We start from the raw sequence: 288358 nt of genomic DNA, 5'->3' as shown, positions 1-288358 counted from the left end.
TTTGCAGGACGACCTGTAGTTTCTATTTTTGAATGCTTTTCATAAATTTTTTCTTGGTGGCGGGGTGATCAAAAAAGTGCAATTCTGACACTGTGGGTTTTTTTTCCTGACGATGTTCACCGTGTGGGGTAAATAATGTCTTACCTTGATAGATCGGACATTTACGGAAAAGGCAATACGCCAAAATATGCTTCTATTTTTTTTATTATAAATATGGGAAGGGGGGGTTAAACTTTTGTTACATTTTATTTTTTCTAATAATTTAGAAACTTTTCTTTACTTAAATTTACATTTTTTTAGTTCCTATAGGGGATTTGAACATGCAATCATTTGATTGTTCATACAGTATAATGTAGTATTACATTATGCCACATCTTGACAGGCAGCTGATTATGGCTGTTGCCAGCAGGTGTCAGCTGTCAGAAACAGCTAACACCTACCTTGTATGTAGTAGGATTGGCTCCCAAACCCGTTCCATACACTGAGGGCGTACATGTACGTCCAAAAACGTCAAGGGATTAATGGGTCCATGTGTTGTACATGTTCAATCAGTTAAAAAACTCCCATTTGAATGGGACCTTAGTGGCCTTTTCTGAGACAAAAAATAATGTATGGCCATAGAATGGGTTAAAATAAAAAAAATATAAGCACTACTCACCCATTACATGCCCACCAACCCCCTCTCATATGGTCCAGGACGCTCCTGCAGCAGTCATGTTCCAATAATTGTCCATGTGATTGGTGTTATCAATCACTGGCTTTAGCACTTATACTGGCCTGACTGCTGAAGGCGGTGATTGGATGAAGTGGTCATGTGAACCATAAACAGCATATAACCACTGTAGGAGCTTCCGGGAGCGGCACATCCGTGACCGGCGCAGCTGTGTTGCAACAGGTAGCTGTTTAATGGGCATTTCTTTATTCAAGCTCATTCTCTGCCCATAGCATTATTTAAATTTGTAAAATCCCTTTAACTATGCATCATTTATAACACTGGTCTCCTCATATGAGGCAGATAACTTTTGAGCTGTTATAGGCTCCATGACCAGAATCTCTGCACCCTCCATAGGTACATCTCTACTAATAAGCACAAGGAGTAAGCTTATTTACCAGAACTGATGTATGAATATAATTTATTATTACAGTTGAGCGAACATACTCTGCCAAGCTTGATGCTCGTTCGAGTATTAGCGTACTCGATGGTGCTCGTCACTTGAACGAGCATCACGCCGTGTTCGGCAAATTTTTGGGCTGGCAAGCAGGCAGGAGGAGAGAGAGAGAGAGAACGAACAAACAAAAAAAAAAAACTCGAGACCCGGCATCCCACATACAAAAATGCTCGAGTCTCCCATTGTAGTCAATAGGGTTCGTTACTCGAGTAGAGCTCTCTTTACGAAAAGCTCCATTGGAATAACGCGGACCCGAGCATTTGGGTGCTCGCTCATCTCTATTTATTATCAAAAGACACCTATAAAATAGTTTTACTTTTGGGGGCCTCGTTCTTCTTCTTGATCAGCATTTTGTGTTAGAAAAGAGACGCAGTCCTCCTTACCTAAGAGCTACACTGGTCATAGATGTCTCTCTTGTCTTTAGCTAATAGGGCATATAGGCATTCTATAAAACTGACAACCACTTTAGTTGAATATTATTGAATACCATGAGATCCCAGGCTCTGATCCTCCTGAACACTATCGGCTTTCAGGGGCATAGCTAAAGGCTCATGGGCCTGGTGCAAAAGTTTATCTTGGGGCCTCACAACTTCTCTTAACCCCTTAACGCAGAGGCGTAACTTGAAGTTCCTGGGCCCCCTAAGGTCCTGGGCCCAGGTGCAACTGCATTCCCTGCCTCCCCTATAGTTACGCCAGTGGCCTTTATCACAAATGCCTTTTTGGGACATGGAAGTTTATTGGTTACTCTATGAGTACTGTTTGCTCAACATTATCAGAGATAGAAGTACACTATCCTACTAAAAATATTTTGACACCCTTATCAGTAGAATGGATTGTATCTTATTGGCATGTCATGTGTCCTAGACTATGCTACATAAGAGGTAGACCCTTGGAGATGTCAGCCATAGTTTGCGTCAGGAACGGCATGCTACTGGATATACGGCTTATGCTGCTGCACACAAACCATCCATCTACAATGGTGTAAGGAGGGTCGTCATTGGATAGCTGAAGAATGAAAGAACGTTCTATGGAGTAATAAATCATGCTACTCCATCTTCAAATCAGAAGTGTGAAGGATGCCGGGGAACTCCTATTGACTGAGTGTGTTGTGCCAACAGTTAAGCATGGCAGAGGTTCCATTATGGCCTGGCGATGTTTTATGTGGCATGGTCTCAGCCTGTTGGTTGTAGTGACAAGAACCATGAACATAGAGGTGTACCATGTCATTCTAGACAATAATGTGCTGCTGACAATGTGGCAATACTCTGGGGATGGTCAGCAATACTTCCAACAGGACAATGCGCCTTGTCACACTTTTACTTTGATTTAAAGATATGGATGTTCCATGATTAGACTAGCCTGCACAGAGTCCCAACCTGAACCCTACTGAACATCTTAAGGATGAACTGGAACATTGGGTCAGGAAATATGAACTACGTCTTTCACCTTTGAGAAAACTCGTCACATGCTTACAGGATGAATCAATGGAAATACCAGCTGAAGTGTATCAGACGTTAGTATAAAGTATGCCATGGAGAGCATCTGATGTCATTAGGGCCAAAGTAGGCCTCACTAAGTATTAACCCTTTACAATCCACTGTCTGACGTCTGAAGACATTATGATTTAAGGCTGTACAGCTCCGATGTTGGAAGACATCCGTCGGGGTTCTCTTACTGTATATTGCCAGCCTCTCTGCTGTCGGAGCCTATCCAATGTGTCACCGCATGCAGTACTGGCTTTACCTAGCATATAGTGCCGTTGTATAACGGCAGAAAAAGAGTAAGCCCCCTAGGAAAACCAGGATACAAATTGGATTGGAAAGGGTTAACATATAGTAATAAATACTACTTTTGATTCTTGCTCAGGTGTCCAATTACTTTTGGTAGGTTAGTGTATTTCTAAATATTTGATGTATGATTAGTTTGTTAATGACCTCCCTAATGAGCTGTGACTCTTTGTATGGCCATAGGGATACACCTTGGAGGTGAGGAGCCCCTAGTCTCGTGATTTAGGCTTTGCATGTAGTGTGTCTATGCCAATGACAGACCATTTACAGTAACTCTGCTTATCCTGCAGTTTATTATATTCTAAGTTCTAAGACAATCCACTGACCCAGTTAAATATTTTCCCAACTGCTTATTATATCTAGTAAGTGATATTATAGGTTTATCTCATTGTCTTTTCTTGGGATATGGATGCGTTACGCTATACGTTAGCAACATGATCCCCTATTTATACCAATCACCTGAGCATTTTTGCTAGTAGGTTTTTACAAGGTTTTATCAAGAGGTTCATATCACAGAATTGCCCTTTTTTCATGTGACTTGAGGGTTAGTTGACTTTCTTCCCTGTGGTCCTTGCCTATTGCTGTACCATATCCTAACCATAATTTTTGTTTTGGCATTAGACTGAAGGCATTATTTTTGTGTTTGTCATTGTATTTGTGTTGAGCCTTCTGGAGAATTTCAGGTGTAATTAATGAGGGTTACATTTTAATAATAGACTCCCAGTGATCTTTCTAACTGCTTTAGCTAAGACTTCATTCACACAAACGTATGTCGGCTGTGTTTTCATGACCAGCCGATATACACTACCCATCTGATTCATTGGTTCACAATGTATTAGTTCAGTGGGCGTATTCCCAATACGTAAAAATGGCTAGCAAAAATAGCACATTTGCTGTGCCCAGTACTGCAGCGTAAAAGCACCAGAACCCTTCAATCTGCTGATCAGATATGGGGGTCCGTAAGATCAGGGATCCTCTAATATTGCACAGGTGATTTTATTAACTTTAGTAAATCAATAATTAGCACATATGTGTTTTCTCTAAGAAATCCTCAAGATGTTGCATGAGCACAAGTTCAGGAAGCACTGTCCTAGGGCATGAACAGAACGTATTCTGTGAACATTAAGTCAACAAGCTATCTTTTATTATTCTTTTTGGCAATATTTTAAGAGAACGTGAAGGGGGACACTTGAATACTAAGACAAAAGGCAAACACAAAAGTGAGAAGAACTATCAGGGTTTCCTTTATATCTTTCTTTTTTTGGTTTTGACTCCTGGCTTTGGGTCAAACAACTGCATGTGTGATTCGAGAATCAAATGTTCCTTTGCATTTAAAATTAACTAAAAATCCCCAAGAAAATAGGAAATACATGATTTGTCAAGCAGAAGACAAGATGTGTCGAGCATTTGCCACTTTAGATTAAGTTAGCGGCACTTATACTTTATAATATACTCTTTATTGGGTATTTAATCCAATTAAATTGAATGTGAATGGGTCTATGGGGTTTGTCTAGCTCTACAGAGTAGGCCTTTTAGACCTGCTTAAGAATAGGCAAACACATTAACTGTTAGTCAGTATATAATATTAGATGTTAAAAAACGTGGGCTTAACAGAGTAACCCTTAATAAATAGCAATACAGTACCATTTAGAGGAAAAAACTAAGCCCTCCAGCTTAAATCTTGCTGGATGGCATTGAAAAAGATGCTGTGACAACCTCCTAAAACGTTCGACCCCTAATGACGTAAAAGTCATCTGAATAGCTATGGAGAATTCCAGCAACTTTTTACCCTCTTCCTTTTACTATGAAATTGCATTTGCATGTAATAAGCAAAACAAATAGGGATGTTCCACAGTGCATTTAATAGTTGGATGGTTGATTAAAAAGATAGCATACTAAGGGCTCTTTCACATGAACATGGGCATCTTTACATTTTCACGCCCACACCGTTTATAGCCATGAATGGATGTTTTTCCGTGATCACAAGCAGCGTTTTTTCGCCCATTCACATGACCGTATCGTTTTTAGCAAAAAAATACATTGCACCCCGGAAAACCCTTGCTCTGCAAAAAAACTGCCTTCCAATGCCTATATAGAGGCACCTGTAAGCTTTTTGCAGTGTTAGACGCTGCTAAAATGTCTCCCCCTCCCTTTCTTTGTCCAGCTCCCATAGGAGTCTATAGGAGCTGCTGGTGTATATCGGGCGTATATCAGCGCTCAGCCATTCATTGAATTCAATGAATGACTGAATTCAGTGAATGGCTGAGCGCTGCCTCTGATTGACTAAGCGCAGGGACCAATCACAGGCAGTGCTCAGCTGTCATTCAATGAATAGCTGAGCGCTGCCTGTGATTGGCTGAGCACTCAGCCAATCAGACACAGCCTTTTCAGCTTTTAAAATCCTCGCCTGCTGAAAGAACTTCAGAGCAGTTCAGGAGGACCAAGTGCCTAGACGTGCCTGAGCCCCGGCAGCAGTGGAGAGGGGAGTATATATTTTTTTACACATTCTAGGGATGATTTTCAGGGAAGGGCTTATATTTAAAGCCTTTCCCTGAAAATCACTGCAGGGGTTGCCGGCAGCCCATTGCTTTCAATGGGGCTGCAGAAGTGCTGACCCCATTGAAAGCAATGGGAGAAAATTGCGCTCCTGTGCCACAGCTGTGACAGCTGTGGCAGAAGAACTCTTCATCCCCGCGGGCAGTCCCCTTGTCACTGAACACTGTGACAGTGCTGTCACAGTGTTCAGTGAGGAGGGGACTCCCCGTGGAGATGAAGAAATCCTTGGCCACAGCTGGCACAGGAGCGCGATCTTCTCTGTAAGTTCTTCATGGGGTTGCTGCTGCCCTAAAGCAGGAGTCCTGGAAATAATGATATGGCCCACAGAGCCCTGATCTCAACACTATCCAGTCTGTCTGGGATTGCAAGAAGAGACAGAAGGACGTGAACAAGCTACATCCACAGAAGAACTGTGGTTAGTTCTCCAAGATGTTTAGAACAACCTCCCTACCGAATTTCATCAAAAACTGTGTGCAAGTGTACTTAGAAGAATTGGTGCTGTTTTGAAGGCAAAGCATGGTCACACCAAATACTGATTTGATCTAGATTTCTCTTTTCCTTATTCACTTTGCATTTTGTTATTTGATCAAAATACTATTAACACTTTTAAATGTGAAAGCATTCCTACTTTGCAGAATTATTCTACACCTGCCTAAAACTTTTACACAGTACTGTGTATAAAATGCATGACTGACTTATAACTAAAAAAAATATAAAAAATAAATATAAATGTTATCACTCTGTCAATACTAATAATAAGGTAATTTATCCCACACGGTGGATGCTGTAAAACCTACTGACAGATTTGAGTTTTTTGGGGGCACTTGACAGCCCCTTCCCCCAAAATAGAATAAGGCTGCCTGTCCACAGGCGTTATTGCATTGTGTTCCCCGAAGTGATAATTCGGAGGTGGGGAACACAGTGCAAGCTTTCCATAGCGTTGATATGGAAAGCGCAGCCCCCCTGCCCACGAGCAGAAAATCATAGTGATTCTCCGCTCGCGGGCGGCAAATCGCAGCATGCTGCGAATTGCCGCGATTCTCTGCGGTGAGCCTATCTGTCAGATAGGCTCACCGCAGAGATCTGTCTGCCGGCTCCTGCTCCACAACGCCCATGGACAGGCAGCCTAAGGAATTATAAAAAGTTGTCTGTATCCCAAAAGAGTACCAACAAAATCTACAGATCACTGCACAATAAGAAAAATCCCATACACAGAAAAAATAAAAAAGATGGGTGTCAGAATGTGGTGAGACAAGACAATTTTAAATTTTTTTTTTTTTAATGTAAAATGTAATGAAAACAACTTAAAAAGTTGGTATTGCTGTAATCCCACTGAACTGCAGAGTAAAGTTAAAATGTAATTTGTACCAAAGCGTGAGCGCCATAAAAGCAAAACCCCAAAAAATTATTACGGTGTTGCAATTTTTTACATAAATAAAAAAAAAAAAATTGACATGTCACTCCACAAAAAAATGTATTTAAATGCATTATATGATACATTAAATAATGCCATTAAAAAATACAACTTATCTCATGAAAAACAAGCCCTCCTATGGTTGTGTCAATGGAGAGACTAAAAAGGGATTGCTTTTGGAAGACAAGGATGGAGAAGGAAAACATGAAAATTGGCTGTTTCCTCAAGGGGTTAAATTAGTGACAGTTGGCAACAATGTAGTGGTCCACCCAGGTATAATAATATGTTTCAGTAGATAACCTTTGTCATAAGTGTCAATTGTCCTCAATATATGGCTCTGATTCCTTTAACTATTGTGTAACCGCAGACATAATTACAGCAGGAAGCGTCAAGAAGAAGATAACTATAGATGGAAAGATCACAGAAAAGGGCGCTCATTAATAACCTTTTTTGTGACATCCATAACCCAGGCTAGTAATTTTGTGCACCTGCAGTACTTTCCTAAGCAAGCAAATATATTCTCAAACAGTACTGTCATGTGGGCCAAATTTTACGCCTCCCTGACCAAACATTGCTCAGCCACATAGTTGAGGTTGGAAATATTTTGGTTGAAGTCCTTTTTTTTTTAATAAATAGTAAAACCTATGAATCGCGAACATTTGGCCATTGAATGTTGTCCCAACTAATAGCTTTCAATACTTTTATTTATTCTTTTCCGGACTGCAACAAACATTAAGGATTTTTTTTTTATGAAGAACGTAATATAAGTTCCTTTGAAACATCCATGACATTCCTGTGTTTGCATTTCCTCTCAGCAGTCTGCATTTTTGCAAAGAAATGGGCAAAAGGACAGAGCCTGGGATTTCAGAAGCTCAGCTCATAGTCAACTCTTTTGCAGAGTGCTTAAAGTAACATTTAAGTATTCATTGAGTTTGTAGCCAACACAAAAAGAAAATTTGTTTGCCGCGCTGTTCCAATTCCCTTTCTAAAGGTTTTTCTTCCATTGAAACTAGAATAAAAATTAATTTACTTACCATTAAAACATGTTAAAGGGAAATTGTCATGGCTCACAAGCTGTGTTGGGAATAGGGACCAGGGTGATGTCATAGCATCAGCCCCAACCCACGCGATCCTCACGCCGATGCATGCTCAATGTCATTTCAATATTGGATGCCAACAGAGGCTCATCTCTGCTGGTATGTGGACTGATTGGTTGGCTGGGGGTGGGTATACCCACCAGCTATTTTTTATATATATTTATTCCGCCTTCTCCTCACATAGGATGCCAGTTATGCACTTAGCCTAAAGGAGTATCTGCTCTTGTTGGTGACTTCTTGTCTGGACCTATGTTTCTGTTTCTGCTGGTTATTCACTAATTAATATGGGGTGTTGGACAACTTATTTACTTTACTTTTGTGGTGTTGTATTCATTGAGTGTCATCTAACCTTCCACTAGTCCCTGTCACCATGTAGGGAAAGTTAAGGTTGCCACAGGTTCCTGACATTGGGCCGCCCTCATCAGGGCGAGCACGCTGATGGTAGTTAGGGTCTTCCTGTATCAGAGGGTTAGGGTTATTTTCCCTGGATTCCCCATTTTTGGTTTCCTGTTACAGTTTTGTGTATTTATACTTAGTGTGTGTACATTTGTCTGTTTAGAATGCAACTATTATGTCTGGCCCGTACATAACACAAATAAATCAAGTTCATTGTATAATGAAAAGACGTTAGAAACTTTTCTATTAGAATTTATGTATCGGTTACTAATTTTATTCAATTTCTCTGGGTGTAGATGTTGACTGGAAATTTCTTTGGGTTTAAAAGGGTTTTCCCACGAAATTAAGTTATCCACAGGATAGGGGATAACTATCTGACTGGTGGGGTAGTTGGGGGGGGAACTACCACCAATTCTGAGAATGGGGGTCATGAAATCTATGAATGAATGGAGTGGTAAAGAACCACCATTCCATTCATTTCAATAGGACTGCCAGAGATAGCCGAGTTCAAGTGCCTTGCTCTCTTAAGCAGTCCAACTGAAATTAACAAAGCAGCAGTGCACATTTGTGACCACTGCAAAACTTTAGGACCCTAATCCTCCTGTTCAGTGGGAGTTCCAGCAGTCAAACTCCAATAATTTCCTATCCTGTTGCTAGGGTATAACTTCATTTTGGGAGTCAACCCCTTTAAGAGCATAAATCCCATGAAAGGAGGCCCAGTGGCTGTCACAGGACACCTGATAAGATGGGGCTGAGCGCTAGTTGATCCAATCTTTTTGCCGCTGAGTGGCAAGAACCTATACAGGACTCCTTCTTGAGAGAAACAGAAGAAGCGTGGGGAATTGACCCAAGGGTCTTGAAAATGTGGTAGAGGGCGAAATAAACGGCAGGCCCTTTTACGCTGGGAAGAAAACAAGCATTAAGATTGGAGAAATTTTGATCTTTGCTATGGGGTCCTTTTCATTTCCAAAGAATGGGTTTTGGCTCATTACACTTAAAGGGGTATTCCGGTACCTATACAACTCATTGCCATTATTTTTTAATGGAATAGTGAAGCATATTTGCCATATACAGTTATTACCCTGTCCTGGCACATTGGTGAATTTTCAGCCTGGTTACATGGTACAGTCCGCATTTTTCCAATTTCTGCTCCTCTTGTGTCTATTTGTCTCAAGTGATCTTTTGGTTTGGCTGTCCATGCTATGATGTCAACTGTAATTTGCAGAGGTGGTGAGGTGGGCACTTCTGTGCTGGCAGAGAACCTGTTTAAGGTAAGGCCACATGGGGCAGAATTGTGGAAACTTGCAATGAATTTTGCTGTGATTCTAGACATCAAAATCTGCAACAAATCTGCCACAAATCTACAAGCACTGAGGATAGGGGATATCTTTATATTTTGGTACAGCCTCTTTAATACAGAAAGTACAAAAGTTTAAAAATGCCGAAAGCGGTCTCCAAGTATCAAGTTATATTTTGTGTAATAAAAAGTTATACAATTTTTCAACATTCTTTCTCAGATTTCAAGATCTCTGCTTGCAGTCAATAAATCGGAAATCTAACCATTTAATTACAGTGAATAAAAATCTGTCCTGGTCCACACAGCTCTTGTACCAGTATTGTAAATGGAATCAGTCCTTTGCATCTACTGCAAGTAAACTATGAAAGTTCCTATTGAATAACAGCAAGCAGAGATCTTGGAAGCCATGAAGAAAGTGATATAAAAGGTATATTGAAAAGTCATATAAGCTTTCATTAGACAAAATAATATTTCTTCACTGAAACTGAAATTCCCCTTTAAAAACATTTGAATATATTGAATTATTGTATAACATTCTTATGGTTAATAAAGAAAGTATTTACAAAAAAACCCCAAAACATATGAATATAAATAAATATATACTTACTGTACATATATACACATAGGTACTGTTGTATCTTGTCTCCACCAGAAGAATGGGTGAAGACAAGCTGCACGCCTACAATCAACGCCCACAACTTCATTGACTGGGCTGGAAAAGCTGCTGGTTTGTGCTCCTAGCTCCGCTGTCATAATTCCCCAGGCGACCTTCTTCCCTTCCAGCTTCAGCAGTGTAAGTTTTGCCCCCCCCCCCCCCCCACCTTCCTCCTCCTCCTCATCCATTGCATTCCCCCGCTGTCAATATCCTCGGGCGGCAAGCCGGCACTGCTGTGGGCTCGTAGGTCCGTAGTGATACCTTCCCCGCCGGCATCAGCGCTGTAATTCCCCCCCCCCCCCCCATCGCTGCATTTGCCTGCTGTCACTGCCCCTGGTGCTCTGCCTTCTCCGGTCCCTGCTCCGGCGAAGTCGGTCACGCTCTGTAAGTCTTCTCGCCGGCGTCGCATAATGCTTGCAGTATTTGACGGCACCAAGGAGACTGACAGCGCAGGAGCTGGGAAGGGGACAAGGGAGAGCGTCGGAGTGTCACTGCCCCCGGCGCTCTGTCTTCTTCTCCTGTCCCTGCTGCGGCGCAGTCTAGTGCAAAAGCTGGTAAGGGCACAAGGGAGAGCAGCCGTGGGGCCAGTGGCATGACGAGGCAGCAGGGGACATAAGAGAAATCCATTCTTTGGCCCAGCCAATCAAGTTGTGGGCGTTGCTTGTGGGCATACAGCTTGTCTCCACCCATTCTTCTGGTGGAGACAAGATGCAACAGAACCATACATATATGCTGTGCTGTGTAAAAGGTTTTAGGCAGGTGTGGAAAAAATTTTGCAAAGTAAGAATGCTTTAGGCTGCCTGCACACGGCAGAGGTGGATTCTGGATGTGGACGCCAACAGCTGAATCTGACCCTGACAGGCGGCGATGTGAAATCAGCGACTTGTCCACAATGTTAATTGTGGATGGGCAATGGGCTGGACGGCTTCCATTGACTTTAATGAAAGCCATCCACGCGGAATCTACGCAAAAATAAAGCTAACGGAAACCCCAATTGGTTTCCGCAAGTGTGCAAGAAGAATCAATTTCCCATATCATACTATGGATGGTATTTGCTGCGGATCCGCGGTGCGGACACCTGCCGTAGGCTCCGCCGCAAAAATCTGTTTGTGTGCAAGCGGCCTTAAAAAATCGAAGTGTTAGTTACTTTTTGATCGAATAACAAAATGGAAAGTGAATGAAGAAAATAGAAATGTAAATCAAATCAGTATTTGGTGTGACCGCCCTTTGTCTTCAAAACTGCATCAATTCTTCTAGATACACTTGCACACAGTTTTTGAAGAGACTTGGCAGGAAGGTTGTTCCAACATCTTGGAGAACTAACCACAGATCTTCTGTAGATGTAGGCTTGCTCAAATATTTCTGTCTCTTCATGTAATCCCAGACAAATTCAAAGATGGTGAGATCAAGGCTCTGTGGTGGCCGTATCATCACTTCCAGGACTCCTTGTTTATGTTAAAGATTAGAGATGAGCGAGTATACTCGCTAAGGCACATTACTCGAGCGAGTAGTGCCTTAGCCGAGTATCTCCCCGCTCGTGTCTAAAGATTCGGGGACCGGCGTGGGTGACAGGTGAGTTGCGGGGGGGAGCGGGGGGGGGGGAGAGAGGGAGAGAGAGATCTCCCCTCCGTTCCTCCCCGCTCTCCCCCGCCGCTCCCCGGCCGCCGTCGGCTCCCGACTCTTTAGAATCTTTAGCAAGTATACTCGCTCATCTCTATTAAAGATAGTTCTTAATTACATTGGCTCTCATTTTTGTTCTGCAGCAAATGACCCCAAACACTCAGCCAATCAGATACCTTCTATTTTTGAAAGCATGCTTACCTTACAGCCTTTTCTCATACCTGCCTAAAACTTTTGCACAGTACTGTATATTACAAAGATTTTACTTTTGCTGACTGTATAGTTGTGTCAATCTAAGAATCACCTTTGGGGCTCGTTCACACGAGCCCTGTAGGCACGCAGTATAGCTGCGTGCAAGGATCGCGGCTACGCTGCTCTAAAGATCGTGTGAACGGGTTAATTCCAGCTACTTGAATTAGCCCCTTCACACGATCCGAGGTGCGTGTTTTCCAGCTCCCATAGGAGTCTATGGAAAGCACGCACCAAAGATAGGTCAGGTCCCACTTAGAAGCGACCTTGCAGTGGCATGTCCTATCTTTGCTAGGTGCGCATATTTAGCGCTTCTAACATTCTTTCATGTGAACGCTTCTATAGGAAACCATTGGTTCCTATAGAAGCACTTTCCGTGCACGGCTATACTGTGCACCCACAGCGCCCGTGTGAACTAGCCCTTCCTTTAACTAGACTTCCCTTATCACTACTAGTTGCAGAAAAATACTGTCCAGTTAATTCTTCATAGTTTACATTTTCATATCTTAAAACCACTTCATGACAATAAGTTTTAGCCTCTTCTTTATCAAGCATGGGCCGCTGGGACATTTATAGTCTATGGGCAGTCAGGAACTGGTTAAATATTGGATATGTATATGTGAATACATAAACCCATTGTGCATTTTAAGTCTATTCCATGAAACTATTTGTAGTATGCAACTATATCTTTAAAATCAAAAACACCCAAACAACACGAAACGTGTAAAAACATATAAAAAGTTACATAGGGTGATGGAAAAAAAAAAAACATTTGCAGAGTTGGAAAACTTACTAGGCATTTTAAAATCGCCACATTTGTTGAGCTTTTCTTTCCCCATTACAAAGCCAAGGATTACGTATTAGTAATTCACTGAACAAGTGTTCATAGAGCTTTCCAAGATTATATCTTAAGCAGCCAGTGGACATGAAGTCAAGTGAAAGAAATGATTAAAGGATAATCTATCTCCAATATCTGTAACATACCTTTGAATGGGACATGTTCCTGGAGTGAGAATATGGGCTACTGTTACTTGCTGAATGGAAGCCACTCCAAGCTGTTTTTCCCTGTGAATAGGCTGGGGTCACAGAGTTGCATCGGGGACAATGGTAGCCACAGAGTGGCTGAATTTCTTACACTCACACACCATACCCCCTGATCAAATAGCTCTTTTGTTAACGTGATATAAAACATGTCATACAATGATGATTTGGAAGAATAACATGGATATGCTTCCCAAAGAGATCAGAGGAGGCCTGTCATAGACAAAAACATCAGAGGGTTGCTCGAAACAAACAAGTGCTTGGGGATGAAAAGGCCGCTCAACAGGCCAAGTATTTTGAGATGAGTGGGGATCGTATGCGGGAACTCCTTACTCGGAAACTCTTTTTCTTATGGTATGCAGGTAATATCAACCATATGTTCTTCAAGGCTCCCATATCACGCTCTTAATCTATTTAGAGTATAAATTAGTCAGCGGCTCAAACTAAATAACTCGGGCTTCAAAACGGTTTATGGCCCAATCTGGAGTGGGTAGAAGTGGATTTAGATGGAAAATGCCCCACCGCTATGTTTTATCTATATCATAATTGGATCTAAGATCTCCAGCCACTGTACGGATAACCGAGCAGGGATGGCAGTATTAGCTTCCCATGCGTTGTTCGGCGCAATAAACTCAACCTCGAACCAACTGCTTTCCAAAAATTTCAGTACATCTGCAAAAATAAGTAGATTTTCAAGTATGCATTTCCAGGACTTGAGCTGAGCCTTACACACAAGCTTTGCTGGCTATAAATGTCAAGGAGAATAAAAGCAGGATTACGTTATAGACCGTTTCATTCAGATCTAGTTAGGAATCTAATATCGCAATCTCAGGCTTCCATGAAATTGTTTTATTCTATTGCCGTATGTGGGACGGATTTATGTCTTTTTGCATTCAACATTTAGTGCCAGTGAAATACATAGCTAATATAGAGATGTTGCTGAGCAGTGGCAACCCTAATTAAGGTCCCAAGGCTCATCTATGTTTTAATTTACAGTTTTTATTTATTTTTAATGTTTAAGCGAATTAATTTATAGAAACGATGTATAACATGTAGAGATGAGCGAGCGTACTTGGTAAGGACAGATACTCGAGTGAGTATCGTCCTTACTGAGTACCTGCCTGCTTGTCTGCAAAGATTCAGGTGCCGCTGTGGGTAAGCGCTGTGTTGCGGGAGTTCGCAGGAGGGAGCGGGGGGAAGAGAGAGAGAGATCTCCCTCCCGTTCTCCCCCGCTCTCCCCTGCCGCTCCCCGCCCCCTGCCGGCACCCAAATCTTTGCGGGCAAGCAGGCACGTACTCGGTAAGGACTCGCTCGAGTATCTGTCCTTACCGAGTACGCTTGCTCATCTCTAATAACATGCTATTCTTAGAAGTTAAATGATATTTACGAGTACAGCATCATTGCTCTGCTCTTACATTTCTCTCTTGGAGCTGAATCATCTATAGATGTTAGTAGAAAATAGTGATAAACTAGAAAATTGCCTAGCGCACACTGCAATACCTGCAATACTTTTGATTTAAACTTAAAGGGCCACTCTGGTGATTTTTTCATTTATTTTCTTAATTAGCTATCCCCCAATATGTATAAGTGAGCTAGTTTTACCTGGGTTAGTTATTTCTATCTGTAACTTCCAGATTCTTTTTCTTCAGCTAGTCATGTGATCTCAGTTCTGACCAGCTCAGATCTGCTTGGGGGTTATGGATTTATTTTCTAGTCAATTTCTCAGCCTGTATGATGTTGTTAAATGGATCTACCACTGAAACTTTCTTGAGGGGTAGATAGACACTCCTGTCACAGTTACTGATGATGATCACACAGCTTCTGTCACACAGGTATAATAGAGGAGATCACAGCTCATCCTCCTGACTGTATACTTGTGGCCTATAGCTTATCTAGGAGAATATAGAATGTAATGTATAGAATTAAACTGTTCCCCTGCAGGCAAAAATAGTATAGCCTTAACTAATGCTGGGCTGATACATCATGGTATTGATTGAAAGTAAAAAAAATATACAATCTGACCATCAAGATGGTCCCTAACAGGGGTCTGCAGTGACTAGGATACACAGAGCAGACCTCTAGTGTGGGGAAGGGGGGGAGGCAGGCATGAAAAAATGTGTTTTTGCTGGAGTAGCCCTTTAAAACAGTTTCAGGCAGTGTTATACAGACTTTATTAGAAATATGTTTGCTTTCACAATTTGAGCTTCCTTGTATGGAAATTAGACACATGAACCCAGAGTGAGCCCAGAGTGCAGAATAAAATCAATCGATCAAGTTTTCTGTGGATTAGTTTCAGTATGGATCCACATTAGAATGTGAAAATCTAGCAAAAACTTGTAAAGAGGCCTGGTCAGCGGTGTTAAACTAGTTAGGGCCAGGATTTCAAAAGCTGCCAACCAAGTGGGGTTTTATCATTCAATGATATACTGAGAATGGTGTGACTCAGGAAAATCATCCACTGAAAGAGAATCCTGTGGATGTAAACAATTCGTCAATGAAAGGGGTCAGAGGAGGATGTTAAGAATCATTGTGATGATCTGCTGGTATCAAGCAAACTGCAGGTGAATACAACATTGGTGTTCCAACTATTATGTCTGACTGCAGAACTCGTTATTCCTTAGCGTGGATGGGCTATAACAGTAACTGAACAGTTTGATTACTATTGTTGATCAAAAGAAAGAAAAAAGAGAGACTGCAGGGGACAAAAGAGCAGAAAAATTGAATCACAGAGCAGTGGAAAAACATCTCCTGGTCAGATGACACCAGATTTCTCTTTCACCATACTGATGGGAAGATCAGATTTTGGCGCTAACAGCACAAATCGATGAACCCTTCCTCTTAGCTGCTCAGAGCATGTCTGCACCTCCATCTAATTTGTGGTAACTGCAAGAAGCTTCCTGTCCGCATGGGCCAATATTCCTGTAGAAAGATTTCAACATATTGTGGAATCTATGTCATGATGAATTGCTGTGGTTCTGAAGGCCAACAGAAGTCCAACATGCTATTAGTTCGAGGTCTCTAATAAAGTGGCCATTCACTGTAGAAGAGACGGTTTCACCACCTGAAGGTTGCGAGTTCAATCCCCGAGTAGTTCAGGTATCCGGCAGAGGTTGAATCAGCCTTCCATCCTTCCGAGGTCGGCAAAATGAGTACCCAGCTTGCTGGGGGGTAATAAATAAATTACCTGAAAGCGCTGCAGGTTAAGTTGGAACAAATCCCCCCTCTTTCCCCCCTTCTCTTATTTCCTAACAAGATAGGTCCTCTGAAGGTGTCTTGCAGAGATATTTACCACCCACTAGTAAAAAAGGCATACCTTTCTCCTAGAGCCTTTCTAATATACTAGAAAGTACATATTCATTACCCGTCAGCAAGGCCATAGATCCCATTGAGGTGACCTGCCTCTATGATATCTATGGCCTTGCTGATGGGTAATGAATATATACTTTCTAATAAATCCAAATAAGTATCATTAATTCAACTGTCATTTTGGATGACTTTTCAGAATAAGCTGCCGGATGTACATGAGGAATAACACTACGTCTGGCCATTACATGAATTGTATCCTGCATTTATCCTCAGGTTTCCACTCTGCAGGCTCCATCTCTAATCCTCTGTTTTTCCTGAGCTGGTGGGTGTAGACTAGCTATTATGATGGCAACATACACAAGACAGACTGAAGAGGAGATCTTGTTCCCCTATGTCTCTGTGCGCCACTTTCAGAAGCAGCAGCATGGAGGGCATTATACAGCAGTACTGAGCAGTGTAGTTGTGAATCCAGAATCCAGCACTGAATTGAGATAGAAAATTTCTGGGGTGAGATAGAAAATTTACCTTTATACAAGACAACTGTCAGGCACATGAGCACCCGACAGTTGTCCCAACGACTATCATTCCTGTGCTTTCACACTGAAGCGATAGTAGTTCAGGAAATGGAGACAGAGAGGGTTGGAGATCTCTTCTAATTACCAATCTCTATTAACAGTAAACAAGCAGTCGCTCAAACATTGAACAACTCATGTTTACACTGAGGGAGAAGTAAGTTGTTCGCTTTGCTTTAGTAAGCTGAGGCAAAGCAACTAGCAAGTACTTAGTGAGTTCTCACTCAGTGCCTTGTCAGTGGCCGTGTGTACATGGGGCACCTATTGATGTTTCAAGCAATAATTTGGGCAATAATCCCCCTGTGTAAAGTTACCTTTACTGGTGCCTTCATCTGCATCTCTCTGTGCTTCTCTTACCCTCTATGCAGCTTCACTTTCCTCCTCCTCCTCCCTGCTCTATAGACTTCAATGATCAGTAAAGATGGAAGAGGGTGGGGGAAGGAGAGTAAAGATGGAGGCATTTTTTTTAAGATACGACATTGTCTATTAAAAGAAAATGTACATAGGAATTTTGATGAAATTCTACAATTACGCATAACTAGGAAGAAAAACAACCTGACATGGCATATGAACATCGTCTAACTATCTGGATGAAAACTAGCTATCATGGAATTATGCTGCTATTAAAAAAATCACAAATGATCAAAGGTCAGATACTTAGGATTTCACAATTTCTCTAGAAATAAGGACACTTTTAAAATAAAATGATGAATGAGTGAATGAATGGAATGCAAGCTTTGCTGTTACAGTATGTGTTGGCTTAATGATCACTGGATGCCTAAGTGCTTCAGTTATATGGACTTTAGATAAGCATTTCCAAACCACGGCACGCAATCAGAAGAATTAGGAAACACACAGAATTTAGTGCCTTCATACGTTTGCATCTATGTATACAGATAAGGCATGTATCATACACATGTTTATGATACATGTTGTTCACTTGTATCTATTCAGTGGTACAATCATTATACAATGGGCTATGAAACTTTGTTGCACATTACCAAGACCAGACAGGGGTTGTAAATAAGCCTTGCCATATCAAGACCACCTGTCTATATTGATATCTTTATATTGGCACTACTGCCAACCATGGTCAAATCAAAAGCAGATGTCTCATAGCTGATTTATTAAAAGCAGAGCTTGCAGGCTGACTTGAGGCTAAGCAGACCAGATCTAGACAAATGAATTCACTGCAGATCACTAATACTCAAGGATCCCAGGCCTGTTGCAAAATGCCAGATTTGTCATATTTCCTACTTGGGTCTGTCCATTATTACCCTGTTCTACTGTTCAAATTAACCTTGTTAATATCCAAAGGTCATTCATTATTTCCCTAGGTCACGCTATATGTTTTCTGGTCTGCATGTGTCATTGTATAGGGACATTATACAGTACTGTGTAAAAAGTTTTAGGCAGTTGTGGAAAAAATGCCGCAAAGTCAGAACGCTTTAAACAATAAAACTGTTAAGAGTTTTTTTTTGTCAAATAACAAAATGCAAAGTGAATGAACAAAGGGAAATCTAAATATAATCCATATTTGCTGTGGCCATCCTTTGCCTTCAAAACAGCACAATTCTTGTCCCTATCTTTAAAAAAAAGTCTTCTAGGTACGCTTGCACACAGTTTTTGAATGTATTCAGCAGGGAAGTTGGTCAAAAAATCTTGGAGAACTAAGCACAGATCTTCTGTGGATGTAGGCAGCTCAAATCCTTCATGTATTCCTAGACAGACTGGATGATGTTCTTGAGATCCGGGCTCTATGGGCCATATCATCACTTCCAGGACTCCTTGTTCTTCTTTATACTGAATGTTAGGGGTGGTTGTCGTGCTGCAGAATAAATCTAGAGCCAATCAGATGCCTTCTATTTTTGAAAACATTGTTACTTTGCAGCATTTTTCCACACCTGCCTAAAACTTTTGCACAGTTCTGTCTTATGAAGATTCTAGCTTTTTCTTCTGCTGACCACATCTGTGTCAATCTAGGGGCGGCTTCAGACAGACGTATGCGCAATTGCACACACTTCAGCGCAACGCATTTGCGCTGTGAACAAAGTAGGTTTGTGGGCATATCGACTGATAGTACTGTACTTTTTGCGAACGCAGGACTTGTTCACATGCGTGTACGACACCATGATTTACAAGTCTAGTTAGCCTAATGAGGTCCAGATGTGTTCTTATTTACACGAAATTGCATAGCATATTGCGCATTTGCGCACATTTTGAGTGCGTATCTGCACACCTCCCATATACTCTAAGGGGCCCTTGGTGTGCAAATCAGCAAAATAGAGCAGGTCCTATTTTTTTTCGCACGCTCGAAATGCGCACACAAAATACCGAACTGAGAGAGAACCCATTAAAATCAATGCATTCTATTCTCTGTGTACTGCGCAAACAAATTTTTTATGTGTAAATACGTTCGTTTGATAGAGCCCTTGGCTGCGCTCACGCAGACTTCTTTTCACAGCGTTTAGTGCGGCGTTTCAGATGCAGCGCAAATGCTTTAAAACGCTTCCATTGGGGCGTCTCAGCTCAGCGTTTGAATGCAGCGTTTCTAACGCAGCATTTTCGAGCCCTGTCGGGTCTATTTTCGTGCATTTTAGCACTTTTTAAAGCGACCCATTACAATGATGGGGTGCATTAAAAAAAAGCGGTTGAACGTTGTACAATGCATTTGAAAAAGCCGCTTGAAATTACGGTAAAACACCACAATTTCGAACGCGGCATTTTGCCAACGCCTGTGTGAAAGCAGCCTAACACGTACCCGACTTCCCTCATCACCGCTTGTTCTTTACACTGAAGATAGTTGTAATGACGTTGGCTGTATGTTTGGGGCGGTTGTTCTGCTGCAGAATAGATTTGGAGCCAATTAGACGCCTTCTAATTTAAAAAAAAGTTACTTTGCAGCATTTTTTTCTCCCCCTGCCTAAAACATTTACATGGTATACATTCAGTAATTATTTTACAAAAGTCTATATATAGTCAAGGACAACAAGCTGAGCTTAATGTTATAATTCCTGTTTGCCACTATCATTACATGTTTTAAAAGGGCTATAAAATCCACACTCTGTCCACTCCTGCCAGCTCATAAATGCTGGCATCAGTTCTACAAGTTGTAGTATTCAAGTCCAAGTAGTTTTGTAGAGCGAATGACAGCATTCTCTGACTGAGCTCTCAACTAAGATCATCGGCTTCTATGATAAGATCTGTTCAAGCGGCAATGGCAACAGGAGAGGCGAAAAAGTGAAACCGCTAATAGGAAGATACTGGATAAAACATTCTACATACGAGATGAAGAGGTCCTGTTATGTCCTCTGAGAGGTGGCCTGAACTGGCTGAAGCTTTCCCCCCAAAAAATAATTTTGTTGCTGCCGGTGCTGGGAACAGGACCCTGAGCTATTGGCTGTATGCTCAGTGTCAATGGCTGATGTGACATTTTTGCAGTGGGCAGTTGAGACCACCCACTTGACAATTGGCTCTAACAGTAATTGCAGGGAGGGGCGAAAAAATACAAACAACACTGGAATTAGCGGGGACATAGCTGTAAAGGTGTGCAGCCCATTCTGCTTCTCGAAGGGTATGACACGTTCTCATTGAAAGTTTATATTCGTCTCCGACATTAACCCCTTCCAATCCACTGTCTGACCTCTGAAGACATTATGATTTAAGGCTGTAGAGCTCCGATGTTGGAAGACGTCCGTCGGGGTTCTCTTACTGTATATTGCCAGCCTGTCTGCTGTTGGAGCGTATCCAACGTGTCACCTCATGCAGTACTGGCTTTAGCCAGCAGATAGCGCTGTTTTATAATGGCAGAAAAAGAGTAAGCGCCCTAGGAAAACCAGGATACAAATAGGATTGGAAAGGGTTAAAAGGGTTGCGCTATCAACCCCAACCACTTTAAGAATGCATTTCCTGGGGGAAAACAGCTGAGCGCCCCGGGCCCTGTTCCTCGTACCTGCAGCTGTCGCTGGTGGTGGTATTGCAAAACAGATTCAGGATGCGATGCAGACAAAGGAGCTACAAAATATACACAATATTAATTCACAAACAAAGAATGAAAATGAGAACTGCTGTAATAGCAAATAAGCAATAAAACGGTTTATGCAGAATCACCTCCCACTAGTTATGTCTAACTAAATCCTAGAATCAATAATCCTCTTTGCACAATATGAAGTAATGCAGACACAGCATTATCAATAATAGTTTAAAGGGGTCGTACCAGAATATGAAGTTATCCCCTACCCATAACTTGCTGATCGGTGGGGGTCTCATCGCTGAGACCTCCAACAATCTGGAGAATAGGACTTCCGTGTCCTGTTCTCCTGTCACTGCAAGGGGTGCTTTTCACCCTGCAGTGATGTCATTCTGAAGGGAGTGATGGCCGAGCATGCACAGCCAGAGCTCCATTCGTGGTGGAAATACCTGAGCGGGTTCGAGGTTCGTATACTCGGCAGTCCCATTGAAAGTGGTGTACTTGTGCAACCAGCATTGCAGTCAGTCTTCTCCCTATTGCAGGGGTTGCAGTTACCTCACAGGGATCGGTGGGGGTCTCAGTTGTGAGACCCCCACCAACCAGCAAATAATCACCTTACCCATTGATAGGGAATAATTTGCTATTCTGGTATAAGCCCTTTAAGAAGAAATTCTTTAGAACAGAAATACAACTTATGTAGCATAATGCACAGTTTGTATTTAGGAAAATTACACTGTACTTTTCCGCAGTTTGCTAATTCTTGATAACAGCTTAAATAAATGCTAATAAAAATGTCTCTGAGAATTTTGGGCTCAACTCTGTTTAATATCACTTTTTCAGTCCACTCCCCAAAACTGAGTTTGATAACAAACATTCAAGTAACTAGGCTCCAATAGCTACTACAGTTGTCATGTCATTGATTGCAGCAGGCCTACTGTTTAGTTCCTCTCAGTGTGACACCTAACAACTTTACTGAGGCCGGCCTCACTTACGGGTTGTTACCAACAAACATTCCAATGTTCTTCTTGATCTTGGTCCATGTTTGACAGCACAATCCCTCTCTTCAGTCTTAAAGGGGTTGTCCCGCGCCGAAACGTTTTTTTTTTTTTTTTCAACACCCCCCCCCGTTCGGCGCGAGACAACCCCGATGCAGGGGTTAAAAAAGAACACCGGAGAGTGCTTACCTGAATCCCCGCGCTCCGGTGACTTCTTACTTACCTACTGAAGATGGCCGCCGGGATCCTCTCCCTCGGTGGACCGTAGGGCTTCTGTGCGGTCCATTGCCGATTCCAGCCTCCTGATTGGCTGGAATCGGCACGTGACGGGGCAGAGCTACACGGAGCTACACGGAGCCCCATTCAGAAAAGAAGAAGACCCGGACTGCGCAAGCGCGGCTAATTTGGCCATTAGACGGCGAAAATTAGTCGGCTCCATGGAAACGAGGACGCTAGCAACGGAGCAGGTAAGTGAAAAACTTCTTATAACTTCTGTATGGCTCATAATTAATGCACAATGTACATTACAAAGTGCATTAATATGGCCATACAGAAGTGTATAGACCCACTTGCTGCCACGGGACAACCCCTTTAATGCTACTCTTATCTCTGGATCCAGCTGTGATTTCAGTCAGTGCAGCAGTCCTTCTGTAGCCTATTACACTCTACTAATGCTCCTGTTTACAGTCCCTGAAATTGGGTTCTCCAATAAAAACTCTGCTCTCTCTGCAGGCTATCACACCTTTCCAGCAGTTCCTCAGCAGTCTGTTTCACCTACTGCAGATTTACTGCTTACTTACACAGTTCCTGCAGAGTTTCTCCTGCGGTGCAGCAGGAAATTGTCATTTTATGAGTGACCTCATCTCACTAGAAAGTTCCCATGGAGCATGCTCAGAGTCTGGGGAAGCCATCTTGTTGTTCTATTGTGAAGCCCAGGTCCACCTTTTAGTGGAACCCCTTACTCAGCAAACAACTGATTTTTCTGGGGAAAGCCACACACAGCCAGCATTCCCCCTGCAGAGGCTGCTGAAAGAAAAATGTAACATTATAAGATGGCCATTCATATGAATGGCCATCATGCAATACAATAGCTCAAGGTTCTCCAGAATTAGAGCCAGTGTTGCTGAGCAGCATAATAGGGAATATCAACAGTGATTATTGTCTTGGCACTACCCCTTTCATGCGTCTGTCGAATATGGGGATCCCCTGTGATTTAGCCACTGCATTTAGGCTGAGAATGTATGGAGAGGTGGTTGCACACACGTGACTTCTATTGGTGTTATGGAGACAGCCAAGCTTGTCTACACATAGTACTGTACATTTTTCTGCATGCAGGGATTGTTTGCTGCATTTCATGAAAGGGGTTGCCCATTGGGGTTACAAGTTCATAGTAATTCATTAGACTACATTCTCATAAATTTGCTCCGTGTGCCAGACTGGTATTCATCAAGTCTTACACGAACATTCAGACTTACATTTTGATACTTCATGGTGTATTATTTATGTGAAGAGCATGTACACAGAAAATCATCTTTCACATGTCTTGCTTGGGCAATGCCTTCGGACTCCTAGTCAAGAGCGAACGGACTTCCTGCATTCTTCCATCCTCACCTGCCGTCTCGCTGTACAGTACTTAAAAAGCAATTTGTGTCTGTAACTGTCCACCTCTGCTTCTCCTCAGATATTGATTTGTGATCGCCGTGGTTTGTACTTTATGTAGTTATAGGATCATACAGGCCACAAATTTAAAACAGGTGCAATGTTAGTTCGCCTTACTAAATAATCCTAAAATAGAGACATTTTCAGAGAGTTCACAGAAGTCTTTAATTAACTCTTCATCAAATACATAATGCGTTTTCCCACAGGATATTTCCAGTTGGAATGCAGTGTTCCTTTTAATTAAAGTAGCAAAGACATGATATTAACATTTGAAAGAGGTTCTCCAATTCTCCACCTAAATGTGCTATTTACAAAACTATGCTTAATACGGGAGGAAGAGATTGAAAAAGGTGTAAGCGTAGGTCTTGCCATGACTCTCTAACCATACTGTACCCTCAGTACTCTGGCAATTCTGCTTTAAAGGAGTTTTCACACTACTTAGAACTAGTTCAGAAGCACTCTGTACTTCCCGGTTGCTGCTGACCCGGACATGTGACTGCTGTAGCCAATCACTGGCTACAGCAATGACCTACTAGAGCCAGTGATTGGCTGCAGCAGACATGTCCTGGTCAAGAGCAACCAGGAAGTACAGAGTGGATGGGAAGCTATTTTAAGTAATGGGAAAATCCCTTTAAATTGCATAGAGGAGTAATATGAGGCAGGATGGTTGCCTAACAACCCTATTGCGAAAGCTGGTTGTTAGGCAACATAACCCTAGCAACCAAAATATCAGTTATGGCTAAGCTGCTCAGATAAAAGTTGACGTCACTCAACTTTGACTTTGAAGCAGCAGTGAAAATAGAAAATCAGCTTCACAGCAGTTAATTTCACCACATTTCTCAGGTCAGGCTGTGGTAATAATCAGACTTTCTGAACATGTTAAAGGGGTTTTTCAGGAGTTTTTAAAGTTTTTCTATTGATGAACAATAGGTCATCAATAGATGATCGACGGGGACCTGCCTCTTGGATTGCCACTGTTCAACTGATTCTCAGGGGCGCTGTCACTGCAGTCAGCACAGGAAGCAGAAACAGCTGACTATAGAGCAGCGGCCCGGGTTGTTACCGCAGCACAGCTACTATTTAATCTTGTTGGTCATCAAGAGAAAACATTAGAAAAGTTCCAGAATAACCCTTTAACCCCTTCCTACTGCAGCTCTTTGTTTTATTTGTTTTCATGTTTTCCTCTTTACTATATTTTTCAATGGAAGAACAAAATTGTACCATTTTGGTTCTTTTTTAGTGTGGTGTTCAAGGTGCAAAAAAATGCCATATGTGATTTTTATTCTGTGGGACAGTAGGATTACAGTGATACCAAATTTATATCGTTTTTTTTAAAGTTGTACCGCTTAAAAATGGGCTTGTGCGAGGGCTTGATTCTTGTGAGATGAGCTTGCAGTTTTTATTGCTACTATTTTGGGCTACATACAACTTTTTAATAGATTTTTTTCAATTTTTTTCTTGGAGATAGGGGAACTAAAAAAGTGCAATTCTAGCATTGCGTTTTGTTTTTTTATGCCAAGGTTCACCAGGAATTATTAATAATGTGATATTGTAATAAATTTGACCTTTATGGATGCAGCAATACCAAAATTTTTCGTTATTATAATTTTTTTTATACAACTGGAAAAGTTTTTTTTAAAACTTTGGATATTTTTCCTAATAATTAAATTTTTTGTTTTACTTCTTTTTACACTTTTTTTTTTCAATCTCCATAGGGGACTTTAACTTGCACTTGTGTGACCATAGTATTGCAATATACTGTATTTTTACCAATGTCAAATGGCTATCAACCACAATGAATTGAGTGGGCTTGACTCCCAAACCCACTGACACCCAACATGTGCTGTACCTTTTTTTGATGGCAGGCTAATCGCTAGGTATGTACTGACTAGCAACACCACAAAAAAGTCTAGTCATTAGGCAAGAGATCCCTACCAACCCCACTGACAGACATGGCTCAGCTGTTGGAATCAAAACTACATTGGCAACAGTGAAAGTAAAAATCAGCTTGCCACCATGCAACCCATGCCATTTTACCCTAAAGCCCTTTAACACCACCTGACGACCGGGCACAAACATTTGTCCGAAGTTCAGTTGCCTAATTATTGGCCCATCTGAGTACACCGGTGATGTCATCTTTTTTTTCTACTGTGCACACAATGACACGAATGGATGACCGATGTCCAAATCGGACCAGAAGAAGACATTCTGGGATTGACCATGGGTCCATATAACAAAAAACCTTTTTCATAGCCCCACTGACTGTATTAGGTCAGTGTGCGTTCCGTATTACAGTCCGTTGCAAATACAGACAGCACAAAGACATGAAAATTGCCCGTGTGAAAAGTCCTAAACCTTTCAGGAAACATTCATAGACAGACAGATAAATAGAAGACTTCGAACATATGGTAAGAAAGATAAATGAGGTGGAATCAAGGTGGAAGTACTAGAGAAGACAATAGAAATGAAAACACTGAAAGTGTCCGACTTTTAGATAAAGTCCCACTAATCCAGTAGCTAATACGCAGAAATAGATTTATAACATTTCTCTCCTTTGTGCTCACGTATTTATCTGTAAGGTTCTTCAAAGTTCTTTTTCATGCCGAGTTAAGTATGAGGATGCCGGGTAAGATAGCTTATGTTACTTGTAATTAATACATGGTCAGTAGGATGGCTTGATTTACATGCATACAAATAAGAAGATCACAGGATTTCCCTCTGAAGACAAGATTTAGCAAAAGGCTAAAAACGTTACATTAAGTAAAAGAGACGAGTTGAATTGCTTTTAGCCCGTTCAGGTCTAGCTGTAAAATACAATACAGTGAAACAGCCCTTTGGATAGCAAAGTCTTTTTCTAACGTTTTCCCAGGGCCTAAAGTGGGAGGGCTTCAAAGAAAAAAAGTAATGCAAGTGGAAGGCTTTACTTAGAAACAGACAGTTTCTTTTTGTCGTGAGCAGCAACTTTGATGTTGTCCTAAGGCACTGAAACATTTCGCCTCTCGCACATTATGCAATATTAGGATTACGTATGTAGTTATTTACCGATCGTTCTAAATTATTTGTCTAGAATTTAAGAATTTTTTTTAATAAAAATGTTTTTGGCCTGAAAGGTTCTAAAAATGAAATTTTAGATCTAAAAAAAAAAAATTCCCATATTTTCTATTTTCTTGGTCAAATCCATGTATTTGCACATGTCAGCTGGATTTTATGACATAGGATTCATATTCAGTTGCTAACAATGAAATAGCTGTGACCGTGGAACAGACCAGCAATAATGTTTTCCAACTTCTTAAAATAGTTTCAACCTTGTTTTTACATTAGGGAATGTGTTCTCAGACAGGTACTCACACATGGCACAGGGTCTTACGCTGTATCTCATCCAAAAGTGGACATTGGATAAACACTCTCGGCTTATTAAATGATTCACTAAAGGCCAAAGATCAAGACAGACACTATTCAGCCCAAAATCCCCAAGCCATTTACGCACATAAAAGACAGCTTGCAAGAAATGGCATTTACTTGGGAAGATTTATGAATAATGTGGGGCTAGAGTAGCAGCTGACAGAATATAAGCCTAGGGAGGAGGTCTTCATCAAACTTTATGGGCTTTAATTAATACTTAGTAAATAATTGAGTACATGCAGTGATCTGCTTTATGTACATGGGCGCCTCCGTGAGGACAAAGCTTTTGGTTGCTTTTCTTTTATATGCACTTCTTGCATGTATCTTCATATTGACTAACGCGTGAGGAAATTATATGAACATTGCTCTCTGTGGATACATGGCTGACCTTAGCTACATGAGACTTGTGCTGTCACACAGGGCACTGGCCACCAGCTCGTAAGGAGGGGTGCCAAGTAGATGTAGATTAGGAGCAATTGCCCCTCTTAGGTCAACCCATCCAGGTGACCTTCTTCCTCTATGTAGCAGTATCTTGTAGAGTTCCATGAACATCATCCTACTGGCCCTGTCCTTTCCCTATTATATTCCAAAGCACTGCTGTCAGCCCATTGGCACCCCCATGACACAATCACTTAATTTTGCCACTGTATGTCTGTTAGAACCTATGTACTGAGGTTGATTTGTGCTGTATTTCTGTTATGAGCTTGGTTCTGGTACCATATTTATTCACTGAGCAGTTGTGATGTGGGTATGCTGCTGTATGCACAAGTAGAATACAAGCAGACTGCCTATCAGTTTATATATATATATAGTTTTTTCCGTAAGCGGGGGAAGGGGAGGTTGGCTCCTCCCATAGTGCCATTCAACCTAAGGCTGGCACTGTGTAGATACTGTATATCCAACTGTGGAATTTGTAGAGAATTGCCTATGTCAGTTGGAAAACAATGTATATAAGTTAATTTATTTTCTCACCCTATGGGTGGTATGTGTCTTCCTCAGCCTCGGGTCCTCTAACAAAGGAGTTTAAGGGTTCTGTGCAGAATCTTTGGTTTTCCTAGTATTGTGCTGCTATGGATAATGTGCTCAGATGTTATTCCTGGGATTTGTTGGAGCTGTTTCTCCAGCTTAGGAGTTACAGCCCCAAGTGCTCCTACCACCACTGGGATTACTTTAGCCTTCACTTTCCACATCTTCTCTCATTCTTCTTTCAGGCCCTGGTACTTCTCCAGTTTCTCATACTTCTTCCTCATGTCGCCGTTACTTGGTATCAGTACATCTATCAGCACGCTGTGTTCTGGTCCTTGTCAATTACCACAATGTCTGGTTGGTTTGCCAGTCCCTATTTGTCCATTTGTATCTGGACATCCAACAGCTTTCTAGAAAGTCCCCTATCTGGATGTGGGAGGCTTTAGCCCATACGCTGTGCAGATGATACTGTACAGATTTCCCACTACTTGGTTGTGCTGTTCATTATATGCTGTCCCTGCTTGCATCCTGCCGCTATGTGTTGAACTATCTCTAGGCCTCTCTGCGCTCTGAATCCTGTCTAGTGTGGTAGATCCCTTCTCTATGGATCTGGTACCTAGTGCCTCTTCTTGGCTTGCTATGTTCAGTGAATCAGTGCTGTCTTTGAGTTCAGCCTTTTCCAGACGCTGGTAGGATTTCCCAATGTCAGCCACATCAACTATTTGTCAATGGTACATCCCATGCAGGGGCTTATCTTGCTATGGTCCTTCAACGGGACATCTTTGGGTGCCATCTTATTGATGTACTCCTGGATGCTCTCAGTCTCATTTAGGATGGTGGCGTTGACCTCCATTAAAGCCCTTCCACCCACTTTCCGGTTGACGTACAATCTATGTGAGTGTTGGTCTTGAGGTGGAAATCTCTGTACATTGTGAGGAGCTGTGGCTCAATAGAGAAAGAACCGGGAGACCAGGGAGCTGTGTTTCATACTCACTGAGTGCCCTGTTCCAGCGCTGTGTCCCCACAAAGTTGTAGCATGCACACTCCTTGATCTTTACAGAAGGCTATGTCTGCAAGCTCTTCCCTTAAGAAGAATGAGAGGGCATTCACACAGAGCTATCTTAGAAGTATCATCCCTTTAAGCTCTCCAGAATTAGAAACACTTGGCTGCTTTCTTCCACAAACAGCCCTACACCTATCCTTGTCTTGTGTCTGGTATTACAGCTCAGCTCTATTGAAGTGAACAGGGCTGAACTGCAATACCACCCATAACCTGTGGACACATGTGGTGCTGTTTTTGAAAGAAAGCAGCCAAATTTGTTATTTTTTTAAATTTTGGAAAACTCCTTTTGAGATTTGATGTTGTGCCATATTAATCCTTGGGACTGGTAGAGCATCCAGGACAGGACCCGAAATATCAAGGAAATATGCCCATTCTATCAAGGAAATTTCTGTCCAATCTATCAAGGAAAATTAGAATCACGTGAGAAAAAAATAAGGCTTTTCGAGAGATGACAAGCAAGGCGAGGTAGTAGAGGTGGTATATTTTATTGTTTATTATGGTAATATTTCATGATTTGTAATTTAGCTGCTTGTGTGTAACTGAGCTGCGAGCTTGTCACATACTCTATATAACAGGCCAACTGTGTTAGTTATCCATATATTATTAGCCAGCTGGTAAAGTCATCACTGGTCTCTCCTAGTTACAGAGTACAACATCCACTGTTTGGCTTCTCTTAAGGACAAGTGAACTTGTTGCTAACTGGCATCGTCTATGCACCTTTCCATTTAAGATGGCATCCAATTCAGTAGCTTAGCCGACCCGCATTGAGTTCAACTGTTATTCCTGTTAAAATATGTTCCTTTTGACTCTCTGCAAATGCTGTTAAAGTAATGACTCCAGGGCCAGCTTAGAAGGAATGTTCCTCGCACAGCTCTGTATGTGATTTCTTGACATGCCCTCACAATACGTGGTTTAAGCCACCTTGATCATAATGATGAATTAATGCTACATAATATGGATTGCCCTGTAATAAAACTATGGTAGAGAAAAATAAATCACGCTTATGTTTAACAGGAGTTGTAACTGGTGGCTTGGCAGTGCTGGTCAGATGCAGTAATAAAAATGTTCTATGCACTCTGCCGTGCTCTCTATTACAGTAATACTTTTCGTTCTAATTCAGGACTGAAATAAAATAACCCAATAGTCATGTACAACAATGTGTCTAAAAACGGTAACAAAAAAATTAACAAGACCACAGCGAGCCATAACCTTCAAGGAAAACGGCAGCGTAATGTGACATCCCAACAATGGGACATGTGACTACTAAAGAAAATCACCGGCTAACTTTGGCCGGAGATTAGCTGCGGCAGTCACCAATCTCATTGTTAGGACAACATCACTGCTGCAGCCGGAAGAGGAGAGCAGCGGAGGACTGGAAACTGTCGGAACAGGAGGAGCAAGGTAGGAGGTGATGTGAGTATCGCTGCCAACACCGACTAGCTTCCAGCGCATGCGTAGGTCCAGAGGGCACCAGTAATACTTGTGTATCCTCGTTCTGTTTAGGTGTTTGGTGGTTTGAGTTTTGGTGCTTGACTTTCAGGGCATGACTTTTTTGATTGTGGACTTCTGACTGCAACTTTATGCTCCTCCCTCTGGTACTGATTATATTCTCTATTGGACTCTGAAGTTGGATGTCTTTTTCAGTCATTCCTTTTGTCTTTCGATTTGCTACTGGGTTGCCCTCCTGGGGTTTTCTCCTTGATTTACAGGTTGTTCAGCTTGTCTCTGCTCTCTGTCCCTTTGGCCAAATTTTACTGTCAGACTGAAGGTACGTAACAGTGAGTATGCCTTTTTTGATGTTTTTGCACCACACTGAAAAGCTTTCAAAAATATTTTTGGGTTGTACAACCCTTTAAGGGCGAAGTCAGCTGAGCGTTTTTTTGCGCTTGCCCATGAGCGCTGCCTCTGATTGGCTAAGCGCTGTGACCAATTACAAGCAGCGCGCAGCTGTCATTCAATGAATGACTGAGCACTGCCTGTGATTTGCTAAGCGCTCAGCCAATAAGACACAGCCCTTTTGAAAGAACTTCAGAAGCCTGCCAGGGACGAAGCAACAAGACACGCCGGAGTCCCAACAGCGGTGGAGAGGTGAGTATATATTTTTTTATTTTTTACACCAGCTGGGGATGATTTTCAGGGAAGGGCTTATATGCAGCAGTGGCCCCATTAAAAGCAATGGGTGAAGATCGCGATCCTCTGCCACAGCTGTGACAGGGGATTCCTTCATCCATGTGGGGAGTTCCCTTGTCACTGATCACTGTGACAGTACTGTCAGGGGATATTTTACACGCAGCATGGACCTTGCCGCTGCACGGATGTCCTATCTTTTGCAGGTGCGAGTATTTTGCACCTGTAAAAGACGGACATGTGAACACTACATAAGGAATCAATGGCTCTCTCAGATGTGCTTTTTTTGCGCTCATAGGTTCATAAAAGTATTACTAGCACCTTCTGGACCTGCGCATGCGCTGGAAGCTAGTCGGTGCTGGCAGCGACACTCACATCGCCTCATACTCTGCTGCTCCTGTTCCGACAGTTTCCAGTCCTCCGCTGCTCTCCACTTCTGGCTGCAGCAGTGATGTTGTCCTGACAATGAAATTTGTGACCGCCGCAGCTAATCTCCGGCCAAAGTTAAGGCCCATTTAGATGGGATGAATGTCGGGCAAACAGGAGCTAGTATCGCTGGCTTGCTCACAGAGCGGCCAGCCGGGAGCAGGGAGGCTGTAGGAGATTTCACTCCTCACGCTCCCCTGCCCCTCTCCATTCACTTAGCATAGCAGCCGATTAATACTGAATTCATACTGAAATCACAGCGGGGGTTGCCTGCATCCCATTGCTTTCAATGGGGCTAGCTGTAGACCAAGCTGTCCGCATATGAAATTATGTTTGGTAAGACCCCTGTAACAGGCCTATATTTTCCCCAACAACTCTAGGCCTAACATGGGGGCATTTTCCTTGATTTCGAATCGAGACTCAAAAGAGGGATTGCATAACTTCCAGAAGGTTGGGTTGTCATCAACAGACATGTGAGAAAAAGCTTGGAACCCAGATTTGATGGTCTATACCAGATCCAGCCGACAACTGCCACTTCAGTCAAATTGGAAGGAAAGGACACCTGGGTACACACCAGCCACTGCAAAAAGGCTTTGGCTCCTGAGCCTGAAAAGTGCTTGGAAGGCTGTTTCTATTGTTATAGACAATCCGTGGTATAGAGGGACTCAATGATGTACTAAAGGAAGAATGGAACATTAAGTTTGTTAAACATCATGAGACTAGATGTACGCATAGTCCCAAAGCTGAAAATATTATGCAATATATAGCTATTCCTCTTAATGCATCACAAGAGGACTATCCAATACCTCTTTATATACAAGGATAAATAGTAATTTAAGAAGGAAGGAGTCTTCACTCCCAGTGGCTGCCTTGTATCAAGATCCCTGGTCGATTCTTAACTGACCACTGTTGTCTGATGAAAATAGTCATACACCTTTTAGTCTACAAAGACATGACCTCAGTGACATGTTATCCTTTCAGGATAAATTGCTCATGTGTCTAGATTAGGGATGATAATACAATTAGTCCATTTTTTACACACAGTGGGAAACACTTGTTTGGGAAAAGATAAGTCCAAAACTCAGTGCATAGGGGTATCAGCGATCAAGGAAAATATGGCATTACGTTGTGTTCATGACACCCTCCAATGAGCCCTCATAGTAGCTAAAAACTTTACCAAAGAAGCTTACTATAAAGCAATAGATGTTATCCTAGCTCGGTGGTTAGCTGATGTCCTCAATCATACTGTCCTAGCACTCCCTCCAAGTATCTAGATTGGTCTGGGATGATTTAGTGAATCCTGCACTGAGCAGGGGGTTGGACCCGATGACCCTGAAGGTCCCTTCCAACTCTACCATTCTATGATACTATATGGACATGAGGCCTATAAATGGCTTCTGTTAAACAACAAAGGATTATGTACGCTTGCTCAGCTTACACCTGCCACGTCTGTACTCCCACATTGTGGTCTCTCATGTATGAGTATTCCCAAACACTACCTTTATAGAAGAGCAGCAGATAATAAGCCAAGACCAAAAGGTAAACTTCATGCAGTGTCTAGGAGTCCAATTAACAAGGTTATTAGTACATTGTTTGTCTATCCAATGATCCAATGTGGGACAAGTTAGCAGAGGCTACTAACTATTTAGATGACCAAATATTTGCAGTATTGGGATTAGTCAACCAAACTGATGTGATACAAGTCCAGCTGATTGTGGAAACCAATCAACATACAATACTGACCAGGGAAGAGTGTGCCAAATAATAGGACCAACTTGTTGCCATTATGTGGATCCTGAGGGCTTCTTCACACGAACAATGCGATTTTTAGCCACATGCGTCGCAGCCCGAAGATTGTATGAGTGAGAGGCACCTGCAACCAAGTCGCGGCTGCATCTCTCAATTTGTCACCCAGTCAGAGGGTTGGGGCTGCGGCACGTATACGCAGCCTGGGGTACCATTAGGTGGGGGGAGAGAGTTTAGCTCTGCTAAAGTCCATCCTCCTCTCCACACCTTGCCAGCAGCCGGCAAAGGGAGGGGACAGGAGCTAGCGTGTTAAACTCACACCCCCTTTCTGCCCCTTGCTAGCTGCCAGCAAGGGGAGGGGGCAGAATGGCAAGGGAGCTAGTGTGCCCTTTGCCGGCAAGTGGCAGGGAAGGGGAGGGAACGGGAGAGAAGGGGGAGGGAGTTTAGCAGAGTCTATGGGACCGGCCACTGTATTCTGGCCAAAGATAGGTCCAGACCTATATTTTCCGGCGGGGCGTAAAAATGGCCATCCAGAATGCGCACCGCATGCGCTACCTTTCCCGGCCGGCTGGTTTTACGCATCAGAAAGTCACCCATCTGAAGAAATGCATTGGAATCCAATACATCAGATTGTTGTGATTTTGGCCGTTTTATTGCGGGAAAAATGGCCGTGATAAAACACTTATGTGAATAAAGCTTGATGGTAATATGTAGGTTAAAGCTAGTGCACACATAGTGGCTGAGATGAGAGATAAATGGCTAAAAGAACATGAGCAAAAGCAGGCTACATGGGAGAGTGACACATTTGCAGTATCAAGGTAGCGTCATATTACGTATCTAACTTTCTATAATGATTTGTAATTTTAATACTGCAAAAAGGTGTAATGTAGGGTCTTGTCCATATTGGTTGGTCTGTTATAGATTTCTTTGTTCTATCTTTTGCAATAAAAACCCTTGTGAGTGGATTACTTCCTTCAGAAGGGCTTTGGAACAAGATCTAATTGCTCCATGTTGTGTTCTTCTCGGTGCACCATACAGATAATTGGGCATACCCCTATCACCTAAACTAAGGGATTACTCCAACATGCCCATCTAGTAGATGGGTGAAAACTGGAAAAAAAAGTCTCATCGCCGGGTTACCCCTTTCACAGTAAAGACGGTTTCTCTATAACACTTGCATGTATACACTCACACACTATAGAAATCCCGCGGCTCTATATATAGCATAGTATGTTGCAGAACATGACACTCTCTACAGTCTCTTAGACTTACATTAAGCACGACATTCCAACAAGATTTCCACCACCACGGAATAATAACATTTCTGATACATCTGGAATTCAGAAATGACTATTTTCACACCTACATTCCTCTAAAAGATAAATACAGAAGAGGTCAAGTTTATGTCTATATTCCAGTAATGTGGCTTTTTATAGAGATTTACAAAATGTTCTATATTCAATGTAGTATACTGTAAATACAACATGTCTACACCCTATAAGAATGGATAAAACCAATTAATTGGTCTCAGTGGATCACCATGACATAATGGTCAGGATTTTCCTACATGTCTGAGAAGTAGGAGCAGAACCATGCCATTCAAATTTCCAGCGAGGTGTACTGAATATACATAGAAGTCAACTAACCTACAAGTGTAGGGTCTCCCCCTTTAGTTATACTCTTACATACATTTTTGGCACTGACACAGTTCATTATTTCCATATTTGTAGTAATTATTGTAGGGTTTCAATGTTATTTGGAAACAGTTGAAATCCAATGGTACTCCCATAATATACCTTTGTGCAGGTATAGGGGGTGTATAGGTAGCAGTAGCTTCCAGCACAGGGTAAGTGGAGGAATGCTGTTACAGATTTTGCATTAGGGTACAGGAGTTTTAAACAGGTTCTCCGCAACTTTTACTATTGATGACTCATCCTCAAGATAAATCATGGTTTTAAAGGCATTCTCTGGGACTTTTACTATTAATGACCTATCCTCAGGATAAGTCATCAATAGTTGCTGCTCAGATCCCCACCGATCAGCTGATCCCTAGGCCTGCTGACAGTGTGGATACAACATTCACAATATGGGATGGCCACAACTCACCTCCTCCCCCTCCCTGCAGTGAATTCTGTACAGAACATACGCCATGCTTACAACACTCTCCCAAAAAAATCAATGGGCCGCCTCTTGTCCATTTGGTGTATGAACCATGAGCTGCTGTAAAGCACAGCTCTAAATGCTGTTAACTGTAGCTAAGGCAAGATAGTCATCCCCATAGTCATGTACAGAAAACAAAACTAAAAAAAATTACAATCATAAAATAAAAGCAGATTAGAAAAATGGGAAATGTTTCACTATCTGGTTTTAATTAGTATAAAAAAATATATAGGTAATACATTCCCTTTGTTTCATCAACACACAACAAAGCTGACCGTGGTCCTGAAACAATTCTTCACCTTCCCTGTTCCACACTGGCCAATGATTGTACACTCATGGAAATAAGTGCAAAGTTATAATATATTCCAAATGATAAATTAACATAATGCACTACTGGTTACCACGTCCAATTCAATATATACACAAATACATATGAATGCCAACAGAAACAATCCGTACTCAGAGAGGTTAAATAGTGACGTCTTCATTCCAATGTATCAGGACTTGAGCAGGATTACAGATGGAAACCGGCTCCATTGCATCATGTGTCACTTCAATTATTGATCTGTTTATCCAATGCTGAGCCATCGATGCACAGATGTCTGTCTGAATTTACTCAGTGTAACGAGAGGCCTAAGGGCCCAATGTAAATGTTAAGCCCCACTGGCCTTACTACAACGCTTATATTGTCTATGTTCACCATTTTTAAGATTTAATAGGGGTCTTTCCTACATCCAATGCTAACTGATCAGTCATAAATGGATATACCAATTAAACGGGACAGAACGGGTCTCCTTCTGGGTGTTGCTTCTGCTTAATCAGATTATATTCCCACATCTTATTTCCCATAAAATGACTCGGATCACCAGTATGAATAGTAATGCAAACATCTTTAGTTATATTTATGGGGTAAATAAGATGAAAAAAATGTACCGTATATACTCGAGTATTAGCTGACCCAAGTATAAGCCGAGTCAATACGTTTTACCACAAAAAACTGGGAAAACTTATTAACTCAAGTATAGGTCTAGCTATACTCGAGTATATACTAGCTTAAAAAAATGCAATACTCACCTCCCAGCTGATGTCAGTGTCCCCGGCGTGATGGTGTCCCCAGCGGTGCAGCAAGCTGCTAGAGAATTCTCCACGCAGTCAGCAAGTGCTGTAATTGGATCAAGCGCCAGCCAATCAAAGTTGGCGCTTGATAAACTGATCACATGTCATTCGCTGAATGGCTGTGAATGATCGAGCGCCAGCTGTAATTGGCTGGCGCTTGATCCAATCACAGCGCTTACTTACACAGCGCTGACGGTAGGGGAATTCAAAGCTAAGTAGGGAGATGACAGCGGGGAGAATTCTCAAGCAGCTTGCCGCACCGTCGGGGAGACCATCGCGCCAGGGACACAGACACTGGCTGAGAGGGGAGTATTGTGAGTTTTTTTCGTGTTTTTACTTCACTCGAGTATAAGCCGAGGGGATTTTTTCATCATTAAAAAATGTGCTCAAAAACTTGGCTTATAGTCGAGTATATACGGTACCCAGTAATGAAAGGCTATTGTAAATACTCCCAGCCACAGGCGTCTGAAAGGGGTTTTCCAGCCATTTTCTATTCTTCCTCACTGAGTGACGTGGATAGGACTTTTCCGTGATGCTACAGACTGAAGATGCTGTCCTCCCGGAAGTCAGTTTTTAAGTGGCACAATGCATAGAGATGCTAGTTAAGTCTGTTCGCACTAGAGCAAAATGATTTGCACATGTGCCAGTTGATGGTGCATATGCAAGATTTAAAAATAGGGGAGATGGAACAATACCTCTGCAGTACCACCTATTAGAAGGCAGCATTCTTGCAAGTCAATATTAGACTCTTAATACAAGCCTTGTAACAATGATGAAAGCCAAGCCAGAATCCATACACAGACAGCTGTTTCCGTGTGCTTGACCTTTATCAGTGTGCAGTAGGTTTCTGGCTTGCTTAGCGAGAGGCACTGCAAAGGTATTATTCCCCTGCCTTATTTGCATATTACCCAGAGGAGCATGAATGGCCTTATAAGTCTCCTCCCTCACTCACCTTCTAGGTGCTCTTCCTAAGGAGAAAAGATAGCGTTCCTAACCCACATCACAGGCCTCTCGCTAGCCAAGCCACAAACTTACTGCACACTGATGAGGGGCAAACACCCCAAAACAGCTGTCTGTGTATGGATTCTGGCTTAGTTTTCAATTCCCAGTCATTGTTACAAAGCTTGTATAAAGAGTCTAACATGGAATTGCAGGAATGCTGATTTTCAATAGGTGGCGCTGCAGAGGTATTGTTCCATCTCTCTTATTTGCATATTACCCAGAGGAGCATACATGGCCTAATAAGTCTCCTCTTTCACTCACCTTCTAGGTGCTCTCCCTAAGGTCATAAGATAGTGTTCCTGAGTCTGACCCAAGATTTGAAAGAAACTGTGTATGACGTAAGAGACGCAAGATGCAATTGCTCTAGGCAAAATTAAGTTTAGTTAAATTTTAAAAAAAATCTTAAAAAAAGTTCAAAAGAAAACCCTTTTCTCATTTTACCCCCAAAAATCTAAACAATAAAAAAATAAAGATAATTTGTATTGCTGTGTATGTTAAAGTCCAAACTATTGAAATATCACAATATTTAACCTGCACTGTGAATTCCACTAAAAAAGAACTGCAATTTTTTTGGCCATTCCATCATCTAAAAAAAAATTGCATAAATAGTGATTAAAACGTTGTATGTACCCCACAATCATACCAAAAAATTATAGCTTGCCTTGCCCACAAAGGAGCCCTCGCAAAGCTCCAAAGACAGAAAAATAAAAAAGTTAATAGTTCTCAGAATAAGGCAACAAAAAGCAGTTTATTTTTTACAAAATGTTAGTTTTATTTTAATAGATATAATAAAACATACACTAAAATATATATGAGGGCAGGGGCGTAACTATAGTGGGTGCAGGGGATGCGGTTGCACCCAGGCCCAGGAGCCTTAGGGGGCCCATAAGGCCTCTCTTCTCTATTCTGGGAGCCCAGTATTATGAATAAAGCATTATAGTTGGGGGCCCTGTTACAGATTTTGCACCGGGGCCCAGAAGCTTCAAGCTACGCCTCTGTATGAGGGGGTGCGCAAAAGAAACTGAAACCATCTTGTGCTGGGTGGGTACTAGTACAGACTTCTGTTGCTAGGTGAATGTCTAAGTAACACTTCTGAGGGGGTATGCCAGATCACGTTTTTGGGAAAGGTTGCATTCGGCTCCAGTGATTTTTTTTCGTCAACAAGATGTTACGTTTTTTGCCCATTTTGTGATGGCTGATTCATGACAACAATGCAGTTGTGCAGTTGTGAAATTTTGTTTCCCTTTCCACTGATCAAAGCACTCGTAAAAAACGGCATACGAGTGAGTTCAAGTGAATACGGAGGTTGAGGCAAGGGTGTCATGCTGTTTTTCGTCAAAAATTGCTTAACTCTCAGCATTGTGTGGGCAGGTGTGTTGTCATAATGGAAGAACCAGATACCTGTTCGCACACTTACGTTTCCAGCCTTTTATTAACCCTGTTCCAACTTTTTTGAGATGCGTTCCTGCCAGCAATTTGTAAATGAGTTTATTTTCTTAATTGAAATGAAAAAAAATTCTCACTCTTGATATGTGTTCTATGTTCTGTTGTGAGTAAAATATGGTTACATGAGATTTCCAAATCATTGCATTCTTTTGTTCTTAGCATTTACATTATAGACTGCATCCCAACTTTTTTGGAATTGGGATTCTTTAAGAAAAGAATTAAACAATAAAAAAACACATTTGGCATCTCCGCGTCCCGTAAAAGTCTCATCCATGAAAGTAATGCATTATTGATCCCACATGGTGAACGTCAAAAAAAAAAAAATACACGATGCCAGAATTGCGCTTTTTTAGTTATCCTGTCTCCAAGAAAAAATGGTAGAGCGATCAAAAATGCACTCCAAAACATTACCAGTAGAAACCACAAGTCTTCCCTCAAAAAAAGAGCCCTCACACATCCCCATCAACAAAAAGATAAAAACATTATGGCAGTTAGAAGATGGCGACAAAAAAACAATAGTTTTTAAATTATTTTTAAAAATAACACAGCAAAAATAAAATGAATACACCAAGTGTTGACCTATCCTTACTAACCCACAGAATAAAGATATCACGTCATTTTTGTCACAATGTGCACACCGTAAAAACAAGACCACCTCTTCCCCTAAAGGTGGCAGAATAGCTGTTTTTCCATTTCACTCCACTTTTTAAAGGTTTTTCACTACATTATACGGTAGATGAAATAGTACCATTGAAACATACAACTCTTGCAACAAACAAGACCTCAGACAGCTACATCGACAGAAAAATAAGAGTTTTGATTTTTTTTGAAAGTGTGAAGGAGAACCCAAAAATGGGGAGAAAAAGTAGTGTCCTTTAGGGGTTAATTTAAGGGCACTGTACATATGAAAACAGGAGTTTAAATAAATTACATAGGAAAAAAACAAGTACAATCAACATGGACTAAATGAGATACAAACTGATATAGAGGGAGAGAAGAACCTGCCCATGAGGGCTTACAATCTACAAGGGAAGGAGACAGTAGGTGGGGTGAAAGGTGCTCATATAGTGGCGGCAGGAGGACTACTGTAGGTTGTAGGCTTTCAGAAGAGGTGGGTATTCAGGATGCTTTTGAAGCTTTCCATGGTGGTGGAGAGTCTTATGTATTGGCATAGAGAGTTCCAGAGTATGGGGGAGGAAGGGCAAAGAGAAGAAATATTGGAGAAGCAGACAAAAGATTAAGGCCAAATATATTTTATGCCCTTCTGCATCATCATAGAAGCGTAGAATTTACCAGGATGTTAAAAGAAAACCAGGGCGGCATAGACCACATGTCAGATATAAGGCACTTGATATAGCAGGAACATAGAAGCAGAGAGGAGTATCTAGCTTACTGTCATGGTATGGAATTTTAAACAAGGGTATATTATACAAAAGACAGTATTGCCTTATATTACTGTAAGAAACAAGCCCTTTAACTTATACACTGCTCTAGAACAACAGGGATGTTTCCATTAAACCCTTAAATACCCTGAACCATCAGGGATGTTATAATTAAAGGGAAATTACCACCAGGTTCATGTTGACCGAACCATGGGCAGCATGAACCCAGGATAGGTTTACCCAATGCCTCCATGGAAATGTTATCCTGAAATGCTGTGGCAATTCACAATAAACACACTTTAAAGTTTGACTCAGAAATCAGCTCTCGAGTCAAAGAGGTGGGCCTTGTTGTCCTCTGCTCACCCTCATCATGTTGATTGACAGCTCTCTCCCTATACACAAACAGGGAGAGAGCTGGCAGGAAAGACCAGTGTGGCCCACCTCCTTGACTCAAGAGCTCTGTTCAGAGTCAAACCTGATAAAGTGTGTTTATTCTAAAGTTCCGCAGCATTTTAGAATAACACTTACATGGGGGAACTAGACATGCCTGTTCGGGGTTCATGCTGCCTGTGGTTTGGGCAGCATGAACCTGGTAACAGGTTCCCAATAAAAGGGAGTTAAATAGATAAATATTGTTATTTGTATAGCGCTAACTTATTCCGCAGTACTTTCAGATAATTTTATTTATTACACCCACTGATTTTACCGACCTCAGAAAGATGATAGGCTGAATCGACCTTGAGCCGGCTACCTGAACCAAGTGGGAATTTAAAACACAACCTTCAGGTTGTGAGCGAAAACTTAGGACTGCATTTCTGCTGCCTTACCACTCTGCGCCACACAAGGCTCTATAGGGAGTTATATTTTTTCTGAAAAATTACGTTCCCCCATGCAATAAAATAACAAATTAGCATATACTCACCCCGCCTGCTCCCGCTATGTCCAACGCCGCTGCTTGGTCCTCTACAGCTCTGTTTTATTTACAGGCTGAAGCCCCATCCGATGTACGAGATGTCACAGGCACTGCAGCCAATAACAGAGCTGAGTGATCAAACGCTGAGCTTTATTGGTGGCTGCAGCGCCTGTGACATCAGAGGGGAGACCTGGAGCCGCAGCATAAAGCACAGCGGGAGCAGGGACAGGTGAGTATATGCTGATTATTTTATTGCCAGAGGAACATACTTTTACCGAAAAATATAACTCAGACCACCCCTTTCTCTGGATGTGAAAAAAAATCATCTCAGTTTACCTTGGAATAATTATAAAAGGGAAATATCCCAAATAAAGTTATACCTGATGTCAGGCAGCTGCTGTTAGCCTGGCTTCACATGGACATACTTGAACACGCATTACATAGGGTAAAACCCATTGATTTCAATACATTCATGCACATCTCGGACATGCAAAAAAAAAACTAGAAAATGTTCTATTTTTCTGCATATGTTCACACCTGAGGTCCCCATAGAAGTCAGTGGGGGGTGGCGCAAATGTGCGCACAATATGCAAGAAGATGTGTGAAACACTGCGCAATTCTGCTGGAAAAAACAAAACATAATTACCTATTTCATTCGGTACATTTAAAATAAAAATGTCTTGCGGGGGGGGGGGGCAAAGAGTACAGCAAAATACGCCGATGCACGTACAAAAAAGCATTGTCCATTATGCAAAAACACAGTGCTCATACGCACGCTCATGTGCTGACGCTCATGTGAAGCCGACCTTACTGTTATAAATATGTCAACATGAAACAGATTTTACTTGAAGTTTCGTGAAGAAAATTAGTAACTAGAAATTATAAAAAATGAACCGAATGTATTGCATCTATATATAGAGTTTTCCCCCAAAAGTAAAACCTACCCTGAAAGTAAGCCCTACCCTGTTTTTTCGGGGGAGGCTTGAAATATAAGTCCTCCCCCAAAAATAATCCCTAGCTAAAGTACATGAAAAATAAAAAACATCAATACTCACCTGGCCCGCAGCGTCTGAGTCCCTCGCGATGGTCCGACACTGCAGCAATCTGCCATGTCCTCCGCTCTGAGATATCCTCTTCTTTCTGGTGACGGAGCATTGAATACACCACCTCCAGAGCCGGCGCTCGATAATGAATGACACCACTGAATGGCTGTGATTGGTTCATCGGGAGCTGGCACTGATTGGCTGGCGCTCGACCCAATCATAGCGCTTGCTTTGATGGTGGTGGGATATTCAAAGCCCAGTAACACGAGGCAGTGGGACTCCGCGGATCAGGTGAATATAAGCCCCCCCCCCTGAAAATAAGACACAGTGCCTCTTTTGGGGCAAAAAAGCCAGGGAAACACCATATATATACACACACACATATATATATATATATATATATATATATATATATATACACACACACATATATATATATACATACATGTATATACACACACACGCACATATATATATATACTGTATATATATATATATATATATATATATATACACACACACAGTAGTGATGTATAGAATTGCTATGTGCACTATATGACAACAGTATAAAAACTTACATAACACCTATAAACTTCCCCAACGTCAATGTTACAAGCAGAATCCTCAGATCATAGCAGAAGGAAAACAAGTGGCCGGCCGGCATATATTTCATTTTCAAGTGGAATTGTATAACAAAATACTCCAAGGGTGTAGCTGCATTTTTAGGCCTTGCAGTTTTAAAACATTTTGAAAGGAAATAGTTCTTAGTTTCACAGCCAGCCTATAGCAACAGCTGGGAGACTACTTATTTCTTCAAAATGATCTTTCAAGCAGACACCTGAAAAATAAATGTAGCAGGATAGACACATTACTTCATTTAAAAGTCCCCCAGATGTAAAAGTATATGAAATGGAATGCTAGGCATGCAAATCGCAATCTATCTCATGGTGGTATGAAAATTCTTTAAGATAAACTTGTGGGGGCAGCAGACCTGCTATACTGTTCTAGTAGTTAAATTCTTGGCATTATCTTTAATTATGTGCTATGAAGTCTTGCAATAAAAATATGGTGAGTATTACGGGTTTTTGAAGACTAATTTAAACTGAAGAAAAGTAAAATAGCTGATCCAAGAAAAGCAGATGAGGGCAGACAGCCTATTGCCCCTGTTTATTTGGAGCTTTCAAAGGATCTAGCTAGAATACAGGTTAAGGATGCAAGAGTATAGCGACAAGGGATGCAGAAGAGCATCACACCCAACCGTGGGAGAACTGAAAGGTATCTCAGCCACTTAAGAAGACGTCAGTATTAAAAGTGCACATGGTAGGCGGCCCTTTTACAGATTCTGCATCTGGCCTCAATAGAATCAGGTTACGCCTCGGCATGCACACACAATTCAGCATTTAGTATTAAAACGTAAGGGGTTAAAGGGAACCTGTTACGTCCCCAGAGCACCATAAACTAAGTTATAGTGCTGTTAGGGGACATGACAGGGAGCCAGGTGATGTATTTTTTATACTCACCCTCTCCCGCGATCCAGCGGTGTCCCCCTTTAATGTCGGTGCGCAGCATGAGGACGAGGTGATGGCAAACTCAATAAAGGAGTTTAAGAGGGGACTAGACGTCTTTCTGGACCACTATATTACAGGATATAGACATTAAATAACCAGCAGGGTTGTTGATCCGGGTTTTGGAGTCAGGTAGGAACTTTCAAATGTTGATCCAGGGATTATCTGACTGCCAGGAAGGATTTTTTCCCCATCGTGGGCTAAATTGACTTCTGCCTCATTGTTTGTTTATTTTTTGCCTTCCTCTAGATCAACAAAGTGGGGTGGAAACAGGCTGAACTGGATGGATGGTATTATTGTATCTTGTCACCACCAAGAAGCTAGGGATTTGACAGGGCTTGGATGGAGGAACGCCCCTATCACACCCCTAGCTCCTGATTGGTGACTTCTCAAAGGTCCTAGCAGCACAGTGTCTAGTGATTTTTGCCTTGGCTGGATGGTTATGGATGAGTTTACCTGTTAGATGTACATTATTAGCTGAAAAGCCTTCCATGTAACAGAACTAATAATGTAAGCCCAACACCAAAACATCCCTAACCCTAACCCTTGTGGCAAGGCAAAAATCACGGCACTGTTTGGCCGGAGAACAGGCTGCTTCTTTATGTGGGGGGACTTAGAGTGCTGCCTGCAAACAGATCTGAGTCGGCCCCACCAGCACTTTACAGTGCTTAAATGTGCAGACCAATGCCTCTGCACTTCCTCCTTGCTGTCCGCTGCAAGGGAGTGGAGCCAATCATCTTCACACTGCAGCTGCCGGGGACAGTGACAGCGGCCCCAGTAAAGGGAGGCCACAGTGAGTACAGCTCTGCTGCCGGGAGGCCGCCGCAGCCAGGGAGAGTGACCGCAGCCCCGGTAAGGGGAGCCCACAGGCACTGCAGAGTTGCTGAGGGGAGGACGCTGCCAGGGAGAGTGACAGCAGCCCCGGTTAGAGGAGGCCACAGTCAGCACAGCGCTGCAGCCTGGAGGCCGCAGTCGAGGATAGTGCTGCCCGGAAGAGTGACAGTGGTCCTGGTAAGGGGAGCCCACAGGCACTGCAGCGCTGCTGGGGGAAGGCCGCCGCCAAGGACAGTGTCGCCGGGGAGAGTGACAGCAGCCCCAGTAAGGCGACACCACAGCCAGTGCAGCGCACAGCGGGGCCAGCAGCACACACGATATACTCACATGAGGAGACTACAGTGCAGTGCTGAGTGCCAAGACCTACTGTGAGGCCGAGAAATAACAGCCTCTCAGGAACAGGGGGCGTCACCGCCCTGTCAAGCACCAAGTATCTTGTCATCACCCACACTTCCGATGGTGACATAATACAATAATACCTAGATGGACATTGTCGTCTTTCAGTCTAACATACTATGTTGTTATGTATGAAAATCTGACTATTTTCAAAGTGTTTTCTTTCCCATAGAATTGTATAGGTGAGCATGCACACAGGAGTGTTTCTGGATTGTGTTGATATGTGGCTTCTTCTTTGCATGATACAGCTTTAACTTACATTTGTGGATTGCACGGTAAACTGTGTTATCAGGCATTGCTTTCTGGAAGTATTCCTGAGCCAATACAGGCATTTGCAATACAGAATCATGTGTATTTTTAATGCAGTGCCGCCTGAGGACCCGTAGATCTCAAGCATCCAATACTGACCGCCAGCCTTATGCCTTGCACACATGAATTTCCCCAGAATCTTTTGATGATATTATGTACTGTAGATGGTGGGATACTCAAACTCCTTGCAATTTTACACTGAGGAACATTTTTCTGAAATTGTTCCACAATTTTTAGATGCAGTTTTTAGACCGATTGGTGAACCTCTGACCATCTTTGTTTCTGAGAAACTCTGCCTCTCTAACATGTTCTTTTTGTACACAGTCTTGTGATTTAGCAGAAAATTGACCCTCCAACTGTTTTTCATTAGGACCACTTACTTTTCTAGCCTTTTGTTAACCCTGCCCCAACTTTTTGGAGATGTGTTGCTGTCTTCAATTTCTAAATGCGTTATTTTAAAAAAATAAACTGGAAAAATTTCTCACTTTCAACTTTTGATATGTTTTCTATTCTGAATAAAAACTGATTATATGAGATTTCCAAAATCATTGCATTCTTTTTTTTCTTAACATTTATTGACATTTTACAGTGTCACCACTTTTTTGGAATTGGGGTTGTACATAAATCAAATACAGATGTACAGATGTGTCCTTCCTTGAAGCAACCCGCCAGTTTTGGTACAAAATTATGTCCTGAAATCATCGAAGGAGTATATTAACAGCACTTGTTCTTTTCTGCAATTTGTCCAATCTGCCAGTTTTGGGTCTAGTTTTCAGCCATCCAAGATGGCTGATGTAATGTTCAGGCTACCAAATCCCCATAGTGCATTAGCAGTGTACATTAGCTGGATAGAAAATTGTGGCGGCCAACTTGGACAGCCAAAACTAGGGACCGGAACAGCAGAGGGATGGCAGAAAAAAAACAAGTGTAGGCAATATACCTCCTGCCCCTTTCAGAATTTTGTCCCAAAACAAGAGGGTAGCTTTAACTTTTCCTCTAAACCTAACACATAACGAGATGTACGCCTGTGACAGATGCCATCTGATCGCCATTCATTATCCATAGGCTCCCATATTCAAAAAAATCATATGTTTTTCAATGCATAGCACAAGATTGTATTGAATTGGTATCATTATTAATTGTATGACTTATCTTCGGGAAAGTGAGTGTGAAGGAGTCTTAAATAGGCCATGTAATGCTGGGAAAAAAAGCCATGCAAATAAGTGATGGAATAATTTTCCACAGTACCACCTATTGGAATGGTAGCTACCCTATGAGTCAATATCCGACCTTTAAATGGGGCTTGAAATATGGCTAGAGATCTAAACCAAACCAGATTATCCATGTATATACAGCTGTTTCGGGCTTACTGCTCCTCATTAGTGCAGAGCACGATTCTGGTTAGGCTCACATCCTATAATATTTCAAGGGCTGTTAAAAGGTTGAATATTGACTTATAGGGCAGCTAAAATTTCCAATAAGTGACACTGTAGTGGATAATTCCAACACTTATTTGCATATATAACTTAACAAAATTTAAGAAAAGTTAAAGGGATTTTAATAATGTACAGGGGGCAGATAAGTGTGTAAGAATAGGAAAAAAAAACATTACTCACTCCATCTCACTGCTCCAGTGCTACCACTTCAGTCTGTCCCCTTCTTGTCCAAGAAGCTTTTGAAGTGGTCACGTTTTGATCATCATTCACATGACTGCTGCAACCAATCACTGGCCTCAGCAGTCATAAAATGGCACATGACCACCACGGCAAGTGATTGGTTTCAGCAGTCACGTGAAGGGCATGTGACTGCTGCAGAGGCTTCCACAACTGCACCAGAGCAGTGCTGCTGTAGCGGCAGGACATTTAAAGGGTAAGTAATGTTTTTTCTTTATTTTTATACACTTATCTGCTCACTGCACAATTTTTAAAGATGTCAGAAAACCCCTTTAAGGGTGGACACATCCGTAACTTTGATCTTAAAATGTACATGCCACACTATCATGACAAAATATAGTTTTACATTTTTATCTGTGCCCCTTAAAGAGGCACTAACTTTTCAGACACCTTTTGCTCATACACTAGCTTGTATTAGTCTCATCATTTCTGTAATATACTTGAATTAAAAATTGTGTTGTTTTACCATTGTAAATTACTGCAATCCATCTCTGTCCTTAGCTACAAAGCTTTAGTAGTAACAAGGACACAGAGATGTTTGCATAGCAGCAGCTACTGCCTCCATGCTGATTAGATCAGAGACAGTGCAATGCAGAATGGGAAGTAAGAGCAAGGAAGTCAGAACAGTGAACTACTGGCAAAATATTAGGCTTGCTAAAAGCTCTATGCCTGAAAGTAAATTGCAAACAACAGAACAACAGAAAAAGGGAGACGACCACCGGAAAATCAGAGCTTAACAACATGAAATGGTGCAAATAGCAGCAAAAAAAAGGAAAACCTTGTGTATTTTAGAAAACTTTAAAAAAAACTCAGGTACGCTTTAAGAAGTTCAAGTTGTCAGCCAAGTTCTGTATTTCTTAACTAAGTTCTGCTTTCTGTGACATGTCTGCTTCTTGACTTGCAAGTTCAGAGCGCAGTGAGCACTCACTCTGAAGCATATTCTGTTCCTTTCTCACCGCTTTCTCAATGCTCTAACCTGTTTGTCTGCAACCCGCAGCACTCCAGCATAATTTTCTATATGCCCTAAAAAAACTTTTCTTAAAGGAATTTCCCAGGGAAATGCTACTTTTGATCTATATCCTGTGTAGTGGTCAGCACTTGTAACTGTAGGTGCAGCTCCGACTTTTTTTCATGGAAAACCACTTTAATATCTAGAGGCCCCATGCATGCTCTTCTTCTTACAATGACAGGCACTGTCCAAACAGCACCAAGAACAGCAATAAAAGATGGCACAGTGGAAGTGGCATGACCCACTTCTGGTTTATATCATGACAGTTGGACTTATGAGTAGTTTAGTTTTATTAGTTGTGATCCAGGAAAAGATGTAGATTGCCAATCGTTGCTGCAATACCTTGTAATTATTACTATGCATTATTTTTATAGCATCAACATATTCTACAGAACTACGGATACACTGAATGGCCACTTTATTCAAGACACCGGACCTTTCACAATTGGAGCTTCCCTGTATGGAAATAAGACAAATGACCCTGAATGGAGTATAAAATCAAATGAGCAAGTCCTCCTTCGACCAGTTTCAGTGTGAATTCACATTATAATGAGAAAATCGATCAATCTGAGCAACTTCCAAGTTCGCCTGATCAATTTGTTTTTTCTTGTGCAACACTGTTGAGAGTATACCAAGAATGGTGCGATCAAGGAAGAAGATCCAGCGAATGAGGATCTGTGGACATTCTTAACTTGGCAACAAAAGGGGACAGAGGGGAACATCAAGAATCGTTATGATGAACAGGAGGTGCACAGTCAAGCAAACTGCAGCCGAACACAATGCAAGCAATCCACTTAATATGTCGGAACAGACAACTCATCGTCCCGTAGAATGGATGGGCTATAACAGCAGATGATCAGTTTCAGCGCCATTCCTATATAAGGAACAGAAAAGTGAATCTTCAGTGGGCAAAACAGTGCAAAAATTGAATGACTGAGCATTGGAAAAGCAATGCCTAGACCAATGAATCCAAATTTTTGTTGTACCATGCTTATGAGTGTCAGAAGTTGGCATAAGCAGCATTAATTGATGAACCCTTTTTATCAACTGTTCACAGCACATCAGTACCTCCATCTAATTTGTGCCAACTGCAATAATCTATTCTAGATTGTGGAATCTATGCCATGACGAATTGCCACAGCTCTGAAGGCCAAAGGAGGTCCAATATGCTAATAGATAAATTGGCCATTAAGTGTAGATTCTGTAAAAAAGAAAAAGATGTACCATATATACTCGAGTATTAGCCGAGTCAATAGGTTTTACCACTAGTAAAATGTATTGACTCGAGTATATACTAGGTTAAAAAAAAACCCGCAATACTCACCTCTCAGCCGGCGTCTGAGTCCCCGATAAACCAATCACAGCCATTCAACGTTGGCTCTGATTGACTGGCGTTCGATCCAATCACAGCGCTTAGTTACACAGCGCTAACGGTGGGGGAATTTAAAACCGAGCCCGGGAGATGACAGTGGGGAGAAGTCTGAAGCAGCTTGCCGCACTGCCGGGGAGAGCATCATACCGGGCACACAGACGCTGGTTAAGAGGTGATTATTGCAATTTTTTTTTAACCTAACTCAAGTATAAGCCGAGGGGGGCTTTTTTAGTACATTTTTTTGTGCTGAAAAACTCGGCTTATACTCGAGTATATGCATGACACTAATGCAACCAGAGAAAGGTAACATTCTGATACCAACATGCATAGCTCCACTGCCTGAGTTTAAGCAAGCTTCTGGTCCATGCCTGCTCAGCGTGCCGATAATCCTTCTGGTTCCTTGCTTTCATTCAGTGTAGATGGTCTCTACTAGAGATGAGCGAGTATACTCGCTAAGGCACATTACTCGAGCGAGTAGTGCCTTATCCGAGTACCTCCCTGCTCGTCTCTAAAGATTCGGGGGCCGGCGGGGAGGAACGGAGGGGAGATCTCTCTCTCCCTCTCTCCCCCCCCCCCCCCCGCAACTCACCTGTCACCTACGCCGGCCCCCGAATCTTTAGAGACGAGCGGGGAGATACTCGGCTAAGGCACTACTCGCTCGAGAAATGTGCCTTAGCGAGTATACTCGCTCATCTCTAGTCTCTACTCATATTAAGCTGCTTCCATCCAGAGGTTCCATCACAGATCCATCACAAAATACCAGAAGAAAAAGTTCTGCATTCTGGACAGCCGAGCGGAAACCAAACGGACTCCATTGTCAATGGGGATCGTTCAGTGCTGTTCGGTTCCGTCATAGAAGAGCAGAAAAATGGAACCCCCACCGCAGAGGTGAAAGCGGTCTTAAATAATTTCCATGAATCATTTTCCAATAATGAGTTTTGTCCATTGTGAATTTCTATATTTTTTCCTAAGTTTTAAAATTACATTTGCAACATCCAGCCATTTAATAAACTGCTCCCTTAACATAAATAGACAAAATAGAATAGTACAGTACGCAGTCCCTCAGGAAATATAACAGCCATTGGAATTTCACTTTTATTGTCTACATTCCTTTGTCATGATATACATGTCCTTGTGTGATACTCCTGTCATCCAACAAAGTCCTAAATTACACAATGAATACCCTCCAAAGGTTCCATAAAACACAACAGGGTAGCTTTTCCTTGTCCAAGTCAATATCAGACAATGATTATTATTTTACTTTATTGTTATTTTGTAATGCCTTTTCTTTAGCAACGGTAATATTTACAGCATGATGACCACAAAAGGCATATGCTTCAAGCTTGACATACAGTATTCTGTTTTACTGAACCGTGAAATGTATCCTCAAGTGCTGGCGAGGACAACCACCGTTAGTGGAGAACGAAAAAAACTAAAATAATTAAAATGAGCTAAATATTATAATTTGGGTCTAAGAATTAAAGCAAAGTACAAAAAAAAAAACACAAAAAGTTTAGATTTGCACACAAAAAGGGTGTATTTGCATCATAAAACTACGAATCGAAGAGCTATTCAGGAGGCCCCCAGGGGCTATAGACCTAGCCAAAGACACAGTATTGATTACTGGCAATAATCACTTTTTTCATTTATTTTAACTTAGATCCAGAAACTGGAGTCTTGGTCCATTTCCTTCAGAAATAGCTATTCCTATGAGAACTCCCTTCATTAAAGTCAACAGTTTCTCAGTTGTTTCCATCTCCAAATTGTCCTTAAAGGATGGTGACTGTATATTCGCCAGAGGAACAGGCTCTATCATTATTGGGATAAGGGGGGGCGCTGCAGCGGCATACATAGAAAAGATGGGCCTCCATACTAAAAACATCAGTGGGCTCCCCATTAGGGTGCCCAGGACAGTAGGGCCCAGTATTTGTTTCCCATTCCATTCCCTTCAACCTGTTCAGGATGTGTCCATTTTTTTCATATTCGGTTTTTCCTCCCCACCTTCAAAAAATCATAACTCTTTTTTATCCACCGATGTTTCTGAGGACTTGAGTGAAATGGGAAAAAATGAAATTCTGCGATCTTTGGGGAAAGTGGAGGAGGGTCTTTCTGTTGGCATACATAATGCAGGTAAAGTGACCTGATAACTTTATTCTGTAGCTCAGTACGATTACTGCGATACCAAAATTATAGAGTTTGGTTTTTGCTGCATTCCTTCTAAAAACTAAAATGTCTTTGGAAAAACAAAATTATTTTTGCCGCTATCGTCTGACAGCCATGACTTTTTTATTTTTCTGTTAGCGTATTTGTGTGAAGACTCATTTTTGGTGGGACCTCCTGTAGTCTCTATTGGCACCAGATTGGAGTACATATAACTTTTTGATTGCTTTTTAATAAATTTTTTCTTAGAGACAAGGTGACCGAAAAAAGCACAATTCCGACATATTTTTTTTTCCGGATGACATTCACCGTGTGGGATTAAGGCCTTAGTCAGACGGGCGTCTTTAGCCGCGATTTGCGCATGCGCCCGGCGATTTTATAAAACCATTGCTTTGCAATGGTATCGGACACATGAGCGCTTTTTATGCGCTCGTCCGATAAATTATAGAACAGAAATCGCAGATCGCACCTATCTGCGAATCCTGTTCTCTTCTCTATATGCGCTCAATGGGGCCGGCGGCAGCAGCGCCGACCCCATTGAGAACATATAGAAGACAAATCCTTCTTCTCTGCCACAGCTGTAACAGCTGTGGAAGAGAAGAACGATGTTTGCCCATTGAATTCAATGGAGCCGGCAATACAGCCGACTCCATTGAAAGCAATGGGCTGCCGGCGTGCGCGGGATGAATTGTCGGGAAGGGCTTAAATATATAAGCCCTTCCCTGCAATTCATCCTAAAATGTGTTAAAATAAAAAAAAATTGTATACTCACCTTTCCGCTGCAGCCGGAGTTCTGCCGCGGCCGCTGTCAGTTCTCCTGAACTGCTCCTCGGCACTATTCAGCCGGCGGGGCTTTAAAATCCCCGCCTGCTGAATGATCTGCCTCTGATTGGTCACAGCCTGACCAATCAGAGGCAGGTTTCACTCACACACCCATTCATGAATTCATGAATAGGTGAGTGACTGCTGCCTCTCATTGGCTCAGTGGGAGCTGCCCCTGATTGGTCCCGCTGAGCCAATGAGAGGCAGCAGTCACTCACCCATTCATGAATTCATGAATGGGTGTGTGAGTGAAACCTGCCTCTGATTGGTCAGGCTGTGACCAATCAGAGGCAACTCATTCAGCAGGCGGGGATTTTAAAGGCCCGCCGGCTGAATAGTGCCGAGAAGCAGTTCAGGAGAACTGACAGCGGCCGTGTCAGAACTCCGGCTGCAGCGGAAAGGTGAATATATATTTTTTTTTATTTTAACACATTTTAGGATGAATTGCAGGGAAGAGCTTATATATTTAAGCCCTTCCCGACAATTCATCCCGGGCTCGCCCGCAGCGCATTGCTTTCAATGGAGCCGGCTGTATTGCCGGCTCCATTGAATGCAATGCGCTGGACAGCTCCGGCCCGTTTCTAATGAAACGCGGCTAGGAGCAGATTTTCGGGCGTTTTTTCGGCTGATTTTTCGGCGCCGGTCACGCGATTTGCGCATGCGCATCCGTCATGCGATGCGCAAATCGCGCGAAAAAACACCCATGTGACTAAGGCCTAATAGTGCAATACTTTGCACCTAATATATGAAGAGTTGTGCACCATGTAGTAGGCGCATAGTACGCCTTGGGAAACCATATTAAGACCAAATTGTGAAATAGCGGCCTTAATATAGTCCCCCTAGGTGCTTCATAGATGGAACATTAGAGAATGCGGTATGGAATCTTAGGATGGCATATTCCGCACGCTGTTTCAGTATTATTCAGCCGTGTGAAGGCGCCCTAAAGCGGACTGACCCAGGACTTACGTCATTAAAGCACCGGTACTCACTCGGGAGACATGTTGCTTAACCCAGTAAAAAAGAGCCATAATTTGACCATGGGTGTAATTCCTTAAAGTGACCTTCCTGTTGAGGGACAAAATTCTGTCCTGGACAGGAGGGGCACAGGGGTATATAACCAGAAGTTGTTCTTCACTGCTGTCAACCCAATCCACTGGTTTCAGGCCCTATATTCTGCCATCCAAGATGGCTGCACCATTTTTCAAACTACCGAATGCATATTGTCATTGCTCTGATTGGCTAATGCTGATCACATGAACAGCACCCGCCAATCAGACAGCAGATATAGTGCATTAGTAATTTAACACTACCAATACACTGTGAGGATTAGGTAGTCGGAGGTTTTGTTGGCCATTTTGGATGGCTAAAAACAGGACCCAGAACCAGTGGATCAAAGAACAGCAGAGAAGAACAATGGCAGGATATATACCCCATTCTTTTCCAGTTCCGGGACAGAATTTTGTCTTGAAACCAGAGGGTAACTTTAATCAAATGGGTTGTACTAGAATTTTAAGTTACCCCCTCTACACAGGAAAGGGGATAACTTGCTGTTTGTTGGGTGTCTCATTGCTGAGAGCCATGGCGATCTCAAGAATGGGACACCCATGTCCTACTCTCCTGCCACTATGGGGGTCACTTTTCCCCCACAGTGACGTCACTCTGAAAGGAGCACGGGCTGCACATTTCAATGGGACTGATGGAAATACCCATGCAGATGGGTGGTGGTGCAGTTACCCCACAGGGAGACCTGCACCGATCAGCAAGTCATCCTCTTTTCTGCGGATAGCGGATAACTTGAAATTCTGATACAACTCCTTTAACCCCTTAATGCTGCAAGACGTACAGTTGCATCCTGCATGTTCGGGGTACGTATGACAAGAGATTGCGGAACGATCTCGCTCCATACAACGCGGCTGCTGGCACCAGTCTGCAACAGATCCAATAAGCCGCATGACTCATTGGAGCTGTTAACCCTTTAAATGCCGTCGTCAATTCTGACAGTGGCATTAAAATACCCAGACCGATGCTCTGGGTTCCCGTACTGCCCCCTGCAATGAGATCGCAGGTTGCTGTACGTGTGTCATGGCACCCAGGGGCCTTTTGAAAGGCCTCAAGGCTGTCATAACAGAATGTCTATCAAGCCGTGCCTATGGAATGGCTTGATAGAATGCGATCAGATCGCAGTATAATATAATGCTATGGAATTAAATCATACTGCAGGAGCGATCAAAGCATCGCATGTTCTTGTCCCCTCTGGGGACTAAAGAAAAAAGGAAAAAATAAAACGTAATAAAAGTTTAACAAACACCCCTTTTGCAATATTTATATTAAATGAATCAACTGCGATTTCCCACTCGCAGGGGAGAATCGCTGCAAGTTCTAATTTGTGCGGAAAAATGCACAGATGGCTTCCATTGCAGTCAAGCTGTAAGCTGTCTGTCCCGCAATACTCCGCGCTGTGGGCACAGCAGAAGAATAGCGGGAATCCGTGTCATAACCCGGCACGTCGTGCGCTGCACTGCACATGAGCGCTGGCCGACACGCTTGCGACAGATCCGCACAGGTGAGTATAGGGTTTCTGGGGGACGTCGAGTTTGATTCCGTTGCGAGATTTCACAGGTGGAATCCGACCGAGAAAAAAAAAAAGAGCGCCATAACTGCGCTTTATGGGTCACTGCATCCCCCCCTCAAAATGTAATAAAGAGTGATCAAAAAGTCGTATGTACTCCAGAATGCTAACGACGGAAACTACAGGACATCCCGCTAAAATATGATCCCTCAACAACTATGTCGACGAAAAATGGAAAAAGTTATGACTGTCAGAAGATGGCGGCAGAAAACAAATACAAAAAATTAATAATTTTGAAAAAAAAATAGAAATACTACAGCAAAAAAAATAAACTGTATACGTTTGGTATGGTAGTAATTGTACTGACCCACAGAATAACGTTATCATGCCATTTTTGTTGCAGTGTGTACACCGTAGACACAAGACACACCCAAAGATGGCAGAATTTCATTTTTTTCTATTTCACTCCACTTTCAATAAGTTTTTCAGTACATTTTATGGTACATTAAAGGGGTTGTCTCGCGAAAGCAAGTGGGGTTCAGCACTTCTGTATGGCCATATTAATGCACTTTGTAATGTACATTGTGCATTAAATATGAGCCATACAGAAGTTATTCACTTACCTTCCCTGCGCTGGCGTCCCCGTCTCGGAATCGGCACACGTGACGGGGCGGAGCTACACGATGACGCGTGGAAGGGGGCGGAGCCAGAACGCCACTGCTGCCGAACAGACCCAAAGGCAGAAGACCCTTCTGCGCAAGCGCGTCTAATCGGGCGATTAGACGCTGAAGTTAGACGGAGCCATGGAGACGGTGACGCCAGCGCAGGGAAGGTAAGTGAATAACTTCTGTATGGCTCATATTTAATGCACGATGTATATTACAAAGTGCATTAATATGGCCATACAGAAGTGCTTAACCCCACTTGCTTTCGCGAGACAACCCCTTTAAATAGCACCATTAAAAATACAACTCGTCAAGCAAAAAACAAGCCCTCATACAGCGACGTCGATGGTTAAATAAAAGAGTTTTGATTTTTTTAAAAGGGGGGAGAAAAAAACGAAAATGGGAAAAAAAAGGGCTGCGTCCTTAAGGGGTTAACCAGCACGTTTCAGCTATTCTTCACTCATTTCATCCTTAATTTGATTTGCTGGCATATCCCAGAAGGAAGCTAGCAACCTAAATACATTTAAAATCCATCTTCTCTATTGTACCATAACGGCTAAAACCACCTTAAAAACCACAGAGTGTAAGTTCGGCAACTTGCCCTTTACAACTAAGGATAGTTTGCCAGCCGTGCATCAGAAGGGGCTTTGATGTATTCGTAATGCTGGGCTCCTTCTGGAATCTGTTACAAAGTTTTAGTAGCCAGACCCGCCCCTACCTCAAGTCCTAAGGTTAGTGAATAGAGAGGCCATGGAGCATGTGCCCTGCCTTTCCAATGGAACTCAGTGGTATCATCAGAAACAGCCCGCATTCATGAGCCCATGATCTAACCAGTGGACAGGTGATAAATGCTTCTGCCTGGATACCCCTTTAAAGAAAAATCACTAGCTTTGCCATAAATGTTCCATGGGGATGAGTGAGTACTAGAGATGAGCAAGTATACTCGCTAAAGGCAATTGCTCGAGCGAGCATTGCCTTTAGCGAGTACCTGCCCGCTCGAGACAGAAGGTTCGGGTGCTGGCGGCAGGCAGGGAGCTGCGGGGGAGTGCGGGGCAGAACAGAGGGGAGATCTCTCTCTCCCCCCCCCCCCCCCCCCCCCCGCTCTCTCCTGGTGACTGCAGCTACTCACCGCTCCCCCGCTCCGTCACCCGAACCTTCCGTCTCGAGCGGGGGAGATACTCGCTAAAGGCAATGCTCGCTCGAGCAATTGCCTTTAGCGAGTATACTCGCTCATCTCTAGTGAGTACACCGATACCCTCTGTGAACCCCTTACATGCCACAATCACTGCTGATCACGGCAAATAAAGGGTTCACAGTGGGTATCGGTGTACTCACTGATCCCCGTGGATATAGAAGGAGCCTAGCTGTCAGTCAAAGCCAGCTCCTATTGCTTGTCAGAATGATGTCATCAGCCCGCCGGGATGTCACCGTGGAGGACCGACAGGTTTGCATATAATTGCTTGCAATAGCAATAATGCACTGCAGTACTGATGTACTGCAATGTATTGTCATATCAATCATTGGATCGTGGGTTCAAGTGTCCAACAGGGACATAAAAAATGTGTAAAAAAAATAAATAAAAATAATGAAAAAAAAAAGAATAAAAAATTTTGTATTAAAAATAAAAAAATCTTTTTGGCCCACTTTCCTCTCTTTAAAATAGAAAAAACATTAAATATCACCGCCTCTGTAACGACCTGAAAAATAAACTGAACACACTGTTTATCCTACAAGGAAAAAAAGTAATTGAAAAAAAAAAATGGAAGACAGAGACGAAATTCTTATTTTATTGTGCAACAGTGGAAAACCCTAAAAAAAAAAAATATAATTTTGGTATTGTTATAATCGTATCAACACGTAGAAAAAATGTATTATGTTATTTATGCTGCATGATTAATGGGTTAATTCAGATGAGCGTGATTATGTGCGTACATAGGAAAGCACTGTCACAGTATTCAGTAATGTTGGCACTCTCCACGGGGTGTAAAGAATTTGCTGCCAGCTGTGGCAGAGGATCGCAATGTTCTCCCATTGCTTCCAATGGGGCCGCCGCTGCTGCTGGCAGCCCCACTGAAAGCAATGGGCTGCCGGGAACCCCTGCAGTGATTTTTGGGTAAGGGCTTAAAATATAAGCCCGTCCCTGAAAAATCATCCCTAGCTTGTGTAAAAAAATTAAAAAATATATATACTCACCTCTCCGCTGCCGTCGGGGCTCAGGCGCGTCTCGCTGCTTGGTCCCCCTGCACTGTCTGAAGCTCCTTCAGCAGGCGGGGATTTAAAATCCCTGGCTGCTGAAAGGGCTGCCTGTGATTGGCTGAGCGATCAGCCATTCATTGAATAACAGCTAAGCGCTGCCTGTGATTGGTCACAGTGTTCAGCCAATCACAGGCAGCGCTAGGCCATTCATTGAACTCATTCACGTGTGTTTTGGCTGGGTAAGAAGTGGGGAACCCATTTATAGGGCAGGCATCAATTTTTTAAAGCTTTTATTATCCTTTTTTTTTTACAACCTTAAAAAACCTTTTTTCACTTATTATTACTTCTGTTTTAGCCCCCCAAGCAGACATGAGCTCGCAATCATTTGATCGCTGATACCATATACTGCAATACTTCAGTATTGCAGTATATGGTATTTCTGCAGGCATTCTATTAAAGTCCTGTTCACGCCAGCATATGTTTATCCGTGAAACACATACATACGTAGGCTATAATGGGTAAGGCCGGTGGCACACAGATTTGCATTGTGGAATTTCGCGGTCGGGGTCCCCACTGCGGATTCGCAGAAAATACTGTTTGGAACATGCAATGCAAAAATCGCTTTTTTCTATACAGTCGCGAAAACTAATTGTGATTTTTTTGCAAACGGAGAAAAAAAAAAAATCGCAGCATGTTCTATCTTCGTGCGGTTTCCACACAGATGGCTTCTATTGAAGAAAAATGGAAGCAGTCTGTCCCACAGCCCATCCGCAATTGACATAATAGATAGGTCGTGGGTACCCGCGTCGTTCCTTAGCGGCGGCACGGGAAAAACAGAGATTTAAAACAAGAAAATCTGCACTGCGTGAGCGGTCGTGTCCATCCGCAATACAGATATTTAAAGGTATGTGCGGACAGCCAGCCGGTCACGTATTAACCCCCGCACACCTAGGACGTCCTGCGCCAAGAAGGGGTTAAAACGTGATGCTGCTAAGGCTATGTTCACATTTGCGTTACGAGCCTCCGTTAGGTCCCGTCGCTGATCTGCCACAAAATGTCTGAAGTAAACGTACAACGAAGGACTTTTACGTCCGCTAAAAAGGCTGCGCCGCTGAAAGGAGACCAAATGAACACCATTGAAGTCAGTGGGGTGCGTTTGGCGCCGTTTGGTTCTGTCATAAGACGGATCCGTTCGTCCAAGAGATTCCATTTTCTTCCTCCAGTAACGGAACAGGAAAACGGAAGCCCCGAACGCCGGTGTGAACTTCGCCTAAAATCAGACTTTACAATATTAATGCTAAGCCACGACTGCAGAAGCAAAACCAAACATGGCCGCTGCCCTAAAATGTCAGACGGACACCCAAAAAAGGTCAACTGTCCAAGGGAGTAAGCTTTTATTTCGGGGGCAATTGTTGGTTTGTGGCTACTGACCCACCGCACCCCCCCTAGCAACAGAAAAATCGTGTATAGGAGAAAAGAGTGACCCATAGCAACCAATCAGAATGCAGGTTGTTAAGGCAACACTTTTGTTTCTGTGGACGTCATTGGTCCATAGAAAAACGGACAACGACCAATCAGATCACTTCTATGATCATCCAGCCTGCACTGATATAATGAAAGCTGGAATGTGATTGGTCGTAGCAGCTCACCGCGTCTGTGTACTACGGTAGCAAGACGGCCTGTCACGTGACTCGGCCAGACACTGACATGGCTCCCAGTAGTCCCATCTACTTGTGACCCGAGCACCAACCATGGGAGAGAGTCCTGAGCAGAGACCACAGCACCTCCACATCCCGAGCGCCAGGCCCCCTCCGACATGGGACCCCACTTCCTGCAGCTGCCTGAGGAGATCCTCTTGCTCGTCCTCTCCTACCTGGACGGCAGGGCGCTGGGGCGACTCGGGCAGGTGTGCAGGAAGCTCCGGTACTTCAGCTGCAGGGACGCGGTGTGGAGGAGGATAGCCCGGCGCTGCCTGAACTCCGGCTTCGTACGGCAGGGCACAGACGTGTGAGTTACCAGCGCCACTCTGCGCTCAGGCTGCGGCCTAGTCTCCGGGGAAGCTTTACGTAAACTGCGTTGTTGCTAGGGCGTACCATCACTGCTCTTGCGTGGTTTACGTAAGAAAAAAAGCGTACTTACTCGTATTCTCGTAAGTGTTTACGTAAACTCGTAGATTGTGAAACTACAAGGCCCAGCAATGCCTGACTTGTAGAGGCTGAAGTGTAGTATAAAGTATAGTTGTGTGAAACAAAAAGAGAGTAAAACTAGTTGTTTTATGCTATTGGCCTCTTTTACACAGTTTTTAGCAGCTTTTTTTAGGCTTGTAACATAAAAAAAAACTTGTGACGTTTTTGTTGTGGTTTAATTTTTCTTTTTCTGACTTCTTTTTTTTTTTTTTTAGCGGGGGAAAAATTAAAACAAAAAACGCAACACTTACCATACGGTGACCGGGCGTACGGTATGGAGCTGTATTGCGAATGACTGCCGGTGGTCATCCACAGCAAATAGCGCCCAAAGCATGCCATGGGAAATCGATTCGTCCTGCACACTTGCGGAAACCAACTGCGGTTTCCACAAGCGGAGGAAAAATCGCAGCATGCTCTATTTTCTCACAGATTCCATGCAGACGGCTTGCGGCCCTTCTGCAAGAACATTGCGGAAAAGTCGTGGATTCCGCGTCATCACCTAGCAGTAGTTTAAAAAAAAAAAAAATCTGTACTGCACATGTCCAATGGCGACCCGTGCGGCCCATCCGCAGTACAGAGGACAATGAAACTAACCGAGTACGTGCGGACGGCGCTGCTGGCGGTGCGCAGGGGGCTTTACCTGCCCAATAGACAGAGAATACAACAAATCTATCTCAATGGTTCTTCAGATTTTTCTTGTGCATTTCAGTCACGCAAAAAGAACTACTTTTCTGCACATTTGCGCACCAAAAATCCCCATAGAAGTCGGTGGGGGCGCAAATGCGCGCACAATACGCTAGTAGATGTGTAATACGCTGCTTAACCCTTTCCAATCCACTGTCTGACCTCTGAAGACATTATGATTTAAGGCTGTGCAGCTCCGATGTTGGAAGACGTCCGTCGGGGTTCTCTTACTGTATATTGCCAGCCTCTCTGCTGTCGGAGCCTATCCAACGTGTCCCCTCATGCAGTACTGGCTTTAGCCAGCAGATAGCGCTGGTGTATAACTGCAGAAAAAGAGTAAGCCCCCTAGGAAAACCACCATACAAATTGGATTGGAAAGGGTTAATTCCACTGGGAAAAGAACTCCTCTAGAATCAATTAGCCATCTCAGTCGGTGCGTATTTGTTTGCCACACGCAAAAAGGAAAGAGAAATGCGCCAATATGTGCTCAAAAGATGATTGGAGGCGGAGCTCGCCGGCGGTCTCCCCTGTTCGCCCGCCTCCATTCACTATGAACAGGCAGTCCGTCAAAGATGAACTCGCTCACTAGTTACCTAATTCTAGTGAGCTGAAGCAAAGCGACTACTGAGCGATTTCTAGTTCCGTATCCCGTCAGGTCGCTAGCACTAAAGTGTGGAGTGATTTTTCGGCTGGTAGTTGTCCTGTGTGAAGAAAAATAAAAGCCATGGACTAAAGACCAATGAGGAAAATGCATAGTTTGTAGTATATTTCGTAACTTCCTGTTGAACTACGGCCACCGTCTTGTCGCAGGGTTTTTGGAACCAAAAAAAAATCTGAAAAATGCCACAAAATACAGTTTTTCCTTAAAATGCTACATGTGAAACCACGGATGAACGTATTTTTACTCCATATTCGGTCCGTGGTTATTAGAGATGAGCGAGCACACTCGTCCGAGCTTGATGCTCGTTCGAGTATTAGGGTGTTCGAGATGCTCGTTACTCGAGACGAGCACCACGCGGTACTCGTCTCGGTTAAACGAGCACTGACCATTGAATTCAATGGAGCCGCCAATACAGCCGGCTCCATAGAAAGCAATGGGCTGCCGGCGATCGCGGGATGAATTGTCGGGAAGGGCTTAAATATATAAGCCCTTCCCTGCAATTCATCCAGAAATGTGTAAAAAAAATATATATACTCACCTTGTCCCTGCAGACGGAGTTCAGCGCGGAAGCAGTCCTCCTGAACTGCTCTGAACAGCTGTGAGTAGTATTCAGTAGCCGGGGATTTAAAATCCCCGTCTGCTGAATGAGCTGCCTCTGATTGGTCATTCATGAATGGGTGATTGAGTGCTGCCTCTGATTGGCTCAGGGGCGAATGACATTCAGCTGAGAGCTGCCCCTGAGCCAATCAGAGGCAGCACTGACTCACCCATTCATGAATTCATGAATGGGTGTGAGTTTGATCTGCCTCTGATTGGTCACAGCCTGACCAATCAATCAGAGGCAGCTCATTCAGCAGGCGGGGATTTTAAATCCCCGGCTGCTGAATACTACTCCCAGCTGTTCAGAGCAGTTCAGGAGGACTGCGGCCGCGCTGAACTCCGTCTGCCGGGACCAGGTGAGTATATATATTTTTTTTATTTTTACACATTTCTGGATGAATTGCAGGGAAGGGCTTATATATTTAAGCCCTTCCCGACAATTCATCCCGCGATCGCCGGCAGCCCATTGCTTTCTATGGAGCTGGCTGTATTGCCGGCTCCATTGAATTCAATGGGCTAACATCGTTCTTCTCTTCCACAGCTGTTACAGCTGTGGCAGAGGAGAACAATCTTTACGCTGACAGTGTGGGGGAGGGGGGGCCACTCTTGCCACTATTGTGGCTTAATAGTGGCACCTGGGAACTTGAGATGCAGCCCAACATGTAGCCCCTCGCCTGCCCTATCCGTTGCTGTGTCGTTCCCATCACTTTCTTGAATTGCCCAGATTTTCACAAATGAAAACCTTAGCGAGCATCGGCGATATACAAAAATGCTCGAGTCGCCCATTGACTTCAATGGGGTTCGTTACTCGAAACGAACTCTCGAGTATCACTGAAAGTTCGACTCGAGTAACGAGCACTCGAGCATTTTGGTGCTCGCTCATCTCTAGTGGTTATACGAACCTTAATACGGAGCTAATGTAAACCTATGTATCTATCCACATGGCCGTTTTTCTCACGGCCGTGTCGTGCTACTTTTGTTTCTTTTTTGCCTCTGTATTTGCATTCACTAGTCAAACTACTAAAGATGACCTGCCTGTCCGTGCGTGAGTGAGTGGGTTTGTGAGTGACTTACATGCTCTGCCCCTGATCACATGATGGTGACATCATCAAAGGTCCTTCATCCCCAGTGAGCAAGTTACATGCTACGCCCCTGATGACATAATGGTTACATCATCACAGGACCTTTAAGCACACGCCTGCTGTCTGATTAGGTGTTTGTTAGTATTCCAAAGCAAATGAGGCCGCGGGGGGTTTGTAGTCTGCCCGTAATCTGCACAAGGATGCAGGAGCTTTGGGTACTGGTGCATTATGTCTCCATCGGATGTATGGGTGGAGACATGGGTTGGCCCCTGTTAGTGACAGGGAACTCCCAGGGCACACGGGTTGGCCGGTGTCACTGACCGGGAACTCAAGGGCACGCCCCCCTCAGCTCCCGCATCCCTCGTGACATGTCCCTGGCTGACTCCCATCTGAGCTTGTATCACCCTGGCGCCGCGCTCATACCTCTCCTCCACTCCTGTACCCCCTGCGGCCGCTGCAGCTAGGCAGGCTGTCACTCTCCTCCCCGCTCTGGTGCTCATACCTGCCCTCCGCTTCCGTTCTCCCTGCGGCCGCTGTCCTTCTCCTCCCCGCTGTCACCGTCCATGCCGTGTCGGTAGAAGGGGGGTTGATGCAGGAGCTGGCCAGCCATCAGTGGTTCTAGAAATAGCCCATCGTTGGTGGTCATCTAGTATCAGACATTTGTACTTCATCATAAAATTCTGTCTGTTATTTGCTGTTTTCCATGACCATTTTGATAAATGGGGTTAACAACTGAGCTTTTCACAGTTCTGTCCTCACCCCTCTATGACTAAGGGAATAGGTACTTGGTCTACTTATAATGAGTTAATGGAATTTAGTTTCTTGAATGTTATACTATACATTAATATAATGCACTGCATTATATTAATCATTGGATCCCATGTTGCTTCCGGTCTTAGAGTGGTTGATTAGCTTTATGGCACCCTGTAATTGAGAAGGGTAAGCATGTCCCTGCTTTATATGCTTCATCTGCCTCTGTGAGTACTATCATGCAGGCCATTTTCAGCACAAACTAGTGGTACGGATATGCAAAATGAGCCTACTCTATGCAATATTTTTCTATGATCATTCTAGGGATGCCGCTTCCTGGATTGCTAAACATGATCAACATCTCTATAACAGTAATAAGTAGTGATGATTATTGGTAGAGTATTTGGCTGCTTGAGATGAAATCCTTTGTTAGATAGGTGGGAGGTTCCTGGGTACTGCGCCTCACTTTTAGGGATGTTGTGATTTTATTTATTTTTTGACCATGATCACTTAGCCTAGGTGATTAGAGCCCTATGGAATGTGGGTATATGTGTGTGAGGTGGGGTGTGCCTTTTATTTCCCTCTCTCTAGCCCTCTACCATGCAATGCAACTGGCATCTTAAATTACACATGTAAACATGAATATCATTTACCATGGTTCAAGAGGTTAAAATAATTTTGTGGAATATGTGATAAGATATGCTGTTTTTTCATCTAGTTAACAATTTCAAACAACTATTGTTGGTTTATTATAAACACATTTAACAAGTGATACTTTACACTTGCTTTACCATTCTGTACGGGTACGTTCTTTTCATTCTGTGTACTTCAATTATTCACGTGGAGTCAGTGTACTGATTCATAAAAATATCTTTTACACGTGAGTCATCTTCTATAGATTCCATGGGGAGATTAGTTTGTCTCAAATGTATTATGGCGCAAAATAAATATTTTTTGTTGGCAATATGTTTCCCTCCTCCGTATTCCAGCGAACTCATTAAGAAGGTGATGGAATTTGTGACTATGTCCTCTGCTGTTCCTATATTAATTGTGAGCGATTTTTTTTTTAAATAGTTGTCTGTATCCCTGCTTGGATACATTTAATAAAGGCCATATAGTGGCTTCTCCTTCCCCAACTGCTTTTGCACTCATATTAATGGAATTAGGGTTACGTGTTCTGTGGAGAAATCCAGAAGTTTGCCAATACTTTTGTTGTTGCAGTTCACATAATACACTTTCTACAATAGATCTCCCCATAGGTGCTCCCATCAATGCTTCCTTATGTTAATAGAGTGGAATATCTACCACAGACGGTGTCTGATCACTATCCACATTATTTGTCGTTGATTATGAATGGTGCAGGATTTGGTTTGGATAGTTTGGAGATTAAATCCTCTTTGGTTGAACGTGAATGGTGGGGGATCCCAGGGTGCCTGTGCAGGGCAGCCCGCTTGTTTCAAATATGGCGTTACTAATAGGTTGCAAGCCTACATGGTGCACTACAAGGTACCATGTGGTCTGACACCCTCTATCCACTTCTCTGTGCAGGAAGAAACACTAAGTAGTCACCCACCTCATTATTTAGGAGGGTTTGTGAGTGACTGACTCATCAGTGTCCTCACAGGTGATTCTGGTTCATCCCTTTTAGCATTCTGGCTATTTGCGTGTTGAGGGTAACATGGTGTAGGTATTAGTGTTTCTTGACGCCACCAGGAAGAACTGGTGAAGTCAAGATTGACGGGGGGGGGGGGGGGGGGTGACTCCCCCTGTACCTGATTGGTTGCAGATCTGGATGAGCTGCAGATCCTGGCAGCCCACTAAGCTCATGCTGCAGCTGCACTGTAGGGAGCCGTGCACCTGGGTTACTTGCCGGCCCCCGCTGGAGGGCCGCATTTGGGCTGCTGAAATACCCTCCCTGCCGCCCGGCCAGAAGAAGGCACCCCCTAGCAATGCACAGACACTTGCATCTGCGTTCGTTCTGCGCCCCCGCTGGACCTGCGCTTTTGCTCAGGTCAAAGCGCCTCTACGCCGGCCGTGCAGAACAAGGCACCCTGCTCTGTGTTACATCGCACCCCGGGGTCGCCATGAGGTAGGCCACAGGAGCATCAAGCGTGTATGCCAGCGGCCCGCTGAGTGTCCCCACCTCCCACCCCACCTTCCTTTCCCCCAGTATGCATGTAAGAGAACACAGCGGCAGCCCTCTATTAAGTAAGCCATGCCGTCCACCCACAGCATGAGAACAGGAGGGAGGCAGCAGCGGAGACAATACTTCCCCCCCCCCCCATATAACGGTATGTGGGAGAGGGATGAAAGGAGGAAAAAAGGGACTATATCCGAGTATTATTTTAACAGCTAGGTGATCTACCCGTGCGTTGCATGATGTCATAAGCCCAGGGATTGGTTATTGAAAATTGGGCTTTCAAAGTTATTACCTACCTCTACATAATAACTGATGTTCCTGCGCCATTTTGCAGCGGTTCCACATCAGCCATTCATCAAAAATTTGATTGAGGCGATTGGCACATCAACCTTAAGCGCAATCCTCTTCACTGATAATTCTTTTAGCTGAAATGTTCATTAGGCCTCGATCACACGAGCAACACAGCATGACCGCGAGAAAATCGCAGCAAGGTTGCATTGCTGCTCTGTACGATATCGCTGCGTCTTTTCGCGGCAATACCGCGATTTTGTAGCACCATATGCAAGGCTTTTCGGGGGGGGGGGGGGGGGGGGACTGGCAGTGACGGGAATCGGGGAGAAGCTGCTGCGAAGAGAAGGTGATGTATGTGTATTTTTTAATTTTTTCCCTGCAGCTAGGGTTTAGATTATAGCTGTGACCGTGGGATTTCCTACTGTCAAAGTTGCATTGAATGAAAACCGCGTTTTCATGCGATGCAACGGAGAGGAAGGCTCCATAGGGAAACATGGGCTACAAAACCTCATGAGTTGCAGGCATATCGCCGGACCCGTGAGGTTTTTGTGTTAGGATGTCGCATGCTACAAAACATCGCATGTGTTAAGTAACCGATAGGAAAGTATGGGCTTCACATGGACTTTTTCGCCCCTGTGACCGAGGCCTTAATGTCATTAGTTGCTACATAAGCGCCGCCAGCGGACACTGTTGGTAAAGTCGCTGACATGCGAAAAGTTTGTTTTGGTGGTACATCGTAGACAGCAGCCGTCTCGGCCCGAGCTAATATATATGATTTGTGAGCATTTTCATGATGGTGTTAGAAGTGTGCAGTATAAGAAATGAAAGCTGAGCTCTGATTGGCTGCTATTGGCAACAAAATTACAGGGGAAGTCGGTGAGTTTTTGATTATGCCAGTATTTGTCACCTGGTGCTGAAGAACGCTCATGCAAAATGTCACTCGGATCGGACCAGAACTGTGGGCCTGTATACGACACAAACAGATTTTTGTTTTATATAAGATTAAGTTATGGAATAAGTTTCAGACGATTTTGCAGAAATCTGGAGCCACTATAAACACCCCCCTCTTGGGGAACCCTAAGGCTGGGTTCACACGGGGCAGAAATCTCACGGAATGACCGCACGGAAATACTGCGAGGTTTCCTTGGCAGAAATGCAGCTTCAAAATTCACGCTGTACAGCGCGGGTTTTGAGGCGGCTTTGACGCCTACTTTCCGATGTGCCCATCTCTCCCCAGAGAGAGGAGAGATGGCCGTAGCGGAGACGGCGATAAAATTGACATGCTGCGGCTTTGAGTTCCGCGCGGTATGTCGGTTTCAGTGCAGCTTGGCCGGAATGGATTCTCCACAGATTTTTTGCAAATCTCGGCCACTTTGCTGCTTTATCCTGCGATCAAAATTGCTGGCGGAATTTCCGTGCAGAAAGTCTGCAGCAATTCTGCCCCGTGGGAACCCAGCCTTAATTACCAGAGGTTTTTAGGTTGGCTGGATTTTCACCATGAAAGAACAGCAGGGGGGGGGGGGGGGGTAATCTTTTTGGAACAGGTCCATTTTGTTGTGTATTTTTTTTTCTTCATTGTTTGAACAATTTTGAGAGCGTTATGATGTTCCCGTAGTTATTTTTTCAGCCCCTTTGGTTACGGAGTGCGTTTGTTGCCGCGGCCGGTCAGTATCTGTCCTTGCGGTTTAACTCCTGTTAATGTTCTGGAGCTCCGACGGCCGTAATATCATATTTGTATAGACAGATGCTTTCTTACTATTTACAGCAGTTCCCAATAAAGGTAAAAGAAAAGTGGGGAAAAGCTTGAGGCCGTGTTGGTGAAGATAAATGGGCCGCAGTGTTGTATGTGGGTCCACTGATATCTCTAACTGAAGGTCAGCAAGTATCGCTGTCGGATTTAGTGCATGGAGTTTATCGTACCGCGTTTAAGTTGTTTAACAGGGGTATGAGACTAAACTCAGACTGTCCGACATGTTATATGAATGGTGAAGATTAATGCATGTTGTCTGCGATTGTGTAAAATTGTGAGAATTTTGGAATGGGGTACTAGAGATATTTTAAAAAAACTATCCGAGGGGGTGCTGATAAGTATTGAGCCTGACCCAGAAAAAATTGAGCTAGGAAGCCGAAATTGCCACACTGTTCTACATATTCCCCCAGGATGTCAATGCACTTGCAATCCCCCCCCCCCCTCTATGTTTTTTCCTAATATTTTGCTTCAGCTTTGTCAATTATTAACAGCAATATGTTACATTGATGGTTGAACCCTTATCCCAAAAATGGTTGCCATTTGCTTCTACGCTGACCTTTGTACATGGAACGTCTTTGGCCTGGGGAACCACTGTGCCTCCTTATCTTAGACTGTTCCTTCAGGATCCACTTGGCTGTAAGTGTTCTCATTCCCAAGTCGTTGTGGATACTGCCACCAATTCACTCAGTGATATCCCCAGATATGTAGCAATACTTCTGGCTGATATTTGGCAGTCCTCTGTGATCATGGCATGGATGGCTTTCACATTTGTAGGCAAGGAGACAGGCCTTCACTGGGTTTTCTCACTTTCAACACTGAAATGGCCAGTTTTAAAACTTACAACCCGACATTTAACTGTTGTATATGAAGGGCCACCGTCACCTAAAGTTTGTGACATTCCATCATGGATCTGCTTTGTACCTTTTCCTTGGAGAAACAGGAACTTGATGGTTCTATGTTATTCCACACTGATTGCCTTTGGAGATGCTGCCATGCTCACTTTGAACCAGAAAAAAAAGAGTTAATATCATAGGTAGTTGATTTTTGCATCATTGAATATAGACAAATAGACAAGTACACCCTGCAATTTACAGCTTCCTAGCTCAATTTCTTCTGGGTTAGACTCAACACTTATCAGCACCCCTTCGCATCTTGACTATATTGGTCTTATTTAGAGATGAGCGAGCATGCTCGGATAAGTCAGTAACTGCATACTCGTCCGAGCATATGCTTGGGGGCGGTGTTGGGAAGCTGGGAGGAACAGGGGGGAGAGTGAGAGAGATCCCACCCGCTCACCCCCGCTCCCGAGCATATGCTTGGACAAGTATGCAGTTACTTGAGAGGAGCGATGCTCTTATCCGAGCATGCTCGCTCATCTCTAGTCTCAATCCCAGATATTGTGTATTGGGTATTGTTGATGGACAGATGGGCATACTCTATTGGAAATTCAGAGAGCATTAGTGCCTATTGGGTGCAGTCTGCCCCCCCCTCTCCTCGACATTGGGAGATTTTGGCACAAAGATGACAAATGTTATTTTTTTGGAAAGGAGAATATATATCAAAAAAGAGCCCGCTTGACTAAGTTTGAAGAAATTTGGGAAAGCTGGTCTGATTTATATATAATGGGTAGTTCACATGTGCTCAACAGCCGTTGTCCAATTTCTTCCAACTTCTCCATTGGCATGAACACTCGCTCGGGCCAAGCATGGATGTGTTTTCAATGGGAAGAGTGTTGCAATAGAATTTAAAGACCTGATCATTTTTCCATGCGCCCGATCCTTCTTCTTTCTCCCCAATATCATCTGCCAGGAGAAAGCCTAGAGGTCCCTACATGCATGCAACAGTCATCCGCTCCTGCCGAAATCACAACTTTTTACTAATGCGTTGGGCCTTAAAGGGAACCTGTCATCCACTATAAGCACCATAAACTAAGTTATAGCGCTTACTGTTTAGGTGATGTGGAGTCTGGGAGTCTCTTTCCATACTCACCCAGTCCCCATTCTTGCAGTGTCATTCCCCCCCCGCGCCTTAAAGCAGTTGTGCTTTAGAAGGCTAGTGCGTACCTCCCATTCATCTCTATGGGTAGGAGTGCATACTGCCTTCTGAGGAGGGTCCTGCTGACTGTGTGCATGCTAACTTTCTGGGGGGACACCGCATGAATAGAGTCTCCACGTTACCAAATCCATAAAGCCAGAATATTGTATTGAGAATGTGTATTCCATTGTAGTCGCAATTTGGAGAATCTAGAGGACAGAGACTGAAAAAAACCCTTAAAACCTCATTTTTAGGGTGCTTATGCTTATTCTTTATTTATCAAAACCAGCCCATACCATAGAGGAATTAGAATGCGATTTACTTCTAGAAGTCATGAAGGTTTTCGTCTTTCTTTGATATAAAGACATCTCGGCCCGTGCAATGCCTTCCCTCCTCAGAGCAGAATTGCTTAGAAGGTGTCTAATTGATCCATTTAAAATAGAAAAGCCCTAGGGGACTTACAAATTGTTTTAGAGGTAATCTGCTTGAGTAGTTAAGCTGTTAAGGCAAGGGCAGCGCTCATATGGCCATTTATATTCACTTTCTGCGTTCAGGTAACAAACTTCCAATGTTCCTGGAAGTGTTGTGGACCGCAGGGACAAAAATCCTAATTGCCCATCAGTACACGTAGCTCCTCTTTGTACGGGCGCAGAAATGGTCATCGGAGAACACTCTTCTGGCACCAGTGTTCTTTAAAACAAAACATCTAAAAGGTACATTGGGGACCGCTGAGTGTAAATGTAAAAGATTGAAGGAAACGGAGTCATAGAAAGGGAATTTAACGGGTTGCCCAGACATTGTAAATATACTCCGATGAGTTTTGGGGGCAAATATGGCTTAAATAACAGCACACAAATTACTAAAACCCTCCAAAAAATGCTGCTATTATTTTCTTTTTATTTCACCCCACTTGATTTTTTTTTCTTCAGTACATTAAAGGGTACCATTAAAAAAAATACAACTCTTCCCACAAAAAAAAACACAAACAAGCCTTCATACAGCTAAGTTGATGGAAAACTAAAACATTCAGGCTCTTAAAGATGGGGGCAAAAAAACTAACAAAATCTCCAGTCTTGAAAGAGTTAAAGCGACCCTCCGGTCCTGGACAACCATAGATGGCCACACCAGTTCTCTGACTACTAGATGCACACTGTGCTTTAGTATGTACTATTGGTCTAAATCACTACAAGTCACTTTGATTGGCCCAGTGTTACCCACATGAATAGTACTGGCCAATCAGAGCAGCATGTAGTGTCTTAGACTTCCGATGCTTACTAATACACAGCATACATCCGGTAGTCGGAGAAGCGGTGTGGCTATATTTGTTTGCCCAGGGTCGGAGGGTCATTTTCAGAGTATGGGGATCTCGAGTCTATCTGGATGAATGAAGCATCAGTCACACATGTGAACGGCCACTCTATTCAGTTCTATGTGGCTGCTGGAGACCGCCGAGCACAGGGTCGCATCACCAGACTCAGGAATGGGCATTTAAATGTTAATGGTTCAAGCTCTTTAAACTTAGATCATAGATCATATGCAGCATGTTTTTGGAAGATTAAACCCAAAGAGTCCTACATTATCCTCAGCCGTTATTTGATGCCCTGTAGTCACATGACCACCATACTTGCATCATGCCTTTTTTCCAAAGAAAGAAACGGTGAACACAGATTTATCTTCCCTACAAAGGTCACTTGAGGAGTCCTTGTAGTGCATTATTTGGAAAAAATCGGACATTTGTATAGTTTAACCAATGTATAAACCTAGGAAGTGTCCCGCTAACTGGCTGGATGCTGAAACCGCTTTCCAGGAAGACTTGGCCTCCGTAAACAAGAGACCTCTTCATCATACATCACATCTTCCAAGAGGAAATATGAAAAAACCCCATCCCTGTGCATTATGAAGACGATCGCATCATTAATAATAATAGTTGGCCGGTCATCCAGCTTGTGGAGCGCAGCTGGGGAAGATAGCTGATAAAAATAGAGAAACTCAGGTACATTGTAACAGCGAATAACAAATGATGTCTGTGAAGTCTGAAGACAAATGTAAATAACTTGGAGAGACTCTGGAGGAAGATAAATGGATTGACTTATAAAACTGGAAGCATCATGTCATCGTCTTAATGTCTCTACCAAAACAGCCTACATCCAGCAGGATGTCCAACTGTGGCCGGACAACTACCTCCACTATGGGAAGCCTGGTCAGTTGGGAGCGTCAACACCCCCTACACTTTAGATAGCATCTGATCTTGCCGAAATTGGCCGGTTCGGTTGACCTTTTTCTAATGTGCATGGGCACCTTTACGGTAGTTTCACATTCTGGTTTTTGTAGCAGTTTTTCCATCCGTTACTTAAAGTGATCCACCAGCCCTGGGCAAAAAAAGATGGCCAGAAGACTACCTGTTGCACACTGCATTACTACACATCATTAGTCTAAGACACTACACCTACTGTTTAACCCATGTGGACCACATGAGCCGCACTGGCCAGTCAGATCGGCATGTAGTGTCATAGAGAAGCAGCTTGGCCATCTTTGTTTCTCCACAACCGGAGGGTTGCTTTACAGCATTCGCCCCAACTAGAGGATAACTGAGCAATAGGTTCAGTAAGGTTCTGCAGAGGTGCTGTGGTTTTGTGATAGACACTTGATTTTGATCTGTGCCCGTTCACCCAGCTTTCCAGTCTTCTCCCATCTTGACCTTGGCTAATAACTTAATCACAATTTATCTGTCACCTGCTATGATTCTCTACCTGCCTGTCCATTTACGCAAGACCTTCGCCTGTCCTGACCTAAGCCTGCGTAATCAACTACATCTCTGGCAATACTTCTGGTACTGCACTACCTTGCCTCTAACCTGTCCATGTCAGCTTCTTCTCCCGGAGTAACAGCCTGGGGGCCCCTACAACTAAAACCAGATCCCACTTGGAGTGGTTAAAGGCTGAAAATCAAGGGACCTCAAGGTGCTGCCCTCGACAGTAGCCCAAAATCAAATTGGTCAGTGGCAGGTCAATGCCCTTTGTGCGACTAATTCTGGCTGCGGATCAAAAAAAAGTGTATAAAAGATTGTGTGAAGCCACCCTACATCATGCCTGGTTGATGAGGTCTGGACATCTAGGAGGCAAGATATGAATAGAGTAGTTTTTAAGGTGACCTAAGGCTAGAATACATTGTGAAACCATCACCTCCTTCACTCCGGATCTTAAGTTATCCCACGTCTTGACGTCTTTTGGCTTGTTTTGTTGCGTTGAACTTGCGCTATCAAACAAGGATGGAGACCCAACTTTTATTTTAAGTCCATATAACTACTAAGCCAAGTGCAGACACATTTCCTGAAGTCCCACACGCGAGGAGTTATCAACGTATCTGGTCTAAATCTACTGGAGGTAACCTTCTGGTATTTAAAGAACTACTTTTGGGGTCTGGTTAATTTTTGATATAAAAACCAGGAGATTTCCTGCTTTACAAGTTTCAAGGAGAGAAAAGGAGGATTTGCACTTAGATGCTGGGGGATGCAGACAGGTTTCCCCCCAATAAATGATTTAAGTGCTTGCTAAGATGGGTCATTTCCTGCTGTGCAAAACTATTTTAAATATAAAATAAACCTTTTTTTATTAACTCATGTGGAAAGCGTTATAACAGTTATCTCAACCGGGCCGCAAACAATGCAAATTAATAAAACAGTTTTTTTTATCCTGCGTAATCATAAAAAAACAGGACTGAAATCCGACCCGAGAAACTATTTATGCCTAATGACTGCAGGAGTAGGAGCTGGACGATCTGCAAGAGCTGAAGCACAAAACGGATGGCAGTCACTGAAGATAAGTGGATGGTGACAACATGGAAAGCGTTCTTAGGACCTCGAATGACCTGCGGAGCAATTTATCAATTAGTCTCCAGCTAGCACTAGTTTTGTAGCAAGCATTAACACATCATGCTTCGTGTGTTCGCACGGTCCGTTTTTTTGCAGTTTATACCAGGGTGATTTCCAGATGTATACTTTTGATGGAAGCCACTGTGTAGGTATACAGTGCTGTCAGTCACCCGTAGGGCTTGTTTTAACATCCAAGTTTGAAACTGATAGACCTCCTGCAGACGGGCGGAAATTCCCGCAATCCTATGCACACAGCCGCGATTTGTCGGCGTGAAGACAAATCGCGACACGTTCTATTTCTGTGCCCCGCACAGAAACATCACTAGTGACGTCCCGGCTCAGCTCTGCGCATGCGTTGGCTGGGTGGCAGCCGGCACATTGAAGAGCTGGGAGATGCGGGAGCAGGTGAGCTGCAGTGGTCACTGCAGGGGCACAGGTCAGATCCCGCTGCAAGAATTCTCGCAGCGGGATCCGATCCGGCCATCTGCAGGCGGCCATAGTTGGACCCATTAAGTCAATAAGGGACATTTATAAAACATTTTACTTTAGTTTCTGGCGTTAAAGGGGTCCAGCTGCTCGGCCCAGGCTAAAGTAAAATAAGAGGGCTTTCTCGCCTGTCTTGGAGCCCCGGGAAGCAGCTGAGATCCGCCACCGGTATCGGTGGGGACCTCTGGGTAGACTGCCCGGCGGAGGTTGGGGTGTCATATGTGGCCCATCAGAGGCCGCAGCGTCACCGTTCATGTTTATCAGGTCTCTGATTGGCCACAGCCGTCAACCCAGAAGTCGGGTTCTCAGCGGCACCCAGGGGCTCCAGGACAGGCGAGTATGCCCTCGTTTTTTTTTTTACTTTAGGCCCGGGCTGAGCAGGTGGACGAGGTTTTGTTGTAATGACAAAACCACTTAAGTCACAAAAGTATTGCTTGCACAAAAATGTTGCGACCTTTAGCGGTTTGCGGCGCTGTCTGTCACTTTCCGATAAAAGGTTCTAAATTACATCAATTCTGCTACCTTCCGTTTTTTTCACGCATGTTAAAAACCGATTACGCTCAGATAACTCTTGCATGTTAAAAATGGGAAAACTGCACAAAAACTGATGTAAAATGCACATACAGTGACCAAGATCGCACTTGTGCCTGTGAGTAAGGCCATAGGCTCTATGGTAAAGAATACACTACATGTATACTTTTTTTACTGGATGCTTCTGTATGGCATAATGCAGCAGAAATAAAATAAAGGTAAGCAATATCGGTGTATACCTGTCTGATGGAGAACAAAAAGACAATCTGGGCTTACTTAATGCAATTTAACTTGTTGGGAACATCCTTGGGTTTTCGATGACTTTTAGAGGCTGCGAACCAGCAGCTGGCCGTAGTCTTGTAGTTACGCCTTGTAAGTCATTGGTGATGAAATGAGCTATTGGAAAAGTGCGAGTCTGTGGTTAAAACCATTTTGAAATGTGGACTTTCTAGTAATATATCTCTTCCTACTGAGGATGAAACGGTGGGCAGCCGCAGGAACACAAAATCGGGCAAAAGAGAAGATTTGATACATGGGATATACTTTTGCTGCTCATTGAGCGTTTTTTTTTTTTTTTTATACATATCCAGAAATAAGCCTGTAAAATACTGACTCTTCCGGCATGATTCTGCCTCATATAGTTTGCTCAATTTTTAAAAAATGCTACCTTTAAAAAAAAAAAAAAAAGGGTGTATTGGATATCTACAACATCAGTTACACTTACTAGTTTAGCCCATCCGCTATGTGTCTTCACACAAGTGATTTCCCAGTGCAGGCTCTGTCCGGTTTTCAGGATGGACGCAACTCGCATGGGAAAATAAGCATCGGGTCTGAACTGCTGGGGTAGAAGCAGCAGTCGGAGCAGGAGAAGAAAGGGGATTTCTGGGGAAAGTGGGGTAACACGGCATAACTATCAAACATTCACAAAACTTTTGTTCAAGCTAGCCTTGTGACTTTTCTACCCTAAAAAAGGTTTTATTAACTCCCCCCATTGACTTTAATTGGTCGCAGTCCAGTCAGCTTCAAACCTGGACAGAACTCAGATGCTAAAATCATCCATGTGAATGAGCCCTTAAAGAGTCTGTCATCATTTTTGGCGCCCCTCTCTGAGGGCAGCACAAGGTAGTGACAGTCACACTGATTACAGTGATATGTCTGCTGTGTGGATCTGTGCAGCAGTTTTTGAGAAAATGACATTTTGGAAGTAGTCTTGGATATTCATGAGCTTCAGGCTAGCTACACCTATTGCCCTCCAGCCATTGATTGACAGCTGTCTGCCTATTAATGTGCATAGAGAGAGACCTGCCAATCATTGGCTGGAGGGCGGGGTGGGTGTGGCTAGCCTGCAGCTCATGAATATTCAGGACTAGTTCTGTGAGTTGCAGGAGCAAATTCTGCCAACCTCAACCTGTCCGTCTAGCGCGGCATTTCTCAGTAAAGCGATGAGAATGGTCAAAGCGTTCGGGCAGCCTCACGGTGCCAAGTATTCGAAGTAGTGTTGGCAGATACCAGCGCCTAAGCACCATGATGAAGCACACGTTCACCGCCGACTTCTTTTCTCCTCATGGAGGACTACTTCTTGTAGTTACTACTGATAAATATAAGTTTCTGACAAAGTACTTCGCCGATACAAAAGACATATCTCTGCAAAAAGCACGACTGTTACTACCTTATGCTGAGGACCATATAATAAAAGTATTAAACTGTGTTGAATCTCAGCAAGGCAACTCCCTAAAATATAAAGTCGCCTGGCAATCTGCTCATATCACTGGGGAAAGGTTTCAGAGAAAGTATATTTCATGGAGCCCATTCAAATGTACAAAGTTGTGGCCAATAGAGGGCGAGGTTCTGGCTGGGCACTCCACCATGGCGTCTGTAGGCTTATTCACGCTTCTTTTGTAAATGGTTATGGAGGCCGATCAATGATCAGAAGAACAAACCTTCCTTTACAATCATTGGGAAAAAAGGGCTTTTGCTCAGCCATATTGGATTGCAATTACCCCAAATAAACCGGAATATTTGGCAGCTGCTTTAAGAGGTCGGCCCCTCATAGAGACGTTCTAGAGGGAGGGCTCCTGCTCATATGATTTCTTTCCAGCCATTTGTAACAGTGCAGATAACAGGCGATCGCTGGGGTTAGAGGATCCGGACTCATGGCAGTAGACTGATTGACTATAATGAACCAGCAATCATTCACTTTCCAGTAAATAATGATTCTAGAAATCTTGCCACATGTGTACAAGAAACACGGTGAATCATGTATAAAACATTGATACCTGGAAGCCAAAGTGTTTTTGTATTTCCGACCTGTCACCTCAAATGAGAGATGTTGTGTTTTTTTTTTTTTAATAGCAGAATTCTATGTCTGGGACTCGAGTCTCAAAATAAGACTCAATGACCTCTTCTTGGACCCAACTCCCAGACTTCACACGACTGTAGCAGGCAAGCGCTTCTGGAATACTCAGCCGTGACCTCAGCCACTGGCAGAGAACTAGTTCAACAACTGGAATACGTTCCAAGGCATAGATGTTGTGCCTTTTTTTTCTTTGTAGATTAAAGAAAAAGTAAAAATTAAAAAATATTGAACATCTAAAACATTTTAACATGGTTAAAGTCTTGAAGCGTGTGTTATGTGGAAAACTCATATCGGAGGAGGTATAAAACAGGGCAGTTTGGAAAACGTTTGAAGTTTTACGTCATCCAGTTTGAATGTATTTGCCTGTCACTATTAACTGTAATAGGTTTTTCTTTCTGTAGATCAAACACCGGTGGTTCCGTAACCGAAATATAAGATGTGCACATGAGCGTACTGCCTCGTGTGGCGCAGAGTGTTAAGGCAGCAGAAATGCAGTCCTAAGCTCTCGCTCACGACCTGAAGGTTGCCAGTTCAATCTCTGCATAGTTCAGGTAGCCGGTTCAAGGTTGACTCAGCCTCCATCCTTCCGTGGTCGGTCAAAAGAGTACCCGGCTTGTTGGGGGGTAATAAATAAAAATGACTGAAAGCACTGCGGAATAAGTTGGCGCTATATAAATAACATTTTATTAATTATTTACAGCTCTGTCCAATCTCAGAATTGACTTCTGTGGGGCCCTCCTGCACCTGTGAATCCTGCCCCAATATTGTGCTCGCCGTCCACGTGAAATCCATGAAGATGTAAGGCATTTTCATGTGAAAGCAGACTCGCATCACTTCGGGGGATTGCGGAATTTCTCCCATTGTTTTCAATGAGTGATTTTGAATCTCATTGCATGCACTTTGCACATGGTACAATGCTGCCGCCAGCCCCTTTGGAAACAATGGGCACTGCGATGCGAGAGCATGCAGTATGATAGAACATGCTGGGATTTCTTTTCTCCCAAAGGATGGCAGTGCGGTGCCATGCAGGAAAACATCACTCATGTGTATGACCCCATTTAAAAGAATGGGGTTCATATTTGTGCGATTCTCAACACACAAATCTTTGCGATTTTTCTCGGGCGTGTGAAGCCAGCCGAACTCGAGCTTTCCCTGAGTATTTACCCCTAATCTGTCCCTGATGCTGACCCTAACACCTTACACCACTGTATCGGAGTATCTCTAAAGATATTTATCATGAAACCCTGTCTGAAATACTGACCCTGATATACAATGAGAGGGCACTAAGACCCAGAGACAGAAGAACTAAATTGCAGCAAAGTGGAAGCAAGTAGCAAGATGAGACGGATACAAACAAGGAAAGAGCAGACAAAAAAACCACAAGGTCCGCTAGCTAAGACTGGATTGGGCAGACTCATAGGAACAAGACTACAAGAACCACAAGAAGCTAGACTAGAATAAAATGTTGAAAGCAAACAAGGAATACTGGATTTCACTCCACATAATTTACAGTAGAACCAGCAATACATTGTGTAAGACTGGAATATTTAAAGGTTACCCAGTTGTAAACTATTGATGGTCTAGCCTTGTGATAGGCCACCAATAGAAAATAGGTGGGGTCTGCCACACAGGACCCCTGCTGATCAATTGTTTGCTGGGCTGGGGCACTCGTGCACTGAGCTGATCTTTGCTGGAAAGACAGCTCTATTTTTCACTGCAGTGGCCTGCATTGGTATTACAAGTAAAGCTCCCATTTATTTCAGTAGGAACTTTGCCTGTAATACCAAGCCTGGCCACTGCAGTGAGAACAGAGCTGTGTGCTTCCGGTAGAAATCACTCAGCAGACAAGAACACCAGATTGGCAAACGGCTGAATGGTGTCATAGTCACGCTGATCTACTCGTTATGGCCTAGTTTACAAATGGACAACCCCATTAAAGAGAGGGTAAAGAATGGTTTATGGGGGGGGGGGGCTCATCCAGGGCTACAATAGGTGTGGTCAGCTGACCCACCCTAATTGATCAGCTGTTACTCAGTTGCATAGCACCTGCCCCAACAACAAAACTAGCAGACAAGAAATAACAATATAGCAAGAGCATTCCTGCTGATCATAAAGTATAGTTAAAAAGAAAACGCACTATTCCAAAACTGACGTAACGATTTATTAAGAAATTAACGCATAATGTTGAATCTAAAAACAACATAGAGTTAAAAGATGGACCTATACGTCAAATGACAGAACATAGTGCCTGGCATATACGAGGTTAATGTAAGTCGGAGGTACGGTATAGTGTCTGTGGTTCTGCCTACGTGCTACATTGGTGACTAGTGAAAGTTTCCAGCTCAGGTGCAACAGTTCAATATTAATGGCAGCATATGGTGTTCATCAAAGCAGAGCAAATCACTTTATAATCGATACAGGTAGAATTTTCTCCTTTTTATTTTATTTTTTTATATTCCACAAAGTTATTTCACTTTCTGTGATGCAGATGCCGTAGTAATTTCAGCAAGTCGAGCAGATTATTAAAGAATTACTTAATTGTGTTTCTGTCAAAGAGGTCTACAGCAGATCGTAGCAGAGTAACTTTATTAGGCAGCGCATGTTAGATGAATGGATGTGCTGGTCTGTTCTTTTGCAAAGTACAGAACTTTATTTTCCTCGAGAGAGTACGCTGCCTGTGACGGACTTGGCTGATAATCCCACTAGAGACTCATTCTGTGAACCACACTAGCGGTTTAGTGCACATTATTACCATTCAATTGATAATACAGAGCTGGGAACATTTCTTAAAGGCATACTAACCCTTATTTTTCATTTCGGTTTGTGAGGGTCTAATAATGTTTGTACAGATTTTTATGTTTTTTTGTTCTCTAACCACATATTAGAATATATTGGGCTCTGTGCACGTTGTGTTTGAGCCTTCTGTCAAAGTTTATAAGTTAAAAAGATTTGTATACTTCAGACCAAGGCTGAGACGTGTTCCATTGAATAGGCATACAGTGTAGCGCTGAGTGAGCCGAAACAGTCGAACCCTGTTTTGAGTCCAACTTTGCTAAAAGTTTGGTTGAGAGTGAAGTCGAACCTCCGGCAGTTAGTCTTGGCTAAAGCAACCACCACCTTCTTTTAGGGCTGTTGATGAAGGTTTGGTTCGAACTAATACGAACCAATCCGAGTGTTTTTGCTGAAATTTGATGAACCGTTTGAACCAAACTTTTTTGAAAAGTTCACTTATTACTAATCCAGGAATTGTATGTCACCTATTGACCCCCCCCCCCCCCCAATAAAAAGTAAAGTATAGTATTGTTATGACCCACTGAGCAGGGTAGTAATATTTGCATGTATACCGACCAGGACGGAATCCAAAGAGCACTCTTTTGTACTTTGTCGGGAGAGTGGAGCCCTATAGATATGTTTCTTGGTGTATATGCCAAACATAGAGCTTAGATGCAGTGTGCACAGAACCTAATCAAATCGGGCACACATAGAATCATAGAATGGTAGAGTTGGAAGGGACCTCCAGGGTCATCGGGTCCAACCTCCTGCTCAGTGCAGGATTCACTTAATCATCCCAGACAAATATTTGTCCAGCCTTTGTTTGAACACTTCCATTGAAGGAGAACTCACCACCTCCCGTGGCAACATGTTCCACTCATTGATCACCCTCACTGTCAGAACATTTTTTCCAATATGTAATTTGCCTCTCCTCCCTGTCAGTTTCATCCCATTAGTTGTAGTCTTTTCTTGTACAAATGAGAATAGGGCTGATCCCTCTGCACTGTGACAGCCCTTCCGATATTTGTAGACCGCTATTAAGTTTTTCTCAGCCCTCTTATTTTGCAAGCTAAACATTCTCAGATCCTTTAACCGTTCCTCATAGGACATGATTTGCAGACCGTTCACCATCTTGGTAACTCTTCTCTGAACTTGCTCCAGTTTGTCTGTCTTTTTTTGAAGTGGGATGCCCAGAACTGGACACAGTATTCCAGATAAGGTCTGACTAAGAAAGAGTAGAAGGGGATAATTACATCATGTGATCTAGACTCTATGCTTCTCTTAATACATCCCAGAATTGTGTTTGCCTTTTTGGCTGCTGCATCACATTGTTGACTCATGTTCAGTATATGATTTATTAGTATAGCCAAGTCTTTTTCACATGTGCTGCTGCTTAGCCCAATTCCTTCCATTCTGTATGTGTTTTTTTTTCATCTTTCTTGCCCAGACTTTGCATTTTTCCTTGTTAAACACTATTCTGTTAGTCGCTGTCCACTGTTAAAGCTTTTCTTTTTGAATACTCTCTCTTCCCTAGTGTTAGCTATCCCTCCTATCTTTGTGTCATCAGCAAATTTGATCAGTTTCCCATCAATTCCCTCCTCCAGATCATTTATAAAAATGTTGAACAACACTGGCCCTAGGACAGAGCCTTGTGGTACCCCACTTGATACATTCTTCCACTTGAATGTGCAGCCATTTATGACCACTCTTTGAGTACGATCACTCAGCCAGTTGTGAATTCACCTAACTACTGCCTTGTCAATCCCATATTTGGTCATTTTTTTCAATAAGTATGGTATGAGATACTTTGTCAAATGCTTTACTAAAGTCAAGATATACTATATCCACCGCATTTCCCTGTTCAATCCAGTCAGTGATTCTGTCATAGAAGGAAATTAGATTAGTCTGGCATGACTTGTTTGTTACAAACTCACGCTGGCTTTGGTTAATTACTCCATTTTCATCCAAGTACTTGCATATATGCTGTTTAATAACTTGTTCAAAGATCTTTCCCAGTATAGAAGTCGGGCTCACAAGCCTGTAGTTCCCTGGATCCATCTTTTCCCCTTTCTTTTCCAATCTTCTGGGACTTCTCCTGTTCTTCAGGAATTTTCAATGATTATGGCGAGTGGTTCAGCAATTACCTCCGCTGCTTCCTTTAGTATCCTAGGATGTAATTCATCTGGACCTTGAGACTTGAACTCCTTTAAGTTGGCTAAGTGTTCCCTCACCCTCTCTCTGCTTACAGATAGCCTGCATTCTCTTATTCCACCAATAGCACAGAGAAGATCAGTTGATGATCAATCTATTTTCTGAGAGAAAACAGATACAAAATAGGAATTTAAAAGTTCTGCCTTCTCAACATCATTCTTAACCAATTCACCATTTTCATCTTATAAGCATCCAATAGCATCTTTGACTTTTTTCTTTTGCTTTTGACATACCCCCAAAAACTTTTTTATTGCTTTAGGCCTCTGTTGCAAGCCTCAATTTATTATTTGCTTTAGCTTTTTGACACTTGGCCTAGATGTTCCTACGAACATTCCTTTGCCCAATCATCAGCTCGCCTATACCATAGAGCAGCTGGCAAATGCTCGTTTGTTGGCTAGTTGGAACTTTTAAAGGGCTTGTCCAGTAACTGGACAACGTGGCCCCCTTTAATGAATAGAAGCAGTACTTGCCTGTTCCCTGCTGCCGCTATCCAGCGTTTTTTGTGACAGATGATGTGCACAAGTACGTCCGTGTGAAGGAGCCCTAAGGAAATAAGAGATGATTAGTTAAGATCGCAGCTGTAAATGGACACTGGTACATGGTAAAATGAGGCCATTGTGTGTGGCACGTGTGGACTTACCTTTGGGGTAGAGATGAGTTTTTGGGCTTCGTTTACAACGGCGTTCTTCAATACATTACTAGTGGATCCTTTATTCTTATCTTCAAAAAAAAAAAATTTCTGAAGCAAACTGATTTGTCCAAAAACTGATATTTTCTGTATCATCAGACATTCCCCCATAATCCATTTTTAATGGATGGATACATTTTTTCATTTGTTTGAAATGTAGTTCTACTTTACAGCGGCACATGTGCAGTAGTATTAAACGGATCCGTTAAATGTAATACAAAGGGAATAGTGTTCATAGACTACAATATTTAAAAAGAAATTTAGAAAATGAAAGGTCTATCCTGTCCCGTTTCCATTTCTCTGGAGGGAAAAAAAGCAAATCGAAACAAATTATTGGAAATTCTTTTCATTTTTTCTGCTCTTAGGGCGAAACCGAAAACAAAATGTTGATGTGAACCTAGCCTTAGCACCGAATCTTAAAGGGAACCTGTCTCACCCCTACAGCACCATGAAAGCCCTTCCGATCGAGCCAATTTATCGTTTAAACAAGCGACTGATGTCATCGTTCTCTCTTGTGCAGCCTGTTTAGACAGGCAGATACGTCGTTGGCTCGTTAAAGCGAAAATTGTTCAGTCTTTCACATTCGCTGTGTAAGTGGCTGCGAGGGACTAAACGAGGGCTAGTTAAACCCAATGACCAGTAACGAGGCAACAATGATTTTTATGTCTGCAGAAAGCAAAAAGCGAATGATTGCATTGTCTCACGTTATTTTTTAAGCAACAATTATTGTTAAAAAAACTACCATATATACTCGAGTATAAGCCCAGTTTTTCAGCACATTTTTTCTTTCAAAATGTATTTATTGATTTTCTATGCCAACAATACAACATTTCAATAAAATGGATGCTTATTGAACACACAGGGTGTTGTTCTCTTATCTTGTGGCGCGGTCCGGGTCGCGGGTCAATGCGGGTTCGTGCCCCTCCACTTTTTCCTTTTTGTATATCGAGAGCTTTATCTTAAAAATATTTATTGGTTAAGGGAGTATCCACCTAGGCCATGGTGTCGCTGTGTGGGCCTCGGGGTCTGAGCATCACAATTTCTATGGAGGACTCTTCCTCTCAATGCCCTTTACTTTTGGTTATGGCTATCAACTGATGAGCTTCTGAGGGAGTTGCCCGCACTGCCCGCCACCCAGAGGCCGTCGCTTCTAAATTTTCTTTTAATCCTGCGGAATTGAGCAATGTGTGTTGCAAACATATTTTATGAATAACATTATATACAAAACAAAACCATACAAACAGAAATATTAATATACCCCAAACAGTGCGGGGGGACGAAAAGAGAAAAGGAGAGAGGAAAAGGGGGGAAGGAGAAGGAAAGACTAGGTACAGAGGGGAGGAGGGGACGGAGGTTGTGGGTTTGGCTGTCTCATAAATTCGCCGAGCGTATGAAGATGCTGGGAAGAGAGAAATTATGGAAGCAGGCAGGCGAGTTGGAAGGGGGCCCCGGTGTCACGTGGATAAATTTCCATCTCTATCTATAGAGATCCGTCGGCCAACCATTTGAGAAATGATGGGGAGCCTTTGAAATCCATCCAGGCCACCCAGACATCTCGAGACCTGGCTGCTGGTTGGTTTTGCACAGTTTCGCTGTTCTGGAGGTCCTCCATGTATTTAATATGTTCGACCTCCTCCACCCATGTGGACCTCGGGATCTCCCCTCCACGTCTCCAGTGCCGGGAGATGATGTGGCGCATGGCCATGATGAAGTGGCCTAGAAGGCTTTTTTTGATCTTAGATACCGAACCGGGAAGCATGGAGAGGAGAGCAGTCTCGGGGTTCAGAGCCGTAGGGGATCTGCTGACCCTCTCGTAGACCCTGGCAACATCTTCCCAGAGGGGCGCAATCAATGGGCAGGACCACCAGATGTGTAGCATGTCTCTTACTTCGGAGCAGCATCTCCAGCATGTGTTTGACACTTCTGGGAAAATTCTGTGGAGCCTGTCCGGGGTTCTGTACCATTGTGTGACAATTTTGTAATTGAGCTCCTGTGCCTTGGTAGAGATGGACATCTTGTGGGTCATCTGATATGTCTTGCTCCAGAGCTCTCCGGAGAATTGTCTGTTCAATGTCTCCTCCCATCTCGCCTCCCATTGCGGTCATGTCTCTCCCATTTTCGCTTCGGCCAGCAACCCGTACAGCAGAGATATTGCGTGAGGGGGTGCGTCAGAACCCACACATAGCTTCTCAAATGGAGTGAGTTCCGAGCTCAGTGACCCAGGATTCCCTAGCGATCCTATGTAGTCCCTCACCTGAAGGTATTGCATCCAGGCACCTGGTTTTTGTCTGTGGGTCCCGACTAAATCACCCAGTGGGCGCATACCGCCTGGTCCCCAGACCTCTCTGACTCGTGGCTTCGGTGCGCCTGGTAAGATTGACAGTTCGGTTACTGTTAGGGTGGCAGGAATTTGGGGGTTGCCGGACAGGGGGGTTAGTGGGCCCGGTATGTTCATTATCTTTCTGCTCCTAGCTATTCGGTTCCAAGCCCCCAGGAGAGTTACGGCAAGGGGGGAGGCCCCTTGTCCTCTCCAGTCTACTCTTCCCGAGATCCAGAATGCGCTCCCTAGGTTTAGGTTGTTCTCTTCAGTCTCTAAAGTCGACCACGTTTTTGTGTCTGGGTAATGGAGTATGTCTAGGATACATTTCCCTATTGCTGCCTTATGGTAAAGTTCTAAGTCTGGCAAGCCTGCCCCCCCTGCTGCCCGTGGTCGGGTGAGGACCTTGTGGCTAATTCGCGGTGGAAGGTTTCCCCATACATATCTTGTTGTTGCCTTCTGTAATAGTGTGAAGAAGCTCCTGGGTATGTCATGTGGCATAGTCTGGAAGACGTAAAGGATTCTGGGCAAGATATTCATTTTAAGTGAGTTAATCCTGCCGAACCAGGAAAGGTGTAATTTGGACCAACCCGTCATTTCTGATTCAAATATGGAGAGTAGGGGTTTGTAGTTAAGCTCAAAGGTGTCCGACGGATTTGCTGGGATGTTTATGCCTAAGTATTTTAAGGCGTTCTTTCTCCATATAAATGGAAATGTCTAGTTTAACAGGTTGGCCTCCGTTGATGGTATAGATATGTTGAGTATTTCGGATTTTTGAAGGTTTATCTTAGTTACTAATTTTCCCATAACTTGTTAATTCTTGTAGTATTGCGGGCAGGGACGTATTGGGGCTCGTAACGTACATCAGCAGGTCGTCTGCAAAAATGGAGATTTTTTGTTCTCCGCCTCCACCTGGCATCCCCCGAATGTCAGGGTTGCTCCTTAGGGCTGCTGCCAGCGGTTCCATCGCTAGAATGTATAGGAGTGGGGAAAGGGGGCAGCCCTGTCTGGTCCCATTCCGGATTTGAAAGGGCTCAGACAGAAGACCATTCACTCTGATACGCGCAGAGGGGTTGCTGTATAGGGCCATGATCCAGGAAAGGGTCCTCGGGCCCAGACCCACCTCCCTCAACACCTGTTCCAGGAAGGACCATCTCACCCTGTCAAAGGCCTTCTCTGCGTCTACTGCGAGAAGGCACAGTGGGGTATGGGATCTCCGAGCTTTATTAATCAGTGATAATGTTTTTATCGTGTTCTCTCTGGCCTCCCTTCCCGTGACAAATCCAACTTGATCAATATGGATAAGGGATGGGATAAGAGGATTTAACCTATTGGCCAGCATTTTGGAAAATATTTTAAGGTCACTATTAATGAGGGAGATGGGTCTATAGCTTTTACATGAGAGAGGGTCCCTTCCAGGCTTCAGGATCACAGCTATGTTGGCTTGCAGGGCCTGAGGAGGGAACGGGCAACCCTTAGTGACGGCGTTAAAGGCGGACAGCATAAGTTCTGATATCTGTCCTCCCAGTAGTTTGTAAAACCTTGGTGTGAATCCGTCCGGGCCCGGACTCTTCCCCAGTTTCAGGTCTCTCAGAACCTGAGAGAGTTCTGAGGGCGACAAATCACTCTCAAGTGCTTCAGAGTCAGCCCCTGAGATAGTGGTGCGTGTATGAAGATGCAGGTACTGCGCTGTAGACTCATGCGTTTGTCCATCCGTCTCCCCCTGGTGGGGTATGTTGTAAAGCTTGGAGTAGTAACCCCTAAAGGTTTCTAGGATCTCACTAGGAGCGCACACCTCGATTCCTGAGGGGGTACGGATGGACAAGATGTTTGTTTGGGGAGTCTGGGGACGCAATGCCCTAGCCAACCACCTACCACTCTTATTGCCGTACTCGTATTGCCCCGCCCGAAATCTGTCCCTTGCGTTCAGGGTGTTCTGATCGAGTATGGCCAGGATCTCGTGCCTGATATTTATGATGTCTGTTAGTAGGGCTTCTGACCTCTGTGCTTTGTTGGCTGTTTCGCGGGACTCTAAATCACGGAATAGCTGTTTGAGTCTATGTGACCGTTCTTTTTTAAGCCTCGAGCCGTGCGAGATAAAGACTCCTCTCAGGGTGCATTTTAGTGCCTCCCATTTGAGTGGCGCAGGGGTTGTATCTGCTGTGTGGGTCTCTAAGAAGGTGGTGATTGTTTTGGTGATGTCGTCCATGCAGATGAAATCTTTAAGTAAATTGTCATTTAATTTCCAATTAAATCCTCTGTAGTCCTGCTTTATTGGATTAAGTTTGGCTAGTACTGGGGCATGGTCGGACCAGAGGAAATTCCCTATGGAGCATTTAGGGGCCCCATTTAACAATTTGTGTGTGATAAAGATGTAATCGATTCTGCTGTACGAGTTGTAGACCCGCGTATGGCAGCTATAGTCCCTATCGGCCGGGTGGAGAGATCTCCACAGGTCGACTAGGTGTAGACTCACCAGGTGTTTCTTGAGTCTGCGGATGGCCGAGAGCGAGACTGAGGAGCGCCCTGAGGAGGTGTCCAGGTGTGGATCTAGGACCATGTTGAAGTCGCCTCCGGCTATGATGGTCGTGTTTTCTGCGAACTCTGACAATCTCCGGAGAGCTCTGGTGCCGAAGAGAACCTGGCCCTGGTTAGGGAAATAAAAGTTAGCGAGGGTAAAAGTGTCGTTTAATATCTTAATTTTCAGGAATAGGTACCTCCCCTCGCCCTCCTTCTCTAACGCTAGGATCTGTGGCTTAAAGGATTTGTGAAAGGCTATGGAGACACCTCCAACTTTACGGTCGGGGTGGGGGGCATGAAACCAGTTTGGGTAGAAGCGGTTGTGACATGCGGGTGTGCTTGCGGTGGTGTAGTGGGTTTCTTGGAACAAGGCAATCATGATCTTCTTTTTGTGGAGATTATATAAAATCTGGTTTCTTTTCCCGGGGCTGTTTAGGCCTCTCGTGTTGTAAGAGCTTATTGTCACAGGAGCCATTGCTTACCCTTGGGGAGACATCGCCAACACTGTTGAGGAGACAGCCTCGTGGTTGTAGGATGGGGGAACCTAGGGAAGGAAAGTTTAGAGAAGGGGAGAATCCAGAAAAGGGAAAGGTGAGAGCAAAGATTGGTAACAATTAGAACTATTCTCATGTTGAGTCGGGATCTTAGGCCAGGGAAAATCCCGTCTCCGAATACAAACATCACACAGCTGATAGAGCTGCGGAAAAAAGGAGAAAAAGCAAAACAGAAAGGGCAAAAAGTGAAAAACTAGATTGCAGCAACTCGTGCTGCTGGCCTAGTATGGGGGAAGCTGGACCCGAACACCAGACCTCGGCTCCCCCCATACCCCGGCTTCTAATGCTGAACCCACAGAGGGGTATGATTCAAGGCATCCACGGATTTTAACGACAAGTTCTCCATCGGGAGGCTGCTGTCGCAGGCAGTAGGCGCATAGGGCCTAAGGAGGAGGAATTCCGCTCTCTCTGGCTAGCGGTTCCTATTTGGGCTGACCAGGTGCCATTGTTCTCTTGGGGGCTGCGGATCTGGTGCGTCGACTTTGGGCCATTCAGGTATGGCTAACATTGGAAGTTCCAGTTTGGCCAGAAACTTTTGGGAGGTCGCCCAGACCCCTAAATGTAGCTGAACGCCCGTCTCTTCCAGCGTGGAGCTGAAAGGGAAATCCCCAACGGTAGGGGATGTTTCTTTCTTTTAGCGCCGTCAGTATAGGCTTCAGCGCTTTGCGGAGCTGCAGGGTTCTTCTAGATAAGTCGGGCAGTAATAAGAGGTTAGTGTCCTTGCAGATTAAGGGGCCCCATTCCCGGATTCTTCTGAGGAGCTCCTCTTTGTCTCTGTAGAAATGGATTCACGGGGTCTTGCTGGGTCGGTACTCCTGGGCCCCAAGGATCTGTGGATCCTGTCGATCTCCACTGGGTTGTTTTCGGGTCTATTGAGGATGTCGCCAAAACTTTTTGTAGCCCATTTCTCTAGTTGGGCTGGTTCTATTTCCTCGCTCAGGCCTCTTATTCGGATATTGTTCCTTCTGTTGCGGTTTTCAATATCGTCGAGCTGGGTTAGAATATTGGAGATTTGCGAGGAATGGTCTTGTAGGATTCTGTGGTGTTCAGTGAGCTGTGACTGCATCTGGATTTGTGTTTCTTCCGATTCAGCGACTCTGTATCCTATGTGTTTTATGTCTGCTTGCAGGGCTTCAATGGCTTGCATTTGTGAGCTAGTTGCCCTTTTCAGTAGTGCGTCGACTACGTTTCTTGTAGGGATGCTCTTTAGATGAGCTTTCCAGTCCCATTCTCCGTCATCGGCGGCTTCGTCTTCTTCTGAATCTGTCAGCAAGGTCGCTTTGGCATGGACCTGGGATCCTGCCCCCTTTAATGGTGGTGTCGAGATGGAAGGCGAGGTGCTTTCGGGAGACTCGGAGAGCTGCTCGTCTGGGCCATCATAGCCGGAGCGTGCGCTTGGGGGCCTGTTATCGCAGCTTGTCATCTCTGGCGTTTGGCTGGGGGGGATTGTCCCTTGGTCTGCCGTGTCCAGGGGTGTGCAGCTTCTCTGCTCTTTTGCTTGGGGGCCTGTGCCCTTTCTCTTCTGGCTCAGGGTGTCTCTAGGCAGCGGCTGCGGTCCCCGAGTCCGAGAGGCACTTCTCTTGTCTCCCTTGCTGGTTCTGTCTGTGCTGGGGTGTCTAGGGAGCCCCCTCTGAGAGCCCTGGTTGCTGGCCCCTTCTTGGGTATGGCGCCGGATGAGGTGGGCGGGGCCTGCCGCGGGAGGCTACTGGCCAGCTTGCTCTGTTTCTGGGGCTGCGGGGATAAGTTCCGCTGGTGTCGGGGGTCTATAGGGCTTATGTTGCTGCCCTGCGCTGGGGGAGAGTACCGTGCGGCCGTCTGGAGCGGCTCGGCTGGGAGCGGACGTGAGGCTCCTCCCACTTCCCTGAGCGGCGGCGCCATCTTGGGGACCTCCGTGCCGGCCGGCCGCCTCGGCAGATGAGCCAGGTACACGTCCAGCGGGCCTGTTTCTTCAATCTCCGGCGTCCCCTGGTCTCCCTGCTTCTTTATGCGTCCCATGGGAGCAGTGCTGTGTCCGTGCATGCGATGTAGGCACAGTTGTAGCCGGGGTTTAGCGGGAGCTCTGGACAGGTGCTACCTACAGCTCCATGTCCTAGGCCATGCCCCCCCCCCATTTTTCAGCACATTCTTTAATGCTGAAAAAGCCCTGTCGGCATATGCGAGTGAGGTAAAAAAAACCAACAAAAAAACAGCAATAATCACCTCCTAGCCTGCGTCTGCGTCTCTGGTGCGATGGTCTTCCTAGCAGTGCGGCAAGCTGCTTGAGAATTCTCCCTGCTGTCCTCTCCCTGCTCAGCTTTGAATTTTCCCACCATCAGCGCTGTGTAAGTAAGCGCTCTGATTGGATAGAGCGCCAGCCAATCACAGTCGGCGCTCGATTACTCAGTGGATGACATCACTGAATGGCTGTGATTGGTTTATCGAGCGCCAGCTGTGATTGGCTGGCGAACGATCCAGTCACAGCACTTACTTACACAGCGCTGACAGCGGTGGAATTCAAAGCCGAGCAGGGAGATGATAGTGGGGAGAATTCCCAAGCAACTTGCCGCACCGCCGGTAAGAGCATCGTGCTGGGGACAAAGACACTGCCTGGGAGGCGAGTATTGCATTTTTCTTTACCTAGTATATACTGGAGTATAGCTCGGCTTATAGTCGAGTCAATAAGTTTTATCAGTTTTTTTGTGGTAAAACTTATTGACTAGGCTAATACTCGAGTGTATATATGGTAATTATTATAATCGTCCCGTCTGAAAGCACCCTAGACTAAGTTGTTCTGCTATTAGGGGACGTGACAGGGAGCCAGGCGCTTTATTTTTTTATACGTTCCCGCTATCCAGTGGCGTCCTCCTTTGAGGTCGGCTGATGGCCTGTAAATCTGACTGTTTTTAGAGTCCCATGAGTGCGCTCTCCCTTAAACTTTTGTGCATTGCACTCTGAACAGAGTCAGATTTTCGGCATTTGCTGTTCTCCGGCGGTGGGGACCAGAAAGTTGATGTAGGTTGGTTTCCCACTGGGCGGAATTTCTGTGTGGGCTTTCTGCACGGAAATTCTGACGGCAACTTTTATCCTGGAATAAAGCAGCAAAGTCGACGAGATTTGCAAAAATCTCGTCCAAACACTGCGGAGAAGCCGTTGCAGCACAGCCGCACTGAAACTAACATGCCGCGCTGAGATCAAAGGTGTGGCCTGACAATTTTAGCGACGTCTCCGCTGCGGCCATCTCTCCTCTCTATGGTGAGAGATGGTCGCAGCGGATTACAGGCAGCGAAGCCGCTTCAAAACCCCCATGGGTTTTGAAGCTGCATTTCCGGCGCGGAAATCTTGCAGTATTTCCGTGCGGTTCCGCTGCGGTCATTCTGCAGGATTTACGCTCAGTGGGAACCCAGCCTTATGGTGCTTTTGGCAGGTTCCCTGTAAGATTGGATTGTGGCAGCTCACCTGCTTGCCTGTTTTTAAGTCAACACTTTTTTTTTGTACAGTTGAAAACACGGCTAAAATTGAAAAAAAGAAAGGTAATGAATTATAAAATTCTTAAAATGCTACAATTTATTATATAATTATGTACAATTAGGTTCAGCTATGCTGTATGTAATGTGTGAGTCCCATTCCGAGGGGTTACTTCTCCAGAAGGGTCAGCTATGCTGTATGTAATGTGCGAGCCCCATTCTGGGGGGTTACTTTTTCAAGAGAGTCAGCTATTCTGTATGTAATGTGTGAGCCCCTTTCCAAGGAGTTACTTCTCCAGAAGGGTCAGCTATGCTGTATGTAATGTGCGAGCCCCATTCCGAGGGGTTACTTCTTCAGGAGGTTCAGCTATGCTGTATGTAATGTGTGAGTCCCATTCCAAGGGGTTCCCCCTCCAGGAGATGCAGCTATGCTGTATGTAATGTGTGAGTCCCATTCCGAGGGGTTACTTATCCAGGAGGTGCAGGTATGCTGTATGTAATGTGTGGGTCCCATTCCCAGGGGTTACTTCTCTAGGAGGTAAAGCTATACTGTATGTAATGTGTGAGTCCCATTCCAAGAGGTTACTCCTCCAGGAGGTTCAGCTATGCTGTATGTAATGTGTGAGTCCCATACCAAGGGGTTACTCCTCCAGGAGGTTCAGCTATGCTGTATGTAATGTGTGAGTCCCATACCAAGGGGTTACTCCTCCAGGAGGTTTAGCTATACTGTATGTAATGTGTGGGTCCCATTCCAAGAGGTTACTCCTCCAGGAGGTTCAGCTATGCTGTATGTAATGTGTGAGTCCCATTCCAAGGGTTACTCCTCCAGGAGGTTCAGTTATGCTGTATGTAATGTGTGAGTCCCATACCAAGGGGTTACTCCTCCAGGAGGTTTAGCTATACTGTATGTAATGTGTGAGTCCCATTTCAAGAGGTTACTCCTCCAGGAGGTTCAGCTATGCTGTATGTAATGTGTGAGTCCCATTCCAAGGGTTACTCCTCCAGGAGGTTCAGCTATGCTGTATGTAATGTGTGAGTCCCATTCCGAGGGGTTACTCCTCCAGGAGGTTCAGCTATGCTGTATGTAATGTGTGAGTCCCATTCCAAGGGTTACTCCTCCAGGAGGTTCAGCTATGCTGTATGTAATGTGTGAGTCCCATTCCGAGGGGTTACTCCTCCAGGAGGTTCAGTTATGCTGTATGTAATGTGTGAGTCCCATTCCAAGGGGTTACTCCTCCAGGAGGTTCAGTTATGCTGTATGTAATGTGTGAGTCCCATTCCGAGGAGTTACTTCTCCAGGAGGTGCAGCTATGCTGTATGTAATGTGTGTGTCACATCGTGGGGGGTTATTTCCCCAGGCTGGCCATACCGCTGTCTGAACATCACAATTGCTTTGGGAGGGTCTATGCCGGAGTCAGCCTTAATCCCTCATGCATTCATGCAGTCTTCAAAAAGTCAGACGTTTTGTGTGGGATAGATAAACTGACTGTAAAAGTTAGGTTGGTTGCGGACTTGTGAGCCTTCATTACAGCTCCTTCCTGCAGCTGGAACCTGGAGCTCGCAAGGGATATTGCATTTCTTCTGCTGTACGGGCCAAGTTAGAGAGGAAATCCTTAATTTGAAGACTCCCCTCAACTCCTCATTGTTTTGTTACATATTTTTCATACAATGAAGTTACCTACTTCAGGAAAATGTCCTGTATCCCACATTGCATCTATGCAGGTTATTGATTAATCCCCAAATGTCTTTGTACTAGGCAAGGCTGGATTCTGGAGCTTAGGACAAAAAACTGACGGAAAAAATACAAGCAAGCAAATCCAGATCTTGCAGGGAACCATAAGGGAAATTTACTAAGCCTAACATCTCCGACACTGGGATTAGTACGATGCGCTGAATAGGTGCAGGCCTCTTAATGTATTCGTCACATTCCCGGTGGGTTCGTGCCCCTTCTGAGAAATGTTTGCCAACTAGACATACATTTTTGACATAATTTAAGTAAAATAAATTTTTGGCATAAATTATAGTTAAATCTGTTGGTCACGCCTCTTCTGACAAGCCCTGCCCACTTTTTTGGGAAAAGGGGCAGGACCAACGTAGACTGAAGAAAAAGTCAAAAATGTTTGCGCAAATCCATGCTTTAGCAAAATTTGGTCGTAAAACAATCAGTCAATGTGCCCCATATGCAATGAAGAGATAAGTGCTTGGTCAGTCAGTGCCGGATTAAACCCAGCGGAGGCCCCAAGGGGTTGAAATCTCAAGCTTCCCCCCCCCCCCTCATACTTCACAAATGATCTCCTGAAGGTTTTTTAATTTTACCAACCAACAATTTGAATAAACCAATTTTATTATTGCTATGTTACGGTAGAAATTAGACGGTGAAGCTAATCGAACGTCGTTCTAACGGATGGAGACGTCGGCTATATATCATCATCTCGAAGCTTCTACTCACAAATATTCTATTAGGATCTGAACTCAAACTGTAATGTGAACCTGATGTCTGTGGGTTATGTGCTTTAAAGGGAACCTGTCATCACGCTGGAGCCCCATAAATTACGGGGCTCTAAGTTGATGGAAGGGGAGTCCGGGAACTGTGTTTCATATGAAATGGAGCGCCGGTTTCCAGCGCTGTGCCCCCGTGAAGTCTGCATGTTCCATTGGGTTGACGTTTTCGGCACACCTCTTCCATTCGTCTCTATGTATGAAATAAGCTCCCTGTACTACACCCTGTTCCATCACCTTTGAGCCCCTTTACGTAGTTTATAAGGGGTTCAAACATGATGACAGGTTCCGTTTAGGTGGTTAACTTATTTAATGTAAATGTACACATTATTTATCTCTAGAAAGTCTTTAAGGTAAAGTTGTTGTTTTTTTTTGAGTTGATTCATTTTTTCCCCAATCTTTTGGAAACAATTTCAGAAAGCTTTTGAAATTAAATCTATATTAGTCTGCAGGGCCCATAGGCCGGTGCCTACTCTGCCTATTTGGTGATCTGGCACTGGGTTCAGTTGTTAAAATAGTGGTTGAGGCTGATCCCTTAGGCTAGATTCTAAGAGGTGAGTTCTTGGTGTCTATTTAACCCCTTAGTGACTGCCCTATAGTGTTTTTACGTCCTGCAGCTGCAGGACATGTATGGATGGAGATCGTGCTGCGACCTCCCTCCATGCCTGCGGATGTCAGCTGTAAGAAACAGCTGACACCCCTGATGTAACAGCCGTGTGGCCTTTAAATGCTGTTGTCAATTCTGTGAAATGCCAGAAATGCGCTTTTTTTGGTCACCCTTTCTCCAGGAAAAAATGTCAGAAAAAGCGATCAAAAAGTCGTATGTATTCAAAAATGGTACCAACGGAAACTACAGAATGTACCGCACCAAGTGAGCCCTCAAACAACTATGTCGACGGAAAAATAAAAAAGCTATTGTGCGCAGAAGATGGTGACAGAAAATAATTTTAAAAAATTAAATATCTTTAAAAAAAAAAATACAAGCAGTACAGCAAAAAAAAAAAACTATACAAGTTTGGTATCGTAATAATGACCCATACAATAAAGTTATCATGTTATTTTTGTTGCAGTTTGTGCGCCATAGAAACAAGACGCACTGAAAGATGGCCGAGTGTCATTTTTTTTTCCATTTCTCGCCACCTAGAACTTTTAAAAAGTTTTTCAGTACGTTATATGGTATACTTAATAGTACCATTGAAAAATACAACTCATCCCACAAAAAAACAAGCCCTCATGCAGTTAGATTGATGGATAAATAAAGGAGTTACACTTTTTTAAAAGTGGGGGAGGAAAAAACGAAAATAGAAAAAAAATAAAAAGCTTGGTCACTGAGGGGTTGAAGGGTTAGAGATTAGCCCCCTCAATCCTTCATTGAGGGGACAAATTGAAGCACAGAGCACTTAACAATGTAACTGCACAAGTGGGTTGGCTAAAGGGTTGTAATACAGACATGAAATAATCATTTTTGGCACACGGATCTTAAATCCACGCTGGTTGGCATTTGAAGGGATTTTTAGGGTCCTTTTACACGGAGCACTTATTTGTTGGAACAGTTAAACAAATTGAACGACTCCCATTTACATGGGCGGATTATCGTTCATACTACTTCCTAATTTTTGTGGGTTCGGCTTGTTCAGTCCATCGTTGGTCTGTCGGGAGTTTGGAGATTCCTGAGCTTGGTTGGCAAACCATTGAACAATATCCTTTTACACGCAACGACTGAGAGGCGATGGACAACGAGTTTTATGCCTGCATAAAATGAAGGAAGAGCGATAAGCAAACGGATTATTGCGCGGTTGTCGGCCATGTTTAACGCTGAACCATTTTTTGTTTGTGCTCCGAAGATTGAATGAGTAATCATGCTCGTTCCATGTAAACGGCTCTCAGGCCGGTCTCACCTGTCCGCATGTGAATTGCGGATTCTGTGCGAACCATACGTGCTAGTACGCTGGCATTGCAAGGCATGGACTTTCGCCAGTTCCCAATTTATTTCCACGATCACTCGCAGGTCGTCCGAAGCAGAATCCGACCCGTTGGTGTGAGTAGGCGTATTTGACACTTTATGACTTTAAACACCCCTATGTAAACACCCCGGTTTTACTTTTAACAGGGCTGTCTGTATCCAGTTAGTAGCAAATACGGAACAGCGCACAGACGGGAAAAACACCTGTGCGATTGGGTCCTAATGAGCATGTCCAAAAAAAAATAAAAAAAAGTTTCAAATGTTTTTTGTTTATTTTTCTTTCAGCAAGTATATATTTGTATCCTTCCTGTAACTTTCCCCCGTCTGCATCCACCCTGCCTTCGCCCCATCCGTCCGTCCTTACAAGCATGAACGTTCCAGGCCCGGTCGCGTTGAGACTAGCACGCTGTGTGGTCTGTTTCTGTGCTATGGCATGCTCTGTTTGGGTAACCAATTTACTTGAATGCTGAAAACAGTTTTTTTTTCTTCTTCTTCTCCCCAATTACTTCTTCAGCCTGCGATTGTTACTTTCTGATCCATTTTGGCATCTATATTCCATTGGGGACGTTCCGCTCCATTGCCTTTGTTTTTGCGCTGAGTTTTCCGAGCCCCAGCCATAAAGTTCAGCACAAGTGCAGTTATTGATATATAGGTGGGGGGACGTATTGTGTGTACGTTGGATTTAATGGCACACAGGGACTGAGCTATTCTTTGGGATACGTCTGCAGGGTTGTTTCTGCTGGGAACCAACACAATTATTACTTCTTTTTAATTTCTGGAATCCTTCCTCAGCAGAGCGGTTGTAAGACCTCTAAATTATTCTCCGGTCTAGCTTTGCTGATCATAGGCCAAGCGCCGGCGAAGATTTAAATGATCGAAAAGCTTTGCTTTTTGTTTTGTTTAAAACAGGTCAGATGCCCAGGAATGCAGTCAAATTATAATGGTCTCTAAGTGCCGGAAGATGCAGAAGAGAGAGAGGAGAGAAAAATGAGCCCTGGGCTTTGAGAAAGGGCTGGGAAAATGGAGATTTAGGCAGGCCCCGAGGCCAGGTTAGAGATTCCTACATGTATTAACAGCTAGGTGTGATGTTTATATACACGGGGCTAATCGGTCTTCATCGGGCCTCTCCTCCCAAAGCCCTCGCTAATGGGCTGCCAGCTTTAGGCCCCGCTATTCTTCTGGCTTTTTCCTTTTTTTTTTTTTTTTTTTTTTACTACCTCCTAGAATAATTGACTTTGGTCTTCCTTTTACTACTTGGTGGTTCTTGGATTTGCTTGCACTTTTTTTTTTCTTTGAACCCCATGTCATTTTGATCAGGCCGGCCATAAACGCTGCGTGGAGAACGCAGCGTATTACGGCTGTGGAGCCGTCGGTGAACCGGCGTACGCATGGTGGCAAAATTGTACCGCTGTCAAGGTAATTACGTATGGGTAAGCGTATAGAACGCGACCATAGAGAACAATAAGGGGCACTATCGTGTGTGTATACACGCAGCAGAATGGAACCGAGTAAGGCTAGTTTCACACGGGCGATGGCGATATCGCTGCAAGAAAATTGAGGGAAACGTCACCATTTTTTCTCCACGGTTTTTGAGCGTCAGCGCTGCTTTTTATCACCAAAACATTGCTGCCACTTGCGTTTTTTTCTCGCGAAAGTGCTGTGATTTTTTTATTTTTTTTAGTGCGAAAGTCAATTGGACTTTCTAATATTAAAAACGCATTGCATTGCAAAAAAATCGCAAGTTCGTTCTTTGCCACGCGATTAAAAAGAAGGCTACATAGGGAAACCGGAGAGGTAAAAAAACCACAAAATGTAGAAAGATAGGACAGGCCGCGATTCCCCCCCCCCCCTCCCCGCAACGTTGCATGAGTGAAAACATCGTAAATGTGAAGGAAACCATTGGTTCCTTAATTCTGCGTTTTTTACTCTTGCATCACGCAATTTTATCACCCATGTGAAACCACTCTAAGGCAATGCAGTTGATTGCCTGCAGGGTACTACGTGTCACATGAACGTACAGCGCCCGCGTAATACGTGGTGATCATACGCCCGTGTGACCCCGGACGAACAGAAGTCTCCTGAAGCATTGAATGTAAAGAAATAATACTTAGTCCGGGCTCACACGAGCATGAGATTATTGCGTATTCTGTACGTCATGTCCACGCTTCATAGTTGGTAACTCGCAGGCAATCAAATACATTGCCTCACGCTGTTTCGCTCTCATTTGCGTGTAAGCATTGCGTAATACGCAAGTGCAAAAAAGAACGCAGAATGTGCTATTTTGACTTGAGAAAGCCATTGTGGTGTATGGGCGCTTAATCAACACCGCCCAGATGCAATTACATGGCAATATCGTTCATTACGTTCTATGGGAGCAAGAAAAAACCACTGCATCGTGCGATTACCATGCGTGTGCGCAATGTGATTTTTATTTTTTGTCCTTATTGAAAGAACATGTGATTTTCATGCAAGTAAAAATCGCACATGCAGAGATGCAATGAATTTTTCTCGCAAAACGCATTGCACTCGCAGGAAAAGCTCAGACCGATATCACACTCGTAAACCTGGATCTCTTATGCCCATGTTTGTCCGTAGTTGCCTCGTATCCATTATTGCTCTTTTCATACCTACATACACATGTACCAAAGCTGAATTGGTCTTTTGACTCTCCCGACTACATAGTTTGTGTGCTCTGAGTCTTGGCCTGCGTGACATTGTCCTCCATATGCATCTGATTCCCAACAAAGTAGTTCCCGACCCTATGTGGATCGGGAAGGGTATCGCTTCTCCTTAGGGAGAGCACATACAAGACTTATAAGGCCATCCATGCTCCTCCGGGAAATATGCAAATAGGGAAGATGGAACAATAACTCTGCAGCGCCACCTATTGGAAGGCAGCAGAGATATTGTTCCATCTTCCCATTTACACATGCCTATGTGGGTCGGGAAGGGTATTGCTTCTCCTTAGGGAGAGCACATAGAAGACTTATAAGGCCATCCATGCTCCTCTGGGAAATATGCAAATAGGGAAGATGGAACAATAACACTGCAGCGCCACCCATTGGAAGGCAGCAGAGATATTGTTCCATCTTCCCATTTACACATGCCTATGTGGGTCGGGAAGGGTATTGCTTCTCCTTAGGGAGAGTACATAGAAGACTTATATGGCCATCCATGCTCCTCTAGGAAATATGCAAATAGGGAAGATGGAACAATAACACTGCAGCGCCACCTATTGGAAGGCAGCAGAGATATTGTTCTATCTTCCCATTTGCTCAGAGTTTAAACACAATGAGAAGGCAATGCGTTGATTATTTTTATTCAGACTAAAACTTAACCACGAGCGAGAAGCGCCCGATCCTCGTTCATCGTTGGCTGCGTTTAAACTGAATGATTATCGTTCATTTTCCTTCGTTTGAACGATTTTTGGAACAAAACGTTCCGCCTAAACTCACCTTAACTGATTTTTGACCCTCTATTGTGTGATCGGAGGGCGATGTGTCTGCGGCACTAATGTAAATATACGCTCGTTTCCATATGTCGTCCGTGGCGGCCGTTGGTGATGTATTAATTGTATATGGTTCTACTATATAACATCTTTATTGTGTTGCAGCTTTTTTTCTGCTTATTGCTTTGTTTTTTATAGGTAGTTTCTTCTTCTTCTTGGCTCTTACTACATACTGACGTTTTTAACAGCTTGAACTGTCTTGCTATAGGAAAATGTACCATAGCTTTACTTTTCCTTGAAGTTGGACAGGCAAAATGGTCTAATTCCTTATGTAAACCAAAGCCCTTTTCAGAGGAGGATTTGAGGAATAACACCGGTCTTTGTCTGCAGGGCTTCTGGAATTCCTGTGAAGGAAAGAGTACGGGTTTCTCAAAACTGGAAAAATGGACGTTGTCGGCGGGATATCCTACTCAAGTGGAAACGCAAGCAAGTGACTCCTCTTTATAGTCTATATTTGTAATGTGAATTGCTGGCATCTTAGACTTTTTATTGTACTTTTGAGTTTCACCCAAGTTATTTTATTAGATTTTCGTCTTGGTCATTAATACAAAATTGCGTAGATGGTAATTGCATTGTGTCCTCGTTAACTGAAAAATATCAACTTTAGTGACAATGGAGCCAACTCGTGCCAGAGGACAGGACCTCGTTTGTAGCTCTCGCAGGTGAAGATTGTAATACAGAATTGTATAATTTAGCAATCCCTTAAAGGAATTTTCCCAAGACTTAAGGTGCTTTTACACAGGCTGATCAGTCGGGCACAGAGGCCCTACAGGATGTCGAAGCGATAATGGTTCCTGTGCTTTTATGAATGGAGGCTGAGGGGGCCGGAGGTCGTTCCCACCCGCCTCTATTCATAGTAAGCAGGCAGTCATTCATAAGCAAACGGCTACCTGTTTACACTGGCCAATCCATCGCTCAGTGTTATGCATGCAGAAACTAATTCGGCATTCAGTTGGGGCATGCATTTACACTGAGCGATAATCGTTGGCATCTGCCTGCCGCAGCCATTATCAGTGTGAATGCTGATCATGGCTTTTAACCCTTTAATTGCCCCAATTGGTATTTGGAAGTCCTGAACGGCCCTCCCGCAGTGAGATTGCGTTGTGCCATTCTGTTGCCATAGTAGCCTGCGGACTTCTGAAGACCCGCGGGGCTGCCATTACTTATTGCCTATCGAGCCATGGCTGCCTATCGGAACGTTATTTATCCCACACGGTGGACGGTAATTTTAATAAGGAAAAAAAAGACACAACACTAGGATTGCGCTTTTTCTTTTCTAAGTTACCCTGTCTGCAAGAAAAAAGTGATCAAAAAGTTGTATGTACTGCAAATGTGTAGCAATTGAAGCTACAGAATGGCCTGCAGAAAATTAGCCCTCGCACAACTATGTTGATGGTAAAATAAAAAAGTCATGGCTGTCAGAAGATGGCGGCATTTGTTATTTTTTAAAAGATATTTAATTTTTAAAAGTAATATAGCAAAAAAGGAAAAGTATAAATTTGGTGTTGTCGTACTTGTACTGACCCACAGAATAAAGTTTTGTCATTTTTGCTGCAGTATGTATCCCGAAAAAAACAAGACTCACCGAAAAAGGGAGGAATTGTGTTTTTTTTTCCCCCCATTTCCCTCCACTCAGAAATGTTTGTTTTTAGTACATTATATGGTACATTAAATAATACTATTGAAAAATACACCTGATCCCACATGTGGAGGAAAAAACAGAAATGAAGAAAAGAGGGAAACAAGAGCATCATCATCAAGGGGTTAATGGGACTGTCCCATCACAGACTATGTGGACCCTCATGCGATCAGCTGATTGTTTCAGGTACGGCTCATGACTCCCCCGGCAATCAGCTGATTGTTCCATGTATGGCTCATGACTCCCCCGGCAATCAGCTTGATTGTGCTAGATACAGCTCATGATTCCCCCCGGCAAGCAGCTGATTGTTCCAGGTACGGCTCATGACTCCCCCGGCAAGCAGCTGATTGTTCCAGGTACGGCTCATGACTCCCCCGGCAAGCAGCTGATTGTTCCAGGTACGGCTCATGACTTCCCCAGCAATCAGCTGATTGTGCCAGGTACGGCTCATGACTCCCCCGGCAAGCAGCTGATTGTTCCAGGTACGCCTCATGACTTCCCCAGCAATCAGCTGATTGTTCCAGGTATGGCTCATGACTCCCCCGGCAATCAGCTTGATTGTGCCAGATACAGCTCATGATTCCCCCCGGCAAGCAGCTGATTGTGCCAGATACAGCTCATGACTCCCCCGGCAATCAGCTTGATTGTGCCAGATACAGCTCATGATTCCCCCCGGCAAGCAGCTGATTGTTCCAGGTACGGCTCATGACTTCCCCAGCAATCAGCTGATTGTTCCAGGTACGGCTCATGACTTCCCCAGCAATCAGCTGATTGTTCCAGGTACGGCTCATGACTTCCCCAGCAATCAGCTGATTGTGCCAGGTACGGCTCATGACTTCCCCAGCAATCAGCTGATTGTTCCATGTATGGCTCATGACTCCCCCGGCAATCAGCTTGATTGTGCCAGATACAGCTCATGATTCCCCCCGGCAAACAGCTGATTTTGCCAGGGCATGCCGCGGCCAAATAGGCATTTTTCCTTCAGCAGTTGCTGCAGCGTAAATATAGTATGATGGCCATTCAGATATAATAGAAGCAGCAGGAATAAGGACGATGCAGGAGGATTCAGACAAGCAGCGTAGTAAAAGGACAGCTCAAAGCCTGCCAGAGCAGGAGGCACGCTTACAGAGCGTCGCTCCATACTGTTAGATCACAGCTACACGTAAAAACAGTTTTTTTTTTTAATTAAAATCATTAAAAAACACCCTTGCGTCTAGATATTACTGTTGGGGCATGTTCACATGGCTGAATCCCACATGGATTCTTCCACACAGATTCCACTTTTAAAACCAGGGCAGAAATCCGTGGCTATGCTATGTAATTCTTCCACATATTTTGCTGCGGCTCCGCATGCAAATTTACTTCTATCAATGGGTATAATTTCCGATTTTGGATTTGGACTTGACGTGGATCTGCGCTGAATCGCCTCGGAATCTCCGCACACAGATTTTGCACATTTACAGGACTGAATCCGCAGTAGAAATATGCAGCTTATCTGTGATTTCTGGTTTTAGAGGCAGAATCCAAATGTAATCAGAGCATACCTATTGTTAAAGGGGTTGTCTCATCACGAGCCCCGCTGGGGCAATCGGCTGACGTTACCGTCAGATGCTCATTGCTCATTTTCACTGCAGTGGCCACTACAGGGCAAATGTGGTATTACATATAGCCATCCAATGAATGCTTGTCTGTGTGTTGGATGGACTGGGTCCGACAGTTTCACTGCTTATTAACTTTGCCTTCATAGAGCGGAGAGGCTTCGGTGGCGGACCCCCACTATGACATCAATATGCTCTGATAGGGTATATGAAAAGAGCTGATTATTAAAGCTTTGTAATTACACTACACTGCGGCGTATATTTTAATAGCACGCCTCATCTATCTGCCGGTATCACCCAGATAATCTTTTAAATGGCGACCTATTTTAAAGCTGATGTTCTGTGAAGTAATGTCCTTAATAAATCAGTTTTAAAGTTCAGCTTATCTCCACGGGGAGCCATATTTACACACAGCTTTGATATATAGGTGCAATCTATTCACATGATCTGAGAACTCTATTGACAGCGGAGGCTTTTGTAGTCCGGCTGCTGAGGAGGCGGGTGTCTTCACCAGAATAAGGAATGCAAAATGGGAAATAAATAAGACATTTTGCAGTTAAGTATAAGGCGGCACGTAACACAATGTAGACTTTCACAGATCTACCTTAGTGATATATGGTGCAATTAAGGAAAGGGTAAAAAAAAAAAATCAACAACATCCCAAGGCTTGTGGAGCTGGTGGCTTTGTACCTGTTGTTCTGCGAGCAAAGATAAATGTGTGCGAGCAGGAACTGCTGTCCCATAAAACATCCCCTGCCTCTGCCGCTTCATAATCATCTGCGTGTGATGACAGAGTTCGCCGGGAAATGACTCTCCTGTCATTGAGAATCTAGACGCCTGGCGTTAACTGTAGGAATGCCTAAAGGGTGACCAGTGCCGGAGTCCGAACACACAGGGGAACATTACAGGATCTCGTTTCCTGCCCTGAAATACAGACTTTTTATTAATCATGCCGATCATTAAAGAGATGAAATATAAGCTGGACGGAGAAGATGCTTACATATGGAAAGAGTTCTTTAATCGCTTGCTTCTTTTACAGTCTTACTACATCGGATTGTAGTACAATTTTTGGGGCTCGTTAGTTAGAATCATTATTCTCCGCACCGGCCAGCATAATCGACAAGCCAAAAACTTATTGATGAGTCACCGATGAATATAAAGTCCAGCGACTTGTTTGCCATCTGCAGAATTGAATTACAAAATACCGATCAGTTCAAGAAACATCGCCAGTAAATAGACATCCTTGAGTTGTCCTTCTGTTAAAGGGGCTTCACCAATCAGGACAACTCCTTTCCTATAGGACGTGTAGGCAGGGGCTGACCTGAGTGGACAGCCCCTTTAAATTGCTCACTTATTTCTAAGTTCCATCTCTGGTTAGGAAAGCTTGGTGACAGCCAATAGGGTACCAGTAATCCGTTAAGGACCAAGGGGCATAAATTTACACGCAGACGATGGTTGAAATATGGTAGCCCAGCTGTTGGAGACCATCGAGGACCCAGATGAGAAGACCGCTTCTACCTCCTCCTTTGTAGGCTACATGAGTATTATTTAGTGAATAAAGGGAGTGGCAGGGCCATTTACTCTATTCGATCCTCGCAATCACGTGATCGCCGGCGACCCCCGGCATGGCTGAGCGGCTGAGTCTTAGCAGACCGCAGACCAAATCTCCTAGTGACTGATCTCACTATAGGAGGATGTTTTCCCTGTGACTGGCGCTCCTATGGATGTTCCTATGTTGGCCCAAGCTAGGCTGGAATCACACGGGGCGGAATTGACGCGGAATCTCCGTGCAGACTTTCTGCTCAGAAATTCCAACGGCAATTTTAAGCCAGAGATTAACCAGCAAATTGGACAAGATTTGTTAAAATCTCGTCCTCACGCTGCAAATAGTCCGTTGCGGCCAAGCCGCGCTGAAAGTGGCATGCCGCTCAGAATTTAAATCCGCAACATGTCAATTATATCTCTTTTTCCCCTGGTGGCTCTCTCCTCCCTATGGGGAGAGATGGCCGCAGCGGAACAACCTGCACCAAAACCTGCGGGACTTCAGCTGCGGAAATCTCGCTGAATTTCAGCACGGTCCCATTGCGGACATTCCGCTAGATTTCCGCTCTGTGTGACCCAACCATATCCACTAGAGGCATTATATGATGTCACGACCAAGACGTTAAAAAATAAGTAAAAAACACAATGACTCACCGGTCACGCTAACCTGAACTGCTGACCTGTGACCCTGTAATCCGAGATTATACAAATTGTATAAAATGTCTGAATCCAAATGGGAAACCCCTTCCTGGACTTTATTATAATGTAAATATACTAACTTTAAAAATAAAGAAGTATGAAAAACAAAATTGAAAAAAATTTTAATGAAAAAAGGATAAAAACGCAACACTACATGTGACAAAAAAAATAGCGAGATTTTGGCAGCCCAAGAACAAAAATAAAACCATAAACCAGCAACATCTGTACAATCCCTAAAAGGAGCGAAGCACTCTGGTCCTTAGGGGGTTAAAGGTAAGTTCACACGTGGCAGATCTGCGGTGCGGATTCTACAGTATAAATCGCCATCCGCATCAAGTGGAAATTTTCCGTGTGGAACAACAAGCACGCCGCTGACTTCCCATCCACAACAGTCACTCTGTGGCAGAAGTGCCAGGAATATTTGCAGTTGATTTCATTTTGCCAATGTATAAGGGTGAGCTACGCCGAGATATCGCCCTAAAATAGAGGTGAGCTATGCCGAGATATCGCCCTGAAACAGGGGTGAGATATGCCAAGATATCAGCCTGATATAGGGGTAAGATACGCCAAGATATCAGCCTGATATAGGGGTGAGATACGCCGAGATATAGGGGTGAGATACGCCGAGATATCAGCCTGATATAGGGGTGAGATACGCCGAGATATCAGCCTGATATAGGGGTGAGATACGCCGAGATATCAGCCTGATATAGGGGTGAGATACGCCGAGATATCAGCCTGATATAGGGGTGAGATACGCCGAGATATCAAGCCTGATATAGGGGTGAGATACGCCGAGATATCAGCCTGATATAGGGGTGAGATACGCCGAGATATCAAGCCTGATATAGGGGTGAGATACGCCGAGATATCAGCCTGATATAGGGGTGAGATACGCCGAGATATCAAGCCTGATATAGGGGTGAGATACGCCGAGATATCAAGCCTTATATAGGGGTGAGATACGCCGAGATATCAAGCCTTATATAGGGGTGAGATACGCCGAGATATCAAGCCTGATATAGGGGTGAGATACGCCGAGATATCAAGCCTGATATAGGGGTGAGATACGCCGAGATATCAAGCCTGATATAGGGGTGAGATACGCCGAGATATCAACCTGATATAGGGGTGAGATACGCCGAGATATCAAGCCTGATATAGGGGTGAGATACGCCGAGATATCAAGCCTGATATAGGGGTGAGATACGCCGAGATATCAAGCCTGATATAGGGGTGAGATACGTCGAGATATAAGCCTGATATAGGGGTGAGATACGCCGAGACATCAGCCTGGTATAGGGGTGAGATACGCCGAGACATCAGCCTGGTATAGGGGTAAGATACGCCAAGATATCGGCAGATTGTGCTGTGGAATTGCAGAAAGGTGCTTGGCAAAAATATTCTGTTGCGTCTGGACTGAATGGACATATCTGCCTATATATATTTCCATTTTGCAAGATAGGCCGGACTACCGTTCAGGATTTTCAAAAAGCATGGTAAACCCAGCTGGTGGACATGTTGATTGTCACTCAGCTTTCCCAGAAATGGGTTGGAGTAAGACCTGATGCAAGCGTTCTCTCCAACTGAAATCTAGACAAGAAAGCGCAAGAAGATACAAAGTTGCCGTTATTAGTAACCTACCGTTTGTGAAGACCTCAGCTGACGTATCTCTGTCCATGCAGCTCAGAGGAGAAGTACATAGGACCCCGAGCGCCCGCTCGCTCCTCGTCTGATGCCGTGCTGCGGTACATAGTTCAGAAATCCTAGAGCGCCAAGGATGCTATAAACCAAATCCAGAGGAGGAGGATTAAAAACATCTCTGTGGTTTGTGGTATTTATTCACCTGCGCTCTTTTACCCAAATCATTGTCCTGCGCAGTAGAAGCAGGATTTGTGGTTTCACACCTCTTGGGATTAAAATCAAGCATTCAGCCAAAGCGTAACCTGCTAAAATGTTGTGGTCCTGTGTCCTCGCTGCCGGCTCTATAATACAGATTGTGTTCCCTGCTATAAATTACTGAGGATATTAGAAGTTTCATTACAATTCAGTGAAACTGCAAACCGGTACAGATCAGGGAACTCGGAGGGGAGACCTTATATTAGGGAGGTCGTTAGTCCTTCTTTCACACCACAGCTGCTGCAGAACCTATTTTCTGAAGACAAAGCAACGGCTTTATGTCACTTGCTGACTTAAAGGGTAATCCCAAAATCTAAAGTTTGCCCTTTCCATGGGATAGGCGATAACTTTATGATCTGTGGGGGTCTCATCCTGAGAACGGGATGTCCCCTTTTCTCTCATCATTGTGGGGTTACTTCTCCCTAGCAGGGCATGCATTTCAATGACGGAAATTGCCGAGCGCTTGTACTTGGTTATCTCCGGCAGTCCTATTGAAAGCGAATGGAGCAGCACTGCGAAAACACGCAACAGCCACTTCGTTCAGTCTCGTTCTCACTGCGGGGAGTGCAATAAGCCCACAGTGAGGAGGAAAGGATCCATCTTCTCGGGATAGGTGGAAGTCTTATCGGTGAAATCCCACCAGTCATAAAGTTATTCCCTGTAGATTTTGGGATAACCCCTTTTTTATGAATTTCTGTGTTCATGTTCAAAAGGATAATAAAGAAGTTTGAGACACCTATAGCACAGATAACACTCTGGACTGGTGACCCCCTAACACTAATTCAGGGACCATAAAACCACATCTTTTATCAGTGGACTATTTAAGTATGTTTTTATTTTTCTACTCATTAAAAAGGTATCATAGCAACAAGATTGCTTGGTTTCTCTTGCTGGGACAAATCACATTTTGTTCAAAGGAAGGATGTATAGCAGCTGAGGTGTATTACGTTGTCTTCATGTATTGCCATACACTATGTCCTCTCCATACAGTGCCAGAAACGAGCCCTCCTATAGTGCCATGTGCAGTGCCTGTACTGGACCCCCCCCCCCCCCCCACCAGTCCTTAGGAAGAATGGGCCCGTTATGCACTGCCGAACCTGCAGTATTTTCCTACACAGCGGCACCGTGGCCACCTACTGTGTAGGGAATTGCAATACACCCCCTTCACTTACATTTCACTACTAAAGGGACCTTTGCCCCTCTATTTTTATGATCAGTTTGGGTAGTACAGGTCAAACATCACCAACTAGAAAGTTAAATATCCTAAGGATGTTCCGGAACATATAAGTATGGTAATATTTTATTTTCCTTGTCTTTCTGATCACTCTCAGTCTATAATTACACTTCTCTTCTTATGTCCTTTAGTTTGATGCCCTGGTTACAAGTCGATGGGGACGTGTTATATTTTACTCAGGCTGAAGAAATCCGAGCACACCAGCTGCATGGCCATAGACACGGACTTCACAAAAGACCCTTTGCAGTGTTCTTGGGTCATCAGGAAGATGTCTGTCGCTTTGTCATCACCGACTCTCACATAATCAGTGGAGGAGGGTACGTTCCGTTTTAATATAAATGTGTCATCTGTGCAACAAGTGCAGATGTAGCAAGAGTTAAACTTGTCTTTTATAACTTTCTGCAACAAGTTATCTTAAGTCATTTAAAAGGCTATTGTTCTCTTACATTAACACCACAAAGGCCATTGTAATGTAAATAAAAGGGTAAACTAACTAGCACAAAGAGCTATCCTAAAGGCCCATTTAGACTGGACGAATGTTGGGCAAATGATCACCAACACTCATTCCCAACATACTCACTCTGGTGCTGCTGCACGGGAGCTAGTATCGCTGGCTCACAGCAGGGTGGCAGTAAGCGATTTCTCTCCTTGCGCTCCCCTGCTCCTCACCATTGACTTAAAGGGGTTGTCCCGCGCCAAAACGGGTTTTTTTTTTATTCAATAGGCCCCCTGTTCGGTGCGAGACAAACCCAATGCATGTGTTAAAAAAAAAAACGTTTAGTACTTACCCGAATCCCCGCGCTGCGGCGACTTCTTCCTTACCTTACTAAGATGGCCGCCGGGATCTTCACCCACGATGCACCACGGGTCTTCTCCCATGGTGCACCGTGGGCTCTGTGCGGTCCATTGCCGATTCCAGCCTCCTGATTGGCTGGAATCGGCACACGTGACGGGGCGGAGCTACGAGGACCAGCTCTCAGGCACGAGCGGCCCCATTCACCAGGGAGAAGAACGGACTGCGCAAGCGCGTCTAATCGGGCGATTAGACGCTGAAATTAGACGGCACCATGGAGACGAGGACGCTAGCAACGGAACAGGTAAGTGAATAACTTCTGTATGGCTCATATTTAATGCACGATGTACATTACAAAGTGCATTAATATGGCCATACAGAAGTGTATAACCCCACTTGCTTTCGCAGGACAACCCCTTTAACATAGCGGATGTTGAGTGCTGAACGGCTGCTATTTACACTGAACGATCAGTGATCAGCTCATCATCCATCGTTTTTGCTGCATAAACGATGGATGATGAGCTGAACACTGATCGCTCAGTGTAAATAGCAGCCGTTCAGTAGTGAACAGCCGCTATGTTAAGTCAATAGAGAAGGGTGGGGGAGCGCGAGGAGAGAAATCTCCTGCAGCCTTCTCCCCCCCCCCCCCCCCCCCTGCTGGCTGCTTTGTGAGTGAGACAACAATACTAGCTCTCGTGCAATAGCCCTTTAAATCACGGTGTGGGGAGGGGGTGTCCCGCGATCATGTGAACTGGCCCTGCAAGCCCAAAAAGTACAGTGACGTGCCAATGTGCACGCAAAAGCATTTCGTTCACAGCATAAATGTGTTGCGCTTAGGCGAGCATTTTTGCGCATATGCTTGCGTGAAGGGGCCCTCAGACCCGCTGTCATCGAGATCTACAGCAGAAAACTGATATGAATACATTGACGAATCTGCCCAACTGAGACTTCCAGAGTGAAAGACGCTTTTTTGCAGCAATTCCCCACGCTACCTAATAGAAGGGCAGGCTCCTCACCATTGTTATATGCAGTAATTGGGTGCATGGACAGGATTCGGGGATTACTTTATATAATCTGATATACAACGTTTGAGTCTCTTGGAAATATATTACTTCATAGTAAATGAAACTCTAGACTAATGCAGCAAACTGGAAGGCAGCTTGTCTCATGTCAAGCCGGAAGACTGCTGATGTGCTGCTGTTTGTCATTCCTACTCTGTGGCATTTTTAGTACTTTTGATCTCCTTTTTGTGGCGCTTATTTGTCATGGAAGGTTGCAACTTTTGCCCCAACACGTAGAAATAGAAACAATGTAGTTCTTCAAAGGTACAATGTATCTGAAGCCTAAACCGGGGCTGAGGTCATGGCTTTTTGAAGAGTCCCACTAAAACGTCAGTATGAGCAGAAGAGTGCTGGAAGATAATCCTCTCCATAAAAGAGATAAATGGTCTGACTCATTCAGCGGCAAGCTCTGCTGCTTAAAGGTGAGTTCAATGGATAAGCCTGCCGGGGCAGGTAGGGAGTGCGGCACTGGGGCATCACTGCATAGGAAAGTATTAAGACATCCGCATCCTCAACATGAGGTTGGGGTGGAATACTTAATCGGATCCTTATAGGGAGGTAAGCCTGGACACGGCATGTAAAAGAACTCTATCAATTAGATTTGCTTTGAGCTGAAAACATTATAACTAAGATTTACTTTGATCCCTAATATATCATTTAATCATGGTTTTCCTGTGCCATCACTCTTCTTGCCGTCTGACTCATCAGTGTGATTGCAGGGCTCGGTGCCGCTGCAGAAGCACAAATCTTATGGCCCTGGCTTTGTAGTTGGCCATATATCATCATTTTTTCCCCTTTACTACAGGAGTTATGTTACGTAATTGAATATGTGAGCATTTAATGACGCGGCCATACATTATCAGAAAAGGGACTCATAGATTGTAGATCGCTAACGAGCACGTCCAGATCAGCCGCTGATTCAAGACACTTCATGACAAGTGTCTTTTTAGTACTTCGTAGAGTAGTTTATGCTCTTCTGTCCTGCTACAAATGGGATGATTAGTCAGATATCATCGCTAGGAATATTCAGTGCCTTTTGCCTTCTTGTATCCTTTTCCTCGTTTGTGCAAGACTGTGATCTCTTCTCGCAACCTTTTGGACCACTCTTGAGTTAGACTACATGTACACGGCGAGCGTGAAATCAGGCAGAGAAACGTGTCTCGATATCATGCTTGCTACTGCGCGTTTTTCACTCCAATGCAAGGCGTTTCTTTTGTTTTTATTCGAGAACCCTCACATCACTTCTATGAAATTGTGATCCTCAGGCGTGTTGTTCGTGTGCGTCGAAGGATCACAAGCGGTTTCCATTGATTTCAATAGGAAACGTCGCACTCGCATGCACATCGCACGGCATGCAAGTGCCATGCGAGGCCATCCCATTAAAAACAATTGGTGAGTCGTTTCGTGTGAACGACCAAGGAACATGCTGTAAATTTCTTTTCCTCACAGCAACGCTCATGTGACTAATTTCATTCAAAAGAATGGATTTCATATTTGCGCGAGTTTTATGCTCATCACATTGCACAAAACTCACGCAAGAGTATAGCTCATGTGAATAAGCCCTTAAGGCCCTTTTACACGGAACGATTATCATTGAAAAAAAAAACTTCCAATGAGCGAAAATGAACGGATCATTCAGTGTAGACGCAGCCAACGATCAAACGATGTATGGTAAATCACTCACTATTGTTCATTTTATGCAGGCATAAAAAGCATTGTTGGCTCATTCACTTATCATTCAGATTAAATACAGTTAATGTGAATGACTGAACGATTTCTCTTTTCAATGAACCAACAATGTATCTGTCTGTTTAAACAGGCTGCCCAAACGAATTCGGACCTTGTTTGCTCGTTCAAACGATAAATCGTTTGATGTAAACGAACCCTTAGCTGTATTTCTACCATGCAGTCAAACATCACTGTCAGCAAAGTCCTAGCCAGTCAAGGTATTTGATGCGTTTTATCTGAAGGGCACCTGATGCAACTAATGAAGCATTTGATTAATTGCCTTAGGTGTGCTTGAGACAACACCTGATTTGCTGTGTGATCTGAGCGATTCTGTTCAGGGGGTTGAAGACTGCAGTCGTCATTAAAAATGTTGAATTTGGAGAGATCCATTTGTTATATTAGTTGTGTTGAGCTATTTAAAGTAGTTCTTGTGTTTATTATTTTTATTTTTTGCAAACAACTGAAAGTTTGTACATTTTGGCAAATGAGGCTAATTTTGTAATTGGGGTTGAATCATTTTGATTGCAACTGTATTAACCCTTTCCAATCCACTGTCTGACGTCTGAAGACATTCTGATTGAAGGCTGTACAGATCCGATGTCAGAAGATGTCCGGCAGGGTATTCTTACTGTATATTACTGGCCGCTCTATTGTCAGGGGCCTCTCCAGCATGTCACATACCGCAGTACTGGCTCCAGCCAGCAGGTGACGCCATTGTATAATGGCAGAAAGAGAAAACTCCCTAGGAAACCCTGAATCCAAAATTGTATTGCAAAGGGTTAACCCTTTCAGGATTCAATCGATTTTGAAACTGTTTAAAACCTATGGAACAAATGTCTCGTCGCCCTCAAAGGGTTAACCCTTTCCAACCCACTGTCTGACATCTAAAGACATTATGATTTAAGGCTGTACAGCTCCGATGTTGGAAGACATCCGTCGGGGTTCTCTTACTGTATATTGCCAGCCTCTCTGCTGTCGGAGTCTATCTAACGTGTCCCCTCATGCAGTACTGGCTTTAGCCAGCATATAGCGCCGTTGTATAACAGCTGAAAAAGAGTAAGCTCCCTAGGAAATCCAAAATACAAATTGGATTGGAAAGGGTTAAACTGTCAACCGAACCTACCTGCTGACTCTTCTTCGACAGCTGATTTCGGGAGAAGAAAGGATCAGGCAGGTTGAATTTGAACATATGATCCTTTTGCCCCCGCTGGAGATAAGCCACTACCAGAGCTTACTCCACTATCCCCACGTAAAACAAGTGACCTCCCGGCCACACTGAGCATTCATGTGTTTTTGCAAGTCAGGGAAAATAGCTGCCAGCCGAACGAGTCTTGCTGCCGACAGCTGTTGGAGGGGTATGGGCACCTTCAGAAGCTACAGTACATACAAGTCTGAGATCACCCTTCTCCATGCCAAGCACTGCATGGAGCAGTGGAAGCGCGTTCTTCGCAGTGATGAATGACGCTTCACCATCTGGCAGCCTGACTGATGAATCTGGATTTGACGGATGCCAGAAGAATGCTTCCTGCCACAAGCATTCTTGACAACACACTTAGCTTTTACATGTACTACATGGCCAGAAGTGGAGAACTGAGCATCGCATTTGTACAAGTACATGCAAATGAACATTTCATCCAAAGCAGAGGGCATTAATATGGAGATGGTCTTCTTTTAGCTGCCAGATATGTTAAAATATACTTTGTCAAAAAAAATCCAGCCCCTAGAAGAAGTTGTCGATTTGCTGCAAAACTTGGCATGCAGTTCCATCTCAGGCAGATATGCAATGATCAGAGTTGTGGTGTGATTAGATGAACAGTCTTGCCACCTGAGACCCTAAAAGTAGTTCCACCCTCGGCCTATAAAAAGGCTTTCAGAGGCTACATATGTGCAGTGACCTCTTCTTCCGCTTGTGTAGAGGTTGTTGACCACTAGACGCCTCTTCGGTACAGTCCAAGAGATTGTGCCCAGTTAACAAAGTTTGAGAGGGGCACATTATTGGAATGCAAGAAGCTGTATGGTCGTATTTCTAGGCTGCAGAAGACTGTGAAGACATCGCAGTGCTAAATCAGAGCAATGACCCCTCATTCTTGGGCTTGGTGGAGGTCCTAGAGGCCGGATTCCCACCGCTAATAAAATGATGCCATATCCTAGCGCTGCAGCATCCCTTTAAGATCGCAATGCCACTTTAAGTTCTTATTCTCAATGTTCTTTGAGGTCACTTGCAAGCACAACTAAGAATATACCTGCAGCCTTTTTCTGGTAGCACATGCTATGCTAGACAATTCTCTCCTTTGATTCAGTTAATGAATCTCTTACTTCGATCTTATTGCAGGGATGGAAAGATCGCCCTTCATAATCTTCACAGCACTGCCAGCATCCAGTTCACTGCACACGAGCAAGATGTGAACTGCGTGGATTGTCATGGAGGAATTATAGTCAGCGGCTCCAGGGACAGGACTGCCAGGGTAAGTCCTCTTGAAGCTGTCACTCAATCATTCCATTTGACCGCTGACTCCCAGACGGACGGTGAATAAGAGAGATTGAGTACTGCAGTAAGGCACATTACTCACACCCGTGCCGAAAGCTGATTAGCTAAAAAGGTACGTGTAGTGGAGAACAGCAGCTGGACGCGTGCCACACTATAACTCTCATTGCCATTTCTCTCTTATATTTCATGGAGGCTGAACATCATCCTTCTGGCAATTATTTTAAAGGGGCGGCTTAATACTGTGGCATGCTTAACCACTTGCTGTCAGCAGAAAGAATTTCAAGTATGCCACCCTTCTAAAAAAAAAAAAAAAAAATTCTAATACTAAAGAAGCATGATTCGGGTTTGTATAAATAGAATTTGACTCACTTAATTTACCCTTTACTTGCTACTTCTGGCACAGAATATACATTACTGCGAGCATGTAACTCGTAGTAGGAGGTAGTTCCGTAGTGGTTGCATTTGTTATGTCATTGTGAACACGCAGTGAGAGTGCTGAGGTTAATAGTACTATTATACAATATACTCTGTTGGGGTACACTCTGCAAATGCCCATTTATAATAGTATACATAGAAGGGTTCTTTAAAGGGGTTAAAGGGGTTGTCCCGCGCCAAAACGGGTTTTTTTTTTTTTAACCTCCCCCCCCCGTTCGGCGCGAGACAACCCCGATGCAGGGGTTAAAAAAACAACCCGCACAGCGCTTACCTGAATCCCGGCGGTCCGGCGTCTTCATACTTACCTGCTGAAGATGGCCGCCGGGATCCTCTGTCTCCGTGGACCGCAGGGCTTCTGTGCGGTCCATTGCCGATTCCAGCCTCCTGATTGGCTGGAATCGGCACGTGACGGGGCGGAGCTACACGGAGCCGGCATTCTACATGAGCGGCCCCATAGAAGACTGCAGAAGACCCGGACTGCGCAAGCGCGGCTAATTTGGCCATCGGAGGGCGAAAATTAGTCGGCTCCATGGGAACGAGGACGCCAGCAACGGAGCAGGTAAGTATAAAACTTTTTATAACTTCTGTATGGCTCATAATTAATGCACAATGTACATTACAAAGTGCATTATTATGGCCATACAGAAGTGTATAGACCCACTTGCTGCCGCGGGACAACCCCTTTAAGGTGCTTTCACTCTTGCGCTGGGGATTCCTGGAGCAGGAAGGGGGAATGCTCATGGCCGAACTGTTCAGTCTCTGGACGGAACCAAACAGCGCTGCGTGGACTATAAAGGGGTCCGCCCAGCTGCCTGGCTTTTGGACAGAAGAAAAAGAGCTGCATGCAGAAGCGCTTTTTCTTTTGGTGTTTTAAGCCATTCTGTAACGGAACATCCGGCCAGAGGTTCCAACGCAGGTGTGAAACCGGCCTTATGCAGAGCAGGTAGATACTCGACTAAGGCACTACTCGCTCGAGTAGTTAGCCTTAGCGAGTATACCCGCTCATCTTTAATAGCAACCTAATAAGTCAATGTCAACAGAACTAGCAACATGACTGAGACTATAAACCAAATCAGAATTTTCTCTATAAGGAAAAGCGACCCATCCGCAGACAGCTGTTTTATGGTTTTTGACTATAATCGGTGCAGAGTAAGTTACTGGTTGACTGGCTGAGAAGCCTTTGATGTGGATCTAGGGGAATAATGTTCCTCCTTGTGGAGAACACAAAGTAGTTCTTTTAGGCTGACGAAAGCTTCCTGAGACAAAGGGTGTTCAAATAAGTTCTCATCCAAGAAGAAGAAAGCTGGTTCTTGAGTGCCACCTTTAAGATTCCCTACGCCAACTTGGTGGTCTTCACAATCAATATCACCTTAGATCCATGTCTAGGCCTCTCACCCAGCCAACCAGTACCTTGCTCTGGGGGGCAAAAACTCTGAAACAGCTGTCTGCAGATGAGTCCCTTTTCCTTATGAAAACGATTCTGGTTTGGTTTATTTTCCTACTCCTGTTGCAAGGCTTGTTAAAGGGTCAGATGTTGGGTTGCTATGCAGTTTTTGGCACTAGTGAGCCAGCCTTCTTCATGCTAGATGAGAGTTTTAAATACCCTTTTTCTCCGGGAGCATTGCCTCCTACAAGACTCCCTACACTAATTTTGCCTCTCATTTCACCCAAAATGGAGGACATTAATATGGAGGTGGTCTTCTTTTGGCTGCAAGATGTGACAAAATATACTTGGTTAAAAAAGAAAAAACTCCAGCCTCTAGAAGAAGTTGTCGTTTTGCTGCAAAACTCAGCATGCAGTTACATCTCAGGCAGATGTGCAAATGATGTTGTGGTGTCATTAAATGAACGGTCTTGTCTCCTGAGGCCCTAAAAGTGGTTCCACCCTTGGCCTATAAAAAGGCTCTCAGAGGCTCCTTGTGTGTAGTGACCTCTTCTTCCGCTTGTGTAGAGCTTGTTGGCCACTAGACGCCTCTACGATGCAATCAAAGAGATTTTGCCCAAGTAACAGAGTTTGAGAATACGAGAATTGCCTGCTACTTTGGCTGTTCTGACCAGACTGTTAGGAGGTGTTGGGACCAGTGTATGCGTGAGGGCCCGCACACAAGGCGACTGGACTCGGGACACCTTTGACAGACCATCAGTGGAGAGGATCGTTTGATTGTCCAAAAAGCACTAGCAGCTCCAACTGTTTTGTTGTCCACCATCCAGAGAAAAGTGGCACCATTATTCCAGGCCTGTGTCTGTCAGAACCATTTCCAGGCACTTGCATTTGGTCTTAAAGCACGCATTGCATGTACTGCCTTTGACACCCACCGTTGTCTCCGTTTGCAATGGTGTCCTGAACAACGAAATTGGACTGCTGCAGAGTGGAACTGGGTGGTCTTTAACAACGAATCCAGATTAAGTTTGGGCACGGACGAACAACATGTTTGTGTCTGGAGACCTAGTGGTGAGCACTTCAATCTTGCCTTTGCTATGAAGTGGCACACTGCCCACTGCTGGTGTAATGGTGTCTGGGGCCATCACATATGACAGTCGGTCACTCCTAGTAGTAGTGAGAGGGACAATGACAACTCAGCGATATGTTCAGGACATTCTGCAGCCACCTGTGTTCCTCTCATGGTGGCTTCCAAGAGGCATTTTCCAGCAGTATAATGCTCGGCCGCACACACAAGGAGGTTACAGGAATGTCCCCACAACATTGTCACACTTCTGTGGCTGCCTGGTTGCCAGATTTATCACCAATAGAACATGTATGGGACCATTTGGGATGCCAACTTATACAACCTTTTAGTTTGCATGATCTAGAGGCTCAGTTACAACAAATGGGGAGCGATATGACGAATGAAGCCATACTAAACCTGTATGCCTCCATGCCCACCCGTATCACATCTTGTATCCAAGCTAGAGGCGGTACAACAGGGTACTAGAGCCTCCATGCCCGCCTGTATCACATCTTGTATACAAGCTAGAGGCAGTACAACAGAGTACTAGAGCCTCCATGCCTGCCTGTATCACATCTTGTATACAAGCTAGAGGCAGTACAACAGAGTACTAGAGCCTCCATGCCCGCCTGTATCACATCTTGTATACAAGCTAGAGGCGGTACAACAGGGTACTAGAGCCTCCATGCCCGCCTGTATCACATCTTGTATCCAAACTAGAGGCGGTACAACAGGGTACTAGAGCCTCCATGCCCGCCTGTATCACATCTTGTATACAAGCTAGAGGCTTGTGGGGGGGCTTGTTGTTGTTGATCTTATATTTTTCTACACATTGTAAAAAAAAAATTTGGCTCTCCAGGAAATTAGGAAGTGGGGTGATGACCTCTATGGTCACTGTAATGGTAGTTCTGAGAGAGGAAAGAGAGGTAAAGCTAAGAGTTAGAATTCTTATCATCTATAAACCACAAGATGCCAGATTAAAGCAAACTAAAGGAAATGTTATAGTACTGACAAATAAAGCGTTGTAGAACAGGGACTGAGGTAGTCTGAAGATGAGACCTCCACACATTGTTACAGCAGACACAAGTCTCCGACAGATATAATATTTTCCGTCCTCCCTTCACGAGCTGTAGAACTCTATAAAACACTTCCAGGCGCTGTCCGCCGGGAATAATCTGACATTGCAGTTAAAACACTCAAACTGGTTTCTCCAGAGCAATGTCGTACAGAAATCTTGTTTCCAGCTGGTTGTACTACTGTTACTCTGGTGGGAATTCGTACTGTTTGATCTAAACAGGCACATTGAAAGGGTTAACGAGCAAGTCCGTTTCTGAAGGCTGATCCTATTCAGAGCTTGAAAATTTCTATGTCACAAGTTTGTACAGTGTTGTTTTAGTTTAGTTTTAGTCTAAAATTACGATTTTTATGGCTGTTTTAGGTTAAAAACACATTGGAGATTGATCAAAAATTAGTGCAAGAGTACTTTTCCATTTATATAGGAAGGGTAGGAAGCGGCATCAGGCGGGTCAGTGGGCATCTATACATTATGGAGAGTGAATGCCACACTAGACCCCCGAGAGGAGCAGAGCATCTCAGAAGGGGCGAGAGAGCGGCTCCAACATGTGGAGAGTGATTGTAGGAAAAGTGTGAGTTGGGAGGTGTGCCGAAGGTCCAAACCAGAGCGGTTGGAGAGCTCTGCTTCAGGGGCCCTCTGAGTGCTCTGTAAGGGCCCTTATCATACAGTGCCAGCTACTGAATGACTAACGATAATTTGTTTATCGTTCATCGTTCGGTTTCTGCAGGTATAATAATTGTCCTATAATTGTCGGGATGACGGTGAGGTCCTGAAGCGCCCAACAATCATCCCGTCTTAGAGGACCCTAAGAAGTGTTCCGCCTTAACCCATATCTTCCATGAGACATGCTTCAACAATCACCACTTTGGACAGGTGAGCTGTGACCTGGCCTGAATTCTTGGGCATGGCCAATATAGATTGGCAATCTGCGGAGAACCAGGGTGCCAAACCGAGTTTTTAATGAAGACTTTTTACAAAGTTGCTTACTTTTTGAGTTTTCGTACTAGAGCTATTGTTCTTTATTTTCATTTATCTGTTTTCACCGCTCATCAGTGAACCGGTTGCATTGTTTTGCTCTGTATTGATTTGAACTGCCCTTAGTTGTACGGTGTGCTTTGCTCACCTACTGCCGTAGAGGTAGGTGATGACCATGTCATACTCATACATAATGCAGTCCTTTTGTCTGCAGGAATGAAGTCCCAAGTTAATGGCAGCTCTGAATGCAGAATATGTGGCTGGGACAGAGGACTCAGTGGAGTGTTGATTACCGTTAAGCCCAGAGAAGCTGCTAATGTACATTCCTCACTGATAGTCGAGAGATAGGCTGCTCCCAGCAATATTTTTAACCTGTCGAAGATAGGGAAGCTTAGGCTAGTTAAGCTCGCCACCTTCATTCGGTTACTCTTGGTACGATAGTAAATTCCTGTTGACATGTCTAAAACACAATCCCCTTTGTGGTCAACAAACACGTGCGCGAAAAGAATTTGGAGATTTGGGGATGTTCTGCGCATAAAGAAGGAGCTTAAGCATAAAAACACAAACATTCATCAAAGGAGAATTTCTGACCACAGGGAAGCATCCCCGGCGATGGACTGAGCCGCATTTAGTACTTTTCAGGTTTTTTTGTAACTCATTGACTTGCATTTATAAATGTATACCTATTTGTTTTGAGCTCGGCAACATTGCACTGGATGATAACTTGCAAATATGTGACGCGACTGCAGTGGGGAACGAGTCCGCTGCATGAGAATGCCTCTCGGAGCGGTCTACAGATGGGCAGAGGGACCATATTTGAAATTGCGTGCCGCTGCAATGTTTACAGAGGGAAGGGGCAATTGTTAATGTACGCTGAATGGACATTTTATTAGAGAGACCCATCTAGTAGGGCATTAGACCTCCTTTGGCCATCAGAACTGCAGCAATGCATCCTGGCAAAGATTCCACTAGGTGTCGAAAGTCTTCTCCAGGAATATTGGCCCATGCGGACAGAATTGCTTTTTGCGGTTGCTGCAAATTAGTTGGAGGTGCTGACGTGCTGGGAACAGCTGACAGGAAGGGTTCATCAATTCATGCTGCGTGTGCCAAATTCTGGCCCTTCCATCAGCATGGGGCAACAGAAATCTGGATTCTTCTGACCACGGGATGTTTAGCCGCTTTTCAGTGATCCAATTTTTTGCACTCTTTGGGGTTTTGTCTTTCTGTTGCTCTTAGATGGCAATAGCACTTAAACTGGTTGTCTGCTGTTCTCACCCATCGGAGCTAAGGAACGCCGAACTCTGCATTTAGACATCAGTTGGCATTGCATTTGCCTGCAATTTTCTTGACCTTGCACCGCCTGTTGGTCAGAACAGTTCTTGACCACATCCCCTGACCCCTTACACCTGCAGGATCCCCTTTTTGCTGGATGTTTTTCCTTAATGCCATAGGGCATACATTTTTGTCCTGTGTTTGTGGGGTTTATATAGAGCAGGATTACGAGCTGATCCCACTCCATACAAGGCGGGTGCCAGACGCCTGTCATAGCAGACACCTGTCCTGCGACAGCCACAATCGGCGCTAACACCGATCATGGCTGTTAATCCTCTAAACAGTACCGCCCGTTCTAGCAGCAGCATTTAACTACCCTGACTGGTGTTTAGGGGGGCCGAATGCTGCCATGAATAAGGTGTGTCTGTCAAAATCCAGTTTAATGTAATACTGTGGTACTACAGTGTACACTGTATGAGTGATCAAATGACCACAAGTTCAAGTCCCTGTATGGGGACTAAAAACAAGTAAAAATATTAAAAAATAAATAAATAAAAAATTTAATTATTGGAAAAAAATAAAGGATGTAAAAGTTTAAAAAAATAGAAACCGGCTGAACTAGATGGACATTGTCTTCATTTAACCTAACCTACTATGTTACTATGTATGTTAGTTTTAAAAGTGGGGAAGAAAAATCAAAAATGGGGGAAAAAAATGGTCTGCGTCCTTAAGGGTTAATCACGTAATTCTCGTAACACTCTTCAAACTGTTGCACAAGAAAACTGTACATGGTTGACAGTTCTAGAAATCCTGCCCCCCCCCCCCCCCTCTTCCCTCTTCTACCACCGATGACGAGGCCTTGTTTGACATCACTTAGATCTCTCAATTTTCCCATTTTAATGTGGATTCACTCTGAAACTGATCCACGGAAAACTTGATTTTCTGCCGCACTCCGGGGTCACGTTTCTAATTTCCATACAGGGAAGCTCCAATTGTGAAAGGAGCGGGGGGCTCTAATAACATCGCCATTCAGCGTACATCAGATAAACACAGATAAATCCTCTGCAAGCCTTTCATTGCAATGTGTTTCTGGGTCAGGTTCTTAATTTTCTGTCTTACTGCACATTTTGCAGGTGTGGTCTCTTTCATCCACTGCAGACAAGCGATGGCTGCACACCATTCAGACAGAGGACAGAGTATGGTCGGTTGCCATAAACCCCCTCCTAAGGTAACCTAAGCATTCAGTGCTTCAGTATCGAATTACTCTTTGTGTTATACATTTAACGACATCATGTTGACTACATTTCTTCGTAAGCGTTCTAGTATTTAAGTGCTGTAATTGCTCTTTATAGCTGTTTTATTAATCCAACATTTCAGATGCCGCACTGCACAGGAATTTAGCATTTTTTGGTTAAATATGTATTATTGGATCAATCCCACTACTGGGAAGATTAGTTCTATTAGTGCTGCATGAGGGAATAAACATATATCATATTGATCACTCAGAGCCCTGCTGGCTTTGGGGAAACCACTGGTCCTAGTGGTGACCTTCATTTTGTAGGGCAACCCCTTTTAAGCCCAAACCTGGCACTGTCTTGTAGGGGTTAAAGGAGGACTCGAAGAAAACAATTTGAACTATATAGAATGTTGCAAGAGCCAGGAAGAAGTCATAGCCTTCTCCCCATCCTGTGCTGGAGCCCCGGGCTCTACCGTACTGAACCCGGAAAAAGCCAGTTGTGGTCGAGTGCTGTTCATTGCATACATTACTACTCAGCCAATCACAGGCTTCAGTGGTGATGTTTCTGCCATGACCCCTAAAGCCTGTGATTGGTTCAGCAGTCACATGTACATTGGACGGCATTGGCATATGCCTGCTGCCGGCTTCTTCCAGGTTCGGTGGGGCTGGAGACAGGGCTCCAATGCTGGATGGGTACCGCCGAAGGAGGAAATTGTCTTTTTTTTTTTTGTTTGTTTGTTTGTTTTTTAACCCTTTCTTTACCTCATTTTGCAGCTAGAAAAAAAATTATATATATATAAAATACGAGTCCTTGATCTTTTTAACTAATTCTGATTGAGTTACCAAAGGCGAATGTGTACATTTTTATTCTGGTCGAGTTACCAAAGGCGAATGTGTACATTTTTATTAAGTTTATGGGTTGCAAACCGAACTATGAAGTTTTCCCTTTTTGTGTCTTTAGCGTATTGGAAAAATGAATAAATGAAAGCCAATATGTGCTGCATTATATATTTTTACCATAGTAGAAACCCCCTGGAGCCCTTCTCCAGGTACATGTTAAATGCTGCTGCGTGGGCTTTGTTATATAGTAAGGTGCCATAGCACTTTGACAGATCGGCACCCAGTTGCACAAAGGTCTGTGTTTTGTCAAGTTTTCAAACGATAGATCAAGTTTTAATCTGTAATAGAAGTTGGATAGACGATGGGTCTTCAGCCTCACTTTTATATTGCCTCTTTTAGGCCAGATTACACAGACTCTGTTACTTTTACAGAATTTAGGATTTATTTCTTCTCCAGACTAATGGGATTGAAAAGTTCATGGAAAAGCAATTTTCTGTCCTAGCACACCAACTTTTTTCCAAAACTCATTTTTTTGTATTCCCCAAACAAAGTCACAGAAGAAATAATGTAATAAATTTTCGGCATGTGAATCTTCTTTGAAATCGGGATCGGAGCAGAGGGAAGTATCGTGCAGAGATGGGGACAGACTGCATTACAGAAATCTTTTTGATCATTATAAAAGTGGACACGACGGGTCGTTCCATGAGTCATTCTCCGCATTGTCTAGATAGGGTCAGAAAATACTATATACCATATATACTCGAGTAATAGCTGACCCAAGTATAAGCCGAGTCAATAAGTTTTACCACAAAAAACTGGTAAAACTTATTGACTCGAGTATAAGCCCAGCTATACTCGAGTATATACTAGGTAATGAAAAAATGCAATACTCACCTACCAGCCGGCGTGGTCCCCGGTGGTGCGGCAAGCTGCTTGAGAATTCTCCCCGCTGTCATCTCCCTGCTCTGCTTTGAATTCCCCCGCCGTCAGCGCTGTGTGGGTAAGTGCTGTGATTGGATCAAGTGCCAGCCAATCACAGCTGGCTCTCGATAAACCAATCACAGCCATTTAGTGATGTCATCCACTGAATGGCTGTGAATGATCGAGCGCCGGCTGCGATTGGCTGGCACTCGATCCAATCACAGCACTTACCTACACAGCGCTGACGGCGGGGAATTCAAAGCTGAGCAGGGAGATGACAGCGGGGAGAATTCTCAAACAGCTTGCTGTACTGCCAGGGGGACCATCACGCCGGGGACAGAGATACCGGCTTGGGAGGTGAGTATTGCAGGTTTTTTGTTGTTTTTTTTTTTTTTACTTCACTTGAGTATAAGCTGAGGGGAGCTTTTTGAGCATTAAAAAATGTGCTGAAAAACTAGGCTTATACTCAAGTATATATGGTACTTGTTATCTGATGGGTCAGTGCAAGACAAAGTAACCTTCAGATTATTGGACAGTCTTGGATTTCAATATACATGCAGGAAACAGAAGGATCTTCCAAGAAGAACTTCAACTTTTTCCCCTCTATTTTACAGGGTGTATGGACCCTGAACATCTACCAAACAACATTTATATGAACAGTTGCCTGGTGTAGCATGCTTAATATGCACAAGAGTGTATGTAGCGACAGTACAAGTTCTCCCCTGCTTGTACTGGAGAGATCACTATCCCCTTGTTTGGCTTTCGTCTCCTTCATTGAAGCCAATTTCAATTGCCAGGACAGGAGGGACCAAGCTATTGCTCTTCACATGTGGTCTTTAACAGGGGTGGCAACATTTAATTCCCTATGACTTGTTGATTTGGCACAACCGTTCGTAGGATCATTCGTTTGCTTGTTGTTTGGGGGCATATTCAGATGGCCTGATGATCGAGCAAACGCTTTTTCGTCAACTGATCGGCTCATTCAAGCTGCAGTAAAAATTCGTAATTGTCGACAGTAGACCTTCCCGTGTGAACAGTTGATGTGCTACCGCTAGCGATGGAACTGTGTTCACCCTCATGGAGAACCCTGATGAGTTTAAGTGATGACCCTTTTGAGCTTGTAACTTGTCGGACCAGTGTCACCTTTAGCCCGCTTCCAGTTTGAAGCTGTTCACCGCAGACGTGCACACTCTTACTGTCACAATATTTACTCAAGAGTGTTTTCTTTATAGGGCTTGAATGATAGATAAGTCCACAGTGGGGGCTGCAGCCCTCCATTTACTAAGTTTAAATCGGTCACCCATATTATGGGAGACCATGAGGTTTTCCTTCCACCCCAATTATCCATCCAGTCTCCGCTCCATGCAAATTCTTCTTGAATTAGAGACCATTATCCACGTCATTAATTCTTCAATTTGATGGCTGGTATAGCAGGGCCTGCAACACACTACTGACCTCAGATAATGGAAACCACTCTTTAACATATTGATGATGAGAGAAGTTAATTAAAATTCCTTGGAGTAAAGGTGTCAACCGGCCTATAAACCTGTCATTCGACAACAGATCGGGAGTGATCTACAATAGGAGAAAAGAAGAGAGAAAAAATAGGTGTTCAGAAGAGTGGAGAGAGATCAGAAGAAGATACATTTCCTAAAATAATAACCACGGCTTTTCTTTAGCATGGGCGAGCAGCTCCAGAGTTCAGTGTGGTCTTTTACGAAAGTGCAGAAGACTTGTGGCTGTGGCGGTATTTTAGCACAACTGAAGAACCCTCGACCCACCTCTGCATGTAGTGTGTGTGTTCTCCAAAGGGCTTCACAGATAATGATATTTGTTCATGCCTCATCATGATAACATAGCAGAACACATGTTGCTTTTAGGAAATATACCCCATAGGGCAATAATTTATACACTGATTAAATGAACATCTCAAGGATCAACCATGCCCTTCCACTCTACCGTGTATAACTGATTAAGATCCCACAGAGGTTTGAAGGATTGTAAATTCAGCTATGTGGTGGTCCAGTAACGTGAACCTCTCCGAGAATTTCTGTAAGGTTTTTTTTTTTCTCACTCTCTGTTTTTACAAGGCAAAAAAATTGAGACATCACTACATTTATGTAGAATACAAAAACTCTAAAATGTTTTTAAGAAAAAAGAAGGGAAAAAAATCTAACTGTGGAGAAGAGTTTGAAGAAAATAGAAATAAAAAGTTGTCTTAAAGTAAATGGAAAGGAGTGCAGACAGTTGAGCAACCTGCTATTGTTCTATAGAGTCTAGGGGATTAAGATGCCCTTCCTGCCATGCCAACTGTGCCTGTTAATGACCAACTGGGAATTTTACATGGTGTGCCATTGGGTATATTCACCGGGGCACATTTATCTTGGGGTGGCTTCACACGGAACAACTGTCGTCCGATTAGTCGCTCAAAAGGGTGAATGCAAGCGAAAATTGTACCATGTAAACACAGGCAACAATCGGGTGAAGAGTGAGAATTCGTTCACTAGTAACTTCTTTTCTAACTCTTCTAGAAAACAGTTGCTGGTTGATTAATTATAGTCTGGTGTAAACGGGCAATCGTTTGTCTTCCAACCACTAGTCAATAAAGTTTGCTGCTCACTTGTTTCATTCCGCAATCGCTGAAGCGCACACCTCCTCGCAGTCGATCAACAATCTATCTGTATAAAAGCAAACAGTTGTTCATATGCAAAAAACTCATGGTAACAAGTATTTGGAGAACCTACTCAGGCCACGGTTGTTCCATGTAAAGCCACCCAAAGACTGGCTTTCCATGCTGCCTCTGGAGTAAGATGACCCAGTTGTACTTCGATGCACTGAGAATTGCTAGTCTCTTAATACATTTGGAACATTTTGGGGCCTTCATCCGCCACCACCTGAAATCTTCGACAATCTATCAGCTGGCCTTGGTTTTAAGTATAAAGCACAACAGTCTGGAGCGTAAATTATAGTAAACTCAACCAGCTATGCCTAGTCCAACATCTATCACATAAATGGCGAGGGTGACTAAAAAATGACCACATTTTTGCATAAGCTAAAAATTGCAACTTTTTGCTGCCGGAATTCTGTCGCAGCTGCGTTTCTGAATTCCCCCATTTGATTAAAATGGCACAATTTGACTGTAAAATCTGAATACACCCTTAGGGGCAGATGTAATGAAGACTGGTGATCTTACGTCAGTCTTTAGCAGCAGTGACTCGGGAAAGATGCACCAAATTTTGTGTCGTGCACTAGAAATGTAGGTCCTATGCCAGGTGTGAGCTAACGGAGTTTTGTGTTAAAATTTACACCAGTTTCTGCCCTAAATTATAGTAAATGTGTCAATTTGTGGGGGAAATCACCCTTCAGCTACGCCGCACCCTCTTTCCCTTTTGAACACTGGTTAGAGAAGTGTAAAAATTCGCAAATGATTGTGCCGTGAGTCATAATTTGCAACTTTTTTATGCCACAGATGTAATAAATGCCCCCCTTTTGACTCGTATTGAATTTTAGGGAGTTTTTTTGTGAGTTGCACAGAGGTGAGGCAAATGTTCCATATACTTGTGCTAATATTTATTAGAGTGGATGAAGATTTTTTTGTTTGTTCTGGCTATATACTATACCATCGTGTGTGTAGGTTTCGGCTTTGGTGTGTTTCCGTCTTTTAACTGATGAATTACGCTGTTCACTTGCTGGTGCTGGGCAGTGTGCCTTTGTTTTTTCAGCTTTGATCAGTGCCCTGCCAACAGATAATTTAGCAATAGCATCCCAGGGTGGAAGTGTGGAGTTAATGTTAAAATTACTTTCTTTTCCCCCTCTTTTCTGTTGGGTGATGAAGCAGAGCAAGGGAGAGGACAAGGGCTATAAATCCTGCTATTATAGGTTGCTTTCTTTATACTGTTTCTAGTTGTCCTGTTTGGACTAAAAGTTTGTTAACAAGTAAGTAAAGTTTGTTTTCTGGCACGGATAATAATTTACTTGGGAATCCCAGACTTTGTTTTCCTATAAGACGGCGTTGGTCGAGGCTGAAAGAGAAAAGGCTGTCGAGATGAATACGAGCGTTCAGAAACGCCATCTTTTCTCCTTAGGGAGAGCAACTATACTATAAACTAAGTGAGGAGACTCAAATGGCCACGCACGCTCCTCTGGGTAATATGCAAATAAGGGAGATGGAATTAATCCTCCACAGTGCCACCTATTGAAAGGCAGCATTCCTTCAAGCCAAAGTCAAACCCTGAAACAGCTGTATGTACATGGAGTCTGGCTTTGCTTTTAATTCCCGGTCATTGTAACAAGGCTTGTATAAAAAGTCTGACTTTGGCTTGAAGGAATGCTGCCTTTCAATAGGTGGCACTGTGGAGGATTTATTCCATCTCTCTTATTTACGGGAGTTCAATAATGGGTGAAGGTTCTTCACTGCCTGAACACATGCATGTATTGGGAAATACACGGAATGGCCATTATATTAGAGACATCGGCTCTTTCATGATTGGGGCTTTGCTGTATGGAAATTAGATTTGTGGCTTCTGGAGTTCAGAGTAAAAGTCAAATGAGCAAGTTTTTCGTAGATCGGTTTGTGTGAATCAGAATATCGAGAGGTCGGAGGGGCTTCAAATAAGGCCTGGTATCAGTGCTGGACTAGCCGGGGCCAGAATTTAAAAAACGACCAACCTCTTGGAATCTTCCCATGCAACATTGTGAAGTTACAGAGAATTGAGAACACCCAGAGAAGTTAGATCCTTTTGATGTAAAATACAAATAACAAGATTTATTTTATTTTTATTGCGCCAACTTATTCCGCAGCGCTTTCAGGTAATTTATTTAGTACCCTCCACCAAGCTGGATACTCATTTTGCTGATCTCGGAAGGATGGAAGGATGAGTCAACCTTGAGCCGGCTACCTAAACCATGCAGGGATTGAACCAGCAACCTTCAGGTTGTGAGAGAGGCTTTTTTGAAATGACTGTTTTGATGTAAACAACTTAAACAAAAGGGGTCAGAGCAGATGTCAAGAATCGTTCTGATGAACTGGCGCTGCACAATCAAGAAAATTGCAGCCGCATACAATGCTGGTGCTCCAACTAATGTGTTTGAATGTAGAACCTGTAATTCCTTAGCACTGATGACCTATAATAGCAGGTGACCAGTTCCAGTGCCATTGCTTTATAAGAGAAACGAGAAGACCCCAGCGGACAAAAAAGCAAATATTGGATTGCTGATCAGTGGAAAAAAAACATCACCTGGTCAGATGAATCCAGATTCCTGTTGTACCACAGTGATAGGAGGGTCCGAATTTGGCTCATGAGGCCTAATTGTCAGCTCTTCACAGCATGTCATCGCCTTCATCTAATTTGTGGTAATTGTAGGAAAAAACCCTGTCCACATTGGCCAATATTACCGCAGAATGATATCAACACCTAGTGGAATCTATGCCATGATGATTTGTTGGGGTTCTGAAGGCCAAAGAAGATCCAATGCTCTACTAGATGCTTGCCCCTAATAAAGTTGCCATGCAGTGTATGTTTAAATGGACCCCGTTGAATTTGCATCTTTGCTCCAGAAAATGAATGCTAATAATGTATCCTACATTTACAAATCCATTCGATTGTTTGTGGTCCTTTTGGCCATTTTGACATTTTCACAAGGCATGAGGGAAATCCTACATTCGATCTATTGTTGATGGAGCCTTCTAACAAAACACAGAAGTATGTGAATTAGAGATGAGCGAGCATGCTCAGTTAAGGAAATTATTCGAGCGAACATCAGCATTTTCAAGTAACTGCCTACTCATCCAAAAAGATGGCGGTGGGGGAGAGCAGGGCGGAGGGGGTCTCTCCCCCTCTCCCTCCCCTCTCCCTCTCCCTCTCCCTCCCCTCTCCCTCCCCTCAACCGGATTTACGGCAGCGGATTAGCCGTCCTGTGTGGACGAGGTTTCTGAGAAACCTCGTCCACATGGCTGGCTAATCCCGAGATTAGCGGCCGCGGGCAGTTTTGCCACGGGCGAATCTGCTGCGGCAGAACCGCGGCAAATCCGCCCTGTGTGAACCTAGGCTTAAAGTGTGAGTACAATGGAACGCGTAATATATGTGTGTATGGTGATTATTGAAAGGTCTCTAGACCAGGGTGATGTCTAGATGATTCAAGGATCCCTATTTGATCACACCACAGTTATCTCCCCTTGACAATGATTGCCGGTGCAGGTAACACCAGTGTCTGTCTGGGAAAAAAAAAAATTGCTGTACAGTAAGGGCGCCTTCACGCTGGTGAGAAAATCGCATGATCTTCGTGCTATGCGAGAGTGAGTAAAAGTGCAGAATTATGATTTTCAGTGGTTTCCTTCACATTTGCAAGGTTTTCACTCATGCCATGTTGCGAGAGAAAAAAATTGCTTCATGTCCTATCTTTCTGCGTTTTGCATTTTTTTAATCCCTCATGTTTTCCTATAGAGCCTCCACTTTATCACATCATAAAGCACGAACTTGCAATGCGCTTTTAACATTAGAAAGTTCAATTGACTCTCATTTTAAAAATTGCGTGAAAAAAACACCCAAGAAAATCGCAAGTGGCAGTGCTGCTTTTGCAGGTAAAAGTAGCACTGACGCTCAAAAATCGTGGGGAAAAAGTCGCGATTTTGCCGTGATTTTTTTCGCAGCAATATTGCGATTGCCAGTGTGAAGGAACCCTGAGGGTCCTTTTAGACGAGACGATTTTTGGTTGAGTGAGTCACATCACCGCTAGCTCATTGGCGCTCGTTCAGCCTGTTTAGACAGGCAGACACATCTGTGGCGCATTCAAAAGAGTATAGTTTAGTCTCTCACATTGACTGTATAATTGACTAAACGAGCGCTGGTTAAACCGAAAAGTAAACGCCCTAACGATGATTTTTATGCACGATGAGCGAACAGCGAACGATACTTGTTCGTTGTCCAGTCGTTGGCTGGTGTTTAGAGATGAACGAGCATACTCGCTAAGGGCAGTTGCTCAAGCGAGCATTGCCCTTAGCGAGTACCTGCCCGCTCGAGAGAAAAGGTTCGGGTGCCGGCGCGGGGGAGTGGTGAGTTGCGGCAGTCAGCAGGGGGGAGAGAGGGAGAGAGAGATCTCACCTCCGTTCCTCCCCGCAGCTCCCCGCCGCCGGCACCCGAACCTTTTCTCTCGAGCGGGCAGGTACTCGCTAAGGGCAATGCTCGCTCGAGCAATTGCCCTTATTGAGTATGCTCGCTCATGACTACTGGTGTTTTAGACCAAATGATTATCGCTCACTTTTGCTCGTTTGAATGATTTTATGAAGGATAATCATTAAGTTTGAAAGCACTATAATAGATGAAAAGATCTCTGCCAGCCCCCCAGCTAACTAGGTGATCAAGGAGGGGATTACCTGAGGGCCCATTCACACCTGCGTTCTGCCGCTCTCACACTAGCAGTTTTTGCATATGAAATGGCCGGTAACTAACTTTACATTACAGCCAATGGTGCCTCTCCCGAAGCCCAAGATAGGATATGCTCTATCTTTGCGTGTATTATGCGCCAAGACCGTGTATGTGAATCTGCCAGTATGTAGTGTACTGCGTAGTTTTGCGTGCTCCCCGCGCAGTATGCGCCGCCACGCTCTAGTGTGAGAGCGGCCTTAGGACTCTTGTTGGGGTTTTTTATTTCTCTCTTCCATTCTTGGAGCAGAGAAACGGAAATAAAACAAATCTTTTTTTGCCTTTTTTTATTTCCCCTTCGATTTCACAAAGCTTTCAGTCTGCTGCCGTTCAGTTTAAAAAAAAAAAAAAAAAAGTAAATAAATGGCGCAGCGGACTGCTTTTATTTGTTTAGTTTAAAAAACAGAAATGGTATGGAAGCAAACTGGGGGCTTTCTGTTTGATATCCTTTTTTAAAAAAAAACTTTTTTGAAAGCCATTTAAATCAACGGAGGACCAAAAAAAGATCTGTTTTTATTTTAATTCATTAAACAAAAAAACCCCGAAAGCCCTAAAGGAGTCCTAACGCAATTGTGAATGGGCCCTAACTATAGTCCTTAAAGAAACAAATGCCAAAATGCAAAATTATTTCACTTTTTTTTTTTTTTTGTAACACTTTTTCTACTTCTGTTTGTATTTTACCTTTAAGCTATGAAGTAACTAAAATTGTCTCCCAAAGCGGCAAATTCTAACTTTTTCTATAGTTTGTTTTGATAAACTTTTGTAACTTTGTACCTCATGATTAGCACAGGGAGCCCCCTAGCGCTGAAGTGCACTGTTAACCCTAGTCTGCCTGCAGGGACACCTGAGATCCTATGGAAGGGCTGAAAGAAAGATATTCCTATATAACAAAAATGTTGTCTCTGGACGCTAACTAATCCCGGGGTGTGAAGTATTGTCCGTATCAACCATTTGTTTTTGGAGTGAGCAGTTCTTCATCACTAGAACCACAAACCAACCAACCTGTTTTGCTGCAGTTCACATGATTTTCCCGTATCAAAAGTCGCCTACAAATCATTGATATAAATAAGAGATTCTTGGTCACTCGTTGTTGTTAAAAAATTGCAATCAAAGAAATCACTTGGGACCTAGAATAATTTTTGAGTAATCGGTTTCAATAAAGGTAATACTTGGTAGTAAAACGGTGCGGAAGATGAAGACTTCTGGAAAGGCTTCACAAAGGTTATAACAAAGCCATACTTTACTGACAATTGGGTAATGAAGCAATATCGAGAATACCTTGTACTCTTACAACTACAAACAATGGGAACAGGCTTCTATAACAAAAATCACTGTGTACATATATAGATATGCTAAACAGTCCCTTTAAGAACCGGTACCTACAATACTATAGGTGCTCACTCTCGAGTGATGGTAAATATAAAGTCCATCCAGGTAGTAGCACACACTAAATCTGAACTCATACTACCCTGTAACGGTCAGCAGGGCCAGCTCCAGGTTTATGCGGCCCTTTGCAATGTGTCATGACACAAGTGGCAGTAAATCTGCAATGGCATATACAGTGACCATATAATAGTAGATACCAGCTTTACACAAGTGTTTTGCAAACCATATAAGCGATTTATAGTACCGTTATATCCACTGATCACAGGTGATAGCCTCTCTGAATGGAGTCATTCGGTTTCCCTTTTCTTCTGTATCCAGCCCAGACTGCCATGACGATGTCTCCTGGCCACAACTTGTCTAGACACACAGACATCTTTGGCTCCTTGCTTTTTCATTACACTTTTACACAAACCCCTTTCTAGAGTACCCAAGTTACCCCACACAGTAGTACTGTCCAGTTTTTGTGCACCCTGTAGGCCACACGCAGTAAGTGCTGCGTATAGTGACCCTCACACACTAAAAGTACCCCCACTTAGCAATAACGCCTTCTTTATGTCCCCACTCCTTTATAATACCATCTTTTTCCTACACACAGTAATATTGCCTCTTTTGTCCCCAATCACTAATAATGCCCCCTTTTAGACCTAATAGTTTCAAAAATAATGCAGCTATTTGCCCCCTTTTAGAGATAATGTCCATGTTTGCTTTCTTTTACAAGTAACACCCCCCGTTTCAAACACATTGCTTCCTATTAGTAATAGTTCCCTCTTTTATTATTAAAGCTCCCAACATCCCCTTGTATTTAATTAAAAACAAAAACAAACAAAAAACCTCAGTTCATACTCTCCTTCTGTATAGCTCCCTGGCTGCTGTAATGGGTGCGTTGTCCACCGCTTACTTCCGCATTGTGTGTGGTCATGTGATCACATGATTGCTGAGCCCGACAATTGACAACTCCAATCATGTGTTTGTCACATGGCCACACACAATACGAAAGTGAGTGGTGGACAGCGCACCCATTACAACGGCCGGGAAGCCATACAGTAGTAGAGTATGGAAGCTGTGTTTTTTCCAACAGGCTTCAAGTTAAAATTGGGGGCCTCACTAATGTGCCCGACCCAGCAGCCCAGGGTCCCTCCTCTTGATCCATCTGTGCTCAGCAGGTGGAGTGGGTACCTCCCTGACTCAGTGGGCTCCAGCATCTGCTCAGCTTTGGCGGGTGTGGATACTGACACTGACTGTCAGTCTCTGGTTACACTTTAAGCCTTTCCTAGTAAATTCTGTCTGCACAGTAAGGCTGGGTTCACACGGGGCGGATTTACCATGGAATTTCGCCGCGACAAATCCGCCTGCGGCCGCTAATCCCGTGTTTAGCCAGCCATGTGGACGAGATTTCTCAGAAAGCTCGTCCACACGGGACGGCGAATCCGACGTGGCAAAGCCGGCAGAAGCCGGTGCTGCGGCGCGAATTTGTCGGCCGCAGCATGTTCACTTTTTTTCGTCTTCCGCTGCGGCCACGCTCTCTTCTATGGGAGCGCCGTCGCAGCAGAAGAGCGAGCGGCCAGGCCGCTTTAAAACCCGCGGCTAAGTGCTGTGGGCTTTGAAGCAGCGTTTCTCCCTGCGGAAATCTTGCGTTTTTTTGCTGCGGCCAAACCGCGAGATTTCCGCCGGGAATCCGACATGTGAGAACCCAGCCTAAATGTCTGTCTTAGCAGGCATGTGAATTCCTTAGGGACAGTCCTCATCCACACAACAACATGCATGCCTAATACCTGAGGCTGAACACTATACTTTAGGGGTCACACTCCATCCAAGAAGTTGAAGTAATGTAGAACAACCTTACTGTCGGCCAGGCGTTGTCGAAACTAGGTATCTGGATGCTCCTATTGCACTCTCAAGGTCTCTCTCTGCTGTGCGCTTTGCTTGCAGAATCCTCTCGTGTCTATACACAGTGCACTCCTAATCTGCTCTGTTAGCTCTCACCAGTACAGGTCCCTCTTGCTCAGTCAGAAGTTGCAGCGTCAATTACCCAAGGGTCTCCCTCTCAGGTACTCATAAAGTTCAGCTGCAGGTCTCTCTCTGCACTCTATAAAACGGCTGAGCCACACTATAGCATAGGAACATGACCTCTCTTTTATACCCAGGGCTCAGTGTGAAGCTCAGGTCCTTTCAGCCCATATCAACAAAGTCATGTGACCTCTATCTGAAGGTCCTGCCAGGAGCATAAAGTACAGCAGTAATATTTATATTTACAAGTACTGTGGAAAGAATGCTTTAAAAATAGAAGCGATAACTAGAGAGAAACCTTGATCACATGGTTATTCCTTATGCTGTGGATAGGGGATAACCTAATTTTGATGGAAGAATCCCTTTAATGACACCTACTAGTAGTATCTTCATGCCTTTAGGATGCTAACGTGGTCTTCACCTTTTTAAAAAAGTTTTTTTTGGAGGTTTATAACACTTGGACCTAATGATGGACATAAAATGCCAATATAAGGTAATATATTGAAATTTTATTTGTCTTCTCTACATGGCTTCATGCGGAGCTTTGGAACTCCTTGATTCCAAGCTGACATGACATTCTGATGACATCACATTACTGCGGTGACCTTTGTATGAAATGTGACCTTGATGGGCAGTGATTGGCCATCGTTGTTCCATGACATTGAAAATTTTTAGGAACGTTTTGTCATCTGGGCTACTCTGAAACAGAAGCAGTGACCATGAGAGGGCGACGGAACAGGAATGGAGCAGGAATGCTATAAAAAGGCCAGTTTCAATTGAGCGTATATAGGGCACATTTTTGCACCCAAATACCGGGTAAGTATCTCACCCTGACCACGGATCTGCTGACCTGAACTCACAGCATCATGGGGATCTACGATGCTGTGAGTTCAGGTCTGGTAGGGGCACTCATCCATAAAACGGGGGCAATAATATGCCCATGTTATGCTCAATTGAAACTGTTCTTGATGCAAGTATCCAACATTGTTGTGTCTTCATCAAGCTGTTAATATTGTACATATCGTGTCTTTTTACCCTATACAGGTGGCTTGTTAGACACGGCACATTAAAATCTGACGAGGTGAGGGGGATGTGGGAATTACCAAGCTCCACTCTGGTAACATGGCAGAAAGTCACTTTATCTTTGAGAGTTGATTGATTTCGGTATCTTAAGGCTTTAGATGTAAGTCGAATAAAAGCCAGTGGGAGTTTTCTCCGGGACTTAGTCTCTCTCTATGTAATGGTTTTTGTATGTTATAAAGTTTTTCCCCCTCCATTTAGCTCCATTACGATGCTGCTATCTGTAATAAATGTTGCTGGGTTTGTATTGTAATATCTACCTTGTAGTTCCAGTCCTTAATGCCAGAATAAATTATAGGAACCCAACAAGATCTAATTTGGTAGCTAAGCTTCTCTGCACTAAGCAGCTGCTTACAAATGTACACAGCTCTGGGGATGAAGAGATGTTTTTAGTAATTCCTTGTGTCGTCTTATTGACGTACAAGTGTTTGTCAGAATTATAGTGTGCAAACTTAGTAAAAGCTTACGGGCCCCTCCATATGGATTGACGTTTACACTAAATACCGAATTGATGAAATCCATACACCGCTCGGACGTAGGTACCGTACATAGGCGCTTCAGCTTTACCCTTTGCTGGTATCAGTCTTCACTCTTCAGGGAAAAGTCATTTGGCTTTCCTTGAAAATGATAAAAGTGAACAACAATCGTTCGATCTTAACGCGAGCCAACGACTAACGAGGATCGTTCGCTTTTCATCTGTTCATGTTATGCAGGCATAAAAGTCATCGCTGGCTCGTTCACTTATCTTTCGGTCTAAACACCAATTGTTCAGCCACTCTCATTCACTTATACAGCGAATGTGGAAGACTGAACCATTCTTGTTTGAAAGAGCCAACAATGCTTCTGTCTGTCTAAATAGGCTGTAGGAGAGCGAACGAGCCCGCAGTGACGTCACTCGCACGTTCAAACGAGAATCTGGCCATCTAAAAGAACTCTAGGCCCCCCTGCACACAGACGGAAATTCCGCGGCGGGATTTCCCGCAGAATTTCCACCCGTGTCCGCCTGCATAGGATTGCATTAGATAACGCAATCCTAGGCAGACGGCCCGTGATTTGTCCGCATAAAAACGCACACGGAAAACAAATCGCGGCATGTTCTATTTCTGTGCGGGTCTCGCAGAGGCTCGCACAGAAATGTCACTGGAGACGGGCTGGCTGGGCATCACAGAGCAGACGAGACGCCGGGAGCAGGTGAGCCACAGGGCTGTGCAGGGGCACGGGTCTGCATCCCACTATGAAAATTCTCCCAGCGGGATCCGACCCGGCCGTCTGCAGGTGGCCTTATGAGGAGAAGGATTTAGAAGCTCTGATTTGACAACTTCCCAATGAGTCAACAGTGTGGCCAGGCAGTAAGGAAAACTGGGTGGGATGCTCAGCTGCATAGCAAGAGGTATTACCAGTAGAAAGAGAGAGATTGTGATTCTGGTGTATAGAGCTCTGGCGAGACCACATCTAGGATACTGTGTTCAGTTCTGGAAACCTTACCTACAGAAAGACATAGGGCATAGGGGGAAATATACTAAGCCTGGTATTTCCTGCGCTTGGAAAGTAAGCCTTTCTCCAACGCATACCTCCTCATGTATTTAGTACAGCCTGGCAGCTCCATGCGCCTTCACAGAAATTTCTTTCAGGTGTAAATTGTGCACCTCTCAGTCCAGGGTGGCCTTACCTGCTACTGACGAGTGCCACCCAATTTTCAAAATAGTGGTGTGTCGGTGCAAAAAAGTCGCTAAATTTTTGCGCGGGAGATGCATGTAAGAAAACCAAATATATAGCTCAAAAGAAACGCCGGCCACAAATATGACAAGATATGGGGAATGGCCTGGGGTGGCAAACCGGAGACTAACTGTTAACAACTAGAATATAGCGCTGTTACAGCCCAGGAATGAGTGTTGTGTATCTGTTGCAATGGGTGGTAGTGGGGGTACAAACTGAATATTGTAAATATGTTATATGGGTCATATGCTATATTTATGTAGTTGATAGAATGTTACAGACCGATGCCCCGTGTTTTCTGGAAGAGGAGATCACACTGCAAGATACTAAGGAAAGAGATTCTTTCCAAGGACTTTATGTATTAAAAGAAATAATTATTGTCTAATATGTTGCTGTATATAATGTTATAAGCTGATTTAACTGTTGAAAATGTGAGAGGGAGGGGGGAGTTGGGAGGTGGGAAATGGGTTAGAAATGTAGGTTTATGTTTGGGGAAAATGTTAAAACTCAAAAGTTTTAACCCTTTGCAATCCAATTTTGGATTCAGGGTTTCCTAGGGGGTCTTTTCTTTCTGCCATTATACAATTGCGCCATCTGCTGGTTAGAACCAGTACTGTGGTATTGGACATGCTGGAGAGGCCCTCAAGAACATAGCAGCCAGTAATATACAGTAAGAATACCCTGCCCAAGTCTTCCGACATCAGAGCTGTACAGGCTTTAATCAGAATGCCTTTAGACGTCAGACAGTGGATTGGAAAGGGTTAAATTAAAAAAAGAAAAAAAATCATTCTAATAAACAAGTACGTTCATGCATTTAAGGCCGCCTGCAGACGAGCGGGTCGAATCCGGCAGCGAGAATTCTCGCCGCGCGATCCGACCCGAGCGCCTGCAGGGACGAGCGCGTACTCACCCGCGCCTGGCGGCCCCGGCTCTTTCATGTGCCGGCTGCCGCGCAGACCGGAGCCAACGACCGGGTGAGTGAGTTCCCCGCAGAAAATTAGGACATGCCACGGTTTGTTTGCCGCGCGAGATTTCGCGCGGCCAAACCGCGGCCGTCTACATAGGAGTGCGTATTTTAATGCACTCCTATGCAAACTTTCAGCGGCGGAAATCCCGCGGGAAATCCCGCGGCGGGATTTCCGCTCGTCTGCAGGCGGCCTAAGAGGTTGTACCAAAAACACAACCTCTGTTCATAGGCCCTTTTTAGGGCATAGGGATGTCACAGCTGGGTCCTCCCCTCAGAAACCATTTGTGTGGTGGATTTTGAGAGTTCCTGTATTACAGTATAGCCATCCAACTGAATGGCGATTGGAAATGCCTGGCTGGCCTCCGCCTCCTCTGGTTGTTGAGGGTGGGATCTGGAGTGATCAGCTCTTTGTCTTGGGTGCCACTAATTGTACTTGTCACTAATGGGGCAACATTCCCCCCAAACCCTTCTTTTTTCTTTTAGTGTAGCTAAAGTAATCCTGTTCCCTTTGGACCTCGCCGTTACATCAATCATTTAAATGAATTGTGCATTCAATACAGAGTTCCTTGTTAGATATTCTTCCGCCCACCATTTTACTGAACACAGTTGCACCATACAGGGGTCACCTAGTTACTGGACAACATTCCCGATAGCTGCAACTATGTTAAAACAGCAAAAAATCAGTACTTACCCGTCTTTTGCTGCAGGGATCCAGCACTGTAGGCCTGGTGTCCTCCTGCCATGTATTGTGAAAGATGTCACAGGAAGTCACCTGACCGCTGCTGCCAATCAGAGGGTTATTATTCTGAATTGCTGGCATCATAGCGACCAGGACTTTAGCCCTGCTGCCAGTTGATTGGATATTGACGTTGCAGCCTCTGATTGGCTGCAGTGGTTGGTCACTTCCTGTGATGACCTCTTGCACAACAAATGCTGGGGGGACTATGGGGCTGCTGTGCTTGATCGCCGTGACGGAGGATGCGTAATTACTTCTCTTTTTGTTGTTTTAACGCAGTTGCAACTATTTGGGGGAATAACGTCCAGTAACGGACAACCCCTTTAAAGGGGTTTTCCAGATAAATACTATTGATGACCTATCATCAGGTTAGGTCATCAATAGTTGATCGGCTAAGGTCCGTCGCTTGAGACCCCGACTGATCCGCTGAGAGGGCACATGCTGTCAGCGCTGTGATAACACAGAAGTTGGCGTGGAAGCCTTCGTGTCGACCTCCTTCTAGTGGCTGCACTTGTAACTACAGGCACGCCTCTCATTACAATCAATGGGAAACGTGTCGGCAGTTATACCACTACATGGGAAATTGGCGCGGAGACTTCTGCTCTGTTATTGTGGCGCTGACAGCATGCGCCCGCTCAGCTGATCGGTCGGGGTCCCGAGCGACAGACCCCAGGCAATCCACTATTGATGACCTATCATGATGGTCGGTCATCAATAGTATTTGTAACTGGAAACAAACCCTTTAAGTTTTGCTTGATGTGCAACAAATTCCGATCCTGTGCTCCTCCGCTTTCCCTTCCTTGCCGTCCTCTCCTTCCCTTTTTTTCCATGTTTTGCAGATTTATTTCCTCACACCTCTACCATTACTGCAAACTATTCATCGAGGTCCTGAAAATAATGCCGAAATATTTTTAAGGATGACTTTTGCGAACATTTAGTACTATTAGCTCCATCCAGCCGTACAATGACCCGTGTATAAACATGATAAAGAAGGACAAATGAGGGAATGATTTGGGGCAGGAGACCTTTTTCTTCCCAGGCTGGATACACTTGTAAGTAAAGCAATGCATTTGAGAACAAATAGCTAATATGTTCTCGACGGCATAGTGCATCTTTGATTAGGTGTAGGTCAAAAGAATTTCCACATTGTGCCCTTTGCTGGCTCTGTGTGATTGGCAGGCTGTCGTTGCAGGGACCGCGGCCTCTCCCTTTCATCTCACTTAGTGCTGCACAGGGACAATAGGAAGCAGATTTTCCTTGTTGATTCTCATTTGAAAGGGTCTGGTATCTCTACTAGGTACCTGTAACACGGGGGTCTTGATTGGGGTCTCATAAAGGGCTCTGTCAGTATGTCCAAAGGCCAAGAATACAAAAGCTATCAGTGGGTGGGGGTCTCAGCTGACCACTGAAGAAGGGAGGGGAGGATCTGAGAGGCAGTGGAGGGAGAAGTAACCCCCGATGAGAGCCTTAAAGAGAGAGCCATTTTTGTCTAAAACCCATCAAGCACATCTGCAGAATTGTCCCAGTTGCTGCCTCCCAGTTTCAAAAGAAAATGATCGTTTGATAAACCGTCCTGATTCACCACTTTCTCACAAGAGCGAGAGGCTCACCTTTGACCTTCGTATGATTTCACATTAGGCCGGCTTTTCTTTCTGCCTCAAATTGCTATAGAAACTTTGAAATGCATCTCTTGCTTTTCTATATTCCCTCACCCCTCCTTCTCTCGCTCCCTCACTCTCTCTCCTTCTCTTTCCCTCTGTCACTCTGTGCATTTCTGCATTTTTCCCCTTATTATTTTCCCCTCACTTGGGCTTTGTAAAGCCAACATAGTTTTTTTTTTTCTCTCTCTTCTTCTTCTAGAGTTGGGCAAGTAATTAGTGTTACAAAAAAAAATACAACGGTTACTCTTCTCATTCCCACAATTTAATCACAGGGCCGATTCGGAAAAAAACAGGTGGCGCTTGACAGCCACGTAGAAGCTAGAATTTATTAGCTCATGGTAGATTCATAATTTACATGCTGAATGTATGTATCATTAGTCTAATGAAAGAAACTTGGAATATGCTTGTCTGGTACATTTTAGTGAATAGGCACATCTTCCGGGCAAATTGGGTTATAGCCATAATGCTTCTAGTAACTGATTCAAGAGCAGTTTACCGCCAGGCATTCGGAAAGGTCTGTTTTATTCCTATCTGCACATTTTTGCTATTTTTTATGTTAATTGCCCACTGATGATGAAAATATAATTACAGTAGGGGTCTGTTGACTTGTTATTTTTTTTTATTCCATCCAGGGGTTCTGAATCTTGAAAATGGAATCATTGAACGGTGTTGATGAAACCTGCCGAAATGGAGACCAATAATATAATGTTTCGGCAGTTTCCACTTGCTTGCCACATTTTGAGTTGGGAGGAATAACATGGTGGACCACGTTGTTATTGGTCTCCAGTTCTGCAGGTTTCATCAGTGGTGTTCAGTGATTCTGTCCAGGGATTCCGTTTTCGGAGATCTAGGCATAAAGCCCTACAGAACTTCTGGATGCAATAGGGGGCACAATCAAAGCTCTGACTGTCCTACTTGGTGATCTTTTCGAGATGAACATTATGGTATTTAGAGGTTCTTATGGTTTTTTTTATACACAAGTTGGCTACTCAGACTTGTGATTAGTGGCCAGATCTGCCACATAGATCATTGCCCACCATTCCAAAAGGTTTTTATATCTACTGCTGTAGTTCCATAGACTATAGTACATATTGATCCGTACCTATATGTTATCTGTCTAAAGCTAGCCATGCATTTTAGATAGCTGTCGATATTACCTCCAGAGAACAGTGTTCCCATGTCCCCCTTTCCTCCTTTCCTCCTCAATTTGGGATCATGGAAACCATGCAGTGAGGAGGAGATTAAATAGAATGGCGGTCACAATTGCATGGTGCCACTCCATTCATCTTCAATGGGGATGCTGGAGATAACTGAGCATTTGTCATAGGCTATTTCCATCAACCCCATTGAAATAAATGGTGCAGCACTGCACATGTTTGACTGCCGCTCCATTCAATCCTCATGTCTGGGTGGTGGGTGCAGTGATGAGAAGAGGGGGACAGTTTTGTTCTTGGAATCGGTGGGGGTCTCTAAGGTGAGAACTACACCAACCAGTCTTTTATCACCTCTCCTATGGCGGTATGAAGGTAATAAAAGTCCAGTTTTTGGATAGCGCTTTTAAGGGCAAATATTTCTAGAATTGCTTGTATGTAAAATATAGATAGCCGTAAGACAGAAAAATAACTTTTTTTTTTTTTAGATCTTGAAGCCAATGAGAGCACAAACCCTGATATATGGGTATGGTTTAAGAAAAAAATGCCAATGCTAAGAGAGCAGATCGGAGACCTTCCTCCTAATCTTATAAGAGTACAACTTTAGGGATGAGTGCAGATTCTTCAGGTTTTGTTTAGTGTCTGTTTTCTTGAAGTCTTGTTTTTGTATTTGGCTACTTTCTCATTCTCCATAGGTTATGCGGCAATTTTCAAAGCATATAAAACTATTCCATAAATGAGTACTTATTTTCTCAGTTTTGTGGTTTCTAGTTTTCATATTTTTTCTTTTTTTTTTGCTAAAAAAAATAGTTTTAATAAAAAGTCAACTTGTAGGTGGAGCAATGCCGACCCCGGGCTCTTACCATTTAGAGTGATTGGATATAATTGATTGGTAATCACCATACTGTTTTGAAGTTCTCTCACATAGCCTCGTCACATCCATAACACAGGAGCGTTTTGCTTCCATGAGCAGATCATTTCCATCTGTGTGGCGGCTGCATGCATGTGTTTCACTTGTCCCTGGAATCCAAAACTAAATAGAAACATATTAGAGAAGATCCATCATCCTTGTCTTTACAGATACTTTTTTGACATGAGCTCACATAAAATCTTCAGTAATGAGAACACCCATGTCAAGTGTTTGAGCTGCGGGTCCTTCCATAAAATTGTATGCTGTTAGGTCAGGGGTGTCAAACTCATTTTCACTGAGGGCCGCAGCGGCCTTATTGTTCGCTTTCAAAGAGCCAATTGTAATTGTAAGACTGTATAGTAAGTGGCTCCCATAATGACCCCAGTAATAATAGTGACTCCCACAGTTACCCCAGTAGTATTAGGGCCCCCCATAGTGGCCCAAGTAGTAATTGACCCCCAGAATGACCATAGCCCAGTAATAATAATGACCCCCATAAAACCCCTAGCAGTAATAATGCCTCCATAGTGGCTCAACTAATATGACCCCAGTAATAAAAGTGACTCCTATAGTGGCCCGGGTAGTAATCTGGTCTTCCATAGTGGCCCCGCTAGTAATAAGGTCCCGCATAGTGGCCTCTGTAGTAGGTGTCCCCTATATTGGTGGCCCCAGTAGTAATAGTGGTGCTGGTGTATGCAACTGGAACTACACTCTAAAGTGATTCTGTGACAGTAAAAAAAACCAATATTGTCAATGCACTGAGGTTTATAATTCTTCAACATTCTCCCTCTGCTGCTTTTCTGGTCCATCTCTACATATTTGGTTACAGTGACTTGAGGCCCATTGTAACATACAGTAACAACAGCATAATTAGTTGGCCCACTGACATAACTTGTATTCTCTATAGGGAGCGGGTCATTGCACATGTCTGTGAACAAGCTTGGGGCCTGGGGCCTAAACTGCAGAAAACTATATATAAATGATAAACTATGTATAGTTCTAAATGTTTATGATCGTATCAGCCAAGAGTACGGTTAGATGATTCATCTGCAGACCCTCTATTGGACTGATAAGATTTGGTCTCTAAGGACAGTAAGCCTTAGATTCCCACTGCCTCTGGGTATCCTTTTATTTCCACCCTTCTCCTTCAAATTGTACATACAAGCCCTCACCATTTCAGGCCAACTCCAATTTAAAAACATCTCTCGGATTACAATCTTTCTTCAACCTCAAGTCAACAAAAGCACCAGTGCATACCCTCATCTCCCATCTAGACTACTACAACATCCTCCTCTGTAGCTTCCCATCCAAAGCTCTTGCTCCTCCTCCATCCATCCTCCACTCTACTGCCTGGACAATCCACCTCTCCCCTTGTTACTCCTCTGCCTCCGCTCTCCACCAGTCATTTCACTGGCTACCCATCGCCCAGTGACTTCTGTTCAAAACATTAACAATGGCTTATACGTCTGTCCACAACCTGAGCCCCCCTGCATCTCTGACCTAATCTCCCGATATGTCCCAACATGTTATCTCTGATCCTTCCAAGACCTCCTTCACTTCTCTGCTTGTCTGTTCCCAGCACAACTGTCTCTCTCCAATTTTTCTTGCACGTTCCCCATATTCTGGAACTCGCTATCCCAAAACATCAAACTTTTGAACCACCCTTGAAACTTTTAGATGCAACATGAAAACTTACGTCTTCGGGGAACCCTCCAGCCTGCAATAATCCCTACTGTCTCTACACTGCGATATGAGCAGCTTCTTCCCTCATCCATTGTCTCCTTTTCCCTTACCTTTTGTAGATTGGAAGTCCTGATCGGCAGGTTCCTCTCTCTGTTTGTATCCGTTTACCACTCATTTAGTCATGTGTATGGTGCCTGTTCTTTTACCTTCTGTAATGTACCTATAACCTCCTTTCATATGTACAGTTCTCTGGATTTAATGGTGTAGGAATCGCGCTATTCAAAGAGTAATGCAGTTACCAGGCAACTTTGTCCCTATACCCCCAACTGTGTTAAAATAGCAAATTCGTACCCTCCCCTCCTCTGCCATGGGGATTTAGCGCTGTAGCCCCCACTGTCCTATCTATGTGTGTTGTGGAAAATGTCACAGCAAGCCCTGATCACGGCAGCCAATCAGAGGCTGCAGGATCACCTTTCTGAATTCCTGGCATTATGGTGCCCAGAATGTGAGCACTGATGCCAGTAGAACTGGTGGTGATGCTAAAGCCTCTGATTGGCTGCAGCGGTCAGGTGACTTCCTGTGACAACATCTCCACAACAAACACTGAGAGGACAGTGGATCTACAGCACTGGATCCCCATGGCAGAAGAGGGGTAAGTACTGCATCTCTTTTTGTTGTTTTAACACAGCTAGAGGTATAGGGACAGTGTTGTCCAGTAGCCGGACCACCTCCTTTAAGTAGCTGTATACATGCTGGGCCCATTTTTGTGTTTTTTTTCCATCTTTTTACTAAAAAAACAAATGAAGGAAAGAAAATGTTATATAGTGCAAAATGCTTCATAATCAAAGAATGCGTGCAAAACTTATGTTGGTGATCGGATGCCCCCCCCCCTTCCCCTCCAGCACTGAAAGAATGAAAGAGCAGGTGACTGTATTTGTCAAAATATCAATTAAATACATTATAGTATTTTTGTACAATGGAAATGCAATTTAATATGCTACCATTAAAGGTGGGGTGTGCAGGATCTGAAAAAGTGCCCCCCCCCCCCCCCCCCCAGAAACAGGCCCACTATTGTCCATAGGCTGTTTCTGGTATTGCAGCTCAGGCATTTTCACAAATGTGCTACAATACCGCAAAGTATTCCCTTTAACGTCCCGTTGATTATAGCGGTCTGCAGACTACTAGATGCCTTCTTAACATTGCTGTTTTAAAGTGGATTCACGCACAGGCTCACTCAGTGAGGTCAAGTGCACAAACATTCTGTGGGTGCTAAGCATCTGCAAGCTTACTTCTCATGGAAGATAGCAATTTCTTTAGGGTTTTAAAAGGGTTAGATAATTTGCTTGACCATTCTAGAGATGGAAAGTGTTGTGGAGAATTGTTTAGGAGTGCTGAAAGCTGCAGCGATAAAATACCTTATTGTAACCAGGAGATACATTTGGAGTTGAACATCATAAAGGTATGTAGTCAATTATTTCTAATTTGAGCCATTTATCTATGGTTTAAGAAGGCTAGTCATTTTGTTCATATGGAAAAATGTTTCTCTTTAAAATTATGGAATTTGTGTGTGTATATATATATATATATATATATATATATATATATATATAATGTGTGTGTATATGTGTATATATATATATTATTGTGTGTGTGTGTATATATTATATAATTACCAATCAATAATTGAAATATGTACGGTAGTATACATTATAATGTTCAAAATACAATGTCCTGTGTGCAGGAGGACAGGGGAGAAAAAAGTGCTTTAAGGTTAAAGCACTTTTTTCTCCCCTGTCCTCCTGCACACAGGACCTCCGACACATCCTATATATCTTTGGAATCGTATCACCCCTAGGCATCCTGTTGTCCTATCCAGCCGAACTGACGAAGGGGTTCTTCCCCGAAACGCGTATTCCATTGCTGGTTTTTAATTTCTGAAAAAATAATAAAAAAGAAGTGCTTTCACCATCACACATTGGACTTTGATCTACATCTTCTAGTAGCTTAGAGTGTTGCGCCTCCATACCAGTTCTTTTCACATCCTTTTCGCTACACTTACGCCCACACTGGTGGAGCGTCATCTGGTTGGCAGCACCTCCTCCATTCAAAATACTCAATCATTGAAAACTCTGTGTACTCCATAAATATTCCACTACCCTCACTGGGTCTTGCTCCACCCTCCTTTTTCATTTCTTTTACTCACATTATAACAAAACATGGCCGCTGCTGGCTCCTCTGTTCAACATTCACCTTGCCAACTGCCAAACCATGGATGGAGAAACAAAGGGGGAACTCTATGTTGGCACAGGATTACCAATGCAAGCAGCAAGTCTAAACTTCTTATTCTTTATGGAAACAGTGCTACAGGTTTCATCCATCAGTGGACATTGAAGAAGCAGCCAGTATGATTTTGAAACCTGTAGCACTGTTTCCATAAAGAAAAAAAATGTATACTTGCCTCTCTCATTGGTGGCCCTGCACTGGCATGGAGTTCTTTCTCTAGTACTCCAATCAGCCCCATTTAAGTGAACATGCCTGAAATGCATTACTGTCATGTCCACGGGGCGCTAGAGCCACACGCCTTAGCACGGATGCAGAGCTGTATCCTCACAGAACCGCAAAAGCACTTACAGTATTATGCTGGGAAAGACTACACCACGCCAGACTATAGGACATGATAGTAACTTGCCCAGGAAGATGGGGAACCCCTGCCTAAACTCTGAGTTGGCTTCCTGGAAAGGACAGCCCCACTATCTACTTCTAGGACCTGACTATTCCTATACAAACACCGGGAGGGACATACTAAACACAGCAATGCAACTGTGCAAACACCAACACAGCTAGAGGAAAGTAAACCAGCACTTATCTGTAAGCAGACAGCTTTCACCTGAAACAGAGGCTCCAACCAGGTCCAACCACCATCTCCAACTCCAACCACCATCTCCAACTCCAACCACCATCTCCAACTCCAACCACCATCACCAGCTGAACTGAATAAACAGCAATGGACTAGGGGAGGGGTAGAAATATAAAGCCCTCCTCACCTGTTGATGGGTAGCACAGAGAAGGAACCGCACCTCAAACCTTCTCTCAAAGGTAGGACTTTAAGAGAGAATATCAGCATGCAGCATACGGGTACTGATATAGTAGCCAGCAACCCCCGCACAACTTTTGTCAACCAGTGACCTGCATAATGGCAGAGTGATTGCTCTGTCCCTGCATTGTGGCCAACATGGCACTATGCCGTCACTACTGACAAGCCACGACAATTACTAGACACAGCTTGGGGGGTTTGTTGAAGAAAGCAGCCATATTTTCCTAATCTCGTGCAACGTAAATCGATCGGGCCAACTCAGTCAACCCAGTCCTAGTGGAATGAGAGCAGTACAAATGTGTCTTTGCGTACCTTTCCTTTACATGTTTGAAGATGAGTGGGGTCTATGATGAGCTTTGGAAAAAAAGAAAAGACCTGATTTGTTGAGTCTGTCATGAGATGTGGATTCTGTATGTGACTATCAGTGGCCATCCAGCAGCTGTCATGTGGATTGCAGCCTGTCGAAGGTTTTACTCACAATGTTGTATTGAATTTTTTTTGTGAAAATTTGTAGTGTTTGAGGAAAGGTAATGGCGGGCACACTAGGATGCTAAATATAAGACACAAAGTCAGCCTATATGGCCGGATTCACACATCAGTGTTTAGCAATGTTTTTTGTGGTTTTCACAGCTGGTTTTGCTGTTTGAAACCTGGGGTATTTACAAGTTTCTAGAGGGTACTGTACATATGCGTTTTAAAATGTGTACGGAAATCATGGCAAAGCAATCCGTTTTGACATATGCAGCAAATTTGCTACAATTATGAAAATTGCAGAAAAAAACTGCAGAAAAATTGCTAATGTAAATGTACCCTAAAGTAGACAACTAGGATAGAAATAGGGACTATTGCTCCCAGGTGTTCCAGCTTAAAAGGTTAACAAACGTTTCAAACAACTTGTGCTTACATAATAGCGGTTTTGCTAGTTATCACACTGTCTATGTACTTTGTTTACCCAAAATGACATTTTAATGCTGAAAAATCCCTCTAAAGTGTTGTCTTCCTTCCTTCTGTCTTGCTGTCCACAGTCTGCTAGTTTTTGATTAACAAGGGGACTCTAGGATGGTAGAGCAGGGTGATCAGTAACCATGTTCATTGAACTATATGCAGAGAGGAAGGGAAGGGAGAGACACTCACACACAAAAAGAGCTGCAAGTAGAGTTAACCCCTTGAGTGGTGGGTTTCCTACCACCCTGTCGTGCCCACCAGGGCAGGTTTTTTAAAATGGTCTAATCATTGAATTTCAACTAATTTTGCAGTTGCGTCTCAAGAGCCATAACCTTTTCATTTTTCCATTGACATGGCCATATGAGGGCTTGTTTTTTGTGGGACAAGTGGTGATTTTTTTAAACAGGGGGAGGAAAAAAAGAAATGGGGAAAAAAGAAAAAAAGGGGCCATGTCATTAAGGGGTTAAATAATGTATTAACGTCCTTCTCTGGGTCATTACGACGCACGGATACCACATGTCTGATTGTATTTTTGATTTTTTACAAAGTAAAGGGAGACAAGTGTTTTTACAATTTTTTTTTTATAATTTTTTTCCTTTTTTTTTTTTTTTTTGGCCCTTTAGGGGACTTCCACAGGGACCCATCAGGACCCCTGATCACATTCCGGGGGTCCGATGGTGACAGCCCTTTACATGCTGCAGTGACAGCCCTTTACATGCTGCAGTCACATAGACTGCAGCATGTAATGGGTTAACACAGCAGAGATCGGAGATTTTCTCTGATCTCTGCTGTAAGAGCTAGTACCTAGCTGTCCTCTGACAGCCAAGCACCAGCTCTCCCTGCCACAGAGACCATTGGCTTGCTTCTGACAAGCCGATGGTCTCTATGGCAACCTGTAAACAAAGCAGGACATTGCCGGCATATCGGCAATATCTTCTGCTGGTTTTTCATAGCCCTTGCTTTGTTCTCTGTGGGACTGTGCAGGCAGAGCACACTGTCACAGCTTGTGGCATTGTGCTCTGCAGCTCCCATAGTGATACATAGCCCGGAAATCTTCCGGGCTATGTTGCTATGAGCAGTGGAGCTCGTCCCGGAAAATTTCCGGGCGTGCCACTCAAGGGGTTAATGGTGAGATCTGCTGTTTTATCTACATATACACTGCTAGGCTGCAAGTCAGGCCCTATTCATATCTGCATTAGGACTTTGTTAGGCCACTATTTATTTGTTCCACTTTTAGAACAGAAAAACGTATGTTTTAGGACTTTGTTCACACTTTTATCTCCGTTTTGGATTTCCGTTTCTCTATTCCATTTTTGAAGCAGAGAAACAGAAGTAAAACTGAAATATTCTGATCTTTTTTTTCATCAGTTCCTATTTGCTCCAGTTTTTTTAGTGGAATAAATAAGGCTCTATTCACATCTCCGTCGGAGGCGCTGTTCAGAGCCTCTGGCGCAGATCCGGCATGAAATGCCGGGCGAAAAAGTCATGCACGCAGGACTTTTTTGTCTGATTTTTAAAAATGCCGGACAGGTGCAGGAACCAAACAGACTTCATTATAGTCAATGGGGTTGGTTTTGCACAGTTTGGTTCTCTTATGAGGCAGATCAGTTCATCCAGGGGATTCCATTTTCTTGCTCCCATAACAGAGCAGGAAAACCAAATCCCTAGCACAGATGTGAAATCAGCCCAACGCAGTCATCTGCACTATCTGTGCTAATTAAAAGAACTAAGGTAAAATGGAATTGAGGCAAAATGAAGCAAATGGATATTTCATTCCGTTTTCTTTGAAAACCCACTGAAGTCAATGGGAAAAAAAAAAAGATCAGTTTATTTTAGTTCTGTTTCTCTGTTCCAAAAATGTAATGGAGAAACAGAAAGCCCTAACAGAGACGTGAATAACAGAGATGCGGGCCTAGTATTATGGCCAGAAATACTTTTGGGCCTCATGCACACAGGCAAATTTTAATAGCGGAATCCGCCATCATCACACGCACAGAAGATCCGCAGTTCAGGCCGCTCATAGGAAAGCGTGGAGCGTCCACGCCTCCATGCACACATGGCGATTTGTTTTGCGTTATTTTTTGTGTGGAAAAGAAATCGCAGCATGCTGCATTTTACCGCAGATGGACTCTATTGATCTCTGTTGGAAGCGAGCGATTTGCAGTCCATCCACAATTCAATTGCAGATGCATTGCGGACTTGTAGGCAGATACCTCTCTGCTTTTTTGGAGACCCAGCAGGGAGGAGGGGGAAGGCAATCACTTTGGGCTTGGAATTTTTTTTTCCCACAGTGCATCTGTGTACGTCCGCACAGGAAAAAAATTGCACCTGTGATCGCCGGCAAGCATTTAAAAATGATTTCCGCACTGACTCACAGGTCTTCCACTGCGGAAATCTGCGCCTGCCGTGTGCATGAGGCCTTATTCTTCATGTACACACACAACTTTCCACAATAGGCTGCTTTCTAACAACTTCGGTTTTTGTTCTCTTTTTTTTGTACTGATTGAAAGTTTCCATCTCTGCAGCTAAAAAGAAAAAAATATGAAAATAAAATAATTTACCCTTTTGACTGTTTTATTCAAAATGGTGAAATTTTGCAGTGAGTGTTGAAGACGTAATCAAGTCATTCTATGGATATAATAAAATAGTGAAAATAACTTGCTTGTAAATTCTACATTTATTTTGCCCATCAGGGTTTCCTGTTTTGCTCGTTTCCGATCCCCCAATGAACAAAATCCCAACACTTGTTCTAAGTTCGGAGGCCATGTTGCACTTTGATCTGCCGGCAATCCCATTGTGCACCCAAAAATGAACAAATCATAGTGTAAGAAAAGCCTGCAGCTGTAATAATGGCATTCTCCTAAAGGACTTGGATAAGTTGTACTTTTCTTCCTGAGACTGCATTTTAAGTGACTTTGGTAACATTATATAAAAGGCAGATTGAGTTTCACATAGAAAAATTCACAAAAGGAGTTCCCTTTTGTACCGAGAAGAGAGATACAACGTCACCTAATATAAAATCAAAGCTATGTTTTGGCTGTAAGGGGCATTACGGACTGACTTCCTTATGAATGGCGGCATTATCTGTAGTCTTAGTAATTTGGGAAACCCAACCTAAATTGTGAGAGAAGGAAAATAAAGTCCTTAAAGGACTTGTCTGTATTTATGTCACAATAACAAGAAAGCCAAGTCCTTAACAAGAAATTTATTTCAGTGACTTGTGGAAAGCCCAAGAGTGAATGGAGATTTATCTGTGGTTCTTAAAACCCAGGCACTCACCTGGTGGGTAATGACACCCTGTTGTAAAGTTAGTTTTGTCCAGCCAATTCTTACCTTCATCTCATACTGCTTCATTGACAAAAGTTACTACTTCATTTGTTTTTTCATGCTGAGAGCCGGTCCGCAGTTGCATGTGCTTACGAGGATGTTTGGCACGCACAGCTTGCCTATGAAAGACCCTCCGCTAATTGCATTGTCTTAAAATTACAACTTTCCATCAGTTCACCCTTTTTTTTGTTTTTTTTTTTTTCATTTTTTTTTGTCCTGCTGGGAAACATTTTGAGTTAGCGTTGTATTTGGACAAACAAAGCCCTCCTATCGGTACAAGCCTCTCATGCAAATCTCCAGGTTCATACGTAAAAGAAAGGTAATTACAAGTCTGTCCAGGTGAAAGCAGTGTTAAAGGTCCAGAAACAAATTAGGCAGAATTGGAAAAGTAAGGGAAACCTGTATCCCCAGGCATTGGATTAAAGCAATTGTAAATGATGGGGGGGGGGGGAGGGGGGTTAAAAAAAAGTTTTTAATTTGAATTGTGTAACATAGAAAGCAAAATGTACAGATTTGTAACATAAACAATTACAGCCAGTATTATATATTTTGGTAAAAAAGTATACCGAGAGAAAATCTCTATATCGTTCGGTTCTTATTTTCTTCGTCCGTCTCCTTTTCAGATTTTGGAGGTTTGAGATTTTAGAAGTGAAATCATTGTACCAACCTTAATCCTTTCAAATCCCCACACAGAATCCATGTTCTAGCAATTAGGAGCTTACATAAAAATCGGAGACCTCATCTGCTTAACAGGTTTCTTGTGCCAGACTCTCTATATCATCTTCACAGTTTAAGACCACAACATTCTTAAGGGGAAGACATCGTCAGAAACTTACCTAGATTTTTATGTTCAACTTTTTTTTGACAATGTAAAATTTTTTTTTCTTTCATTTTTGATATTTTGATATCACAATCAATTTTTAAAAAAAATATCTTGATATTCCGCCTTTTTCAGACAGACTACAGAGCGTAATATTACGCTGAGGCCTTGTGGTCCGTAGAGAGAACATTTTTTAGCAGTTATCTCATTATCCTTACAATAAAAAGGTAACCACTAGAGATGAGCGAGCACGCTCGGATAAGTCAGTTACTCGAGCGAGCCTCGCTCTTCTCGAGTAACTGCATTCTTGTGCAAGCGTGTTCGGGGGGGCGGCAGAGAGTGAGAGAGATCTCTCCCCCCCCCCCCCCCCCCGCCGCCCTCCTGAGCACGCTCCGACAAGAATGCAGTTACTCGAGAAGATCGAGGCTCGCTCGAGTAATTGACGTATCCGAGCGTGCTCGCTCATCTCTAGTAACTAGAGATGAGCGAGCACCAAAATGCTCAGGTCCTCGTTATTCGAGTCGAGCTTTTCGTTAAGTTCGAGAGCTCTATTTGAGTAACGAACCCCATTGACTTCAATAGGAGACCCGAGCATTTTTGTATGAGACCTGCCGGTTGCCGAGCTTTTTTTTCTTTCTCCCTCCCCTCTCTGTCTCCCCCTCCCTCTCTCCCACAAACTACCATTGACGTGCGCAGCAGGGAGGGGCCAAAACTGGGGTGTGGTCAAACACGGCATGATGCTCGCTCGAGTAGCGAGCACGCTCAAGTAGTGAGCACCATCGAGTATGCTAATACTCAAACAAGAATCAAGCTCGGAAGAGTACGGTCGCTCAACTCTACTAGTAGCCACTAAATTTAGATAACACTGTTCATAATAAGTGATGCACAACGACCTCTCCATTGGTTTAGGTATGCTCTGTAATCCTATCTCCCATAGAAGTCAATGGGTCCTCTTCTATCCATTGTGTAATTGGCTCATGAGGCTCTCTGTAAAAGCTGACATTGAGATCATCTCTGCAGCAAAGGCATGATGACCATCCCCATGGTCATGTACAGACAATAGAATTAAAAAATGTACAATCAGAAAATAAAAACAGATTAGCAAATGGAAAATGTTTCACTTTCAGATTTTAATGAGTAAAAATATAGGCGATACATTTTCTTTAAAGGAACCAATATATCTAAAACTCATTGGAGTTGTTGTTCCTATACAGATTATGCTTTTGAAGGCTTTTATGATGGTGAACCCAGTCTCCTAATGTAGCATTAACAGGATCTGTTCAGTAATGGTTTTGGGTTATTCTGGGCTATCCAATGATAAAGTATGTAAAATGTGCGCCTCCAGAAAACCTCCAGAGCGAATAAAAATATTAATATATCAAATAATACAAATTAGACACCACCTACAGGGTGTAGTAGGGTCTCACATAAACTTAAACACTGCTATTTCCAGCAATCTCATAGAAATTAGTAGAGGGGCATTGTGCATGCTTGTGCTGCCACCAAGCTTATCCCAAGAGATCATTTTAAATCTTGGCACAAGCCTCCTTTTAATAGGAGGAGACCTGATGTAGTGACCATCTGGGATAATGGACCACCACTGATTACCAGGACCAAAGTGCTCATCCCACTTTGGCACTGCTAAGAGATTCTATCATTGGAAATCTTGCAATTTTGTAGCCAAGCAACCATTGATTTGAATGACTTTTTGTTTCAAATGTTTTTGCAAAATTTTCAAAAATACGAAAGTAATGCTGCGTTTAGAAGGAATGATTAGTGTTCAAAAAAGTGTTCAAACGACCGAAAGCGAAGGATAATCATTCAGCCTAAATACGGGCCAATGACGGAGCGTTGAACAAGAGTCGTTCGCTTCTTGTTCGTCGTTCAGGAATAAAAGCCATCGTTTGCTTAGTGTCCGGTTTAAACAGCAATCAATTCAGTCCCTTTCATTCACCTATACAGCAAATGTGAAAGACTGAACGATTCTTGTTTGCACGAGCCAATGATGCATTTGCCTGCGTAAACAGGCCGCACGAGAGCTAACGAGTTAGCAGTGACATCACTCGCTCGTTTAAATGAGGATCTGCTTGTTTGTTAGGGCCCTAATGGCCCTTGTACACGGGACGATTCATTCATCGTTCAAATTCCATACAGTGACTGAACGAGCAATGTTCAGGCATTCATTTTCTGCATGCAGAAAGCTGAATGATGAGCCATTCGGTGTAAACAGCAGTCGTTCACTTCTTAAGGACTGTCTGCTTACTGTGAATGGTGGTGGGTGGGGGGAAACGCTCCTCGGCCCGCTCAGCCTCCATGCCAGTAGGACTGTGAGCAATGCCAATGATACTCACTCCTGTGTAAAGCAGAGGGGCGAGCACCACTGGGACAAGCCATTGGGCATCGTTTGCCCAACAGCTCATCCCATGTAAATGGGCTATAAGACTTGACCGTACACAAAAGATAGCTGTCCGCCAAAGCTTTATTCAGCTAACAACTACTTTCCCCGGCATACCCATAAGCGCACTTTTGGCTCAGGAGCATGCATGTGTGCTTTGATGGAGAGCGTGATAAAACAAGACCTCTGGCTGAGCGAAAAAATCGGGCATGTCTCAATCTAGCATGCCCTTTGTTGCTCCGGACATCTGCCATCGGGGGACAGTCAGAGGAAACCATATACTGTAGATTGTCAGCATGGCCCCGTGTTTAGGCAGTTTAGGACTAAATGAACATTTAAATATATTGAAAGATCATGTAATGTAATCAAAGGTTTATCTTTTTGTCCAGGGGCTGAAGGGTGAAATTAATCATAACTAGAGATAAGCGAACGTGCTCGTTTAGAGTAATTACCATAACGAGTATCACTTTTTTTTGAGTAACTGCCTACTTGGGTGAAAAGATTTGGGGGCGTCGGGGGTGAGCTGGTGGTTGCGGGGGGAAGAGAGAGAGAGCTCCCCCCTGTTCCCCTCCGCTACCCCCCGCTCCACTCTGGCACCCCCTGAATTTTTTCACCCAAGTAGGCAGTTACTCGAAAAAAACGATACTCATTCTGGTAATTGCTCTAAACAAGCATGTTCGCTGATCTCTAATGATAACCAAATACCCTGTTTCCTCAAAAATAAGATTTAACTTTTTTTATATGTATAGCTGCCTGGACACTATTTAAGTTGACTTTTTTTTAAATTACCTGTAACTTGGGCTTATTTTTGGAGTAGGGCTTATATTTTAAACATCCTCGAAAAAAACTGAAAAATCATACAGCATCCTCAAAAATCCTGAAAAGTCATGCTTCTTTTCAGGAAACGGGTCGATGCACTCTGCAAGTATCATATTGCTTGTCGATGAGCCCATGTGTTGGAATGAACTAGTTTTATGCAGAAGCTATGCATGTATTAAAGGGGTTGTATAAGGTTAGAAAAACATGGCTGCTTTCTTCCATTAGCAGTAGCTCACCTGTCTAGGAGTTGTGCCTGGTACTGCAGTGTAGCTCCAATGAAGGGAATAAGGTGCAATACTACATCCAACCTGTGGAGAGGCTTTTTTTTTGTTTTTTTTTAATTCTGTATAACCACTGAAAGTGTAGAAGCATAACAATTCAATAATTTACATTATTTTAATGCCACACCCAAATATTCTCTTTCCCCATCCCAACAATCTATTTTGTCAACTTTCCCATTAGCCTCGGTATTTTTCTCACCAAATCTCTGCCACGTTCCAGGACTCTTGAAGACGCCATCGCGATTTTAATGACACCGTTAGAGCCTGCAAATTCCAGCCCACGGACACACCAAGTATAGGAATTGTATAATGATCTTTCTGATTTTTTTCTTATGCTTCATCAACTGTCAGAGCTCATAAATGGATTTCATTGACACGAGCAAGCTTTTAAGATTTCCAAGACAGTGAGATAAGGCATCCTCAAGTGTCATGGCAGCTTACAGACTGACATTCTGACTGTAGCGGCTATCTTATCTTCTAACTTATCTTAACCACTGTTAATTGCACATACTGTTCTAATGGATGAATCCTGCTTAGATGACCTTGTCAATGGGAGAATTTACACTGTTGAAAACACTAAAGGGATCTTTTGGAGCAAACGATCACTTTCTATGTTGTCAAGGTTTTCTCAAGACAAGAATGTATTCCTTACAAGATGTAATAGCTGTTTCACCCTGGCATTAATATTTGAGTCGAGTGGAAACCGTAACTTCCTGGTTGATGTAGACTTCTAACATGGTCTGCATGGATCTGTACAGCTACAGGTTGAGAGAACTTTAAAGGGAACTTGTCACCAGGTTCATACTGCCCAAACCATGGGCAGCTCGAAACCATAATGGAACGGTTTTGCACATTGTTCTGACTTAAGTGTTATGCGGGACAGACATCTGTCTGGGACGATTAAGTGAATCCTGCATCGGGCAGGGGGTTAGACCCGATGACCCTGGAGGTCCTTTCCAACTCTACCATTCTATGAAATACTGCAGCATTTTAGAATAAACACATTTTTAACTTTGCCTATGTCCTGGCAATGGAGCACTTGAGTCAAAAAGGATGGCCGCGCCGGACTCTCCCTGCCCAACATGAAGCAGCAAGTGAGAGCCCAGGGCAGCCCAACTCTTCGACTCAAGAGTTATATTCCCGAGTCACAGGCACAGTTTGGCTTCCAAAGCTGTGAACTGTGTCAATTGGGTGGTCCTCACTACTTATTGTCAATGGGTGATTGCAGACTTGATTAACAGTGAGTAGTTGGGACCACTAACTTGACACATTCACATCCGAATCTAAGCTGAGTCTAAGAAGAGCGCTGCGGGCAATGGGGGTGAGTATAAACAAAAGAAACACAATGTTGAAGACTGTGGGGCTTCAAAAGGGAAGCTATGCTGCCAGGTTTTCTGACATGAGGATATGACTGGTCCTCTTTAAACTTTTGGACATCTTTTAAATTACACTGGCTATAATGTAGGTAAAGTAACATTTTCCATTGTTATTTTTAATATGTATCATGCATATTGCAATGAAATTCCTGGTAGTTGCCCCATATTCATGCCATCTCTTTCTAGTTCAAAGGTTTTGTTGATTTTTTTTGTAAAATAAAAGGAATACAGCATAATGCAATGTTTTAGCGTCATTATTAGAGATGAGCGAGCATACTCGCTAAGGGCAGTTACTCGATCGAGCATTGCCCTTAGCGAGTACCTGCCCGCTCGGAAGAAAGATTCGGGTGCCGCCGGGGGAATTCTCCCAAGCTCTCCAGAAAAGAAATCTGGGATTGCATAGAACAGTCAATACATTTTAGATATCTACCAGTGGAATACTCTTTCAGTCTACACTTGTTCTTCCCTGTTGTACACGAACAGGCAGATTTGGCAAACTTTCATTTAAGGTGTACGGGAAACCCTAAGAATTGGTCATCAACTGAGAGTCCCAGACAACCACTTAAAAGAATTCTTCAGTTATCAACTTGATAGATGATGCATGCTATATCGTTGGTGGTCCATCCACTTAGACCTTCACTGATCACTAGAACACGGGAGCCCATTCCCACTCCCAGCCATATGGCCGTGACTAGGATGAGTTTGAATGGAGCAGTGGATGAGCACCGGGCCTGCCACTGCATTCAAAATCTATAGTTTGGGGCCAATAAATCTTTTAGGTTATTTTTCCAATATTAACCAAAATCTGTAGTAGTGACGGAAACAGCCGAACATAGGGATAAGTGCTAGACCTTTACTTTATCACCTATCTAGTGGCTACATGCTTTTAGCTAGATACCCCTCTGAAATGTGCTTGTAAGTCCTCCTACAACAACTATACAATATATGTTAATAAACCTATAAACTCCACTATAATTGCTATATACGGTACAAGACCAATATATGTGTCCACTCTGTAGATTTAATTGGCAATTTTCTTACTGCAACACAAACTCGTCATTTACGTTTCTTGTCATTGGGCTCAGTTTTTAAGTTATTTATTTATTTTTATGACTTGCCTACGTGGATATCTGTAAATGCTTGGTCAACTGCAACCCTGGCACTCTATGCATGGAGCTTGGTACCTTTTCAAGACTAATGACAGCTGATTAGGTCACCAAGACCGAGGCACTTGCAGTTGGAATGTAGAATGCTCTAATGACTCATTGTTGCAGCTTGCGAAGTAATGAACAAAATGGGTGAATCCAGGTGCCGACAAAAGCTGTGACCTTTGGTGCTATAATATCACTGTTTCACAGACTGGTTGGTTCTCTAACCAACTTTCAGCCCATCAAAAATTGATTTAATTGCAATTCTTAAGCCCCCCTCCCCCCTCATTTGAAGCATCGGAGTATGACTAATTGTAGTAATAGAGAGTAATAAGGCTCAGATAAAAAGCTTTCCTTAGCCTCTTTTGTATCTTGTGTCACTGTCTGTCAGAGGTCAGAGAGCTTGCATATTCTATTAGTTGCCTTCATTTGGACAAATTAGTTTACCCAACAGTAATTAAAATGCCAGTACGGGTCGGGAATAGCTGAAAGCACTTGATGGGCACAATGATGAAGGACTTGACAGCTATGGTGGCCTTCTTTGCCAAAGCGTGTCACTGCTGAATTAGAGGATACACAAACCACAAACTTATATGGTTAGTAGCATTGGGGTCATGTCATTCTTTTTTTCCGCTTATCTACTTTTATTTTCTTCGTCACCTGCCATATGTCTTCACTTGGTTGTTATTTTTAGCCATTGTTCCCAGAATACTTTCTTTTCAACCAAATTAAGAAAGAAACCCAAGATGGTGTAAGTCATGTCTATTTGTGTAGTTTTCTATAAGTTTAGAGCCTTTTTGGACAGTCATTTATATATTGCAATGTACTTTATATGTTGGAACTGTTTTGACTATATTTTAAGTAATATGCCATGGAAGATGAGGGCACTACATAGGCTTACTCGGAGAAAAAATGATACCATGTAATTGGCTATAGTGACATCTGTGTCAGAGGCTTAGTAAGGGACTGTCAATGGAGTTGGCAGAACACTGATACATGCATATAGCTGGATGGACCCCATTATAAATCATTGGGGTCTGGCAGTTGCTGAGGTATTGATACGGCTCGCCCGGCCATACGAGAGGATCGAGACCAGGGTGTGACATTACAGCATCAACCCGGCCCACTTGATCCTCACATCGATGTATGTTCTGTGTCAATTCGGCGCTGGACGCCAATGGGGACACTTCTCTGCTTGTGGGGGTTAGATGGATTGACTGGGAGGTGTGTTTCTCTGCTGGCCAATCAGCTATAGTTCATACACATTTATTCTGACTCCTCCTCACAGAGGAAGCTGGTTATTCTCTCGTCTGAAGAGGTTTCTGGTCTAGTCAGTTGTTTAAATCCAGCCCTGTGTCTCAGTTCAGATATGTGTCTGTCTGTTGATTCACTTTATGTGGGGTGTTGAAATGTTTTATCTCATGTACGTTTGTGGTTCATATTCTGTTTGTAGGATCTCATTTTTGTCGCATTTCCTGTTACCATGTAGGAAGAAACAGGGCTGCCCTGTGTGTTTCAGTAGGTTAGGGTTATTTTCCTGATATGTATATATTCTTCTGTTAAAGACATAATATTTTGTCTGGCTTTGATGTACCTGGTATCCTTGTGGTTTCTGTTTAAAAAAAAAAAAGGAACCCTTGATACAAGCATGAACAGCACTTTACATCACCGTACTTTGGGTGGTACATCACACAGGGATTCTCCTTTTCATCTTCACTCATAATACATGCATTTTATATCAAAACGTTAATAGATTAATTTCATATATATTTATGTACACACATAGGATGGCGACTTTATGAGACACTGACTTTTTCACCATTGGAGCTTCGCTGTATGGAAATGTAGATAAGTGACCCTAGAGTGCAACATAAGATTAATTGAGCAAGTGCTTGGTGCATCAGTTTGTGTGAATCCACATTAGAATGGGAAAATCCAACAATCTGAGCGGCCTCCAACAAGGCCTGATCATCAGTCCTAGGCTCTATAGCGCCAGGATCTCAAAAACTACCAATCTTGGGTGGTTTTCTGTGCAGCGATGTCAAGAGTATACTGTGAATGGTGTGATCAAGGAGAAATATGCAGCAGAAGGGGACCTTGTGGATGTAAGGCAACTCGTTGATCAAAGGGGTAAGAGGAGGGTGTTAAGAATCGTTCTGATGAGCGGCAGTGCACAGTCAAGCGAACTGTAGCCAAATACCGTGTTGGTGCTCCGACGAATGGGAAATCTAGGTTAGAAGAAACTGCTGCAGTTCTGAAAATGAAGATCAAATGAGCTGTTAGTTGGTTGTCTCTAATAAAGTGCCATTCAGTGTATATGCAACCAGAGTAGTTGTAATATTTGTCCATTAAAGGGAATCTGTTACCAGATTTCATGATGCAAGCTGCATGCGTTATTAAATAGACCTTACACCTGATGAGGCTTGAAAATCCATGCCGGAATGGATGTACATCCTTTTTGGAAAGTTTTGCCACCTGATACTAAAATGTGCACCCGGAGTCTTTAACCCTTTCCAATCCACTGCCTGACGTCTGAAGACATTCTGATTGAAGGCTGTACAGCTCCGATGTCGGAAGACGTCCGGCAGGGTATTCTTACTGTATATTACTGGCCGCTCTGTTGTCGGGGGCCTCTTCAGCATGTCCCATACCGCAGTACTGGCTCTAGGTATTCGAAGTGTTTTATCTGAAGGGCACCTGATGTAACTACCCCCTGATTCTCTTCAGGAGGTTGAAGACTTCAATAGTCATTAAAAATGTTGAATTTGGAGAAATCCATTTGTTATATTAGTTGTGTTGAGCTATTTAAAGTAGTACTTGTGTGTTTTTTTTTGTTTTTGTTTTTTTTGCAAACAACTGAAAGTTTGTACATTTTGGCAAATGAAGCTAATTTTGTAATTGGGGTTGAATCATTTTGATTGCAACTGTATTAACCCTTTCCAATGCACTGTCTGACATCTGAAGACATTTTGATTGAAGGCTGTACAGCTCCGATGTCGGAAGGTATCCGGCAGGGTATTCTTACTGTATATTACTGGCCGCTCTGTTGTCGGGGGGCCTCTCCAGCATGTCCCAGTACTGGCTCTAGCCAGCAGATGGCGCCATTGTATAATGGCAGACAGAGAAAGCCACCTAGGAAACCCTGAATCCAAAATTGGATTGCAAAGGGTCAATAAGGCCATTTTGTTTACCCCTGAGTCATTAAAGGGGTTTTCCGGGCAAGTACTATTGATGACCTACCCTCAGAATAGATTATCAATAGTTGGTTGCCGGGAATCAGTGAATCACTCTGCCTGCTGTCAGTGCAGCGGGGCCCGATGTTGTCATCAGGGTCCAAGCTTGAAGTCCATAAGGCAGCTTCTCTTCCATTAAAATCAATGGGATGCCTCCTATCACACTTCTGGCTCCACATTCGGGTCAGGTCCTGCAGTGTAATAGGCGGCTTCTCTCCTAGTGATTTGATTAGACTTCCTGCTCCAACCCCGATGACCACATCCGGCCCTGCTACACTGATGGTAGGCCATGTAATTAGCTGATTGCTGGGAATTACAAGGGATGGAAACCTGGTGATCAACTATTGATGACCTATCCTCCGGATGGGTTATCAATAGTATTTGTTCAGAAAACCCTTTCAATAAGGCTCCACTGTGCCCCAACAATAAATAATCTCGTCTCCATCACGCTTCCACGACGTCCTCCATCCTCTGCTTTGGCCTCTTCTGGCCAGGATTGTGTCTAGTGACACAGGTAGTGTAGTAAACCCCTTTAACACCGAGGATGTACTCCAATGATCTATTTTACTACTTATTGATTCCACAAGCGCTCTTTGATCAATGTATTGAAAACTTAGTACAAAGTAGCAAAGTGATAAGTCCAAATATCGATACACTGTTGCAAAGTTAGATGGTAGTTAGGGACAATTTTATGTTTTTTTCAGCTTTTCTTGTAGCCTTGGCCGTTGAGGCGACTGTTTTTGTGTGTACAATTTAATAAAAATGAATTACTAGAGCTAACCGCTAAATACGATTTTATATCACCTTGTGAGACTTTTCGAAAATCCATGAGAATGAAGGCATTTAGCATTTGTTAATGCCTTTTTATTCCTGTGTCAGACATACTCGTGTAAGGCCAATCCTATCAAAAGAAGCAATGCTGTTGTATTGAAGAAGAGGAGCGCTGGAGTGGAAAGATCAAGGTGGTGGGAAAACCACAGGTATCTTGGTGGGACAGAACGCCTTCACTAAACCAGCGGCTCAGTATGCACCTGGAAAAATGCGTTAAGACAATATGGGGAGGGAAACTCGTTTGGCTTTAGTCTACTAACTGCAGACTGGATAAAGTAAGAGAAGGGGGGTCCAGGGGTGAAGGGCCAGTGGGGTAGAGATATTAATCCCTACCGCAGGCCTACTGGGAGGTCAGATTTGCCAGAGTGGCAGGGATTAGAATTGGTTTCCTCCCTTCTCTCTTTACTATTGACTTACCTTGATGCAAATTTAAAGCGGTGGCAACAATCAAAGAGTGTCGCTGCATACCTTCCAGAGGGGGGAATAACTTTACTCGTCTCTTCTTTGTTTACATTTTTTTTAAGCATCTTAAGAAGCAAATTGCTCACAAGAATGATTGGTGAGAGGCTGGTATGTTCCTCACTACAGTAATTGGCTTTGGTGGTTATTAATGGATTATGTGGAAGAACAAGAACATAATGTATTACTTTGTAGTTGCCTGCTTCACTGACAAAATACCATAGAGTGCTTTTCGAATAGACCTATGAATGTAAGAACTCATTTTCCCTTGTTTGTAATGTATTTTAGTTTTATGTTTATATGCGCTGCCAGCAACAACGATTTTTGGTGTCTATGGAAGATGCGATCACCTAACAAACGATCGCCGAGTGATTGATGGCACCTTCACAAGGGCAGATGATCGGGCGGACAAACGCTACTTTGTGATCTGCCGATGTAAAAGGGGTTATACCAAGATAGACTTTCATCACTTGTCCGTAGGATAGGTGATAAAAATTCTGTTCAGTGGAGTCTCACTTCAGAGACCCCCATGGCTTTTGAGTATGGGGGTCCTGTGTTTCCCTCTTTTCGGCACTGGAGGCTCTCTGCACCCACCTACAGTGATGTTGCATTGAATGGAGTGGTGGCGGTATGCACGCGGACACCAATCCATTCATTTCAATGGGACTGAATGAAATAGCCATGTACAAGCACTCCCCTATCTCTATCAGTCCCATTTGAAGGTGAATGGCGCTGCACCGTGCATGAGCGACCGCTACTCATTCGTAATGTTGGAGGTGCAGTGAGGGGGACACAGGACACTCGTTCTCAGGATCAATGGAGGTCTCAGCAGTGAGTCCCTCACCAATTAGACTTCGTCCTATGGATAAGTGATAAGTCTATCTTCAGAATACCCCTTTAGCTTCTAATTGACTAACCAATGTAAATTTGAATATTGGGTAAAAGTGCCTTTTAATTACACTTCATTGAAAACTATTTAAATTGACTAAATAAAGTTAGTTATTCTTGGTTAATAATAATCTTTATTTGTATAGCGCCAACTTATTCCGCAGCGCTGATACCCCCTGCTTCACTCACAGCGGTCACTCTACTGTTTGCATTGCTTTTGGCTTCTAAAATATGGCCAATCACAGTTGTTAGTGACAAGATGGCGACTCCTTCAAGACGACGGTTGGGCTTTTATTTTTAATCCCTTTCATAGATACAAATTACAAAGGCTAAATTACAAAAGTGTAATTTTAGGTAAATAAAGCAATTTGCACTTTGGCTATAGTACGAACACAAGCTATCAAGTACGACGACCGTGTAAATCCACAGTAAAATCTGCAGATGACCTTTTCAACCAGTGAATTTACGTGAAAAAACGGTGAAAAACATGACTGCAATAAAACGGCAAGCAGTAGTTTGCTTATGTTTCACGGCACATTTCCACCACGCGGTTCATAAACCAGCAGCATGAGAAGTGAGGGAGAAGAAGAATATACGTGTCCTTGGCGTGCTCTGGGCGCTGTCGCCGTCTCCCTGCTGCGTTTGGGGTCACTCTGGTTTTATGCCACACAACATCACACCACAGTATTAGGAGACTACGATTATGAAGAATTTACGGGAAACCCGCATGCGTTTAACGTGGATTTGTGTGTTATTCACTGCTACAGAAGTGCTATAAGCAGTAGGCTCCTAAATGCAAAGCACAGTGATCTAAGGAAAAGGGATGCAACATGAATGACAAATCTGCTCCCCGTATAGGACGGGCGACCCCGTGATCCCGCTCCTGGGTAATGTCTTTTCCCTCTCTCTGTCTTTACAGCTCTTTTGTTACTGGGACGGCCTGCTGCCACCATACATCACCGCTCAGGATTTGGGACCTTCAGAGGTAATATCTATGTGTAATATCAGACATCTGTTCTCTGCCAGCACATTCATAACATAAATGATCTTGCAGGACCATTTTTTTTAATGTGTTGTGTAAATTTTCCTATCGATGTCTAGTGACTGTGAAACTGGTCTAGCAATCTGCGGTATGAGCAGATGAATCTCCTCATTGTGTTCTGGCATGTGATCACGTAATACAGTAATCCGGCGCGGTATAGGAGGAGTCAGAGTGTACTTAGCAGGCGTAATATGCAAGGTAAAATAACACTATACATCACACATGTTATCTTATGTGTAGCAGCTTTGTCTGACTCTTCTTCTATCCATACTCCACTCAAAACCACTTAAAATAATCAGGTATGCCTGTTCTTCTACCCCCATATCTCATCTACCCAAAGTAATGCAAATACTATATAATCTGGTGAGATCATTGACATCTGCTTTAGTTGTACCCTAATGACATCAGATGCTCTCCATGGAATTCCTTCTACTAACGTCTGATACACTTCAGCTGGTATTTCCCTCCATTCATCCTGAAAATGTCTAGTGAGTTCTCTCAAAGAAGATGGACGCTGTTCATATTTCCGGATTCGATGATCCAGTTTGTCCCAGAGATGTTCAGTAGGGTTCAGGTCCGGACTCTGTGCAGGCAGTCCAATTGTGGAACATTCATATCCTCAAGGCAATGTAAAACTCCCAATAAGACACCATAACTTAGTTTTATGGTGCTTGTAGTTGGCAGGTTCCCTTAAAATTCCTTACCAGATGACTGCAGTTCTAGCTATGAGGGTCTAATCGCTGGGGCCACTGTCCTGTGGATGGGGTTTCCCAAAATCGACATTTAATACATGGGCATGCTGAGACCGCTAAGACTCTGATAGTGTTTGCAGTGGCTCTCCACGTTGGCCATAGAGGAGGGTTCTGAGTGGGGACCTCCTCATATGGCATCTTTGCCCTACTAGGAAATACAGACGGGTTGTCCTAATGAGACAACTGCTTTAAATGTAGTAAAGTATTGTCACAAGAAAGCATTTATAGGCTGGGCTAGAGCTATTACTTTAGATCTAGGTAGTATACGGTAAACCAAAGACGACTCGTTGGACTTGTAACCACTTAGTAGGAACAATTGGGTAGTACGCAGCCGTGGATGCGGGCAGCTGTTTCTTCATGTTAAGATGAATTTTTCCTAAAGTATGTAATATATCGCTGCTGTAAAATGATGTATCTGAATACCCTTCTGACAGACCAGAGCAGGTGGGTGAGGAGGGCAATGACCTGGCCAGATCGGCTCATTTGTAGACCCTTGAACGGTGCCGGTATATGTTTTCTATATGTACTGTATCGCGTAGGAATTCCAGATGCGTTGCGTTAGAAGCTCTTGGAATTCAGAAGAACTCGGTCATTTGATCTTCTGAATACTTCGGATGCAAAGAGCAGAAAGTGTATTGGCAGATATGCAATAGTTGGAGTCTTTATAAAACCTCTTTGGGATAGATTGCATTGGCTTCAATGTGAGCCCTGCAGTCTGAATTATAAGGGGCCATTTGTGGGGTTGTGATGATCATTTTGGAGCTCAGTGACCTGGTTATGTTTTTTGTTTCAATTGAAGGGGATGTTTCACAAAAAAAGTTTTCCTCTGTCCACAAGGTATGGGATTTATTGCTTATAATGGGGGTCTGACTATCTCAAGAACAGGGGTCCGGAGTGTCCCCCAATGAAGACAGTGGTGGTCACACAAGTGCATTGCTGCTCCAGTCATTTGAATGGAACCGTCAGAAGTAACCAAGCACTTGAACATGTATGATCTCCTCTACCTTCAGCGTGGGATTCTCCAGATTCATGTTCTTGAAATCTGTAGGGGTCCCAGAGATCGGAACCCCACCAATGAGCTAGTTCCCCTACCCTGATTTTTATAGGACAAGCCCTTTAATTGTTTTTATTCTGGGAGTCAAGCATTGATTGCCCATCCTCAGAATGGCTGTCAGTGCCTAATCATGGGGCCTGATACTCACATGAATGGGACAAGCCGCTGTGCATGTAGACAATGGAGTGGCCATGGCCCTCCAGATGATCCTCGGGGGCAGATTCCTGCCATCATCGTAGGACTCTCTGAAAACCCCTTTGAAGGGATTGTTGGATGATTTTTTACCTATCGCTGCAGATGTGTTAAAATAACAAAGGCAGCAGTACTTACCTGTCCCTATCCCTGGTGATCCAGTGTTGCAGCCCCACGGTCTCTGGCTGCAGCGGTCTGGTGGCAGCTATTCCTAAACAAGCAAAGCTGTCAGATGCCATTCTCCTGGCATCACCACTTAGATGCCGGGAGCCACGATGCCAGGAGAAGGCACCAGCTGTCAGACGTTAGCCGTCCCTAAACAAAGACTAGGGGAACTGTGACGCTGCAGTGCTGGGTCCTAGGGGGCAAGCACAGGTAAATGGTTGGTCCTCAGTTAGAAGTGCTAAATATTTGGTGAACTCAGCTGACACAGAACCTCTTATTGCCCACTTTTTTGATTCATTTGCAATGGTCACATCCTTTTCAAAATAAGAAGCTATGCAGCAGCTGAGACGGTATGTTGTGATTATTTATTTTTTTGCAGCGACCCAATCATAGAATTCGGTAATCCACGCTGCAGCTGCTGGAGAACCTCTTTTCAAAGAGAGAAAGAGAGTGCAGTGAATTACTCTGTGACAACTTGCAGAGCGGCGCCTACGTAGTACCGGTCACCTCCGTCATTGGCTCCAACATCAGAACAGGCCCATTATAAAAGTACACTTTACAGACCCGTCAAGGGAAAATTTCTACTTCCGTGTAGTTTTTACATATGTGTCAACATAGGGAAACTAGGAGCGAGGTACATTTTTATTTTACTCGAACTGTTAAAATAGCGCGATTTCCATTAGCTTCATGTATTGGATCCATGGGTTCCATCCATTCTTCAGTTCACAGATCTCTAAATTGCAGCATATTTCAGTACAGTATTTTTCCCTGACACACCATATGGTAATGCTATTCAGTGCAACATAATCTACAACGTATGCCAGTAGTTGCTTCCCTAGGTAATCCTAGCCTCTGACCTATGGCTAACTGCATTTCAGGGCTCCGTAGTATGGATGGGAATATACAGTATGCTTGGAGGCGAGTGGGTGTTTTGTTGAATTAGTGGTAAGCGTACTACAGACTACCATGTCCACTCTGTATTTATTGCAGGCTGCCTTTTTAAGTGTAAACAGCTTAGAAAAACATAAATGTCTTAATTACATAACCAGATGCAGCACATTATAGACATGATCACCGCTTATTTTCCCTGATACTGCTGCGCCATTTCCCCCCCCTCTTTCTCCATCCAAAAAAAAAGGCTTTGTCACAAGATCAGTAATCTTAAAATACTAATTGCGATATAAAATGTTATGTAACATATTCACAAATGGTATCTTAGCCCATCGTAGCTGAAATAGGAATACCCTACTGTACACAGTGGGCAGAAGGGGTCAAGGTTACCGAGCCGGCTGTTCTACACCATTTCCGTAACTACTATTCACTTCTACGGTAGTTACAGAAATGGCAGAGCAAGCTGTGCCGTTCCTATACCTCCCTATTATGTAAACTGCATAGCTTGCTATGCTACGCTGGTTCTGCATGACCAGGGACTACTATGGGAGTCATGGAACAACCAGCTTGGCTGTTTCCAGAATTACCACCTTGGATATTTCCATCTTGGCAATGACTGACTGAAGTGGGAATACCCCTTTTAAAGGGAACCTGTCAGCACGTTGGAGCCCCAGCAACTACGTAGCTCAAAGGTTAGGCAAAAGGGAGTCCAGGGTGCCCCGTTCCAGCATTGTGGCTATGAGTGCGTGCACACAACGTGACTCTTTTCGGGTGGCTACTTGCATGCACTCTCTCATTGATCTGAGCACAAGCACAGATCCGTCTGAAAAGAGTCATGCTGGGTACGTGTACTGATTTATCGGGGTCACAGAGCTGGAACGGGGGACCTGGTGAGTATAAAAAGCAGCTCCCAGTTCCTTCACCGTTTGAGCCCCACAATGTAGTCTAGGAGGCTAAAAGGTTCTGACAGGTTTCCTTTAAAGGGGATCTCCCATGAAGACTCAGGCTACCTATACGCTCTAACAGGACATATGGAGGTCATAGATGGGGTCCTCTTTAAGGATCCTCTGGCAGAGCAAACCTGTCAGTGTCTTACATGATCGGGAATTGATTTGAAGGACCACCATATAATACAACATTTACCCCGTGGGGAAAATATCTGGCCAGATACGGCTTTCGGCAGTGATGCATGACGTGAGAATTAGGCTTTATCAAACTCTGCTTGATTTCAATCTGTCATTAACTGGGAATCATAGGACACTGTGTATGTGCATAATTCTTTTAATTATTAGGCTTGGTCATTTCAGCCACGCTAATAGCTACAGTCTATACAAAATCAAACGTACAGCCCTGCAATCTCTATAGACAAGTATTGGCTGTAGATTGGATCATGGTATGCCACCTTTCCTACTAATTAGTTTTTTGAATTTCTGCCATGCTGGAGTTACACCATCAACTGTAGGTACTGTTTATATAGGAGTGGAAACGTCTAGGGCTAAGGCCTGCCTCACACAGACGTTTTTGTACAGTGTTTAGCTAAACGCTGTACAAGGCTCCCATTCATTTCAATGGGGCTGTTCACACAAGCGTCAAAACACTGCGCTTTGACAGCGATGCACGTTTTATCTTTGCCCATTTTCAGCCCATTGAAATGAATGGGCAGTGGTTTCAGCGTTGCTGAAAACGTGGCACAACTTGGTACCATGTTTTTGGTAGCGCTGAATGCACTACCTAAAAAAAAAAAGGAAATCTCACCCAGCTGGTGCCATCGGCGTCCCCGCCGCTGTCACACTCCAGAGCTCTGTGCAGACTCCTGGGCCCTTGTCAAGCTGACAAAGCATCTATTGCTAGTGGTGGGAATTGAAATCCCCGCCTCCCAGCGAGAGATTGCACTGATTGGCTCAGGAGCGCCGACACCGCCATTCATGGCCGGTGCTCGATGCACCAATCACAGGCATTCAATGAATGGCTGCGATTGGTGCATCCAGCGCTGGCTGTGGTTGGCTGAGTCTGCTGACACTCAGTGGGCTCAGCCAATTAGAGCAATCTCTTGCTGGAGGCAGGGTCTTCAAACCCAGTCACTAGCAAAAGATCCTCTGTCGATGATGACAAGTGCCAGGAGCTCTTGAGAACAGCGGAAAGTACCCGTACAGCACCAACTAGGTGATTTATTTTATTTTTATTTTTTTCAGCATCCTTGGATGCGTTTTCAGCTCTCCAGCCAAACCGTTGTAAAAAATGCATGACAAAGCTGCTGAAACCGCAGTAAACGCAGCGTTGAAAAAGACTGCGTTACTGCAAACACCTCTGTGAGGAAGGCCTAAGACATGCTGAACTTGGGAAATTGTAGGTCAGTGAGGTTTACAGAACAGGATTGCCGAATTGTGTAAAAATCAATCTTCTTCTCACAGACCCAACAAATGCAGTACACAAACAGTCCACAGTTCCCATGAGCACTTTGTTTTTCTTAACCCCTTAAGGACCATGGGCGGTAATTGTATGACGCTTGGTCCTGCCTTTAATTCTGGGCAATAAAAGTAGTACGGGACGGGATTAAAGACTCTGCTCCTACAATCAAGCAGGAGCAGGTCAGGTTCTCGGCTGTCAGACAAAGCCAAGGACCCGGAGGAAAAGGCAGAAGCAGTTTCTAATCTCCTTTCCAGGCTATATAGTGCTCAGAGATATGTACTAAAAAGTGAAATCGGAGGTGTTTTTTCTGCTGTGTGAGTCAGCGATCACCCGACCACTTGGGTGCCCCCTGTCACAGCAGAGCTGCAGGGTCCTAGCAGACACCGATGAGCTCTGCTACTGACCGATGTCACAACAAGGGGATGTTTTCCCCTGTACTCGTTCCTGGGGCACCTATGGATGCCCCAGCTACAGTGGAAAAGTATGAAATAAAAAAAAAAAATGTGCATGATCCCCAGAGGTCTTATGATATCATGGAGGTCATAGATTTAAAAAAAAATCCAAAAATAAGTTTAAAAAAAAGACAGAATAAAATGAAAAAATATAAAGAAAATGACCGACTGCCGATGCCAACCAAAATCGTTGTCGTATGCACCCTGTAATCTGAGACTGAAACAAAATCAAGAGCTCATTCCCATACTTTTACTTTAGCATTAATATGCTAATTTTAAAAAGAAACTACTATAAATTAAAAAAAATTTTTTATAGCTTTTTACCCCTCGTAAAACTAAAAAAAACGGAGAAAAAGTAAGTGAAAAAGTACATAAAAATAGCCTTATATGTCATGGGGAAAAAAACCGCAACCAAAATAATTTGGGTAGCGGAAGATAAAAAAAAATCAGGCAGTAAAACCACCACATAGGTAAAATACTTAAAAATGTCTGATCCTTTAGGTCCAAAACACGGTAGTCCTTAAGGGGTTAAAGGGCACCTGCGACCAGGTTGCTGCTGCCCGAACCACATATGTACATTGAGGGCATATCTTATTTGGAAATGCTACTGTGTTTCAGTATAAACCTAGTTTGAAGAGCCACTCCGAATGGAGCTTGGGGTCACGGAGGCGGTGCTGCATTGGCCTCTCCCCGCCCACATCATCCAGTGGGCGGGGAGACAGGGAGACAACTGTCACTCTAGGCGATCCAGACGGGGAGGAATCAGCACATCACCAATACCATGACTCCAAGCTCTTTTCGGAATGGTTCTTCAAAGCATGGTTGTTCTGAATAAGACCTAGGCCGGTTTTCCAACTGAGTTGGATCAGCCGGCAGAAGATTCCGTCACAGATCCGTCTCGAAATACCGTAAGAAGCGGAGCAGGAAAGTGGAATCCCTTACTTGGCCTTAATGTTCATACCTGCCCCCGGTTCAAATTGGCTGTGGTTTGGAAGCCTCCCTTTAATTAACCCTCTGATAGCACTGTATTGTAACTTTTTCTGCTCGGTTTCCGCAGAAATTCTATCGGGGGGTCCCAGCCAGTAACTAGGTCATCTATGGTTCTTTTTGGGTCCTATTAACAAAAAGAAATTGTAAATCGAACAGCCCCTCTAAAGTAAAAGTATATTAGGAAGAGCATTTTTATTTAATTGACTACTTTATTATTTGATTTTGACTTTTTGGATTATTTGCCTTTCAACAAAGCAAAGGGAAAAGCGTAACAGGTGTGTTAAGAGCATTTCTTCTAGAAGTCAAGATCAGCTGCCTTAAGGAGAGCAGACAAGCACAATTAATAAATTGGAGTGTCAGGTTCCCCATTTTGCATTTTTTAGCTTCCAGTTTGGTTTCAGTTTTTCTTCCTCTGCGGTTTAGAATTCTTGGACGGGAGAAACAATGCTGCGAGAAAACCAAAAGAATTCAAAGCAAACTTCAATCTCCGTCGTGCTTGGGAACGAGCTGGATACAAAAATGAGTTATTTCATCACATAAGGAAAAAACAGATTTTTAAATTTATCCTTCATTTTTAATTATTTTTTTCTTTTAAATAAAAACAAAAAATTTTCATCGTACTTTAAGAAACCGAAGAGAAGCGGAGAACCAGGAAGCCATGTTTATTTAGCTGATTTGTTAAATGTTCTTTTGGTAATGAATGAATGCTCTCTACCTGAGAACGTGCCATCCTTAACTGCTGTTCCCAGAGAAGCCGAAACAGATAATAAAGCTGTAGAAAATAGGATTAAGGTATTGAACAGGCAGGATTTAGTCTGATCTTTCAATAATACCAAAGCCTGATTGAAGAGCGAATCAAGAGCCAAAAAGCATGCAGCCAACACAAGACTCGACACTGTCGGCTAAACGTCCAACCTGTCACCGCTGAAAAGGGCTGTTCTACTTTTCTTTTATGTTTTTCTTTCTAATGTAGAAGTCTATGTGTGAAGTTTATCCCTTTTTCATGCCTTTTTAAAAAAAAAAACCAAGAAACAATAAAGGCGGGTGGTTCTTTAGGGAAAGGTAGGAATACACTTGTGTTCTTTCATTAGCACATCTGAAGGTTTTTTTTCCTATTATACTTGATGTTTAGTCCTAAAAAGTGCTTTAGATTATTAGATGGAAATGCTTTCCTGCCCTTTATTAGGAGGTCGGGATCAGGCATTTGTAATTAAAGGGGCGTTCGGCAAGGTATCCTACGGAGAGGCTGGCGGTTATGAAAAAATTGTAGTTTCATATGGGTTTTATGGTTTGTTTTAATACAAAGATCATCTTCATTCCCATCTATCAGTTGGGTCCTGTCAGTGTTTTCACAGCAGAGCCAAAAAACGGCTGATTTTGGTGCTATTTTTTTGCATCGGTCCGACATACAGAGTCGTTAGTTCAGTAATTCGTCATTTGTAATCTAATCCAAAGGGATATGTCCTGATCATTAGTTCTCCTTGGTTAAGTATGTTTTGTAATTGAGGTTCTCCATAAATCTGTCATACTAGTGATGTCTACAGGCTATAAGAAAACCGCCTCAACAGAGAGCTGTACAAGTTTTGTTCTTTGACATAGTTACTTTCACAGCAAAGTCGCAGGAGTGTTCAGGTTAAATAAAGGAGGCCATAGAGAGGCGTGTATTTCACCAACAGAGATTGCCTGCATGTTATGGACTCGCTGTGCGTGGTCTTTGTATTTTGGTTTTGTTTTTTTTCAATCTTCAAGAGGAAAATCTACGAAATATTAATTGAAATTTAAATGGGTTTTCCGACTTATTTGAAACATTGGTGACCGTGAGAGGAATGTTGGATATTAGAAAGAGAAGAAGAAAAAAGAGACCAAGTACTTGCGTGGCAATGCCTGATGCTCCCTTGCTACCCCTCCTTTTCCCTCAAACATTTTTGATGTATATTGGCTGCAGCAGCGATTTGTTGGCTGCGTTTTCAAAGCTTCACGTTCCAAATGGAAAGCCATCAATGATGAGCTGTATACAGTACTAGGGCTGTCAGATCCTAGCCTGTGTTACTGTATATGGGATGGAAAGGGATGAGAGAGATCTAAGCTGTGGGGAAAACTGTTATGTGATCTGAATAGAGAGAATAAAAATTGGTGTTTTAGAAGTGCACTTTATTTAGAACCAGCGGGTAACGTGTTTCGAGGTTTACAGAACCCTTCATCAGACATTGGAAGGGCCTCCGGCCACAGAATGTGAATCCACTGGCCATCAATGATCAATTTATCACACCAACTGCACAATAATTAATAGCACAGTTGTCTGATGAAGGGGTCTGCATACTCTATAATGTGTTACTTCTAAAACACCAATTTCATTGTCTCAGTTCACCCTATACATCAGCAGCTTGCACCACAGCCTAGATCTCTCTCATCCCTCTCTGTTCTATATAGTCACGCTAATGTGATCCATGCGGCACCTAACCATCTACTGATTAGAATTGTATGCAGGCTCTTTGCCTGTTTCTGCGTTAACCCTTTCCAATCCACTGTCTGACATCTGAAGACATTATGATTTAAGGCTGTACAGCTCTGATGTTGGAAGACGTCCGTCGGGGTTCTCTTACTGTATATTGCCAGCCTGTCTGCTGTCGGACTCTATCCAACATGTCACCTCATGCAGTACTGGCTTTAGCCAGCAGATAGCGCTGTTGTATAATGGCAGAAAAAGAGTAAGCCCCTCTAGGAAAACCAGGATACAAATTGGATTGGAAAGGGTTAAAGCTCTCTCCACTTCACCTGCCAAAGGGTGGCTTCACACAAGCATGTAACAGTCTTGCGGCCCATGTTATTGCATACTTGCTGCGGGCTGCCAATCGCCATGCACTTGGGGTCTATGTGCACATAATATGCGCCAAGATAGAACATGCTGTGAGCTTTATTGCGCGCATTTTGAGCAATATGTGTGAGCAGCCACACGGGAGCAGATTCTGCATGCAAAATACATTCGAGTGAAGGAGCCCTTACTATATATGGAATGGCACTGGACCAGGAGGCGGCGGTGACATCACAGGCCGCATGACACACTTCTGGAATGAGCAAGCGGTGCATCACTGGAGGGGGGCGGACATAGAGAAAATTACTGGGGGTGCAATAAAAAAAAAAAAAAACAATCGGAAAAGCCCTTTTGAAATTTGCAAAGCATAAATGACTACAGATTTAGTTAATTTTGTGGTTTAAATATATTTCTCTTTATGCTGATATTGTGATCCCCAACTACTACTTTTATCATAACTTTTGCTAGTCGGATTAAGTAGTAGTTCTTGGGTTTCTATAACCTTTTTGCTAGTTGAACGCTCACTGATGACAGCGGTTGTGTGATGACTTTGTTATGACTAGAGCTTGTAATGTTTGCGGATACATTACAAAGTCAGTTCTGTTCTGCTACGTCGTCAGATTGCGGTTTGTGATACCCACCTCTATGATATTGTGTACACAGGCCGGATGTAGTTGGAGAGGCGGGTGTGGAACCTGCTGTAGGTAATACAGGCGCACAGAAAAAGTACTAAAGACCTAGAAACTCAGGTTGGTCATTACAGATGAAGCAGATATAATTTTCCATGTTTTTCTCTAGTTTTGTAGAATTTTAAATGCCTTAAACCTAAAATGTGCATTCTGAGTTGAGAAAATTATTATTTTTAGGGATTTAGTTTGAGTATGAAAATAACGAATAAAATGCATCTTAGTATTGAGAATGAGTAACTTGTAGAATTACAAATAGTTTGTAGAAATGAACGAAGTCTATATAAATTATATATATTTTTTATTTTACTCCTAAGTACATTCATAATTGTAATCGAACTCTACAATGCACTGTATAGTCCCAACTAGGACTGGATCTTGTCACAGGTAATCAGGATCAATGTTGTATACACTGAACAGCTACTTTATTACAGACCTCCATCTAGTAGCATATTTGACCTCCTTTTGCCCCTTTTACACAAGAGGATTCTAATTTGACCAAGCGAAAGACCTGGAGACATCATTACCCATTCGTCTACACTTAGGCTGCCTGTCTAGACCACACGGTTCTCGTTGAGAATCGCGCGTTTCTCGCTTACTTGTCGTACGTTCTTATGTGAGACAGTAAAGATCAGTGTTTAAATTGCCCAAATGAACGAGCCGGCTCTGAGTTCTATGCCGGCTGAAACTGGACAAGCGAGAACCTCGCGATTCTCATTTGTTGTTCAGTCGCTGGCAACATTTAAACTGAACGACTATCGTTGAGTTTTGCTCATTTGAATCGTTCAGTGTAAACACAGCTTTGGGCTTTCATCATCGTGGCATAGATTTCACTAGGTGTTGAAATCGTTCCGCAGTATATATTGGCCCATGTGGACAGGAGAGCTTCTTGCATTTGCCTCAATTTAGATGGAAGTGCTAACGTGTTCTGAACAGCTGACAGGAAGGGTTCATCGATTCATGCTGCTTGCGCCAAATTCTGGCATTTCCATCATCATGGTGCAACAGAACTCTGACAAGGGGCAAAAAGATCCAGTTTTTGCCCAATGGAGTCTTGCCTTTCTGTTTTTCCTAACAATGAAACTTGAAACGGTCATCTTCTGTTATGGCCCATCCGAATTAAGGAATGACGAGTTGTGCATTTGGAAACCTTAGTTGGAGCATCAGCGTTGTATTTGGCTGCAATTCGCTTGACTGTCCACTGCCTGTTCATCAATAATTCTTGACATCCTTCTCTGACCCTTTTCATAGACGGGTCGTTTGCATTGAGTTGTTTAAGTAAACGCTTGACACCGTTGCACAAGAACACCCTGCAGGGTTGGCAGTTCTTGTTTAATTTCCATACAGGGAAGCTCCAATCATAAAAGGGCAGATGGCTCTAATAAAGTGGCCATTCAGTGTATAGTTACATAGCCGAATTACAATTGTGTTGGTATGGCCTTTTGTCCTCATAGATTAACCACTCTGGCAAACCACAAAGGACAAATGCATTGGGCCGTCCTTTCACTGCGGCCCAAGAACTATGTCACTTGTATGTAAGAAAAAAGAAATCGCTTGACATTAGTTAATATTGCCATTTAAAGTCCACATAACACAGGTATGTATGTCCCAGTGCCTTGTGGTTCCCTCTATTTCTTTCTACTCATTCGTAAGGCCCTTTTACACAAAATGATAATCATTCAAAGAAGCAAAAAGGAATACTAATTGTCCAGTGTGAATGCAGCCAAATCATTGGCTTTTCGTTCACTGTTCATTTTACGCATAAAAATCCTCGTTGGCTCGTTCGCTAATCAGTTTAAATGCCGATCGTTCAATCGTTCCCATTGACTTATACAGTGAATGTGAACAACTGAACAATATCTCATTGGAACGAGCCAACCATGTATCTGCCCGTATAAATAGGCTGCCTGAGTGAACTCTGACGTCGTTCACATGAGAGATCGGCAGGTCTAAACGGGCCTTTAGTTGATTAAGGGCAACATGCTTGCCTGAAACATGTAAGACGGCACATGTCCTTTTGTTCCTCCATGTCTGTCTGGATCATTTAATAAAAGTTGAAAGCTTTTAACCCAACACTGGACTTTCTCCATTTTTCTGTCCATCAGTTGTGAGTTCCATCCGGTCCTTGTGTGGGAGCATCTGCAGAGGAGCTGGTTTCTGGTTTGCATTTAGTTGATTGCCGGTACAGCTAGTTTTAGAGTAGGGGTGGTTTTGGTAAGACAGCCCCTTTTATAGTAATACTAACTTCAATACCCGTATTGCAGTGTTTTTCCCTTTTAATTGAACAGCAGACTGCATTATTTATTCCATTAAAAAAAAAAAACTAATCTGAAGCAAGCTGAAAGCATTCCGTTTTTTTTTAAACCCATTGAAATCAATGGGAAAAAAAAACCCCAAACATTTATTTCAGTTTTAATTCCTTTTCTCTGCTCCAAAAACAGAATAGAGAGATGGAAAGGCTCAACGGAGACAAAATGCTAGTGTGAAAGGTTGAGTAGATACTTGGCCAATAGTTGATACATGTAAAGGTACCTTAAGCCTGGATTCGTTGGCGAGCTGTTTTACCCTGTATATGTTGTTTGTCGGTGTTCCTATTCTATCATATCTTGGTCCTTTGCTTGGTTCTAGGGGGTCTCCACATCGCGTAGGAGGCTACATTCGTTTGGTGTCCAGAGCACACCACCACCAGGTTAATGCATTGTTATACCTGTAATCCCATTACAATCTGTGTATCTGATATTACACTAGGGAGCGCCCCTCTTTTGTCCATTTTATTGCAGTTCTATTCTGGTGTTGTGTTGCATTTTCTCGAGCACGGAGTTGGCTTACAAGGCTAATCGAGAAGCATCCACATTAGTATCGCATGTTGTCGAAGAGTAAACCGTATCATTCTGCATAATGTCAAGCCCCGTAATGTGCTCTTGGCATAACTATCCCGTATGCTATAGAACGCTGCTTTACTGCTCATTCATCTGTTTACATAAAGAGAAAAGCAGACGCTGAGTTTGATCTTTGTTAGTTTAACCAATAAAGCACACATCCCGCTCCTCTCACTGCAATAACCACAGAATCCTGCGGTCGGCTTTCTGCAAGAAAGAAGCACAAGTACTTAAGTGCCTCTTCACCAGATTTGAGGATCATGACAGATTTTCTCTCTTCACCCCCTCTAGTATTTACCAAGGGATTTGCCCAGTTAAGTGGAGTGTTCCTAAGGAGACATCGCTTTAAAGTTATGCACCGAAATGTAATACAATACTGCAAATTTTACAGTCCATGCAGATCAGAGAATCGTTCCGAAAGAGGAGATTTCCCCGGCAAGGGTCAGTGGCAAACTCTTGTACACACCATTTACGAGAATGCTCGGTGGTATCTGTTGCACTTCTGTCCGTCTGCAAAGAAAATACAGACAATAAACAACCTTTAAGAGACTTGTCTGAAATATTGGCCATTTTTCTATGTTTTGACAGGTTTAACACTAGCCTTGAGCTAAACAGAAAGCTTAGTTGTAACAAAGGAGGAATAACCTAGCCTTAACTGCAACGGTACAGGCATTTTTTTCATTCTCTAAGACTAGTTTATCGTTCCAAAAAAAAAAAGAAATTACAAAAACTAAAATTTAGTTTGGTCATATGTTGGATGAAACTGGAAGAGCCATCATGCAGAGTGACTTAATTGTTGTACCATGGGGGTCTAGAATTAAGAAATATCATTCATTACACATTCTACATAAAAGCCGAATAGGGGACTGAAAATGTTTGCAGGCCTATAGGTTCTACTGGTTGGCCCACAGTCTCATTGAGGAATCTGTCACCGTTACATGATACAGAATGTATCCTACAGGGTGGCCCCAAAAAATGTATACATACTTCAACATGAAAAATGTCTGCATAAAAGCTTTACGACTAGATTTACATAGATGTCAAAGCATAGCTATAAAGTCATGTTTGACTTCTGTAATCACATTAGGTTCTCAAAGTGGTCACCATTACCATCCAGACCAGACCATCCCGATGGCCAATCATGTGTCTACGGACTCTTTAGAGACAACGTAATACTACATATTGCTACCATAACTCCATTCAGGTTTTAAAAAAGGACATAAATAACTATTATTGAAGTGCGCATACATTTTTTTGGGTCACCCTGTATATTTTTGCTTATTTTTTAGCACAAGAGTTCCTGTCCCTAATGGGGCTCACAGCCTAACTTGTAGATTTCAATCTCAAATTCTTACTATTTTCATTGGAAGTCAACTGACCTAACAGTATATGGCGGAACATTTCAACTTCTAAATATTACCGTTAGTCAGATTCAACCCCAAGTTCTGAAACCCGACGGTCATTACGCCAGTTGCCATGTGTTCCGCTCTCCGTCCTACACTGGAGAAGAAAGTATATAAAAAGTTATTCTTCAATTTTGGAGATTGCGTATTTGGATCATAGACTATTATAGACAACGGACTCTATTCTTCAAGTTCTTTCTTCGAAAAGTGTACTTCGTGTGTTGAAATGAACATTTGTACATTGTGCAATAATACCCACCACAAGTACAAAAAATGTACAATCTATATTTTCGAAAATCTTTTCGGTAGAGCTTCTGGTCGCTCACTGGCAGCTTTTAACGTTGTTGTAACCTCTTATTATAATTGTTGTATTATGCAGACTTTTTCCGCGCAGCTAATTCAAAAATTAAGATTCAAATAGTTGCCCTTTATGAGCACAAACCTAAATGCCGAGGCGATGCCTCTATAAATATGAATGGGTTGTATAGTTGGAAGAGTAATTAGAGTGACTATTACATTCTGAGGATACTTCTATCTCCTTGCGGTAAGGGAGAATAAAGAACTTTTCAAACAAGTTTCTTGGGTAAATCGTTTTGTCTTTTTTGTTGAGTTAAATTAGTCCCCGTCTTCGGTTTGTTTGCCCACTGAGACCCCACTGATGCTTTTTCTTCCCCCCACTTGTGTACATCAATTCCCACACAAGAGGTACAAACTCAGGGATCTGGACTGAGAGCCACCTTTGCAATTTCACCCTGAAAATCACAGTTTGAGTAAATTGCCACAAAGCTGAGAATTCTTGGCATTCTTTTTTTCATAAAGGGGTTAAACGTCTGAATTTGGGGGTCACAGTGTTATACAAATTGCAATCTAATCGTTTTTACAAGAACACACGTGCAATAAGAAAAGAAATGGGAGACAAGAAAAGGAGACAGACAGCTTGTTTTTTTTGTCCTCTGTCCCAAAAGTTTGGCCAATTGTCATTTCCCCTGAGAGGGAGAGAGAACATTGGTTTATCATTAAATTGGTCCATAAGCAGAGGGGCTCAGTGCCATTTCTGTTTGTTTTCCTAAATAAAAGACCCAGTGGGGTCTCCCTTGTACCATCCTGGCTTTATTTGACGAAGCTGGCTGTTTCCCATAGCCCAGCGTGTCCGTTTATACACTGAACTTAACCTTACGGGAACCTGGACAACAAAACGTGGCAGGGTCTCTTAGCAGGGATGGTAAAGAAATTGTATCTTTTTTATTGGTCCATTTAAAATGTGTGTGGGCCAATTCAATGAAAGGAGGCAAACCTCTATAATGAATGGCCGCATAAAACATGTTTTGATTTGGTCAATCGCTTCTATAGATATGGACATTTGGTTAATTAAGGAAAATACAAAATTTTAAAAAGATTTTTTCAGAGAGAACCTTTTTTTTTACATATTCATATGTTTTTGAATTGGATAGAATATATTCTGCTTGCGCTAAATGGTTTATGTTAAGATGGAAGCGTATTGTGCTTATGTTTATCACGCCGTTTAAGTTGCTTTTACGCCTGGGTTGGGGGTTTTCATCTCTCTGCTTCTTTTTTGGAGGAGTAAAACTAAAATAAAATTTCTCTAGGATTTAAAATAAAAAACGAAAGCAAATAGAACGGGTTTAGTTTGCTTCCGTTAGGTTTCAGTATGTTTGGGAGGGAAAATGGCGCAGTCTGCAGCATTATTTTTCCATTAAAAAAAAGCTCACAAACCTGATGTAATACAAGCCTTTTGGGGTTTTTTTTCCCCTTTTTTAAACCCCATTGAAATCAATTGGGCAGTGCGCAATTTTTGTTGGTCATTCAGTCATTAGCTCACGTTTAGACGTAACAATAATCGCTCACTTTATTCATTTGAGCAGCAATAGTTATGTGTAAACGGGCCATTAGTGTTCTTACAGTATGGTGAAAGGGTGGAAGACCTAATAACTGTATACACAAGGACCACTACATTTTAAGACAAAAACCGTGTACCTTTTTGTTCTGAACACAATTGTATCTTGTTTATTTGATCCCATCTGTAATCGCCCTCTCCTTGTACAAAGATATTCAACACAACTTGTTTTGTGGCCGAGGAGGCTTGTTTTTGAAAAAGTGTAAAGTTTTTGAAACAAATTAAAGGCCCACTCCATAGTTTTTTTCTCATTCACCATGTACCTAGCCCCCAGTATAAATAAGTCAGCTAGTATTACCTTGGATAGTTATTCCATGCCATCTGAAACCCCTGCCTCTTTTTCCCTCTTTTTTGACCAGCTCAGATTTACTCGGGTTTATTTGTTCAATTTCTAGTCAGCTTCTCCGTCTGTGTTACCTACTGCAGAAGGGAGCACAGTCACTCCTCTGCACTATTTAAGTATTTATTTATTTATTTCTCTACTCCTCCTGTTGTGGTATTTTTTTAGGTGCAAATTAATCACATCCATGTCTGTGCCTCGTTATAGGGCCGCATGCACACGGCCGGGTCGGATTCTGCTGCAGGATCCTGCATGCCCAGCCGGTGATCCCCACATACCTGTCTGGATCTGTATTGTGGATGTGCGTTCAGCGCACATGCGCAGTATAGATTATGCAGCGTTGTTGCTAGGTGATGATGCGGATCCTACGATCTTTCCGCAATGATGATTGCGGAAGGGTCACACGGCGGACAGCTTCCATTGACTTCATGCATTGAATCGCAGCATGCTGTGATTTCTTCTCTGTGAGCGGAAAATCGCTAGCTAATTCCGCTCGTGTAGAGGAAATCACGTTTTACCATGGCATGCTATGGGCAGTATTTGCTGCGGAATCCGGGGGTGGACGCACGCTCCGGATTCCGCAATGCAAATCCGCCCGTGTGCAGGCGGCCTTAGTATGTGTGTGTGTATATTCTGCCTCTTCTGATCTATTTCATTATGCATGAGGAAGAACCCTGAGAGGTCCGAAAGCTCGCTGTAACATCATGTATTTTTGTTAGCCATTAAAAGGTATCATATCTACAAGATTACTTGGTTTCTCTTGCCGGGAACAATCACATCATCATTACTAGCACACCTTTCTTTAATTGAGGAGATCACAGCTTATCCTCCTGACTTTATGCTTATGGTCTGTAGCCTATGTAGATGAACAATAGAAGGTAAAGATAATTTAACTTTCCTCCCACTGGGCAGAAATTCTGTAGTCCCTAGCTAATGCTGTGCTGTTGGATCACAGGGTTGATGTAAAAGTGAAAGCAAAACTCTCGCCATCAATCTGGTGTCTGATAAGTATCAGACAGGAGGCTGCACTGCAGGGAAGTGACAATCAGGTGGGGGGGTGGGAAGGGGAAGGGTGGAAAATGTGTTTTCGCCGGAGTAGCCCTTTTACAAAACAGTATAAAGTGCCTATGAGTGGGATAAATACATGTAGGCCCTCTGTGAGGCACATTATTCTCCCTTAAAAGTAATTTTTTAAGGAGAACATGCTGCTGTAATACCCCATGCAGCAGAACATGTTAGGTTTTTTTTTACTTCCCCGCGGATTCAGAGAACTGAAGTCACAATATGAGCATGTAATAGCCAATTAGTTCCATATTAATAATTTATGTAGCACAGATCCATAATGGGACGGTGTGGATAAGACCTACAGATCATCACAGGTAGGTGGTTCTCGTGCAGTAGAAGTAAGCACCTTCTGGTTGGCACCAGCACAATAAGGATGATGTTGGCGCCATCAGCCAGGGTAACCAACAGTTATTAAATTTACAAACAGTCCGTGAAAATAGTGAATTTCTGGCCAGCATCCACGGTAAATAAAATGTATAAAGTGTACGCCCGTGTATACAGCACTGTCCAAATAACTGTGTGCCAAAATAACGGGAAGAGCCACTTCAAATCTAAAATGTAGATATTTTTCTGTCCCGCCTCTTCAGGCAATCATGAAGCATTCCTGATGTCTTGGTGAAGTTGGACTAAACGGAGAGCTGTTGCATAAGGTGTCCGCTTCCAATAAGAATCAACAGCGACTATCTTGGCTCTCTTTATTTTTACTACAGCCATGATTTTTGTCCTCATGGAGGTTAGATTCAGTGTATCAACACAACCCCTCCAAATTAATTATTTTTGTTAATTCATTCGTCATGTAGCTATCCTCCAGTATATATAAGTGGGCTAATGTTCTATTGGTCAGTTTATCCTTTGTCTAAAGCTCCCGGCCTCTTTTTCCTCAGATGGTCATATGATCTCAATTCTGACCAGTTCAGATTTCCTTGGGGTTATGTATTCAGTTTCCAATCCGTTTTTCAATCTATGTGATGCTGTTACATGAACCTTACAACAGAAACTACCTAGAGGGAGGCACAGACACTCCTATCACAGTTACTGATGATGATCACACAGCTCCTGTCACACAGTTATAATAGAGGAGATCACTGATCATTCTCCTGATTGTATACGTATGGTTTGTAGCTTATTTAGGTTGAATATAGAATGTAATGATATTTAAACTGTACCTGCCCTATGCAAAGATGATACAGTCTCAGCTAATGCAGTGCTGATGCACCATGGGATAGATGTGAAACTGAAAGTATAAAAAAAAAATCTCAAGATGGTGCCTGCTAAGCATCAGACAGGGGTCTTCTCTGCAGGGAAGTAGCTGCAATACACAGAGTAGACCTCCTAGAGTGTGACGGGCAATCAGGTGAGGAGGGCAGGCATGAAACAATGAGTTTTTTGCCGGAGTGGCCCTTCAAGCTAAAAGGAGCATCTCTTCTTGTTCATAGACCTTTTCTAATTTTTTAATTAATTTTCCTAATATTGTGTTCAGTTATAATGTAACACGTCCACCTACTGGATCCCTCCTTACAATATTTTTTTTGTTGCTACTTCAGACTTTTACGATGATGTTGAAAGAACCTCGCAGCTCCAGGGATGGCTGTGCCAGCTTTAGTCTGCTATAATAGGTCTCCCGCTGGATAATTAAGAAGAGCTGTTAAAACAGCGCTCTATATTAGATGTGCTGGATGGACCCGTTGATGGGTTTTTTCCTCCCCAGTAGGGGGGTACATTACTTACGTACTCTTAAGAAAAAAAAAAATGTGAATCTGATTTGATTAAAATACAATCAAGTAAGTCCATATGCAATGGATTTGCCTATGGCAGTAATCTGAGCCCGGCTTCAGATGGGCGTATGCGTATTTGTACGTGCCTGAACAATCAAACACATTTTTCACAATAGCATCAGCATATTTTACTGTACTTTTTGTGTTCATTTGCATGCGCCAAACAAAGACTCATCGATGGAAATGTCTTCTTTTTCCTGTAGAATGACGCAGTGTCTCACACATCCTCTTGTGTATTGCGCACCCTCCATTGACTTCTATGGGGATCTTTTGGTGCACAAACACGTAGAAAAATGAAGCATGTTGTATTTTTTTATTATTTATTTATTTTTTTTGCATAACCGAAATGCACGTGCAAAATACGGAGATGTGAATGAACCCATTGAAAACCATGGGTTCTCTTCTGTGCTGATTGCGCCGAGGTTTGTTCATATGCGTATATTTTCCTGCACTTTTCGGTTGTGCAAAAAAAAAAATACACAGCAAGTCCTGTATTCTTCGCATTTTTCGCACCAAAAGTCCTCATAGAAGTCAATGCAAAACGCTAAGAGATGCGTGATACGCTGTGTAGTTGCACAGGAAAAGAACGCATCTTGAGCTCATTAGACTACTTAGCCATTTCAATAGCTGGGAGCTATGGTGCATATTTTTTGGCGTGTACAAACGCGCATGCCTTGCGCACGCAAGGACTAGCAAAATACATACCGATGCATGTTTGTTCCGCAAATACGTTGTGCTCAGCACACGCAAATATGCATACGCTCGTGTGAAGACCTCTTAGAAACCCTGGTTTCTGCCACTGATTGGCCGGGGCTCTGCTCATGTACTGGCCCCATTCTAATACAATAGACTCTAGTCTTTCCTCTCAAGAATTTACAGCAGTAACTTTTTGGGTTTGAAAATCCACACTTCTGATTTTTCACCAGATCCTGTAAATGTGGTGTAAAATATCCCATGTATATGTTGCTGGTGGAGTGTTAGCAGATTTGATCAGGGTTTAGGCGCGGAGTCTCAAATGAGTGAACATGGCTTAAGAGGTTTTGACGTGATTCAAATTGAATTAAATCACTTATACCAAATTATGTCAAGTGACCCCAGAGCAATAAGGGTGGGTTCACATCGCATTTTTTGCATTGTACTTGACATGGATTCTGCTGTGTGACCATAGCCTAAAGTTACCTTTTACACGGGGCGACTACCGGTTGATTAATTGCTCAAATGAGCAAATTCAGACAGTAGTGTAAACATGGCTACCGACAGAGTGGCGAGCGATAAGTCGCTAATCGCTTCATTGCAGTCCACCCAAAAAAATAGCTGCTGGTTGATTAAAAGTCATCTGATGTAAAGTCAGAGTTGTTCTTACTAGAACGAATTTACATGGAGATCCCCTCTATAAACGATATCCTGGCAAACGACTAATCGACGATCAGCGCTGTCTGTAAAAGCAAACAACGTCTGTTGTCCATGCACTTCAACGACTTCTCTAAGTGACTATCTGAACAATAGTTGCTCCGTGTAAAGGTATCTTAGAGAGTCCAAATTGTGCTATTCTGTAAGCGAGACTCCACTTGGACTTTTAGTGCCTCGTGTGGCATAGAGTGTTAAGGTAGAAGAAATGCAGTCCTAAACTCTCACCCATGACCTGAAGGTTGTGTGTTCAATCCCTATGTGGTTCAGGAAGGTTGACTCAGCCTTTCATCCTTCCTAGGTATCTTAGGGATTGAACTCACAACCTTCAGGTAGGGATTCTCTATGTGGTTCAGGTAGCCGGATCAAGGTTGACTCAGCCTTCCATCCTTCCGAGGTATCTTAAAGAATCCCTACCTGAAGGTTGTGAGTTCAATCCCTATAGGTTTCAGGAAGGTTGACTCAGCCTTTCATCCTTCCTAGGTATCTTAGGGATTGAACTCACAACCTTCAGGTAGGGATTCTCTACAATACCTAGGAAGGATGAAAGGCTGAGTCAACCTTCCTGAACCACATAGGGATTGAACTCACAACCTTCAGGTAGGGATTCTCTATGTGGTTCAGGTAGCCGGCTCAAGGTTGACTCAGCCTTCCATCCTTCTGAGGTATCTTAAAGAATCCCTACCTGAAGGTTGTGAGTTCCATCCCTATTTCATTTTTCCGAGGTATCTTAGAGAACCCCTAACTGAAGGTCGTGAGTTCCATCCCTATATGGTTCAGGTAGCTGGCTCAAGGTTGACTCAGCCTTCCATCCTTCCGAGGTCGGTAAAATGAGTACCCAGCTTGGTGTGTGTGTGTGTGTGTGTGTGTGATAAATAAATTAGTTGAAAGCGCTGCGGAATAAGTTGGCGCTATACAAATAACAAGATTTAATGTCACCGAAAAGTTCCTCAATGGGAATAAAGAACTGCCTGTTCCCCATAGATGACACTGTACACCCGGCCTTATCTTTATATTAGGTACTTTTTCTACGCTGTCCACTTTTTGATAAGAGTTGTACTTGTCAGAGAAATCTTCAATTATGGGCAAGGTTGTGAAGAGGCGTTGACTTACATTTCCGTATTGTGAAACAAGTGACACTAAAATGTGCCAGGAGCTTTCTTAGACCAGAGACATACTGAGCGCAGCTATTTGAAATGGCACTTTCTCATTTTGTTGTTTGCGGAGACCAATAGTGAAAGAAAATCTGTGTTCTTGGGGCAGGATAAAGCAGGCTCCCTCGGCAGACCTGCCTCTCCCTTTGTTACCTCCAATTCACCCTACACACAGACACCCTAAGCTTTCTTTCACTGCAGGTTTCTTCATGCTCATGTCCCCAAGCTGTGTAAGCTGGGTGGGCAGACCATAAAAAGCTGGGATATCCCACCCTCTGTAAATTGCAAACCCTCTCTTTGCTTTGATGTATACAATGTAGCCACATAAGAACAAATTTAGCACTCAGGTGTTAAAGAAAAGAAACGGCAAGATATTGTTATACTCCGTGGGTAGCTCAAGTAAGAGCATTCTAAATTTTCAATTGTAGTTTTAAAAAAAAATCATTATTTTTTTATAGGAATTGTTTAATTTTCACAATTTATTTTGTTGGTTTTTTTTTGCTTTTTCTCCATAAAATGTAAGTATAAAAGGTACCCAGATTGACATGTTAAAATGTAATGCTCAGGTGATGACTTGGGGCTAGGATACTTTTTACATAGATTTTCATATTTTTTTCCCTTTTGGACTCATATAACGTGTTATTTGTGATTAACACTTAGAGTGGCGCTATACAAATAAAGATTATTATTTATATTATTATTATAGAGTAACTTCACTTTTTAAAAACTTTTGACATGTCAGTGGGAGTCCGGGTGCTGAGATCCCTGATGATCACTCAGATGAAGGAGCTGCAGTGTTTAGCCAAATCTTTGCCTCTTTGGCTGTCTTCGCTGTCTGTTAGTTCAGTTCCTCTTGGTAGGATGCATAGACTTCTAAGAATAGGAAACTTCTCATACATGGCTGCAATGAATTCAGTAACAAACATGGGCTTCAACACGTTTGATATCTGATAAAAGGGCACAACTGCTGTTTATACCACCTGCACAAACATGTAAGGATTAGAGTTGAGCAAACATGCTCGTCCGAGCTTGATGCTCATTCGAGTATTAGCATACTCGATGGTGCTCGTTACTCGAGCAAGTACCACGCCAAGTTCGACCCCTTCCTGCTGTGACGTGCCAACGTCCGCACGTCCACAGCAGTATGTGGCTTGCTGAGAAAGAGAGAGCAAGAGAGAGAAAGAGAAAAAAAACAAAGGGTCGGCATCGGGCGGGTCAAATACACAAATGCTCGGGTCTCCCATTGACTTCAGTGGGGTTCGTTACTCGAATAGAGCTCTCGAATATTACGAAAAGCTCAACTCGAATAACGAGGACCCGAGCATTTTGGTACTCGCTCATCTCTATTGAGGATCATAGCTCATATTTTGATCAAAACATGAGGCCCACATGTGTATAAGGGCTGAGGCATGTGTCTCTGTTAAATTAAATGTGAAGGTGCACAAAAGCTGCAACACATACATTATTTGTTGGACGTGCTGACTTTTGTGTTTTGTATGTATTGCATTGGCCTACACGTTGTCCTTCAGTCCATTCACACGTCTGTCACAAGTGCTTCATTGAGAGCATACGGCCAGGTATCCTGCTTTTACATTCATTTGGAGGTTTTTTGGCACAAAGAGAGATTTTTGTAGTATAAGGAACCCATCCAATGAGGTTCACCTAGACGTGATGGATGGGCCTGCATGTTTTGATCAAAATATCAGCTGAGAATCTTGTATTTTCATGCGGCTAGTGTAAATGATAGTTGTGCAGTTTTTTTCCCAGATATTAAATGTGTATGAGTGCTGAGGTGTTTGTTACTGCATAGACTTTTATAGACACTTATGCACTCACCTTCAGCTGCTGAGAGGAGCTGACAGGCAACAAAGACAGCTGAGGGGGGCATAGCACTTATGTGAGTGCAGCAGCCCCTTTATTAGAATGATCAATGGAGGTCTTAGCAAAACATTGGACATGTCAAAAGTTAGATAAACTTTTATCGCTTATTCTAGGGATCGGTGATAAAACTCTGATTGTTGGACGTTTCATCACTGAGACTTGCAATGTTTGCAAGAAGCGGGGTCCTGTGCCCCCCTCTCTCACCGTGGACTTACTGCCCCCCCCCCCCCACACACACACACACCACCTCCTCTCTTCCCACAGTGAAGAGGAGATTAATGTCGCGCCACCACAAATACACAACCAATCTTCAATGCAGCTGTTGAAGGTAGCAAGTACAAGTGCTCGGCTATTTCCATCAGCCCTATTGAAATCAATGGAGTGGCAGCCAGTCGTGCTCAGCCATCGCTCTATTCAATGTGATGTCACCGCGGCTGGGAGGAGAGCATCACCGCAGTGAGTAGAGGAGGAGGACATGGGTTGACCATTCTTGGGATTGGTGGGGGTCTTAACAATGAGACCCCACAAATTAGACTTTTTTATCACCTATTTTATAGATAAGTGATAAAAGTTACCTCTGGTACAACCCCTTTAATTGTCCCCTACTGATATATTTGTGTAAGAGATGATGGCTTTGAAGTAGGCATCGCCATGTATGTTATAATGTACTAGTAATTTGACTGAATGGGTCTCGTCTCCTCTCACTAACGGTCTACAGTGCATGTTATACAGTGGATCTCGTCTGTGTTCAGACTATCTACTGTTGTTGGGAACATTAGAAAAGAGGAATGTTGGATTTGGCACGTAAGCAAAATCCTAGTTAGAACCTGAATTTTTGTATAATTGTGTTCCCCCGGCACAGGATTATGCAGCGAGACTGCGAACTGTTAATCAGAACACAGTAGTCCCATTCACGTCTCAGTCCTTATGCTGAGTCAGGGTTGCCAACTCTGTGAATTTGTGAAAAGTCCATTAAAATAAGGCACTTTATTCCATTGTCCTAAAAACAGAAGTCAGTGATATTTTTGAAGGTGTTTGAGCAGATTATTGTGATGGTAACGATCACCGTTTTACAATTTTAGAGAAAAAGCTACCAATGACCAATGTGTTCTTCTCAGTATTCTGGATATGGATACCTCACAGTTTGTTAGGTTTTTTTTGCCTTCCTCTGGATCAACATTGGGGGGTAATGGGCTAAAGTGGGTTGATATTTCTTTTTTCGGCCTTACATACTACGTACCTTACTATTATTCAGAATCTTTTATCATTCTTCACCGTTTTCTGATGTGTCTGTAAAAATTGTTGGTTGTCTGTGATTATTTCTTTTTACTGGACAACTTAATAAAAAACAGGTTGGAAACCCGGGGTTGGGTCCACACCAGTATTCGACATTGGGTTTGCCTGCCTCATCAGGGGAGTAAGGAAACGAATTGCCAGATCTTTCTATTGACTGACACAATGGAGTCTGTACGGCAATTTCCTGGACAAATAATGTGGCATGCTGCGCTATTGTCTTACTAGATTTTATACCGTCTCCAAATGGAGCGTCCCACGCAGATTGGCGCCTAGCTTGCTGTGCGTGATTACATTCAAATACAGTTGTCTGTACCTTATTCTACTACTCTATATTATCATACAATGTTTAAAGGGGTTGTCTGATTACTTTTTCATAAGTAAAGAAAAATGGATCTAGCCTATATTTGCACAATTAATACTATTGAATACCCGTCCAATGCACCTTTCGGTCCGCCGATGCACACAGGGAGCACTGGGTTTGCTTACCTCCACTTCCTCCTGCCTCTTCTTATGTGGATGCTTGTGCAATAACACGGTTGAACTGCGCATTATCTGAGCTACTGAGAACAGAAATGGGAAAATCTGGGCCGCCTAGCAAATTAACGTAGTCTGTGACGCGATGATTGCAGCCATGACAGGAAGCGAGGTATTCTTCATGAAATGGCATTTCACCAGAAAGCTCCCAAATAGGGAAAGTAGACCCTTTCATAGCAGTATATATATTGCAAGCCTTTCTATATAGGCGAATGGCGTACAATTAAATTGGGTGATAGTGCAATCGGACAACCCATTTAACTAAACAACCCTTTTAAAGAGACCCTGCCACCTATTTTAAGCCCTATAAGCTAACGTTATTGGCTTAAAGTAGGTGACCTGCTGATTCCTTCCCCTCCGCACCCCACCCCTCCCGCCCCCCTCTGTCAGCTCTGAAACCCGTCACTGCAACGCATTCAGCAGAGCACAAAGCAGTCCACCCATCCCATGCAGAGAATGAAAGGACTGCTTGGTGCATCTGCCGAGAGCATTCAGTGGCGAGTTTGAAAACTGACAGCGGGGCAACATGGGGGGTTGGAAATCTAAAACTTACGTTCCTGGACTCGGTGTGTCAGCTCAAAGTAGCTGACACATGCCCGCTAACCTTTTAGCCTGCTACGAAACAAGCGCCATTACTGCCTGTGTAATAGCGCTACAGATGCAGGACTGAATTTTGCGGTGCACAACAGTGTTAACGTAGCGCCCCTACGCAATTTGCATAACCCGACAGTTACGTATTTGTCAATGGCTAAGTGAATTGTGTAACGCACTCAACTCTCGGCACATTATATAAGCAGATGTATTGCACCTAACATTAGCTTGGCGTATGCTACATCTGTGATTGCCGGGCTGTACCTGCGCTTGTAGGTGCAGTCCAGCAGTTGTTGGGAGAACCAGCAGGTGCAAACACTCGTTAAATAGCAGCCTAATCGCAACCATACACCAATGTATGGCAATGAATGAAGGCTATGCTCTTATCTCTGCATGTAGTGTTGTACCTGGCATTATTCTGCTAATTAGACGGTTTCTAGAAGTCATGGCGTATTCGATATGAGCCTTTCTTTCTTTTTTCTAATTTTCTTAGTTTTTTTAACTTCGTAAAAATTCCCGGTTTTCCAGGATTTAGATTACGAGTTGTAACGGTCTTAAACAGATATTTTCTGATTAAGTGTAAAAGCAGGTGGCCCTTACAAGGTACACGGGGACAAATGCTTTGGATTGCAGTAAATTATATTATTTTCCTCCTTGCTTCTCTATTCTTTTAGCCTGATTTAATGGACTATTTTATAATTAACTTTTTCTCCTCCTTTCTTGGTTGATATGTTCTCTAAAGAAAGTTTACAAGGGTCCGTTTACACGGAACAATTAAAGGGGTTGTCCCGCGGCAGAAATCAAATTTTTTTCTCCTCCCAGTCCCCGTCTAAAGCAAACATAGTACACTACCCTTGGAAAGCGTTATAAAAGAGCGTTTCTACTTACCAGTACCTCGTTTCGTGAACTTTTAAAATTTCTTCTTTAAAGATGGCCGCCGGTCCTTTCCCAATGATGCACCGCGGTTTTCTCCCATGGTGCACCGCGGGTCTTCTCCCATGGTGCACCGTGGATGTCTTGCGTTCCACTGCCGATTACAGCCACCTAATTGGCTGATCGGCACCACGTGACGGGGCGGAGCTACGATGACGACGCGCAGACCAGCGAGCATGCCGGGGCAGCCCCAGTCAACACAGCAGAAGACCGGACTGCGCAAGCGCGTCTAAAGAAGCAAGAAGACACCGAAATTAGACGGAGCCATGGAGACGGGGACGCCAGCACCGGAGGGGGTAAGTGAATAACTTCTGTATGGCTCATATTTAATGCACGATGTATATTACAAAGTGCATTAATATGGCCATACAGAAGTGTATAACCCCACTTGATTTCGCGGGACAACCCCTTTAATGGAATGAGCCAACAAGTCGTTTGCTTTCAAACTACCTCCATTTACATGCAGATAATTGTTTAAAAGTTTTTCGTAATTTTTTCATCCCAGCTCGTTCATCCATCGTTGGTCTGTCAGGGGAGCCTGGAAATGCATGAGAATGGTTTGCGAATGACCAAATAATCGCTTTTTATACGGAATGACTGGCAAGCTATGAACGATTATTTCTTTTTTGCCTGCCTAAAAAGAATGAATAATAAGCGAACTAATTAACGTTGGCCATGTTTCCACTGAACGACTCGCTTATTTTCGCACAATTCAACCATCATTTAAATGATAATCGTTCCACGTAAAAGGGCCCTTAATCGAAGTAGAATTTGGGAATACCGCGCAACTTTGGCTGCTTTCAAGCAGGCGAATTTGAACTCCATATTTGATCCATGGTTTGCGGACTGTAACGTGAGGCTTGTGTAAATCCAGGTATATTCACATGGCCATATGTTTCACGGCCGTTTATGGAAATGCAGAATGAACTTCCACCCCCCACCCCCCCTCACTATTTGTACTAATTTTTTCTATTAGGCAAAAACGGATCGGTAGACAATAAAACTAGTAACCACACATGCAGATCACTAATGTAATGTCATCTGGAAGCATATTTTGTATTTCAGCCGCACTTCAGTAGCGGTGAGCGATTCCAGCGACCTGATTGGTTGTTGGGTACACACCCCCTTTGGAGATGTGCCCGAGTGGGCAGCCCATTAAATAAGCAGCAGCACGGCCGTAGGAGGGTCGGCAACTAACCCCAACCCTAAACCTAACCCCCCGCGGTTCTCGTGAACTAGTACTTGTGCAGATCTCCAAAGGGGGGTGTGTACCCAACAACTAATCAGGTCGCTGGAATCGCTCACCGCTAATGAAGTGCGGCTAAAATACAATACATGCCATCTGGAACACATCTGTATTACGGATCCATATTGCAGATACGTGCGTCTTAAAGTGGGTTTCCAGCGTTAGGTAAGTGAAGCCTAAACATTGTGTAATGAAAAGTATCACTATTTTAAAGATCCCCGTTTCTTGCCAGTATTGACACATTCTTACTTGTATCAAGAGGCTGGACACCTGTACGGAGCCAGAAGTTCTCTTCTCAAGGCTAAGAGTTTGCTACAACTTTCTGCAGTTCAAGCAATCAACTGCACCAAACGAAAATCTCTCGACTGTCCTGATAATTTGCTACAAAGTATCAGCCTGCTTATAGCTTGAGGAGCATCGCCTACAGTTTGTGCAATTATATCAAAGTTTCAGCTGTGTGAATAGACACATTCTTGTTTGTATCACGAGGTTGGCACCTGTATAGATCTACCAGCTCTCAAGGCTAACACTGCCCATACACAGCAAGGTTTCACGCAGGTATTTTTATATATTTTTATTGAACTCAAAACCAGGATTGGATCATGAAGGGAGAGCAAGTACAAAGGATGGATTCTACTAAGCCTTTTCCATCCGTGTTTTAGCTTCATAACCTGCTTAAAAAAACTGAAAATAAGTATAAGCTGCCTAAGTTCATGGCAGCACATGGTGGATTGTACCCCGCTACATTGAAGGGGTGAAATCCACAGGAAATCTGTGCAACAGACATTGACATGATATTTAAAAATCCACTCAACGGGCCAGTTTAGAATGTTGAAAAATTCTACATTTGTTAAAATCTCATCCACAAGCTTGGCAAGGTAGCGTATTGTGGATTTTACATGTGAAATCCACAGCCTTCCCATCAAATGTGGACCTACCCTAATGGCCCAATCAAAGGGCCCGAACATTCCCTTGGACTCCCGTTTGCCGGCCAATTGAGCCTTGTAAATGGACAAATCATAAGCTGACGAATGAGTCAACGCTCGTTCTTCAGCTGATCAACTTGCTTATGTGACTATAAAAATGCTTGCTGCTCACTGGTATGTTTTTCCCCTTGAGGACAGGGAGATGTACAGTCGGTCTATGGGGATGAACAATTGCATTAGCGATCATTCGTTCTCCTGAGCCAATTCTCAGCCTGTGTTAAAAGGTTAAGGAAATGAGCCCTGATGGGCATGATTGTTATATCGCGCCAACACCTCGGCTGCTGTAGAAGCTCCATAAGAGTTTGCTATAACTTTATGCCATCTAGGCAATCCACTTTGCAGCAAGCAATCACTCTACTATGTTGAGAACTTACTACATTAATATACTTGTCCGGCTTTAGCTCAAGAGCATTGCCAACAATTTATGCAACTATATCAAAGTTTCAGAGGATCTGGCAGCTCTCTTGACACGTCTGTTTTAGTAAATACTTGTATTCCCCATGAGAGAAACAATGCTACGCTGTTTCTGCAACTCCCTTTCACTTCTATTGGAGTCACAGACCACAAAAGACGACCTGCTTAGCTGTTTCTCTACTCCCAACCACCCTTAGCTTCCACATACAGCCAGCTGGGGGCATCACATCTTGAGATTCATATGTGTCCCACTTTTGGGTGCTACACCTATCAGAATTTTATGTCATATGCTATAAAAGACTGAAACAGGTGCAAATACAAAGGCCCAGCTCTCTGTCCAGTGGCTGGAAGGTGGTGAGCCTGCACCATCCGCAGCGGGAGTCGGCTGTGACTGAAAGTCGGCCTCACACAGCAACAATGTTCACTGCATCATGTAAAGAATTCACAGAGGAAGGGTGTTCCCTCTGTGACATTATCAGCCCTTCACCATGTATTCGCGGAGTGAAACGCAGATGCCAGACAATAGCGTCTGGTTCTGCCCTGACCAATAAATAATAATAATGTATTGCAATACAGAAGTAATGCAATGTATTATCAGAGCGTTCATAGGATTGCAGGTTCAATTCCACAACTGGGACCTAAAAAAGGTAAAACAATAAAAATGGTTAAAAAAAAAGAAAAGAATGTTTATGAGCACTTTCCGCTGTTTAAAGAAAAATAAAAAAGCCCCCATGTATCATCGCATCAGTAACAGCTGTAGAATAAATTGAACACACTTATTTTGCACAGCAAACACTGTTAAAAAGAAAGTACAAAAAACTAAGCCAAAACTCTTATTTTGTTCATTTTGCCTTCCAAAAAAAATAACACAAGTGATCAAACAAAGCCATATGTACCCCAAAATGGTACCAATAAAAACTACAACTCTTCGTGCAAAAAACAAAGCCTCACAGAGGTCTGCTAATAGAAAAACTAATAAGTTATTGGACTTTGAATGCAGCGATGCAAATAAAAGGGTTTTCTGTGCAAAAATTGAAAAACCTAAGAAAAATGATAATTTCTTTATTGTACTAATCATACTAATCTGCAGGGGGGGAAAAAATCACACAACAATAACAGCATTGAGGTGTTTTTTCTCCCTGTCATACAAAAAATGTAATAAAAGTCATACAATACATCTATCCAAAAAATGGTACCAATAAAAACTGCAGCTCACTACGCAAATAACAAGCCCCCATATGGCCATGTCAACACAAAAATATACATGCTTTTGAAAAGTGGAAATAAAAATTGCCCCCCAAATCGTTACATCCTTAGGACTAGAGATGAGCGAACCTACTTGTTTCGAGTAATTACTCGATCGAGCACCGCGATTTTCGAGTACTTCCGTACTCGGGTGAAAAGATTCCGGGGGGCGGGGGGAGGAGTGGCGGAGGCGGGGGGTAGCAGCGGGGAACAGGGGGGAGCCCTCTCTCCCTCCCCCCCCCCCACTCCCCGCTGCAACCCCCCACTCACCCACGGCGCCCCCCGAATCTTTTCGCCCGAGTACGGAAGTACTCGAAAATCACGGTGCTCGGGCAAAAAAGGGGCGTGGTCGAGTACGCTCGCTCATCTCTACTTAGGACCAAAATTAGCCTGGTAACTAAAGGGTTAAAAATGGTAAAATCAAGACATCCTGATTAGACTACTAGTTTCAAGCCACACAGGATTCTCACTCCTTCTATGTAGTTTGAAACTAGTAAGCTAACCGGGACGTCCTGATTTTCCTTTTTTTTTTTTTTCTTTAAACTTTGTTTATATTTTTATATTTTTCACTGAGTGATCGAGTGCTGGACTTTTCTACTTGGCATTTAGTCCAATTACCCGCTCCTAACACAAGATCATCTAGCTCCACTAGTGTTTGAGACCTTCAGAGATCTGATTGATTGAAGTGGAGTCAATCTAGTTTAGCAGTACCGCTGTGTCTGAATTGCTACTTGCAGCATTATGCATGGGTGCTTTACAGGCTATGCCACAAAGAATGGCCTCCTATATAAGTTCACATCCAATGGCCTAGAATTTTCTGCACTTTGGCTGTCCAACTGATGCAAAGTTTTTGGAATTAAAGAAAAAAATCACAATTCATTATTTTTCCTATTCACTTCTGCCTTTTTTTGTTGCTTTGTTCTTTTCCCCCCTGTCAGCTGTATTTAGAAATCGCTTACTAATGCAATGATTATTTTTTAGAATCATTCTATATTAGTTTTTTTTACTTTTTCCTTGTAGAATGTTTGTTTGTTTTCTTAATTTCAATAGATACAATGGTCACATCCCTGGAATGCCAAGCTGCCACTTTATCCAAAAGCAGAGAGGCATTTCTGAATAGATAATGCTGGCTCAGTACACTCATACCACCTTCACACTGCATACTGGCATGCCCACACCCAACAAGTGCCAAGCAATTCTCACCCCCCCCCCCCTTCCACCCCTTTCATCTGCTATAATATAAAATAAACAAACAAACAAAACGTACATTACTTGTCCAGATTACAGACAAGAGCTCTTCAGTGCGTTTGGCCACCGCACATTATAGACTCATTAGTGAATGCTCAGTAAAAGGGGGAGGAGGGGGGGGGGGGGTTAGAACCCAAACAATAAATTTGGTAATATTGGAAAGCTGAGCAGATGTTTTCCCAATGAATGGCGTGGTACAATAACAAATCTGTGGAAGGAGCTCTTTTCATTATTCGGTAATGAATATACCACTTGAAAGTGTCTCGGGTGTTATTAAAGCAGAGGACCTCACAAGACAAGATCACTTCTTGAAATGACCATTTGTTGTGTGATGGAGGCAGCAATTCACGAGGGGTAAATGAACTATTAGCTGATCAGATTAAGGATGCCTCCTTTACTAGAAAAGGCTCTTATGTGCCTTTCTTTTGCCCGTTTTTCTCTTCAGACACTTCTATACAAGTGGACTATTGAGGGCTTGCACTTCAAAGGCTCAAAAAGAGACAAATGATCAATGCAGATATTACAGTATTACATGGGTTAGGTTAAACAGCCTTTCCTTGCAACCAATGGAATTTCAGTAAAAGTTTTGCATCCACTTCCATGCCATTTGGATAGCATTTTACAGAAGAATTATGATTTTGGATGCCTATATTTTGATTGAAGAAGTAAATAATTCACAGAATTTTGGAATAATTACTCCATGTACTTCAATACTTGATACATATAAATACAGCATAAATACTTTGAGGAGTTTTAGAAAAAACTGCATGTTTTGTGCATAAAACTCAGCAGCCAGATGATAGCTGTGGGTCAGTAGGGAGATATGAAATGCAGTGCAAACAATGCTTTTTGTAGACCTTCCCCTCAATTTTGGTGTATTTTACTATTATTTTTTGGCCATGACATGCTTTTTAAAATGCATGACGTATATAAAAAGAACAAAAAAGGCATGTAAAAATTCATGGCATTTTTTTTTACAAGCCTCATAATAATTTATATACATATGCCGCGCTGCTTATGAAGCCCCCATTTAGGCTGAAGTGTCACCTTAGTGCTGGAACAAGGGACAGGTGAGTATTAAACAGCACTCCCTGTTCCCTAAAGTTTGAGTTCCATAACGTGGTTTATGGGGCTTAAACGTGATGACTGGTTCCCTTTAAAGCAACTAATACTCATGAAAATCGGAATCTGGCAACGATTAACCAATGGAGGTCTCTCAACTAGTCCCTGAAGGCAAATGAAAAGAAAGCCCGCGGCAGCATATAGATGCAGTAAAAAATTTCAAACCTTTATTCCTCCATTAAAAAAAAAATGGTTGCCATACAAATGGTTGCTACATTTCGACCTTTCAGTCAGGTCTTTTTCAAGCATGCTCTGTATACCTATGGAGGTCCTGCCCTAGTGGATGATTGTAAGTACTGCTTGTACACTGTCTGTCTACATATAGTCCCTGAAGGCAGATGGCGGGGAAGGGGGATATTTCAGCATGCCAAATTCTTTATTCTACTGAGAGGATTTTTTGTCGGCCCCATCTGGCAATATTCTGTCTCCCTCTCTACACTGTAAGAAATATGCCCCATGGTTGAGTCGAGTCTCTGTTTAGATGAAGGTTATGAAGACTACAGTCATCTTGTGTACTGCCGGATGTATTCTACTGGAGGCACATCTAGAAACGCATACACGTGAAATTAGTTTATCGTAGTATTTTTTTTTAGTATTTAGGTTAGGTTCACACTAGCACTGTAATTTTCCATTGGTCGGTTTTGTTGTAGGAGCCAAACCACAAATGAACCTAAAGTGTTGGATCCCCATCATAGCACGGACAAACAGCACCTGACGGAACCCGTTAGATGCAATGGCCTCTGTCAGTTTCCGTCATTCACTTCAGCATTTCACCTGACGCAATAGCGCAGCCTCCAAAGCAGATGGGAGCAGAGTCTTAGGGGAAACTACTGCAAGCACTGGGAAAACAGAAACCTGTTTTATACTTGTTTCTTGGTGATTGCTACAACCTAAGAAATTGTACCCAATGCTGTAACTTTTTTGAGCCAGAACAGTGTCAGTATTACATTGTAAGAGAAGAGAAGGGTGAAGCGACTCTACTAAGGATGTGATCCTGATATAATAGTTAGTAGGAAACTGGTGACAATCGTCACCTCCCTCTATTTCAATGTGGTTTCATAAGGTCCATGCGATTATGAAGATGGAGGACCTTACAGCATCCATCAAAGACACACAGGACAAGTTCTTAAAAACATGGTACTATTGGATTGAGTTCCAAAAGTCAGAGGAGTATAAGAACCTATGTGCTCACTGAGCTTGTTGGATCCTCCACCCGGCACCCAAATCAGAGCTCTAATCCGTCATTCTTAGGCCCTCTTACTTTTAGCTAATAAAATACTAATAATGTAATAAGTTGTAGGAGGGTGGTTGAGGATTGCGTTCTTTTTTTTTTGGCGCCCTATACGTCCCCTGCTCGTCTCTTTTCTCCATACCTATCCTCGTGTCCCCCCTTTCTTCCTGGCGTATCCTACCCTCCTCCCTCTCTTGTGGCTTCTGGGACCGAGTGGACAACTCCCAAGTGAATGGGATAGTTTGGTTGAATAAGTAAGTGAGTTTAGGTGTTCTAATTTTGATCAAATTTCATATTGATTAAACAAACTCTGAAAATAAATTAAATAAAGAATTAAAAAAGTTAGTAGGGTGCTGCCAATCCAATTACCGTCACTGTAGGTAACGGGGCGTACAAATGCTTAATTGTAGAAAGGGGAAAATGATGGACCGTGGGTGTAACCCTTGTAATGTTATGCGCATAAGAGCAAAGGGATGAACCCAATTTCAAATTCTGGGTGGTCGATAGATTGCTGGATGCACTTTCTGCCATCCACGACAGGACCTGCTCACACCGCTCATTTTCTAATAAAGGTCTACCGCGTGGACCCATTAATTGTGAGATGAATGTGGGGACGCCAGAAACGTGCCTCTCTCCTAATCCCGCAGCAGTCGGCTGCGATACACCTGGATCAGGAGCTCGGCCTGTGCCAACACCCTGACTTGGGCCTCCGCGTCCTCGCCCGCGTCCACGTCCTCTAGGCCTACCCCTACCCCTCAGCATGCTGTATTACTAGTAGTGCAGAAACAGAACGCTGTAATTAAATGTGCCGCTTATTGGCCTGTGGTTGGAGGCTGACTTCGCTTACAGAACGCACAGCAGAGGCAGGAAAGAATTTTGCACAAGCCTGCTGTAACACTTAGCTGGCTGCGTATTAATTAGGACTACTACCCCCAGCAGAGATGCAGTACAGTCAGGACGGTCACAGGCAGCCCAAATAGATTTTTTTTCCCAAATTTTTTTGGAAAAGCCCACTGCGTATATAGACTGGATATGTCTTTCACTGTCCCTGCCTCACCACCACTACTGGCCGTGGACTATGTAAAATTACTGCAGACTGTTTCACTCTGGACAGGATGACAGCGGTGATGTAAGAGGCAACGCAGAGGCAGGAAAGAATTTTGCGCAAGCCTGCTGTAACACTTAGCTGGCTGCGTATGAATTAGGACAACTACCCCCAGCAGAGACGCAGTACAGTCAGGACGGTCACAGGCAGCCCAAATAGATTTTTTTTCCCAAATTTTTTTGGAAAAGCCCACTGCCTATATAGACTGGATATGTCTTTCACTGTCCCTGCCTCACCACCACTACTGGCCGTGGACTATGTAAAATTACTGCAGGACGCAATGCTCTGCACGGCCGATATACAAAAAAAGAAAAAAAAGTGCAACACTGCAAAAAGCAGCCTCCACACTACTGCACACGGTCAGATGTGGCCCTAAGAAGGACCGTTGGGGTTCTTGAAGCCTAAAATCACTCCTAACGCTCTCCCTATAGCAGCTCCGGCATCAGCAGCACTTTCCCTGATCTCTGTCAGAATGCATCTGTGGCGAGCCGCGGGGGGGGCCGATTTATATACTCGGGTGACACCTGATCTCGCCAGCCACTCACTGCAGGGGGGTGGTATAGGGCTTGAACGTCGCAGGGGGAAGTTGTAATGCCTTCCCTGTCTTTCTATTGGCCAGAAAAGCGCGCTAACGTCTCAGAGATGAAAGTGAAAGTAACTCGAACATCGTGTGCTGCTCGCCTCTAGTAACGAGCATCTCGAACACGCTAATACTCGAAGGAGTATCAAGCTCGGACGAGTACGTTCGCTCATCTCTAAAAAGTACACTTTTTTCAAACAAAAGTTGCTTTCAATCGCTATATTCCAAGACCCATAACTTTTTGCTTTTTTATCGATGGGGCTGTTTGAAGGTTCGTTTTTTGCATGTTGAGCTATAATTTTGATTAGTACTTTATTGGAAAATACACACCTTTTTTATTACTTTTTTAGGAGCCACAATATAAAAAAAAGGCATTCTGTTTTTTTGTTTTTTTTTTAATGCCCTTCACAGTGTGGGATAAATATTGTGATGTTTTAATGGTTTGGACTTTTACAAACATAGCAATATCAAATATGTGGATTATTTTTAATTACTTAGATTTTTTATGGGAAATGGGTTGTGTTTTGAACATTTAATATTTTTACATTTTTTTACTATTGAAAAAACTTTATTAAACTTTTTTTTTTAACCTTATACTACATGCTGCAATACTTCGATATTGCAGTATATGGTTATAATGAACGCTGCCTATGAAGCCCAACCTTCAGCAGGCTCCAGGCTGCCATGTTAACCTATTGGCACCCCCCAATCATGTCACAAGGGGTGCCGTTGGGGCATGGAAGGGGGCACCCACTCTCCCATTGACTTTGGCGGTGTGGTCAGCTCTCACCACAGCATCTAAAGAGTTAACTGCCATGATTAGCACTAACTCTGCGCCCGTTACCAGTCGCTTTCAAAAATAGCTGATGGTCACTCGGTATGCAGCCAGACTCTGCTCCCGAGCCCGCTCCATACAACCTTCATTACCACATGACGTATATGTACATTATTTGATCAGTAAGGGGTTAAAGAAATTAATGAAGCAGATAGCTAATACAGATAAATTAAGTTCTTACATAAAAAAAAGGCAGAATGATCTTCTGGAAGTTGTAAATCCCTTTCTATGATGAGGATGAGAGCTTCTCCAGGGTCCAGAAAAGTACCATGCAGCTGATGTCCAGAGGAGCAGGTAAAGGGCAGTACTGGATGTGTAGTACCGCACTGTACTTTGGAGAGGCGCTACTAGACCGCCCATCGGTGTTGCACTTCATTAATATACATGCATTACAGGTGAAATGCAGATGCTGATAATTGTCTAATCTACAATGTATGTTTGTTACAGCGACCCAGGAAATGCCGATGTATGCTGAAAATATTCTATCGGGAGGCCAATGTATCTTCAGGCTTCTCTGTAGACAAATCGATGTGATCAAAAATGATCAAAAACAAAACACAGTCATGTTAATTACTATACGTTATAAAAAAGGGAGATTTTTAGATGCTACAAATGTGCCTTGGAAGCAAACCATCTTGCTACTATCTACAGATCCAACGCCCTGAGAAAGTCTAAAGTCCAATAAGTAGAACCCCTGCGTTCAGGTTTGGGGGATTAGTTGATGCACTTGATGTTAAAGCTTGCCCATGATGATCTCATGGGAGGCTGTTGCTAGGGCTGTCAAGCCTGTGTAAATGGTTGGTAGGGACGAGGCATCAAGGGTCGATGTTGTTACCCACAGTCACGGTCACGGAGGGAATTACACAGCGACAATGAAATTGTTATTCTACATAATCTGCTCTTTGGAGAGCCACTGGGGGAAACGGGCCGGCCCCAGCATGTCGCCAGGGCTGTGATCACAGAAGCGTGCTGGCTACAAAGATCGTACAGGACTTCGCCTTCTGATCTGGGAACTCCAGCGCACCAGACGCTAATCTGCTTTATCAGCTATTTCGCTGACACAAAGGTGTTTACTTATTTTAACATCTCCTAGGACTCTATTTCTCCTTTTGTGTGGTCTTTATCCCCCAACAAGGTTTTAGCCCAGATTACAGATGGTGCCTCAGATCTGTGACACTGGATCAAGGAGCAGAGAATGACAAAATAATGGAGTCCAACGCATGAATCTCATGTCAGATTCCATTCTTTGGACTTAATGTATATCATTTGTAACTTACTTAAAGAGCAGGTGCTTTCGGGCCATTGTGCGGCGTACAAGAGGAGCAGTTAAATTATTGAGCAAAGTAGAAGATTATGATATTGCGTTATTTGGCTTAATTTTCCCCTAAGCAGGTCATTTAGACGCTGTTCCCAGGGATTACCCAGCCATGATTAGTTTTCTGTTGTAACTATGCCCTGCTAATAATGGGCAGATGAGATTACCCATCTGATACATTCCAGCATATTGTAATGAATGGTAACTCACTCCTAAATAATGCCCTTCACAAGTGCGATTGTAAAGAACCAGTCAACTACACTTTATTGAAGTGGCTACTTGTTATCCTGCCTTGAAGATGGTAAATCGTTTCATAATAGCGGAAGGTGAAACTTTAATGACTTGTTTTTGTTTAGATAGTATGTAGAATGCACTGAAATGAAGCCAACTATGGACAGGCTTATGTGATTTTCTGAAGTCCATGTATACTATTTTTCTGCACTTGGTTATTGAAGCCAACTAGGCATGGGACAGATGAAGCATCATAAACAATGGGATATACATACCGCTTTGAGGGCCACAGATTGTACCACTCCCAAGGGTCGCAGTAAAACTTAAGAGTGTTCCCAGACATTTTTGGTATATCAACAATATATGTCATTAATATGGGACAGTTGGCGGTTCCAGTTTTTGGGACTCCCAACATATTGGGTCAACAAAGAAACTGCAAAGTTAGTCTAAAAACTACACTGAAGAGCAGTATCCATGCTTGTCCACCTCATCTCTTCCTCTCTAGAATGCCAGATGGACTCAAAAGATATGCTGTGAAAGGAGTTCTAGAGCATAACTTGATGATCGGTGGGAGTCTCACCGTTGAGATCCCTTCGATCTTGAGAATGGGATTCCCGTGTCCCGCTCACCTGCTACTATAGGGGTTGCTTCTTTCCCAGCAGTGATGGGAGTGCTGACCAAGCAGGCGTGTTCAGCGCTTCACTCATTTCAATGGGGCTGAAGGAAATAGCCAAGTGGCACCCGCTCGGGTATCTCCACAATCCCATTCAAAGTAAATGGAGCACCAGTGCACTTGCACGCCCAGTTCTCCGTTCAGTATTAACACTCCGAGGTGTGCAATAATCCCACCAAGAGCAGTTTGAGAGACTCCGGACCCCTGTTCTCAGGATCCCTAGGAGATAACTTGCAATTGTGGTACAACCCCTTTAAGTATGATTCACATGGTGACTGTGAGAGTAGGCTGAATGTGTCAGATGGCCATTTGGATGAATTAAAGTCCCATGCACGGGGTTGGCTGACATCACTGTAGGTAATGATTACTCATTATAATGGGAAGAATAATTGCTGGCACAGGATAATGAATGTGCTACAAGAGGCCTTAAGTACTTGACATTACAATTTGTTCTTTAAAATATCGTGCATGTATGAATGTAGAAGAACAATGGCGAATTCTACTTGGGGAGTCCAAGCGTCAGCCGGTTCTAGAGTGTATTGGAGCAAATACACATTTTAATATGCAATGTTTGCTGCCTAAGAACATAAAGTTGGAAAGCTGCCTCCGACACCTGCTTCAGGGACCGGCGCGGAGGATTGAGACAGCGTTTGACTATGAGAAGCATATGTTCCAAAGATGAGACATATAGGCATCTGGTTTAATAAATATTACTGACCTTTAGAGTATCTGAGAAAGGAAAATGTATTCTCTCGTGATATTGATTTATGATCCTTGGTGAGATTAGATTAGCTGGTGATGAACATTTTCCTGCTGGATTTTCAACTCAATTTGGATGTTCAAAGTAAAGCCAATACTTCTATTCAAGCATTGATCGCGGTCCACGATGTACACAAGGCATTATGTAACTTAGGAAATATTATTCTTTATACTCCCCCTGTCAGCAGACCAGTGAGTCACATGTATACTGTAGAGACGGGGAAGCTTCAGCTCAGGCGGGCACCCCGAAAGACTTTCCATATCCATGAGATAGGGTGCATCAGTCCAAGGGTCACACTACAAGGTTAGTGGGGGATTGGTTGAACATTTAGACTTTTTTTTTTTTACCAAAATTTAGGACCATGACCTACTACTATAAGGCACCAAACACAAACTTCTCCTAGATGGGAAGTAGGATGGGCTTCTGCCCAGATTTATACAGATTATTAAAGGGGCTTAAAAGTTGATTGGTAGAGGTCCACAACTCGGTATCTCCACCAATCAGCTGATTGAAGGACCCGCACTGCTTGCTCAAGTGCAACTGCCTCTTCAGTGTTTACATCTTAGCATGATCCTGTCAGCAATCAGAACGCCATATTACATATACAGCGACCGTTGTGAGTACTGCAGGCCTGATGGATTGACGTGAATGGGACAAACCTGTAGTACTCGAATGGCTGCTATAAAAAATAATATGGCTTCCTTAGTATGAACAGGATCGTGCGCAGATGTAAACTTTGAAGAGGCTGCAGCGATCGTTCGTCTGACACTCGCCAATTAGATATTGATGACTTATCTTGAGGTTAGGTCATCAATTTTTAAAGAGTGGATCGCTCCTGTAAGCCCTTTTTACGTAGACTGGCGATCAGGCACAAGCGTTTGTTTGCCCAGTCATCAGTGCATCTGAATATGCCAGAGTAGAGCCAACAAACGAGCGGACGCTTGTTCGTCGGCTGAATTGAATCTTTCATTTGGGCATAAAAACGCCATGTAATCGGGGATGTGCTGCCAACAAATGGACTTTGTATGGAAACAAACCTTGTAGGACCAATCGTTTGCTCCCTTACCTGCAATCATCTGCCCATGTTCAAACTAGTTAATGAGCACCTGTCGATATGCAATGTTTCGATTAGTGCTCATTACAACGGGCAAGGATCGGGCTCCTAGAGCCATTTTACAAGGGTCAGTTCTAAGCCGATCGACAAATAGCATTTCAATTGGCGCTAATTACACAGAGCATTGCTAATATGAGGACGAAGGATCATTAATACATTGTTTACATGGGGGGATATGCTGCCGACAAATAAGCATTTTTTGCCTGCATAAACTGTCTAATTGCTTGCTTGTTTGTCCACTGATTGTAGGAGCATAATGATATGGCTGGGTGATCAGGCAGATGATCAATAGCCCTTGCAAAAGGGCTTTTACCCCGTTTCATTTCCTCCATGGACACCTATGTATAGATATGTAGCAGTAATGTCCGTACCTTGTCTCCTTGTAGTGGCCAGCTCATGAACTGCCTTGGGACCGAATTCAGAAGAGGTGCTGGAGTTTTGGATGTCTGCTATGAAACCCCATCCATCTTGTTGTCATGTGGCTACGATACATATATTCGATGCTGGGACCTAAGAACAAGCCTTAGGTATTGTATACATTTGGATGGCACATGCATACTGTATATATGGATGAAGCTAATGTAATTTCATCATTTTCTCAAAATACCCTTAGCCTAAATGGCTAATAATGTAGTTTATGGAAAAGCTTTACACCGGTTCAGTTGAACAAACAATGCTTTAGAATAATATGGAGATAACATATAACAGGATTATTTGTATACAATGCAAACTGTTCACTAATGTTTGATTAACATTATAACTTGGTCCATGCCCTACAAATAGGGTGTCCATAATATTGTTCATGCACTATAGAATTATCACAGTCAATAAATGTTTTACCCTGGCCAGGGGCAAATGGCTCCAGAATTGGAATCTTGTCTAAAGTAACTTTAGTCTTGTAGGAATTTCGGTTAGCCAAATGACTACATCTGCTAAATGAAATATGCAGCCACTGTCTCCTGAACGGATTATCAGCACAGTACCTTTAGGGAGGCTTTGTAGTGATCAAGTCAAAACAACCTGTTTTACTGGTGATGACCCTGGGTGATGGTACTCACGATTACTCCCAACCGAAACTTCACTATCTGTCAATCCGTCTGCTCTGACTGGTGGTTTTCTCCAGGTAAGAGCTCTGTTCCTGCGTCAGTAACTTCCTTGGACAAACAGCAGATCTCCCTCCGACACTCACTTTGCAACAGCTAAGTGGCGGCACTCCAGGAATCTAAGTTGCGCTCTCTGTCTTGGGCACAGAAAACCCAGCTCTCGAGTAGTATTGGTGCAGCTCACTCCTCACAAGGCTCTCTGCTAAAACTGTCACACCTAGGATCTACTTTTTATACCCAGCCCATTAATGGGCAGTTCACTGGCTCTTAATCCACAACTGCAAAGTTAGAGTTAAAAAAACCATTATGTGACCTCTGAAGGTTCTAGCAAGAAAATATATAAAGTCCAGCAGTAATATACACAGATATATATGCATGGATAGTTAAACCCTTACATTAACAAATCATTATTTTCAAGCTTTGAACTTATTCTGTATGAGCGACAGTCGAGCGCTGTACTCCACTATCTCTATCAGTCCTGTAGACCGTGAATGGTGTAGCAGTATGCAGGCATAACCATTGCTCCATTCAAACTCCTCCAAAACATAAGCTGGGGATCCCCATTCTAGTGATTGGTGGGACCCACGGTGATCAAACATTTATCACCCATCTTGTAGATAGGTGAAAAATGTTTCTGGGAAAACTCCCCCAACCCCTTCCCGTTCCCCTCACGTGAATGTATGGCAGCCAGCAGTGTGCTACTTTGCTGAGCTGCCATATATTTATGATCCGCTTTTTCTCGGGTCATAGATGGCTTCCAGGTTCAAGGAAGTTCCTGCTATGGCTTTTACTAGGAGACTCTGATCCGGGTGTCGACATGGAGGCCTGATTGGTTCAAGTCCTGATAACGGCACCTGGATCAGAAGTGGTCTGTTTAACCCATCCCATACTGCAGGAATGTTCCCATTGTTAATTGCTGTGACAGCTGATCCCTCATGTGCTACAGGGACCTGACAATCATGGACTTTACTGCAGCATGGGATAAGTCTGAACCCCCGAATTCAGTGATTATATCACAGGGATTTCCTCTGTATACCGGGGCGTGCAGAGATGATGTGACTAGAGATCATTGCTAATAGTGATATTATGGGCTGCTACCATTAGGTCACTGTTATCATTGGTCTGTGTGTGGGGACAGCAGGGAACACATAAAAAATGTGCCACCATAGTAAAAAAAAAATAAGAAAAGGTTTACAAAAAAAAAATTTAAATAAATAAGTGAAATAGAAATGAGAAAAAAGACAAAAAAATAAATACAGATGCCCTTCCCTTAAAAAAAAAAGTTCGCACCTCTCCAATCTCACGCACTAAAAACTTTTCTGTTCATGGTTGGTTATCATCCATGTACAGAGGCTGCAGCTAAAGCTAAGGGAGGAGGATACACTTGGGGTGCAGTCACACAAGCGATTTTTTTTAAGTGCATGTATAGGTGCGTGAAAAAAAAAATCGCACTTCACCTGTAGAACGATTGTGTGACTGGGTCCATTGCTACCCATATGGTCTATCTTTTGCAGGTGCAGGTGACCGCTTCCATTGGAAAGCATTGGTTCTATGTAGATACTATTTTAGATCGCGCCTATACATTTGCTTAAAAATCGCTCGTGTGACTGCACCCTTATAGCTACAAAATGGTTTTTGTATTCCCCACGATTACAATGTCATACGTTATAATACACAGGGAGAACTAGAGGATTACGTTTTGCAGTAAATGTTAAAAGTGAACAAACTACCTTGAAACATAGCGTGGGAAAATAAGGGGGAAAAATGAATTTTTTTCCATTTCTGAGTATTTAAAAAAAAAAAAAAATAATAATTATTTAATATCCACTCCAAATTTAACTAATAAGGGAAGCCCCATGTGACCCATAAATAAAGGAACAGAACATTTTGGGGTAGACTATGAAACATTAAAAAAAATTACCGTTTTTAGAATACAGGATTCCAAAATGCAAATTTTTTGCTCTGAGCACAAAGACCCCAAACCGCACTAGTCATGAAGGGGTTATTTTCTCTTTGCATAAGACATACTTGTAACCCATCTAAATAGGCCATTGGATTAGCACATACAGCGTAATGCACACAATGCACTATATAGAGTGATAATTGCACCAGGACTCCCAATTAAAAATTCCACATAGAAGAGTCCTCTGGTTTCTGGGATTTGTGAACACAATATCTGACAATCCAAGATGTCTCCCCACAGCCGAACACAAGCTTTATGTGTATATTATCACACCATCCGAGCTCTGAGAAACAGATGAGGGAGTCAAAGGCATTAGAGGAATGAGGAATCACACTCCCACTGCAATTAGAAAATAATTTTAAAATAACTTTTAATTACGGGCGCTGGCGAAGCTCCACGGTAGATCTGCTTTGTTGGTGCCTAAGTGTGCTTGACATGTCCAGTTCAGAAGCTGGTACATACTGAGAGCATTTGTTCTCTCTTAGGCTGGTTTGATTATATTGAAGAGGATCTAGTATCTTTATTATTAATCTCCTCGCAGATTGATTACAGTTTACATTTAAGATTAGTATCCTTTTAGAAATCCGTAAAAAAAAAAAAAAATCCAAAAATGTGCACATGCAGCGGCCAATAGATTTACCTTCAGTTACATGGCTGTGACCCGTAGCCTCATCATCTTGTTGGAAACTCAATTGCATGTATGAACGCTGTTCTCATCACAGATTGGCATGTGACACGTGCTTCGACAATCAGTGTCGCGCTCAGCAATGCTAAATGAAAAAGTGACCATATACTGTACACTTATATTTCCCAATTCAATACCTTACAATAAAATAAAAAAATTTAAAAAAATTATATATATATATAATGTTGCTAATAAAGGAAAAAGTGGGAACAATTGAGGGGCAATAGTCTAAGTCCAAACATGGCTAAGATGATTGCGAGGTGGCTGAGATGACAGAAACAACCAAGCTCGGCTGAGCTGCACTGGGACCGTAACGCCTATAGCTGGTAGTGAGAGTTACACAAACAGCATAGCACAGCAGGCAACACCATTTCCACAGCTCCTTAGTTACGGAAATGCTGCTTGCTGTGCTACATTGTTTTGTGTAACTCCCATTGACTTCTGTGGCTCCAAGCTAACCGTATGTTCAAACGGTCAGTGCGCCCCCTCCTGTTTCTCATCAGCATCCCCACAATGCAATCAAGGTTGCCGATGGGCTAGTATGGCAACCCAGAGCCAACTGGAGGCTCCCAGAAATGCCATACATTGATGCCTATCAAACCCTGCCCATAACAGGGCTTCATAGGCATCATTCAAAATAACTATATACTGCAATACTAAAGTATTGTACAAGTGGTCAAATGATAGCAAGGTCAAATTCCCTGTGGGAACTAAATAAAAGTATAAATAAAAATGAAATCATGTTTCAACTAGTGTTGAGTGATAAGTGAAATAATCGTTTAGGGTCGGTATTGGGCCAATTTCGCAAAAATCATGATGGGCCTATTCCGACTGCCTTTAAAGTCAATGGGAGTAAAAATGTGGTTCACTAATTTGCCCTACAAAAAGTCCCCAATGCAGGCAAAGCCCCCTAAATTGCATGGGAATACAGCCACACTTCTGGGGAACACTGTGCTTCTTCCAAAAAGTGGTCAAAATAGTGTATAGTGGTATAGGGGTTAATTGCAGCATTGAGGTGACACTGAAAACAAAAGAAGGCGCACATAGGGTCTCCTAGATCAAGAATTGTGCCAAGGAACACAGCAGGTGTGCTGCTTGTTATGAAATCTATGTCAGAAATTTTACAAGGACTGCCAGGTGAACAAAACACTCAAGCATGGACCTGCTCCAAGAAACAGCTGTAGAGATACCAAAAATTATGCTATGCAAGACAGCAGGTGGCGTGCTGCTTGTTTTGAAAGCAATGTCATAAACTTTGCTACAAACAAATTCCACCAGGTGCACAGAACAGCCAAGCACGGGCCTTCTGCAAGAAAACGTTGTAGAGCTACAGTTGTTTCTTCTGCTTTAGAAAATTTTTGTTTTGGGAGAAGGGCAGGAAACATGGTGAAAGCAGGAGAAGGAGAACAGCAACTCCTTGAGGGTAGAGTTTGCTCCTCATGGAAACATGAGCGCTGTAGCTTGTATTTCCATATTGGCATAGTTTTGATTTGGGGGGGTAAGCAGAAGGAGAGCAGCAGCACCACTACCACCACTGACACATCCCCTTCCCCTTGATTTCTTCACATTTTCCTTTTCTTTTTTTTTTTTTACTACTTTTGCTTTTTTTAAAAACTTTTTAGTGTAGTTTCATGTAACGTATCAGCTAACTTTGTAGTTTGCAGAAAACCACTCGCTAACTCCATAAGGCCTGCAAATATTTTGTAGTGGCAAGGCTCGTGATTAAACGGCTGCTCACACGCAGTGTGTGTATTTGCTGTTTTCCTGTTTGGGAGTATTTTTGTTTAATATTAACAAAAAAAAAGGACCTCCAACTAAATAAGCTGCTATTCCGGGACCGCACGATATGTGATAACAGAAGGCCACAGACTATAGTTTGTATATTTGTCAACTGTGCCTGTTTGTGCAATGTAATTGAATTCCCCAAACTGCACTGCTAACTGTGTATGGTCTGTAAATAATTCATAGTGGCCAGACTGATGATTTTGAACAATGTCTGAGGCCACAAACTGAAAACTACAATATTCCCCATGTAGTTTGTCAGCTTTGCTGCTATATACATTGGCAGCAGCAGAAATATTCCCTCTCCCAATGTACAGACCACGTTATAGGCATATAAACATCATGCAGCTTCTTTCTCTGCTCCCTCCAATAGAACCCCGTTTAAGTTCTCTGCTGCTATACAAGCTTTCACATCCAGCAGCAATATATCCTCTGTAGAATATCTGGCTTTAACAGACCATGTGTTATAGATGTGATGCAGCTTCTCTGTCCTGTGCTCAACTGTAAAATGGCCTCGGATTACACTGTGCTTATGTTATATATGGTAGGTCATGTGATGTCCAGTTGAACTGCTGCCCATATATAAGATGGAGGACATATTTGGTGACCTTATCAAGGAGCTCCGGCTGCTGAATGGCTGCATTATGGGAAATTCGATTTTCTCGCAGCTTTCACCAAAAATCAGATCGGACTTACCGGATCCGATTTGGCGAAAATGAAGATGAGCAACACTAGTTCCAACAAGTAAAAAAAATTTTCAAAAATTTTTTCCCCCATTTTTTTCCTTTAAAAAATCTTAAAAAAACAAACACGTGTTTCGTATCGCTGTGATCGCAAAAGTCCAAACTATTAAAGTATTACAATATGTATCCCACACAGTGAAGGCCATGAAAAAATAAAATATGGAATGCCAAAATTGCAGGGGATCTTGTTATCCCGGCTCCCAAAAATTTTAATTAAAAAGTGATCAAAAAGGTATATGTATCCCAAAATGGTATGAATAGAAAAAAAACAAAAAACTACAGCTCACTCTGCAAAAATACAAGCCCTCAAACAGTCCAACCAATAAAAAAGTAAAAAGGTTATGATATGGTGACCGAAAACATTTTTTGTTAAAAAAAAAAAATGTATATATTTTTAGTTCAAAAAAATTTTATTCCAACACTTTTCACACTATAAAACATGTATACTTGTAGGCTCATTTCAGTTACAAATCAGCTGTTCTTGTATTCTGAGAGCACAGGATTGGCCTTTCAAATATAAAACCAAACAAAAGAAAAAGAAGAAAAAGGGCTAAACAAAATTACATGAAAAACTTATGACACACAAATAGAGACATAACAAGGACACAAGACAAAATCACAAAATGGGTTAAATGCGACTGACAACCCACATTGGGGAAGGGAGGGGGGGGGGGTTGGGACAACAGAATAGGCCCCTCAGGAGGATAGAGCCTAAGCCTCACAGGGTCGTGTATCCCCCTCAGAGCTGTCCGGTTTCCACCCAGCTCCTAAATCCCTCTGAGGATCGGAAAGAGACCCAGGCCTGCCACGTCCCGCAGAACTCCGCTTGGGCACCATTCTTCCCGGCTCTCAGCTTATCAAAGTGCATGAGCTCATTCATCTCCTCTGCGCACATTACTCTCGATGGAGTTATTAGGGAGTTCCAGAGTCTGGGAATAATTCTAGTAGCCAGAATGAAGAATCTCAAAAGACCCTTTTTGATCCTTTTGAAAGGACCTGGGAGGATTGAGAGCAGAGCCATTCCCATGGTTAAATGCACCCGAGTAACACAGATATAATAGTTACAAGCCTCCGTCACTTCCTTCCAGAGGGAGGCCACGCCAGCATAGCCCCACCAGATGTGCCCCATTGTCCCCCTGTCACTGTTACATCTCCAGCAAGTGGGGGAAATCTGGGGGAAAATCCTATGTAGCTGGTCTGGAGTCCTATACCACCGCAACATAATTTTAAAATTTAAGGCCTGCAGTTTGCAGGCAGGAGAAATTTTGTGACACAGAATACAGGCTCTCTCCAAATCCTCCTGCGGAAGGCTCTGGCCTGGCTCTCTCTCCCAGGCCTCCACGTATGGGGGTCTTTGGGGCTCCGCCTCCCGCTTCAGCAATAACTTGTAGAGATGGGATATCATGTGCCTCTGAGAAGACGTGGACATACAAATTTGCTCGAATGGTGTAAGAGGACCAGTTAGATTCACCCGAGGGGCTAGGGACCCCACAAAACTCCTTAATTGAAAGTATTGCAGCCATGACCCAGGGCGGGATCCCCTCTCTCCCCCCGATCTCTGCCAGGGGCCCCCGCCCGGCGACAGTCATCACATCTTGTATCTGCGGAAGCGGGGTGGGTAAACAACCCAGAATGGAGGGCCCACTCATCGAGGCCTCAAATTGCAGGTTGGAGACCAGGGGAGTTAGGGGACCAGGCACTGTAACAAAGCCGCCAGCCGGAGCGAACTCTGACTAGGCTCGAAGGAGCTGGCCCATAAAAGGCGAGATGTTGGGTATTAGGCTTATGAGCTTAGAAGGGATCCAAGCCGAACCCCGCAGCGACCCTGGTACCAAGGTGTGTTCGGCCTCCACCCACAATTTAGCACCCTCCCCTTTAAGTAGATCCAAAATGCAGTTGGCCAAGCTTGCTTTGTAGCATAGGGTAAAGTCGGGTAGACTCAGGCCTCCCCTCCTTGTCAGCAGGAAGAAGCGCATACGCGGTTTCCTCCTTCTCCTCACGAGCGCTGTGATCATGGCTGTAGACGTTTTAAGGATGAGCTAGGAAGTTTCAGAGGGACTGCTTGACATAAGTAGAGAAACTTGGTAGAGAGTTCATTTTAATTACGTTAACCCTCCCGCTCCAAGAAAGCAAACAGCGCTTTCCATTTACTGAGGTCTTTTTCTAGATCCGTGGCAAATGGTATGAAAATGTAGTTACTGATTCTGCCAAAACGTTGGAATTCCTGTAAAATCACTGGAAGTCCAATACGTGGGTTGGATAGATAACGTAATAAGTCATCTGCAAACAATGCCATTTTATGCTCCGTCTCCCATATATGAAATCCCACTATCGACCCATTCTGACGATTCGCATTCGCCAGAGCCTCCATAGTCAGGACATATAGGAACGGGAAAAATGTATATATTTTTAAATGTTTTTCTGCTTTTAATATAAGTAAATACATTTGCTATCACTATGATGGTATTGACTCTCAGAACAAAGTGCATATATAATTTTTACTGTTAAAACATTTAAAGTTTTTCAGTACATTATATGGTAAATTAAACGGTACCATTAAAAATACAACTTCCAAAAAATTAGCTCTTATATAGCTATTTTAGTGGGGAAAAAAAAAAAGCTATGGTTCATGGAAGGTGGGGACGAAAATTTGGTGAAAAATCCTTGACCCTGAAAGAGTTAAAGGTGTTGTCTGGGTGCGTACATTTTTAAAAAATGGATCCAAATGTGCTCAAACAACAAAAGCTGCAGGACTCACCTGTTTGTTCTCCACCTGCCGCAGCCAAAGACTGAGGATCGTGGGAGCTGCAGCGCTGGATCAGTGGGGGAACGCACAGGTGAGTAGAGCTGATTTTATTATGTTTACACATTTGGAGCAGTTTAAAAAGAAACCATCCACACCCGGACAACAGCTTTAGTGGCCCTCAGTCCAGCACATGCGCTCCGGACCCGCTGCTCCAAACTCAGAAGAAGCGGGTAGCAGTGTCATGCTCATTGTGCATGTGACTACCCAGCCAAAACGGGCTTCCACTGTCACATGCTGTTCATGGCATTATAACTCCTGGGAGCACTCACGTGGCCCATGAGTGGCATGTGACCGCTACCAGCTTCTTTGGGGATCAGAGTGGCAGTGACCCGGGATCTTGCCTGGACCGGGGGCCATTGAAGAAGGGGAGTGCAGATTCTCTCTTTATTTTATAACATTCCACCGCCATAGAAATTTTTTGAGTCCTGGAAAAGTCCTTTAAGCTCCCTCTAGTGGTGGCTGCAGGTCAGTGTCTACATGGGCGATTTTTAATCTCGGTATAATATTGCTCCAACCACTATTAAGAAATCTACCAGCACAGAATTCTGGGTCTATTTAGGAAAGTGTTCAAGAATGAATATGTACTTTCCAGTTCAAAGCCCAATTTTGTTTTATGACCTCTTAGGCTGAGTTCTCACACAACGTATTCCCGGTGGAAAGCTCGCGGTTTGACCGCAGAAAAAAAATGTGAGATTTCCGCCAGGAAAGCGCTGCTTCAAAACCCGCGGCACTTAGCTGCGGATTTTGGAGCGCCTTGGCCGCACCCTTACAGTTGCACCTCAGAACTTGACAACAAACTAACACTTTCCCAACACCAGAGTGGTAGTTTGTCATTGGATACTGATATACGTCATGTTGTGGATCCCATTGGTGAAGTCTATGATTACGACCCATGATTTTAAGAAGGGAGATAAGTCTAAGGGCTGTTTATGCCTGATTTTGCGGCGTTTGTGGGGCTTTCTTTAGCCCATACATGTGCAAACCTGGCCAAACATGCTTATAATGTGAATGTAGAGAGGGGAGAAAGCCACTGCCAGCCACCTATGACAGCGGCTTATCTCCCTGAGAGCAAAAGGATTTGGTAGTTCAAAATTCAGTTCCCCAATCCTTATCGCCCTGATGATGGGGGAGAGTCATAGACATTAGACGATCGTATGAAATCTGTGGGTTCTGCCAATAGGCATCTAATATCTATGGCCACCTTAACCATTTCCAATCCACTGTCTGACGTCTAAAGACATTATGATTTAAGGCTGTACAGCTCCGATGTTGGAAGACGTCCGTCGGGATTCTCTTACTGTATATTGCCAGCCTCTCTGCTGTCGGAGCCTATCCAACGTGTCACCTCATGCAGTACTGGCTTTAGCCAGCAGATAGTGCCGTTGTATAACAGCAGAAAAAGAGTAAGTCCCCTAGGAAAACTAGTATACAAATTGGATTGGAAAGGGTTAATAGTAGATGTTCTGTATGTGGTTTATCTATACCCTACGGTAACTGTTATGTGAGCTCCCACAATGCACTGCTCTCTCTGATAACAGGATTATTGCAGAATTTAGCTTTTTGGTCTGTACAGAGAATAAACCCTCATGCTATCACAAAGCAGAATGCTGCATGTAAAGTATTAGGAAGGACGTTCATGATTTATCATGATTTAAGCTGTCTAATAATATAAAGATGTTGTGCAAAAGTGGAGATTTCCTTTAAGTGCGGCCCTGAAAGCAGAGTTCTATTCTTCTCACTACATCTATGCTAATGCCTGCTTGCATCATCCATAAGTGAGGAGCGCTGGCTGCCAGCAATGTGCAGCATCCAGCAGCTCCCAGCTATTGATTGGGTACATTACCACTTAGCACAGAGTCAGTGCGGCTGCACATAAGGTCAAGGGGAACACTTTGTTTACTGTCAGCGTCCTACATTAATGGGAGAAGGACAGGTCGGGTCTCCATAGAATTGATTATCTTTCAGCCATGGGTCTTTTCTGCCAGATACTAATTGGTTTTCCTGCTTTTCACTTATTGGGATAGACAAGATGTCAGACAAGTGAAAGTGATGCCTTCCGATTATAATTTATTAATGCAGATCCCTGTAGAACACTAAACATTCATAGGTAACGGCAGATAATTATTCGCCACCTTATGTAATGCACAAACCACAGCTGGTCATGTCGGAGAGTACAGCGGGGGGTTTGGGGAACCCCAGAATCACAGGAAGTCCTATTTAATTGGTATTATATTAGGATGGCATTGTATTCTAGTAGGACTGTAGCTACTATGGAACAGTAAGTTGGATTGTTTCTCCTCGGGGGGTAACTTATAATTTTTTTTATAGCAGAGGCATGACGCCAAAGATAACTAGAGCGATTTCCCAAAAAATAACATTTATAACAAGCCCAACTGATAAGTTATAAAGTTATATTGGTAATAGTCTGGCACTTTGGTTTGCCACCAGGGCCGGCCTTAGGTTAGATGCAGAATTTTTTTTTGGGTGTGTACTGCCCCCTGGCATAAGAAATAAAGATATATATTACACTGATTGGCAGTCTAGATACAGCACACACATACCAGAACAGCTTAGTCAATAGATATTGTACTTGAACCAAGCTCATAACATGAATACAGCACAAACCCGCCTTAGTACTTGCATACAATACCAGGACCAAGCTCACAACATAAATACAGTACCAGGATAAAGCTTAGTACATAAATACAGCACCAGAACCAAGCCTATCACATAAATACAGAACTAATCAACATAAGAACATAGATATAATACCAGAACCAAACTCATTACATAAATACAGCAGCAGAATTAAGTAATTGTGTTGCAGGGGCATTGATAGGCTGACAATGAAGCCTTGGAGCATCAAAGGCCTTGAGAAAGAGCCAGGGATATAATTCATGTAACTTCACAAGGGGCTGCAGAGGACGAGAGATAGTCCACTTGGTCAGGTGGACTTAGGGGGGATGAACACTTCCAGCCTACATCTGCCTGGTACCCCCTCAAAGCTAGTAGCTGGCACCCTTTATGACTGCAGTGGTCACACATGTGAACCACCGTTCTTGAAATGTAATGGATTCTGTTCAGGAACCAAGTAGAGAGCATCGTGCACGTTTGCAGTCACCTTCCACTGAAAACCGTGGAACAGCTGGTGTCAGGGCCCCGTGGCAAAGATGAAAATGGGCTTTCGCCCATTACAGGGCAGGGAGGCCTAGTGTTTTTTTTTTTCCCCCATCCTGTTGTTTTATTACTTCAGTCAATAAAGCCTCATGCGTATGGGGCAAAGTGAGCAGCGGATTCCGCGCTTGTCAGCAGGCGTGGGCGATTTGCTGCTCAATGTGGCCATTGATGTGTGTGGAGATGCCTCTCTCCACGCACACCAGCAAATTTTATTTGCGGCCGCTACGTGCCAAAATAAAATCGCAGTATGCTTTATTTTTATCGCAGATACGCAGGGACGGCTTCCATTGAAATCAATGGGAGCCATTCCTGCCATGGCACTTCTACAATGAGCATTTCAGAAGTTTCGCGGATCTGCATCATCACCTAGGCACATCTGCATACAGAAGAAGATTCATCTGACAGGTACGCAGGGTCGCCGGCAGCGGGCACGGGAGGATTCCATGCGGGATTTCAATTTGCGCTAGTAATTGGCATGCCCACAGCAGTCAGTGCCCCCTCAAATTGCACATGCATTTCATTGCAAGTGACATTTGTGCTGAAATGACTATCGGCCATCAGCTCACTTATGACCAGAGCTTGAGCGATAGCAAGTAGCAGTAGTGTCACAGCTGGGGACAAGCTCATAACCTGAGTAGTGGCTGTGGGTCAGATTCACACCCAGTGAGAAGGTTATAAATGATTTATTTTCATTAGTAATGACCGAACTTTCTGTATTTACAAAGGGACACACTGATAGTGAGATAGCATCTTCGCTTAGAAACCCTCCAGTACAGGAGCTGATGAAGCAGAGCCAATGCAACGCGTCCCTTCTGCAATGAGAAGCTACTTAAAATGCTATTGATCCACACACAAAGGGCTACTTTGGGATTTCCTGCTTCTCAACTGCGCTTGATCTAAGAGCGAAGGAAATATTATCAATACAGTAAGTTCCTTCTCTGTGGAACGTGTCTTCCTCAAGGAGCAATCTGCTGGGGCTGTAGGGAGGACCAATGCTTTTTGGCACAAAGTTATCAAAGATTACTATGTGCTTCTCGCCCTTTACTACAATATATGAAAAGAAACACAACTGTCTTCTCTCCAAATAAACCAAATATTTTAAAATATTCCAGTTTTCACATTGGATACTAGAGCAGTCAAAATTGGGAGACCGTTTTGTAGCTCACTAGTCTGCTTTGCTGTATAGACTGAGACTGAATGAACAGAGTCATGTCATCATTTTTCAGCTCTATTGTCCTTCTGGAGGCTTAGCTAAGGGCCCTTTTACACGGGACAACCTGTCTGATGTAGATGCCTGATAGGCTGTCCCAGGGATGGTCATCCCTGTGCTTTTACATAGGAATGATCATCGCTTAATGAGTGGAGGTGGAGTGCGACAGAGGTTGTTTAAGGCCACTGCCTCCATCCACACAGTAAACAGTCGTTTACAACTGGGTCATTCCGTGTCTGTTCAACCAACGCTCCCAGTCGACCATCTCAGATTTCAATGAAACTTTGCACAAAGATACACCCTGACCCTAAACTAAGATAGCCAGAATATTAGGTTTCAAAGTGCTTTGCTTCCCGAGCTACAGGTCTTAATCTAGGGGGTTGTCATGTGATTACAGCGCGCAACCTGAAAAAAGGGGCGATTTCAATCCATTGCCAAGCCAGTTCCAATGACTCTAGAGCAATGAAACTTCACACACTAGGAGAACTTTTGGTGCTGAATCCAGCTAAGCTACTCAGACTGCCACTCTTATCATCATTCTGCCACCACTGCATGTCAAAGTAGCTGAAAAATTCTATCGCGCAAAATAAAACTCATATTTTAAGCAGTAATAACTCCTAATCAATGCAATCCAACTCAGCTCTGAATTTATCAATGTGTACTCCATAGAAATGGTTCTCATTATTCCCATTATGGACCCAAAAGGATGCATAGCTCTTAAGATACAATGAGTCAAAAATGGCAAAAAACACTTTTTTGCTAATTTTTCTCTTTTTCAAAGGCAAAAATCGGAATGTACTCCATTTTTATTTTTTTTCATTTTTGTTCTATTTGGAAGAGAATTTTTTGCTCTACAAGATTCGATATTTTTCATTTTGTTCCCAGACCTTCTAGATGGGAAAATATCAATGCCTGTGAAGGTCCTATGCACTCGCGGAGGTCAAATAATAAAATAAGTGTAAGTTTTGCATGGATGTATAATTAGTTTAGAAATCATGAGAAGGTAAATTATTTTTGGAATAAGACAACTTTTTGTGCTCAAGAAACTTATGTGATCAAAAATTCCATGGCGAGTTCAGGTGAGCCCCAAGCTTTGGCCTAAGATGGTCAGAATATCATTGAGTGTTGCATAATGATTGTGGTATATTACAGTGATCACTGGGCTTATTTAGCACTCTATCCATATTGAATACTAAGATTATCTAAGGCTAGCATTTGTGTAATAAATAACTAGTTATTCATGCTAGCCTTAGATAATCTTAGTATTCAATATGGATAGAGTGCTAAATAAGCCCAGTGATCACTGTAATATACCACAATCATTATGCAACACTCAATGATATTCTGACCATCTTAAAGGGGTTGTCCCGCGGCAGCAAGTGGGTCTATACACTTCTGTATGGCCATATTAATGCACTTTGTAATGTACATTGTGCATTAATTATGAGCCATACAGAAGTTATAAGAAGTTTTTCACTTACCTGCTCCGTTGCTGGCGTCCTCGTCTCCATGGTTGCCGTCTAATTTTCGCCGTCTAATGGCCAAATTAGACGCGCTTGCGCACTCCGGGTCTTCTTATCTTCTCAATGGGGCTCCGTGTAGCTCCGCCCCGTCACGTGCCGATTCCAGCCAATCAGGAGGCTGGAATCGGCAATGGACCGCACAGAAGCCCTGCGGTCCACGGAGGGAGAAGATGCCGGCGGCCATCTTCACCGGGTAAGTAAGAAGTCACCGGAGCGCGGGGATTCAGGTAAGCGCTGTCCGGTGATCTTTTTTAACCCCTCCATCGGGGTTGTCTCGCGCCGAACGGGGAGGGAGTTGAAAAAAAAAAAAAACCCTGTTTCGGCGCGGGACAACCCCTTTAAGCCAAAGCTTGTGGCTCACCTGAACCCGCCATGCAATTTTTGATCACATAACTAGTTATTTATTACACAAATGCTAGCCTTGGATAATCTTAGTATCCAATATGGATAGAGTGCTAAATAAGCCTAGTGATCACTGTAATATACCACAATCATTATGCAACACTCAATGATATTCTGACCATCTTAGGCCAAAGCTTGTGGCTCACCTGAACTCGCCATGCAATTTTTAATCACATAAGTTTCTTGAGCACAAAAAGTTGTCTTATTCCAAAAATAATTTACCTTCTCATGATTTCTAAACTAATTATACATCCATGCAAAACTTACACTTATTTTATTATTTGACCTCTGCGAGTGCATAGGCCCTTCACAGGCATTGATATTTTCCCATCTAGAAGGTCTGGGAACAAAATGAAAAACATCGAATCTTGTAGAGCAAAAAATTCTCTTCCAAATAGAACAAAAATGAAAAAAAATAAAAATGGAGTACATTCCGATTTTTGCCTTTGAAAAAGAGAAAAATTAGCAAAAAAGTGTTTTTTGCCATTTTTGACTCATTGTATCTTAAGAGCTATGCATCCTTTTGGGTCCATAATGTGAATAATGAGAACCATTTCTATGGAGTACACATTGATAAATTCATAGCTGAGTTGGATTGCATTGATTATGAGTTATTACTGCTTAAAATATGAGTTTTATTTTGCGCGATAGAATTTTTCAGCTACTTTGACATGCAATGGTGGCAGAATGATGATAAGAGTGGCAGTCTGAGTAGCTTAGCTGGATTCAGCACCAAAAGTTCTCCTAGTGTGTGAAGTTTCATTGCTCTAGAGTCATTGGAACTGGCTTGGCAATGGATTGAAATGGCCACTTTTTTCAGGTTGCGCGCTGTAATCACATGACAACCCCCTAGATTAAGACCTGTAGCTCGTGAACCAAAGCACTTTGAAGCCTAATATTCTGGCTATCTTAGTTTAGGGTCAGGGTCTATCTTTGTGCAAAGTTTCATTGAAATCTGAGATGGTCGACCGGGAGCGTTGGTTGAACTGACACGGAATGACCCAACTTCTTGTTTATACAGACCATTCATTCAGTTTTTATGCATGCATAAACTGAATGACGAGAGAACAAATTCTCGTTCATTGTTCAGTTGGTGCATTTAGACTGAACGACAATCGCTCAGATTCTTTCTGGATTGTGGGAATCTGAACAATTTATTGGCCCGTGTAAAAAAAAAGAAAAAGAGAGCGCTATGGCAGGATAGTTGTACTAATACAGATAGGACTGTATACATAACCCCTGCCATTCCCTGGTGTCTGGGGGGAGTGGCTGTAGTTCATGACTTTCTGGAGACTGCACTAATACAGGCCTAGAGAGTAGCTGAATTAAATGGGGCTGAGCTGCAAAAACTCCCAACTTCAAGACAGTTCTAACATAGAAAAAAGAGAAATGTCCATCAGGTTCAGCCTATTACCCCCCAATGTTGATCCAGAAGAAGGCAAATCGCCAGATGCTTCAGTCAGCAGTGAACACCGCTTCTTGGTGGTTAAACAGAGGAAGAAAGGGAGGGGGGGGAGGGGTTAACAGCCAAAGGCCTAGTACAAATAAAAAAAAAACCACACATGCAGTATCACTGTAATCATCATAACCCATTTAATTACCTCCATATTGTCACTTCACCAAACTCACTATAGCAAGACCAATATTACCAATAATAACACTATATTATATATGCCAAATACCACCACACCACAATCATTTCTTATCACCATACTGGTAGTGAATGAACACCACTGCAGAGATCAATGTTACCAATAACAGTATGTGAAAGCCAAATTATACCCCCAGACTCTGACCATTTAATACCATCACACTGTTATTGAATAAAACACTATACAAAGACCAATATTATCCTCATACACTGATAATATTGTGGCCTATACCAGCTATACACAGGCTCTCTGTAGGCCTTATAATTGCTTACAGTACCATTCTATCCAGTAATCACAAATGACGTCCTCCTTGACTGAAGTGGTTCACTTTCCCTTTTCTTCTCCATCTGACCCAGACTGCCATAATGTCTTTTCCCAGTTACAGTTTGTTTCTGCCAAATTACATATAGACAACTTTAGCTCCTTAATTTTGCAGCTACCTACCTTGGTTTTCCACATCACCTATACAGTCTTCCTAACCACAGTGTCCCAGATAGTAATTAATGCCACCCTTAGTACCCCACACACAGTAATACTATCCCCTTTTTTTATGTTTCCTGTAGACCTTGCACAGTAAGTGCCACTTTTCGTGCCCCCCTCCCAAAGTACAAGTGCCTCAATTTAATAATCATGTCTTCTTTATTCCACAGACTCAGTAATAATGTCCCTCATTTCCATAATGGCCCAATTCCATAATAATGCTTATGTCGTGACCCGATTCCTTAATAATGCCCCATGTCGTGGCCCGACTCCGTAATAATGTCCGATGTCGTGGCCCGATTCCGTAATGATGCCCCATGTAATGGGCCAATTCCGTAATGATCCCCCCCAGTTAGTGCCCCTTATTTTAGCCCCATTTGTAATAATGACCCTTCTCTATGCCCCATTCCCTAATACTGTTCCTCATGTGCTGTAAAATAAAAAAAAACAGCTACACTCTCCTCTGCTGCTGCTTCTGGCTTCTGCACTAAGCACCGCTGAGGTCCTCCACAGACTTCCGTAACCATGTGATCATACTCAACCTAACCAAAGCTGTCGTGGTCGCATCTCATCGGTGCTTACTGCAGAGGCTGGGAATCGAGAGCACCAGCAGCAGCGATGAATATGGCTGTTTTTTAGTTTAGTATTGAATTTTTGGGAGGAAAGTATAACTCATGGGCTGACCGCCTAGTCAGTATATCCGCTCCTGCATGAGTCCTGTGACCTGATCTGTTAGGAGTCAATGGCTGATCCGCTGTTGGATATCGCCCCGCTCCGTACACTCTCATCTGTGATATCTCCCTGTGTTTGGGAGTGTACAGGAGCTACAATACATTAATGACCAAACCAAAGCTGTTTGCATCAATATATTACAAAAGTGACAATGCCTTACTGTCCATTTCTTGTCACATCAGGAGGTGTGTCAACGAATGGGAGGAGCCCCATGACAGCGCATTGTACTGCATACAAAGTGACGGGAACAATATGATAGCCAGTGGATCCTCATACTATGGCGTCATCAGACTGTGGGACAAAAGAATGAATCGCTGTTTACAGGTAAGACCAGAGAAGTGATGGGAATAGAAGTACGGTTTCCTGAGAGCGGAAACGTTTTTCTTGGGTACCCCCATGTGAATGAGGTTGGGATTCCCTGGGATTTATTGTATATATTTGACTTGTGGTAATTTTTTTTTCTCCTTTTTTTTCCCTTGAAGTCCTTCTCCTTATCATCACCCACCAGCAGCCCAGTGTATTGCCTTCGCTTCAATACATCACATCTCTACGCAGTCCTGGCTACATCGCTGCACCGCCTGGACTTCACAGTCTACAGAAACCAATTTACAGCCTTGTAGTACTGAAGAATATGGGCAAGCGCAATATCTCAGGCCAATATCGCGTTTGCAAAATCGTGATGGTTCTTCGCGACAAAATTGCGTCACATTGCTGAACAATCTATTTTCACATGTGGTTGTCACACGCGTGAAAATCAGATGTGCGATGTACATGTGCGATGTGTTTGGGGTTTTGTTTGCAAAAAATGGGCGAGATTTCTGTGGACTTGCAGAAAAATAGAACAAACCGCAAGAGAAAAATTACGTAAGTAAATAGACCCTTTGAAAACAATTGGGCTTATTTACATGTGAGTTTTGCGTACCTTGCAACGCACAAAACGCGCATTGGAAAATCGCAAGTCTAAATACACACTAAGACCTTTTTTAACATAAACAACATCCCTAAAGGTGAAAAATCATAAATATAATTTTAGCCCCCATGATAAGAGACCTTAAGGTATATTTAGTGCATCCCGACAAGCCTTCTTTATAGAGCTTCCCCATCCTTAAAGACATTGTCCTGTGTAAATAAAGCTTACTTTAGGCCCTGTTCACATCTGTGCTGGGTACTGGAGCTTTCGTCTGAGAAAATACTGGGAGGTGTGCCAGAAACCCAGCAAGCCCCATTAAGGTTAGTGGGGTCTGCCAGGCGCCATCCGTCATGTGCATGTGTCAGATCTGGCACTTTCGACATTTTTATTGTTTGGCACCTATGACCACGCCAATCAAGAGATGCCATCACAGAGATGTAAACAAGGTCTTACTGTGTAATCAGCAAAGCGGTTGTCTGCCGCCTTTTTCAATGATGACCTATCAGATACGTCATCAACAGTTGGACAGGATCCACCACTCAGCTGATCATCTGGCCCGCTGTCGAGGCTGGAATTTGTCATCAGCGTATAGGGGAGGAAGTGCATGCTCTGCTACAACACTTCCTGCTTCTCTCCTGGAGGACTGGACATCCTGACCAATAGAGAAGCACGAAGTGCCATAGCAGCTCTCCTATAGATTTTAATGGGAGTGAAGCCGGCTCATGCACTTCCTGTGCTGACGGCTAATGACTGTGCCCAGCTGATGGATGGGGGTCCCAAGCGATGGACCCCCATCCATCAACTACTGCTGGCCTATCCAGTGAAGAAGAGGGTAGACAACCTCTTTAACTCTGTTTCTCGCATTATAACACTTTTTGTTAAGTTATTGGGACATCACAGTAGCGGGGGTCCATGAGCTAAAATTCCCACTAATTCCAAAAGTCAAGGGGCCAGAGCACTTTCTGTCACGTGGCTACTTTAGAAGCTGCACTAATTTTGGTGGGTCCGTGCATTGACGGCAACAAAATCATTGGTTCCAATATGGAAAGCCATGTGACCAGAGAACCTCAAATTGCGGAGCGTTTCTGAGTATTTTGTAGAATAAAAATTGATGATTATATATAGTGGTACATTGAACACAATGAATTTTTCTTCTTTTTACATAAAAATGTATTTTCTTCCAAGATTTCTACAAATGTTATTATGGAAACCTCTTTTGCTGTCTGGATTATGTCTAGACTACTCACCCAGGACTTCGCACGACATGTCAACTTTGCTTTATTTTTATCAAATGTGGTAAAAAGTTTTTATTCCTCTATATAGTAGCGGCGGGCGAGATATAAACCTATTTTTATATTAGGATTTACCACTTTCACGTCAATATTTAATGTACATTATTTAATTATGCCATTAAATGTTTCAGATTTCGTTTCCTCAATGAATGTGTTAAATTGTTGTAGATTTAACTAAGGAGTTAGTAAGGGAGGTTGACAAGCAATCCACCGCTCCCTCTAGCGAGTAGCTTCCAACCTGGAATTGGAGGTGTTTTGGGCCTTGGAAACATCACTCTTAGGGGCCCTTCACACGGGGCAGGATGGTTCCGCAACACACGGCAGAATTCGGCATTGTGCGGAAAATTTTAGACCAAAATCTGCAGATTTTGATGTGGAATTGAAAATTGCTTTATCCTTTTGTGGGATATCAAGGTTATTCATTCATCGGAAGGGCTCGGAATCTCTCGACATACAACCCAGTGCTTGGTCTGGTCATTAACCGTCTTTATTGCTCTAAGGTTTGTGTCACCGATAACAAGGCTGTTGTTTCGAAAGTTGTATTGTGCATCACCAATTCCCGGTATCAAGTACAAGGATGTCCCCTCGGCATCATGCTGCAGTGGAGGTTACTCATCTATAAGGTACTTTTTTAATGTTGAAGGGTTTCGGTCATATTTATTAATAATTATACACAAGGTTTGGCACAAAGATTCAGCTTTATGGACTGCCTTGTAGGCCTCATGCACCTCCTGATGTCCTAATGTGGCTATATACAAAACTGAGCCTTAATATGACCCTACGCATGAGGCCTGAGAATGCAGCTGTATGTGGAGGTTTTGTATCCTTTTCTTCGTTTCACCTGTTTTATATACATAGGTTAGAATTGGCTTTCAATGACTGGATTTATTTACATATGTTGGTGTGATACAATATAAAGGATTGGATACCTGCAAAGCTGAACGTTTCGAGGCTTGGAAGTGAATACCAATAAAACAAAAATAAATATTACCTGATATGATTAATTTTTTTCCCAATTCTTCTCATGTTCTTCGACTAAGAATGGATAGACAGCCTCCTCCGTAGAGTGCCCCATAGTTATGGCATTGATCAGTCATACATCAATTTACTGGTCTTCCCGCATCATTAATTGTTAGGCGAGTAATTGGGTAAGAGCCATTACAATGGGGCTTCATTATTCCTGAAACTCTTTCCATCCGGAATACGTCGGACGCTTCATGGGCTCCTATAGGAGCTAATGACAGTGGCCGGAGAAGGGAGGTGGGAGGGAGTTTAGCAGTGTGACTGCTAAACTCTTTCCCCTTCTCTTCTCCCCTCCGGCTGTTTGCAATGGGAGAGGGCGGGACGGGGGTGAAGCAAGCTCCGCTCCTCCCATTGCTGGCTGTGGACAAGGGGCGGGGTTGCTTAGCTCCATCCCCATCCTGCCCACTCCCATTGCAAACAGCTGGAGGGAGGAGGTACGCCGGGGAGGCAACGGCATTGCAGCCTCGGCGTACATGTGCCCAAGGCCTGTGCCACCTGAACGGGCGCACAAATGTTAGATTTATGCCCCCGTTCACGCATTTTTACGGCGTCTGCGGGCGCACGTTGAAACACCTACGGCCGTGTAAAAGAGGCCTTAAGCTGCATTTACCAGGACGGATTATCGGGCCTGAACATTTGTTTCCCCAATGATCAACCCAAATGTGAAAAGATCAGTTGCTGCTCATTCATCAGGTGATCTGATGGGTTAGGAGACCATAAACATATTCACTGGTCGGTTGAGATGCAATGTTGACTAATAAACCGTTCAATCAGGAAAAATGTTCGTATTCATGATCAATGGTCTCCATGAGCCTCTCATTTGGCATGTGTGACTGGCAGTGAACCAGTGACTGTCAACTGGAGCTCGTTCTAAACTTGACAAACTTCTCAAGTCTGCAAGGAAGTTTCACATAACTCCTCTTGTTTCACGAGTGTATTTATCAACACAAAAATACAACAGAACGCCACAGGGCAATCTATATTAATTTCGAATATTCAACACAAATGACCCTTTCTTACATTTTGCATGAGCAAAATGGGGGAAGTTGTCTTGAAATGTTCTGTGCTTGCCTATAAAGTCCTGTAAAGGAGCTCATTATTCTACACATATATTGAATAAAAATGAAATTTTTAGGATTTGCAAAATAGGGTTTCTGGGGATGTTTGGCTGCGGGGAAAAGAAGGATGAGTCAAACACTGTATATTCTGAAAAAACAGAAAAATGCAGGGAAAACCTGCTGCAGTCTGCAAGAGAACTACAACTTGGAAGTTACTTTCCAGAAAGAAATGCAGCCAAATATATGCAGAAATGACTTGAGAACTGTTGTAAGCATGACTATTAAAAATGTAAGTGTCTACATATTCCAAAGTGATCTATCCATGTAGACGCATAGTAGCTTCAAGTCAGATGAAGGCTGTCAAAATCAATGTAAGAGGTCCCCTGAAAATAGTTTCTGGAAATAGTCCTATTCAGTTTCTAAGCTTGTGACTGCCAACTTATCATTCATCGCTTCTTAACTCTCAGCTCAGCATAGATGAGGAGTAGTTTTCCCAAGCACCATAATCCTTGTGTGGTTTCAAGAACACCCCTCAGCCCTAAAATTCTTCCGATAGATGGTTGTGAAACCTGTTCTCGCTTATCTGCTAAAATATGGCTTATCATGGTTTGGAGCTTCTCTGCAAATGGACCTCCTTGATCTACTCGATGTAGAATATCTTTTTGTCTAGAAGCGAATGTGGGAGAATTTAAAAGATCCAAGGACAAGTTTCTCAAAAACAGGATACCATTGACAAGACCAAATAGTGTGGAGCTCGAGATCCATCATGTGAAGTTGTCCGCTATTGTCAAGAGGTCAGACGTAAGGGAACAAGCAGTCACCTGAAACAGGAGCTAATCAGATCACCTTTGAATAAAGGCAGTTTTCCTTCCTTATCTTAGTCAAGAGTGTAACGTGACTCCTAAGATGAATTGCATTTAGCTATCTGGCCTCTCCGCTTTGGGGCAATATAAACATCTGTAGAAAAGAAAAATACAAATAACTTTACTCCTTCCCAATATTGAAGTGTTTTTTGCTAAAGTGTCTGAAGTATTTGAGTAGACATGTCACAGTTCTATCAGATAAAGCGGTGGTTTTGCCTTAAACCTTTGTATTTTACCCCTGTAGAGTCCATGGATGGTCACACGTCCCATCATTTGTCAAGCAGACTTGCCTTCATGATATCTGGGGATTCAGCTCAATGTGAACGTAGATGCATTACTTAATGGTCTGCTGCTCACGATTAGCTTTTTTAAGTCACCTATAAAAGAAAGAAAGAACATAGTGGAAGTGGGACAGCCCTGAAAAGACATCAAAGGAAAACATGTAGCCCATGCAAGTCAATGGATTGTTTAATGGTAAAAGTTGTGGGTAGTTTTCACACACTTTTCAAAGAGCTAAGACAAGCTGCGTATTTTGCATAGTACAGCAAACTTTGGACTACACTTATATGAGTGGAAAGACTATTATATAGACACACCAGACTTGTGGTGCTATTTTCGGTTTGAGGGCAGTTGGTCCAAGATTTCTTGTCCTTTCATAAGTTTGTCCAAGGAAAAACCTGTCCGGGTGGGCAATCCATCCAATCTCTATTTGTCCTATATATCACTCTGCCCAACCTAGATTTTATCCACTTAGCATTGAAAACGCAAAAGTGATTCTGAGCCACCACGCCTGTTTGCTCCTTAATGGCAAGGGCAAATTTTAGAGATGTGATATGTCATTAACGCCGCAAATTCTCACATGGTTTTTAGCCACATATTGTACTTCATTTAGCTGGTATAACTTTTATGATGACTCCGCTGTGGAATCCCCCTCAATGCTCTGGCATTGAGGGTGAGGGGATTCTGCCACGGTCTTTTCTGTCTCTACTTCCGCACCACCTGGTGTGGACTCAGAGGCAGGGAAGCCACTGCAGATTTTCGGTGGAATGTCCACGTCTTTTTTTCTTAAGTATGGCATAAAGTAGCAATGGCGAAATGTCAAATCTCTTAATGGATGAGGAAAGCAATTGGACGAAATGTCCTAGTGGACAAGGAAAGCAATGGACAAAATCTATGGAGTGGACGAAAAAAAAATTGGACGAACCGTATTTTCGAATCCTTTTAGACTGAGCAATTTGCTCCAGTAGTTAGCGCCAGTCAAGGAGATTGGTGCTCATCTTCTGGGACTTTACAAAGGCCGATTCAGACTTCTGGGCATAGTGTGCTAGTAGACTTTTGTGGGTCATGGGCCTTTTTCCAATGGCTCTTGCCTCCACATCCCCAATTCAAGCAAGGCTCCAGGAGGTGGAGAAAGTCATAGATGCTTTGCACCATATAGGGCACATCCATTAGCTTTTCGCCCTAATTTTGCTTCTCAAGTGGTGACATCTGGCTACATCAAATGCATTGGAAGAAATGGCCACATTGAAGTTTCTTCTGCCATGTGCACAGTTTCCTTTTGGATTAGGGTATAAAGCTTACAGGCGTATGCACAACTACTCCATGCACTGCGGAGTGTTTTTTTTTTCCTTTAAAATCAATGGTTTTGTTTCATCCCGTTACTCGGACGTGATTATCATGGCCGTAGAACGGGACTAAGACATACCAAAGTGAAGAAGCCCTAAGAAAGTAATGCATTACCACTGTGGCACTCTGCCTGGTATATTTTCTCTGCGGGTGAACTTGAGCATACAGTATGAAAAGTTTTATATGTATACAGTTAAAAGAAACTCATGCACTTAAAGTTTACCTTTATTATAAATGGCAACAAAAATACTTCTAGTTGTGTATCTGATGCCATTACCGGGTCTTCATTAGTTTTAACAGGTATAACCTCCTTATTTAGCTATGACTGGGGATGTATACAGTAGCAACCTGATGGTTATTTTAGTGGAGGACTTTTTTTGAGCATCATTATACAGATGAAATCTCTATGTAATGTGGAGTAATTTAGAACATTTTTACTTAACCTCAGTCCCCAAGTATCATGCCAACAGGTCGTGTTGTCAAAGTTTCTCAAAGTGATTTTCCCATTTGGGACTACAGGAATGGGGGTCACCTAGCCCACCTACGTATATTTGATATACTGTGACAGCTGCCATGTAGAGGAGTCTTAGTAAAGAGCTGTCCACACTTGTGGTTTCATAAGCTGCATAGAATTTTAAGTAGCCCCCATTCCTAGGAAAACAATAAAGCGGTATGCAGATAACAGACCACCCGCTGTTCTCGGCATACAGTGAAGGGAGACACATTTGCACGCAAATCAAGCTAATAAGCTACTAATGGGCATTAAGGCCCTTTTACACACAATGATTGCTCAACAGCCATATTGTGAGCGATAATTGTTGCATGTATATGTGCCCATCTTTCACTTTTCTGCCGAACAATGATTATATGTTTGGCATAAAAGCCATCGTTCGGCAGAAGAGCTAATAGCAGGGACTTCATGCTGTGTTCTCTAAATATAGCTCCCGGCGGCTCACATGCATTAATAAGCTATTAATTGGCATTAGTAACAATTAGTAGTTTATACAAAATGATGGCTCAAACTGTCATTCAAGCAATCTTTTGAACAAATTTTAAGCGATCATCTTTGCATGTAAATGGGGCTGTAAATTGCGGTCAAACAAAAGACCTATATTGACTAGCCAAATGACATCAATTAAAGAGAGCGAGCAAGCAAGAGTAGTGCTGTTCTAGAGACCAGAGCGAAAAGTCCTCATGTGTATCTTTACAGAAATGTGGGTTCCTTGGGAGATGCAATGTGTAAATACTTGTGACATGACAGACGTAGAAAACCCAGAGCAGTGGAAGTTTGGTCGTAGGTTGGATTTGACTTTGCTACTGTAAACATCAATGTAAGTCACTTGTGAATGGAACTTGTGCGATTTGGCTGTTCTTCCAAGACGTAATGTTGCAGTACACATCACAGTGTAGCCATAGCCTAAGGGGGGAATTATATAGGATTTTCTTTTAAACCCAATTCCGGCTTTAAAAACTGAAGAAAGAAAAATCAAACCCTAACGACCCTGTCCATGCATTTCACAAATAGCACACAGACCCAATATAGCTCTACACACAAGTGATTTGGCCCATATAAAAAAAACTGCAGCATGTCCTATTCTGGACTCTTTTATGGACGAGAGTAGGACATGCAAATTTGCACTTTCCAACATATTGGACACAAATGGTGAGTCTTGGGCACAACTCCCACTCAGTCTCTAAATATGGCCTTAGACTGGAGAAACTACCCTCACAGTGTACTGCTCCAGAGCCCTTGTGGTGCATCCTGTCAGTGCTTCCAGCAAAATATCAAATGCAACAACATGATTGTCAATATCATTGATATTAGTCTGATGTGGGTCCACATATTTGTAAAGCCGATGATGTGAAGCACACACACCGGTAGCTGTGCTCCCCACTTGGATTTCCTGTCGCTGCTGCCCTTTTCATTCCTGTGTGTTGACTGATCCGTCTCTGTTGATTTTCAGTTGTAACACTGCTGTAGGTCTCGTCTCTGGCTGAGGGGAATCTCCACTGCTGGAACATGATGCGGCAATGATTAATCACCAATTCGTGGGCTGGCGTTCATCCATACTTGTATGTAGTGCCTACATACTCTCCACGGGTTCTCTCCCTGCTCTCTTTGCTGATGAGAAACGCTGGTGTCAGGGAGTTCCGTTTGAGAGAATTGTGACTCTCTTGGGAGGATGTGAGTGAACTTGGCATCACTGCAGCATTTCAGAGAAAACCTAGTTTAAGAGGGATCAGAGAACAGTCGTTGGGGTAGGTCTTCCCGAGTGGCCAGTTCGACGCTTCTCTCCTTGTTTGTGTATATGGGAAGACCTATCAGTCTAGCTGAGCTGGGTGAGGAAAAGATGGCAGGGAGCTATCCCGATTGCTCTTTTACCAGCATCCTTTTATACAGGGTGTTCCACTCGCTAAAGGCTCGTTAAAATCAGCTACAACTCCAGGACTAATAAACACGTTAATAAAATTTGATTAAAGCGCACCTTACTCAATGAGAATTAGGACCCCTCATAACATGTTGGAAGTGACCTTCGTTTGCTCTCAAGCCCACCTGAATGCTCCAAATCGCTGAACATCCAGGTAAGCATGGCCAGCATCACTGCAGCATTTTCTTGTGTGACCTTCCTTTTCAATTCCTGAATAGTTTGTGGCTTATTCTAAGTAAACTTTCCCATTCACAAAGGTCCACAAGAAAATGTCTAATGGATCCTGTTCTCCGATAGGTGCACACATTGAACACACGCTCATGCACATTATAGTGAGACATGGGCAACACAGGCTCCTACTGACTGGAGCAAGACGTGGCTGTTGGGGTTGGACAGTATGCCAAGCAAGACACTCAGGCTAGCCATTTGGTCTTCCTTGCTAGTGAATGCCAGTGTGTGGGTGGTGGCAGTTGGGTTAAGAAGTGCTCAACCCTATGAGGGGTCCTGATTATCATTGAGTGAAAGGTATGGTTTTGACCAAATGTAATTAAAATATATTCATTAGTCTTGGAGTTTATTTTGGGGGGCTGTTGGAACTCTATGCTCGTGGTTCGGGCAGCTTAAGTCTCCTCACAGGTTACCTTTAGGTCTTGTGGGTTAAAAAAAACCCCCAAAAAACACAAATTACTACACAAGTGAATTGTGAAGGAATGGAAAAGATTTCATTTCTGGCTGGAGGGCCTCTCAAAAATATTACTCATAACCCTCCAAGGCTTGCAGATAACAGGCAGTTGTATGTAAAATGATGGAGCATCGTCCATGGGTGGTTGCGGCACCCTAAAGTCCGACTCCAACCCAATCTCACGTCTTTTCTAATAATGTATTAACTTCAGTTTGTCTGTAAATTTATGATACAAACATGGCAATATATTTTCTTGTGTCATCTAAAGCATTATCCCTGCACATTCATCTTAAGTCTAAACGTTCACGAATCATCATTTAATCTGCAGAGGTCTATAATGTTGGTCTGCTATATGTTACTATAATCTACGCTGCATTTTTTAATGTAAATTTGGAGCCATTAAGTCGCCTTTCCTGACAGACGGTCTACGAAGGCTTAATACCAACACATAAAACCATGTCCTCTCATCCATTAGGCTTACATGGACGATATGGGTATTTTCCCTGGAAAGTCTTAATTGCTGAAGTATGTGGCATTGTGTAGCGTTGGGGGTTCACTACATACTGAAGAGGCAGAAGCCGACTTTTCATACGCATTTATTCTTTTATATACAAAACTATAAAGAGAAGACATTTCACAGGTCACTGAGTTTTGCACTCTACGTCCCCTTCAGAACTGGACTTCATCGATTTCAGTTCTTTCTGCAATTCTTCTTCGACAACGAGAATCTCCTTTGGTTTCTGATACTTTGAAAAAGATGGGACAAGTTACTGAATGCTCCGTCAACATCTTCACGATAAACAATGGAAGACAGAGGAAGGTCTTACACAAGACAACTATTGGACAAAAAAAAAATGCTGGACCCAACAGGGTACTGAGCGGGAAATTACTCATTAGTTGCTAGTCCTTTAATTTCAGCTCACTGCAACAAAGCAACTTGTACCTTAATACTAGTAATTATTAGGAAATTATAGCACCAGTGTTTCTGGTGGCGCAATGCACCACACAGCTGTGCTGCATCCATCCTGATCCCCGGACATGACACAAACAGCTTGACTACATCCATCCTGATTCCCGGCACATTACACACACAGATGTAGTACATCCACCCTGCTTCTCCACACAACACAAACAGCTGCACTACATTCATTCTGATTCAAACAGCTGTAGTACATCCATCGTGATCCCCACATATCACACACCTCTACTACATCCATCCTAATCCCCACTCATTACACAAACAGCTCTACTACATCATTGCTGATTCCTACAAATGACACAAACTGCTCTACTACATGCACCATGACCCCCCACCCATCACACACACAGCTGTACTACATCCATCCTGATTTCCAGACATCACCAGCACAGCAAACTCCGGGATACAGTGATTAGCCCCTGGTCATGTGATCCCTGACTTGGGAGGCGTGGAAGTGATGTCACCGCAATTCCTTCAGCCTGCTGGATCTCTGTGATGGCGGTAGGTCAGGGTCTGATGTCAGGACCGTTGAGTTGTGTCTGAGATAATAACGGCTTTGTTGTATTCTCATTTTATTATTTTTGTCCTCCCCTTCCAAGAGCCCTAATTTTGTTCTACTTTTGTTAGTCAAACTCTGTTTTATATATGCTGTAGGACCTGCGATGACGTCACCAGGAGCAGAGTATGAAAAGCACCAACACACATGCATACTAACGGACATGCGGTCGTTAGTAGTTTGATAAACAGGCAGTTGTTCATTGTTAAAACAACTGCTTGTTCAGTGAATGGAGGAGGGTAGTTGGAAGAGAGCTCCAGCGCACTTCGCCTCCATTCACTGAATGACTGCTCATTCCTGTGTGAAAGCCCATTTACACACAACGATTATCGCTCAAAATTCATTCAAACGAGTGAAAGTGATTGATAATCGTTACATGTAAAAGCAAAGCCATTGTGCACTATTCATCCACTTGTCGTTTATCGCTGAGTTTCAGCTTACATAAAAATAATCGGTAGTTCATTCGCTTGTTGTTAGGTTTAAAATGCCATTCAGTTAGTCATTCAGTCTTTCAAACGACTTGAGGGGAGGGTTGATTGTTTGCCCAGCTAAACATAATGACTCATGTGGCAGTAGACAATGGCTTTTCTTCACACTAATTAAAAACCTCCTGGCCAGAGATTCTTCGCATAAACACACGCCCACCTGATCAAACCACATATACAGGGTTTACATAGCTAATGAGGGAAATGGCGAGGAGTTCAAACAATTATCTTTACGTGATAACGCTCAGCATTTGAAAGCAAAAAACGTTGTTAAGTCGTTTGTTCAAACGCCAATCGTGTGTAAATGGGCCTTTAGTCTTGGGACAGCAGTCGGGCAATTCTGTGCCTGACCGTCATTGTGCGTGAAGTAACCAGGACAGTTTATATAGATAAAGCACATGATTGCAAATATTCCAAATATGAAAGTAGATAAGATGCAGGAAATCAGATTAAGTGCCCCAAATGGATCACCTGCGTATGCTGGTCCAGGGGGAAAATGCAGGCTGTCGTAAACTGTGACCTCTATCCTGCTAACACTAATGGAATATATATAGTCATACACAGCGGAGTTGCAGAAATAGACGTGACTCAATATCACATGCATGGGGTTCTTTTGGTAGCAAGCAAATGAGTTTTTAGATGCCCCATTCAGATGAATGGGACAGTCTGCAACAACGATGAACCCTTCCGACACTTTCAGATAGGATGGAATATTCCGCAGGACGCTGCGGGAACATTCTGATGTTGGGAATTCTGCATCAAAATACTCATTTAGACCTCGGGCTCCTCCATCTATAGCACACTGCATGCAAAAAAACAATGCTTTTAGTTTCAGTCAATTTAAAAATAATGCTCATCTCTACTTTGGCACTGTTTCGGTGGTAGTGAGGCCACCATGTGTGAATGCTGCCTTAAATTCCTACAAAACACATTATACTTCATCAGCACATGTTGGTTTTACATATATGAGGATCAGTGGGAGTCTCACTGCTGATGGGGGTCCCGTGTCTTCCACTGTTTGTCACTGCAGGGGTTGCTTCTACCCACAGTGACATCAGAATGAATGGGGCACTGCCTGATCCTGAGCGGTTGGCACTCCATTCGTTTCAATGGTTGCAGCTCAGCAATCTCCGGCAGTCCTATTGAAAATGAATTGAGTGGTAGCATGCTTACCTGAGCAACACTCTATTCAGTCTTCTCTATGTGGGGAGTACAGCAAGCCTGTAGTGAGGAGGATAGGAAAACAGCCCTGTTCTCAGGATCAGTAGGGAAGTGGAGGGTAGAGGAGGGGGTGTGCAGTGAGACCCCCACCGGTCAGCAAGTTATCCGCTAACCTATGGGTAGGGGATAACTTGCGATTCTGGTACTACCCCTTTAATCAGTCCATTTATCAATACTTACAGTTATAATTAAAGTATTATTAGCATGGGCAAAACTGAGGGCGCTCTCGTCCAGGTCCAGCTGGCATCGGTCTAGGTCAGGAATGGAAAACTTTTTATAATACCTTAAAAATAGAGCAAACAGAAGTCAGAAGTCAAGAACATGAACAAGTTGCAGTAACATTGTGAAGGCAAGTTCACAGATAGGAAACGCATGGGCTATAGTGGTATGGTTGAAATAAAATGTTTATACAGTATATGCTGTGGTATCCTGGGCGCCATTCTATTGTTTGTACAAGAGGCATGGCTTTCTTTAGCGCAGAGAATGAACACCCCTAAAGCTCCTTGTGTGATCCCAGCCTTATAGTTCATAACATACTTAGTGGTTTACTATAGGACTAACAGGAATCTCTAGAAGTGACTGGCGCTTCGCTCACATTCGTGGTATCAGACGTGGAGGAAGATATTTTAAACAGCTGATAGGTCTGTGATTTCTCAAGGACTGTCAAAGAGGCAGCGGTGATGTGTCAAGAATGTCTACAGTACATACCAAGGCATTGTACAGACAACGCTCAGTAGAGCAAGACAATGCAGGGCGATTCAAACGGATTGGTGCACAAGTAAAGCTGGTTTATTCATACAACAGCCAGAATTACATGAAGAGATAGAAGAACCCTTCTAGTTTTAGTGCACCTTGCAGATGATGGAGGTTGGCCGCCATTGGTGACTCCAGATGACCTAAAACATCACATCTCTGATGCAGGGATACGTCTGGACAGAACTGGATGACCGACAACCCCGCATCTGCAATGTCAGCAACAGCGCCCACATGGACCATCTGTAAGGAGCATTATATACCTGGCGAGCTCTTTTCTAATTTCTCTTCTCCACATCATTTTATCATTTAGATTCACATTTTCTATAGCAACACTCTGATAGTTACTATTATTAACACAAAGGTTGACTGTTGGCCCAGATCTACACCCAGCTGGGTAATATGCCCCTAATTCAGCACCAATACTAGGCTGGGGTCAGATTGGAAGACACTCAGGTCTATTAACCCCTTCCCACTGCGACTTTTTGTCATATGCATTTTCCCCTTTCAAGAAATCATACCTTTTTGTTATTTTTCCGCTGATCTATATACAGGAGGGCTTCTGTTTTGCAAGAGGAATTGTATTTTTTTAATGGTATCATTTAAAGTACCGTATAAATGTAATAGAAAAGTTCAAAAAGTTTCTAAGTGAGGCAACATGGCAAAAAGCACAGCTGCCATTTCTGGGGAGCGGAGTTGCTTTACAGCCTTCGGGGTGCAGTAAAGAAATCACATTATCTTTATTCCGTGGGTCAGTAAGCAGAGATTGCCTTCTGTCCCCATTTTCTGGCCCACCCAAACCTACCGTATTTAGTTTTCCTTCGATGGAGTCGTGTGGGCGAGGAGAGAAAGAGATCCCTCTCACTCTCCCCCGGCTGCCTCTCCACATGATGCTCGGTCGAGTAATCAGTTACTCGACAAGACCGATGCTCGATTGAGTATCAGCCTTGAATGAGCGTGCTCGCTCATCTCTAATAGCAACCCTTAGGGGTCTTCAGAAGGCCGCCATGACACCTGGACATTTCCACACAATACCAGCACTGATATGTCATTTACAAAATCTTCAATAATTTAATTCCCGCTCAGCATCAATAATGCGAAGCGTTTCGGCAGAGTATGCAAGTCTGAAAGACTCATGCCGAGTCAGAACACAATATGGTCATTGATGCCCAATGTGAATCTAAAGGGGTTTTTAGGGGTTAAACTATTGATGACCTTTCTTCAAAATAGCTCATCAATAGCATAGTCCTGGAAAACCCCTTAAATGTATTTAAAACTTTGCATACAACATTTGAGGGACGCTCAACTTTATTTTGTGCAGCGGCGATGTGCCCGTACACATATGTGACTGCTGCAGCCAATAGTGTGAGGCATGAGACCCTTGAGGCCAGCGATTGGCTGTAGCAGTGTGTACGCCCATCTGAGCTTATCTGCAGTCAAATAAACAAAGCCGAGCTGGATGGTGCGGGGCCACCATGCCAACCGGTCATTATAGGCTTTTCTATTTGGTCACTTTTCCTACATGTAGAATAAAATACACATATGTCAGCCAACCCCTTTAACTCTAAAAAGTTCTACCCTTTTTCCTTTGCATTTTACAACTTTCCTCTGTACAAAAGTTGGGGTTCAGCAGCCGCCATCTAATAAAGATTATTTTTTTTATATTGGTAAATGCCAAATATACATACATTAACAAAATGACGAGAGAAGAGAGAGACTGGGTGCAGAATATGCTCTGACAGAGATTAAAGTTTCCTGTGATGTAGCTACTCTTGGTATTTGGCAAAGGTGGCAGACATGGATAATAAGGGAGATGTCAAAGGTTAAACAGCAGAGATTAGATGAACACAAAGACATGTTAAAGAAGTGTTAACTCCTCAATGATAGATAAAAAGACTATACAAAGCACAGAACTTCGCTTGGGACAGGGAGGAACTGAGCAAGTAATCCAATGAATGAGTGTTCCTTACAATTAATATATCTGGTACATTGTTGGAGCTGATAACACGAGAGGTGCTGAGACATGTAGACAGCCTCGTCCTCCAGCAGTCTGTATTAGTCAGTTTTATTTTCCTTTTAAAGCGTGTTCTAGCAGGAATATGGAAAAACTAAAAATGGATGAAGGTTGGGCCCAGGAAATGGTCTTATTAAACTAAGGCTCATTAAGTTCACCTTCCAAATCTGCCTCCTTTACCAACTCCTCAAGACCCTCACCATCAAAACTTGCCCTGAACCGGCCATTTAGACCAAGTAATACCTAAATGAGACTGCTATAGGGGGGATATTAGGGCATATAAAGAAGATCAGAACCACCTCTACTAGCCAGGTGGTCACTTTGGGGACCACTGTTCTTCATGTGTTACAGATACCTGGAATAAAATCGACTCTTTACTGAGGAGAAGCAAGATATCCGAAACAGCGCTGCGCATAGATGGGTGTCTCTGGCTTGGCTGCCATCATTAGTCACGTTTAAAGGGTCTTTGATGGGCCAGACATTGGACTTAGAGGATAGCATGCACTAGAGCGACAGTATTCTTCCTTATGGAACACAGCTAATTTGCATCCTTTTTCCCATGAAGAGCTGCCTGAAGACTCCATAACCAGCTGGATCTCTGCCAAGAAAACCAGCACCTTACAAGGTTGAAGTTTTTTCGAGTTTTCACCCATCCATTTTTCTCACTTCCGTTCACTGGAAGACCACAGCTCCTACCTGATCCAACCTGAGCAAGGTCATGTTTGGCATAGCGCTCAGCTATTTTCGTCAGTCGCAAAGAAATTAATTGTGCGCTCACTGCTCCATTTTACATGATCTTTCTCAGGTCATATAGGGTAAAAGTTGCAGATCCCCAGCGAATGGAAGTGGGGCAAACAGGATCCCTGCATTGATGGGATTGTGGGGGTCTCACCGGTTGGATCCCCATCGATCCATCACCTTTCATCCATCCAGTGGATGAATAAAAACTAAAAATAAACAAAAAAAATTTCAAGTAACTGAAATACACATTTAAAGCCCTTTAACATAGGATAATGATTGTAAATTAACCCCTTAGTGACCACTCCATAATGTTTTTACGTCCTGGCTGGCTGGGCTTTAATCCCCAGGGCCCTAAAAATACGCTCACTCTGGAGATTAAAGCCCTGCGGGCTGTGGACGTGACAGCTCCCTGCTGTCAGCTACCGGAGGTAGCTGACAACCTGCAGCTCTTGTGGGGGGGGGGGGGGGGGGGCTGCGATTCACCAGAATGGCAGTCGCATGCGCAAAAGCCGCGGATTGTGGGGGCAATTTAAAATCTCCCTTTTCCTGGCTACCAAACGTAGCTGAAAGCCTGGAGATTTCATGGTACGCGGTCACATGATCGCCGTTATCCAATGAATAACGGCGATCACGTCAAATTTTTTTTTTTTTTAAAAGTTAAAGTTTCACCTCCCATCTTGGATGTGATTCGTCGGGGGAGGTGAAATTACTTACCCAAGGCCTCCAGTGATGTCCCCAGACAGGATCTTTATCAGCAGACCTCTCCCAGCTTCGGCGCATGTGCCTGTCGCCAAAATGGCGGACGCAAGTGCAGAAGCTGGGCAGTGCCCGGGAAATTTAAAATGTTCTTGCTCCTGTCTACTAAAAAGGTAGCCGAGAGCCTGGAGCAGTGACCGAGGGCCATGGTGAGCGGTCTCTAGTCACATGATCGCCGTTATCCAATGGATAATCTCGATCACGTAAAAGTTAAAAGACAGTTGAACTTCAATGCTCCTTTTGGTTTGGGCCCTGTTGTGCATACAGACATAAGATTAGGGTCACATGGGTTAGGTTTCAGAACACAGGACGAACAGGGGTATCCATTTTGGGGTGAAAGTCTTCATTTATATGTTTGCTGTACAAAAGAAAATGTTTTTAAAATGACACAATTGCCAAACAAATTTAAATCGTAATTTTTTTCCTTCTGCTTTGCTTGGATTCATTCAAAAACCATGGGGTCAAAATACGCAGTACACCCCTAGATGAATTAGTTAAGGGGTCTAATTTTCAAAATGTGGGGGTTCTATATCGTTTTGGACGCTCAAGGGCTCTACAAGTGGGCAATGGGGCCTAAATAATCTTCAAGCAAAATGTCTGTTCTGAACGCCACCGGCTGCTCCTTTGGTTTGGGCCCCGTTGTGTATAGACACATAATATCACGGCCACAGTGGTTATGTTTCTGAACACATTACAAACAGAGGTATCCATTTTTTCAAAATTTTCCCAAATTTGGCGCTTTTAATAAATATACACAAATTCTATCAGGCTATTTTTAGCGCCCAAATGAAATTCAATATGTGTCGACAAAACGATGTCAGAATCACTTGGATATGCAAAACCTTTACGGAGTTATTCTATGTTAAAGTGACACATGTCAGATTTCCAAAATAAGTTTTGTCATTAAGGCGCAAACAGGCTTGGTTACTAAAGGGTTACAATTTGTACACCCATTCATTACAATTGTGTAAACTTGGTCATAATTACTCAGCAAACAACCAAATGTTGTTGATTAGGTTTAGGGGATAGTTCAACTATACAAAAAATGCTTATAGGTAGCTGGGCATTGAGGCACTTCTTTGTGGTCTGACAGAGACCTCTCTCACATCTCCAGCCTCTGTCACAACTGTGATTGATGTATAAATCGGGAAAGCAGTTTACTGGAAGATTATAACACGGCTGCTTATATAGCACCTCTCTTAACTGACACCCTGTACATCTCGTAATAGGTTGCCAACAGTTACTTTATTTCCCCAAACACTGCATGCTGTGTGAATATATTAGTGGTTACAGACAACTGCCCTCATAGCCTGCCTAGCAATATATATTTAGTTCATTTATGCACTCCATAAGGCCTCATGTCCACGGGGAAAATCAGGCCCGCTACGGATTCTCCATGGAGAATCCGTAGCGGGTCCCTCCTGCCCCGCGGACATGAGCGCTGCAAATAAGAATTAACTCACCTCTCGCATGCTCCGGATCTTCCCTTCTTCGTGGCTTCATCTTCTCTCCGTTGCGGCCGGATCTTCTTTCTTCGGCCCGGCGGATGTGCATGGCACGTCGGTTGCGTGCCGCGCGCATGCGCCGGCCCGAAGAGAAAAGATCTGGCCGCGACGGAGAGAAGATGAAGCCGCGAAGAAGGGAAGATCCGGAGCAGGTGAGTATATGCTGATTTTGGTCTCCCGTGGATCTGGACGGCTTCCATAGGCTTCAGTAGAAGCCTGCGGGAGCCGTCCCCGTGGGAGACCCGCACAAAAATGGAACATGGTCCAGATTTTTTCATGCTCCATTTAAAAAAAAATAAATAAAAAAAAAATAAAAAAATCACTTTTATTGACCATCCGCGGGTATTTATCTACCCGCGGGTGGTCAATGCATCACTATGGGATGCGGATCCGCGTGCGGGTGATCCGCTGCGGATCCTAAATCATATTTATCCCGTGGACATGAGGCCTAAGGATTTAGTTCAGCCACCTATTCCTAAATGTTAATGTCTGTCGGTTTTGAGCGCTTATGTCAATAAAGTATATACATTTTATTTCATTCTCTGTTGGGAGAGTATAACCATTAGGCTATTTTTTTTTCTTGAAAAGACAACACCTTTTAGCTGGATTTGACTGAAAGGAAATCACCAGATTTCCTTTCTGAGGGCCGCATAAACTATTGAGAGACCCCGATTATAGCATAGGCGCCACTGACTTAGTTTCATGCTGAAGTTTTCATTCAATCAGGTTTCTGTGCTGCAACATAGCGCTACTAGTCTTCTTCATTTTGTGCGCGCACCCTGTAGTCTCCGGTATCCACAAGCCATTCTCTGGTCTGCCCCTCCACTACTAATTGGCAGCTTTTTTGTTATGCCCAGTATTGGAATAAAGCTGTCAACAAACAGCGAAAAAGAGGGGCATCTGGCAGCTCATTGATATAAGGGCATACCTGTCAGTGCAGTGACCACTAAAAAATGAAAGCAGTTTTACTAAACTACAAAAAGGATCAGTTTTTTTCCCTAGAAACTATAATTCCTAGGAAAATGCATTGGAATACTTCCGTACTGCAATATCTTAGTGCTTACAAGAGCGATCATAGGCAGTGGCAAGCTGGGACACCAGTATCGGGTGTCCGGGTGCCATGACAACCCATTGGCCCTACATAATTACATCAGCCCTCCTGCGGAATGCCGAGGACTCAGCTTCTGTGCCCACACTATCCACAAGACATAAGTTTACGTCCTGTTGCGTTAAGTACCCCATAGCAAGGACATAAACTTATGTCCTGTGGCGTTAAGGGCTTAAAGGACCAGTCTAGTGATTTTTCTTTCAATATGTAGCTTGTCCCCCAGTATTTATAAGTCGGCTAGTATTACCTGGTTTAGTTCTTCCTTCCTATGTGAATATTCCTGGAGTCCTCCCCCTTGGCTGTTCTTGTGACCTTATTGTAACTACCTGCGAATTACCTGTTTCTGTGACTCCTACAGAGAACAACCTCAGTCACCAGAACTTCCTGAATGATGAAACTGCATGGACTGTACTACACAGGCGCTTCACAGGGGGTGACGGGCTTCTGTCCTGTAGAGTATAAACTCTTATGGCCTCTCGTCTGTACATTGTCAGTCCCTATGACCTCTCCTCTGTAGAGTGTAAGCTCTTATGGCCAGGAACCTGTCTCATGTAGATGGTCATCTCTTATAGGCAGGGACCGCTCTTCTGGGCAGCGACATCTGTGCTGAAGAGTACAAGCTCTTATAAGCAGGGTCCTCTCCCCTGTAGACTGTAAGCTCCTATGGGTAGGGATCTTTTTTTCTTCCCACATTGTTCATTTGTTTCTAATATATATTTTACTCGCTTGTCTCCCCAATTATAACAATGTTGCAGAATATGTTGGCGTTATAAGGAAAGCTTATGGTTATTAATGTATTCTGAGCAACGGCAGTGAGGGTTGGATTATGGATTCACAAGCTGCATTGGTAGAACAGCTCATTACTCGCACTGTGGCATCCTCTCCTACAGCGCCCTCTATTGTTCCAAGGACAAATCTGCACAATCATCTAATCGTTCTACACAAGATCTTCCTCTGAAGTGTAAAATCAGCAATGTTTAATACATTTATTTATATTATATAATTATATATGTGTTTAGTAAATATATCCGTAGTTCAGAAGAACATGGTGAGATCGGCTTGTGAACATACTAATACTGCAATATGCCGGGTTAAACTACATAAGAAAGGTGTTAGAACATCCATTATAAACATTATATATGATTTTTATAATTACCAGGATTCCCGTTCCGGCACTGTCACCCCGGAAAGTGGACGCTCCGTCTATCAGCGTGACTCTTTATTAAAAAGGGGTATTCGGGTTATGCAAAGTTGCTGTCAAATGAGCACTAATCAAATGTTATTAAAGTTCGCAGCGTGGTCCTGCTTTGGATTTTGTGTCTGTAACTCTAGAAACCATCACCTTCTTCTGGTCCTTCAGAAGTGTCTATTCACGGGTCGGCCTGGATGCAGCCTGTAGGTATTCCAGCGCTGAGAAGGAACGAGCATGTACGGCTTTTTTTTTTTCTCTTTTTGCTCTCGGGACCAGATTGCTGACCAATGACACTTACCGGTGACATGCCCAGGAGGGAAGTACAGAGCAGGGAACTCTGGGAAATGTAGTTTCAAGCTGCATATCGGCAGGTATGTGGTGGCCATAGTGACTCAGGGAAACATCAGAAATTAAGGACAGGATAAGAAGGTAATGGCTGCACGATTTATACCCATAACCAGCTGGGCATAAATATGGCACAAATCTCTTCCATAGCTGTAATTTTTGAAAATTCACAACTGGAATGCCCCTTTAAGTGCGTGCATGCGCACTCCACTGTTCTCTTTAGTAGTGAGCTGAATGAAAAAGAGCCTTACTGATAGACGGAGTGCTGACTGCCCGATGCGACAGCGCAGGAAAACGGAGCCCGTTAAGTATAAAAATTAGCTTCATTTATAGTGTTTATAGGTAGAATTAATAAAAAAAAAAAAACACATAAATTTGGTATTGCATTGGCAAAGACCATAACCTTCAACAGTTCATCACATTATAGTAAGTCCTGACTGTCTGTAGAGAAGAGTGCGGAGTAAACTTACTTCTTGTTAGTCGTCCGTACAATGCAGCAGCGCTCCTTCTTGTCCGCAGTCACACTATAGACCTCTGTTGGGTAAGGAAGATTACGGATTCTCCACTGAAAACTTGTTTTAGTGTCTTTCCGCATGAAAACTGGCTAAAAGAACAAAAACACCTCACATTACATGAGATTCTTTAAAGGGGTATTCCAGCCACAAACACTTCAGGATCATTGGGCTAGTCCCTAAATAATCTATAGAATAAAGCAGGCCATACAGTTAATAGCGAATGGGCAAGCTACGTTATACTTGTCAGAACATGGTGGCTTTATATTTGACCTTTCCCAATTGCCCTGTAGGTACTAATGAAAAGTCTTCAGCAAGTGATGCTTTCTGCTTAAGAAGACCACCGATGTCCATTCAAGCCAATGGAGACCTCGCAATGCTTCATGGTTTCAGAAAAATATGAATTTACATGGTATTTCAAGTAGCAGTTGGCAGTGAGACCCAGCAGGTAGACCTCCTACCAATCTACATGTTTCCAGGTACTGTAGATGGTGCACTGGAAAATAATTAAAGGGGTTTTCCAGGCAATTTTTACTGGTGACCCATCCTCAGGATAGTCATCAATATCTGACCATCTGGGGTCCGTTGCTCAGGATCATGGACCAATCAGCTGTTAGGGAGCCTGCGGTCACCAGCAAAATACACAGGAGCAAAAGCAGATTGCGCCATCCCCTGTGTAATGGACGGTGCTGGTAACTGCAGGCGCAATTGTCACTGATTTTAATAGGAGCTGTGCCTGCGATTACCAGCACTGGTCGGAGCAATCTGCCTCTGCTCTGTACCTTGCGTGTTTTGCTGGTGACAGCAGGCATCCGAGCAGCTGATCAGTTGGGGTCCCAAGCAAAAGATCCCCGCCGATCAACTATTGATGACCTATCTTGAAATTGCCTGGAAAACCCCTTTAATGCTAAAGACCTGGGCGCAAATATTTAATTTGTATTCATACCAGCCAATAACAAATCTGTTTTACTGTTGTTGGGTAAACTTACGTTTGAACTGTTCTCCTTTAAGAAGTCCGGCTGAAGTACCCCAACAACTGGGGGGGCCGCTTCACCTACTTCAATCAGCCATTGACCGTAGGCTCCCAGAGCAGACTTCTGTTTCCATTTTCTTACTGTGAACAGGATACAAAAATCACAGATCTAGAAACAGTTGTGTGGTAATGAGAACCAAATAATCTCCCTGCGATGCATGTCATTGTTCTCTGTTATCAGTCATTTCAGGCTGGAGAATATGGATACTGCATTCTTCAATGGAATTACAGACAGGAAGCCTAAGAAAAAGTTTGATCCTATGATTACTACTTTTCCTGTTATGTCGTCAGTTGCGAGAACCTCATGACCCATTTATGACAAATGCATGAATACCAGCTTTTCTTATACAAGGTGCACTTATGGATTCCACATTCGTGACGCCGGCCGAGAGAAGGAAGGGGCTGCAGATTCTTCCTAATGTTTCCCTGCAAGTGACAGCTAGGCCAATCTTCTAATGCCAATGCCATAAGGTAAATATCGTATGCATTTTAGACTATGACCACACAGAGTGGAATATCCACAGTAGATTTCATGGCAGAATCCACGAAAATATCTGCATGTGTTGCACGTGAATCTGTCATGGATTCTGCTGATGATCAGCTGCGGACTTTACATTGAAAAGGATACATTTTGTAGTGAAAATCTGCAGCAAACAGTTACATAGTAACATAGCATGCTGGGCTGAAAAAAAAGGCAAATGTCCATTTAGTTCAGCCTGTTTCCACCCCTCCTTGTTGATCCAGAGGAAGGCAAAAAAACAAACAAACAATGAGGCAGAAGCTAATTTACCCCATTTTGGGGTAAAAAATACTTTCCAACTCCATAATGGCAGTCAAAATAATCCCTGGAACAACTTTTGAAAGTTCCTGCCTGACTCCAAAACCCGCAACAACCCTTCTGGTTATTTAATGTCTATATCCGGTAATATCATAGCGCTCTAGAAAGACATCAAGTTCCCTCTTAAACTCCTCTATGGATTTTGCCATCACCACTTCCTCAGGCAGAGAGTTCCACAGTCTCACTGCTCTTACCGTAAAGAACCCTTTTCTATGTTGGTGATGAAACCTGCTTACTTCTAGACGTAGAGGATGCCCTCTTGTTACCGGCACAGTCCTGCATATAAACAGATCATAGGAGAGATCACTAACAAAACTGATCAGGGTCTGCTAGGACCTTGCAGCCCTGCTAGGACCCTGGAGCCCTGCTGTGACAGGGTGCACCTGGCAGTCATGTGATCGCTGGGTTGCATAGCGGAAGTAACACTTCCGCCTCCTCTCTTTAGGACAACGCTTATTGAGCGCTATATTGCCTGGAAAGGAGAAGTTAGAAGTGGTTAAAAACAGCTTCTCCTTTCTCCTCTAGGTCCTCAGCTCTAACTGTAACAGCCGAGGACCCGACCTACTCCTGTTTGATTGCAGGAGCTTTAATCCTGCGCTGTATTTTTGCTATCGGCCATGATTAAAGCCCAGGACTAAGCGCTGTAAATTTACTACACTTGGTCCTCAAAGGGCTAAGGTGCGTGGCCACCTTAAAGTTGGACATGCACTTAGTGATACCTGTGGACTGACAGGTATCTGTCCGCTGACTGAACTGTAAATATGCCAACTGTGCATTTACATTGCAAAAGGATGAGGGAAATAAGCATTGTCAACCGATCTGAGATCCAACGTCAGAGGGGAAGTCGGAAGGGCTCCATATATACGCCATGGTCTATTCAGCTGCAGTTTTATCTCACGTGTATGTAAAAGATACAGAGCAGCAAAAGTTATGAAGCAAAAAAACACTATTCACCTCTTAGATCTGCTGCTTCAGCAGTCCCTTGCCATTCATTGCTTTCATCTTGGGAGTGATGGCGTGACATACTGGACCGCTACAGCCAAATATTGTCCTCAGCGGTGATGTCAGGCAGAATGGCACAAGGGACCGCCAGAACAACGGTGCTGGATAAGAGGGGACCGCTAGGCTTTATGTAATCCTTTATGTAACATAACTAGAGTGAAATCAGACTCGGCGGATAAATAAAGGGATTCTTCTTACCCAACAGTTCATGTGTTTTATGGTCATATTCTTCTGCCATTTCTTTGCCATCGGAAAACAAAAAATGTACTTTCCTTCTCCCTGTAAGGACAAAAGTGAGAAAAAAATTCCATAAGCCTTACAGCTGAAATGTTAAGCTTATTCCATAAAGGCGTTTTCCGGAACTAAACTATTGATGACATCCTCAGGGCAGGTTATTAATACTTGGTACGCCACAGGGATCCCCGCCAATCAGCAGATTGAATAGGCCGCGGACACTTCTCAGGCCTGTGGTGTCCGTTCATCGGTCACATGGCCTGAGAGCAGCTCAGTCCCAATCAAGTAAATGGGACAGAGCTGCTATATAATGTACAGCACTTTGTCTTGTATGGACTGGCAGCGCAGCCCCACAAGTGGGGGTTGATTAAGCTGGCTGGGTGTGGATTGCTCCAGCCAGCCAATCCCCCAGGTCTGCTGCTCATATATACCAGCTCCTCTGCTAGAGGCTGCTGGGCTTTCCTCTGTTTGTTCAGTGAAACAATGTCATGTTTCTGCGTGTCTATGCAGGGTGCCGGACATGAGGTGCGGACAGTCCTGTTCAGGGTGCATGGTGTTCGGTGTTGTATGCAAATCCCTGGCATGTTGGTGTGAGCTGGGTTCAGTCTTGCTGTGTTTCATTTGTCAACTAGGTAGGTCCCAAGGTTCAAGCTTGAGGCCGTCCTTATCGGGACGATCGCCCCACATGCAGGCAGGTTTCATGTGGAAGTTGTCTCGTTAAGAGTAGGGATCCGCAAGACAAGGAGGACCCTTGACGTGGGCTCACGGGCTTAAGTATCTTGGCCAAAATACGTACCAATACCTCGATTTGTATCTATTTACATCTGTTTATGCGCTCAGGTATGCTTGGTCGTGTTTTGGGAATTTGTCAGTCAGTGTGTTACATCTGTCCATAAGTGATGTTTGCTGTTTCTGAGTTCCACCTGAGTTTCACCAGTTCGTGTGTATGACATAACAGTGAGTGAGAACTGTCATTTGGTACAAATCGGGTCAGGAGGGGGTACAGTTTTTTCTTTAGTGCCTTTGATGGCCTTTTAAAGTCTCCGCACAACTACTAGGTGCTCTCCACAAGGAGAAACTGCACTCATCCCGACCCGCATCATAGACCCCTCACCCAGCAAAAACCCTGAAACAGTCTGTCTGTACATGGTTATCTTTTCCTTCTGGAGAAGGCTCTGGCTTTGGCGTATATTTCCAGTCGTGTTACAAGGCCTGTGAAAAGGTCTGACATTGACTTGCAGGAATGCTGCCTTCTAATAGGTGGCGCTGTAGAGGCATTGTTCCATCTTCCCATTTGGTACAACTTGATACGATATGGGTAAACCTCATGGACCATTTTATCAGTTCTCCCTGGGATTAGAAGACACATTCAGCTCTATTACAGATCTACTTATGACTTTATGAATACAGTGCAGTCTCTCCACCTCCTTATCCAGGACAAATTTCCGGTGACAGATTTTCAGATTCACCATATTATGTATACTGGCCATCTTCTTTAAGGAGGCCACCCCACTTTTCAGTGCAATTTTGGGGAGTCCTGTCACAGAGATTTACTATGTATTCTCTCATTAAGTCAAGAATGAAAAAGTTCTGTGAATCTCCAACAATAACTATATGACAATTATTACAATATATACCAAAATTTAGTGCAGCAGCCCAAAGGGGGTAAAAACAGTATCTGGGAGAACCTCCGAGAGCATTTTCTGGTCTACATTATACCCAGGTACACTCAGTGTAAAAAAAAAAAAATAAAAAATCAAGCACCTAGAATCGATGACACGTTCTCTGTGTGATTGTAACGCTGATAGAAGTGTCACAGTATCAGAGCAAAAGGAGAATTGTGGAACACTGAACATTTGAAGGGAGGCTCTAGTATCCTGCTATACCGCCTCTAGCTTGGATACAAGATGTGATACAGGCAGACACGGAGGCTCTAGCACCCTGTTGTACCGCCTCTAGCTTGTATACAAGATGTGATACAGACGGGCATGGAGGCTCTAGTACCCTGTTGTACCGCCTCTATCTTGTATACAAGACGTGATACAGACGGGCATGGAGGCTCTAGTACCCTGTTGTACCGCCTCTAGCTTGTATACAAGACGTGATACAGATGGGCATGGAGGCTCTAGTACCCTGTTGTGCCGCCTCTAGCTTGTATGCAAGATGTGATACGGGCGCATTTGGACGCTCTAGCACCCTGCTGGGCTGCTTCAAGCTTGGATGTATGATGTGATACAGGCGGGCATGGAGGCTCCAGTACCCTGTAGTACCATCTCTAGCTTGGATACATGTGATACAGGTGGGCATGGAGACTCTTGTACCCTGTTGTACCGCCTCTAGCTTGGATACAAGATGTGATATGGGTGGACATGGACATACAGGTTCCGTTTGGTATTCAAGCGCTGCGGAATAAGTTGATGCTATACAAATAAAGATTATTATTCTGCCTTATATCGCTCCACATTTGATGTAACTGAGCCTCTAGATCGTGCAAATTCGTAGGCTGTCGAATTTGGCCCCCCACATGGTCCCATACAGGTTCTATTGGCGATAAATCTGGTGACCGGGTAGCCACGAGAGTGTGACAATGTTGTGGGGGCTCCTGTGACCCCCTTGTGTGTGCGGCCGAGCATTATCCTGCTGCCTCTTGGAAGTGGCGATGAGGGGAACACGTGTGGCTGCAGGATGTCCTGAACATATCGCTGAGCTGTCATTGTCCCACATACCACTACTAGGAGTGACCGACTGCCATATGTGATGGCCCCAGACCATCACACCAGCAGTAGGGCAATATACTGCTCTACACCAAAGGCAGGAGTGAGGCGCTCACCCCGAGGTCTCCAGACATGAACATGGGCATCGTCAGGGCCCAAACTAAACCTGGATTCATCGCTGAAGACAACCCGGTTCCACTCTGTAGCAGTCCAGTTTCGTTGTTTACAACACCGCTGCAAACAGAGGCTATGGTGGGTGACAGAGGCCATACATGTAATGGGGACTGTAAGACCAAATGGCCTTCCGCCAAGTGCCTAGAAATGCTCCCGACAAACACAGAAGCCTGTAATGATGGTGCCGCATGTCTCTGAATGGCGGACAACGAAACCATTGGAGCTGCTTTTGCTTGTTGGACACTCCTCTCTACTGGTGGTCTGTTGAGGCCATCCTGAGCCCGGTCACCTTGTGTGCCCTAATTCACTGGTCCCAACACCTCCTAACAGTCTGGTCACACGCTCCTCTCTACTAGTGGTCTGTTAAGGCCATCCTGAGCCCGGTCACCTTGTGTGCAACCATCCACTGGTCCCAACACCCCCTAACAGTCTGGTCAGATGCCCCTCTCTACTGGTGGTCTGTATGGGGGCGTCCTGATCCCGGTCACCTTGTGTGCCCCCACCCATCCACTGGTCCCAACACCTTCTAACAGTCTGGTCAGATGCTCCTGTCAACTGGTGGTCTGTAGGGGGCATCCTGAGCCCGGTCACCTTGTGTGCAACCATCCACTGGTCCCAACACCCCCTAACAGTCTGGTCAGATGCTTCTCTCTACTGGTGGTCTGTATGGGGCGTCCTGATCCTGGTCACCTTGTGTGCCCCCACCCATCCACTGGTCCCAACACCTTCTAACAGTCTGGTCAGATGCCCCTCTCTACTGGTGGTCTGTATGGGGCGTCCTGATCCCGGTCACCTTGTGTGCCCCCACCCATCCACTGGTCCCAACACCTTCTAACAGTCTGGTCAGATGCCCCTCTCTACTGGTGGTCTGTATGGGGCGTCCTGATCCCGGTCACCTTGTGTGCCCCCACCCATCCACTGGTCCCAACACCTTCTAACAGTCTGGTCAGATGCTCCTGTCTACTGGTGGTCTGTATGGGGCGTCCTGAGCCCGGTCACCTTGTGTGCCCCCACCCATCCACTGGTCCCAACACCTTCTAACAGTCTGGTCAGATGCTCCTGTCTACTGGTGGTCTGTATGGGGCGTCCTGATCCCGGTCACCTTGTGTGCCCCCACCCATCCACTGGTCCCAACACCTTCTAACAGTCTGGTCAGATGCCCCTCTCTACTGGTGGTCTGTATGGGGCGTCCTGATCCCGGTCACCTTGTGTGCCCCCACCCATCCACTGGTCCCAACACCTTCTAACAGTCTGGTCAGATGCTCCTGTCAACTGGTGGTCTGTAGGGGGCATCCTGAGCTCGGTCACCTTGTGTGTCCTCACACATCCACTGGTTCCAACACCCCCTAACAGTCTGGTCAGATGCTTCTCTCTACTGGTGGTCTGTATGGGGCGTCCTGATCCTGGTCACCTTGTGTGCGCCCACCCATCCACTGGTCCCAACACCTTCTAACAGTCTGGTCAGATGCTCCTGTCTACTGGTGGTCTGTATGGGGCGTCCTGAGCCCGGTCACCTTGTGTGCCCCCACCCATCCACTGGTCCCAACACCTTCTAACAGTCTGGTCAGATGCTCCTGTCTACTGGTGGTCTGTATGGGGCGTCCTGAGCCCGGTCACCTTGTGTGCCCTCACACATCCACTGGTCCCAACACCCCCTAACAGTCTGGTCAGATGCCCCTCTCTACTGGTGGTCTGTAGGGGGCATCCTGAGCCCGGTCACCTTGTGTGTCCTCACACATCCACTGGTTCCAACACCCCCTAACAGTCTGGTCAGATGCCCCTCTCTACTGGTGGTCTGTAGGGGGCGTCCTGAGCCCGGTCACCTTGTGTGCCCCCACCCATCCACTGGTCCCAACACCTTCTAACAGTCTGGTCAGATGCTCCTGTCAACTGGTGGTCTGTAGGGGGCATCCTGAGCTCGGTCACCTTGTGTGTCCTCACACATCCACTGGTTCCAACACCCCCTAACAGTCTGGTCAGATGCTTCTCTCTACTGGTGGTCTGTATGGGGCGTCCTGATCCTGGTCACCTTGTGTGCGCCCACCCATCCACTGGTCCCAACACCTTCTAACAGTCTGGTCAGATGCTCCTGTCTACTGGTGGTCTGTATGGGGCGTCCTGAGCCCGGTCACCTTGTGTGCCCCCACCCATCCACTGGTCCCAACACCTTCTAACAGTCTGGTCAGATGCTCCTGTCTACTGGTGGTCTGTATGGGGCGTCCTGAGCCCGGTCACCTTGTGTGCCCTCACACATCCACTGGTCCCAACACCCCCTAACAGTCTGGTCAGATGCCCCTCTCTACTGGTGGTCTGTAGGGGGCATCCTGAGCCCGGTCACCTTGTGTGTCCTCACACATCCACTGGTTCCAACACCCCCTAACAGTCTGGTCAGATGCCCCTCTCTACTGGTGGTCTGTAGGGGGCGTCCTGAGCCCGGTCACCTTGTGTGCCCCCACCCATCCACTGGTCCCAACACCTTCTAACAGTCTGGTCAGATGCTTCTCTCTACTGGTGGTCTGTATGGGGCGTCCTGATCCCGGTCACCTTGTGTGCCCTCACACATCCACTGGTCCCAACACCCCCTAACAGTCTGGTCTGAACGGCTCAGTGGGGGGCAAGTCATTGATATGACCATCCAGCTTCTCACATTGCAATAACGCTCCCCCCCTCTCAGACTCTGGTAACGGGGTGACATCCCTTCTCTGCGTTGTAGAGGCGTCTAGTGGTCAACAAGCTCTACAGAAGCGGAAGAAGAGGTCACTACACACAAGGAGCCTCCAAGAGCCTTTTTTCGGGTATGTTTACGGGGGGGGGGGGACGACACGCGTTATGGAACGTCTGCAGAGGAAACTCCGTGGCAAATTCCGCAACCAAAACAGAGTAAAAATCCGCATCACTGGTGCATATTACTCCTGGAAATCAGTCTGTACCCGCAGCCGAGTTCAGAAGATACAGCGCTGTCAGCGCCTCCTTATCCCGTAACCCAGCGGCCTGCACTGAGCGCCGCCGGTCACCTCCGCATCACCTCTTAGGTCTCATGCACACAGCAGAATCGGACACAAGTTTTGGCGCTGAATCCTCGTCAAATCCGCCTCATTCATTTTTCTACATGCAGGTAAAAAAAAGAAGCTCCATTCTGCCTCTGGATATGGAATTCACTTTGGATTAACCGCATGCAATTCTGCGCCAGCCGTAAATTCAGATCCCACCGTTTCAGCATGCAGCAAACATACGGTTAGCGGGCGCATAGCGCGGTAGTGAGCGCAAATATACAAATTTTATATATATATATATATATATATATATATATATATATATATATATATATATATATATATCCCATGCATTTCAGTGTGCTGCCCCGTAGTGGTGTCTTGCAGCCTCATGGCCCACATACCAGGGCAGGGCTAACATGGAGGCGCCGGGTATACACTAGAAGTAATGGAAGAGGTCAGTCACCGTCTTGTAGGATGCACGTCTTCTTAGCCGCCCGCAAGCTCTCCAGCCAGTGCTGCACCGCCATCTTGGCCGACTCGCTCAGCAGTCAGAGCGTCGTTGCTATAGCAACCCCAGGAATCACCATAAGAACGGAGAAGGCGCAGCCGTTGCTATGACGACGCGGCCTAGCTCTGCTTCGCGCAGCGTGAAGCCTTTCTTAGAAGCAGCGCACTACAACACCCAGCATTACTACATGTAATAACAACTCCCGGGTCACCATTAGCACTAGTGACCCGCCAGAATAATATCCGGGTCAGCCGGAAGCGGTAGTGACCTACTGCTATATAACCCCGGCTGCCTCGGAGCTGTGAGTAAAAGGATGCTGGAGATGAAAGAAGTTATTCTGATACCTATTGTGGTGTGGCAGAGCATGCTGGGAGTTGTAGTGCCGTAAAGCAACAGTAAATGTGCTGCAATAAAGTGTAGGACATGCTGGGACTTGTGCTACCACCGCTGCTCCTATCTGACTGTAGGCTATTGAGGCCGCTGTGATTTATCGCTCACACCCCGATAAACATGTTGCATGTAATGCATTCTGAAGGGTTAGCGTTATGCACCTGCGATATCGCTAAAAAAATAAAAATACCACACGTACCGCTATGGCATACTACTACGTATCGCGTGCAAAGTTGCGCAGTTTTGGCATATGAGGCTGCATGCCAACAATTCCTTGCTGCAAGGTTCTGGCTTAAAGGCCCTTCTTGACGTAACGAACATTCGCCCAGATTATTGCCGCACGTAAATATGGCCGCCATCACATGATAAACGAGCGAATGCAGCCATAAACCGCTTGTTCGTCCGCAGCGCCTCTCGCCTTGTAAACTGCTTAACAAACAATGGCAAGTAGTAAACAATTGTGCGGCGAAGCATTTTGGCGATCCTCAGGCTAGTCCGCGCTAGGGAAATGGCAAGCTCTGGCCGAACGGATCCGTCTTATGATGGCACCCATTGGGCCCCATTAACTATAATGGGGACCCTTCAGCCCTCCGGCATTTTACTACACGAAATAGCGCTGCATGCTGTGCTGTTGTATCCGGGCTTTTAGCAGAAATTAGCAACGCAGCACCGATCTGCCGTTCACTTTCAATTGTGCTTCTCAAAGCGCGCAAAAAATATTGTGGCATGCACTATCTTGGCACGCATACGCAGCAGGATAGTGCTTGGGCATTGTTGGCAAGCAGCAAGTACACATGCGAGATCCGCAGCAACCATCCGCTGGTGTGAGAGCCTTTACGGGAATGGTTACACGTAACCCAAACGCTGTGGATTTTGCGCAACAGAATTACTTGAGGAAAATTTGCAGCCACAGTAATGAGATTGTAGCAAATTCGCAACAGAATTGCCACGTGGATCTTAAACCCGCAGCGCGGCAATGTTTTTTGCACTTGCCATGAGCGGGTATCCACATATAACATGGATTTTATTGACATTTTTACGGATTTTGCAGCAGATCCGCAGTGGAAAATCGTAGGCGTAGACTTAGGGCTGCCCACGGCCGTCTATGTACAATGCTGCAGGTCTCCCTGCAGCGTTTTACACATTTGGCAGCCATACTCTCTGTTGGCAGAGACCGCGTATGGCACTGTGAATCACACGGACATTTTTTTTTAATTCCTTGCTCTGCTCATAGAGGGGATGCATATGGTAATGCTGCCCGTATGTAATGTATTGCGTATCATACGCAGCCCATACAAGTGTATAAGGCTCACGCAGCATGGTATGCAGACAAGAAGAGCATGGTGCGATTTTTTTTTTCTTTTTTGCGAATCGATACAGTGTCAGCACGCAGGCCAATGACTCCATTCACCGCGTATCACGGTCGTAGGCATGAGCCCCTTAGGTGTCATTTGGATGCCAAAGAGATTCAGTTGCAACTTACATCAGACAGCACACGGACGCAAGTTCATTTGCTGTCCCATCCGTAGGGACAGTGCAGATTTCATGCCCTATTCTCGTCTGTGACTAGATTGGGATATACAGCGGTTTTTTGTTTTTTTTTTCTGCGCAGACCTGTGCCAAAAAAATGCTTTTGTGTATACCCTCATATGATCTATCAAGTTCATGTGTTGTCCGTAAAATACACGGACGGAAAATATCCCCCCCTGAGTAAGCCCTAATTATGCTGTGTTTAGTTTCACATTCATAGAATGTTGTGTCATCAGGTGGTTCATTTCATGGACGCGCTTCACGATTTTTCTTGGTGGCTAGGGGTTTAAAAAAAAAAAGGAAGTTGAAAATTTTCTGAAATTATACCCAAATTTCAGAAGGTTTTCAACTTAATTTTTTATATAAAACGGAATACTTTCTGAAATTCCAGGCAGATTTGATACATGAGGCACAATGTTTTCCTGTTTTTCATTTGTATGATAACTGCATTAATGTTCCCTCCCAGATCACGTATGGAACCAAGAGGGATCGTAAAGGCTTTCCCCAAAGTAAAACGGTCAAGAGAAAGCAGCGACCCCTCAGAGGAGAAGAAGAAGCTGAAAGCAGATGTTGATGTTCAAGGTAAGCTAATTACAGAATAAATAATAGCATTCTCAGTCGGAACGCTTCATATAGCTTTGTGTCGATGTGAAGGGCAAGCTAAAAACACGCTAATCACTTTAGGTGTTAACCCCTTCCTGCTTCAGGGTCTAAATATATACGTCCTGGCTGGGAAGCAGTTCCTGCGAATGGCTGTGCATTCACATCCTATAGATGGCATGGGCTCAGAAGCTTAGCCCCCGCCATAAATAGCGGAGGTGATTATGACTAATAGCTGGCCTCCCCACAGATCCCCGCTGTTAACCCCTTACATGGCACGATCAATGTTGATCGCAGCATATACAGAGTTTACAGAGGGAGGGTATTCCCTTTGTGATGTCATTGGTCCTCCACCATGTAATCACAGAAGCCCGATGGTTTGCCATGGCAAACGAACGCTAGACAATGGCATCCAGGTCTAGCATGGCATGTGTTCGCTATAAGAAGGGATAATGCATTGCGGTGCAGAAGTACTGTAATGTATTATCAAGGCAATCACAGCATCGCAGGTTCAAGTCCTCTACAGGAACATAAAAAAAACTTTGAAAAAAATAAGTAAATAAAAACTGTAAAAAAAACCAAACTTTTTTGCACGCTCTCCCCTCCATAACGGTCAGTACAATCAATGAAACACACTTTTTTTTTAATCTTGCAAGGCAAATTCTATTGAGGCAAAAAAAAATTGAGTCAAAATGTTTATTTTGTTTAGTTCGCCTTCCATAAAAATGCAGTAAAAGTGATCAAAAAAGCTGTATATACCCCAAAATGGTACCATTACAAACTACTGTTCGTAACACAAAAGATAAGCCATCACAGAGCTCTGTCCACGGAAACATAAAAAAAGTTATGGAACTTTGATGTTATGGAATAGTGAAGCAATTTTTTTTCCCCAAACGTTTTTATTGCACAAAAGTGGAAAACCTAAAAAAAATACCAGCCCACAGAAAAAATATCATGACAGTTTGTTTTTTGTAAAACCTTGTACCCCATGCATCAACATTACAAATAGACATATACTCGCCATTGCTGCTAGGTCCTCCATGCCGGTGTTTGCAAGCTACAGTCAGCCTATGTACAGGATGTCACAAGCTGCTGCAGCCAATGACAGGAGGGCTTAGTGATCGAGCGCTGCAGCTTGTGAAGTCCCGTAAACAGGCTGTAGCAGTCTGTAAACATGGCGTCACGGGAAAGACCCATAATAGAGGTGCATGACACAGCGGGGAGAGGTGAGATGTCTGTTTGGTATGTTACTGCAGGGGCACAGGTTTTTATTTAAAAAAAAACAACTTGGACAATCCCTTTAAATCTTCAAATAACTCCTTTAAATAGAAACAGAAATTTCTTATGTATGGATTAAGGAGGACAGTCAGGTCTTCATTTGTTGCCCAACATCACTGATTTGTGATCCTAAATTATATTTTATAGAAGTGACACAATTACTTTCCACAAATACAAAAATATGGAAACACCAAAGCTGTGGCATGCTTCTTTTTCAGCACAACCCTACGCAATGATCGTCTGTCTCTGTCACTCAACACACATTTCCGTTCACACTGGTGTTTTTTCCAATGCGTTTTTTCCAGTCTTGCTGTATGTGGGTATAATCTTGGATTCTGTGCCTCATGATACAGCAAAACCTTCCGCTACCTTTGCCACAAACATACAGGCCCCAACAATTTGACCGCGTTGGAGTTCCATCAGCTCTGCCGTGATTCTCTCACAACTGTGCAGAACGCTCCCTCGAACACAAATTTCGCTTACGGCGTGTTGGCGCTGTTATACAGATCATTGCATCACGCAACAACTACAGCACCGCCTCCTAATTCCACTATAGTACACGTTTAGATCCTGGACCATTAGGAGGGATCCGCATGGGGTTTTAATCATTAGCACTGAGCTGCCCTTTTGCTATAGTTCACATTTACTAGTAGTATTGTGAAATATGATTTATTATCCCATGTAATTTAAGGCCTCCCTCACACAGGCGCTTTTGTACAGAGTTTAGCGCAGCGTTTTCAGCACAGCGCTAAACGCTGTACAACGCTCCCATTCATTTCAGTGGGGCTGCTCACACAAGGCTGAAAACGCAGCATCTTTAGCGCTGCGCTTTGACAGTGATGCATGTTCTATTTTAGGCCGTTTTCCACCCTGTGTTGCCCATTGAAATGAATGGGCAGCGGTTTCAGCGCTGCTGAAAACACAGCACAACTTGGTACTGCGCTTTTAGCAGTGTTAAACACCCCAGCTAAACTACCTGAGTCAAAAAAAAAATCAATACTCACCTTACAGGTGATGTCGCTGTCCCCGGCGGCGCTCTGGGGACTTGTCAGCTGGCAGAGGATCTCTTGCTAGCGACAGAGATTAGAAATCCCTGCCTCCAGCAAGAGATTGCTCTAATTGGCTGAGCGCTGCTGAGTGACAGCCCGCTCAGCCAATCACAGCCAGCGCTGTATGCTTTAATCATAGCCATTCATTGGAGCATCCAGCGCTGACTGTGATTGTCACTCAGCTGTGCCTAGCCAATCAGAGCAATTTATTACTGGAGGCGGGGACTTCTAATCTCTGTCGCTAGCAAAAGATCCAAAGCCAGCTTGATATGTGCCTGGCAGCCTGCACGGAGGTCCAGAGAGTCCCCGACGGCACTTGCTAGGTAAGTATGGATTTTTTTTCAGCATTCTTGGCTGCGTCTTTAGCTGTGCTGAACACGCAGCCAAAACCCTGGCAGGGCTGCTGAAACTGGGCTGAATCTGCAGTAAACACAGCGTTGAAAAACCGTGTTTCCATCTTTTTGTTCACCTCCTGTAGGTGATGACATCAGTATCCCTGTCATCTGTTATTGTCTTTAGATGTAATTACAATGTCCATTTTGTTGCCCCCTTGTCTTGAGCTGGATGTAAAGTAATATAAACCTATTAATGACTATGGATCACCACTGCCACAATAGGCTGAACTGGATGGACTTCTGGGGTTTTTAATAGGGATGAGCGAGTATACTCGCTAAGGCACTACTCGCTCGAGTAATGTGCCTTAGACGAGTATCTCCCTGCTCGTCCCGAAAGATTTGGGTGCCGCCGCGGGGCGGGGAGCTGCGGGGGAGAGCGGGGAGGAACGGAGGGGAGATCTCTCTCTCCCGCCCGCTCTGCCCCGCTCCCCGCCGCAACTCACCTGTCAGCTGCGGCTGCCCCCGAATCTTTCGGGACGAGCAGGGAGATACTCGGCTAAGGCACATTACTCGAGCGAGTAGTGCCTTAGCGAGTATACTCGCTCATCCCTAGTTTTTAACCTTAGTATATATTTTATTATACATTTTTCTACTTCTCTAGGGAAATGCTTTGCCGGAGTCCATGCTCATGTTCTTCCTGCTGGGATTGGCCAGGCCAGATCAGGGATATTCCAGAAGCAGATCATTCAGAACGGTGGTCAGGTGTCCAGCCAGTTTTGCCCTGAGGTGACACATATTATAGTGGATGAAGGAATGGACTGTGACCGGGCCTTCCGACTCCTGAAGTTGCAGAAGCTTCCAGCGGGGGTGCAGCTCGTAAAATGCAGCTGGCTAAGCTTGTGTATTAAAGAGAAGAAGGTTGTAGACACGGCGGGGTACAGCATCTTCATCCCAGAGAGGTATTCACACACACAAACATCATGCATGGCACACTTTTTTCATGATGTTTTTGCATTAGTTTTTCGTGGTCTTTTGGGGGAAAATGGCAGAAAATGATACTGATTTTGAAAAAAAACAACTCCACTGACAGTAAAGAAGAAATGCAACAAAAAACACCAAAAACCAAAATGCTGTTCATGTTCATGTAGATCAGGGCCATGTGACTACTGAAGCCAATCATTGGTTCACATGTGCCTGTGTTGGGATGTCTCCTCTCTGTGGCTGGAAGTGAAGACCAGTGGGGAACTGGACACTGCAGAAGTGGCTAGTGGAGGTCTATATGGCTTTTTATGTTGTTCCACCACTATGAGTCCGTTTGAAGACAATTTTCTGACCCCGGTAACCCCATTGAGGACCACCCTTCTCACATCATATTAATACAAGCATGCTTGCCACATTTGTGGGGTTGTCTTCTTGACACTTACTAATACAGTGTTTTTGTGAATTGTACGCTGTACACTTACGGATACATGATCTACTCAAGTGACCTTACCATCCATACGATGTGACTCTGTACACATGTGGGGACTAGGATCAAAATTTGGGAGGACATTATAATCCCCTGTAAACAACATATACAATGTAGCAAGAGTTGCTGAAGCCTTCTTGAGGCTGTGGAGGTACAGCAGACTTTTTTGGGGTCCAGTTCTTAAAGAGATTTGTCTTTTTTTTACTATTGATGACCTACCCTCAGGGTCATTCATCAATAGCAGATCGGTAGGGGTTTGTCACTCGAAATCCATGCCAATCAGCTGATTGTCCAACATGATGTCAGTGCAGCGGCATCGGTAGTCAGGGGCGCAAGTGTAATTGGCTGCTTCACTCCCAGGGAAATCAATGGGAGCCACGCCATCTATTACACTTTTGACTATGATCACTGAAGCAGACAGCACGCAGTACGATCAGCTGATCGTCAGGGATCCCAAGTGGCTAATCCCCGCCGATCTGCTATTGATGACCTATCGTGAGGATAAGTCATCAATGGTTAAAAAGTGACCAACTCTCAAAGGGGGATATGAATGAGTTTATAGCTCCGCACTGTAAATAATGCTGTTTTGGTGCTGTCACATATAACTGCGATGCCGGCAGCTGCTGAGACCCATGTTAGTAAATATGTCTGCCTTCCTAGAAGCTGGTCTTGACATCTCCTATTATCACATAATAGTTACGTTCCCCCTGTACTCTAGTATGCGCCCTGTGGGCATAAAAGCGCTATGTCTGAAACTTCAATAGAGCCACAAGTAAAGATGATTCTTACAATGACTATAATTGTGCGGCAGGTACCTGGATGTGAAGGACAAGGCAGAGCCAGAACAAAGTGTGATCGACAGGAAACCCGATGATGAACGGCCACAAGCCACGGCCAGCTGCTCGCAACTCACTTCTGATGTCTCCAAGCTGAGTGACAGCAAAGACTTGAAAGTACAGGTGAGCATTTCCTTCTCATGCAATATAGTCATGCATAGTAATATCACTGTTTCCAGTAATCATGTCATTATGGAACATATGATAGACTATACCAGTGACTGTGTGCTAATGGTAAAGCTGTATATTGGGCAACGGTAGAAACTTAATGTATTCTGATTGATATTAAATGCAGTTTAAACACCTTATTAGGGAATTCTGAATTCAGTTGGGAATCATCCATCTATTAATCACAGCAGAAAACAATTACTGTACAAGGAAGGGGTCTGGCTGTGTCGCCCAATGCATGCACATGTATTATGTTAACGAACAATGAATTATTTCACAAAATGAAGTTATCCCTTATCCAATTATTGGGATCTGGGGTATATAGGGGGGACCTTGTGACTAAAGATTTGGAGCAGGATTTCTGAGTAAAAAGCGGAGTAAATCCTGACAGGAAAGACTATGAGAGTCCTGATTACCATATTCACACAGGCTGATTGACAGCCTTCTCCATACACAGGGAACGCTGTCAATCAGCCTATGCGGGCGGGTTAATCGAGACTCTCATGGTCTCTCCTAAAGGTGCATTTACACCACAAAGATGATCGCTCAAAAGATGGCTTTTGAGCGATCATTTTTCATAAACTATTAACTGGTACTGATGCCTTTTAGTACCAATTAGTAACATGTGAGCCACTGGGAGCTGTAGTCAGAGAACAGACCACCTGCTGTTCGCTAAATACATTCCCTTTGTTCTGCCAGCGGGGCTGACAGCTGAGACAATGTTATCAGCGGTCCCCAGGCAGAACACAGCATGCGATCTGTCTTATCAGCTGTTCTGCTGAACTTCGGATTTCATGCCAAACTGGATTCCATCGTTCGGCAGAAAAGTGAAAGATGGGCACATTTACATGCAACGATTATAAGCGATAATTATCACTCAAAAGATGGCTTTTGAGCGATAATCGTTGTCTAAGTGGGACTTTAGAGTCCTTCTCCCAATTACATAAACCTAAATATATATCACTAAACTCAGCTTCTCTCCCACTAACATCTCCTGCTGTTAGCTAGGGTAGCATCAAATACCTGGCAGATTTACTTTAAAATAGTTCATAAGGTGCCAGTCCTTAATTACCCAATAGTGTGATGCCCAGGGAATAGTCTATAAAGTACCAAATGGTATAATAGGCTGTTCCTGTTAATGCCAGAAGAGGTGCAAAGTTGTTTTTACCCAAGTTTTACACAGTTGAGGGCATGCATGAATGAACCCCAAACATCCCCAAATAGCGGTCCATGTTGCATAACCTGCCAAAAGCCACATTAAGTCTATCCATTACACTAGTTGAAGTCTACATGTATTTTAGTAGATGAAATCAAGGAGATTTTTCATTTTATGTGAAGGCCTCTGATGACGAAGCCAGCGATGGAGACGATGCTGGTGTCACACAAGGAGACCTGGACGCATTGATGTTTGGTCAGCAACTTGGAAAGAACAAAGATGGTGAAAAGACAACTGAAGACACAGCAACTGTGGCTGGAAAGTGGGTGTGCGCTCACTCATCCCAGAGTAAGAAGGAGAATCACAACCAGTTCATCACAGATAAGCTGGAGGTTCTCGCAAAGGCTTATTCTGTTCAAGGAGACCGATGGCGATCTCTGGGTTATTCAAAAGCTATAAACGCTCTTAAAAGTTACCATAAACCCGTGACGTCCTCACAGGTAAATGATCACAGCATGTAATGTATTCTGTTCTCTAGTAATAGTGGGCTGACATTTCTCAGCAGTCCCTGCTGAATCAGTGTCTGCATATACTCTATGTACACTGGTGGAAATTGAAAGTGTTACACCCAGAAGCAATTGGTGGAATTTCATGAAAAATGCGAGATATCTGCAGCGTCATACCCAGAATTAATGATAGCAAATTGGAAGGAAGCAAAGTTTATTACTGTTCGGCACAGGTTTCAGTAATGCCCACCACGAGCAACTGTGCGCTCTCAGATCCTTGCAGGCATTGAATCAATAAGGGTTGGGATATCTTCTCTCCATGGGGTCTCTCCAGGTATGCATGACTGGTGCAGTCAGTTGTGCAGCTTGTGGTGGGTGGCCATGTGAGACCTATGCTGCATTAGAGATAAATCTGGGGACCACATGGGCCAATCTATGGTTGTGACTCCCTTGCAAGGTGTGTCTTGTGATGGCTACAGTATGTAGATGGGCATTATGTTGTTGGAAGATACAATTTTGGATCGTGGTCATGAAGGATATGACAACAGGGTGTACCATGCTGTCCACATACTGGCGGGCAGTCATTGTGCCTACAACAACAACCAACTCAGTCCTGTTGTCATAACTGATTACCCTCTAAACCATAACTCCAAGGGTTGGACCTGTGTGGCGCAGGGTAGGCCCTTTCTCCGAAATGCAGACAGATACATTGACGATTATCACATTGCCCCAAACAGAATCGGGACTTGTCAGTAAACACAACTGTTCTCCATTCATGTGTCCAGTTGCGTCTAGCAGTACAGCAGGTTAGTCGTCGCTGGCAGTGAAATCGGGTTAACACTGCATGGGGGTCCAAGAATGCAGCCCAGCTTCAAGCAATCGGTTTACAATTGTTCGAGGAGTGACTCTGACTCCAACCACTGCTTGGATCTGTGCTGCAGTCGCCCATCTATCAGCAACTACCATCCACATAATTTTAGCAGTCTTCACGTGGAGTGGACCTGTGCCGCGTCTACGAGTATTGGAGAGTAACCACTCTCTGTACTGACATCACACTAATGCCTGTCCATCCGAGATTTCATGATATGATGCCCCCATTTCAACATGCTAATTATTTGACCTCTCTCAAAGTCAGACATTTGGGTCTACAGAGTTCGGACTCTACGATTTGACATACCTGACCACCAACAGTCTGTAAAATGCATTCAAAGGGGTATTCACATCTTATACAGTTATGGTATATTCACTGGGTGTGCCATAAATGTCTGATAGATTCGGATCCCACCACTGAGAGCTGCATCTATCGTCAGAACAGAGGCTCCCAATCCTGTCCGACTCGCCTCTTTGGCTACCGGTGGTTGGGATTACGGAAACAGCCAAACTGGCTTTTACGCTGTTTTCGTGACTGACACAGAAGTGAATGGGAGTTACAGAGTAAAGTGAGCTCCACTGCTTCCACAACTGAAGAGTTCCAGAAATGGTATAGCTTGCTCTACTGCATTGTTTCCTTAACTTCCATTCACTTCTACAGCAGTTACAGAAACGGTGTAGATCAGAAAGTTTGACTATTCCCATAATCCAGGTCACCTCTGGAAATAGCGTGCAGGTTAGTGTTCCCATCTCAACCACATTTGGCCGGGGATGAGAATACACCTTTAAATCTGTTTCTGGAAGATGTGTGGTTATGGCGGATCTCATGGACTCTCGATCAGTAAGGACAACTAGAGATTACTTATTATTTTGAGTATGGTTGCCTTTTAATTTTATTATTGACTTCTTCTTTAGGAAGCTGCTAAAATCCCTGGTATTGGGAAGAAGATGGCTGATAAGATTGATGAAATTTTGGAGAGTGGACACTTGCGCAAAATTGACCATATAAGTGACAGTGTGAGCATTTTGGAGGTGTTCTCTAATATATGGGGAGCTGGTGTAAAGACAGCCCAAAGCTGGTACCAACAGGTGTGTAGTAAGTTACAAACTATTATGTATAACTGTGTGTTCTCTTACGTATGTGTCCACCCTTAAAAGGGTTATATCAAGTTATTCCCTGTCCATAGGGCATAATTATGATTGGTGGGGGTCCATCGATCACCAGAACAGGAGTTTTGTGTCCCTCTGCTCCATTCATTTCAGTGGGATTGCCATTGGATAGGGAATAACTTGATATATCCAGAATACCCCTTTAACTTTGCTTCAACTTCTCAGGATACAAGATTGACACATTCTGGCACCATCCAGTAAAAAGCAAAAAAAAATACATTTTTTTTTTTAACGTGTACCTATGGCTGACGGATAGCTTCCATCACAGGTATCTATTAAGGTAGCAAATACTTCATCTGTCAGAGGAATTTGTCAGGGATTTACATTTTTTTAACACTAGATACCACTTATCTCGGGATATGTAAAGCCAAGAGAAACATTAAGGACGAAATCTATATAGGGAATATCTTGCTGATCATGGGGGTCTCCCCGCATAGATCCCCATCGATCTCATGAATCGGACTCCCCTGTCACTGTAGGGTTTGCTTCACCCCCCGCATTGACGTCACTCTGACTGGAGGGCTGGCTGAGCATACTCAGTCAGTGCTCCATTCATTTCAATGGGGGTATCAAAAATAGCTGAGCGGCTGCCACTCTGGTATCTCATAGTAACATAGTATGTTACGCTGAAAGGAAACAATGTCCATCTAGTTCAGCCTGTTTCCACCTGTTGATCCAGAGGAAGGCAAAAAAAACCTAATGAGGCAGAAGCCAATTTAGCCCATTGGGGAAAAAAATTCCTTCCTGACTCTATAATGACAGAATAATCCTTGGATCAACGTTTTGAAAGTTCCCACCTGACTACACGACCCGGATCAAACACCCCGCTGGTTATTTAATGTCTATATCCTCTAATATCATAGCGTTCTAGAAAGGCATCTAGTCCCCTCTTAAACTCCTCTATCAATTTTGCCATCGTCATGTCCTCAGGCAGAGAGTTCCACGGTCTCACTACTCTGACAGTAAAGAACCCCTTCTATGTTGGTGATGGAACCTGCTTTTCTCTGGCCGTAGAGAATGCCCTCTTGTTACTGTCACAGTCTTGCGTATAAACAGATCGTGGGAGAGTTCCTTGTATTCTCCCCTAATATATTTATACATACCGTGTTTCCCAGAAAATAAGACCCTGCCTTATATTAATTTTTGCCCCAAAGGAGGCGCTAGGTCTTTTTTTCTGGGAAGGTCTTATTATACTTACCTAGCAGGCTCGGTCCAGGTCCCTCCCGCTGCTCTCCACAGCTCCGACATTCTTCCCGCAGTCCTCGGTTGCTCCTACAACATCACTTCATGGTTGTGGGATGCATAAATCCCACCTCCAGGAAGCGATGGCTTGATTGATTCTTTGACCGCTGCTCAGCCAATCAATACAGCGCTGGATGAACAAATACGATGGCTGTGATTGGTTTATCCAGCGCTGCATTGATTGGCTGAGCAGCAGTGAGAGAACCAATAAGCAGACATCGCATTGTAGAAGCGGGATTTATAAATTGGCTGAGCCATGGCCAATCGCAGCCATCACATTGGTTCATTCAGCGCTGCATTGATTGGCTGAGCAGCAGTCAAAGAACCAATCAATCACAGCCATCGCTTCCTGGAGATGGGATTTATGAATTCCATAACAAGAAAGTGATGTTGTACGAGTGGCTGAGTACTTTGGAAACCATGCCGAACCTCTAGAGAGCAGCGGCAGGGACCTGGACCGAGCCTGTTAGGTAATGTATTCTTTTTTTTTAATGTAGTGTAACGGGGGATTATTTTGGGGGTAGGTCTTATTTTGGGGGAAACAGGGCAGTTATTTGGTCGCCGCTTAACCGCCTTTTTTCCAGGGTGAATAATCCCAATTTTGATAGCCTCTCTGGGTATTCAAGTCCTCCCATTCTTTTTATTAGTTTAGTTGCCCTTTTTTGAACCCCCTCAAGCACTGCAACATCTTTGCTGAGCACCGGTGACCAGAACTGTACGCAGTATTCCATATGAGGCCTGACAAGTGCCTTATATAGTGGAAGGATAATGTTCTCGTCCCTCGCCCCTATACCTCTTTTAATGCACCCCAATACTTTATTATTCTTTGCAGCAGCTGACTGGCATTGATTGCTCCAGTTTAGTCTACAATCTACTAGTACCCCCAGGTCTTTTTCCATATCACTTTTCCCTAGCGGTACCCCATTTAGTGTATATTGGTGACAGCTGTTTCTCCTTCCCATGTGGTTGACCTTACATTTATCAACATTGAACTTCATTTGCCATTTTTCTGCCCAAGCCCCCAGCTTATCCAGGTCCGTTTGTAGCCGCACATTGTCCTCCGTTGCATTAATTATCTTGTATATTTTTATGTCATCTGCAAATATTGATATTTTACTCTGCAGTCCCTCTATCAGGTCGTTAATAAATATATTGAACAGAATGGGGCCTAATACTGAGCCCTGTGGCACCCCGCTAGTGACAGTGGCCCAATCAGAGTACGAACCATTTATTACACACCCTCTGCTTTCTATCTCTGAGCCAGTTCTTTACCCAGATACACACGTTTTCACCCAATCTGAGCTGCCTCATTTTATATATCAGCCTATTATACGGCACGGTGTCAAATGCTTTAGAGAAGTCCAGATATACGAGATCAATGGACTCTCCCAACGATCGACCCCCCCCCCATGAACCCATGCTGGTGAGGAGTTATTCCGTTGTTCTCCTTGAGGTATTCTTCGATGGCGTCTCTCAGAAACCCCTTGAATATTTTTCCAATTATTGAAGTGAGACTTACCGGCCTGTAGTTACCAGACTCCCTTCTTGACCCCTTTTTGTATATTGACAGATTTTGACTTACAACTTGAACAAATGACACATTCACATGGATTGAGATTTTAAAGAAAATCTGTGTTGCCCATAGCAACCAATCACATATCCTAGCAATAGATGACAAGACCAAAAACGTAGTGTGCACAACTGCATATTGCAGTTACACTCCTTTCACTATTTCAACTTTTTAGATTTCAATATACAGCAAAACACAGATTAGATTAGAAAAAATACAAATTCCACACAGGCGAAGTCGCGGGTAACAAGCTAGTACAGTATATATGGATACATATGGCTCTTCTCATAGTTGTCACTCATTATACAGTATATATAGATACAGATGCTTCTTCCTAATTGTCACTCATTATCGGTGTTTATTTAAAGGGATTTCGAAGTCTTGAAGACATCCGCACAAAGGCAAACCTGAGCACACAGCAGGCTATTGGCTTGAAACATTATGAAGACTTATTAGACCGTATGCCCAGGGAGGAGGCGGGACAGATAGAAGAGATTGTAAGATTATTCTTCCTTATTCTTGCTTTCCTTCTCATCAGTTTTTACTACTTTGCACTGTAGCTGTATGTGTACAGATGTCGTGTGAGGAGCGCAATCAGTGTGGAAGTATTGGCATCATTGACAGATTCCATATTGATGCAGATACCTCAGGTACAAAGTATCCTCTAGTTCCACAAGTAAGCATATGAGGGACATTCATGAAGGCTTTTATGCCAGTTTCTCAAGTAAAAAAAATGCACATTTTTGTGCAAGTAGGGAATTGCCCAAAAAATTTGAGAATGTTTTTTAATTTTGTGCTACCCTCAACACTTTTTTGAAAAGTACACACAGCTTTTGGGAGGGGGCATGCCCACCTCAGACAAACAAATTTATTTATTATTTATGCCAGAAACTGGTGTCAATTCTACCAGATATGTATGCCAGGTCCTGCCACATCACCTGGCAGCCTCTAAGTGAGCACCAAGCAGGTCAGGTGATTTGTAAATGACCCACGTGCTGTGGCTGTGTTTGACAGCTGGCAACAGCCACGATCACCATGAGCGCTGATCACAGCTGTTAACTCTTTAAATGCTGCTGTCAATTCTGATTGCGAGAATCTAAATGATAATCGTTCGGTGTAAATGAATGACAAGCAATAATTAGTTTGTCTCGTCAAGGCATTTAAATGATCATCGACCTGAGTAGCATGTAGTCGTTTATCTATGAACGACTGCCTGTTTACTGTGGATGGAGAAGTGCGGGCCAAGACGATCTCCAGCCCGCTCTACCTCTATTCACGGAGCAATATGAAAGCCCAGGAGCGATCAGCACTAGGACGCCAGTCGTCCCATGTAAAAGGGCCTTTAGAGGATACATGCTGCTCTGACTAACCAGACTAACGATGCATCAGGTAGTCAGACCAGTGGTGTAGCCGTGTTTGTTTGTCCAGGACTGAAGGGTCGCTTTTAAAAAATGGCAACCAATCAGTGCAAGTCAGAATAAGACGTGATCGAAGCGATCACTGTGGCTTCTCGTCTGCACTAGTTCATATCCATGAAGCCTGTTTTTCCTTCTGCTGACCATGAATACCTCCATCCAAGCAAGGTGCAGCGACTACAAAGCCTGGCATGCAGCTGGGACATAATAGATGGCCGCATTGTCACTTTGTTCCTAAATAGCTGGCAACGTATGAACAAATTCCTGGCCTCCTTTTTGCCAAGACTAAAAGTTGATTAAAATAAGGTTAAACTACATGTGAGATCTTTGGCTGCTGGGAATGGGCCCAGAAGACATGATCAAGCTGTGCAGATAAACTCCGCTTTACTCCGGCCTTTGTTTTCGGGGGGTATTTGTGCCTTTAGCCTCTGAAATTTTCCTTTCTCTTCTATTATGCGGTCACAACATTAATATATTCTGTTAAGAAAAGGTTTTCTCTCCCACAAGCTTCTATAAGAACTCGACTCTTTGTGATGATCATCAGGACACACACTTTCAAAGACGGTCTGTTTGAGAAAATGAAAGGCATCGGAGTCCGAACATGGGTGTTGAGTGACAGGATCCCTTGGGGTGGGTTGGAACGAGGCGCTTTATGTTACACCTGCATACCCCCATCACCGTGGAAGCATCGGTCATTGCGACGCTGTCACTCAGCCACACAGCCTGACCTCAAAGAATGCGCACCAAACCGGACCCCACTGAGAAACTTGTTCCCATGCGTATGATTAAAGGCCAAAGGCTGACCCCCCCCCTCCTTTTTTTTTTTCTTCAAACACGGTTGTCACGTAAAAGATTTTCAAGAATGACTTTCCAATTTCAAGTACCTTTTTTCTCTCCTCCCCATCTTTTGAAAAGTCAGCCAGGTTGTTGTGGCTGCTGTCGGAGGAGGACCCAGGCCCCATTGTTGTTGTTGATTGGATTACTCGTCCTGGGTCTCTGGGCCCCCGTGGGTGCTACACAGGAGAAAGAAGGGATTAAGGGATTAGCCACTGTCCTTGCTGTATGTCGCATCAAGATCTTGGGGGAGCTTTGCACTCAATTGCAGTGTAGCAGGTCTTCAGAAATCTTCATTAAAAAAAGACAAAATATGCATTAGAAAAGAGCGGTGACCTTCTTAAGCATGTCACCGGCACACAAGACAGAATTAACGGGTTTATTCTGCTAATGAAAGATGATCCTTAATTGTTATAAGGAGATAAAGAGGAAGACAACATAGAAAGGGCAATATTGGGGAACTAACGCCCCTTGAGTGTGGCATTGTTTGTCACATCTGGGAAACGGCTTACACCTATATGTCACTGTCTATTCATCCAGCAGTATTTTAGTTGCAGCTATTCTTTACCACTGGCCATCGGCAAAGAAAACTTTACTGGTGCTTTAAGGAAAACTAGCCAGCAGAACTATTCTGTCACGGCAGATGTGCCTATATAATTACATTAGATACTCCTACCCACTGGAGATTCCATATATCTGACTCTGAATGTCTGAAATGTTTACTAATGTGTGTACACAAGACAGAATAATTATGTATTGTAGTAGGTAGGGCTTGGGAATGTGCATACCGGGTGATCATAATTAAAGTGGTTTTCCAGGCAACTTGAAAATAAGACACTGTGCCCTTTTTGGGGCAAAAAATAATATAAGACAATGTCTTACTTTTGGGGAAACACGGTAGAACCGGCCTGGCTATTCCACAGCAAAGCCCACATCCCTACTGGTGGGGTTAAAGGGCGAGCATTGGAGTACTTCAGATGTTGCCTTGAGGTTTGATCCAAAGCCAAACTAGTCTGTGGCTCTGTGGATCTACATCCACTGATCTTGACACTGTTATTACAGTATATACCCCGTTTCCCTAGAAAATAAGACAGTGTCGTATATTAATTTTTGCTCAAAAAAATTTAACTTTTTTACATGTATAGCTGCCTGGACACTATTTAAATTGACTTTTTAAATTAACTATAAGCAGGGCTTTATTTTGGAGTAGGGCTTATAGTTCAAGCATCCTCAAAAATCCTGAAAAATCATTTTGCATCCTAAAAATCCTGGAAAATCTTGCTAGGTCTTATTTTCAGGGAAATAGGGTATGTACAGTACGACTGCAGCGCTAGAGCTCTCACATTGCCGGAGTGTGTCTTGCTGGTTAACTTTATTATCAGTGAGGTGGTAACAGATTCATCGGATGTGGACAAGCAGCACACGTTGTACCATCTTTGTAGGTTTCTACAAGATGACAAATCACTAAGCCATCCATTGTATAGTAGATATAACCCTGTCCTAAAACGCAGTGGATGGTTCTTAGCCATTGATTATCACATACTCCTATATCTTACAATTCAACAGTGTTTAATATTCCGCTGGTGGCAATGTTTTGTGCAACTTTTTTCTTCGAGAAACCTAAACCCCCTGAGTATACACACCAACTTATTTTGGGTTCTGCCCTATATTTCTTTTCGCTAGAGATGTCTGAACGCCTTTAGTTATGATCACCCCATATGTGCAGATCATCTCCGACACATTTCCAGGCCCTGCCTACAACAATTGATAATTATTTTGTCTTGTGTTTAGTATAATTCCTGGACAATCAGCAGCCAGATTAGTGGAATCCTCCAGTGTGTCGGATTCTTTATTGTAATCACATAGATACACAATTGATTTGTAGGGTGATGGATCGCACAGTCTGCTTCCTGTTCCGTCCATGCTGACAGCGGTGCAGGGAGTCAACTGATCAGCCAGATTTAAAGTGGTGGACTCACGTTGATCATCTATGGCAAACGCCTTCAAATGTTTTTTATGATCACGTAAAGTCTTGACATGTTGCTAGGATATGCCATCATTTTATGATTGTTTGAGGGCAGAACTCTGGAATCCTTGCCGATCCCGGGAATGGGATATTGCTAGGATATGCCATCGTTTTATAAAATGGGAATAACCCTTTTTAGCATAGTGAATAAGTTTTAATTCCATTAACTGGAAGCATTGAACGGTTTATATATTGCAAGAGGTACTTTATGTCCTCATATAAGAGGGGTAAGCAGTACCCTGCTCCCCTCCTACGGATTACAGCAGCTCTGCTGCCACGTACTGATCTCTGGAGTGAAGTTCAGCCCACTGCACCTATCAGCCACTCTGTGGCATCTAAGAAATTGTTACAGGCTGCACTATTAAGGTTGGCCACAGGAGGGAGCCCAAAGCTTACAAAAGAACTGGCTGCTAATACCATGTTTCCCTGAAAATAAGAACCTGTCTTATGTTAATATTTTCCCCAAAAGAGGCACTAGGTCTTATTTTTGGGAAATGTCTTATACTTACCTAGCAGGCTCAGTCCACGTCTCTCCTGCTGCTCTCCGGAGCTCTGGTAGGCTTCTTCCAGTCCTCGGCCGCCCACAGAAGACCGCTTCCTGGTTGTGGGATTCATAAATCCCGCCTCCAGAAAGCAATGGCTCTGATTGGTTTTTGAACGCTGCTCAGTCAACCTATGCAGCACTTGATGAACCAATGCGATATCTATGATTGGTTCATCCAGCGCTGCATTGATTGACTGAGCAGTGCTCGAGAACCAGTCACAGCCATCGCGTTGCGGAGGTGGGATTTAGGAATTGGCCAATCAATGCCGCGGCTCAGCTAATTCATGAATCCCACCTCCACAACGCGATGCCTGTGATTGGTTCTCGAGCGCTGCTCAGCCGATCAATGCAGCGCTCGATGAAGAACTCAATTGAGATATACTAGAAACCTGAGTTCTCATAATGGGAGAACAGTTTGTGAGACCTCGAGCAGCAGTGTTGTGTCTTTGATATTGTGCATTGCTAAATATGATACACCAACGGTTAAATGTGTCATGGCGTGTATGTGACGTATGGGATATATGTGAGGACGTAACAAGCGCCTGCTGAGGAAGTGTATGTACCGGGGATTTACCATAGGTAAATTGAGAAATGGGGCATCCACGATGTCCGGTGTCTTGTGCAAAAAGATGCATTCCCAACGGGGTGGAAAAGGGCTGGCCTACAGCTAAAAGAGTCGACATTGGACATATACCGTAATTGTCCAAAAGTGTCAGGTGACCTGTTGTTGGTAAGGATTGTAACGTCTATAGTACATGTCAAGTATTATAATTCGGTGTGTCATTTTATGCAATATTTAAGAACCTGAGCCCGTTTAAGGAGCCAAGCATTATTTCTAGTGTTCCAGTTAAGTTATTCTGTTCTATTACCGCTATGCCAACTTGTAACATGGGCACATACCACCCGTCCGTTACACTTATACACTAAATGGCCACTTTATTACAGTCATCCATCAAGTAGTGGGTTGCACCTCTTTGGCCTTCAGAACCCCACAATTTGTTGTGGCGTTCATCCACAAGTATCGGAGGACACAGGATGTGCCAAGAAAACATTCCCCACATTACTCCGCCTCCACCAGCCTGAACTGCTGACTCCCGACAGGAAGGGTTCATCCATTCATGCTGCTTGTACCAAATTCAGACCCTCCCATCAGCATGGTGCAAGAGAAATCTTGGTTCATCTGACCACAGGATGCTTTTCCACACTGCCCAGCGATACAATTTTTGTGCCCTTTTGCCCACTGGCGTTTCGGCTTTCTGTTTCTCTTAGACAGCAATGGTACTCGAATTGTTTACCTGCTGTTATAGCTCATCTGTGCTGATGAACGAAAAGTTGTGCATTTGAACACATTAGTTAGAGCACCAGCATTATATTCAGCTGCAATTTTCTTGGCTGTGCATCACCTGTTTGTCAGAAGGATTCCTGACACCCTCCTCTGACCCCTTTCAGTGATTTTATGTCCACAGGATCCCCTTTTACAGGATGTTTAACCTCAATCACATCATTCTCGGTATACTGTCTACACCATTGCAGAAGAAACCCCACAAAGTTGGCGGTGAAACCCTGGCTAGACTAGCCCTGATGATCAGACCTCCTTGGCAGTCTCTCAGATCACTGGATCTTCCCATTCTAATGTGGATTTAAACTGAAACTGATCCACAGAAAACTTGCTTACTTGATTTTATGCTGCACTCCGGGGTCACTTGTCGTATCTGCATACAGGGCAGCTGCAATCGTGAAAGGGTCTCTAACAAAGTGGCCATTTAGTGTATATTACAGGAAGTATTGTATGTGTTTAGTGCAGGCAGCAACGAGCGAAATGGTAATGGAAAGATAGAAGAAGGTTAGTAGTAGAAAAGCAGAACTGGCATTCAGGAATCGCATTCCTAATAGTGTAGAATGGAGGCGGATCTCACTGGAGACCTCTTCCGGGCACCCGCCACAATTCACTGTGAACAGGCAGTCGTTTAAAGATGAACGACTGCCTGTTTACACGGAGCAAAAAATCACTCACTAGTTGCTTCGTTGCAGTGAGCTGAGACCGAGCGCTAATGAACGATTTCCTGCTCAGTTCCCTGTCAGGTCCCGCGTTCACGCAGGACAGCCATCGCTTAAAATCACTTTGATCAACGATAGTCTCCTATTGCTGATAAGCCTTTTATTTTTGGGTTACATTCTACTTTTTTGTATTCCTTTCTATGACTGTGCAATAATTCAGGTCGTCTTATTCTAGGATTTAGTAATAATATACATTTTTATTTATCAGGTTAGGAAAACAGCTAAAATGCTAAATCCAGGACTGATGTGCATGGCCTGTGGCTCCTACCGGCGACAAAAAAAGACGTGCGGCGATGTTGATGTGTTAATTACGCATCCTGACGGCAACTCACATAAAGGAGTTTTTAGCAAACTGATTGACAGCCTTAAATTGCAAGGTAAGAACATCCTTACCGTCCGTCACATAAGAGGAAAACATACATAACCCGACTTTAAACAGCAGTCTGTATCACAAATCAAATCCCAACACTCTTCGAGACCCCTGTGATGAGTCGACGCTCTACTTATTTATTAGCCACAAAACAGGAACCAGCGCCCTGGAATCCATGACCGAGAGCCCTGTAATTTACACGTGTTAATCATACCGTGCTGCGGGTTTTAGAACTCCTACGTACCATTCATTTCTGGATTTCTTTCACCTGCCATCACAGAATAAAGATAAATTGCTTTTTCTAATTAAAGCTACCGACCAAATATTTGATGTTACTTCCCTTGTTTTTGTGTTTGATCTGTCTAGGATTCCTAACCGATGATTTGGTGAGCCACGAGGAGAACGGAAATCAAAAGAAGTATATGGGAATATGTCGTTTACCAGGGCCGGGTCAGAGGCACCGTAGACTGGATATCATCATTGTGCCTTATGGGGAGTTCGCCTGCGCTCTGTTATATTTCACTGGTTCGGCTCACTTTAATCGCTCTATGCGCGCTCTTGCAAAAACCAAGGGTATGAGTCTATCTGAGCATTCCCTCAACAAGGATGTGGTGCGGAACGGAAGCGTGAAGGTTAGCAACGGATACCCTCTGTTGACACCAACCGAAAGACACGTGTTTGAGATTCTTGGGCTTCCTCACAGAGAGCCGCATGAAAGAGACTGGTAGATTTATCCATGATGATAAAGATTGTGACATCTGGTCTGTAGATAGCTTTTCTTTCAATTAGCAGAAATCAAGTATCTTTCATGAATCATGTGAAATAAAAAGCCCATAAGGCATGTTTGTCCAAGTATGACCCATCGATCAGACTGGCATGACAAATTATCCCGGTCACACGTTGTTTCCACATTTGATGAATATATCTATGTGGACAAGAGGTTGCACTGCACACAGGATACTAGTCCACATGGGTATGTTAATCATAGGTGTAAGCAAGTTGTGACCGGGAAAATCGTCAAGGTGGTCTGGGCTAATGGAGAAAAAAAGGGAAAGTGAACGACCCCATTCGATGGGAAATATAGTAAAATCACTGATCTCCTAGTGACTGGATAATAAGCAATACGTTAATGATGATTGAACTCACTTCGTAGAGGAGTCCTGTTCCTTTAAATCCAGGTGGGTCTTCAAAAATCCACAATACTTCTGGGGTAGTTTCAGTAAGAACGTTTATTCAAGAACAACAGAGTATTCATAAAACATAATGTAGGCAAGTGAATATGCAACGCGCTTCGAAGGTGTATAATGGAACCCAACACCACCGAGGAAGGGGCTTTTGTGCGCGTAAATGCGTCTGTATTTCTGGGTCAATATTTAATGAAAGCAGAGAACGGATTTAAGTCTTCCCTTTCTCGGAGCATTTCTTCAGATTTTTTAAATCTCTATTCACTATTTAAGGCATATAGATTGTATGTGATGCATTTAATCTGTGATTTTATCATGTGTATCACTTGTCCTTGTTTACAGCATAATGCACTATATATACTATACGATGCCACTACACATCCAGTAATGTACTAGGTCAATATATTTATTCTCGCACTTTATACCTTAAGATATGACTGTGAAGTTGTGCATTCTAGTCTTCTATGTATCCTGGAGCTCCTTATCTTAGAACTCTTCACTGATCTGTTCTTCTGTCTTCTAACAAATCCCATTGCACTGTAATGGGTCCATCAATTAATTTCTTTAAAGGCCCTTTTACACGGCACAATTACTGTGTAAATAATCATTAGAACAAGTGATTTGCAAGATAATTGTTTAGTGTAAGGAAACGAATGATCAGAATACATCGTTATTGATGATCGGATGTTTCATGCAGACCTGAAAATCATTGTTGGTCATCTATAAACGACTGCCCATTTACTGTGAATGAAGGTGGGTGGCCGGAAGAAATACCTGACCTGCTCCATTCACTGAGTGATGATTGCTCCTGTGTAGAAGCAGAGCAGCAATTAGTGCTGGGATGGCTGTTAGGCGCTTTAGCGCCCGTCGGTCGTCTTGTGTAAAAAGGCCTTTACTGGGCAAAATAATCCAGTAGCCAACAGAAACCTCATGGAACACTTAAAGGGTTGTACCAAAATCGACTTTTATCACCTATTCGTTGGACCGATGGGGGTCTCAGAGCTGATCCCAAGAACAGGGGTCCTGTGTCCCCTCTACTTCTCAGTGCAGGCTCACAGAAACCTTCACAGCGAGGAGGAGATTGAAAGAAGTGGCGGTTAACCATGCACAGTGTCGCTGCAGTCCTCTTCAATGGGACTGACCGAGATAGAAGAGCACCAGCTATTTACATCGGCTCCATTGAAAAAAAAAAACAGAGCACAGCTGCACACGAGCAACCGCCGCATTATTCATTTTCCACACCCCTGTGGGTGGGTGCAGTGAGCCCACAGAGACAAGAAGAGGGGGGTATGGGACCCTGTTCACAGTGAGACCCCCACTAATCAGACGTTTATGACCTATTGTGTGCATAGGTAATAAAAGTCAATTTTGGTACAGCTCCTTTAAAGGGGTTGTTTCATTAGTGACAGCTCCTTTTCAGTTTGGAGACATTGCAGCATTCAGCTCCTAGTACCTGATATATTTGTTATAGTGTACCGGCCAGAACCGCTCTCCGCTGCGGACCCCCGCTCTGTTGTCCCTATACCTGGCGGGAAGGATTAGCCAACCCTTTTATGAAATAGATGACTACTGTCAGGTGAAGAGACAGCAGCATACCATGAACGATTTTTTTTATTTCCCTACATCACCTATTACAGTGATTGGGTGCGTTATATTTTTTACCAATGCCTGTGTGAACCGGCCTAACTCTCGCACTATTTTTACACAAGGGCTGAAGTCTCCCATAGATTATATTTTTTATACTGTACAACAATGATCACTAATAGTTGGATGAAGGTGGTAAATCTGATGTAATTATGTTACATGCTTTGGCCATAATAAAGTGTACTGTGCCTGCATACGTATTGTCTTATGTGCTCACTTTTGTAGAGTCAGTGACTTCTACGGAGAACAGACTAAGGCTACATTCACAGAAGAGTGAATCCCGCACGAATGTTGTACTTTGCGGGACACACAAAACTCGCACAGACATGAATTCCACTCTTCTGAATGGAGTCATACACGAGTGATTTCTTTTTTTTTCCCTTTATCTCACAGAGATGGTTAAAAAATCGCTATAAGTCCTTTTTATTTAGTATCCCTTAGAACACATCGCCCATTGTTTTCAATGATACAATCAAACACATCGCATGCCGTGCGATGTGGTTTCCCATTGCAAAACGATGGGAGACACTTGCCGGTCCTCTGACGCGCCTGAAGCAAGTGTTGGAGGATCGGAATTTCATAGAAGTGATGCAAGGCATTTTTTATGCACAAATGCCTCGCATCCGCGTGTAAAATGCATGTTGACGAGTAATATTGGGCTCGCCTGCGTGAAGGTGGCTTAACGGTATCTTTACATGGGCCGACAGTCACCCAAATAATCATTTGACGGATTACGAGCAACTGTTGGCTCATGTAAATGCAGCACTGGACAGGGTACTGTCCAAGAAGTTGTGCTGCAGTCGCTAGTCGTTCCGTTTCAGTGAGCTAAAGTGGAACGACAGTATAAATGGTCAGTCGCTCATCTTTGAGTGGCTGCCTGTGTGCAGTGAATGTAGGGCGACCAGAAGAAAAGTTAAATCACAGAGGTGAGAGAAAAAATGTACAAAGACATAACTCACAGAAAAAGAAGCCAAATACGCATCTCCTGATACTGCAGGGCAGACTCAATCACCATACTCCCTAGTAGCATGCAGACAGCCAGATTGCAATATAAGAGAACTAAATGTTCAGTGTAGACACTCGCCTCAACCCAAGATTAGGGGAGGGGTGACTGCAAACAACATAGTCTGCACATTTTAACCGATACCAAGGATTCCAGCCATAGATAAGTGCGACATACCATAAAGGAATACAACCCCTACTGGCAAAGCAGTGGATTGTCTTGTATGACCACAGTGTGCCACACTGGCATGACATCTATAGTACACTGCATGCAAAAAAAACCACTGATAAATGCGGGTGCTAGTTTGCATTTTGGCCAAAACACGTAAGCTGACGGGCCGTGGCAAGGCCTCCACATGTGCGTCAGAACCTACGCTATCTCACTAATAGCTAAATAAAATCACAGAGGTGAGAGAAAAAATGTACAAAGACATAACTCACAGAGAAAGAAGCCAAATATGGTACTAGGGGATGTGGTGATTGGGCCTGCCCTGCAGTATCAGGTGATGCATATTTGGCTTTTTCTGTGAGTTAGGGCGTCCGGAAGAGATCGTCCAACCACTGTGCCTCTATTCACTGAATGACTATTACTACTGTGTGAAAGGACAGAAATGATAGAAAGAAGACGTGACAGCGTTAAAGGTGCAAAATTTGAAAGTCTTCATTGCTCCAAGGACATAATAGCAGCAACGTTTCGACCAGAAGGTCTTTGTCAAGTCTACAGATACATAGAAGTGTCTCATACATATAGTCACCCAAGAAAGAATTAGTCATATAGGCACTTCCAAGAGTAAATCCAACACACTTCCACCATCTTTGATCAGTCTTTACCACAGTATGCAAATCCAACATGGTGTCATCCATATCATTCAGCATCAAGGCATTGTAACTGCAGGAATACAGTCACCAAATCCCGTGAAATGACGTCTGTAAAACTTGTCAGATTTGTATGCCGAACCATCGCACCTAAACACATCCTTCATATATGCGATTTCACAAAACAGATTCGCCAAAGCCATAAAAGGGACGTTACAAGCGTACGTTAAACCATCGCTCCCCAAATAGCAATTTATGATGGTGCCCCTCGGTGCCAGTGTTATATACACTTCCTGGCTCCAGGTGACTATGCAGATGTGGCCTCACTACTAAAGTGCTCTGGATTGTCCTGCTGGCACCCTGCTTGTTTCTATATACTGGACAGGAGCAATAGTCCCGTCTAAAAGCACCCTAAGCAGTTCCTTCTACAACATGGATTCATTAGGCTCACTTAAAAGGATTGTCCCATATAGGGGTCTGTATGAGACCTAAGACTGAGTTTTTTGAGGGGTGGTAGTAAAAAGCAGACAGTTGAAGTTGAGCTGGGACCCTCCGGATGGCTGTCATGGGTAGACTGTTACCCAAAATGGCCAACAAAGTCTGTTTCCCTATCATGTGCATCGGGAACCTGATTACACTACAGAGCAGGGCTATAAGGTTTAGATCACTGTTTTTCATTGACGTTCCTTGCAATGTTTATGACTTTGCTCAGTCCCCGGGCCACTAGTGCCCTCCAGTGTCCTTCTTACTTCTTGCTTGTTACATTCATTTACCAGAAGCAGCAGAGGGTCAATGGCCTTTTATCTGACAATCGGGCAAGAACGTTCGCCGGAGTGTTTTCTTTTTGCCCTGATCATCAGGCTCTCTAAAAGTGCAAAGTTCAGGCGATGAACTAGCAAATGTTCGTTTGTTAGCAGATCAGCTCATTGATTCTTAGATTGAACAATTTACACAAGTAAACAAGCGAAAAACAAGATTGATGCTCATCTCCCAGGCCTTCACACTGGATGATCAATGAGATTGGTGCTTGTCTCCCAGACCTTTACACTGGATGATCAATGAGATTGGTGCTTGTCTCCCAGACCTTTACACTGGATGATCAATGAGATTGGTGCTTGTCTCCCAGACCTTTACACTGGATGATCAATGAGATTGGTGCTTGTCTCCCAGACCTTTACACTGGATGATCAATGAGATTGGTGCTTGTCTCCCAGACCTTTACACTGGATGATCAATGAGATTGGTGCTTGTCTCCCAGACCTTTACACTGGATGATCAATGAGATTGGTGCTCATCTCCCAGACCTTTACACTGGATGATCAATGAGATTGGTGCTTGTCTCCCAGACCTTTACACTGGATGATCAATGAGATTGGTGCTTGTCTCCCAGACCTTTACACTGGATGATCAATGAGATTGGTGCTTGTCTCCCAGACCTTTACACTGGATGATCAATGAGATTGGTGCTTGTCTCCCAGACCTGTACACAGGCTGATTCAGACTCTTATCAGGGGACGAGCGATCGTTCATAAGATAGTTTGTCCTGATAGAGCTGTCATTGGTCGGCTGCATATCTCCTTTTTATATGAGGAGATATACAATCAACCGTTGCACATTTTTCCATTTCGCCTCTACACAGACTATGGCTGGCTTCACACCAGTGTTTTATAGCGACAATTTTGCCATAATAAAATGCTGGCCAAAAATCACGACCGCCTGATGCATCGGATTCCAATGCACCCGTTCAGATGGGTGATTTTCCGTTGTGTAAAATCGGACAGCCGGAATACGCCGGCCGGTCCCATGGACTCCTATGGGAGCCTATGAGGGCTGACGGAGAAGGGAGGTGGGAGGGAGTTTAGCAGCGTCTCTGCTAAACTCCCTCCCCCTCTCTGCCCCTTTCCTGCTGCTAGAATAGGGAGTGGGCAGCAGATTAGCATACAAGCTTCGCTAAGCTCCCATGCCACCCCCTCCTATAGCTGCCAGCCGTCAAGGGGCGAAGAGGGTGTGGGAGTTTTTTAGCTACCTACCGTCCCTTTGCCGACAGCCGCCAAGGGGTGAAGAGGGGAAGGGGAGGGAGTTTAGCAGAGCGAAACTCTCTACCACCGCCCAACGGTATCCCAGGCTGCGTCGTATATGTGCCGCAGCCCTGGCCGTCTGAGCGGGCGACAAAACGGCAGATGCAGCCGTGATGTGGTCACGGATGCCTTTTGTTCATGTGATTTTTCGGTCGCGCTGTGGTCATGTTGCAGGCGGCTGGGGATAGCAGAGCCCTAAGGGTGCTTTTAGACTGGATGATTCTTGTTTGCACAAGCATACAAGCCAGTGACATCATCGCTAGCTCGTTTGCTCTCGTGCAGCCTGTTTAGACAGGCAGATTAATCGTTGATGTGTTCAACGAGAATCGTTCAGTGTTGCACACTCACTATGTGACCCACTGAGCCATCAGTGTTTAAACTGAATGAGTCAACAATGATTTTTATACCTGCATAAAATGAATGAAGAGCAAGAAACAAACGATTCTCATTCGCCCTTCAGTCGTTGTTTCGCGTTTAGACAGAGCGAATAATTATTGTTCATTTTTGCTTGTCAGACAATTAAGGGCAAGGTCCAAACATCATTTGATGGTTTTTCTCTCCGAGATCGCCCTCTGCATCGTTCTGGAAAGGCCAGGACTGCTGACTAGGCAGATGCTACCTATTCATAAACTGGCGGTTAGTGTATAGCAGGCATGCAAGTCATTGACTAAACATGAAGGTACCCCTCTGGAAAGCCCCCGTGGGATAATAGAACGCTTCCACACCTCATGAATCTACCAGATGGGCAGTTCTGGGTGTACCTGGGAATTACCACATTGGAACATCTATATATTCACGGAGTATTGGCCTCCTTTGAACAGTTGCAGCAGCTGTACCAGGTTCCTAGGGCTGGTTTTTATAAGTATTTGCAACTCAGATATGCTCTTGCTACACAATTCCCAGAACCCAGGCAACCTTTCTCTCTATAGCCCCTGATAGGCATACTGCGAACCCAAGGACCTCGGGGTCTGATATCGGTGTTGTATACCCATTTACTACGCTTCAAAATTTCTAATATACCAATGGCGGTGATGGAGAGAGCTTATCTCTTCTCTTACTGGTGAGAACTCGGATTTTGCAATGTCTTCATATATTATGGTATCACCAGCTGCAAATGATAAATTAACCCAATTGTGTATTCTTCACCAATGTTACCTGACACTGATTCAGCTTCATAAAATGAATAGGGTAACTACCAACCAATGCCACCGCTGCCGGGCACCTAGTGCATACTTTAATCATTTAATATGGAGCTGCCCAGACATTCACATGTACTGGGGGGAGGTCACAGAATTTTTTAAGCCAGCTATTGGGAATACCAGTTCCACTTGATCCAGCCATATGTTTGTTGGATATTTTAGATGAGGAGCACTGGCAATTTCATGACCGGGTATTTCTTACCAAGGTACGATTTCTGGCCCGCAAGGTGATAAGCCTACACTGGATTGATAGGCGTCCTCCGACGCTCTCAAAGTAGCAGAATATTGTTAACTCTCCCTTGCCATGCGAGAGGATAGTTTATAAAATTAGACAATGTCCTTAGAAGTTTAATAGGGTGTGGGGGAGATGGTGTGGCTCGACAGATACCACTTTTACACAGGGTCTGTTCCAAAGTTTACTGAATGGAGCCATGTCTAGGTCTGCTTCGTAACATGAGTGCTAACTACTGATTTCTGGTGGCACGGAAGACAAATGAACTAATACACTGTGTTTATTGTTGTGCACAATGTATTTGTGTACTATTCCTTTAATTTTGATGTATGCAAAGTTATTTATTCATATACTGTATGGAATATACATTGTTTAATAAAACGAGTTAAAAAAAATAACTATCTATCCCCACAGGCCTGTAATTGGTCAGCTGCATATCTCCTTGTTTACAGCCGACCAACGAGCATTTTCACGCTCTCTTAAGGCACTTTTACACAGCCTGATAACTGGGCAGGAACATTCACCCAACACATTCTTCCATGTAAAAATGCAATCGATCGACTTGTTGATCGGCCGATCGGCTCCTTTATGCAAGCCAAAAAATGGGTGCTGGTTGGTTGTACATTTCGTGTAAATGTGGAGATTTGCAGCCGACCATTGACAGCTCAATGGGGGCAAACGATCATTTTAACAATCGTTCATTTCCTAACAGTCTGAATCGGCCCTAGAAAAGTCCCGGTAGACCACCAGCACTGGTCTTGTTGATCTGTTGCTCCTCTGCGGATGCATATTGCTCCATGTAAGAAGGGAATCTAATGTAGATCACTTTATTAGTATACTTTTATCTGCTGCTTTTTCTACCATCACTTAATCATATCCTGGGGATGTATGAAGAAAACGTATTACGCAATACACCGCTGGATTAACCGTAGTGAAATTGTACGTGTCTGCCTCAGGCGATCTTGATGTTTTTTGAAAAATTGGTGAACTAAATTGTGATCTTGTGTGATCAGTAGATGAGTTGTTTTCTCAAACGGTTTTTCTTTTCAACTTTACAAATTAGAGGCAAAGTCTCTTGAATTCTAAAAAAGTTAGAAAAAAAGTTGTGTAGAAGGACAAAGAGCTAGAAGCAACGGTCACAAAGGTCAGTAGTTTACTGAAAAATGTAATTCACAACGCTACGTTAAGCCCCGAAACAATGGCTCTTCAAAGGACAAGGCAAAGTCTTTTTATCTTTTATGAGTCACAAGGTCCAGATCCAGGTGCATAAGTTGGCAAGTAGGTGGCAGAACCTTAGCTGTGGTCGGAATAAGTCACAGTTGAACCTGGGACATCCCAAACTCTTTACAGAGGATAGGCCAATAAAATGGAATATTTTACGAAGCCCTGAATTTCCCTAAAGAGGACACTAACTCCCCATTCTGTTCTATTGTCATGGATCTTGTGAGAAAGGTGAACTGGTATTCTTCTAGCTGGGGGGTGTGATTAGCAATAATAAAAACCCAAGTGAAAGAATATGAAAGATGTGATCACACTTGCACAACAAAACCTGCCCGTGATGAGGGTTTTCACACGTCATTGACTGCGGTTCTCCAATGGTGAACTTTATGCTGGTGATCAAACCCATAAATGTATCTCGAGTCCTTTGCTGATGGTCAGCTGTGCTGTTTAGGTGATTGTTATGTAAAGTGCATCTGTGTAGTGCTGGGAGTACATAGTCAGTAGTGGATAAACTTGGAGCTTTTGTGGGACTTAGAGAGGCCCCTAACCTCTGAAAGGGTCACAAAAACAATTCTCTAAATTAACGTATGTGAGCTTTACAATACTACATAGGTACTGCTTTTATTTGTTTAGTGTATGCCATAGAATTGTGTGAAAAAGTACATTAGCCCTTTGGAATAGCCTGGCTTTTTGCAGTGATTACTAATTAAATGTGGTCTGATTTTTCTCCTTTAGGTACCAAAATTATATTTGCTGCTTTTCTTTTCCACTGTGATAT

The 288358-nt window shown here is 43.6% G+C and overlaps 3 protein-coding genes across 4 annotated transcripts; 2 read left to right on the top strand and 1 right to left on the bottom strand.

Annotated features, from left to right (window-relative positions):
* The first annotated feature begins 59751 nt into the window (after positions 1–59751).
* Positions 59752–228407, top strand: FBXW4 (F-box and WD repeat domain containing 4). 2 transcript variants are annotated; one of them, XM_066600954.1, is made up of 9 exons: positions 59755–60152; positions 100373–100468; positions 108785–108970; positions 114568–114700; positions 122061–122155; positions 165179–165244; positions 207369–207509; positions 225423–225564; positions 225723–228406. In XM_066600954.1, exons 1-9 carry the CDS (start codon positions 59962–59964, stop codon positions 225858–225860), a joined length of 1188 nt encoding a protein of 395 aa, XP_066457051.1. In that variant the 5' UTR covers positions 59755–59961; the 3' UTR covers positions 225861–228406. The 2 variants fall into 2 exon arrangements, with proteins under 2 accessions (XP_066457052.1, XP_066457051.1); XM_066600955.1 differs by lacking the exon at positions 165179–165244 and having other exon boundaries at positions 59752–60152; positions 225723–228407.
* Positions 228408–235703: 7296 nt separating this feature from the next.
* DPCD (deleted in primary ciliary dyskinesia homolog (mouse)) lies at positions 235704–257020 on the bottom strand. The gene is made up of 6 exons (XM_066600952.1): positions 256745–257020; positions 250362–250442; positions 248280–248404; positions 247249–247382; positions 238545–238647; positions 235704–235869 (listed from the first exon to the last, which is right to left on the bottom strand). The coding sequence occupies exons 1-6, from the start codon at positions 256806–256808 to the stop codon at positions 235765–235767; spliced, it is 612 nt and encodes a 203-aa protein (XP_066457049.1). The 5' UTR covers positions 256809–257020; the 3' UTR covers positions 235704–235764.
* Positions 257021–257048: 28 nt separating this feature from the next.
* POLL (DNA polymerase lambda) lies at positions 257049–281226 on the top strand. Its single transcript, XM_066600951.1, has 9 exons — positions 257049–257090; positions 259176–259291; positions 262633–262930; positions 264251–264398; positions 265782–266099; positions 267891–268064; positions 271326–271454; positions 278043–278211; positions 278571–281226. Exons 2-9 carry the CDS (start codon positions 259183–259185, stop codon positions 278930–278932), a joined length of 1707 nt encoding a protein of 568 aa, XP_066457048.1. The 5' UTR covers positions 257049–257090; positions 259176–259182; the 3' UTR covers positions 278933–281226.
* Positions 281227–288358: the final 7132 nt, after the last annotated feature.

The sequence above is a fragment of the Eleutherodactylus coqui genome, chromosome 4 (assembly GCF_035609145.1).
Source record: "Eleutherodactylus coqui strain aEleCoq1 chromosome 4, aEleCoq1.hap1, whole genome shotgun sequence".
NCBI classification, from domain to species: domain Eukaryota; kingdom Metazoa; phylum Chordata; class Amphibia; order Anura; family Eleutherodactylidae; genus Eleutherodactylus; species Eleutherodactylus coqui.
This window is presented reverse-complemented; position numbering and strand designations above follow the sequence as displayed.

Excerpts from the sequence above, each read along its gene's own strand:
- FBXW4 (XM_066600954.1), top strand. The coding sequence starts at position 59,962 with ATGGGACCCCACTTCCTGCAGCTGCCTGAGGAGATCCTCTTGCTCGTC. Across the intron at positions 108,971-114,567 it reads CACATAATCAGTGGAGGAGG|GGATGGAAAGATCGCCCTTC; the intron begins GTACGTTCCGTT and ends ATCTTATTGCAG. Across the intron at positions 114,701-122,060 it reads CCAGGGACAGGACTGCCAGG|GTGTGGTCTCTTTCATCCAC; the intron begins GTAAGTCCTCTT and ends CACATTTTGCAG.
- DPCD (XM_066600952.1), bottom strand. The coding sequence starts at position 256,808 with ATGGCGGTGCAGCACTGGCTGGAGAGCTTGCGGGCGGCTAAGAAGACG. Across the intron at positions 250,443-256,744 it reads GACGTGCATCCTACAAGACG|GGAGAAGGAAAGTACATTTT; the intron begins GTGACTGACCTC and ends TTGTCCTTACAG. Across the intron at positions 248,405-250,361 it reads TAAAACACATGAACTGTTGG|TAAGAAAATGGAAACAGAAG; the intron begins GTAAGAAGAATC and ends TCCTGTTCACAG.
- POLL (XM_066600951.1), top strand. The coding sequence starts at position 259,183 with ATGGAACCAAGAGGGATCGTAAAGGCTTTCCCCAAAGTAAAACGGTCA. Across the intron at positions 271,455-278,042 it reads CGGGACAGATAGAAGAGATT|GTTAGGAAAACAGCTAAAAT; the intron begins GTAAGATTATTC and ends TTTATTTATCAG. Across the intron at positions 278,212-278,570 it reads TGACAGCCTTAAATTGCAAG|GATTCCTAACCGATGATTTG; the intron begins GTAAGAACATCC and ends TGATCTGTCTAG.